Source organism: Arvicola amphibius, chromosome 2 (assembly GCF_903992535.2).
Source record: "Arvicola amphibius chromosome 2, mArvAmp1.2, whole genome shotgun sequence".
Taxonomy (NCBI): Eukaryota; Metazoa; Chordata; class Mammalia; order Rodentia; family Cricetidae; genus Arvicola; species Arvicola amphibius.
Window position 1 is genome coordinate 112,591,009 of NC_052048.2, and position 288,358 is coordinate 112,879,366.

General features: G+C 40.5%; 2 protein-coding genes across 6 annotated transcripts; both read left to right on the forward strand.

Moving 5' to 3' along the window:
- Positions 1-8,072: 8,072 nt before the first annotated feature.
- On the forward strand, positions 8,073-201,766 carry Fshr (follicle stimulating hormone receptor). 5 transcript variants are annotated; one of them, XM_038320213.1, is made up of 11 exons: positions 8,073-8,125; positions 23,727-23,936; positions 104,126-104,197; positions 154,298-154,372; positions 156,571-156,645; positions 179,621-179,692; positions 181,747-181,824; positions 185,105-185,173; positions 185,283-185,357; positions 194,868-195,053; positions 200,396-201,766. In XM_038320213.1, the coding sequence occupies exons 2-11, from the start codon at positions 23,785-23,787 to the stop codon at positions 201,624-201,626; spliced, it is 2,085 nt and encodes a 694-aa protein (XP_038176141.1). In that variant the 5' UTR covers positions 8,073-8,125; positions 23,727-23,784; the 3' UTR covers positions 201,627-201,766. The 5 variants fall into 5 exon arrangements, with proteins under 5 accessions (XP_038176141.1, XP_038176142.1, XP_038176145.1 ...); XM_038320214.1 differs by having other exon boundaries at positions 156,574-156,645; XM_038320217.1 differs by lacking the exon at positions 185,283-185,357.
- Positions 121,594-123,243, forward strand: LOC119807960 (THUMP domain-containing protein 3-like). Its single transcript, XM_038320219.1, is given in 2 exon segments — positions 121,594-122,634; positions 122,636-123,243. Coding segments are annotated over 2 exon segments (1,515 nt in total). The 5' UTR covers positions 121,594-121,635; the 3' UTR covers positions 123,152-123,243.
- Positions 201,767-288,358: the final 86,592 nt, after the last annotated feature.

A 288,358-nucleotide genomic window follows, 5' to 3' on the forward strand; every position in this document is an offset into this window, starting at 1 on the left:
AGAATGCCAGTGTCAAAAAGGTAAAAGTCACTGTTAACAATAGAAAAAACACTAAGACAACAAATCATTCTTTTAATGTTCTTTCCTTTTGTTCCCAATATTCTGGCTCTCTTATAAGCTCTGTGAACTTTCTGTAAATCATCTTTCTCAAGGTTTTCCCCCAGTCCATTATCAGATGGTACCTCTTCTTTGTCTTCTTCTTCTGTATTATTGATACCCATATTATTTACTTTCTATTCTGTTTCAGTGTAAATTGATGCAACAAGGTCCTTCTTGGTCCTCATGCCTATAATCACACTTCCCTCCTATCCAGCTTCTACAAAGTTGCCAGAAAAAATTTCCAGATTAAATCTTATCAATTGCTCTTTACTTCAAAGCATTCCAGGTTTTCCATGATCCACAATACACAGTTCCTTGGCCAGGTACAAAATAATTTTATGATCTGTCTCCTGCCTAAGGTCTCAAAACCTACTTCCTACAGCCCCCAACAAATTTCTTATGATCTCAACACACAGAATTATCTGAACCCTCAAAATATCCAACCATCTGTCTGCAGCCTCTGTCCACTCTTCTCGGCCTCCCCGGTGCCACAGGCCTTCACTGACAAGGAGATAGCTGGAAACTGGCCAAATGGGATGGCAGAGCCAAACGGTGGCATAGAACCATGCAGGAGTCATAAATATTTTATTCTTTCAGAGAAAAAAGCAGGGGCATTAATAGGGACCCAGAGCTATTGACTAACAGCAGCCCTGGTACTCAAAGGGCAATGGCTACAAACAGTGATCACCTACCTAGAAACCTTTCCTTACTTACTAGACAGAGTTGACCAAAGTGTTGTTGCATTCAACTGAGCTCAATTGTTTTTATTTGTTTGTTTGTTTGTTTTTGCATGGCATGGAGAGCCTAAACAGGAACTCTTATCTTAGCATCCTCTTTTCTTTTGCTTAGAGAGCCTTACTTGCTTTTGTTCAGAGCTGTGCCTCCTACCTACCTCAAATAGATGCTCTAGACAAGTCCATCAGCAACTCTTTGAATCTGATCTCATTTCTATCATTACTGGATCCATGACCCTGGCACCATTCATTTCAGATAAGATTGTGTTCCTTTCTGATTTTCCTTTGAGCCCACTACTTATCTCTATTATAACAGTCTTTTGTAGTATAATAGATTCATCACAATTTGCCATAAGTATCCTCTGAATTAAGGATTTATTGTGGGACTCACTGCTATGAAACTCTAATTGAAGCTGAGGAAGAACAAATCTTGAAAGCAGGGGTAGAAGGTCATAAAAATAGTCAGTAGCTAACTTCCCTGTAGATATAAATGTGAGTAGACCTGGTGGGTCATTGAAGGAAGTTCAAGATTCTGTCAGAGTGGAACCACAAAGGAAGAGCATATGGAGATGGACACAGGAGCTGTCAGTTTATGAAGAAGTTACCTTTGATGTCTGCAGTATTCATGGATTCTTCAGCAAGATAGTAAACCTGGGGCTATAGCAAATCAATACTGGATGATGAACAGAGGAAGAACAAGTTGGAGGACCTCAGAATCTCAGCATCTCTCTCTCCCTACATTCAATAGTGCCAATCTTCTGAGAGTAATGATCTCTGCTTTGTTCCAGCCAATCAAATCTCCATTTATTCTTTTGGAAAGCCAGTAGAGAAAGCTACCCTGGGAAATAACAGTTCCCAGCTTTAGCCATATTCAGCTAACATCTTTTCTGGCAAGTCCTATTCTAGACTATGAGAGTAGATGACAGGAAATGTGATTTGTGTGGTTTATTTGTGCCTATGATATGAGAAGCAATGTGTGAGCAGTGTGCAGAGTGTTTATGTGGTTGTTACAGATTTGTGTCTATAATCATTCTCAGAGCATAGGTAGATATGGTGTTGTACATTGTAGGACTCAAAATTTCTCATGTACCAAGATGGAATTTCAGTGACTTCAAAAATATGAAACATTTTACTGTGGAAGGCAAATTGAATTAATTTTCTATACCCATCTATTTATTTGTAATTTTTTTAAAAATGGAGATTGTTTCTTTAAAATAAATTTTACCTTTCAGCTTTATGCTATTAGCACTCACAATTTTTTTATCAATTATCTTTAGAACGGCCACTCAATTTTGATTGTTTTCTGTTTATTGCTTCTGAATTTTTCAGGGTCCTGACAGTAACACCTACATTGAAGAATCATATTATGTGAACAGGTTTATTCTGAGGATAACTGTCCTTGTCATAAGTTAAAATGACCCAAGAATGCCACAGTTCCTCCTTGTCTGTCTTACATCACAGAAAGAAATGCAAGTTTCTTCATCAAAAGAGAAGAGCAATTTCAGATATGAAGAGCTTTTACTGGATAGATTCCAGATGCATGGGGGACAGGAAATGATGCAAACATCCCATCTGGGGCTGAGCACTCCAAAGACTCTTATTGTTTGCAGTTAGATAACTCTGATAAAACTTGGGCAATACACTGATATGGATATAGTAAACTGTCATTAGGAATCATTTTATTTCTGTCTTCCCTTGGAGGAAGAATAGTAGTATATTTATCTCAGGGGAAATACCTATCTAACCTAAGGAAGAAGAGGTGGAAAGATTGTAAAAGTCAGAGATGATAGATATCTTCAATGAAACATTGTTTTCTAGACACAACAAGCCAAATGCTCATACAAGTTCACAGAGACTATACAGCATTATCCAGATCTGTACAGACAAAAATCCTAGCCTAGAGAAGGAAGAATGGAGCAAAATTTCATCGCTAGCCAATAATCTGTTGGTATTGCTGTTGAGTGAGGGCAAGTCAGTTTTCTTCAATGGAATGGCATTTGGTATATCAGTCACATCCCAAGGAAGAGCCACAAACAGGACTTTGTGATTTTTGTTGTTCTTTGTTTTATTTTATTGTAATTTATTTGTTGCTGTTTATTTTGAGAGGAATAAATTAATAAATTGTATGAATGGGTAAAGATATATAGAAAAATCTGGGAGTACCTGAGAGTAACAAATAAATATGACCAAAATATACTCCATTAAATTTTCAAAAAATAAAGAAAATCATTTTTAGAAGGGCTTTGAGATGGAATGGTAATACAGCTATAACCCACACACTCAAGGATGATGGAGAATGGAAATTTCAAGATCAGCCTGAATTACATAATGAGACTCTCTCAAAGTAAATCAACATAAAATTTTCTGAGTTGGTTTCAATTCACTATATCTTGAAATTAGAATTTATGAATTGTGATTCTAAAGAAAATCAATGGAATATTTAGGGATAATGGAGAATTTCTAGAGAAGCTACTTCATGTTTTTATTTGGTCAGAGATGTCTCATGCTCCCCACTTCAAAACACAGACATCCTCTTTCTGATACTTTGGTTCTTCCTCAAGGAGGAGCCAAATGTCAGGCCCCCTATTTGACCATGATGAGATCTCCATGTGGACAACACAGGAAGTGTGTATGACATTGCTTTACATTGGGGAAACATGTGTAGGGGCCCAGCCTCAATGAGGTTTATTACACTCCAGGGTAGAGGCATATGGAATAGAAAAATTAGATAGAAGTAACAGAGATATGAAAAGATACAGAGACATAGGATAGAACTGGGAGGGCTATCCAGTCAATACTGAATACACTCATTTATTTTCCATATGCTTATATAGCCCAATCCAAAAAGGTGGGAAGAAGGCAAAAGACTGCTTTAATGTGACACAGAGGACAAACAGAGTAATTAATTGCTTCAATACTTTAAATATCAAGCAACTATATGCTTTAGTTAAGTATTCCTTCATTTAGGAAAGACATGTAAAAAGACCACACCTTAGACCAAGCATTCTGTAGGCAGCCACTCCCTGGATCAAACCTCCTGTCATATCCTTGAAGAAGTAGGAATAGGCTTGAATTCCTTGACATTTAGTCAAGGTGGAATGGATCCACCTCTATGGGCCATCTTAACATCCAAAACCCCAAGTAACCACACCCTAGGTCAGGACGCCTTGCGGCCACTCTTAAGTCAGACTTCTTGCCAAGAACTTTGAAAGAGCAAGAGTAGACTTAAGCTCTCTGACCCTCAGTCAAGGTGGAGTGGACCCACTTCTGTAAGCCCTCACAGGACTCCTTATAGAAACTTCCTTAAATGTCATGTTTTTCTGGTTTAATTAACTATTCTGAGACAGCCTGAACAATAAAATTAACATATCCTTCTTTTTAGCTTATTATAATATCACAATTCTATGTCTATAACTCTCAGAATAATTAATTGTCCCCTGTGAGGACTTCTGGGTGACACCAAAGGCAAGCATGAAGAGGCAGAGTAAAGATAGTGAGTCTTTTTCATTCTGTTGCACATGATTCTTGCTAAAAATACATCTAGAAATTTTGATAGTAAAGTCAGTGTGAGTATATAGTAAGTAGAATATAAGATTTATATACTTTTATGGCATAAAACAAGAGACTGAAGAAATGGCAGCTTTTTTAGCTATCCCTCCACAAAACTATCCCTCATTAGAGGTGGTTGAATAGGCACCAAAGAACCTCATCAGAGTGAACGTTACTATTTGTTGCATTTACTGTTGAAAAAGAAATTCAGGACAAAGGATTTGTTCGCTCCCAGAGGGATTAACATGACTGGAAGTTACTATCTAAACTGTCAAGTTAACTAAGAAGCTGTCCTGTGTTTCTTTTAATAAAAGATGTAACACAAGGCACTGGGCAAGTCAACAGTATAATCAAAAACCAACAATCATTTGCCAGTACCCAAAACAAACAACAGGAAGATGAAGGATTGAAGTGAGGAAGGGGCAGGAAAGGAGGCCACAGTCATATTACAATATGTTCCTGGGTCGGTCCTTTTGAGAAAAGTCACCTGGAATCCCTTCTCTACACACCTCATCTCCTTGACTTCTTTATCACCCAGATCAGTAAGATGTGGTACTGGGTACATTCTTGCTAGACTGATTCTTAGGAGAAACCAGTGTTTCTTCTTTAGTACAGTTTGTAAATTTTAAGGACAGATTACAAGTCAGGGGGTCAAAATGGGGGAACCCACAGACAGCTGGCCTGAGCTCATGGGAACTCATGGACTCTGGACCAACAGTTAGGGAGCCTCCATGAGACTGACCTAGGCATTGTGCATGGGTGTGACAATGGTGTAGCTTGCTCTATTTACAAGGCTCTATTTATAAGGCTGGCTTTTGAAAGCCTGTTCCCCATGCTGGATTACCTGACCTACTCTTTTTTTTCTCATTTTTTTAATTAAAAATTTCCATCTCCTCCCCTCCTCCTCCCCCTTCCCTCCCCTCCCTTCCACCCATACCCCCACTCTGCCCCTCTCCAAGCCAAAGAGCCATCAGGGTTCCCTTCACGACAGATCTAACGGGAGACCACCAAGTCCAGTTGGAATGGGACTGATGAAACAGGGGACCAAACCAGACTCTCTGAATGTGGCTGACGGTCGAGGAGGACTGAGAAACCAAGGACAACGGCGATGAGCATGAAATCTACAGCATGGATGGGCTCACTGTGAGCCTTGTCAGTTTGGTTGCTCACCTTCCTGGCCTACTCTTGACACAAGGGGAAGAGCTTGATCACACCTCAACTTGATGAGCCAAGCTTTGTTCAAGCCCATTGGAAGCCTACCCCTTTCTTAATGGAGAGGGAGGAGTGGATAGGGGGAGTGTTAGTGGCAAATGATGGGGGTGAGAGGAAGAAGGGAAACTATGGTGGGTATATAAAAAAAAGTTACTTAAACAAAAAATGCACAAGCTAAAAAAAGAATTTGAAAGAATAAGTGTTTAAATTAGAATACTCTAAACTCACTGCTTAGCTGTACGTAAACTTCTCCCCCCACATCCCCTGCACCCCACCTCAGTTTGCCCATGTCACACTGCCACAGTAAATCAGTCATTTGGCTTACTTACAATGAGGTCAGTGAAGGCTGAGAGAAAAAGCATCTACACCCTGTTCTCTGGCATCCTGCAGGAGATAACCATTGCTAGAGCAGACAAGGTTCATTTCCTTTTGTCTGCTCCTTATCCTGAAGTTCTTTTCTAGAAAATGTTGGTCTACTTCTAGGTTGACATTGTCTTTTATCTCACAGGTAAAGTGACAGCCAAGTACTCAGGAAGGAGGTGCTGGGATTGTCCTGGCATAATTATTGCAGAGTGCCCCTTCACCTCCAGAACTGTGCTGCTTTATACAGTGAGTTAGTTGTTATTTTGAAAGCCTCACTCTAAAAGCTGGCATTGAAGTTGAGCTATTTCAACTAAGTCAGAGTCACAGAAAATAAAAGCACACAGCTGCAATGCAGGTAACTTGGCCATAGTGAGGTTGGAATGATTCATCAGATCTCTCTGCCAAAAAAAAAAAAAAAAAAAAAAAAAAAAAAAAAAAAAAAAAAAAAAAAAAAAAAAAACCTGAGGAATCCCATCCTCCCAGGTTCATGAGACCACAGAAAGAGGACAGGGACACAGCCCAGTGAAGTGACCCAGGAAGCCATATACAGCCAGCTGCTTCCTACTCTTCTTGTGGAATACCTTGCTTACCAGTGCAGTCCTGGCCCTGATCAGGGAGTATAAACATTAAAGCCACTATTTTTGTGTTTAAATTTAACCACTTGCTGTCTGTGGAGTCCTGTTCACATTCTTCTAACCTCCATTAGCCTCAGTCTTTCCAGCCACAAGATGAGAATTATAAGAACTGTCTGCTAGGGTTGAAAAAGGGACCACAACTAACATATGCAAGGACTTTAACCTGAGACCAAATACAAAGTTAGCAGCAAATAAATAGAAGCTATTTTTATAAACTGCATGTAAATCCTGGCCAGTTGCACAGATGTATACCTCCCTATTTCTATCTGACAGGCTCTTACTCTCATACAATACCTTAAAAGCAAAAGCTTCTATTCTTACTCAGTATTGTCTATAGTGCCCAGTGTTGCACAGTGGGAGGCAGGAGACACCTCTTTCAGTATGTTCCTGATAGCAAGTCCAGAGACTACTGACAGTCAAGGCCCTCTGTCCTTGTCATTGCCAGGGAATGCTGAAGTGTTCACAGGACAGGGGGTGGCTACAAGGCCAAGACAAAAGGCTCTGTGAGGAACCCCAATAAAGTATCTTTTCAAAGTAAGAAATTTTCAGTTCTTTGTATTTTATATGCAATAGTAATACACAATCAGCATCTTCTTGTTTTTATTGAAAATAAAATATTTTATACAAATATATCTGGATTAGAGTTTCCCCTCCCTACACTCAGTTCCTCCCCATTTCCCCTTCCTTCCATATCTACTCCCTTTCTTTCTCTCATTAGAAAATAACAGGCTTCTAAGAGATAACACCAAACACGACAAAACAAAATATAATAAGATAAAACAAAAATTATCATATTAAAGTTGAACCTGGCTACCCAACAGGAGGGAAAAAAGAGTCTCAAAAGCAGGCATTAGTGTCAAAGACCCACTAGTTCTAATAGTCAAGAGTCCCACAAAAACTACTAAAGATAATAGCTATAATATGTATGCAGAGGACCTGTGCTTGCTGCTTCAGTCTCTGTGGGCTTACATGTATCTTCCTTAGCTGATTCAGAGAGTCTTATTCTCCTGGTGTCTTCCATCCCCTCTGAATCTTAACATTTTCTCTGTCTCCTCTTCCACAGGATTTGCTGGAGGATTTGCTAGAAACCTCCAATTTAGAATCTCTCCCTGCATAATGTCTGTCTGTGGGTCTCTGCATCTGTTTCCTTCTTTTGCAGAAGGAAACCTCTGATAATGACTGAATAAGACACTGACTTATTATTAGAAATAATTTTATTGTTTTTTTTTTTTTTTTTAGAGCAGCTGTGTTTGTTTGTACCCTGTGTCTCTGGGCTATCTAGTCTCCGGTTCTTGGTTACATAAGCAGTGTTGCCTATCAATTTCTTCTCATGGAGTTGGCCTTAAGTCAAATCAGACACTGGCTGCCTCCTCCCACAAGTTCTGTGCCACCATTGGCCTAGCATATTTTGCAAACAGGGCAGATTGTAGGTCAAAGGTTTTTCACTGAGTTGGATTCCACATTTCTATTTCAATAGCCTGCAGAATATCTCCCTGTAACAAATAGACTAAAGTGTAGAGGTAAAGGATCCAGGTATGTATGAGATTGACTTCTCCATGTTCAATGGGTTGTGTGTATCCTGTCCTCAGCATTAGGGCCCCGCTGTCAATTTGCATAAATCAACCCCTTTGTTTTAGCACCAACCTGAGTTGTTGGGTGTAGTAGGTTGTTCTTTCATTCCTGGCTGCCCAGACCCAAATAATCACACAGAAACTATATTAATTACAGCAGTTTGACCTATTAGCTCAGGCTTCTTATTAACTAACTCTTTCATCTTAAATTAACCCATTTCTTTTAATCTGTGTATTGCCATGAGTCTGTGGCCTACTGGTAAGGTTCTGTGTGTCCTTCTTCTTCGGCACCCACATGGCATCCCTTTAACTCTGCATACTCTCTCTATATAATCTGTTTGGATTTCCTGCCTGACTTTACTCTGCTAAGACATTGGCCAAAATAGCTTCTTTATTAACCAATGACAATAAAAAATATTCACAGCATACAGAGGGGAATCCCACATCATTTGGAAATTTCCATGGCCAATAACTCAGTTAAGTACAACCCAGTCCTGCTACTGGAAGCCCTATCTGGTGGCAAAAGATGGCCTGTTGAGTCTCTATATCCCCCATGAGTAGAAATTGTCATTAGGATCACCTTCACAGATTGCAACATTACCACTGCACTAGGTTTCCACACCACTCCCCAAGTGCCACCTAGTTACAGCTGTCTCTCTCTCCTCATTTCTCTCTCCATCCCACCCTTACCAGATCTCTCCCACTCCTGTCCTCACCCACCCACAGTCCACCCATTAAATCTATTCTCCCCTCTTCCCCAGGTGATCAATATGTTGCCTTAGCCACTTACATTTACCCAACCTTTTTCCATCTATGGATTGCAGATTTTTTATATAGACCATCGTCCTTTAATCTCTAGGGTGAAGTCTACTTAACCATGGCAGATGATCTTTTTGATATGTTTTTGGATTCGGTGTACAAATATTTTACAGAATATATTTGCATGTGTGTTTGTAAGAGAAATTGGTCTGTAATTCTCTTTGTTGAGCCATTCTGTTGTTTGTGTATCAAGGTAAGTGTGGCCTCATAAAATAAATTGGATGATTCTGTTTCTATTTTGTAGAATAATTTGAGCGTTGGTATTGATAATTTGAGAATTGGTATTAATTCTTCTTTGAATGTCTAGTAGAATTTTGTTCCAAGACCATTTGGGCCTGGGCTTTTATTGTGGTATGGAAACCTTTAATGATAACTTTTATTTCACTAGGGGTTATAGGTCTATTTAAATTGTTCATTTCATAATGATTTAAATTTTGTAAGTGGTACTTATTGAGAAAATTATGCATTTCTTTAGACTTTCCAATTTAATGGACCATAGGTTTTTAAAGGATGTCCTTTGGTTTCCTCAGTGTCTGTTTTATTTTTGTTTCTAGTTTTATTAGTTCAGATATTCTCTCTCCATATTTTAGATAGGGGTTTTTCTATCTTGTTGATTTTCTCAAAGAACTAACTATTTGTTCCATTAATTTTTTGTATTTCTTCTTAGTTTCTATTTTATTAATTTCAACTGTCAATTTGATTATTCCTTGCCTTCTGCTTCACTTTGGTGCTTACTTCTTTTTGTTTTAAAGCTTTGGGTTTTGCATTTGTTGAAATGAGATCCCCATTTTTTTTAATATAAGTCCTTAGTGCTAAGAAATTTTCCCTTACAGGATTTTCATAGTGTCCTAGAAGTTTGGGTGTGCTTTGTATAAATTTTTATTCAATTCTAAAAAGTCTTTAATTTCTTTTTTATTTTCAACTTGACCCATTTTTCATTCTGTAGAGAGTTGTCAGAATAAACCTTCTTCTCAGCACCTCATGGAACTTTCTCCAAACTGACAACATACTTAGACACAAAGCAGGTCTCAACAGATACAAGACCACCACAGATTAAAGCTGTACATCAACAACAGCAGACTGACTTTGTGGCTTAAAATGGGGCTGTGACGGTCGGTGGTGGCGCATGCCTTTAATCCCAGTACTCAGGAGGCAGAGGCAGGCGGATCTCTGTGAGTTCGAGACCAGCCTGGTCTACAAGAGCTAGCTCCAGGACAGGCTCTAAAGCTGCAGAGAAACCCTGTCTTGAAAAACCAAAAAAGGGGGGCTGTGATCATGGCTCGTGCTAAACAGTACTCCACCCCACCATGACGGATTAGGCAGAGCCAAAAGGAAAAGCAACCTTTGTCTTAGTAAGGACACTTAGAATTTTAAGAAGCACTTCTGGTCAGAAAATAATTATAGATATGCAATAAAGACAAATCCAGATGAAAAAGACTTCTAAATGGATCACAGTGTGTTTAATAAATGTACACAGGCTTGAAATAGAGAAGAAAAAGAGTATAGAATGTAGTGTAGAGCTCGGCGGGCAGGCCTGCTTTTCGTCCCGCCCAGCTCCCTCTTGGTTAGCTTTACCTGAAATAATTACATGGAAACTGTATTCTTTTAAATACTGCCTGGCTCATTAGTTTCAGCCTCTTACTCACATCTTGACTAACCCATATCTAATAATCTGTGTAGCACCACAAAGTGGTGCCTTACCAGGTAGATTCTAGCGTACGTCCATCTTGGGCTGGAGCTTCATCGCGTCTGGCTTCCCTCTGAGGAGAGGCACGGTGGTCTGTCTAACTTAGGAGAGGTGTAGCATCTGACTGAGCCATCTACCTCACTTCCTTCTTCCTGTTCTGTCTACTCCGCCCACCTAAAGGCTGGCCAATCAAATGAGCCAGGCAGTTTCTTTATTAGCCAATGGGAGTCCTCCATCAATAGAATGTTAGAAAAGGAAGTAAATTGTTTATTAAAAAATAAAGCCTTTAAGGAGACAGAATATAGTCATAGATTAAAGGAGTAAAGATAATAAAATAAATATTAAAAAGTAATAGAGTAAAAACAAATAGGCCACATAAAGATGGAATATACACAGAGAGTCTGGATTATTATATTATATTATATTATATTATATTATATTATATTATTATATTATATTATTATTATATTATTATTGTGTTTTATTTGAATTTTTTGATGGTGAAGGAACTGAGAGAGACATTTCATTGTATGAGCTGCTAACATAAAGCAACATAAAGGTATCTTGACTTCCAAATTTGGGTCTAGGGATTTGTTGATTTGTAAAAGAGGTTCTGCTTTTGTTTCTACAGAAGATGAGAACCTGTGGAATTATTTCAAATTAATGGGGTTTGATGGACCAAAAATGGATGCCATGAACACCCCCAAAAATACTTCACCCAACAAAAAGCAGGAAGCAGTTTGAAGAGAACTACACCCAAATTCCCAAATATTGTTTATAAATGTTTGTTTACATTTTAAGGGGGATATGATAGAGAGATGAATACTTTGCATTGATATGAATCTTGGTTTATTGATACAAATTTTAGGTCAATTTTGTAATATGTTTGTTGCTTCTCTTGATTAAGGTATTGTGTTTGTGCAGATCCTTTAAAATGCAATGTATAAGCCAGGAGGTGATGGCGCACGCCTTTAATCCCAGCACTCGGGAGGCAGAGGCAGGCGGATCTCTGAGTTCGAGGCCAGCCTGGTCTACAAGAGCTAGTTCCAGGACAGGCTCTAGAAACTACAGGGAAACCCTGTCTCGAAAAACCAAAAAAAAAAAAAAATGCAATGTATAATTAAGAAATATGGGTCAATAGATAGTCATCTATAATAGTCAAGCTTGTAGTCATGTTAGTTAGGTTTTCTAGATATATAGAGATATATTTCAGTTAGGTAGGTATTCTTCAAATCTTTCAGAGACATTCAGAATATGGCATTTAAAATGTTTTAAGATCTTAGACCTTTCACGACAATGAGACACATCTGTTCCTGGCATCTGCTCCTGGCAGCAACAATCACTTTCTTCTGTGTCCTGCAGAATGTCTGTTGGACTCTTGCGTGAAGCAGGAACTCCAAAGGATAGTCTCACCTTTAGGCAAGTTCAGCAGTCATCTCACTGTCCGGTTTACACAGCATAGCATCAAGCATCCTAGGCAAGAGCAGTTTCTTGCCCAAATGGCTAACAAACTCCATAAGGAGCCTCTTTGATGCCCATCTTCCTATTGAAGGGGTGCCTGCTAGAGTTGGTTGCTGGGCTATAGGGATGAGTGAATGAATGGAGGTTAGAAGGGATGATCTGCAGGACCCACAGATGTGAGCAGTAGGAAGGGAGGATGCAGATGGTGATCTGGTGTAGCACTAAGGACAAGACCGAGAGATTGGATCCAAGGGAACAGATATAGCACATTATTATTCTTAGTCCTGAAGTGTAAAAAAAATAGAAAGTAAGCCAAGTATAATTGGCTTACAGGGTCCATCACAGTGGTGATGATTGATTTTAGTGTTTTCATAAAAGAAAATGCTTCCCCAAGAAATTAATACATTTTGAATATATGGGTAAGCTGGTATATTTAATTGAGGTGGCATATATATATTGAAAGCATTTTAAGTAATGGGCTGCTGGAGGTATAAGTGGGTATAAGAACTAGATATGCTAGAAAACTGAAAACTCATGCATCTATCATTTTGTTCCATTATATCACCACGAAGTAAAGACTGCCATGTTTTACATTCATGTTCTCAAAGAAAAGACCAGCATACTAGGTTTTTGTACATGTTGACTTTTAGGGCCAGGCCTTTGGCAGATAGTGGGTATACTTGTCATCTCCTAGACTGCGGCTCTTGAAGACATTGTATGTATTGATCAGTTCCTAGGGCTGGACTTCCGGTACATAGTGAGTGAACATGTATATTACTGCTGGCTCCACTAAAAGCATTGTTGTTTTAAGAGGCTGCTTGTTTGTTCCTGGCTGCTCAACCCCAAAATAATCACACAGAAACAATATTATTTGCAACACTGTTTGGCCAATAGCTTAAGCATATTTCTGGATAAATCACATCTTAAATTAACCCATCTCCATTAATCTGTGTATTGCCAGGAGGCTGTGGCTTATGGGGTAAAGTTCCGGTGTCTATCTCCAGCAGGACTACATGGCTTCTCCTTGGCTCCACCTTCTTTCTCTCAGCATTCAGTTTAGTTTTCCCCACTTAGCTCTGTTCTACCCTATCACAGGCACAAAACAGCTTCTTTATTAATCAATGTTATTCAGAGCATACAGAGGGGAATCACACATCACCTCCCCTCTTCTGTTTAAATAAAAAGTGAGGTTTTAACTTTAACATAGTAAAATTACTCCAATGTTGCAAATGAGACTTTGGGTGATTGCCCAGGTAGCCAGTTGTCTCTGTCATTTGTTGCACATTTTGGAAGTTGCTTGATTGCACTTTCTGCTTACTCCAGTAATATCATTTCCCTTCTCAGGTCTTTGATGGGATCAAAGACTAGATAGTCATAGTTACTTACTTCAGATGACTTGGCCAAGTTATTTATAATACAAGACTTAGACTCCTTAGGATAGGATAATTATTAAAACATTTATCACATGTTTTTTGCTTGATATTGTATATGTTGTTTGTAATTCTAATTTTTATACTTGATATTGGTTCTTATTGTATATAATTTTGTATTAGACTTAGAACACTCTTATTTAGACAAAAGGGGGAGGTGCTGTAGGAAATCCTTCAGCCAGTACCCTTTAAGTTACTCGCCCACTTGGGTGTGGACTCTTATACTATAAATGCCAATGTAAAACGTGTGCTCCCTCTCTCTTCCACCTGCCAGATTTCGTTGCTGTTCCCTGTCTGAGCAGAGGATTGTGATCTGTAAGCCTAGCCCTAAATAAATCACCCTTTATTATACTCAATTCTGAGCTAGTGTAGGATTTCTTTTTAGCTTCCGTGGAGAATTTTCATCTACCCTGAATTTTTAATGAACTTCCCATGGTTTCTACCCTTCCCACTGGTATATGGATGTCCTTCTCAGTTCTGCTTACTCTGAAGCCTTGACATGTCAAGGGTGAACTGTCCTAGAGGTGACTTGCTCTGTCTCAAATGCATTCACTTTGACTCTATTATTAAAAGAGACTAAGACTTTCCATGAGATATTCTGAAAATCATGAATTTCAAAATCCATTTTGTTTACTCACAAGAACACCAAATCCCCCAGTAAGTTGAAAAGAACACCTTCCTCTGCTTTTCACTAGCAATTGTAGTAACACATTTTGTTGATACGAAGTTTCCTGTACAATCTGTTTTTCAGAGTATCCAAGGACAAGCTAGAGAAGGCATATTTTCACTCTATATGCATAAGTTTGTCTTGGCCTCTGCCTGGTGGCCCATGCCTTTAAAATAAGGACAGCCTGTGGGAGGCAGAGGCAGGTAGATCTCTGTGAGTTCACAGCCACCCTGGTCTAAATAATGAGTTCCAGGACAGCCAAAGATATATAATGAGACCCTGTCTTGAAAGCCCTCCCAAAAAGTTTTGCCTTGAAATCTTCAGGACATCAGTAGAGAATAAGTCCAAGAGGAAGTACAGGTCAGTGGAGCCACATGCTGTCATTCCGAGGGTCCATGCATGTATGGAAGTCAAAAACTATGTGTCTGAAACTGTTCATATGTTTATCTCATAAAAAGTATGAAATTTCCATAAGACATTTGTTTTCAGCTAGGCATAGTAGCACATGAATGCAAAGCAATACTTGCATGGTAAGAAGCAGGATGGCCAAGAATTTAAGGTTATCCTTGGCCACATAATGTGTTTGAGACCAATTGGAGCTACATAAGATACTCTCACCAAAACAAAAGCAAAGCAAATGCTGGGTATAAAGCTTAGTTGGTAGAGTGCTTGCAGATCATGCATGAAACCCAAATTTAGATCCAGCACTGCAAAAAAATATAATAGTGCACACTTGTGAGCCAGCACTGCAGAGGTCAGGAAGATCAGAGTGGAAAGTAATCCTTGGCTGCATGAAAAGTTCAAGATCAGCATTACAACATAAGATATTTTCAAAAACAACAACAGCCAAACTTTATTCTCAAGGGAATGGCCAGATGCCCCTCTTTTTCATCATGACAACTCTGAGGAAAATGTCATACATCCTTATGAGGCTTTCTCACAGCATGGACACCTGCTATCATTGTCTTACTGTAAGTGTTCACACTTCTGTCTTAGAGAAAAAGAAATTGACTTCTAGATAACTACAAATATCATGAGATATCACGATAGTGACAAAACTATGAACAGAGCTTGGGTCTGAAAATACTAGCATATTGCTTTTCCTTTGCAATACAGACACAGGCTTGAGTTCAAAATTATAATCCTTACCACCTCCCCATACTGCTTACTCTATCAGTGCTGTTTCTCAGCCTCCATACCAGAATCAAATGTAATTGCTCTTTCTAGGTTCAGCACTTATTGCTTGCACCCATATGAGCCCCTACTGCGAGGCTAACAGGTACAGTTGTGTGGTATACACTGCTCAGCTCAACAGACGTCATTCATATCACAACTTACACAACAGTCCTGTCTCAGTGTGAAAGATATGCCATGAACCACCAATCATGTGTGGCTTGTTGTAGAGTTAGCATAATTACATAACATATAGGATAACACATCAATATACTATTACATATTAATAACATATTAGTATCACTATACTAATAATATATACATTAATATACTAATACATATTAATGCATTATTACATATATAACCTCCTTCTGTACATAATCCTTTATATTTTTATCATCCAAAACACAGATAGAATATCACTTTAAAAGACTAATGTCTAAAAAGCAAGTATATGTAACAACTAAATTAATACTCTTATTTTTATAGTTATATTATGAAGTAGAAAGAAATTTGTGTCCTTTTTAAGCAGAAACAGAAAATAAATTTTTAAACAGAAAATAAATGTCTTTGGTCAATTTATAATGTTGTCATTTTTAAAAACTGCCCAATGTTATTTTTCTTCTTGGGATAGCAATATAATTAGCTAATAGTATCAGTTAAGAAACTGACAATATCTGAAAAATCAATCTCCAACATTATCATGTGAGTAAGCTTCACTTGGGCTTTGAAAAACAATAGTAGGAAAAAGCAGTTACAATTACAGAGCATGGACAATGGTTTCCTAAAAATGTTTCAGTACTGGAGACAAATCACTAGTTAAAATGGTTTCAATTACTTATACCTCGATTTGTAGCCCCCTTTACTGTATGGTATTGGATCATTATCATCACAATGTACACCCTGCTCCCCTAACCTTGAATCTAGTATGGATTTGTTACTTTATTGTGACCTAACAGGCTACAGCAAGACTGATGATGTAACAATTTGGAGTCTTTTGGAATACCATCATGTGAATAAAACCAAACCAGCTTCATAGTCCACACAGAGTAATTTTCAGTCAAGCTAAAACCATTATGAACCAACCAGACCATCATAGAGCCACAGTCGACTGTAAACATGTAAGTGAACTTGGTTAAGCCTCAAAATACTCAGCCCAACTAAGACCAAATTGCATATCCCTACAACAGTGAATTATTTTAAGTGGTTATTTTAAGACATAATATTTGTGGGTGGCTATTACATACTAAATATGTCTCAATAAAAAATGAAAACAACATTATCATATGCTCTTCACATTTTGTCTTCTTTTGCTGGAAGAGTCCCTGGTAGAAATTCTCCCACCCCATTTTCAGTTCTACTTAGAGAATCATGTCCACTGTGCAGCTGCTCAAAGCCTTAGGTCGGCTTTCTCTCCAGCCAGAGACACAGAGGAGTTCACCAAAGGACCCCAGAGATGCTTTTTTCACATGACGATGCAGAAAGGAGAAAACGGCCTTGGAAATTAGTGATCAGATGCATTTGTAAGCATTGTAAATTCTGACCTATGACAGACCTCTCTTGATGAGGCATTAGATGCAGTTCTGTTTAGCCACCCAAGTGGCAGGACTAAATCTGCCTGAAGAAACTGCTTCTGCTTTAGTCCCAAAGGTCAGCAGGGCAGAGCAATGTCTACAGATTCACTACTGTTATTTAAGGCCAGTGACACTGTAGCACTGTTTAAAATCTAAGAGACATCTTAAAAGATGATTCCTAGGGTAATCATCACAATCACAGTTATGATAGTCTTACATCTACGTATTTCTTCCTCTTTAAGAAATTTCTATAGAAGCCTGGGCAACCTGGAGAACGTGCCGTCTATAAAGTGTCCTTTGTAAGAAGGCGGAACTAGCAAATGTGCTCCGGATAGGGCTCTTTTTGAGACAGAGTGACGGGCAGGAAAAGAGATGACAGAGTAAAAATGATGAAGGTTTACAGCAGGGAAAATGAGATTTGTTTTCTTCGGGGTTCAGAGTTCAAATCTCAGTAATGAAGAATTTAATTTAGGTTTATCACCGTTTCCCATCTGATTCCTCTTTACATTAGAAGGAGGTTTTTCTCTTCTGCTGGCAATAATAGTTCCAGACACTGCTGTCACAAACACGACTCCCCTTCTATGAATGTCATGCATAGGCTTTGTTTCCACTCTATGAGAAAAAATGCAAGTCTGTGCAGCTGCTTCAGGGAGTGAGCCACATCTATTTACACCCTTAAAAAACATTCCAGTCCTTCCAAAAACACTGATGGAGCACAGAACTAAAGCCAACAGTTGTGATAAAATGCAAATGACTAACTTCATCTTTTAAAAAGAAGGAAATTACCATACTGTTGCAGCCTGCCAGTAGAGCAGCTCTTTTCCCCAAACCTCATGGCTGGAGACTCTGCCGCCTGTGTGAACTCAGGAACCACCTACCTCCATGCCAACCCTGACTCTCTCAGCCTTTTTCTTCTGACTGGACTTCCTTCCTGTTATGTCACCTGCTGACTTGAAAAATCACTGTCTACCAGGAACACCACAGCCACCACACTTGCCTAAGATCCAGACTGAAAAATAGTGATCAAAAAATAGAACACCAACCCACAAGATGAAAACAGATAACTACACCTAGAAACATTTTAAACACCATTACTCTGGATGCCTAGATCTCAGTGTAAAAACACAAACATAGTCGGGACAACATTTCTCCTCTAGAAGCCAGAGATCCTATTGCAATAGGCTCTGAGGAAAGCAATTCAACTGAAGCCCAAGACAAAGACTTCAGGGTAGCCATGATGAATATGTTCAAGAACCTCACAGGGAACTGGACAAATGCCTTAATGAAAACTGTGAAAACACAAACAGCAAAATGAAATAATGAAAACAATACAACACAAGAAAGCAGAATTTAAAAAAGAAATAGAATCACTAAAGAAAACCCAAACTGAAATAAAACTAGAAGTGAAGAACTTAAGATGTCAAAACAAAAACCTTACAGGTAAGACTTACTAAAAGAATAAGAGCTGTAGAAGAGAGGATTTCAGATCTTAAAGGCAACCTAGAAGAAATAGATATCCCAGTCAAAGAAAATGGGAATATTTTTTAAATCCAGGCACAAGATATTTGGGAAATCCAGGAAACCATAAAAAGATCAAACCTAAGAATAATAGGTATAGAGGTTAAAGAAGGAACTCAGGTCAAATGTCAGAAAATATTTTTAACAAAATCATAGAAGAAAATTTCTTCAACCTAAAGAATAAGATGACTACCAAGGTACAACAAGCATACAGAAGACAAAATAGACAGGATCTGAAAAGGACGTTCCAATGACATACAACAATCAAAACATTAAAAATACAGAATGAAGAAAGGACACTTACAGCTGTAGGGGAAAAAGACCAAGACACTTACGAAGGCAGGCCTATAAGAATAACACCTTACTCCTCAGTGGCAGTTCTGAGAGCCAGGATGACCTGTAATAATGCTCTATAAGCTATGAAAGACCACAGATGCCAGCCCAGACTACTGTACTGAGCAAAAATATCAATCACAATTGATGGAGGAGGAGCAAGAGGAGGAGGAGGAAGAGGAGGAGGAGGAGGAGGAGAAGGAGGAGAAGGAGAAGGAGAAGGAGAAGGAGAAGGAGAAGAAGAAGAAGAAGAAGAAGAAGAAGAAGAAGAAGAAGAAGAAGAAGAAGAAGAAGAAGAAGAATAGAACATTCTACAATAAAATCAAATTCAAGCAATTTTTTAATCTACCAATCCAGCTATACAGAAGGTATTAGAAGGAAAACTTCAATGTAAAGAAGTTAACTCAAGTTAACTCAACGTAAAGAAATACACTCAAGTTGACACAAGAAATAAATTATTCAAGAACAGCCAATCAAAACGTAGGGGATCCCACACAACAGAAAAATAATAGGAATCAGTAACACTGCTCATTAACTCTCAATGTTAATTATCTCAATTCCCACCCACCTCCCCCCAAATCACAGACTGACAGATTAAAAAAGAAAGGATAGTGAGGGAAAAAAAGTAGTTAGGTTGTAAACACAGCATATCTAGTGCAGAGACGACAGAAGGATGTGAAGAGCATGGGAGATGCACGCAGCTGTCACCGTCACCGTTTCCATGAGGCATGGCAAGTGGCACCAGGGCACTTCAGGGTACCACCAGGTACCACAGACTGTAGTTCCTGGCTGATAAGGCCTCAGGTGTACAATGTCTTCTTGCTCACCAGGAGTTTCCTTCCTCCTTTATGGTTTTCTCTTAGCTGAAAACTATTTTAATCCTAGGCAGTCGGCCTTATGCTCAGGAATGCCTACACACAGAACCGCTGTGTAAACTCAGTGAAGGATGTGCAAGGAGAAAGTTATTAAAATAGCTGTCAATAAAAGAGAAAACTTGAGCCATCTTTCTGCTGCATCCAAGAAACACATCTCAACATGAAAGATAGATATCACCTTATTATGAAAAATAGATAGATTATAAGATATCCTTATAAATGGATACAAAAAGGTATTCCAAGCTAACGAACCCAAGCTATTCCACTAAAATCAGGAACAAGTAAAAGTTGTTCAATCTTGTAATATTACGTTGAGGGCATCACCCAAGACCCTGGCATTTATTCTTGGGGCACCAATGGAGTGACAATGGAGCAGAAAGCTCCATCTTAGGCCTCCTCCCCTGGGAGTTGCCTTGTGCTGGACTCCACCTCCAGGAAAGCCCATCAAATGCTGACCCCTCCCCAGGGTGGATCAGGACCACTCCCACAGGCTACTTAGGCTCATGCAACTGTGGTTTCAGGTTTTGCATGTGCTCTCCCTCTCTGTCTGTTTCTCGCCATGCTCCCGGTCACCTGGAGTGAAGCATTCATTAAACATGGGTATTTTTGATTCAATCTAATTTGGTTTCATTGGAGTTCTTTGCGCCAGTGGAGAGGATCTTCTTAAGATTTCAATTAGTAGATTTCAATATAGTAGTTAAGTCATAGCTAAGCCAATAAGTAGCTGGCAGGGATCAAAGGGGTACAAATCGTAAAGAAAGACATCAACGTATCTTTATTTGCAAACAGTATGATTTTACACATGAAAGACCCTAAGGATTTCACAAAGAAACTTCTATCACTGATAAACATTTTCAGGAAAATAAAAAATTTAACACATAAAAAATCAGTAGCCTTTCTATATACAAATGACAAAGATGTGGAGAAAGAAATCAAAGAAACAGTGCCTTTGATAATAGCCTAAAAAAATAATCTTGAGATAACTCTCACCAAGAAAATAAAAGACTTGTTTAATAAAAACTTTAAGACATTGAAGAAAGGAATTGAAAACACTCCAAAAGATGGAAAGAACCCCCATACTCATGGATCAATATGATACATATTGTGTAAAAAACCATCCTACAAAAACAATCTACAGGTTCAATGCAATTCCCATCAAAATTCCAGCATTGAAAAAATAATCTTCAAGCTCATATGGAAACACAAAAGGCATGATAGCTAATAATAATAATATTCTAAATATTATTAACCCTGAATAATAAAAAAAAATTTTGGAGGTATCACCAACCCAGATTTCAAGTTGTATTACAGAGCTATAGTAATAAAGTCATCATACTACTTGTAATTGACACTCACTGGCAAAGGGAAATCTGTGTCCTCTAATAGAGTGTCGCTGTGTGTGTCAATTCCACTCCAGGGCAGGTACTTGCCCAGGAGTAGTTGGCCAACACAAACAAACATGCTAGATTTTTTATTTTGCTATGATATATTTTGTCTTATTGGGTTTTTTGATGTTCATTTTTTATTTTGTTATCTGTTTTTTTTTCTAAAAAGAGAGATAAACATAAAACATGATTGACTATCAGTACCATAATAATATAAAACATACATAGGTTATTTAGGAATAAGTTTAAAATATTAAGACATGTGTGGGTAACAGTAACATTTTATAAAATAACATCAAAGAAATCCTTTAAGAACATGGGGAACGCACAATAATCCTAGGTAGGAAGATAATATGGTAAAACTGCTAATCAGCATAATTTCTAATAAAATTTTATAAGAATTCTCTTTCAAGGAGTCAAATAAATTAACTCTAAAATTCTTTCTTAATGATAAAATTAGGCATAATTCTCTTGTAAGAACTAAGCTAGAGTATTTCTTATGATTTATTAAAGTTTATTTTAAATTTTTAGTAATTAGGATATTGTAGAATGCTAATTTCAATAATATAGATGAACCACAACACACAGACCCACAAAAAAGTTTCTTGAATTAGAAGAAGACAGCTTTCATAAATTAGAAAAGGGTCTATTAAATATTCCTAGCACCATTGCTGATTTGTGTGATAAAATAATATGCTCTTAAGTAAATACAGAAACTGAATCTCTGACTCCAATTGTACACGATTGTTAAAAACAAATAAGTCAAAGGCTAAACGCTATAGAAGAAAAATTATAAAACATTTTAGAAAAAAAACCCAAAAAACCCTAGGAGACTATTTTTATGACTTGAGACATGACTAACTACCCAGCTGATTCTCTGGAATGTCAAGCCAGTGTAAAATGTCAGTTAGCACAAAACTACTCACCAAGTTCATATAAATTCCTAAACATCGAAAATTAAATGACAAATTTTTGGTGACAACATTAACTTTTATAAATAAAGTGAATGAGAAGCACAAAACTCAGATTAATGGCACTTCTGTGCATTCAGTTGTAAAAAACTGATAAGAAAGGCTCCATCAACTCAATATAGCAGAGTTGGCAATCTCTGTCTTCACCTCACTCCATTCATTGTCATGCAAAATAAGTTATTTATGTTATTATGTATATTATTTTTACATTGTCACTGCAATATGACATCTCAAAATCAAATCTCAATTTTAACACTATTTCAGTTTATTATACAAAGACTGATTTAGTCCTAACTGTGCACCACTGAAGATCTAAATAGAGGTTCCTGGCCAGTGGGAGCTGTGGCAGATACAGTTTCTTGTCACTGAAGTTTTATTCAGACATACTTTAAAATAAACACAAGTCTTGATTGACTGAACTGTATTCTGCACCTAAAAGATGATAATTGGATGAGTCACTGAGTAAATTTTCTAAACTGTTCTTAGCCAAAACTGTTAATAGTAGAAGGCCCATATTGATACTGCTACAACTTGCTATCTCAAAATTAGAGTCATTTAATTGGAAGCAAGATCATAGCCACCCTGCCTAAATTGCTTTCCTCTATTTTTCTCAGGAAACAGAGAGAGAAGGAAGAATATAATGTGTGTGTGTGTGTGTGTGTGTGTGTGTGTGTGTGTGTGGTGTGTGTGGTGTGTGTGGTGTGTGTATGTGTAAACATTTTCATGAGATAAAGTTTGCTGCATGCAAACACAGTTTTGAAGGTACTCTAGCAGACAGTAAGTTGTAGACATGATCTTTGAAATGTGTATTCTTATAGTCTCTATAGACTCTGGGTTGAAAGTAAAAAGCCACTTCACTTTTACCAAATATTCCTCAAGCCCCTTATTCCTGAACCTGAACATTCCACTGCAAATATTAAGAGTGTCGCCCATAAGGATCATCGAAAATTAAAAGTATAGTCTTGATAAATTTATTAGTGCCAGTTTCCCAAAAAGGAAGGATAGTTTTCAGAGTCTAGAAAGGAAAGACAAGAGAAGCCAGAGAGACTATGTATGACTAGTGGACACCGTGACATGTGAGACTCGTGTCTGAGGTCACAGGGCAAATTGTCTCTGCAGAGAACCCCATATCACACATGCTTCCCACCTTCAGAGACTTAGTGCTGGCTAATCCACCTCCCCAAAGTGTGCATAGTGCTTATTCATGTTTTTAATCAAGTAAGAAAGAGCATCGATGACTACAGCCCAGATGTGTGGTTTGTATCAGGTGAGTCACAGGAATACTATGATGCCAGACACTGAAGGTAGGTCCTGTCTGTCTCGTGTATGTCCCTTTTTAGAGATGTGTCATATGGCTGTCCTTTGGGGAGAGGGTCAATTACATTACTGAGAGGAAGACAGTGGTGGCTAGCAGGGACCGTTGAGCAGTATAATACTGTGAATTACTCTAAACGCGCACCAAGGTTCTATTAGCTGTCATTCTTGGGTCAAGGAATAAAAACTAGAGGTCTTAAAGGATAAGGGAGAAGCTTAAGTTGCCTCAGAAATCACTACTGACACAGATTAATTTTTCTTGCCTGCAAGTGACAAAAAAAATATTTAAGAAAAAAAGCATCCCTTGGTGGATCATGTGACTTCGCCTGTTCTGGCATATCTCTCTTGTCGGGCAGTGTGGAGGAGGTTTTCGCTGCCTGTGCGGGAAGAAAACAGGTGGATGGTTAAATAAGCATGGCCTTGCTCCTGGTCTCCTTGCTGGCACTCCTGGGCTCAGGAACTGGATGCCATCACTGGCTCTGTCATTGCTCTAACAGGGTCTTCCTCTGCCAAGACAGCAAGGTGACGGAAATTCCATCCGACCTCCCCCGGAACGCCATTGAACTGTGAGTAATCGCCGCGGGGACAGCTGTGTGGCTGCCATTTGTTCACCGAGTCCTATTATTATTTTCCTATTAGACTGATATCTTCCGGGCTGAAATATTTCCTACCCGACCAAAAGCCACAATAAAACAAACTCCCCCAGCCAGACAGCCAGACGCTTCTGTCCTATGCCTTTCCAAGGTGCTTTGGTGAGAGGTTATACTGGCATTTGTCAGGGAAGTCCAGTGTGGGAAGCTGAATCTGAAGGGAAACAGGGACAGTTCTCGGGACACATTTACTCCTAATCTCTGCACTCCCTAGAGAAGAAGGAAAAGTAAAATGGAAGAGAAAGTAGAAAATTTAGGAGACCTTCACCTGGATAGGAAGAATCTGTTGAAGCCAGCTGTACACACACCGCTCATTTCAAGGCAAAGGCACCCAGGACTGTGGCTTTGAGGACAGCAGCAGATAGTTCTGGAGTTCTGGGGTTCCAGGGTTGTTCTTAATAGAACAAAAGGGGGAGCTTGAGGAGTGTGGAAACAGCTTGAAGAAAAGAGGAAGAACAGCTGAAAGGGAGAAAGGAAAGCGGGATAATAAACTCAGCAGGGAAAATAATGTTATCTCTAGATTTTTGCTGAAATTTATTTAAATTTCATTTAAATATTAATTAAAACTAAATTTCATTAAAATTTATTTAAATATTAAATAAAAAGTACTTAAATGGGATGTAGACATTCTCCTAGAGTTGGGCAAGAACTGGGACATATCTCACCTTCTCTGTACCCTTTGCAATTTGGAATCCAGTGACGACACCCTAAAGAAATTTCCAAACTCTCACTGTGTATCAAAAAGGAGCCAGGGCATATAAACCAGAGAATCAAGCCCACCCATTCAGGGTGTTCTCTCTTGGAGCCGCAGACCTGGGCTGTGTGGTTGTCCAGGTACTGAGAACCAAAAGTGTAACTCAGATGGCAAACAGCCTCAGGTTTTCCACTCCAAGCTAGGACTGTGAATTTCAGATTATCTTCTTAGGATAATGTTTGGAATTTATCACTCTCCGGTGACCTCTTGAGTCTACAGCAACTGTGCAGAAGCAGTGGCTCAAAGAGAAAACATTGCCCAGCTCTGTGTTTTGGCTACACTACCAAGATGAGGCAGCTCTTCTTGATTACACTGAAGGATGTGCTGTGCACAGACAGTCTTCTGTATGAGGTCAGTCTAAAACAGGGAAGTCAATGCACCCTTAGCCCCACAAGTGACCTGTACCACAGGCTTTAGGTGTTTACCCCCTCCCTGAACCTCTGTTTCCTACTTCTAAAGTGATTTTAACACTTGCTTTGGTGACTGTGACATGTGACATGTGGTTCTTTCCTCTCCACACTAATTAGTCTTTTTCTGCGTCTCCTCTACTTCTCCCTGTGACCCCATGGGCCAAGCAATGGCATTCAAGTTTTGAAGCAAATATCCTCTATAGATTTAACTGTTGAGTAGTGTGCCACTACCCTAAAAACTCTCTCCCATGCCTGATGGTCTTCTGTCTGCAATTTCTTCCTAAGAAGAGGGATTTTTTTTTCCATCCTACATAGAAAAAGTTGGATAACAAGAAAAATACAAGGGAGGGAAAAAGGAGAAGGATAAAGGAAAGGAGACTGGGGGAATGTGTGTGTACAATGCACAAGGACCAGCAAGATGACTTTTTTTCTCTTATACTAATGCATCAATGACTAAAGTACATCCATGTTCAAGAACATTTCATAGCTGAGGAGAAAGCATGAGGTGTTTATCTTCCAGAAAAGTGGGAGAACATTAGACGGAATAGCAAAAATAAGCTTCATACTTGATTCTGGACAGCCCTAATTAGATATATACAATAGAGGAAATGCATAAAACAGAAAGGGACAAAAGAAATGCTTGCTGACTGTTGGCATTCCCTGGCCCTGTCCCAAAGGAATGAGCCTGGTCCTTTGAAAGCTCTGAGAATCTATTCTCTCTGGAGGCCATAAGTCAGAGTCTACTAAATAGGATAGCAATCTTCTTTACAATGTGTGCTGATTAAAAGAAGATAAAACACAAAAATTATTTGAATAGTGTGTGTGTGTGTGTGTGTGGTTGTGTGTGCATGCTTGCGTGTGTACAGAAGAGAAGATAAAACATCAAGAACTGACATACCGATTGAATAAACAATTGTTTTATTCTTCCTTATAGGGATAGATTTAGGGTAAACTGGAGTTTTGGCAAAAGAGGTGAAGTTGTGGGCTCTATTTGGTATTTTTCATTTGCCTTGTAGTGTTCTGAGTTAATTAATGGTGTCAGTGACGGTCATATCGGCTAAGGGTGGGTCGGCCAGCTGAGATTCACTGACTACAATGGCTTGAGCCATCAGCATGGAAAAGCTGCATGGCTCACCTAGGGAAAAGCACCCGTGTTCCTCCATGTGTTCTTATCCTGCCTCCCAACCTCGTTTGCATTAGTTTCACTTCATTTGGAGTATGCGCCACCACCACCAAAGACTGCTGCTATCACATGACATGCACATGCTTGTATAAACAGATGCGATCAGAAGTGCCACTGACAGACATGTCGATTGCATTTTCCAATGGGTTCCTGCTGCTTGCTTTATGCTTTGCACGTAGTGCTTCAGTGAAAACTCACAACGGAAATTCAAGGGAGGCCCTGTTGTTGTTTGGAGAAGCACAGAGAAATTGGACAGCTTCAGTAAAAACCCCAGTGCTGCTCCTCTGTTGACAGAGCTAAGAACCAAGTTTAAGTCTACTTTTGCATGCCCTCTGCATGTTGTGGGGAATGTGTGTCTTCTGACTCCTTCCTGTTCTTCTAGGGGAAAAATAAATACCAACATGCTGTTCTTAGAGTCTGGGCTAGAAGCCAGCTCTATGGGTCATTCAGCCTCTTTGGCAGCTATTTAACTCAAGTGTGGTGGCATAAAAGCAGACATAGACAGCAGGTAAATGAATGAAATTGTCCTCACAAAACTTTTTTGTGCACACACTGAAATTCAAATTATATGTCATTTTTACAGTACAAAATCTTTTGTGGCTTTTCCAAATCTGTAAAAAAATGGGGGTGGATGAAAAAGATTTCTAGTTCATGGTCTTTAGAAAAGCAATCACAACAGTGTTACTTTGGTTATATGATGACCGATTTGGCCCAATCTAGGTTGTTTGCCACCCACTCTTGCTTCAACTGAGAGTTTCTTCTGAGTTGAGAGAATAAATTGAATGTAAGTGGTCTAGGAACTTGAAGCATGTCACCACAGAGAAAGCATTAAACTAGGCAGGGAGGGTCAGGAGTCGGGCCACAGAGAATGGGAATTACAGGGTCGTCTTTTAACTGATTCTGGCAAGTCAACAATGATAGAATATTAGTATCTCCACTCTGAGAGACCTGAGTTTAGACCTGAGCAGTGCCAATAACTTCTTACTCTATCATCTTGTGCTGCTGGCTGTGTGATAGAAATTACAGTGTATGCCTGACTCACAGCCTTGCTCTGGGGACTAATGGCAGCATGTCTCTGGTGCTGTTCTTGTGGATATTGGTGATATTAGCAAGTGTAAAATATTAGACAAAACTCACATTCAAGCACAGGACTCTTCTGAAGATCAAACCAGTAGAAAAGGATGCGAATGATTTGGAAAACTGATAGATTATCATAGCTAGTCTGTAACCTCCCTTTTGCTTAGCAGTGGTCTCATTCCAGTGGGTCCAGCACTTAAACTTCATACACTGAGTAGGAAAAAAAATCAGCATTTCTACAGGCTGTTGGTATTTGCCAAGCACTTGGAAAGCAGGTTCATTCTGCTCATCCTGAAAACAACCATGATTTCTGACTTACCCCAGCATCTGCTTCAGTTGGACGCAGCCCTCAAATCCAGAAAAGTCTCAGATCATCCTTCATTCTTCCTAGAGTTGAAATTCCTGAGAAAAAAGTAAACACTTAGTCTAGGTTCAAAAACTTTCAATCTAGGAGACACTCTGAATAGAATCATTCCTTTTTCTTTGATACAGCCAGAGGACTGTGGTAGATAAAGGCAGTTCACTGACATCATACCTGGCCGAGGGAATGTCAGACTGGGCTCCTGTTGCAAACTGCCTGTCTTGAACTCTCTCCTCACAGTGTCCCATAACTGGTTGCAATCTCATTTGACTAGCACTTACTTCTAATTCTCTAATTATCCTTTTTAATTATTATTCTTTTTCTTGACCTTGGATTCCTTGGTATGGCTGCTTGGCTTAGCTTGTTCTCCACACCTACAGCCCTAGGTTAATTTTTTAATTAGGAGCAGGTTTTTCTGGCTTAGTCTTTGCTTCGCAAACCTTAGCTCTCAGGGATATTTCAGTGTTCCGTGAGAGGGATGTCTTTGCCAGGCCAATGAGTTTTGAAATCCAAATAAAAGAGTTCTTGATGTTTTCAAAAACAATTATGGAGCATTTTTCCCCTAGGAGCATGCTTGGGGATTAAGATCCTATAAAAGACAAATACTTTAGGAAAAAGTAGTCTATTCAGCTGCCAGGGCCAGAGAGAATTCCTTCTTAAGCATGAACCATAAGCAGGACTCCTGGCTCCTGGCTCAGTACTAAAAGAGATGAGCCCTTGAGTGGGTTTTGTGTTATGTCAAAGAAATGGCAGTTGGAAGATGCCTGTTCTTATAAAAGGTAGTTCTAATATGCACACTGTTACCATGTGGGAAACAGCCATTACCTCTTACAAGTTACTAGTTTCGAGCTAGTCTCATCATTTTATATTCTACTGCTCCTCGCAAGCAGCATCCTAGCATTGCCATCATCTTTACCTTTGATTGAAGGAATAGCTCTCCAAAGTCTGACTTTTTTGTTTCTTCATTTACCCCTCTCTAATAAAACCTTCTTTCTCCAAACCAGCCTTCTCAATTGTCATTTCCTCTGCAAAATGCCACCATCACCATGTTATGGGGCCCCATTTCAAAAATAATTCAATAGCTCAATAGCTTCCCTTGCTGACATATCTCCTCATCCTCTGGTGGAGGAGTGCATTCCACAGTGTTTCGTTCAAACGGCATCATTACCTCTCTGTCTTTATACTGCCTCTTCAATTTGCCCCCAGTTTCTTCTTGACCTCCTGCTATGTACACTGGTTAACATGGGCACACTTGAAGTTTGTGTCTTTCATGAAGTCAACAGTTGCTACTCACTCTTTATTTAATCTTCCTTCATCTGAACCCGGAGCACAGCTCATTTCACACTTAATCTTGCTTTGAGTTTAATTTTTTCATGTGTATCTCATTTCTTCAACTGCAGTGAAAATTTCCCTTGTGCTACTCATTGCGCCTGGTTCAATGCAATGTACATCCTGGGACTTCAATTATGTGTTGAACAAATGATTTAATAAATCAGGCAGAATTACATCTGCTTATTTGCTCTGCTCCTTGGTATTGAAGAAAAGATTTCTATAAAAGATGATTATAGCTCTTTCCTGCAGTGAACTACAATAGCATTTGTTGCTGTTCTTGTTTTCCTTGCCTTTTTATGTGTTTGTTGTACGAGAATGCCTGTATATCACTCTGGAATCTGTTAATTTATTCAGAAAAATCAAAACAAGTCACCTAAGTTAAAAGTTTAATATTCTGTACACTAGATATGCTGCTCACATTTTTTTACTTAAGTCAACAGCGTCTGTCTCTCTATACCTATGAATATTGAAAAGATAAAAAAAATTGCCTAAACAAAATCACTTTTAACAAGATAGAAATATTCAAAGAAAAATATATTTTATCAAATAGTACCAGATCTCAAACCTGGAATATTATTCTTTATATATTCTTTAAATGTAGCTCTGTCTGGTTATCAAACATCCAAGAACTCTCTGTGCAAACTGTCCTGGGTTCTCAGTGCAGACCCACCCACTGCCTTGCTTTGCTTAGATGCCTCTGTGAGAGAAACAAGCTGTCCTGTGTTCATGCTAATGCATGGACAAGCCTTCCTCATAAATAAACAGTACCCACTTTAGCAAAAATTGTCTATGCCAATGTTTGAAATTTAATTGGGCTGCAGGAGAGAGGTTTATATTCCCTACAGAGGAATCAGGGGGGAAATGACTAAAGGAATAGCTACAGAATATAGCACCTTGAAAGAGTAGAAATTACATTCCAAGGAAAAAAGTCTTTTAAAGCAGAAGATGAACTCTACCCTGAGAATTGGCTAAGAGCTATAATTTACAGAGTCATTATCAGCAATTGAAGAACAGGGGTTTGATAGCACAGAACTTCTCTTGCTACATGAGGATAAAATGCCGCTACTTTACCTAGGGGTGCCTGCTTCTGTTCCTCAACAAGTCTTCTGCTGAAGAAGCCTGCATCTTAACAAAGGACATATCATGCAAGAAGATAGGAAATTCATTTAACTTTTGATTATTTTTATCCAAGCCACTTAATTGATTTATCCAGTCCCTACAGTTGATTGGACTGTATTTTTCTTTTAGCTATTAGATTTAGACTCTCCAATTTAGATTTATTTAGACAAGATTCTAGCTTATATATCCCTGCAAGGTCAACTAGGAAAAAGAATAATTATTTTTAATTGACTAGGATCTGATTATAATGAGATTTCAATGTTTGTTCCTGATATGACCTCTCCCTGAAATATCTGAAAGAATGTTTTCTGTCTCGGACCCGGACATGCCATTACCTTGTTCTTTCATATGGAATATGCCACTGATCTGCAACTCTCCAAGGGACACAAACAGATACAGAAAGGATACACACACACACACACACACACACACACACACACGTGCGCACACATGCATACACACTATTTTAAATAAAGCAGCTAAGCCTTGCCATGGAACTTAAACTCAGTTATCTTTTGAGTATTAAGAGTGTTTGACTTCATTCTCTCTTAATTGTTCTCTGAAACCTCTTCTACCAAACAGTAACATAGTGCCCTCACACAGACTACTGTTCCAGCATTTTCAAGAAATGTACAACATCTCCATAAAGCCACACTTGATGAAAACCTCCACAAAATAGAGACCCCGTGCCTGGCAGTGATAACTCATGCCTTTAATCCCAACACTCAGGAGGCAGAAGCAGGTGGCTCTCTGTGAGTTCAAGGCCATCCTGGCCTACAGAGTTAGGTGGGGGACATCCAGGGCAACACAGAGAAACCCCATCTCCAAGAAACAAAACAAAACAAAAAACAAAAGAGAGAGGGGGGGGAAAGAGAGGGAGAGAGAGAGAGGGAGAGAGAAAAAGAGAAAGAGAGAGGGGGGAAAGGGGGAAGGAGGGAGAGACGGAGGGAGGGAGAGAGGAAGAGAGGGAGGGAGGGACGGAGGGAGGGAGGGACGGAGGGACGGAGGGAGGGAGGGACGGAGGGAGGGAGGGAGGGAGAACCTGTAACCTCCATTAAGCATCAATGAAATAAAAGGATCGACTGGTTAAGGAGACAATGCTAAGGAGATTGATGGAAGATTGGTAAAGAATGACTCTCAGTTTCCTCCAGTTCTGAAAAGCTTTCATTTTACAAATTCCATTCAGCCACCAAACTTGCCAAAACCGATAGGATTTTCTTAGTCCTCAGATTCTAAAAGCTGGGTAATAATTCTAGTTGTTGGACTCAGTAGGTGAGAATTCCCTTGGGCTTAACAGACAGTTTTGTTATGTGAGAAGCAGTGTGGAGAAGACCCACACAGACACCTAGACTGTTGTTACAGCCTGACAAGGATTTCAAACAAGAATTTGCTAGGAATCTCCGCTCTAGCAGTGACTTTGTGCCTAAACAAATAAAGACTGAACTTTGCTGAGCATGACACCCCTCTAATGCCCTCTTCAAGTAAGACTGCATAGAAGAGAGAGGCCCCGTCAGGGAAGGTCACAGTCTGGAATTCCAGACTTATCAGGAGTGGCTTACCCTATTCTATCACCTCTATGAAAGTCGGTAAGATCTGACTCCCCAAAACAGTACTGCAACCCTAGAAGACAGTGTGCCCTGTACTTGTGTTCTCCTTTACCTCATACATGTCTGCCAGGTACTCTCTGAGCCCTCTGAGCCCTCCTCTCTTGGGTCCCTGTACTTAGCTCTTATTTACCCTTTGTGATTCAGCTCTCAAATTCAGGGCAAAAAGCCAGACATATTTTAGCATCAAGTCAACACTCCTGTTTCCTCTCTGATCTTTTCTGACCTCAGCCCTCTTATGTCCATTTCTCTTCCCTAGCCCTCAGGTAAATCTTCCATTTCCCTCCCCATACGTAATTACTTTCTCTCATCTAAATATACTTACTCTTCTACTTCAGTATTACTCAGTTTTGAGAGCACAGGAAAGTGGTTCATTTTCACATGTTTTTAACAGCAAATATTTGTTGATCATATGTGTGGGAGACACTTCCCACTTGGGAAAACAATCAGAAGGGTTGTCCCTTCTCCTATGACGTTAAAAAAAAGCAAGTAACAACAATAACAGTTTCCTTCACTCTTACCCACAACAATCAAATCCCCCATCAGGAGAGTCATTGCAGAAACCACTATCTCGATGTTCATTGTATGTTGCTCTACGTGAGGTGAAATGACAGCCCATGGGAAGTAGAGGAAATGGGTGCAGGAAAACTCGGTGAGAACAGGGCTGTTGCCCGGCTCAGAAAGAAAGCCAAGGAGGTCTGTCTACATCTTTCTTGCTGACCACCCCAAGGCTGATTTCAGGAGCTGTTTACAGCCACTTCTCAAATGTCCATTGTTTAAAAAGCTGAAAAATGCTTTCTCTGTTTTATGTATAGTAAAAAGGAGAACACAGAAATAAATAAAATATAACAACAAATGAACACCAGCAAATTAATGATAGGATTTAACTGGAATGTGTTCAGATAGTAATTACATTTGACTTTAAGCTTTCAAATTATGAAAATTCTAGGGAGCCTCTGAGCTTGGATGAGAGAGACTGACAAAAAAATTGGAAGGAGCATGATGATGAGAGGAGTGAGCTGTTGCATTTCTTTTTCCAAATTCATAGTTTTCTCCAAATCTACTGGGTTCCTAAATGCTATTATGTGTCTGTTGGGTAAAAGTTGGCCTGCCAGTGGACTGCATGTGCTAGATCCACTCCACCACCACTGCCGCCACCGCCACCACCACGGTATATGGATCCATTCTCTTCAGAGCTGGTAATGGCACTGAAGTTGCCTAACAAAAAAAGCAGTTCCCCTTTAGAATATAAAGGGGCACTAGGAAAGGGTCAGTGGGTGCCATGAATGCATCAGGACCTTCTCTTTCTTCTCAGTTTTTAAACTCTTTTGTACAGCTGTATTAGACTAGAAAATAAAATTAAATACAAAACAGTCACTTTCCATCTTCAGAGCACAGCATGAACTGTATCCATAACCAAATCTAAACTATTGCCACTCCTATAGGTCTGCTATTGCTAGTTTTTGACCAGGTCAGGAAAAAGAACCATCGTGGGTAAACAGTTGAGGCATTTCTCTAAGTCTGCATACTGGGAAAGGGACCAAATCATGCACCAAGAATCATTGGTTTAAGCTAGAAAATGGAGACAGCCATAAAAAACAATGAGTATCATGATAGGCAAGGGGTCATCTGGAAACCTGCCTGTCGTGGCCACGCTGCTTATCACGCCCCTGAGCATGAGAAGCGGTGGAGCTCCTTCAAGAAGAACACACAGTCTTAGAAAGGCATCTCGTTCCCCCAAACAAATACTAGAGATGAGCGGAAGAAGAACAAACAGTTCTGATAACCAGATAGGAAGACTACAGAGCAGCTCCTGGGAGCAGCTTGATTCTGGAGAGAGAACAAGAGTGGCAAAAAGTGTAATCATCGCAGCAGAAGACCCAGCTGGGTCATTAGGGTCTAGACTCAGGAGGGTCAGGTTCTCTGGAGAAAAATCTTTCAGACACCTGCAGGGGGGTGAAACCCTTATTGTCAGCATTCTGAAGGACAAGTAAGGGCTTTGGGGTCGGGGGTGTAACTAAGCATCTGCATTCATAACTGGTACCTATTACCCATAAAGGCACAAACTCTATTTATGCTCTTTTAAAAATGTTTTTGGCAACTGAACTACTGACTTGTACCCATAATTCCAGCTACACCAGAGGCTGAGACAGAATTGCCACCCTGGGGAATGTAGAGAGATTTAGTCTCAATTTTTTTCTTAATCTCAACGTTGGAGCACACATTCTTAATTCTGGCCTTCTCTGCTGTGCATCTGTATTCTCTGTGGTGAGCTCATTCATAGCGTTACATTCAGAATTTTTGTGCCATGCTCAGCTGCTTTATGGAGCCCCAGGCATGGAAAATTCATCTATAGCCTGAACACCTTCACTTGGATCCCTCATTGGAGTCTCAAAATGAACAAGTAGAAAGCAGTGAACTAACCAAACTCCTTCTCCCAAGTCCCTCATATACTCTTGTGGGCACGCTTTTCTTTCCCACACACCAGTTCCCAAACAAGCAACATGGAGACTTAATACTACTTATTAATGCTCACTGAAAGCTCTGCTTATTACTAACTAGCTCTTACAACTTAAATTAACCCATTTCTATTAATCTATGTATTGCCATGTGTCTCATGTCTTTACCTATCCTCCAGAATGCCTTGCTCTTACTGCTTCTCCAGACAACTCTGGTGATTCTGCCCTCCTTTTTCTCAGCATTCTCTCTGCCCCCCAAATCCTGCCTAGCTGTTGGCCAATCAACTTTCTGTTAACAATGAGAGTGACATATTTTCACAATGTACAAAAGGATTATTCCGCGGCAGACTCTCCTCTCCAAGCTGTGTCACCAAGTCCTATCTCTAGTACCAACTCGTCACCTGGTGCTAGTGATTCAGTCCCTGAAGCATGGCTGTAAAGTTGTCACTTCCCCTTAGTGCACCACCATCAGAGCTCCAGCCATCATCACTTTCATCTGGACTAAGCTCCCGGAAAAAGCTCCCACCACTCCTCATTCTCTGGTTTCAGATGAGTCCAGGCTCCATCCCCAGCACTGACAGCAAGAGAGGTTTTTTCAACAGCACAGAAGAGAGATGCCTAGGATTTCTCTTAGAGTTAAATTTATTCAGCCCACGTTTCATAACATCTGAAGATGACTGACATTTTTCTAGCTGCCGGAAAGCCAACAGAAGGAAGAAAACAAAATTCTCTCTCTCGTAGAGATCACATGTTTTGACATGAGTACAAAGTCACCCCTGAACTGGCTCTGTATGCCTCTTCCATAGCACAATGCCCCTCATGCACTGCTTTCTGATCACCAACAATTCCAGACTCCATAGACCGACTTTGAATCCAGGCTTTTACGCCTTAGGTCTTTACCTTCCTTTCCTCTTTGCCAAGAATGCTTTTCCTGCTTCTCTTGGCAATTTCTTCCTTCCTACTCTACCCAAATGCTATTCCCCAAAACAGTGGTTCAAAACACTGTGACCCTTTAATACAGTTCCTCATGTTACACTGGCATGGACCTTAAAATTATTCCCATTGCTACTTCATAACTATAATTTTGCTACTGTTATGAAGCACGATGTAAATATCTGATATGCAGGAGAGTTGATGTGCAGAACTCCCCCCCACATACACTGTGAAATATTATTCGCCACAACTTCTGCCCTAAAGGGTCTTTTTCTGACCACTCCGCCACAGCTGTATCCTGCACAGATCTTGCCTGTGAGCCTCTATGACTTTTCATAAACTAACTGCAATTTGAATGCTTCTTTTTTCCCTTGTCTCCCACCATCCCTACCCCTAGAAAGTAGAACTGAAGTTGCATGATGGCAAGAATTGCTGCCGTGCTTGATAGTACCTGGCATAGAACAGAGGTTTAATATGCTCATGATTTGAATGAATAAGTCAAAGGCTCCTTCAAGCAAAGAATCCAACGGTTGAAATGTAACCAGTATCTGCTGTGCTCCAGTGACTGACTAACCTCTAACAGTGTCTTACTTCACATCACCATTCTCTCCAGATTGGAAGGGAGAAACACAGAATTAATCAGCTAGCCCCAAGACAACCTGCTTCTTTGTGTCACAACCCAAACTGGCATCATGGACACAGCAGGCTTTAAAACACCTTTGTACTAAGCATGAAAGAAGTACAAGTAGCCTCCCTATCTCCTGAACTCAAAAAGGGAAAGTCTGAAGTCTTTATTTGAGGACGTATATATGTTCAAGTCTAGAGGTATTTGTATCCAAAATACATACATTGGACTGTTCCCAGCATTCATCAATCACTTTTTTCTCATTTTTTATTAAAAATTTCCATCTCTTCCCCTTCTCCTCCCCCTTCCCTCCCCTCCCTTCCACCCATACCCCCCAATCCCTCCCTCTCCAAGCCAAAGAGCCATCAGGGTTCCCTTCACTATGTTAAGTCCAAGGTCCTCCCAACTCCCCCTAAGTCCAGGAAGGTGAGCAACCAAACTGACAAGGCTCACAGTGAACCCGTCCATGCTGTAGAGTTCAAGCTCATTGCCCTTTTCCTTGGTTTCTCAGTCCTCCTCCACCATCAGCCACATTCAGAGAGTCCAGTTTGGTTCACTGTTCCATCAGTCCCATTCCAACTGGACTTGGTGGTCTTCCGTTAGATCTGTCCCACCGTCTCAATGGGTGAACGCACCCTTCACGGTCCTGACTTCCTTGCTCATGATCTCCCTCCTTTTGCTCCTCATCAGGATCTTGGGAGCTTAGTCCGGTGCTCCTATGTGGGGCTCTGTCATTTTCTCCATCCAATGCCAGGTGAAGGTTCTATGGTGATATGTAAGATATTCATGAGTATGGCAATAGGATCTGGACATTTCTGGCACCCTCTCCTCAGCTGCCCAAGGAACTAGCTGGGGGCGTCTTCCTGGACACCTGGGAACCCCTCTAGAGTCAAGTCTCTGCCAACCCTAGAATGGCTCCCTTAATTAAGATATATAATTCCTTGTTCCCATATCCACCTTTCCTATATCCCAACCATCCTATTCCCCCAAGCTCTTCCCATCCTCCACTTCATACTTTTCTCTCCCCCTCCCCCCATCCCCCATCCCACTCCACCCCCAAGTTCCCATTTTTTTTTTTTTTTGGTTTTTCGAGACAGGGTTTCTCTGCAGCTTTAGAGCCTGTCCTGAAGCTAGCTCTTGTAGACCAGGCTGGTCTTGAACTCACAGAGATCCGCCTGCCTCTGCCTCCCAAGTGCTGGGATTAAAGGCATGTGCCACCACTGCCTGGCTCAAGTTCCCATTTTTTATCTGGCAATCTTGTCTACTTCCAATATCCAGGAGGATAACCATATGGTTTTCTTTGGATTCACCTTCTTATTTAGCTTCTCTAGGATATTTTACGAATTATAGGCTCGATGTCCTTTATTTATGGCTAGAAACCAATTATGAGTGAGTACATCCCATGTTCATCTTTTTGGGCCTGGGTTACCTCACTCAGGATAGTGTTTTCTATTTCCATCCATTTGCATGCAAAATTCAAGATGTCATTGTTTTTACCGCCGAGTAGTACTCTAATATGTATATATTCCACACTTTCTTCATCCATTCTTCCACTGAAAGGCATCTAGGTTGTTTCCAGGTTCTGGCTATTACAAATAATGTTGCTATAAACATAGTTGAACAAATGCGTTTGTAATATGATTGGGCATCTCTTGGGTAAATTCCCAACAGTGGGATTGCTGGGTCCTGGGGTAGGTTGATCCCAAATTTCCTGAGAAACCTCCACACTGCTTTCCAAAGCAGTTGCACAAGTTTGCATTCCCACCAGCAATGGATGAGTGTACCCCTTACTCCACAACCTCTCCAGCAAAGGCTATCATTGGTGTTTTTGATTTTAGCCATTCTGACTGGTGTAAGATGGTATCTCAACGTTGTTTTGATTTGTATTTCCCTGATTGCTAAGGAAAGTGTCTTTTGGCCATTTGAACTTCTTCTATTGAGAATTCTCTGTTCAGTTCACTGCCCCATTTTTTAATTGGGTTAATTAGCATTTTAAAGTCTAGTCTCTTGAGTTCCTTATATATTTTGGAGATCAGACCTTTGTCTGTTGCGGGGTTGGTGAAGATCTTTTCCCAGTCAGTAGGCTGCCTTTTTGTCTTAGTGACAGTGTCCTTTGCTTTACAGAAGCTGCTCAGCTTCAGGAGGTCCCATTTATTCAATGTTGCCCTTAATGTCTGTGCTGCTGGGCCTATACATAGGAAGCAGTCTCCTGTGCCCAAATGTTGTAGAGTACTTCCCACTTTCTCCTCTAGCAGGTTCAGTGTGTTCAGATTGATATTGAGGTCTTTAATTTGGACTTGAGTTTTGTGCATGGTGATAGATACGGATCTACTTTCATTCTTCTACAGGTTGACATCCAGTTATGCCAGCACCATTTGTTGAAGATGCTTTCTTTCTTCCGTTGTGTGCTTTTAGCTCCTTTATCGAAAATCAGGTGTTCATAGGTTTGTGGTTTAAGATCCGGGTCTTCTATTTGATTCCATTGGTCGACTTCTCTATTTTTATGCTAGTACCAAGCTGTTTTCAATACTGTAGCTCTGTAATAGAGTTTGAAGTCAGGGATGGTAATGCCTCCAGAAGTTCCTTTATTGCATAAGATTGTTTTGGTTATCCTGGGTTTCTTGTTCTTCCATATAAAGTTGATTATTATCCTCTCAAGATCTGTGAAGAATTTTGATGGGATCTTTAAGGGGATTGCATTAAATCTATAGATTGCCTTTGGTAGTATTGCCATTTTTACTATGTTGATCCTCCCAATCCAAGAGCAAGGGAGATCCTTCCATTTTCTGGTATCCTCTTCAATTTCTTTCTTCAAAGACTTAAAGTTCTTGTCAAATAGGTCTTTCACTTCCTTGGTTAGAGTTACCCCAAGATATTTTATGCTATTTGTGGCTATCGTGAAAGGTGACACATCTCTGATTTCTTTCTCTGCTTCCTTATCCTTTGTATATAGGAGGGCAACTGATTTTTTGGAGTTGATCTTGTATCCCGCCACACTACTAAAGGAGTTTATCAGCCATAGGAGTTCTTTGGTGGAGTTTTTCGGGTCACTTATGTACACTATCATATCATCTGCAAATAACGAAAGTTTAACTTCTTCCTTTCCAATTCGAATCTCCTTGATCCCCTTGTGTTGTCTTATTGCTATTGCTAGAACTTCAAGCACTATATTGAAGAGATAAGGAGAGAGTGGACAGCCTTGTTGTGTTCCTGAATTTAGTGGGATGGCCTTGAGTTTCTCTCCATTTAATTTGATGTTAGCTGTCGGCTTGCTGTAAATAGCCTTTATTATATTTAGGAATGACCCTTGTATCCCTAATCGCTCCAAGACCTTTATCATAAAGGGGTGTTGATTTTGTCAAATGTTTTTTCAGCATCTAATGAGATGATCATATGGTTTTTATCCTTCAGTTTATTTATATGATGGATTACATTGATAGATTTTCGTATGTTGAACCAGCCCTGCATCTCTGGGATGAAGCCTACTTGATCATAGTGGATAATTTTTCTAATGTGTTCTTGGATTCGGTTTGCCAGTATTTTATTGAGAATTTTTGCATCGATGTTCTTGAGTGAGATTGGCCTGCAATTCTCTTTCTTGGTTGAGTCTTTGTGCGGTTTAGGTATCAGGGTAATTGTAGCTTCATAAAAGGAATTTGGCAATGACTGTTCTGTTTCTATATTATGAAATACCTTAAGGAGTATAGGTATTAGGTCTTCTTGGAAGTTCTGGTAGAATTCTGTATTGAAACCATCTGGTCCTGGGCTTTTTTTGATAGGGAGGTTTCTGATAACAGTTTCTAATTCTTTGCGACTAACAGGACTATTTAGATTGTTCACCTGGTCCTGATTTAACTTTGGTACATGGTACTTATCTAAAAAAAAAGTGTCTATTTCTTTTACATTTTCCAATTTTGTAGCATACAGGCTTTTGCAGTAAGATCTAATGATTCTCTGAATTTCCTCTGTGTCTGTGGTTATGTCCCCCTTTTCATTTCTAATCTTATTAATTTGTGTGTTCTCTCTCTGCCATTTGATTAGTTTGGCTAGGGGTTTGTCAGTCTTGTTGATTTTCTCCAAGAACCAGCTTTTTGTTTCATTGATTCTTTGGATTGTTTGCTGTGTTTCTATTTTGTTGATTTCAGCCCTCAGTTTGATAATTTCCAGTCTTCTCCTCCTCCTAGGTGAGTCTGCTTCTTTTTTTCTAGAGCTTTCAGGTGTGCTGTTAAGTCTCCAATGTGAGCTTTTTCCGTTTTTTTTTAAGTGGGCACTTAGTGCTATGAATTTTCCTCTTAGCACTGCTTTCATAGTGTCTCATAGGTTTGAGTATGTTATGTCTTTATTTTCATTAAATTCAAGGAAGACTTTAATTTCCTTCTTTATTTCTTCCTTGACCCAGGTGTGGTTCAGTAGTTGACTGTTCAGTTTCCATGAGTTTGTAGGCTTTCTGGGGGTAGCATTGTTGTTGAATTCTAATTTTAATCCATGGTGATCCGATAAGATGCAGGTGGTTACTAATATGTTTTTGTAACTGTGGAAGTTTGCTTTGTTACTGAGTATATGGCCAATTTTCAAAAAGGTTCCATGAGCCGCAGAGAAGAAGGTATATTTTTTCCTGTTTGGGTGGAATGTTCTATAGATGTCTGTTAAGTCCATTTGGTTCATTACCTCTATTAAGTCTCTTAATTCTCTGTTAGGTTTCTGTTGGATTGACCTGTCCATTGGTGAGAGAGGAGTGTTGAAGTCTCCCACTATCAGTGTGTTTGGTTTGATTGCTGCCTTGAGTTCTAGTAATGTTTCTTTTACATATGTGGGTTCTTTTGTATTAGGGGCATAGATATTCAGGATTGAGGCTTCATTCTGATGGATTTTTCCTGTAATGAGTATAAAGTGTCCCTTTCCATCTCTTCTGATTGATTTTAGTTTGAAGTCAACTTTGTTAGAAATTAGTATGGCCACACTGGCTTGTTTCTTAGGTCCATTTGCTTGATAAACCTTTTCCCAACCCTTTACTCTGAGTAGATGTCTGTCTTTGTGGTTGAGGTGTATTTCTTGTAAACAGCAGAATGTTGGATCCTGTTTTTGTATCCAATCTCTTAGCCTGTGCCTTTTTATAGGTGAATTGAGTCCATTGATATTAAGTGATATTAATGACCAGTGGATGTTAACTCTGGTTGTCATTTTTTATTTGGTAGTAGAGATTGTGTGTTTCCTTTCTTTGAGATGTGCTGGTGAAGGGTAGCTAGATGTCTGAGTTATTTTGGGCAATGCTGGACTCCTTTGTGAATTTCCTTCTATTACTTTCTGTAAGGCTGGATTTGTGGCTACGTATTGTTTAAATTTGTTTTTATCTTAGAATATTTTGCTTCCTCCATTTATAGTGAATGAAAGCTTGGCTGGGTATAGTAATCTGGGCTTGCATCCATGGTCTCTTAGTTTCTGCAAAACATCTATCCAGGACCTTCTGACTTTCATGGTTTCCATAGAGAAGTCAGGTGTTAGTCTGATAGGTTTTCCTTTATAAGTTACTTGACCTTTTTCCTTTGCAGCTCTTAATATTCTTTCTTTATTCTGTATGTTTTGTGTTTTGATTATAATATGTCAAGGGGATGATTTTTTTTGATCCAGTCTATTTGGTGTTCTGTAAGCTTCTTGAATTTTAATAGGAATATCTTGCTTTAGGTTTGGGAAGTTTTCTTCTATAATTTTATTAAATATAATTTCTGGACCATTGAGCTGTAATTCTTCTCCTTCTTCTACACCTATTATTCTTAGGTTTGGTCTTTTTATTGTGTCCCAGATTTCCTGAATGTTTTGTGATGAGAATTTGTTGGATTTGCTGTTTTCTTTGATCAGTGCGTTTATTTTCTCTATGGTATCTGCAGAATCTAAGATTCTTTCTTCTATCTCTTGTATTCTGTTGGTTATGCTTGTTTCTGTAGTCTCTGTTCATTTACATAGATTTTCCATATCAAGCTGGCCCTCGGTTTGTGTTTTCTTCCTTGCCTCCATTTCAGTTTTCAAGTCTTGCACTGTTTCCATTATCTGTTTGATTGTTTTTTCTTGGTTTCCTAGGATATCATTTACGGATTTACTTAATTCTTCAAACTTTTTGTTATTCTTCTCGTCCATTTCCTTAAGGGAGTTTTTCACCTCCTGTTTAAGGGACTCTATTACTTTCATAAAGTCAATTTTTTCTACTTCTTCTTGAGTAGTGTGTTCAAGTCCTCCTGTTATAAGTTCGCTGGGTTCTGGTGCTTTCATGTTGTTTTTCAAATTGTTGGAGGAATTCTTGCATTGGCGCCTGCCTATTTCTTCCTCTGAATAATCCCCTTTGGGTCTTCTTTTAGAAGTTCAATTCACCCCAATGAGTTCAATTTACTCACCCCAATGAATGATGGATCTTCTGGTAGACAGTCAGGTTTCCTTGCTGGCCAAGCAGCTCGCTGACAAAGGGCCTACTTTGCTGCAGGCAGGCTATTGAAGCAGGGGACCTCCCACTGACCTGGGTGCACTCAATTCCCTGTCCTAGCACCCAAACAGGCTGGGCTGTGGGATTTTGTGGCCCCAAAGACGGGAGGATGAAGCGGGGGTAGGGGGGTTTCTGGGTGCAAGCTGAGAAGGGACAGGAAGAGAGAGGCAGTATCCGGGGAGAATAACCCCTGCAGGAAGAGCAGGAAGTGTGGTGGGGGGCTTGGGGAATGTCGGTGGTCCCTCTCCGGGCAGCTGCTGGGGTTCAGGCACTAACTCACCCCAATGAATGATGGATCTTCTGGCAGACAGTCAGGTCTCCTTGCAGGCCAAGCAGCTCGCTGACAAAGGGCCTACCTTGCTGCAGGCAGGCTAATGAAACAGGGGATCTCCCACCGGCCTGGGTCCATCAATCACTTTGAGTGTTAGCACTGCCACCCACTGCATCCCCACTATACCCAGCCCTGATAAGTACTCAATAACTACCCAGTAAAGATAGTAAAAGAAAAATGAAGAATTATTCAATGGGATCATGACTGAATAGAATAAGGAATGAAAGGCAAATGTTATAGACATTTCCTCCAGCAATAAAATGAAAAAATAATCAGTAGTAGTTCAATGTTAAAGAGCTGTTTGAGCAATATATATATTTGTAAATGATGCAATTGGCAACTTTCTTTTGGCTTTTAGGCCTTTCCTATGATTGCAGATCCCAGAAGAATGGAATTTTGGCAGGTAGAGTAGAAAATCATGCCTAATTTTCTGCATGCATACAGACTTCTGCTGGAAGCAAACACTGGGTAAAGGACAGGAGTTGGAGGAGCCTCAGGATCATGGGAGCTGCTCTTTAAAAGTTCCACATACAATTAAATGAAACAGAACTCTCTACCATTTAGGAGGAAATTATATTGATCTAGCATAACTTCATCACCTCCTTTCTAAGACTCATTTCTGGATTTGGGAATTGCACCTCAATTTGAGCTATAATTTTAAAGCCTTGGCCATAGTTGTTCCCATAGCTCACCAATCACTGCGTCATCACAATTTGAGAGGTGTCAAGTTCAGTTGCCCCCAAAATATCATCTCCACAATTTGTCATATCATCATTAATGAATTCTCAAACCTTAAAGATTTGTCAAATTTCTAAAACTCTGTGATTGAAATATAAAAGTATAAAGTCATCAAAAGTGTGTGTGTGTGTGTGTGCACATGCACATGTGCACGTGTGCGCACGCATGTGCTCCTATGTATGAATGCACCACAGTGGAGATCAGAGAACAATTTCAGGTGTCATTCTTCAGGTTCTGGACACCTTGGTATTTTGGTGGTAGTGGCGCTTTTGTTGTTATTTTTTGGTTTTTGTTTGTTGGTTGGTTTTAAAGAATCATTGATTTGTAGCTTGATAATTTGTCAAAGCTAGCTGGCCAGCAATTCTCAGGGATTTACCCATGTCTGTCTCCTGTGTACTGACATTCCAAACGCAGACCGTGATGCCTGGCTTCTTTATATGGGTTCTAGAGATTGATCTAGGGTCATGACACTTGCATAGCAAACATTTTACGAGCTAAGCTTTCTCCCTGGCTTAAAAATGCTAAAACCTCTAAACCTGTAAGACTCCACACACAAACATTTCTGTTTTTTGGGTTTTTTTTCTAAATAGTCTTTCTATTTAGTTCCAACTGGCTACCCTGGTATTTGCTACATAGCCCAGGCTGTGGCCTCTGACATGTAACAATTCATGTGCCTCAACCTTCCAGCTGCTGGGATTGCAGTCATGTATGATCACAACCTACTAAAGTCAATTCCGTATCATTTTTCACAGTGAGCTTTGCACAACCCTAGTTTCGGAAAACATTCTATAGGAAGTAAATCTGTTGAAGTTTTTCTAAATTCAGGTTGGTTTTGAAAATGCTGCATGCTGTGCCTCTAATTCTAGACATTCACACGCACATAATAAACCAGGAACTCTCAAAGGAAGTCCAACTCAAATAACTCTTAAGTGGTTCATAGAGAACACTTCAGGAAGCTGTGATAGTGATGTAGCTAACCCAGAATATGCTTGGCCAAGTGAGCTCCCATATGTCCTCAGAGGAACTGAGGGGTTGACACAGGTAGTATGTAGGTGGCAATGGAAACTGATGGCAGCCACTATGGAAAACATTATGGAGGTTTCTCAAAGAACTAAAAGTAGAACTACCACATGACCCAACTATACCATCTGTGTATACCAAAGAGCTCAGACGCCTACTACAGAGATCCATGTATTAAGTATATCAGTGTTTGTTGCCTCACTAGTCACAATAGCAAAGATAGGGCATCTGACCAGATGTCCACCCACATTTATGGTTACGGAAACACCAGCACAATGTAATTCCATTCATTCATAAAGGAAAACATCATCATGAGCTGGGAGATGGATGGAACTAGAAATCACACTGTTAAGCAAAATAAGACAGGCACAGAAAAATTGCAATTTTTAATCTTATGTACATATTGTAGACTTCAATTTGTAGATATAAATTTGTATATATATGTACATAAGTATGTATGTAGATAATAGATAGATGAATGGTTATACAGACAGATAGATAGGTAGATATGATGTGGTCACAACACTAGTGAGGAGACCATAAGAGAGAAATAAGAGATCTTAAGGAAGAAGGTAGGACAAGAACAGATAACGAACTTTATGTGGCATAAAAACATTACTGAGAAGCTGGAGAGAGACTACCCTGAGGAGACCATGAAACAGATCATGGGAGAAGGAAAGGAGAATCAATAAGATCAACCTAAGTCTGAAAATGCCATAATGAAGCCCACTGCTTTGTATTTTTATATATAAACATAAAGTTTAATTTCAAAAAGAAACAGGAAGAATGTCAAGCCAGATAAAGAAAGCCGAATTTTACCCATGCACTTTATATACCCATGTGTAACTACCACAATGAATTTTATTACTAGGTACAATTAATTCTTGTTAGCTAGGACAGTATCTGTCATAGAAGGTAGTCATGTAACACTGGTTGAATGTGTGTGTGTGTGTGTGTGTGTGTGTGTGTGTGTGTGCGCGCGCGCGCGCACACGCGCACAACTACACACATGTATTTAGGTCATAAAACTAGAAGGAGGACCATCAGAGTAAGAGGTTTTAAGGAGGGAAAATGAAAATGGAAAGGTGATTATACAATGCAAAGCAGGTGGTTGTACCAATCTCTCCTACCTTCGTTTTTGTTTTGTTTCAAACTGTTTTATTTATTGTGACAGGGTCTCTAACTCTACCATATACCTGCCTGGGGCTCTCAATATAGCATAGAGTGGTCTCAAACGTGCTACAGTTCTCCTGAATATCAGAATTACGGGATGCCCAGCATCTAAAATCTTTTTTAAAGTTCTATATGAAACAAGTCTTTTCCTTTGCAAACCTACTTTGTTTCACAAATCAGAGCATTTTTCAGTAAATGAACTTGACACTGTATGTGCAACTTCCCTCCCCTTGTTTTAAGATTGAAAAATAAACTCCCATTCAATGAGACAACTTAGCTGAGGTCAGGCAGGTCACTGCAAATTGATCCTCTATTCCCAAAGTTAAAACCTTTAAGTGTGATGGACCCAAATTCTGTGGAAGACCTGATGACCATACCTTCCTTCCTCCACAATACAATCTCTTGCTACAACTTGTACCCTTTATTTCCGCAAATCAAGAATACCTCACAGATACTATAACCATTAGCACTTCTTAGTATTTCATTGCCATCCTGCTTCATTTTTTAATAGAAAGCTTTGAGATGCACTTTAGACAGAGGGAAGTTCACCAAATTAACAGGTGTATCTCAATGATTATTAGTATACAGTTGTACAGGTGTGCACAACCATAGCCGTGGTAGAGAATAAGATTTTGGTTTCCTTTTGCAGTGCAGAGGATCCATCCCAGGACACAGAAATCCCAGACAAATGCTGTACAATTGACCTACTTCTCAGACCCTAAGGCACTTTTATCACCTCTAAGGGTGATCCAGGCCATTCTTTTCCTCACTCTCAGCACAAAGTTAACCAGCATATGTCTCTATATGTTTCTCTTTTCTGGACTCTCATGCAAGTAGAATCACATGGCCTCTTTTGATGTTTGCATCTTTCACTTAATGGTCATTTCAAGGTTCATTTAAGCTGTTGAACTTCACTAATTGTAGACAGACTGAATATTTCCAACAATCCTCTGGGGAATGAACTCCTCTACAAACAAATTCATTCAATCATGGCTCCTTCCAAGAATATCCGTGCAGAACCCAGAATGTCTCCTCTCAATTACCTTGCAACTGCCTTCCAACTGTCTCCTGCAAAGCCTATCAGCCTCCATCAGAATTTCAACAATGAACAAATCTTCCTGAGATGCTGAGTCCACCATTCAGGGAGATGAGCATTGTGGAAGGTAAGGTAATTGCTCGAGATTTCGTCTCTCTAACTCTGCTTGCATGGAACAGTACCTCATGGACTTATACAGACGTTCAAGATCTCACTAGTTCTCGGTCCTGTCCAAGGGAAGATTGAGTAAAAGTTGTCCCAAACAGCCTCAGCAACAGGAAGTTAGGAATATGATGAGAAATCCTAAAGTCCTGCAGCTTCAACTTAGAACTAAATAGAGCTATGCAGGAACAGTCTAAACTCTCTACCTCTCTGAGGTGAGAAGGGGAAGGAAGCAGTGTTCCTGGTTCATATTTCATGTGCTTGTGTGTGTACGTGTTTCATTGAATTATCATAATTTTTGAAGATACATTTTCTCACTTAATTCTTGCCTTTAGGGTCATTTCCAGGGACCCTAAATGGTTTGTTACTATTATAAAAAATTTTTTTAGATTTCATCATGGGGTAGACCAGCTAGTCTCCTTGCACTGTCATGCTTGCGGTCAATCCTACTACTCTTTCAAATCAATAAAGCAAAGAAAGTGTGTGTTTTGACAGAAAGCACAGCAGGAAGGAACCAAGATCAATCATCCTTGGCATTCCTGGTGTTCCTCTGAACAAAAGAGCAGTTGAGCAAGCAAGAAGGAACTAAAACACTATTACAATCAAGCTATTAATCCCATTTTTTACTTTAATCTTTCCATATACATTCCTAGTTTTCAATAATTCTAGAATATATCCTTTTTGTTTTACTCACTCTTTAGTTTTTAATTCTATCAGTACAGAAAAGCACTTATATTCACTTACATATATACATGCAAGCAGAGATATTTTCTATGTAAATATATCACACATAATGGCTATACCAATAGTGATATGGATTACTATTATTAAAATATGTACACAGATGACAGAAAATATATTTATCATATAAATCTTGTATGGATTTGTAAAATATGACTAGTTATGAACAAGAAAGCATTTTAGAGCATATTTTTTCTTTAGATATGCTGCTTTCAAATTTAATATTCAAAAGTTTGAATGAAAGCATCATTTTAATTTAAATGTTACCTTGCCATGGAGAAACTCCTCCTTTTTTTAATAGAAAATAAATTCTTTTCTCACATACTACATCCCAATTATAATTTCCCCTCCTTCTACCCCTCCTAGTTTCTCCCCCACTTTCCCTTCCCTCTGGATCTACTCCCTTTTTTCATCTCATAAAAAAAGGAAAAGACTTCTAAGAAATAACAACCAAACATGACAAAATAAAATATAATAATATGAAGCAAAACTTCCATATCATAGTTAGACATGGCAACTCAACAGGAAGAAAAGAGCCTGAAGAGCAGGCAATAGTCAGAGACTCATTCATTCTTTCAGTCAGCAGTCCCATAAAAATGCTAAGCTAATAGCTATACTATATATCCAGAGGACCTATGTAGATCCATGCAGGCTCTATACTTGCTGTTTCAGTCTCTGTGAGCTTGCATATGCTTTGCTTAGTTGGTTCAGAGGGCCATGTTCTCCTAATGTTCTCTAGCCCCCACTTCTTACAAATTTTCCACTTCTGCAGGATTCTCTGAGCTCTGGGGGTGGGGAATGATAGATACCTCCAATTTAGTCTATCCATCTTTCTATTATCTATCTATCTCTGCATAACATCTGGTGGAGGATCTCTGCATCTGTGCCCATCTGCTGCAGAAAGAAGCCTTTTTGATGATGACTGGATAAGGCGTTCATCTATGACTATGGCAGAATATCATTAGGAATCATTGTTTTTATTCACTTTTTATACCAGTCATGTTTGGTTCTGTCCTAGGTCACTGGGCTCTGCAATGTCTGTTTTTTAGTTACCCAAGCAGTGTCAGGTGTGGGTCCCTTCTCATGGAATGGACCTTAAGGCAAGTCAGACATCGACTCCTTCCTGAAATCTATGAATGTGACCCCAATGAAGGTTTCTAGTAATGGGGGACATGAAGTCTCAATTTGCCATCTCTTGTAGCCAGGCAAGACTTCCCGTAGAGGAACTAGGCTGCATTTAATTGAGTTGTTCACCAAAGTGGTCTCATAGAAATCCCCAAACAACCCAGACTGATGCTAAGACAGAGGGTTGCTTTCTGCAAACTGACAGCAGGTCCCATTGCTGAGAACAACATCCACACTACTCACTGAACATGAGAGGCAGAACTGGTGTCTACATGAAGCCTTTACCACTCTGTTCTGGTCTCTTTGGTGAGGAAATACTCTTCAAGCTATCAAAAGAGAAATGAGAACAGCATTCCAACTACAAGACCCTTAGCCTACAATCTGCCCTTCCTGCAGACTATACCAATGCAATAGTGGCACAGAACTTGTAGGACCCACATCCTACACACTAGTGTGGTCTATGGTAATTTTTCTGTCTCCAATAAAATAAGATCAGTAATTTGTCTTCTTGGCAGACCTAATAGTTTCTTAAATACTGTGTGAGTCGAACATACAGAAATGGGATTAAAAACAAAGAGATGCTTTCAAGGGCTGTTTCAGTCAGTTAGAACAAAGTAAAGGAACAGATTTGTTTTTTTCCTGAGAAGGACAGAGATAAAAGGCCTTTTCCTCCTGTGTGTTTACAATGCTGACCATTTGGCTGAAGAAATTCTATCAACAAAGAACATACAGATGTACCAAAAAGAAAGAAGTCAAAATTTATGTCAAAATCTAAGTTCAGCAAATCGTTGAGATTATAAAATATATATACACCATCCAAGAACCCAAACTAGAGGCAATAGATCTTTACTGAAAATTTTCACTGGGCACAGCCATTTTATGGATGGCCAATGACACAAGGACTGATGAACAGGCCACTTAAATGCAGCTAAAGAAAATAGAGACACATAAAAACATGAGCATATGACATGTCAAGGCTGTTCAAGTTATTGTGTGATCAAGATAGGATAAGCCAGAAAATAGTAGAGTCCTGCAGTTCTTTGGAAGAAGCACACACATAAACATAGCATAAGGCAAATCTGTAATGAAGTGAGATCAGTGTTGGATATAAAGGGATTTAAATATCTGGCAGTGAGGAGCTGTGTATCTGAAGATCTGGTGGAATATCAATAAAGAAACAGTTTTACTTCTGAAGGAAATATAACCTCTGAATTATCAGTTTCTTCCCAGTAATCTCTCTTGCCCAGACCTGTCCAGAGATGGGGAAAATTGAAGCATTTCTATTCTATATCTTTAAGGATTTTTCCAGCTGGAAAGAATATGGTTCTCTTTTAATACTTTTCAGAGGTTTATGTAGAAAGAATGAAGGTAATATTCAGAGTGATGTCATAGTGTGATAAATGTATTTTTAAAAAATAATAAACTTAACAATAATTTAAGCCCTGCCTCAGTTTTCAACTTGCTTGAGTCACCACATAACTTTCAATAAAATTTCAACTTTCATTCATGTTTCAGCTGCCTATAAAAACTGACTGATATTTTACTGTATCTAGAAAATTTTCAATTGTGAAGCCACAGGTTTCTGAAATACAGTATATTTTCAGATAAACCTTTGAGTTAATCAGCCTTCTACACATAGTAAATCAATCTCAATGAAATGTAGAAAATTTCCCCTAAAGTAACTTGAATGCACTATTTTGTTTGTCCACTCTCACCTCTTTTTTCTGCTTAAGCAAAGAACAGAATAATAAATTGAAGAATTAGCATGGAAAATGAATATCAAGGACTAGAGAGATTGCTCAGCAATTAAGACCTCATACCATTCTTGAAGAAGACTAGAGTTTAGCTTACAGTACCCATTCTGTGACCTTACAACTACCTGTAACTCCACTTTCAGGGAATCTAAAACCCCTGGATCCCAGAAGCACACATTCATGTGTACACACAAACATATATATAATGCATAATTAAAACGTATTAAACTCTTTTTAAAGTTCAAAATAAATATACTGACAAAAGAAATAAATATAAAGAAAATGCTGTAACTATTCTGCCTCCATTTATTGCATTTCTCCAGCTCTGCCTCCAAGGCAGGCAGTCCAGATCAGCTAAGATCTGCAGCCCATTTAATTTTATGTTTATGTCACCCTGTTAAGTTGTCTCCCTTCCAATAATCATTATAGTATAAGTGACACTCCAGGGGAAATCAATTACTTTTGACTAAATAGAAAAGACTGTACCTCCCTGGAATCTTAATTGGTGTTTTTGTTTATTTTGCTGTTCTTTGAACCTTGCAACAACCACACTCTTGTTTCCACCAAAGTTGAGTAGTTTGCCTGCTGCAACCTCCAGGGAAGGCTTGCCAGCATTCAGGAACTCCTCCCTCAAGGGGAGAGTAATTAGAACCACTTAGTACAAGTGAATTTTCCAGCAACTGGCCAAACATTCTTTTCTTCATGATTTAAAGAAAAAGCCCTTTAAACCCCCAAGGGGATAGTGTCTTTTTCTCTCCACTAAAAAAGATGTACAATGGCAGAATGTGTTAAGATTGGAAGAATCTCAGGAAGGAAGATTCCCCATGCCTCCTTTCTGTTTGTCTTAGGAATGCCAAGTGCTAGTCAAGTCTGAAATCATGGGAGATTATTCTGAATGAGGATAATTAACCACTCACAGTGAATTGATGAGTTATATTGAATTGGATGCTACTAAAGTGAATTTTAAGTGTGTATTTATGAACTGACAGGTGTCCATCGTGAGCATCTAAGAAGGTGTAGTAATCTGAATGAGAAATGCTCCCCACAAATTCATATATTTGAATACTTGATCCCCAGTTGGTGACACTGTTTGAGGGAGTTATGGGACCTGTCAGATGCTGGGCCATGCTGAAGAAAGTACATCACTGGGAGCTGGGTGGACTTAGGGAATTACATCTCTGCCCCACTTCCAGGCTGCATTCTCGTCTTCCTGTGTAAAGAGATGTGATCAGACAGCCTTTCCAACCTGTTGCAATGCCTTCTCCTGCCACTACTGACTTTTCCTTGGAACCATATGCCAAACTCTTCCTTTTGGGAGTAGTTTTTGGTCATGGAGTTTTATGGCAGAAACAAAGACATAGCTAAGACAGAAGGCTAGAGTGTTGTCTATGGCCAGAGTGTCAGACTTCTAGGACCTTGAGGAAAATGATTTCAAGTGATTTGGTCAAGGACAGACAGGAAAGCAGGGGACTAGCTGAGCCTATGGACCTGATGATACAAGCAAGTCATTGTTCTCATTCATAGTGAGAACACACTGTGTGTCAGGCTCAGCTCCAAGTACTCGAACCTGTAATCCTAAGTCATCACAGTGACCCATAGGACAGGACTCTCTGCTACCCTGTTTTCAGCAGAAGAAACTGAGGCATGAAACATTCAAGTAACTGATTCATGCACAAGGGGCAACCAGGATGCAAAGCCAGTAACAGACATGAAAATGTTTCCCTTAAACTTCCAAAGGCATGATGGGCAGTAGAGGGGGGAGTTTGGAGGTTGGCAACCTAAGAATTCATAGTTTATTACAAAAGAAAAAATCCTTTTGAAGGAAAAGGATAAACAAAAGAAATTATTTTCCCTCTTGAGAACTTGAATTTAGAAACTTTTCCAATCTCCTGGACTTAACTTTTTAAAATATCCAGATTTCTCATGTAAATTTACTGCAGTTTTGCCTGGTTGGAACTGTTAGCTCATTCTGTCTATGGTCTTCTAACTTGCACTGGGTTGCCATTTCTGGAGACAGCATAAATAAAATATTCTAGGAATAATATATAATTTCTTATTTGTATTTATCCATTATTTTCAAAACAACTTTATAATAATCCACTGTTCATTTTTGTTCAGGTTCAGAGGCATTATCAATGTTGGATACTATAACATATATTATCTAATATGCATTATATACTATATACTAATATTATACATACTATATAAGTAGTATAATATAATATATAATATATTATCTCTATATCATGTGGTATCCAACATTGATAGGTGTGCTGTCTGTGTGTATATACACACATATATATGTATACATATATATACATATATATGTGTGTATATATACGTATATATATATCATACATCAACAATACCCAGATATTCCATGGACCAGTGGCTTGTCTTGTACACATGGACAGGAGAGAATTATTAAATTATTATGAGTGATAATATTGGATTAGAATGTAGTGCAATATCACCCAGTTTTTCAGAAAGGTGGGAAATATCTGGAAACTCTTAAATGCCTACCCATCAATGAGGACTGACTGGGTGTCTCCACTGAGCCTTTACTGAGTCTTCCACATAGAGGGCACTCATCCATCTGACAGAATCAGAACCTAACTATTGACTCTGGTCATCAACTAGACTTAGTCTGAAGGCACAAGCTCCTTAGGGTTATGAGCACATTGAAATTATTCTTTGATAAGTTGCTTGGCATCCTTTATTGATGAGTAGGGTTTTCTGGCCAGGTGGTGGCAAAAGGAAGGCAAGAGACAGCTCAGAGTCATCAGATGTTAGTCATGGAATGTGAACAAAGAAGAGACTGTTTCAAGGACAGCTCCAGCTCTGTCCTCAGCAGTCCAATGAGGGGTGATGCTGCTTTCTAGGTTGAGAGAGGGATAAATTGGTAAGAAGAGAGGGAGGAGGAAAAGTACAAAGGTATAGCCTGGGACACAAATTTGAGATGCGTTTGAATATCACTGGACAGTCAGGAGTCAGTTGAAGGATCTAGGATAATGGATGTGTTCAAACCATTATCTTGGATAAGGGTAAAAATTAGGACTATGTAGGAGTTATTAATTAGTTTTTGTGATCTAGAGTTTCCAAATATTTCCCAACTCTTTGAAAAACTGGGTGATATCATATTACATTCTAATCCAATATCACTACTCATCATAATTCTTCCAAGATTAAGGAGTCTCCTTCCACTTGTATAAGTTACTCCAGAATCTTGACCTATATAAGCCATGTGCAATGTACATTTAAAACTAGATACCCACACTTTCAATGTTTACCCCAAAGTAACAGAAGACAGTGCAATGCTTCCCAGGACAGGTATCATTGGTTAAGAAGCTAGGAAGATAGCCAATAATACTTTATGCCTCCTGTCTTCTGTAAGTATTAGTTTCAGTTTTTCCTCTTTATATGAATGTACAATGAGATATCGTAGAAAGTATTATCTGTGCTATTTCCTAAGTTTCACTTTGCTTTTCCTTTTAACTTTATTTACTCTTTGAAAATTCTTTTAAACTATATATATATATATATATAGTTTATATATATATATTATATATATATAATGTATCTTGATAATATGCAAATCTTCTATCCCTACTTCTAACTTTTTTCTGGCTCCATTGTTTTATGTCCCTCCAAACTTCATGTCTTCCATATATATGAAGTTAAGGGAAGATGAAGTGTGTGTGTGTGTGTGTGTGTTATTTATGGTGCTATGGTAACATAATTGTAGTCACTGAGGGAAAACCATAGCGTTCCAAGAAAAATAATCTTACCAAGTATAAGGTTTTTTGTTGTTTGGTTTTTGTTTTGGTTTTTGAGACAGGGTTTCTCTGTAGCTTTGGGGCTTCTCCTGGAACTCACTTTGAAGACCAAGGTAGCCTCAAACTCACAAAGATCCACCCGCCTCTGCCTCTCCAGCCCCAGTATGAGTTTTTAATGAATACATCAAACATACATAAAACACTCATTCCATATTTTATTCCTTTTACTTCTTCATAATTAACTTCTCTTGTGGTTTCTTATCTGTGCCCTTTTATATGATCAGATATTTTAATTATGTTGCCACTAGCACTCTTTTTCACCCAAGGCTAGTTATTTCCTGCCTTTCATGGATGCTTCCACCACACTTGTCCAAACAAATCTTCAGTTTCCACCCTTTCTCCGACAGCTCCACAGAAGTGAGCCATCTTTTTTTCTGTTGAATCAAGAAGCAGAAATATTAGACAAAGACCTCCTCGTGACAAAGGTTACTTATCAGTTTTGTATGAAGGCTGCAGCAAGCTCCAGACACTGTGAGGTGTTCCCTAGAACATAGAAGCATAGTCAGCATCTTGGTACAATGAGTCCATGGATGGACCAGAAAGCCTAGGTAAGGTTCCAGCACCAAATGTATGCTATTGGATAAATGAGGAAAATCATGGACATCTTTGGGCCTGAATTGTTTCTCTGTAAAGTGATGAAACTGAATATAATGATCTCTTAAGTCTCTTCATATGCAAAACAGAAGAATTGGAGCACTGGGAATGAACTCTGAGGAACTCATTCAGTCATTTAATGTTAGAACCAACTGCCTAGCTAGTCCATCAGCCTTCTCAGTTTACCACTTCCAGAGACCTTTTAGAGCTTTGCCATTTGTGACTCTAGAAACCCTGAGTGGATAGTAAACAGCCCGCTTATCTCCCCAGCCTCTTTCCTTCTGACTCTTTGTAACTAAGTAGCACCGAGAATAAGCTAGCAGAACCATTGTATTCTTGTTGACAGTTTGCCCTTCAGCTCTTGCTCTGGGATGAGGAAGTCCACCTGGTTAATAGACCTCATTACCTTTCCACAGTTTCTAATCCTTAGGTCTGTTAGTAACTGATGCTTATCCACACCACTGCTGCAATGGTCAAGACTGGGGAATGAGGGCCACTTCCTGTGCAGGTGTACAACCACTCCTTGCTTCTCTTATCTAAATGCAATCTTGGAGACCAACAGATTTTCAAATTTAGGTCATTAATGACTTAAAAACTTTTTGATAAATTCTTATTTTCTAGAGAAATAAGTATACAAAGATTAGTTGGTACCAATTCACTCATTTATTCAAAAATATGTATTGATTGCTAATTATACACCCAATACTATTCTTTATTCTGAAGAAATAAAGAAAAACAAAACAAGAATGGTTGATGGTTTCTCTGTAGTCTATGTTCTTCATCAGATGACTTGAATGTGCTGTCTGTCTAATTTTCTAGGTGGTGTTATACCCACTGCAAGACATGAACAGAGAAAGGAAATAGGTAGCTCAGGAGTGGTAGATAACACTGACCTAAAAAAATGAATTCACTAATGCCTAAAGGTAGGTAAGGAATAAAGCATGTAAAAACAAGAGAGAACAGTATTCAAGGAGAAAAAGAAACGTGAGCTCTCGATGAGACAGGAGCATGTCTGTATGTACAAGGAATCTCTATGTACAAAGATTAGAACTGAGAAGTGAAGGGACACATTAAGGCCAGAGAGCAACAGGTTTCATACAGTTAAGAACTTATAGACTCTTATACAGTCGCAAGGTATTCTTTACAAATGCTGTCATTCCTGAGCTTTACAGTATTACCATAAGAGTTGCAGATAGGACCGATAAGGAGAAAAGAGAGAGGAGCTGTGTAAAGGGGAAATATGCTCAATGTAAAACACATACTTGTATGGAAGCTTTAAAAGTAGATAGAGGAGAGTTAGTTGTGGAGGCCCACACTGGTGATTCTACCACTTGAGAAATAGAAACAAAGAGATGGCTATTAGTTTAAGGCCAGCCTGGGTTACATACTAAGTTCTGGGCTATCTTGAGTTACAGAGTGAGGCCTTATCTCAAAAAGATAAGAATAAAAATTTAAAAAATACAGATGAAGGAGGCCAAGACAGAACCTGAAAGGCCTTTTGGGAAGATCTTAAAATAATCCATCAATTAAGAGAATAGATTTCAGGAAGTCAGTAGCAGATAAAACAGTAAGAAATAGTCTGTGTTCAGGCAAAGTTTAAAAGTAGTAACAACAACCTGATGATAAGTGTGGGATATCAGGGGAAAATATGAGTATAGAGTTATAAACCTGAGCACCTAAGAAAATAGAAATCTATTTCCCAGGATTAAGAAGAATCTAGGATAGTGGTTATCAATCTTCCTAATGTTGCAACCCTTGATACAGTTTCTCGTGTTGTGCTGACCTACACTATAATTATTTTCACTGCTACTTCATATATGTGATCTTGCTACTGTTATGAATTGTAATGTAAATGTCTGTGTTTTCTGATGGTCTTATGTGACCCCTGTGAATGGGTCATTCGATCCCTCCCAGAAAGAGTTCACAACCTACAGACTAAGAATCACTGATCTAGGAGAAATGGGGCTGTATGGGAAAAACTCATGGAAAGATTTCACGTTGCAGAAGACAGAGCATAAGGTCTATAAAAACATAACTCTATAAGACAAAGATTATTATGGCTTGGATATTTAACTTTCCTCCTTGTCATCTGATACCACCCACACTAAATTTGCTCATCACTTGCACATAGAACACTAACAATAAAAATTTACAAGTAAAAGTGTTCAAGAAAGTCTGAACAGTTGTATTATGCTCCACTAGAAGTTTTATCCCTGCCTCCTAACAGCTAAGCAATTTTCTCCAAGCTTCAAACTTACACCATGTGCCCTGGCCCACCTAGTGATAGTACAGAAACAACCTGAAACTTTCTGGGCCTGCTCCTTTCGGCACCAGCATTCCACGCTCTTCCTCCTTACTTGCCCCCTCCTTTGCATACCTCAGGTTCCTCCCTCCTCACCTGCTTTTCCAGGGAACAACTCTGGAGGGAGGACTCAGACACCTGATTCTTTTTTTTTTTTTTTTTTTTTTTTTTTTTTTTTGGTTTTTCGAGACAGGGTTTCTCTGCAGCTTTTTTTTTTTTTAGAGCCTGGCCTGGAACTAGCTCTTGTGGGGTTTTTTCGAGACAGGGTTTCCCTGTAGTTTCTAGAGCCTGTCCTGGAACTAGCTCTTGTAGACCAGGCTGGCCTCGAACTCAGAGATCCGCCTGCCTCTGCCTCCCGAGTGCTGGGATTAAAGGCGTGCGCCACCACTGCCCGGCCAGACACCTGATTCTTGCTAGTGACACATGATTCCTCCCCCGTCAATCATTACAGATACAATGAAGACTCAAGTAAGTCAGTTTCTTCCTGCCCTGAATAGTGTGTGTAGGCTGGGGAAGGGCACTGTGCACCAATGCCATGGCATACATATGGAGGTCAGAAGGCAATAGGATCTCTGTGCTTGCCTTCTGTGCACCAAAGCTGTTGGCCTCTATGCTTCCGAGTGTTCCTTTGTCTTCCCGTCCCATCACCTGATGCAAGCACTGAGATTCCAGAGCTCAAACTTCCATTGAGATCTTCGCGCAATCACAGGGATTCAGACTCAGGTTCTCATACCTGCACAGCCACCACTTTTACCCAGGGAGTCACCTCCCCAGCCCTACTCTGAATTGTTTTAAAATCTGAAATTGAAAGGTGGAGAAAGGAATAAATAAAAAGAGAAAGACCAATAAAGACCATTATTACCATTCTCAGACATGTACATCATTGTGAACCAGACAAATAGACCTCCATATATACACTATACTCTTCATTTTAGAGTAGAAGCTGAGATTTGGAACCAAGATTTTGCAAATTCAAGAACAGAATGCAAAAGGGGACCTTTGCCTTTCACAGGAATGGCTTCTTCATCAAAAGAACCTTTCCGTTATCAGAGGATTGTATGTGTGTTCTAACTGATGGCGCCATACCATGTGAGCCCTGCATCAGGAAGGGGGAGTTGTGATTCCAAAATGTTCATCTGAAGATCAATGTCCAAGACAGATTCAACAGGGAGAAACTGGTAGAAATGGAGACAGCAAAGAAGCCTCTCTAGCTAGGAAGTCATGAGACAAGCAAGACTTGAGCAGAGTAAAATTAGAAACAGAGAAGCTGGCAGAGTCCAAGACAAATGCCCAAGGAAGCACTTGTCTGGTTTCTGGATGGTGAGAGTTGACGGTAAGAGGAAAGTCAATGGAGACCCCAACTATTGCAACGACAGAAACTAATGAGCTGCTTCAAAAGCTTATTGTCACCCCCTGGTTCCATTCTTCAAAGTAGCTAAAGCCATCTCTCACCCAAGCTCCAAGACAATGACAGTTCTGTCAGCCAAATCAGTGGGGGACCAGTTCACTCCCCTGTAAGCCAGGAAAATGCCCAGGTGGGTCTGCCAATCTGCTTCTAGCTTGTTCTTTCTTTCTTGAAGGCACAAAGGGAAATGCTTAGAGCATGCTTTAGGCAAAGCATATTTTATCTCAATACTGAGAAGCAAGAAAAGTTCACCTCTCACACCACCCAACAGGCTCTGACTCTACTTATGAGCAATTTGCAGTGGCATGCATGTCGCCTGGCTGAGCAGACACTGGGAGGGAAAACACAACAGGGGACTTGACGGAAGTTCTTTGGAGGGCAATTTTCTTGAATAAATAACTGAGAAAACATCACCTTCAAGAGAAAGGTGTTTATTTTGGTCCCCAACTTAAAGGGATAACACAGACAGAAGTTGCTTTCTCATGGGAATTTTTCTTAAGAAAAAAAAACTTATTAAAAATGAAAGACATGTAGACTTTGTTGTGTTCCCAAGCCCTCTTCTAACAGACTCCAAGATAACGGAGTTGATGTTTCTATGCATGAGGCTCTTTGGAGCTTTTCTCACGTGCATGGTGGCCAAATCAGATGACTTAAGTCATCTCCAATTTTTAGTCAATCTCTGATACCCAAGCACCTTGGCCAGGAAGTGAAAGCCTCTGAAAAAGTCTAGATGATAAGGGCCAGCAAATAAATGATTAGCCGCTTCCCTGCACCATGCCTAACCCCAGAGATGCCCATGACTGCAAGTTTTTTAAGCTATGAAGACAGTCAGGTTTTCTGCTCCTAAGAGATCTTTCAGCTTAACAATAGATACCATTTCCAAACCAATTTGGCATTATCTCATTTGGTTTTAATAATGCCTAAAGTAGAGATTATTATTCTGTACTGACAAGAACACTGGAAGTCAGAAAAGTTCAATGATTTTGTCCTATGTATGTATATACTTCAAAAACAATAAAGCAGATTGAATCCAAGGGTTTCTTTAAGAAACTAAAACCAGACAGGCAATGGTGGCACATGCCTTTAGTTCCAGCACTTGGGAGGCAGAGGCAGGCATATTTTTGTGAGTTGAAGGCCAGCCTGCTATAAAAAGTGAGTTCCGGGACCACCAGAACAGACATAGAAACCCTGTCTCAAAATACCAAAAATAAAATAAATAAATATAAAAACAAAATCCTATCATAGAAGTCTGTCAGTGGTGAGTGATACATAGTAACTTCTCAGAAAACAGCAGCATCTGGTGCCCAAATACATGGGCTTTCCTTACCACCTAGAACCTGAGACAACTTCCATATTTTAAGGTAATACCTCTTTAAAAGCATGACTGTGGAATCCAGAATGGTTCATCTGGAAATCTGGAAGTCTCAAAGAGATTCCTAGCTCCTAGAAACTAATTAAACAAGAAGAGAAAACCCAAATCCATCACCATCAACTTTGTAGGCTACAGTGTAGCTCACTGGTATGTTTTAAAACTTGACTAACTTACACTAGAGTGATGATGGTTCAGAATTTAAAGAGTAGAAGAAAAGCGTCAAACCATTGAGGTGTGCTCTGCACCCACGTTCAGCAGCTATCGTGATAGCCCTTTGTAAAAAGCCCTGGATAGTGTGCATGCTAGATGGGCTGTGTGTCTAAGAGAGTGGTGCTCAATGTGGTTTTATAAATATCCAAAGTGTAACTTGTAGGTTGCCAAGATAGGATTTGATGCCAGCAGTTTGTCTCCTCTGAACAGCTTTTTAGCTTGTTAGGGTAGGGATCATTAGAGTGCAGTGGGTGTGACAGAACCCACAAAAGCCGGGCAGATTCCAAGATGCATACTCCCTGGGTGCCCATTCTATCCATTTGCACGATATGGTAGTGTTTTGCCATTTAACCCTGACAATGACATTATAATGTGGGCAACAGTACTAGCCCAGCCTGCAGATGTGAAGACTGAGGTGCAAGCTGTGCCAGCTGCAGGTGTGAGATCTAAGAATGGTGGTTCTTCTGGGCTTTTGATTCATTTTTACACCTGGGTCCACTTATTTTATGTTAGTTACATCTTAAGATGATAACAGATGCACAGAAAGTGAGTCCAAGAGTGATAATTTTACCTAAATATCACTTTCAAGCTATTATAAATGTTTAGAAAATGTTTGCACAAGAATCCTATACGATAATTCAGTGTTCAAAGATTTGGTCAAACTAAGCAAAAACAATCAGTAATTTGAAAGTTGAAAAAACAAAACTGGAGCAAAATTGTGCAGGTGTAAAATAAATTACATCAATGGGATTGAAAGAGAAATTAAAACGAAACTTGTAGTGTAAAGTTTCTAGAAAAGAGACGATGATTTAATCTGAATCACTAAAACAAACAACAAAACACCAGGTGCTTCTTTTTCTCAACACTGGGCCAAACTGTGCATTATTTGCTAATAGAACACTCCCAGCTATTCATGTACGCAACCTGAGTTTCCTAACATGCCACCAGCATAACACCAACAAATAATTCTATAATAATAAATCAAAGACCTAGGACTTCTTGTTCTCCTCTTTCTCTTCTCTGGTCCCAGCAATGGCAAACATTATCTTATCTTTAGATGGTCCCATGAAAGTTCTGGATTGGGTTCAGATGCCCAGATGTGTCCTTATATTGTTTCAATCCAGGAAGCTACTTCACATGATGCTCAGTCCTGCAGGCTGAAATGAGGACTGGAAGAAGCACCTTTTCTCCCATTTGGTCTCTCTGGGAGGCCCACACACAAAAGCTCTCCTACTTTGACTGTGTCAGAAACATGCTCATCCTCTCCCTACAGCCTCTAAGAACCACCCTGAAACTCCCTCATGGCTTGAAAATGGCATTCTCCTTGCCGCTGGGGAAGGAGACGTCTCCCTCAGCTTTCACTCGGTTGACAGAAGCCCACACCCTGGGATTGGATAGACGTCTTCCAAGCTCTTTGTTTTCCCTCTGGTGCTCCATACACAGATCTTAGTCCCAGAGGGATTCTAGCTCATCTGTCAAATTCACATTTTCAAAGAGAATTTCCAAAACAGTCTGCGCCTCACCTGGCCTTAGTTCAGGGAGAAGGGTTGCCACGTGATTAAATTATGGCACTGCTTCTGCACATTTCTCTGCAATGAGACTGAAGTGCTCCTTTGTGTTGGGTTTTCTGCCCCTTCGCTGTAGGTGGTGAGCATCACCATGGTGCAAAGCCAAGCGTGTGAAACAGACGGGAGAGTTAAATGTGTGACCAGGTGAAGTTCCTAGGGAAGAACTCCTTTCCGAGAATTATCACACAAGATAAACCGCAAAGGCAGAGACAGAGGCACAAATGGGAGGAAACTGAAAAACGTGAGGAAGTCAAAATCGTGCTCGATGCCATCACCACTCTAACGCCCCGTACACATTGAGTAGACCCTTGATGCCATTGTATCTCTTTCTTCCCCTTCGGTTTCTCTGCCCAGGGCTTTCAATAATACACCTCATTGATCTGAAATACAAGCCTTCTCTTTGGGACTCCTACGGGTCCTCAGCAGAAACACAAGAATCTGCTAGATTTTATGAGTCAGGCTGAGCTACAGAGAAGCACAAAGTGAAATAATTATCTACCTACCTATCTACTCACTTTCCTCTGCTACTGTCTTGCCAATAAGTTATTATGGTGTGGACCCTCCGTGGAGCCATGGAAGCGTGCAAAAATGAAAGGCGTAGAGGTATGAGATGATGGGTTCCATTCATTCCCTGATGACAGTAATGGCACACCAAGGACGGAAAGGGTCGTTCTGATTCATATAGGGAGAGCTGAGCTGAAACCTGGAAGAATGGACGCTTGACACTTGAACTTCAGAGCTAGATGTTCTGCAACTGACCCAGAGGTTAGTTTAAATATAAAGCAGAGGTAGACATTTGCTTTGAATGCTTTTTCCTTGTCCTTTTCATTGTCTTTCATTCTATATTTTGTCTACTTAAGAACAGGCAGCTTGTAAACTCTGCCATTGCTACAGTTAATTTCACCAGCATTTCTAGGGAGCTCACACAGGGCCAAGGCCATGTTTGCACTGGCAAGCAGAGGGGAGCGGAGGTTCTTTCTCCTCCCCAAAGTTCTACTTTCCTCGCATCAATGTTTCCATCTTAACACAAAGTTGCACAGAAATAGAACAAGAAGGGCAACTGCCCCCTCGTTTTCTTGTGGCCTTCTTATTGTGTCATCAAAATAGATAGTGTACAGAATTTGGACTAAACCCATGAGTCTAAGAAAGTTAGTGGTAAAATGTGGGCACATAAAAAGGTATTATTGTGACAGACAAGGTGGCTCAGCAGTAAAGACACTGTGGACAAGCCCGAAAACCCACCTGAGACCCCCAGAAGTTACACTGGAAAGAGATAACTGATACTGGCAAGATCTTCTGATCTCCATATGGACACTCTGTAGATGCATGCCCACACCCAAATGCACACCTCCCCTCTTTCCTTGGGAGCATTAGGTTTCCAGACTCATGCTACTGCCCCCGAGCTTTACACAGGTCCTAGCAGTTAAACTTGGGTTCACTCTGAGAGACACGGAACTGAAAGCCTCACTTGCATTCTCTTCAAACAATTAGTGCCTTCATGGGAAGACCCATTTTAGCCCCATTCACAGAGAGGAAAACTGAAGCTCAGATTTCACAGAGCTTCTAAGCAGCACCGAGGTCTTAATCTGTCTAATCTTAAAACCCACATTCTCCTCATGGCCATTAAGCCTGTGAACTCACTGCTTCTCTGTCTTACTCCTTTCCTCCCATCTTGCTTAAAATGTTCAGTATCCCTCCTTATCCTTTTCCACTAGGAACAAAGTTCGAATTTGCCCAGCTTGGCCCAGTTGTGATCCCAATCCATCTCAGTGGGTGTCTTCACAGTTTGGTCACATATCAGACCCCATTCTCATGAAGTCCTTACTCAACCCATCCTCAGCCTCCTCAAAATGATTTGCCTACAAATAAGGGTCAAGACTCACCTTCTTGGCAGAGCTGGTAAGAGATACCCTGTCTCTTTCCACAGGAGCCTTTGCTCCTTCCCTGCTTCACTAATTGCAGCATAGTGATCCTACAGCACAGCACAGCCAGTCTCCTCAACAGTATCCCAGCTTCAGACGGCATCAGCTACCACAGCTCTTCACTCATGGTGCTGTATGTAACAATAAATTGAAAACTTTGATCATCTCTTTAGATTGACATACTTGAGAATAGCAGTTTTGTTCTGGCCATTATTAAAGCCCGGATGCTCAACATCATGACAGGCATAAACCATAGTTTCCCTAAACTGGGAGCTACAGCTGCGACAAGGCCAGCGGGCAGTGAGGACCCAACCTCCTGCACATCCATGTGGTACAGCACAGCAACTTGCAGTAGGGCTGTGTCTCTAGCAGTATATGCCCCGGGGTTCAAACCCAAGCTCCATCACTATCAATTCCTGAAATTACGTGCCTTCCAAGGGACGTTTCTCCTGTGATTGGCTCAGCTCCTCTCCAGCAGCTCCATATTTGTTTGACTTGAGTCCCTTATTTTAATTATTCTAGCATATTATATAACCTGCAGAAATTAGAACCATGTTGGCCCGGCTCACTCTTTCCAGATCTGTTACAGTATCTGCGACATAGAAGATGCTAAGTAAATATGTTGAGTGATCTTCATCTTGGAGGATAATCAGCTTCGAGGGTGCTTGTGTTCTATGTGCATAAAGTGCTGGGATTAGATAAACAAGAAGTATACAGCTATAGCTATCTCTCTCTTTTCTTGAGGTCCCCTACTATTTTTAAAAATTGTTTTTATTGAGCTATATATTTTTTTCCACTTCCCTCCATCCCCCCCTTCCACCCTCTCCCATGATCCCCATTCTTCCAATTTAATCAGGAGATCTTGATCTTCTTCTACTTCCCATGTAGATTAGATTCATGTATGTCTCTCTTAGGACCCTTTTTGTTGCCTAGGTTCTCTGGGATTGTGTGTAGGCTGGATTTTCTTTGCTTTGTGACTAAAAACCACTTTTGAGTGAGTACATTTCATATTTGTCTTTCTGAGTCTAGGTTATCATACTCAATATGATGTTTTCTATATTCATCCATTTACCCACAAATTTCAGGATGTCATTATTTTTTTTTTCCGCTCTGTAGTACTCCATTGTGTAAATGTACCATGTTTTCCTTATCCATTCTTTGGTCGAGGGCCATTTAGGTTGTTTCCAGGTTCTGGCTATGATAAACAATGCTGCTATGAAAATAGTTGAGCACATGTCCTTGTGGTACAATTGAGCATCCTTTGGGGATATGCCCAAAAGTGGTATTTCTGGGTCTTGAGGTAGATTGTTTACTAATTTTCTAAGAAATCACCATACTGATATCCAAAGTGGCTATACCAATTTGCACTCCCACAAGCAATGAGGGAGTGTTCACTTTACCCCACATTCTCTCAAGTATAAGTTGTCATCAGTGTTTTTGATCTTGGCCATTCCTACAAGTATAAGATGAAATCTCAGAGTTGTTTTGATTTGCATTTCTCTGATGGCTAAGGATGTTGAGCAATTCCTTAAGTGTCCTTCAGCCATTTTAGATTCATCTGTTGAGAGTTCTCTGTTTAAGTCTGTACCCCATTTTTATTGGATTGTTTGTTATTTTGATGACCAATTTCTTGAGATCTTTGTATATTTTGGAGATCAGCCTTCTGTCCAATGTGGGGTTGGTGAAGATCTTTTCCATTCTGTAGGCTGCCGTTCTGTCTTGTTGACAGTGTTCTTTGCTTTACAGAAGCTTCTTAGTTTCAGGAGGTCCCATTTATTAACTGATTCTCTCTGGGTCTGTGCTACTTGACTTATATTTAGGAAGTGATCTTCTGTGCCAATGAGTTCAAGTGTACTTCCCACTTTCTTTTCTATGAGGTTCAGTGTGATTGGCTTTATGTTGAGGTTTTTGAACCATTTGGACTTGAATTTTGTGCTTGATGATAGAAATGGATTGATTTTCATTCTTCCACATGTTGATATCCAGTTATGCCAGCACCATTTGTTAAATATGCTTTCTTTTTCTATTTTATATTTTTTGGTTTTCTGTCAAAAATCATCTGTTTGTAGGTGTGTGGATTGATATCTGGGTCTTTAACTTGGTTCCACTGGTCCTCCTGGTCTGTTTTAATGTTAATACCAAGCAGTTTTCAGTACTGTACCTCTGTAGTAGAGTTTGAAGTCAGAGATTATAATGCTTACAGAAGTTCCTTAATTGTACAAGATTGTTTTGGCTATCCTGGGTTTGTTTATTGTTTTTGTTTTTGTTTTGTTTTGTTTTGTTTTGTTTGTTTGTTTTGCTTTTCCATTTGAAATTGAATATTGTTGTGTGAAGAATTTTGCTGGGATTTTGATGGGCATTGCATTGAATTTGTAGATTGCTTTTGGTAAGATCGCCATTTTTACTATGATAATTCTATGTATCCAAGAGCATAGGAAATCTTTCCATTTCCTGGTGTCTTCTTCAATTTTTTCTTCAAATATTTAAAGTTCTTGTCATACAAGTCTTCCACTTCTTTGGTAAAGTTACTCTAAACTATTTAAGTCTATTTGTGGCTATTGTGAAGGGTGATGTTTCTCAGATTTCTTCCTCTGCCCATTTATCATCTGTGTAAAGGATGGTTACTGATTTTTTGAGTTAATCTTGTATCCTGCTACATTACTGAAAGTGTTTATAAGTTTTAGCAGTTCCCTGGTATAATTATTTTGTGTCACTTATGTAAATTTTACTATCATCAGCAAATAGTGAGAGTTTGACTTCTTTTCTGATTTGTATCCACTTGATCTCCTTTTGTTGTCTTGTTGCTGTAGCTAGAATGTTAAGAACTATATTGAATAGATATGGAGAAAGTGCACAACTTTGTCTTGTTCCTGATTTCAGTGGGATTGCTGTGAGTTTCCCTTCATTTAGTTTGATGTTGGCTGTTTGCTTGCTGTATATTGTCTTTATTATGTTTAGGTATGTTCCTGTATCCCTGCTCTTTCGAAGACCTTTATTATGAAGTGATGCTGTATTTTGTCAAAGGCCTTTTCAGCATCTAATGAGATGATCATGTTTTTTTCTGTTTGTTTATATGATAGATTATATTGACAGATTTTTACCATCCCTGCATCTCTGTTATGAAGCCAACTTAAATCATGGTGGATGATTTTTCTGATGTGTTCTCGAATTGGGTTTGCCAGTATTTTATTGAGTATTTTTGTATTAATATTCAGTGAGATTGGCCTGTAATTCTCTTCCTTAGTAATGTCTTTGTGAGATTTTGGTATCAGGGTAATCATAGCCCCATAAAAAGAGTTTGGCAATGTTCTTTCTGTTTCTATTGTATGGAACAATTTGAAAAGTACTGGTATTAGTTTTCTTTTGAAATTCTTGTAGAATTCTGTGCTGAAACCACCTGGTCCTGGGCTTTTTTGGTTGGGAGCCTTTTGATGACTGTTTCTATTTCTTTAGCAGCTATAGGTCTATTTAATTTGCTTATCTGGTCTTGATTTAATTTTGGTAAGTGATATTTATCCAGAAAAAAGTCCATTCCCTTTAAGTTTTCCAATTTTGTGGAGTACAGGTTTTCAAAATATGACCTAATGATTCTGTGGATTTCCTCCATGTCTGTTGTTATTTCCCCCTTTTCATTTCTGATTTTATTAATTTGGGTGTTCTCTCTCTGCCTTTTGGTTAGTTTGGATGAAGGTTTGTCTATTTTGTTGATTTTCTTGAAGAATCAACTTTTTGTCTCATTGATTCTTTGTATTGTTCTCTTTGTTTCTATTTTGTTGATTTTATCTCTCACTTTGATTATTTCCTGCCATCTAGTCCTCCTGGATAAGTTTCCTTCTTTCTGTTCTAGAGTTTTCAAATGTTCTGTTAACTCACTAGTGTGGGATTTTCCAGCTTCTTTATGTAGGCAATTAGTACTATGAACTATTTCTCTTAACTCTGCTTTCATTGTGTCCCATAAATTTGGCTATGTTGTGTGATCATTTTCATTAAATTTTAGGTAATCTTTAATTTCTTGTATCTTCATATGCATATTTTTTCTTTGGGTTGGGAATTTTTTTGATGATATTGTTGAACAGATTTTCTGTGTTTTTGAGTTTTATTTTTCCTTCTCCTATCCCTATTATTCTTAGGTTTGGGCTTCTCATAGTGTTCCATATTTCCAGGATATTTTATTTGAAGCTTTTGTTAGATTTAATATTTTCTTTAACCAATGAGCTTATTTACTCTATTATATCTTCAGCGCATGTTATTCTCTCTTTCATATCTTGTATTCTGCTGTTTGTGCTTGCATCTTGGTTCCGGATCATTTTTTCATATTTTCCATTTCCAGAAATCCCTTAGCTCATGTTTTCTTTATTGTCTTATTTTGGCTTTTAAGTTGTGAATAATTTCTTTCATCTGTTTGATTGCTTTTTCTTATTTTTCTTTATGGTATTTGTTGATTTCTTCCAAATTTTTGTTGATCTTTTCCTCCATTTCTTAGAAGAAATCTTTCATTTCCTCTTTAAAGGCATCACACATTCTCCTAATGTTATATTTTAGGTCATTTTCTTCTTCTTCTTCTTCTTCTTCTTCTTCTTCTTCTTCTTCTTCTTCTTCTTCTTCTTCTTCTTCTTCTTCTTCTATATTGGGGTGTTCAAGTCTTGCCATGTAGAACCACTAGTTTTTGTTGGTGTTGTGTTGCTCTTTGTGGTGTTGAGTGTGCTTTTACCTTGTCTACCCATTTTTTTCTCTGATTGGTGTAGTTGGGGCTGTATCTCTGGTGATCAGTCTTTCAGGTGCCAATGAATCCAAGGCTTAGATGGTTGTTCCTCATGGTACAGTTAGGGCCATGGTTCCAGTCACTCTGAAGGTCACTCACTCTTGGGCCTTGCTCTGCAATCCCAGAGGTCATTCAGGCCTGGTCCCAGAGAGGTAGTTTGCTTGGGGCTGCTCCCAGTGAGGTTGCTGGCTTGTGCCTGCTCCAGCAGAGGTCATTGGCTCAGGTCTCCGGCAGAGGTCTCTGGCTAGGGCCTGTTCCCATGGATGTCCCTGGCTTGGGTCTCCTCCTACAGTGGTCTCTGACTTGGGCTCAGTCCTGCAGAGGTCTCTACTCAGGCCTGCTTCCTAGGCAGTCACTCCCTCATACCTGCTCCTGAAGAGATCATTTTCAAGGGCTTACTCCAGCAGAGGTCACTGGCTTGGGCCTGATCCATCAGAGGTCCCTGATTCAGACCCAGTTCCACAGAGGTCTCTGGCTCGGGCCTGCTTCCTCAGTGGTCACTCTCTTGTATGTGCTCCCATGGAAGTCCTTCCCTCAGGTCTGTTCTAGAGGTCACTGGCTCTGGCCTGTTCCCATGTATGTCCCTTGTTTCTCTAATATGTTCACTAACTGCAAATAGCCACACAGTGCCCAGGCCATTCTACATTTGCTTTCTCTAGCAAGCCAAGGTTTCTCTGTTATAGGAGCTGAGGAGGCTGCTTTCTACACATAGATTCTAGGAAGGGCTCTCACTGGAACATTCTCTGGATAATAATCAGCCCGAACTTTTAGTCAAATCAGCATAGTTCTCACCCAGTTTTACAGTACCAAGCAATACTTTGTGTGACTCCTGTCTTTCAAATGATCATTTTTTCTTCGTGTTGCATTCATTTTATCATAATTAATACATGTAACAATTGTACAGTCATTATTGTAACAACTATGAATATTTCTCTGTGTATTCTGGTAGGACAAAATGACATTTCTCTTTCCAAACTTCACGTTCTATTAAACACATACATATTCTTCAGAAGCTCCTCGGGCATCCCTTCATGTAGTCCGGTGAATGAAAACCTAGAGATTAGGATGGAATTTTTTTTACTCATTGCTGATCTCCAGAACACCAATAAAAGAAAGTTCAAACACATAGCCAAAGTGTCCACCTCACGTGTATGAGCATTGGCACCATGATGGCATGTGTAAGTGAATCTAACTATCACAGTATTTTGGAAGCTGAGTAATTGTTCTCTTTCCTCGGTGTCCTTTTCCATAAGTTGGGAGTAATACTATCTGCTCCGTGAGTTTCATTCAAACCTTGTGAGAATCCCACAGGGTGATCCATGTGGAGTCACTGTAAATACAGTACACCATTCGATTGTAAGAAACAATTACTGGCAGGAAAGGCACTGCAGAAGCAGCACTCAACGGAAATGTGTAAAGAAGATAGAGACTTCGCTGCCAGCTCAGCTGCCATGGTTCCTAGTGCCTCCTATGAAAGCTCATAATGGAGGCATGCTGAGGAACCCTGGAGGGCACTGCTACAGAGCAGTGTCAGGAGAGGCTTCCTCAGTATGATCTCAATCAATAAACCTGCCATCCAAGGCAATGCAGCCTTCCTCCTCTGCTATTCAGTTACAAAGGACACCAGAAAAACTGTACTTTTTCACCTTTGTTGAGACCTGAACAGAGAAATGAACCACTGTGTTCTTTCCCCGTAGAGGAAAGAAAAAAAATCTAATAATAATGCTTTTCTCTGCTGGCCTGATAAATGAAGGGACCAGCTGAACTGTGTGCAAATGATTATTCTTTTGTGAGGGGGAGAAAAAAAAAACTGTGATCCATCTGAATTCAAAGACCAAATGCATTTTAAAGGCAAAAACACCAGGTGAGAAGAATGGACAGTGGAATTCAACACAAAACTTTCCCTCCCAGGGCTCCCCATAAAAAGCCCAGGAGGCAGAGCGACTGCTGGGAGTGACTGGGAAGGAATAAAATAACAGTTAGTTATACAATGGCACTTTGTCTGCAGAGACACCTGCGGGGACCACGGGTTTTCTCCCAACATTCAGAACATGGGTTCTCACGCTTGTCCATTGTCCTAGTAGCTCATTGAGGACAAAATGGTGAAAACTGAACTGATCGGGACAAAGGCTTTCTGCCTCTATGCAACATGTCTACAAACGCATGCAGAGACATGTTACATTTGTTATTATTAATTTTAAAATAATAATAACACCGTAGGGTCAGTTGGGATGTACAAGTTTGATCCCGGCACTCAAGACAGAAGCAGGCAGACCTCTGCTAGTTTGAGGCCAAATTGATCTACATGGAGAGTTCTGGGGTAGTCAGGGACACATAATAAGAACTTGTCTCAAAAATCATCATCATCAACATCATCGTTATCAAATGTCACTATGTATCCATGAGGGAAGCACAGCAAGTGGCCTTCCTAATCAAAGTGGCTTAACACATAACATGCTTATGTTCCTTCATTAGTGAAGCCTCCATTTCTCTCAGGGTTTCTTCTACTCAATTCTATTGCTTGAATTCTGTGCAGCCTAGACAGGATGGCAGGGGTTCAGAAACACTGTCCTTTGCTGAGTAGTCACTGGCCAGCTACATTTCTGAACCATGGAAGTGTGGCAGCAAGCACACGTGCACTGTGACACACTCTGTGTGTTTTAGTAGCTGTGGTTAGGACTGTTAAACTGGAGTGCTGTGTGCTGTGACAAATGGACTAAGGCATCTGTGAACGCTTTCTGTGAATTCTTGCCCTGTACAAAGTCTTCTCCTAGTTGTTCTGAGAGAGAGTGGTAAGACCCTTGAGCCTCCAAAGCTGAAATCCTAGTGCACAGTACAACTATGCAATCAACCAACAACTGACAAGATGTTGGGCTGCTACCAATCCCACTGTGTTTGAATTGTGTGAGCTAATTGCCTTCTGTGCAGTATGGATGAGTGTTGTGTCTCTACTTAGAAACAAGACTTTTGCAATGCAGGTGCTCTGAAAAGGAAGTCTTATCAAGGGGCTTATTGTGCATAACAGTATATTAAATGATCAAGAGAATCAGCATTAGGGCCAAACTGCAATTCAAATCCTATGATTACCACTTCCTGGAGCCAATCTGTGAACTGAGGAAAAAAGTCGTCCTAACTTGTCTGGTAATTGAGATGATGATGTAAGCTTATAAAAAGGTAAAGTCCTTAAAACCATGCTTGGCATGAAGAATGATATTGATGTTAGCTGCCATGATGGGGAATTGATGCATTAATATAAAGAGCATAAAAAATGAGGATTTGTATGCAGAGACTACTTGTTTGTTCCCAGCTTCCCAGACCCAGATAATCACACAGAAACTATGTTAATTACAACACTGCTTGGTGTATTAGCACAGGCTTCTTATTAACTAACTCTTACATCTTAAATTAACCCATTTCTATTAATCTGCAAAAGGCTGTGGCTTACTGGTAAGGATCTGGCATCTATCTTCTTTGGCAGCTACATGTGTCACTCTGACTTTGCTTACTCTCTCTATATATATCTCTCTTCCAGCCTGGCTATATTCTGCCCTGCTATAGGCCAAAGCAGATTCTTTATTAAGTAATGGTAATAAAACATATTCATAGCATACAGAGGGGAATCCCACATCATCTCCCCTTTTCTGCCTAAATAAAAAGGAAGGTTTTAACTTTAACATAGTAAAATTACATATACAAAACAGGTATCAACCAAGAATTGCAGTTATAATATTTCTTTATGAATCTAAAGTTTTATATCTAATTTATCATTTATTATAACTAAGGAAAACTATAACTGTCTGTCTTCAACTCCAACAAAGACCCCAGAAAGATATAATATTTCCTAATAGGAAGTGCATTGTAAGCAGCTTCCAAAACTCTAGAATTGACAAAGATATCTCACTGCCTGGACAGTCACCAAAAGTTCTTTTGTAACATTGGGACATCCATCTTCAGCCTATAGACCCATAATACCTGGAAGACTTTTCCACAAAGCAGGAAATTTGAAAGACTGTTGAGTTACTTTCTCCATGTTCATACAGTCTCCATGTATGGCAGTGGGAATCCACCATGCTTTCACGTCTGTGCATGCCTAGCATACCTGATCCAGCAGTTTGACCAGGCAGGGGTGCTGAGCAACAGCAGTGCCCTCAGCTACTTTCCTTCTAACCCCAAGTGGGTATACAAGCACCTGGACCCGAAGTGTGCGGCTTACCACGCAAGTTAGCCCCAAACATATGGGCACCATTTGTAGATGAGATTTCTTGTTCATTTCCTGGCTGCTCAGACCTGAATAAGCCTACAGCCCTCTGTCTACCTTAGAATCAGACATAAAGGTACCAAAGCTCTAAGGTGGGGATGAGCGTTCAGAGTGAAACATATGAAAGAAGGAAAAGAATAGAAGAGAGGTGAGATTCACAACCCATATTTGTGTGTGTGGGTGTGTGTGTGTGTATTTGTGTGTGTGTATGTGTGTGTGTTTATTAACCAGGACTCTTCAGTAAAGTAGAATCAATAGGATGAAAAGACAGATAAATAAAAAATAGATGACAGGTGATAGATGGATAGATGATGAGATAGATGATAGATTCATGGAAGGACAGATAGATAGATAGATGATAGATAGATAGATAGATAGATAGATAGATAGATAGATAGATAGATAGAGGAGAGAGAGATGGATAGGTAGACATGGATGGATAGATGGATGAATGGACGGAAATATATTAGATAGATACATATGTATGTAATACAATATGTATTTGCCGAGAAAGATCAGTGTTTATTCTGAGAAATTGACTCACATGATCATAGAGACTGAGAAATCCCATGACCTACCATCTCTAAGCAAGAGACCCAGGAGAAAACTCACAGTGTAATAATTTCTGGACCAATGATCCAATGGAATTGATTAATAAAATTCCAGCCTACAGTTAACACCAATGTTGCAGTTCAAATAGGCCAGCAAGGGAGCAAAGATTTGACTTCATCTTGCTCTAACTCTTGGTTCTGTTCAATGGATTGGATGGTGTTCACCACAACAGAAAGAGAAATTCTACTCTACTGAATCAGATGCTAATCTTATTTCCAAACACTTTCATGGAGCACACTCTGAAATAATGTTTCCTTGTACAGTCAAATTGACTCATTAAATTAGCCATCACAGTATTGATGCACCCAGGTAAAAAAAAAAAATATGTTCTCAAAGCAGATCTCATTGCACTTCTGAAAGCTGTGGTGATGGAGAGGAAAGAGTTCCGGCATTAGAGTCAGAAATAACCTGCCGAAATTTATCTCTGCTGCTCAGAAACAGTGTAAACTTGTGGAAGTCACATGGTCCCCCTCAGCCTCATCCCTTCATCATAAAAATTTAGGCTAGTTGTTCTTCCTTGGTATGGTTATTTTTAAAATGATTAGAAAAATGAGCCTATAAAGACTCCTTCTAGATCTTGACACACAGCAGATTCCTAACAAAAGGTAGTCATTATTAATAATTTTGTGATTAGCCGTTGTCAATCTTTTCATCTTATAATCAGCTTCTTTTTTTAACCAGTAAAGATAGATGAATTATTCCCCAGTGTTTCCTAAACACCTATAATTTTCAAAACACCAGATGAGTGGAACACAGAGTCTGTCTCTTGGGGCTAATTATAATGCACCAAAACAGTCAGGTCAGCAAAGAATCGTAGCAATGAAATAAGCACTATCAGATGGGTATGTGCAGGACAGTAAGTGGGCTTGCTCTGGGAGGAGAAAGGCTCAGGAGAGCCTGGGGAGGCCAGAGGCCTCTGCCTAGAGGCAATACAAATGACAATGAATTAGCGCAGAAGAACAGAGAAGACTTCCATGAGGTCCAAGATGGAAGGTCATTTCAAGCTGAAGGAACAGCATGAGAGAAAAAGGCAGAGATATGAATACATAGTACATTCCAGAAGCAGCGGCTGCTTCAGAGGAAACCAGATGCTCAAAGGGGAAAACTCATAGACAAGTCATACAGGGTTTATAGCCACCATCTTGGAGAATGAACTCCATTGCACAGCTAATGTGCACTCAGTCTCTTTCAGGGAGATGTGAGATTTTGTCCTCTCAGAGTTTCTTTAGCCACTGTAGAATGTGAACAGGAGTACTGCTCTCTAACATCCCTGCACACGTAGATGAGGCTGGTAAAGGATGGCTTCTTGCAGCCCTGTTTAGGGAGAGAGGCTACCCGCAGGCCCCACGGAGGTGTGCGAAGTCCGGAAGAAAAGTCCCAGTTTTACACGAGCAGCTTCGTGGGAACTCAGCAGTTGTGAGGTGACCCAGAGGGTGGGAAGCTCTGTGTTAGACAGATGTGAGGTTCATTAGCCAAGGATGAAGTTTGGTGACTCAACAACACTAAGGCGTTTCTCTAGAGGGAGGAGAAACTAGTGAGCGAAGTCTGGGTAGGCGCTGCTGTTGTAACCACAGCGTCCACAATATTTCTGCGTGAGCCTGAGGTTTGGTAGAGCTTAGTAAGATGCTCCTACAATAAGATGTACCTACGAAGCAGGATGACATTAAACATGGGTTCTCCTTTCCTTCACTGATTTCAGCTGCTCCTCTAAATTCTGAATGGCAGGTCAGTCCTCAGCCTAACAGTAAAGCTGATTCACTTGAGCCTGGGAACTCTGTCTTCCCTCCTTCGTTGTACTCCCCTACATTCTAACTGCCACTGTTTGAAGCCAACGGCAGGATCCCGGCCCCTGTCGAATTGGCTTGCTCATCCTCTACATCTAGTTGCTCATCCCTGGATACAACTGTTATAGCACATCTCCTCTCTGCCCTTAAGATACCACCATATCACTTAACACGATAACCTGCCTCCTGTTAGAGGCTGTCCAGCTTGGGAGTTCAGGAAGGAGAGGTACACACTCAGACCTTTGTCTACAGCAGGATGCCAGCTACCCAGTAAAACCAGCATCTATCCCTGGTGTGTGAGTTAGTTTATTGGAGCCCATTCCCTATGGTGGGATGCCATGCTTAGCCTTAATGCAGTAGATCCTGCCCCAACTTAATGTGCCAAACTTCATTGCCTTCGCATACTGGTTGGGAGGAGTGGATGGGGGTGGGGGGGAGAACTGCAGATGGAAAGTAAAATGAAATTTAAAAAATAAGTACAAAAGATGCCAGTTCCCAAGAGTCTCCCCTTTGGTCTTCTCTCTAGCTGGTCAGAAAGCAGAGTGAACAGCAAATGCTCATTACAGAGCAAGAACCTGTAATTCAGAATTTTATACACACTTAATATCACTAACTTTCTGGCTAGATCTCACTGCTGACTTGGGGATGGGCAGGAAACCTTAGCTTGCCATGGGCTCCCTTGCTGAGTTGGCATTGCTCATCTTCAATGTATCCAGTCAACCGGGCATTGTGGAGTGAGGTCAACACATCCCGGTGACCTTCCTACAGCGAGTGCTTTGTCTGTCTGCCTAGTGGCCTTGAGTCAGCATCCCCCAGCCGTCTGGAATGGGAGTGCAGCTCGCAAGGACAGAGGTACATTGTTCTGGAAGACCCAATGTATCAGTGCTAAGACTGAGATGGGCTGCTTGAGGGATGGGCCAAGGCCAGCTGAGTCTGCCTTCTGAGAAAGCAGAGGTCTGCCTACTTTTCCTTATTTAACTATTTTCCTTTTATTTTTGTCTCAGCCTCCTGGCTCTTAAAGATATTCTATAATATTATATGAATTTTATTAATGTGTGTATATAATGTAGCACACACACAGAGACATACACATGCATATATATATATATATATATATATATATAGAGAGAGAGAGAGAGAGAGAGAGAGAGAGAGAGAGAGAGATCCACGTAGTTGTCAGTCTAGTATATAAAGTAACTTTTTTCTGGAACAGTGAAAGTTAGGTCTCAGTGGTGAATGTGGTGGTGGCCAGTGATGGAGAAAGCTGGGGAGGAGGTTGCCATCATGGCACCACTGAGACATGTACATACATGTGATGTAGGAAGAAACTGCCGACCATCAACCTGGGCCTTCATGCTGTCTTCAGGGATGACTCTTACAACTTGGGAAGCCAGTTACACTGCTGAAAAGCACCCCATCTATGTGCTTTACGTCGTGCTTCAGCGTCATTAGCCCCTGACATTTTCCACTTGCCCTCACTTGTCCAGAATTGATTGCTGTGACATCTTTCTCCAGAGGCTTTGCTCCTACCGATTTCCTATCTGGAATCATTTAATCTGACACCTGACTTGGGTTTTAATTCTTGCATATTAATTGGCACATTATTGTCAATCTCCACTTGCCGCCAAACGGTGCTTTGAATGCAGATCTTTTCCACTGCATGTGTGTACTGTACCTCACAGACAGAACACAGTGTGTTCTAGAAGGGGTGTCCCTTCAGGCTGGATAGTGTGAGGGCTGGAAGCCAGCCAGCATGGGGAAAGCTGCTCCATTCCTCTCTCTACCACGATCTGTGGCAGGACAGTCAAGGGGAGATCAAGAAGAACAAACCGAGGACACTTTGTCCTCATTGCTTCCTTGTCCTTCCCCAGCCCCTCCCACATTGCACACCTTTTGAAACAAAGCGTTGTCCCAACTGCTTTTTCCTTATTAAGTTTGAAATCAACCTACTTCTGTTGAGATTGCAGCTGGACTGGAATTCAAAGGAAACACTGAGCAGAAATACTTTCTCGTCTCTAAGCTTTGGCCATTTTCTGTGTAAAACCCTTGATAGGTACAAAAAAAAGGAGAGAAGCAGCCTTTCTCAGAACAACTTTCTGTGGTGAACTGTTCTGAACTCTAACCGAACTGGAGGACTGCTCCCTCCTTCACAAGCAGCCAAGGTTCAGATGGCCTTAGAGCAGCGACAGTTCCTTCCCAGTGCACAGCAATCCTGTCTGAACTGGAGAAACAATGACCTGCCAGATTCTAGGGTACCTGGTAATCTGATCAGCCTACTACACCAAAGGAAAGCAGCTTGCCACCCTCAGTGGAACCTTTTCTTGGAGGGGTCATTAGGCCCGTGGGGCATTTTTATAAAGATTAAATTTACTCTACTCTTCTCCAGCTAGAGGTTGCCTGGATAATGACCTTCCCTGTTTCCCTGTCCAGCATGATTACTGATGCTATCATCTTTCCCCGGCCTCTACAAACTGAAATTGCAAGGGTAACGGTGAGTTTTCTCAATGTCTTGTTAAGAAACTAGGAAAGTCACAGCCCACACATTCTCAATCGCCCCTGTCTTCAGGCTTTGAAGAATCTGGTAAAGACTCAGTCCCACTAAAAAGCAACAAGCAAGTTGCTGGCCTGACTTTTGGCTCTAGGCTCATCTCTAGACTGCCTTTCCTCTTGGGCACAGCGTTTTCTTAGCCTTGTCAGGAACCTCATGTGAAGCAACTAATCGTATTGAGGCTGGTATTTCCGTAAAATCAAGAGAATCAAGGGCAGTTGCTCAGGCATTTCAGCCAGGCCCTCTTTATTTAACAAGACATGGAAGAGGGTCACTGTTGAGGAGCCAGCAACAGAGCTGTGTAAAGATGCCATTGCCTAAAGCGACCTTTGTGCTGGGATCCACCTTTGGGCAGCCCCTGTCTCTGATCTGGGCTGAGCCTACCACTCCTTTCCACACCCGGCTCCACAAAGCAAACTTGAGAGTTCTAGGCATTAAGAGAAGCAGTGGCAGTGTGGGGCTCTCTTTGTTTCTTTGTTCTCATAGGAAATGATGCCTTTGTTTCTCCATCTAGTTTTGTGAGAATTTGCCAATGCTACTTGCATGTCAATCAGAGTTAACTTATAATCCTTTCATTTCCACACAAGAAAGAAAATGACAACATTTCTATATCCAGCCTTTCTCACATATCCTCAGAGGTTCCCATTTCCTCCCAAGGAAAATCCAGTTATTTATAGAAGGCATTTTCTCTCAGTAGGGCAATATTTTCTCCCAGAAGGCAAATTTGATCCAGGACTTTCAGGGATAGTGGGGGGGGGGGGGTTATTCATTGAGGTATGATAACATATAGTATGTAAATAAATATAAAGCATATCTATAATATTAAATTTTCATAGAGGCCACTGGGGGGAGATTAAAGAAAGACTTATTGCCTACAAAGACTCTTTAGGGAAGCAATAATCAAATTCATTCCATGCTAACACTTGTGGAGAGACAGTTCCCCCAATGTTTCTTAGAATCGTGTAGCCACCTGCTCACAGAACACTGGGCACTGTGCTAGTTTCTACTAGGGTGCGTACAACACAACATTATAAACTAGGTAGACTGAAAACAACAGAAAGTAATTCTCTCATGGTTTTGGAAGCTGAAAGTACACTTTGGAATTCTGCTAGAGAACATTGGTTCCACATCTCTTTCTCATCATCTGGTGACAGCCAACAAGCCTTATCTCTCATTGGTTCACTTTACCCTTTCTCCTTCCCTGGCAAGTCTCTGTATTCATGTGATGGTTCCCTTACTGTTTCTATTTTATTCTCTTAAAAACACCATTCATATTGGATCAGGACCACCCTCATCTCATGTGACCTAATCTTAAATTCTTACTTCAAAATCAGGTCAGTTTATTTCAACAGACCCCTTTAAAAGGGATGTATGCCAATCCCAGTAGATTCCTCACATAGAGCTTATAGATGCCAGTCACATGTATAAATGTTGCTAATCCTTCTCATACTCCCAGTAGTCAAAGGAATAGGCACGTGCTGGTTCTGGCTTCCATGTGAGGAGGCACAGTATGCCATATCTGTTATATTCATGTGAGTTTATGTACATGTATATCATCCCCCTCTCTTAAATACAGAAAACATTAGTCTTTCCTTTTAATACATTCTTCTTTCGGCCCATTCACTCTCAGGTTTTCTTGACTATTAAAGTGACAAAATCCAATATCTCTGACCTGGTATCTATCTATACCCTTCAGGCCCTGAAACCTCATCTTATTGGCTCCCAACTCTCCCAAATGATTCCTTGACATCCTTCTTCATTGTTTTTTTACAAGAGGTAAACTCTACTAATCCTTTAGGATGCAACTCAAACATCGCTTCACCTAGTAAACCCTCTTTTCCTCCTCCCTCCTTCCTTCCTTCTTTCCTTCCTTCTTTCCCTTCCTCCTTCCTCTCTTCCAAATCCAAATCTAGTGTCCAATCCTCATTATTTTCATAATACTTTACACTTATTTCTACCAATGCCTTTTTCATGTTTCTTCAAAATTATTTTATACATGTTTCCTCCACTAACCTATGAACTTTTAGGACAAAAATACACCTTTTTCTGTGTACAAATGCTCCTTGATGAGACTGTATTCTGACAAACCTATCCCTAGTTAATAATCTGTCCTACCAGATATTATATCTAAGCCTAACATATTTAAATATGCTTATAATACTTACACTAGCCTAAAGTTTGGGGGGATCATCTAACACAAATCTATTGAATATTTTACTAAGTATGGAATACTAGTACTTACCCTCAAGCAGTGGTTCCATGATGATGAGCAGGATTATAAGTAAGTATTACACTGCATATGTGATACTTTTCTTTTGGAAAAGATCAAAATTCAAAAATCAAAGTACTGTTTCTACTAAGCACTCTTGTATATTACCATAATACATTTTTAAATCATAAATATAACCAGTGTAACTGAAGGTCATTCTGAACTCATCATATTGAGTAAATAAAATATAAATTCACTTAAAATTTTGAATTTCAAAAACCCACTAAAATTTTTTGCACATGTGTTTGTATGTTGGTGTGTGTATGTGTTGGTGAATGTGCACATGAATGTGTAGACTCAGAGTTTACCATAACTGTATTTCCCTATCATTCATAGATTTTTGGTTTGTTTTGGTTTGACTTGGTTTTCTGTTTTGTTTGTATTGTTTGATTGATTTATGGAAGATTTCCCACTGAACATGGAGCTTACAAATTTTGACTAATTTCAGTTGCAAGCTTAACCTGGGCATCCCTGTGTCTGCCTCTCTAGTCTTGGGATCAAAGGCAGCTTCCATCTCTGCCCAGTCATACACGTATTCAGAGGTACCAAAGTCCCATCCCTATTCTCATTCTTTCTGCTATAAGTACTTTATCCACTGAGGCATTTCTTCAGCACCAAATTAATTTTTAAAATGTTTCATATTCATACATGCATATATCTTGGCCTTATACGAAAAAAATTGAGAAATTATATGGTGAGCTCAATAGAATAATGAAAATTACAGGGCAATGTTGTGTGAGGATGGAACAGGCTATGTGTGTCCCACCACCTGGCTAGCTTAACCCCCAAAATAACCACAACAAAATTGTATTAATAAAAACACTGCCTGGCCCATTAGCTCTAGCCTTTTATTGGCTAACTCTCACATCTTGATCTAACCCATTTCTAATAATCTGTGTAGCACCACGAGGTCGTGGCTTACTGGGAAAGATTCTAACCTACATCTGTCTCAGGATCAGAAGGACGTCCTACTCCAGAGAAAAGAATTAATAAGCATGAAGACACGTTGCCAGGAATTATCCAATCCTCACTCTATTTTGATAAAAACATCAATCATCAGGTTCAAGACAGCAAAACCCAAAAAAGAAAAAGTGAAAGAAACCTATACCTAGAGAAATAGAACTGGAGAAAATAAAATAGAATTTACCAAGAGAAGGAAAAAAACATTTCATATGGGAAAATGATACCAATGAATGACTTTCTTATAAGAATCAGTTCACTGGAAAGAAGTGGAAAATTTTATAATTCATTAATAATAATAATGATGATTCGTATACCAGTAAGTTCATTATCTAGTTGTAAGCAATTCAGTGCTTTAGAGTACTAACAAAGGTTTACAGTTTGTCCAGTTGCTAAGTCCTGATCATTTCTATCTAATCCCCCAAAGAAGCCCACTACCCATCATTCTCCACCCTACCCTACCCCAATTCCCTCTGTGTTCCTCCAACCACAGATTTGCTTTTGCTTTATTGTTAACATTTCATGTAAATATAGTCATTTGATGTGCAATCTATTGTGATTCTTTCATCTTGTAAATATTCTTGCAATATTTTATTGTATCATTTTGTCACTAATTTATTCTTATGGCCACACCTATAATCTTCCACCAAAAGAGTGTGTTTCATTTTGTCTGTCTACCTACCTAGCAATGGCTATTTGGGTTCATCTTTTTTCAATAATCAGGAATAATATTTTTGAGCCTGTGCTTGTGTATGTGTGTGTTTTCAGGTTTTTTGAAGTATGAGTTGATCAGAGAAAGATGTCTTCAAATCCTTTACCCATTTTAATCTTTTATCCACTTCAAGTTGATATTTACAAATGATCCAATATAGAGGTTGAATTTACTTCTCAGAGATGGGCTTGTCCAGTTGTCCAATCCAGTTGGTTGACTACTATGTTGACATGTCTCAACATCCTTGTCAAAAACAAGTCTATACCAGCCTCTGATCTCTCCATGTAATTTTACCGATTCATGTGTTTACCTTTGTGTCAGTTGCTCATGGTCTTTGTTGCTATGACTTCATTTGAGATTTGAAATCAGCAAGTATTGACCCTCCACATCTGTTCTTCGTTTACAAGTTTATGCTGGCCGTTGTTTCCCCTTGCATTTCTGAACAAGTTGCCAATTTCTGTAAATAACATACCTGGAATTTTGACAAGAATTCTATGGAAACTATAGATTACTTTGGGTATTATTGCTATTTTAATGATAACTAACTCTTACATTTCCAACACAGTGATGCCTTTCCATTAATTTGGGTCTTCACCATTTCTCTCATCAATGTGTAACAGTTTTACTGCTATAAATTTAATACCAATGTGACTAAATTTATTAAGTGTTTTATGCTTTTATATTCTGTGGTAAATGAAGTTGGTTTTCCCCTTTCCTTTTAATGTGCTTATCAGCATCATATAAAAATACCCTTGGTTTTTGTGTGATAATTTCATATTGTGCAACCTCATTAAACATATTTATTAGTTCTAAAATTTCATAACTACCAATTCCTTAAATTTTCTGTATGAAATATAAAGTTATCTACAAATATATGTCATTTTCAATGTGGGTTATTTTATTTTCGTCATACGACTATTATATATGGAGCCTCCAGCATAGTTTTAAACTAAAATGATCAAAGTGTCATGTTCCTGATCATAGGTAGAAAGCTTGCATCGTTCAGCCGTTGCAAATGTTTAGAGCTACATGCTTACATATATGACTTTTATCAAGAGTACTCATCAGATATCTTGAGAATTTTTGTTGTTGCTATTTTTGTTGAGGCAGGATCTTGCTACTAAGTAGCCCAGGTTGGCCTGGAACTATCAATTCTTCTTTCCCCACCTCCCAAATACTATACCTGTGGCATGCATCACCATGCCTGGCATTGCTGGTTTTCTTTATTATAAAGTAGGGTTTTTAAAAAATGTTTTCAACATCTATTGAGACAATAATATTCTGTCTTCTTTTAGTAGGCCATTGCACATTGATATTCATATGTCAAAACAATCTTGTATTTGTGGAATAAACTACATTAAACATGTTCTATTATATAATCTATTTTTATATGTTGATGAATTTGGTTTTCTTGTCCCAGTTAACTCAACGTGGTCTTGATCTCCCTATATAGTCAAGGAAAACTGTGATCCCTTGATCCTCCTGTCTCCACCTCCTGAATGACAGGATGACAGAGGTATATCACATGTTCCGTTCATGTGTTCCTAGTGATTAGACCAAGAGTTTCTTGTATGCTAAACACAATACTAAATGAGCTATATCCCAGCCTAGTTTCTAGTATTTTAGTTGTAATTTTTGCAACTACCGCCCTACAGGTATTCATGTGTGATTCTCTTTCCTTATGTAATATTCTCCTGATATTACAATCAGGGTAATCATCATCTCATAGAACCAGTTAAGAACTATTTACTTCTTTTCCACACACTGGCATGTTCATCCTACAGCCCATGGGCCACACGTACCTGAACATGGCTATGAATGCAGCTGAGCACGATTATAGACACCATCATGTCACAGGTCAAAAACCTAGACACCCTCATAAGAATCTTTCCTAAATATTCAGTGCAAATCTTCCGTGAATCTAGGTGTGGTACAAACACAGACAATCCTAACAACTGAGAAGAGAGAGCAGGACAGGATAATTGTGAGTTCTTAGCCAACCTCTGCTGCATGGTGGGACTATATTTCAGAAAAATGAAGCAATGCAAAATTATCATTGAAGTCATCTGGTTTAGGGATGTTCTTTGTGAGAAGTTTTCCAATTTTCTATTGCTAACTTAGGCTGTTTATAATAAACCTATTCAAACTTTGTTGGAGGAGTGTCTATGTGTTACTTTCATTATTAATAAAGAAACTGCCTTGGCCCTTTAAGAGACAGAAAATTCGGTAGGCAGAGTAGACAGAACAGAATTGTGGGAGAAAGGAAGCAGGGCTGGGGAGACGCTTCAGGCAGTTGCCATAAGCAGTCGCCATGCTTCTCCTCTCCGAGATGGACGCAGGTTAAGATCTCTCCTGGTAAGCCACCCCTCGTGGTACTACACAGATTACTAAATATGGATTAAAGGAAGATGTGAGAATTAGCCAATAAGAGGCTGAAACTATGAGCCAGGCAGTGTTTTAAAAGAATACAGTTTCCGTGTAATTATTTTGGGTAAAGCTAGCCGGGTGGCAGGACACAGCCCTGCCGTTCCTTCTACAGAACTTTTCTCATTTCTTCTGTTTGGATCTTTCTAAGAGTTTCTCTGTCTCTCCTAGATCACCTTTTTTGTTAGCATGTAGTATGCCTTTTATTCTAATTTTGCTATTTTAAGTCATCTGCCTTTTCTTAGTCATTCTGTCCAAAATTTGGTCCAATTATCAAGTCATATTGTTCTTTTCAAAGAATCACTTTTAAGTTTTAGTATATTTTTACTAATTCCCCTTTCATATATTTATGTTGCAATCCTTATTTCTATTTATTGTTTCTTTACTTTTATTCCTTTCTTAAGGTAAAACTCTAGATTGTTGAGTTCTTTTTTATTATCTTCCTTTTAATTATTCCTTTTAATATCTTACTTTTAATAATCAATATTTTGTCTCATTTAGGTCTAGCTAACTTCTTATGTAGCCAAGGATAACCTTGAACTTCTAAACCTCCTGCCTCCATCTCCCTATTTTCTGGGTTTTCAGGTATGCACCAACATGCCTGGCTTTATGTGATACTGGTATTAGACCCATAACTTCTTTCATACCAGGAAAACACTTTACCAATTTACCCTACAAGAAAAGAATGTATAGTTACAAAATCACTCAAAACATTGTTTTTATTATATCCCATATATTTTAGTGTGTTGTGGTTTGAGTTTCATATAAAGAACAATGTTTTTAAATTCTAAAAGATATCATTCAAGACTAGTGATGAAGAGCTGGCTGTGGTGGCATGTGCATAGAAGCATTGTAATTAGGGGTGAGAAGCAGGGGAAGAGCAAGGACGTAGGAAGCCTGGGACACACACATAGTGATTTGGAGGTCAGCAGAGACATTCTCAGAAAAAAATTTAAAAATGTTGCATAGTAATCCTGAAGAAAAATTGTCACCCAAAAGACACATACTACCAAAAACAAACTTAGAATATTGACAATAAAGTAAAAGCAACAGAAGTGGTAAATACTAAAGTACCTGGGAAAATATAATGGGTTCTTCTTTCCTCTTTCTGTATTCTTTAAATATGTATGAAGCTGTTGAAAGTAAAAATCAAAGCCATGCCTGATGGTATTTTCAATGTCTGTAAATTAAATGCACGTGGCAATTATAACATGAAGGGAGGAGGCAAAACAGACTAGGAGGTAGAAGACTTCTGCTTTCCTATTGAATTCATAAAATATTCATTCTAAGTAGATTCTGAAATTTTAAGTGTGAATATTTTAAAACAACCACTTAAAAATTTATGCAATGTGTATCCAAATACAAGCTGAAGAAAAAATTCAAATAGTACAAAAGGAAGAACAGAGTAATAAAAACTAGAGGAAACAGAAAACAGATTAGAAATAGTCCACCAAAATCTAAATATACTACTAATTACCTTATATGTAAGTTCATCATAAGCTATTCAAAGCTACAAAACTCAACTGCATGATTTCTAAAATGAATCTATTCTGTACTATTTATAAGTATGGTAAATAAAATAATTTGAGAAAGGTCATGGAACTACTAATCAAAGTAAGGATGAAGGTGCTATATGAATATCATATGAATCAGACATTAGAACAAGGAACATTGCCAGGAATAAAGAGAAACATTGTAAGGAAACAAGAAGATCAAAGATATGAAAAAAGTATTGAACAAATTTACAACTACATTTGGAATTTATAGCTTTTCTCTAAAAAAATGAAAAAGGCAAGTACAGAAGTAGACAGAAAATCAGTAAGAATATCAAAGAATGAACATTAACAGACAAGTGGCCCTAACTGGTATCTTAACCTCATTTTATGAAGGCAGCATTGCTCCACTATGCAAACCAGTGCCAGCGCAGCAAGAAGGAAAAGACAGGCATCTCTCCTGAACACACATGTAATTTTGTCATTGCTCACTAGCAAATCAAACCCCATAGTGTGCAACAAAACTATGCACAGTGACCAAAGCGAGTTTATTCTGGAGTATAAGAATATGTGACTATTAGGAAATAAAGCGATATAATCCACAGAAAGAAGCTAGAAGACTAAAGAAGAAATGCTAATATATTAATTGATATCGAAACCATATATTTCTATTCATGAATGAACATTCAACAAACTAGAAAGAGAAGGAAACATCTCGGTCTCGGTTATAGTTCATATATGTTTTGTTAACAGATTTGGTCCACCATAGCTGAGAAGCTATTGACTGCCAATGCTGACTGGATAAGAATAGTCATTTTTCTTCGGGATTTTATCCACTGGTAGATTTCCCATATTCCAGTAATTGGCTGCACATACATGACCATACAGGGAGCATTAATTATATACAATGATATTACATATCTAGATGATAGATAGATAGATAGATAGATAGATAGATAGATAGATATTATATATATGACATGAAATTGAGAAAGGAATATTCCAACTCCCATGGTGAGTTGGAAAGAAGAATTAGAAATAATTTTTTAATAGATTTTTTGTTCAATTTTGATAATTTAATGGGACAATACAGACAAAGAGGATTCATCCCATTTGTATTAGAAGAGAAAAAAACAGTAAGAAATAAATTGCCTCTATTCATATGTACTATGACTACTTATGAGAAGACCCTGGTAACATTTATTAAAACTGAGTTTCAATAAAGTTGCAAGATGAAAATAAACATGTGAAAGCACATTTTACTTCTAAGTTAGTGATGGGTGATTAGAAAACAAAAGTAAAATTTAACACAAATTAGAGATGCTAAAAAATTAATAATTAGGTGCAAACCTAAAACTAGACCCAAAAAGCTACAAAATGGTGAGAGAAATAAAAGAAAATTGAGAACAAGGTAAATTTTTAATCCAAATTTTGAAAGTTCACTATAGTTACAAAGCCAATTTTCTCCAAATTAATCTGCAGATTAACACAGTTCCAGCCAAAATCACAGCAGGATATTTTTGTGCAGAATAGCATATTAAATGCAAGGAAATTAAAATAGTCAAAATAATTCTGACAAAGGTGAACAAAAATAACTTATACTGAGTCATACTAAGACTTAACATAAAATATGTAATAATAAAAAATGCATACCAACAGATGCACACGTAGGTCAAATGGATTAGGAAAGCTCCATGGAACTAATGGAAAGGCACACTCGATGCCCAAGAAAGGATTTGGGGATGGGCAGTTGGTTTGGAAGTAAAGAGTAACTGCTGCTCTTCCAGAGGACAGGTTTGGCTCCTAGCACCCACATTAGGCAGCTCACAACTGACTATACCTCCAACTCCAGGAGATACAGTGTGTGCTTCTCTCCTCCTCTGTCACCTGCACATACATGCACATACAAGCAAGCATAAGAATCTTCTCTCCCCCCCAAACAAAATTTAGATGAGAAGTTTTGGATCAGAAATATGAAAAGACATTCAAAACTTAAATGAAAGAAAATAAGGAAAATTGTAAAAGTTACGGGAAGGGCTGGACATTTTTCTCAGTATGACACAAGAATGATCAATGAGTGTGTTTGGACATCAGTAATCACTAGAGAATGAATTAGAGCTGTGAGATAATATGGCTGCACAACTTTTAGAACAGCTAAAAATGCAAAGGAATTGATGCTTCTCTGTGTGTTATTTGTTGTGGAGGGAGGAGTTGTTGTCTGAGGCTGCTCATTCATTCCCGACCACTCACACCCAAAATAATTACACAGAAATTCTATTATTTTAAAAACTGCTTGGCCAATTGCTTAAGTATATTGCTAGCTAGCTAGCTCTTATATATTAAAGTAATCATTTCCATTATTTTATATTTTATCACAAGGCTCGTGGTTTACCAGTAAAGTTTCTAGGCGTCTGTCTCCTTCAGTGGTAGCTACATAGTGTCTCACTGACTCTGCCTACTTTCCTCCAGCATTCAGTTTAGTTTTCCCACCTAGCTCTGTTCTGCCCTATCACAGGCCAAAGGAGCTTCTCTAATCATTAACCAATAAAAGCAACACATATATAGAAGAACTTTCCACACCACTTCTCCGTTTCTGTTCAAATAAAAAGGAAAGTTTTAACTTTAACATAGTAAAATTACATATAACAAAACAGGTATCAAGCAAGAATTACAGTTACAATACTTATATCTACTTTGCCTTTTATCACAACTAAGAAAAACTATATATATATATATATATATATATATATATATATATATATATATTCTTCAACTCTATCAAAGACCCCAGAAGGAGGATTATAATATTACCTAAGTTAACAGGAAGTGCATTATAAGCAACTTCCAAAACTCTAGAATTGACGGAGACATCTCACTGCCTGGAGAGTCACCAGAGAGTTTTTTTGTAACATTGGGGCATCCAATCTTCATCCTACAAGCCCATAGTATCTGGCAGACTTTTCCAAGAAGCAGGAAATTTCAAAGACAGTTCTGCCTATATTGGCAGTCTGTCAGTCACTTTCTTCTATGTCCTGCAGAATGTCTGCTTCTTTCATGAAGCAGGAACCCTGAAGGATGGTCTCATTTTCTTTAGGCAACTTTAGCAGTCAATTTTACTGTGGGTCCTGCATATCCAGATCATATAGGCATAACATCAAGCAGTCCAGGCAAGAACAGTTTCTTGACCAAATGGCTAGCAAGCTCCATAAGGAGTTTTTTCAATGACTATAATCCTCTTGAAGTAGATTGGTGTGCCAGGAGCAGATGTGTCTCATTGTCATAAAAAGTCCTAAATATTTTAAAGGGCATAATCTGAAGTCTTTGAAAGTTTTTCAGAATAACTATCCATCTGAAATATATCTCTGTACATATGGAAAATCTAACTAACATGACTACAAGCTTGAATGTTAGAGATGACTATCTATTAACCTCTATTTCTTAATTATACATTACATTTTAAATGAGCTGCACAAACACAATACCTTAATCAAGAGCAGAAATACACATATAACAAAATTGACCTTAAATTTGTATCAGTAGACCAAGATCCATAACCAGAATCCTTGTGCTTTGTACCATTTAAAATTAGAAAACCCTCAAAGAGACTGTGAATCTCTGTCAGGAGTGACTCCCAGCTCTTACCATGCTGCAGTCAAATTAGTGCAAAGACCTCTTTTAATTAAACTGTTTATTCCTAAGTTCAATGGATGTTGTCAAATATAGTTTATGTCAAAATCCAGAAGCAGCTCTCCCTCTTGGAGTGAAGTGGTTACAATTCTGCCTTCCAGAAGTCAGGGCCACTTCTTTGGCAATTTTTAGGTGTGGTCTTCACTCTGCTGCATTGCAGCCTGGCCAAACTCTTGCTTAGTCACTCTGGTGATAGAAATTATTATATAGATTTCATTTTTTTTTTACTAAAAAGTGCTTGTGTTTCATTTAGCCATCTCTATTTATGTTACAAGTTGATTGCGGTAAAGAACAATCTTGCCAGCTGCAGTGGCTCACACCTCTAAACCCAGCACTCAGGCAGAGGCAGAGGCAGAGGCAGAGGCAGGAGGCAGGAGGCAGGAGGCAGGAGGCAGAGGCAGAGGCAGAGGCAGAGGCAGAGGCAGAGGCAGAGGCAGAGGCAGAGGCAGAGGAGGCAGAGGCAGAGGCAGAGGCAGAGGCAGAGGCAGAGGCAGAGTTCCATGGAATCCAAGGCTACCTAGTGAGACCTTGTCTCAATAGATTCTTGTTATTACTTTTTAAATGACAGACTTTGCTTTACATGTCTTCAGTGTATGAGCTATTTATTCAGAACCTGCTCTGCTCATGCTCAGAACCTAGAGAAACAATATGTGTTCGATAACTACTTCATGTTCCGATGCAAAACAGACTTACTTAGCGTGTACTCACTAATACTCTCCAGCCTGGTCAGAAGAAAAAAGTATTGTAAAAGATGCTTCACTTTTACCCCAACAAAGGAAGTTTAGGATGAAAACATAGATGTCATTTTAAGGATGATATGTGGCTCCCATCAGGAGATCACCACAAAGCTTAAACCATTGAATACTCGTTCTTCAAATCTTATAACATCTATTGTTTTAGAAGTGAGTGGGGAGACAGGACGGCATTCTGAGCACTGCACCTGGGCTTTCCTTTGAGTCGATCTTAAGCAGTTTTATGTGCATGCGCTTGTCTTTACCAAAGGTCATGTCTGACATTTGCACTACACAGTCACTAAAAGATAATTATTCAGCACATATGCCTTCTGATTAAATGTGAGACACATCTACACAGAAAACGGAAACTGATTATAAGTGAATTACAGAAGAACTAAATTTATCTTTGGTTCACAGAATGATGACCAGCTTCTCTTCCCATCTTATTGGTGACTGTCAATCAGCCAGAGCCACATATCCTGGGAGAAAGCTGATTCCTGGTTAATACCCTCCTATCTGAGCAGAAGCAACCCCAAATTGACCTGCATATGACAGCTGCCTTTTATTACTGCATCTTGAGCTAAATGCCGTCAATAAAAATAACAGTTAAATTGAGTTGACATCAACTGAGAAGACCACAGGAACTGCTCAGAGGCCAAGAGTGTTCACCATTGCATCGTGGGTGTCTATAGGGATAGCAAAGTATTAAAGTCGAATTCTGTTTTTTCTCTCTGGCAGATTGCATAAAGGAAAGCCCTAAATTCTATCCAGATCAAAACTCAGGAGCTATAGCAGCACAAACTCCAGTCTTACTTAATTTGATTAAGAAAAAAAATGACTCCCTAAAAATCATTTAGGGACAGTGAGACAGCTCAGCAGGTAAAGGCACTAACCACCAAGCCTGACAACCTGAGCTCAGCCTCGGCGTCCCATATCACGGAAGAAGAGAACAAATGTCTAAAATTTGTCCTCTGACCTCCACATACTTGCCTCTCCCACACAGACTGGATGAGGATGACTGTTTAAGGATTGTTCTGAGGAGAATTTTCTAGTGAAATCTTACCTTTAATAGTCTTGGGGCTTCCTTGGGAGTTTTGGAGTCTTTAGCCTTGGAAGACTACTGTCCCCTTTGATTCAATTTCCCTTCTTTTTTATTTTTTTATTATTTTTTTAATTAAAAATTTCTGCCTCCTCCCCGCCTCCCATTTCTCTCCCTCTCCCCCCATTCCCACCCCCTCCCTCTCCAGTCCGAAGAGCAGTAAGGGTCCCCCACCCTGTGGGAAGTCCACAATCCTCCCCCCCTCCATCTAGGTCTAGGAAGGTGAGCATCCACACAGGCTAGGCCCCTCCAAAGCCAGTACATGCAGTAGCATCAAAACCCAGTGCCATTGTCCTTGGCTTCTCAGCAGCCCTCATTGTCCTCCATGTTCTGGGAGTCTGGTTTTATCCCATGCTTTTTCAGTCCCAGTCCAGCTGGCCTTGGTGAGCTCCCATTAGATCAGCCCCACCATCTCAGTGGGTGGGTGCACTCTTCCCTTCTTTATAAATTCCTAAGCTTCATTTCATTTGTTAGGCACCCCAGTTTCCTACATTAAAAACCAATCAACCCTGAATCACATCCCCTATCTCTCTACTCTATAGACACACAGAGGCTTGTAGACCTGGCTTTGGGGATAGACTGCTACTTGAGAACCATATCCATTGTTAAATAACAGACCAAGTAAAACTTGGTGTCTCCACCTGTAAGTGGGCACAGATGCAGTTACCCACATCTTAAGGTGGTTCTAAGTTTTGCAACAGCTAATGTAAACATGAAGTTGAACATAGCACCTGACACAGAAATACCAAGTCGTTGTCTTTTGTCATTTCTACTGTTCTACACTGCTGTTATTGGCTGATGGATATACACACAACAAAATTAGACCTGGTGGAGAAGGGAATGTACCTTGCTTACTAGTTTCCCCTAGAAATTGTGAACCATGTGGTAGATGGTCAAAAAAATTTAAGTAATTAGTGGTAGCAATACCTTTCACCTCCCTCTTTCACACCCCTCCATCTCTGCATGTGCATGTATTCATTTAACTCTAAAGGAATGTTTCTGTTTTTATGCAATTATATTATGCATTACTGGGCCTATATTTGTTCAGTTTCTCCATAACCATTTCTGCTTTGTTTTAGACTCTTTTCTCCTCACTCTTATCTACAGTTAGAACATAAGTGCATTATGACATATAATTTAGGTTTTATTGATTTTTGTGGTTGTTCTTTTTTGGCACTGTGTCACAACATATACAGAAGTGTCTGATATTTGAAAAGAAAAGCATTAAAAGTTTGACCAGACATTTTATGTTATCCTTTCTGGCTTAGTGACTTTATTTCCACAGGGTGTGCTGCTCTGTTGTGCTGTCTGTGACTAGCAGTGGCACTGCACACCTAACATAGAGTGCTCCTCACTGTGACCCTGACCGCATTATCCATAAACCCAGATCAGTCCATCAAAGGAGGTCCCACAGCAAGATATATATGACTTATTCAGTTATGTAGCTATCTGTGTGTCAGTAACACAGATATTAGTATAATGACTGAAGGTTCTTGATGGTTCCAGGTGTTGAGATTGTTCCTTAAGCACAGTCTAACAGAAAAGATCAGAAATAAAAGAAGCTTGATGCAACCTACCCCACCCATCACGCTCCCAGTTTCTGCCAACCCCTTAACGACTGATCAGAGCTGTTTGCTGCTGATGTTTTATTTCACTCAGCTTAATTATGCACCAAGTACCCCAGCGAGCTTTAAACTAAGGATGATGATGGCCACGCCCCTTCCAGGCCAAAGCTCAGGCACAGGTGGCATGTAAAAATTTCCATTAGAGGATTATGTGACCAGAATTGGGAATCAGTTCGTTCTGAAGGATTCCGACTTATTCAGAATATATCCTTCTAGACACCAGAAATCGCAAACTCAGTGTCTTAACATGCACAGCAGAGTATTAGCAAATCCTAACCAAATAGCAGCTCCTGTTAGCATAAGGTGTCAGCTATCATTTGACCACTGGCACCAATGAATCTTCAGGCTAAAGCCTAGTGTCACTACATCCTCTGCCTTAAATCTACAGTTTTAGATGAACTCTCACAATTAGAAGTACTGGCAAACAATTCAAACTCATTTAAAATATTGTCTGGGCTGAATAAAAACATGTCTTGGCCAGGATTCCATTCATAGGCCATTATTGTACAGTTTTTACTTTAAACCAACTGCTCTGCCATATCATTAAAATACTTTTTATATTTCTAGCATATCTGTATTAAATTCCAAGAAGGTTTGACTCCTCCATAACTCAGAAATGTCCTCGATGTTATGCAGAGATAACCAATTAGTATAGTCAGACTAGTTTTAAGGGGTGTACAAAGTTCCATGGTTTAGAATGTGAGACAGTTGCCTGAAACACAGAATGACTATTTCAACATAGAGCAATTGCTGGTATCATGACCCTACATCTACCAGCATTCATCTATACCTGCAGTACCTATGGCACTGACTGAGCTGTTTGGGTTCCACCCAAGTGCCTGCTCTCTGGGACCATCCTAGATACCTGGAGCTACAGCATCTAAACCTATGCAATTTGGGAACAAATACAGCTCAAGACAATAAGTGGCAGAAGTTTGGTGAGAGGTTAATTTACACACAGGAGATATCGCATGCCACGTGAAATCTTTCAGTTAGGAAGACGGTTAAGGGAAAAAGAATGTGACCAGTGGGTTTGGATTCCCAGAGGCAACTGTGAGCAGACTGAATGTGGGGCTTTGGCATTCTTTGGTTTTCTTGCCTTTTGTTCTGTCTTTCTTTAGGTTAAAAAATGTGGTGGCAAGTAGTATTGAGGAACCGCTCCCCGAATATGATAGGTGAGACAGACTAGACAGATGCCAGAGAAGAGGATATGTGCATACCTCCTACCCAGGCTGCAACGTCCTGAGTGATGGCAGAGACGTTCTGACCTCAGGACAGAAAAAGAAGTATATTATTCTGTCACGTCCTAGAACAGATTCTTTCTGTGATAAGCAATTAAAACGGGAGTGTTTCTTTCACTTTTACAGGGGAACTGAGGTGGAAAGAACATGACTATGATCCCATCGTACAACCATATTGTAAAATTTACCAGGGCCAAAATTCCGATTTACAAATGGGATTTATATGTTGTATAAATAGAGGCAAAATGGGACTCAGAGTTCTAAGGGTTTTTTTTTTTTTTTTGCTTGTTTGTTTGTTTTTGTTTTTTGTCTGTTTAGTTGGTTGTTTTTTTTTGTTTTTTGTTTTTGTTGTTTTTTTTTAACATGTTAGCTTTTCTCTTCACTACTGTGCTTCTCCAGAGAATACTCATATATAAATGGCTCCTAAACCATACTCTCAAGCAAAAAGAGAGAAGGTAGCCTGTAATAAAATACACCGATGAGGGAAATTCTGTTCCCAGTCAATGTAAACAAAGGAAAGACCAGACGGAGAGAAAGGCTCCAACCTTGCTGGGAGGTTGCCTGGAAGAGGAGATCAATTCAGGCATGATATACAAAGATGGCACCATCCCTGTTACCAAAGAGAACAGATGTTGAAATAAGGCCACAGAAATGGAAGCAAAAGGACAGCAGATTCAGAGCAGCTGTGAGAAAGTGCTTGAATGGGTATCATGCCCTGCTCCACTACCATCCTGGCTAACACAAGAAGTAACCATGCTTTTATATCTTCCCATCCATTCTCCTGCTTTAGTTCAAAATACTGCTTCCTCCACAAATCGGGCTTTCTCAATGATGATCAGGATACAGTTTTAAGCAAGGCATGTTGACATATGCCCTTAATCCCAGCGCTTGGGAGGAAGATGCAGGTGGATCTCTGTGAGTTTCAGGTCAACCTGACCTATACAGTGAGTTCTAGGACAGCCAAGAGAGAGAGAGCCCATCTCTAAAAATAAATAAATAAAACTAAAAATCGAAAAGGAGAGACTTTTATCTTTTAAAAAGGGAGGGTGTTGGGATGGTTTTTAACAACCAAGAAATCAACACAGAGACAAACTTCCTCTTTTGCCTCTTATGGCAAATGCCATCACCATCCCACTAATGTAAAAAGTCTAGTGTCATCATTAGTGATAAAACTCTGCTGTTTGAATCAATTTAAGCACCGTTTGTCTACTACATGTTCCTACTACAGGCTTGGAAACCAAAAACTAGTAAAGAAAGCATGTTTCTTTTTCTGTATTTTTCTCTGCCTCCAGTTGCTATAGTTTCTGATCTCAAATGAGTTGGGTTGCAGAGGAAACATGATTGGAAGGAGAAGAATTCAATTATGTCACCTACAGCCTGGTAGTCCCTCAGGGTGTGGCAGGGATCCAAATGTCAACTGTAGGCTCAGCAGTTTCCTGACACTGAAGACCTCCCTCTGCCTGCCTCCAGCATCCCCTACTTGCAGCCTCACTTTTGGTACCAATTCAGTAGACAGAAAAAATCCACTTTCTTCAGAATAAGCTTTCTCAGATCTCCACTCTGTTAGGCCTAGGTCTACCTCATGGGAAAACTCATACTTTTGCCCAATTGTCTGTAGACTAGAAGTTTTCTCTCTCAAATAGCTGGCCACTTCACAGGTCACAGATGGCCATGTTCTAGTTCCTCTATTCCTCAAACAGCAGGAAGCACATGTCAACCCCTTACATAGCTCTTCAGCTGCCTCACACACTTGGCTTGAACAAGATTTCACAACACTGACACCTCTTCAGAGTCCCCCCCCCCAGGAGATGCTAACACCTTCATTCAACCTTGAAGGCAACTGGTGAATTCATGTTGGCTGGACCAATTTCCATGTATTTTATCATAGGTAGCATTGCATACTAAGGCATGGGACATTTGCTACTATCTTACTATTCCAGTCAGTCAGGGTTCATATAAAAATGTAATGGAGTTTTATTAAAAAAAAAAAAAAACATTTAAGGTGAAGGCTGAAGTGGGTAAGCATGCTTGCTAAACACATGTGAAGATCTGAGTTCAGACCCCTAGAACCCACATCGACCTGGGTATTGTAATGTCGTTGTAACCCCAGCACCCCAGTTACAGGAAGGTGAAAGAAAAAGATGGGAGAATCCTTAGAAGCTCCTGGGCCATCCAGCCTGGCGTATATAGCCATGGACAAGAAGAAATCTTGTATCGGTGAGGTAGAAAATGAAGACTGACATCTGAGGTTGCCCTCTGACCCCCACATTCATACCTAGCATACATGTCTACTTTTTTTGTTTGTTTGTTTGTTTTGGTTTTTCGAGACAGGGTTTCCCTGTAGTTTCTAGAGCCTGTCCTGGAACTAGCTCTTGTAGACCAGGCTGGCCTCGAACTCAGAGATCCGCCTGCCTCTGCCTTCCGAGTGCTGGGATTAAAGGCGTGCGCCACCACCGCCCGGCTACATGTCTACATTTGCACACATGTGTGCACACATATACGCTCTGTCATAAATCATCTGTCTGTCTATCGATCTACCCATCTGTGAGTCAAATTACATATGCAAGCCACCTATTCCTACACATCATGTGCTCTGCATGTTTCTAAGACTCATGGATAACAACAGAGGAAATACAGCCACTTAGATACCCAGATCACTTTCTCACCAGCTTGGTCATCTGCTGGATCATGGAAAATAGTTCATCCCAGTGGTTTGTGCTGCTTTTCTTTCTAATTGCATTGTTTACTTAGTTCTCTCCACATTGTGTCCCTAAAATCATGCTCAGAATGTTAATTAGGGTGGGCGTTTGACATAAAGAGTGTGAGGCATGAAAGCTTATGGCTTTACGGGGTCAGACTGATGATCAATTCCTTCCCTGTGCATCCTTTGCCAAGCTGTTCTCGCTTGAATTTTTAAACTTGTGTGAAATTCAAAGAATATCAAGCCTAGTGTCATTTACACTTGGGTCATCATAAAAAGGCAGATTTCTCAAAAAGAGTATTGGCCATTTTCCAGACTGCCAGAAAGCTTTTTATGGAATCTTTTAACACATTTTCCTTTCAGCCAGAAAAGGGAATTAAACTTGGCCAAGGGTGAATGCTCTGCCCAAGACATGAATTACTGTGATCAGAGACAGAGTTCAAGGAAGACCTAAAGCTTCCCAACATGGGGGGAAGAAGGAATAAAAACCCACCTGCCCACCCCACTTATCACATAAGAACACAGACTAATAAATAACAAAGAACACTTTTTTTTTCAGAAGGCATCTTGGTGAATTGTGCATACTTGTAGCAACCTTTTGTGTGCATTCTGCCCCTAACAGAATGAGTTAAAAGAGCCACCTTCCCAAAGGCAGGCTGATGGCACTTCTAACAGCCCTGTTCTAAAACAACCAAATAAATAAAAGATGCTTGGGAATCTCAGTCTTCCAAACTTGATCATGAAATATTTCACATACAAGGACTAAAGAATGATATAAAAATATCTATCAAACAGCCATCAGCTTTGCCAGGTCTTGACGTTTGGTCACCCTTTTCCGGGTCATCATTAAAATACAAGATACTTTGGATATAGTCCTGAGTGCTGCCTTACCTCTTGATGCAGAGATAAACTCTGTGCTGGTTCTGGGACTGGCTATCCTCATTTTAACGATTATGTCGGCATTTTTATAGGTCTTGATTGCAGGCTTTATTATTTAAAAGTGGTGAAGCCAACAGGTCTAAGGGCAGACCATTGAAAAGATGGCTCCTTAGACTTACAAATCCCAAGACGAAGGAAATACAGCCTAGACAGAGGTTTTCATCAAATATATTTTCTATGCCTAGTAGAGAAATTATGTTTTTTCTCTCTTTTAATATTGCAATTTTATTTGAAGAGTTGCCTAACATATGGCAACTTTGAAATTCTTGGGAAACCCAACTTGATTTTTTTTTTATTTAGACTGTATGGCACCATTATTGCTGTTATTTCAGACTGTATATTTATACTAATGAGATTTTTATCTTAAATTTTTTTTCTTTTTTTATTTTGTCCCTGTCTGGCTTTGCTATCAAGTTACACTAACTACACCAGACAGCCTGAAAGAAATTTTCTTTCTCACTATGGCAGTGTCTTGGGTAGTTTTTACAAAGTTGGGGTTTTCTTTTCTGATCTCAAGAGCCAGAGTACAGTTCTGAAATTATATTGTTTGACCTTGATATTTTATGAAAAGTTTTTAAACTATGACCCACCAAACTATGCAGTGTCTTGTATCTACCTGAGATAGTTGTGCTAATTCTGTCTCTATGAAAACTTCCTGTGCTGTTTGATTTTAACTAAGGAATATATATATATATATATATATATATATATATATATATATATTCTTCTGTTTTCTGAAGAGAAAGGAAAAACAGAGGATCTGGAGGAGAGGATAGGTAGGTGAGTTCCGGGAGGAGGAGAGGGAGGGGGAAGAGGGGAAATTACAGTTGGGATATATATTATATGAGAGTAGAATAATGAAAACAAAAAATTAAAAAAATAAAATATCTAAAAAACTTCTTGGAGTTTTCACATTTAAAGTTATATCTGTAGTGCCATCTCTCCAGCCATGTGTGTACATATATATATGTGTGAGTGTGTGTGTGTGTGTGTGTGTGTGTTTTGTGTCTTCTATGTGTATGTGGCATCTGAGTGTGTGTGTCCTGTACAGCATAACACATTTTATTTCTACCCTATTAATCTTTCTACAGAATCAGTTTCCATTTGGTCAGTTCTCTCTGTTCTCATCTCTACTCTATTGTTGCTCTTACTTTTGAATTGTTTTTTGTTTCTCTCTCAGGGCTAACTTAAATTTTGCAATGAGTGTTAGTTTCGTGTTCCTTAATCCTAAAATGAAAACTTATCAACAATAATGTTTTTATCTTTGCTCTTTACTTAGTAGAAATCTTCCCATGCCTTTGAAATTTGGTGAATATAATTAGAGTAACAAAACCATAATGAGTTATCAGAAATTGTTGATTAAAATAAACTTGGTATGTTAATAAATTTGACAGTGTTATTAATTCAATTGTTTTCAATAGACATTCAAGCAAATATAATTGCCTCTTATAATTGTCATTACTGATAGAATTACAAAAGTATTTTAATTTTATGTGTATGGGTGTTTGGTCTTCATATATGTCTGTATACCACATATGTGCATAGTTCCTGCAGAGGCCAGAAGAGGGCATCGGATCCCCTGGAACTGGAGTTATAGATGGTTGTGAACCATCATATGGATGCTAGAAATTAAACCCAATTCCTTGGAACAGCAACCAGCACCCTTAACTGCTGGTTCATTTCTTCAGCCCTGGAATTACGAGATCTTTAAACCACAGCCCTAGACCATAAATATTACAAAAATAATTCATCGCCCATTATAGCAATAAATAGAGCAAATCTTAACTTTACAGCTATAAAATGGAAAGTTTATATAATGATTAAACTTTATAAATACAGATGCTTTATGACTCACCATGAATAAATCCATTAATCAGTTGATAATATTGAAATTTAAATTTTCATTTGAGGAGGTAGGGAAGATCTGGAAGGAGTTGGGAGAGGGGGAACCATAATCAGATATATTTTATGAAAAGAATCTATCTTCAGTTAAAAACAATTGTATTCTCACACTTAACTTACCAAACATTACAGCCTCACCTGACCTGTCTTAAACATGCCCAGAACACTTACACTGCCCTGTGGTTGGACGACACCACTTAACACAAAGCCTATTTAATGACAAATTGATGAATATTTAATGCAATTTATTGAATATGTATATCCAGAAGAACAGTGACAACACATAATAGTTGGGCATCTGTACCTATGCACCAAATCAACCTTGGACCAGAAAGATTTTTTAATGATAATGTCACATTCCTCAAACCTACAGTATTTACATTGTATTTGATACCATAAGTAATTAGAGATAGTTTATAAATAGTATATAGAAAAGCATATATAAGCTAGATATGCATATATATTATATTAAGTACTTACTTGAGTATTCATGGCTTTTGCTATCCTCAAGGATGTGAGCTATTCTAAAAACAACCCCCAAATAATACCCAAGAACAAGCACCCACTGTAAAATGCCTGGCATTTCTTCTCCTACCCTCATGACTTCTATAGGGAGCTATGGCTCATTTTGGTGGCTCACAATGGTAGCCAGGAAAAGACCAAAATGTAAAATTAGAATTCCAGCTTCTCCTGAAAGCATATTGCCTTTACATCATCATAAAAAGTCAAATTTTATATGTCAAACTGCTCTTGCCCAAGGACTGTTTATCAAGCTTTAGTGTCTCCTGCGTGTTTCATCTTCCCCAAACTTCTCTGTTGCTAGTCTCTTGTTTCAGCAATTATATTGATATTCATTGACAGTCTTTCATTTCCCCAACTGTATATTACTAATAATTAGTTTTCTCTTTACTGCAATCAAATACCTGAAAAGGGAAGAAGAGCTTGCTCATTTTATAGTTTGAAGGAATAGTCCACTGTGTTTGTTTGAATGAGAATGGCCCCCATACTTGGTCCAGGAAGAAACACCATTTGAAAAGATTAGGAAGTGTGCCCTTGTTGGAGGAAGTGTATCATTGGGGGTGGACTCTCAGTTTTTCAAAAAGCCCATTCCAAACCCAGAGTCCCTCTCTTCCTGCTGCCCATAGATGCAGATATGGAACTACCAGCTACTTCTCCAAGAACATGTTCCCATACATACCACCAGACTCCCCACCACGATGATAATGGACTAAGCCTCTGACACTTTAAATAAGCTCCAATTAAATGTTTTCTTCTATAAGAGGAGGTTTGCTTATGATGTTTTCACATCAGTAAAACCCTGACTAAGACATCAGCTAAGGTATCAGTGGCTCATGAGGTGGCATGATCCTGAGGCAGCTTGTTGGCTTGTGTCCATGGCAAGGAATCCAGCAGATCAATTCTAGTGCTCAGCTTGCTTGCTACTTTTTACTCAGTCTGGGACCCTAGGCAATTAAAAGATTGCATCAACATTTAGATAAAAGTCTTCTCACCCCAATTAACAGTTTAGAACCTCGCTCACTGACACATGCAGAGGATCTTCTACATGATTCTAGATCCTGTCAAGCTGACAATCAATACCAATAATCATGCCAATGCCGTACTTCTTCTTGCCGTACTGCTTTTGGGTTTCACTTTAAATTCTAACCAGGAATAGAATGAGGAAACACTGCCTTATGGTTTTTCTCTTTCAACAGTTCAATCCATCTTCTGCTGGTTTCTTATGACAGAAGCTTAGCTCATTAATATTCTGTCTTTCTGTCCCTCCTATTCCTATAATAATTTAAAGCTGAAAGTTGTGCATGAGTAGCAGCTTAACTACTTATATTCTGTTTTCTTATATTACCCCAAATCTTCTTATGACTGTAATTTCTTCTTTGTGTGATTTAAAGGAGCGCTAATATTTTGTTTTGATTTTCCATATGGGTGTATGTGTGTTGAGGTAAAGGAGTAGATTATCTTCTACAGTTTTCTGAGTGACTGAGCAATTGCATTCTTGCCAAGAGAGTTCTTTATTTTCACCCTAATTTGCTCTGTGACTTAGTTCAGGGTCGATATTTTTAGTATTGCTTATTGACTTAATGGGTTTTCTGACCATTATGAATTCCCACCTAGTCAATGAAGGGTACTAATTTTTTGACTCTGCAGTGTGTGTATGCATATGAGTGTCAGTCTGTCTGTCTTCCTACTGAATTAAGTTTTCTTATTATCTAAAGGAATTATCTTGCTAAAAGTTTTTAGTGTTTAATTAAATTTATCCTCATGTCTTTATTTTACCCTCATATTTGAATGGCAATTTTTTAGTCACATAATTCTAAATTAACAATTGCTTTTCTCTAATAGTTTTGAAGATATTCTTACAAACTTTTCTAATTCTTTCCCTTTGAAGATATTTTGTCTTTTTCTCTCTTTTTGCTTTAAATTTTTTTTCTCTTATAGATCCACAGTTTTTATTCTCAGACATCTAGCAATGAAATTTGGTTTCTTTTTGTAGGACACCTTGGGTTTTCTGAATCTGAGGATCTATAGCTTTCCACAAATTATGGAGTATTTGCTGGGTGGTATTTCAGTGAAAATGGACTAGTCTTTATTTTCTGTTCATTTCTTTCTTGAATGCATATAAGATAAGGGGGAAAGAATAACTAGAAGAGGGGTGGTTGAAAGGGAGGGAGAGGAGAAGAGGGAGAGAGAGAAGAAGAGATTGGCAGAGACTTTGCATTTACCCTCTGTTACCTGGCAGACCAGTTTGGCATCCATATACAAATTCCTTGGTTACCAAAACTGGAAATCAAAATCATTCTCCCCTCCCTCTTCAGATTCTGATTTGGACTCAAAATTGCTTAGAATAACATCTGGGATTCAGTTTCTTACTTTGGGCTTTTGAGAATTTTTTGACACTTTTGTACAAGCGCAGCCATACATGTTAAAGTGATATTTGTTATGATTTATTTAAGACTTCTGGAGAAAATGAAAATTGTTCTTTTTTAAAAATGCTTTCAAGTGTAAAAGCACATAAAATATGTTCAAAAATGAGAGTATAAAATCCAGTGTGACCCTACTAGCTTCCATTACAAATGACTATTCAACTATATAGAAGTCCATTGATGTATAGATTTGGGTCTGTTGTGTAAGTTGCTTTTTGTGTTTTTTTCAAGTTTTTATAATGAAGTTTATAGACTTTTTAAAAATCTTAATTGTTTTAATAACCTTGAACAACAATACAGGCAAGATCCTTGAAACTTCTAGAAAAGAAGCCTGTTACTAGAGCTACAAAAGTTGGGTTGGTAGGAAACAGGGGAGTTGTTCTCTCCCAAGGCTCCTCATCACAGGGAAGGAGTGTGGATAGCCAAGCTCAAACAACAGGAGAGAAAAGGCCTGCATGGCCACACTGCAGCTCAGAACATCTGAAATTCCAGGCCGACTTTAACCATGCAAGGCAGCTTTTGCTTCAAGCATTTCATACACATTCCGTGCTTTGCTCTCCTGTCAGGCACTAGTGTTGTAAAAACCCATTCAGAGAGAGCTGTGATGTGCCAGGTCTAGGTGACAACTCAGAAAACAGTCTCTGCCCCGGTGGAACTCTCACGCCTCTCAAGAGGAAGAGACAATTGTGTGAACAGGCAGGCAAGAAAGAAGAATGTACAACATGCCAGAAGGATCATGAAGAAAATGTTAAGTAGGGAAGTGGGCCAGGGGACATGTCGGGGACGTTGTCATTTTACATAGAGAGGTCAGAAAAACCCAGCTGAGAAGGTGAATTTTGAGAGAATGGAAGATGAAGGGCAAGTCAGGAGGCTATCTGTGGGCCTGATGAGGGGATGAATCTGAAAATGTTACTTAGCGCATGCATTGCAAACTCTTACCACTAATTAAGCTGTTTAGCAAACTTTGAAGCAAACAAGGGTTAAAGGAGCTAGAGAATAGAGAACAGGAAGCTCCTGTGAGGTTCTGAATGCCACTGTAGGCAATTTGTATTTTCCCTGAGTGAGGAGATGAGCAGGACCCTATGGGAGTTGTTTTGTCACAAGGGTCAGACAGATATTTCAAACAAAAGAGATGTCAGAAAACCAGAGATGGCTGCAGCAAAGAGAGGATTTCATGAACAGGGAAAACAGTGGCATACTTGTATATGTATGGTGGAATTCAGCAGAGGGGGGAAATACAACCATGAGATGTACAAAAGAGGCAGGGAGATTTGCTGGGTGTTTTCCTGGAAGAGAGGGAAACGGTGGGGTATGGATGGGAGGGACCCTTCTTGGGCAGGATGCTGGACAGCTCGCCCTTGGTACCAGGAGGACTGACTGCCAGCAGGTGCCCTCACTGCAGTGAACATGTGAGAACACTCAGAACTTTTCTCCTGATTCCCCTTTCCCCCGATGAATGGGATGGCAGGTCAGCTTAGTATGACCGGAGGACAATGTATAGAAGGGTCTCATGACTGACAGGCAGGCCTTGGCTACAACCCTTGCTCATCTCTGCTACTCGGTGTTTCTTGAAATTTGATGGTAAGAGCTTTACCCACCTTAAATTCATCTCCACATACAAACAGAACCTGGACGAGCGCTTTTCTGTGAGGAAGGGAACAATGGGAAACAATCTGAAGCCTTATTCTCATGGCAGGCATCCCATGTGTGTTTGTGTTACCTGATGGAATTCATCAAGCACTCAATTGTTTATGATCGGGTAGATTATAATGCTTTATACCCACTCTCTTTTCAGGAGGTTTGTGCTCACCAAGCTGCGAGTCATCCCAAAAGGATCGTTTTCTGGATTTGAGGACCTAGAGAAAATGTAGGTATCTGATGTTGCTGTGTGAATGCCCCAGGTGGGCTATGGGTGGTGACCTTGTGCCATGTCTAGCATGATGTTCTATACATGTGTCCATCCTTATCAAGGGCTCCTTATCTGTAGATTCAACAAAGCATGGATTGAACATATTTGGGAGAAAATATTCTGATGTGTATATGTATGTGTATGTGCATAATTCTTATTGTTGTTATTCTATAACTGATACAATAATACAACTATTTATATAGGTTTGCATTGCATTACGTATTTCAAATAAGCTAAAATTGATTTATGTTGCAGTATGCATGACTATGTGGGAAGATTATGCATGTTATGTATAAGCCCTATAGTGCTGCATGTAAGTCCTGAGCACCTATAGATCTGGTGGTTAAGAACACATCCTAGAACCTCTATTCCTTGGGAAGGACTGCATTTAAAAGTCACTGATGTTCCAAAAATCTTTCGCATGCCTTCCCTTTTCCTTTCTTATCATGCTTCCTACCAATGGTGCTTAGAAACAATTGCTAATATTCCATCACTTTTGTGTGGTTTTGCAAAATGATTTACTTTCCAGGGCCCATAGATTAGATAACTCATAAAAGAAATCATTTTTTTCTGTTTACTGCCTTTCCTTTCAAAGACATCCTCCTACTAGCTCTGGTTAGCTTTGAATCAACAGCAAGGGCTAACATCTCTGTCCTTAGCGTTCTTTAGACTTCTGGTTCCTGAGTCATATGCACAATCAATAGTCACTGATTCGCAAATGTGTTTTAAGTATTGAGACCATTTGTAGGACTGGCCAAGAAGTCTCCCTTGCTGTAGCAAACACTGACTTTTAATGATGTAGTTTAATTTAGAGTTGACTCCAAATGGAATTTTCTCAAGACGGGGTATAACAGTAAACCCAGAGTGAATCCTCTCACACCACAAGTAATATGCCCTTCCTTTGAAGGCCTGTGGCTCCCCTGGAGGATTTTAGAAGGGAGACATGCTCTCCACAATGACACAGTCAGGATTCAGTACCTATATGTCAGTAGGTATAGTCAGAGATATACCGAGTTGTCAGAAAAGGAAATACTTTTATAGTAATAAGGTGAAAGCTACCCTCCAGCTCGTGTGTTTCTCCTGGAAGCTGTGGGATTTTCCCACTTAGTTGGTCCCCCCACTTTAAGACTATCCTTGCTGATGTCCGGGGGAGGGAGAACATGATCTCATCACAAATGGAACACAAAGTAGGGAGGAAAGCTCTATGCTTTCACAATTCAACCATCTGCTTGCAAGACAGTGGCCAGAGTCCTGGTTCATTGCTAGCTTCCGTATAAACTGACTATGTAATCTTGAGGTTGCCTTTAAGGCCTTTGCTTCCTCATCTGTATTTGAGAAAGAGACCTTCATTGTCATTTTAGATGAAAGCTCAGTTTAAAATGTTCTGTCTTCCAATGTTCTCAGCTGGTAAAGATATTCAACACAAGGACAGGCACTCATCTGAACAGAGCATACCATGGAAGTCATAGAGTTTGCGAGATTTGTTCCGTGGTAGACTAGCCAATGCCTTGCCAATCATGTGACATATACTAGATGACTAGAAGCACTCCTGGATCCCCCAAACATCCTACCACTCACGTAGTTACAAAAATAATGACTATCACAAATAACCCACCTCATAAAATTTTATCTGGCAAATATGGCTGGCCCCTCACAGGAGACTCAGCGTCAATGAGACTGTTGTATGGCCAAAGAGCTGGCCAAAGCGAGCTGACATAACAATAATACAAGAAACGAGGCAGCTGATTCGGTAACGCAGTGTCTCCATATACAGCGTATCCATTCCTGCCTCTTGTCTTTACAAATTAGCTGAGCCCATTGCAGTGAGATATAAAGTGCAACTACAGTTGGCTTTTAACTCTTCTCACCCTGAAGCATCACCCTCTATCCCACAGGTCTCAGGAAGCCACCTGCTCCCGTAGTCCCCAGGATCTCCGTCCCCACACTGTCTCACATCCTGTTTTGTCATGGCTAAGTTCTCATCTCCTTCCTACGACCATCCTTTTCACCTAAAGTAAAAGTCTTTATTTTTTTAACCTACTTCCTACATATAATAAATACTGGCTTCATCTTCCATATCTCCCTCTCCCTAAATCTCTTTAATTCATTCTGCATATGACCATGTCTCACTCCTATCCTTACTGAAAGGAGAAAAGGGAAACACCTTTTCCTAAATGTTCCTTTCCCGCCATGCATTTACCTCTCTTCTCACCATGAATGCCACTGAAAGAATACCTTCTCCTGCCCTCCTCCCTCTCTCCCTTCCTCCCTCCTTCCCTCCTTCCCTCCTTCCCTCCCTCCCTCCCTCCCTCTCTCCCTTCCACTCAGCTCTTCACCTGCACCCACTTGTGATTTGGCTACAGACTATTCAAAACTGCCTAATTATCAAAGGTCTCAAGCAACAACTAATATTGCCAGATCAAATGACTTTGGGAGAGGATGGGGGAAAGGGATGACTGCAACAAGCTTCATTTGGTACCTGGCACACGGCAAAGCCCTCAGTGAAAGTTAACTACAATCATTATTGCGATGAGGATGCTAATTAGAAACTCCTGCTATCCTTCAACTCTCAGTTCTCCTCAAGATGTCTTCCCTAACCACACAGAGACACTGTTCTTCTTCATGGCGGAACTAATTTTTTTTGCAACCTTATTTACCCAAGTATCAGAGTTTCTACTATGTGATGTACCCCCACAGCAGAGTGGATTGTTTTGTTTGTAGGTCTTTTCTCCCTTACACTAAGTACATATGGTTGAAGGAGACATTTCCAGCTCTGGAGACGAGCTCATAACTGAGGTGGCAGGCAGTTTAATCACCACGTCTCTTAGCTTCAGTGACTGCTAGAGGAGTGCTTCTGTAATCTGGGCATAGCATAAATCTTGAGGCTTTCATGGGATTGAGCAATGAAAAAGTCAGCTCTTTTTTAAGGAATAGAACTCCACAAAGAAGTGAAGCCAGACAATCGTCACCATCTATCCACTATAGGTGTTGATGAGGATAAAACTCGCATAATAAAAGGAAAGAATCAGAAAGAGCCCAAGTCCTAAGAACACTAGAACCTGAATAAAGTTGTTTCTAAAGCTATTCTTTCTCTCTGACCATAGAGTTAAATGAACCATTAAATCCCCTTCTTTTGCTTAAGCCTGTTGAGAGTTTATTTTCTTCTGCCTCTCAGAACAGAAAAGAGTCTAACAAATGTTCACAGCACAGGTTTTGCACATAACTTCTTATGTATTTTTTCTCTTGGACTGTACTTTAATGTTGACCATATAATTACCAGTGTATGCATAGACTCTCATGCTTGTCTATCTATAGATTCCTATTGTTGGGAGGTCGCTTGTTCATCCTGGCCACCCAGAACAGAAATAGCCACACAGATACTGTATTAATCAAATCACTGCTTGGCCCATTAGTTCTAGCTTCTTATTGGATATTCCAAAGTAAAATGTGTTTTGTGCTCATGGACTTAACTAGATTGCCCAGATTCTGAGACTGCACAACTTTATTTCCCTCACCCCCATGCTGTATGAGCATCTAACTACCAACCAGCTATATAAGTGTTAACGATATCTCCTCATTCATAATGTTGTCTAGCATCTTAACCTCCCATTCTGTATCCATAACACTGATGGACTTGCATCTCTTCCTCCTTACAATTACAAAAGATTCATGCTTTTTTCCATCAAAAAAGAAAGGAGAGTTGGGTATACATCCTAACCCTCGCAGATGAGTCTTCCTGGTTCACTAACCCAGTTCTGTTTTTGTGAAAAGTTAGCAGGACAGTCTTCTGGGTAAAACAGAAGCTTCCCCACTAAAGATGACAGAGCCACTGTTCATGTTCTAGCCTTCATCAGCATCCTTATCTCAAGCCTCCCAACTCTTCATTGCTTTGGGACTTGCTGGGAGTAAAGGGAAATCATTAAACGCTCTGCAATGTGAAGTGGTTTTGCAAAGTGCACTGTAAACTGTTTACATTGTCTTTAATTACTTTGGAGCCATATGTCAGCTTGGTATAAAGTGTGAAGACTGTGCTGAATAAAGTGGGGAGAGTAGGTGACAATGTGGTGATTTATGGTAACCAGAAAAATTATGTATGGAAATGAGTACAATTTAAAAACACATCTACGTGCTATTATAACACCGGAGGGGGGAAGAAAAGCCAGTTTATAACAAAATATGTTTGAAAATAGGAGCATGATGAATATGTAAATGAGACCAATCAACATCAGCTGAGATATGGTATATGCAGATGAGACGGCAGTGAGCCAAAAAGTGAAATAGCTCCCAAACCATAAATATGAACCATATAAAATTCATTTGAAATATTCATGATAACATAAGGACAAGAAATATAATCAAGTGATTTATTTGCATATAAAAACAAGCACACCGGCCTGACACTGCAGCCTCCACGGCCAGATCACGGAGGGAAAAGTTGGTTTAACAGAGGGAATTTAGAGTGAGGAGTGAGCACAGTTGCCCAGACGCTAGACAAAGCTGAGTCTCCTCCTGACTCTCAGTTCTTGGGGCTCACTCTGGACAGATGAAAAGAAAGGAAACAAGTCAGGAAACTACAGCAGTGACAGCAACTGAGTTCTGTTACTTTGCCCTCTTGACACTACCTTGCAAGGGTCCTTGAGGCCCTTCCTAACCCAGCCCTTTATGCTTCTTACAATTAATGAAGAAAGACCTTAGGTCCCATTTGCTGAAATGGTTAGAAAGAAAGAGGCAATTTCGAGTTCATAGGTATCTGTGGAAAATGGGATGCCGGTGTGGACTTGGTAGATTCCAGATGGGGAAAAGGGTTCAGTGCCTCTAAGATACTGGTAGCATTTTACCACCACCACCCATGGGCCTTTAGAAAACCATGTATCTGAATATTTGGAAATGTTTTTAATTCCATTTTCTATGATAGATGCAAACAGTAGCCCTTTTCATCCTTCCTTAATGATGTTGATGTACCTCTAGAATAGTTATAACCATATAATAAATTCTAATTAATAATTAAAAAGAGAAATATTGCATTGGCAAACACTATTATATATATTTCACTACATTTGTCTATTCTGTATGTGTATTTATGTAGGTGCACACAAGCCATGTACACATGTGTGTGGCCCAGTGGCTTGAACTCATGAGGTTGTCAGGATGAATGGCAAGTACCCTTACTCAACCAACCATATCATAAGCACTGCAACCATCGTTTTACAGAATTACTCTATAAAGTTAGAGAACTCAGGGGAATCAAAGGCTGTTGAAGCTTCATTTGTTGTCATGTGAAACTTACTAGTGGAGAGGGCATCTGTTCCTGAACATCTGGAACCTCAGAAACCGAGTCCCAAGTGATTTTGTGCTGAATGAGCTTCAGAGCAAAGGAAGCCTCTCCTTGGAGTGCTCCTCTTTCCAGCTCTACTGCACCAATTCGCTTCCACTAAGAGTAACTTAAGCTCTAAGAATTCGCAAGCTGAGAGTTGCCTAGTAAGTTGCAAATGAACATAGCAGTTGGGAAAAATAAGAGTGAGATCCATTAAGTTGTCATTACTAAGTCAGGTCAAGAAGAGTTAGTGTGCAGAAAATGGGTCCTATGTCATTTCTGTTCTTCGTAAATGTTCTGAAAATAAGTATCTTCTTTGTATTTATTGCTTCGAACGAGAATGCAGATGCTCTTTTCTTGCCACCTTTCCTGTTCTTGTGGTCTAGAATTTCCCATAAGTCTCCTTGCCTTCAACTGTTTCTAAGAGGGTCCTTAAAATTGACCTCTGTAGTATCTAACAGCTGCCAAGTTCAGGAAGGTAATAATTTATTAACTTTATATTCTTATCCAGGAGTTTTTGCTCATTTGCTTTGCTTTTATTTCTTTTATATATTGGCAAAAGAACAGACAAATCTGAAAAGGAAAACGAGGTTCCTAAATTTTGAAGATAATCCCAATCCTCCTTCATTACTACTCTCCACACCTCAGTCACTTATACTTCATCCAAGAGGCCTGAGTGGGAAGTCCTGGGACGGGAAGGATTTTAAGGGGGAAAGGTTGGGGAAGGGTAGGGGTAAGAGCTCCACAGTGGACTGTGAAGCTCTTGGTGGCCAAGGTGTGGGTTGTACATCTCTTCCTTGGGAAAGCACTATTTCCCTTAATCACATCTTCCACCTGAGATCTCCCATCTCCTTTGCCATGTCATTCTCCAACACATTCATGATCCCCTGGTTCCTTTTTGGCATCTTACATTCAGCAGCTAAGAGGGGGAGACTTGACAGATACTACTCAAGGCATTTTTAGCTTGCCAGAAAGCACAGTTATCTTCCATTTTGTAATCAACAGCTGAGACATCTCTAGCTTTTAAGATTTCTGCATCAGCACACTTTGCCCTTCTGACCTTTCTTGGTAAAGGTGGGCTGTGGGGAGAGGCCTCAAAACAGCACTCACAGATATACAAGATAAACTTTCCTCCTTTTCTTCCCTGTCAGTAACTCGGTTTTTGCATCTGCCCAGAGAAGATACAATTAAAGCAACATGATACTCAAGTTAATAATATCTTCATGACTCTGCTCTGGAGACTCTTGCTCGTTATGTTTTAATAGGATAGTATTAAAATAAAGAAGATGTAATCTAAAGGCAAGCTAAATCAATGCACAAACTATTTTATTTCCTCATTTGGCCCATGCCCATCCCAACTGCATCCATCTGGGACATTTATGACTTAATAAGATGCTCTAGGCAGCCAAAGACTCACATGGACTCTGAGCCTACTCACCTGTCCACTCTTCAGCAAACAAACTGACTGAGTCTAACACTTCATAATCTCCCTTGCAGAACTCAGATTCACCCTGGGCAGCCCACACAGAAACCAAATGAGCAGGGATGTGTTTTTATAGCTCAGTCCATTTCAGAATTTAAATAGCCATGGAAAGAAATGTACAAGGATGAGAGACAAATGCCAGAGGAGAGCGTATGTAGATACAGTGGAAATCAGCCACCCCAGGGGCACCGAAGCTCTAAAGAGTCTGTGCATAGCAACATTCGATGTCAAATGCTTTGCAAACATGTAATTTGTACATGAATGTGAGGGTTCTTTGCTAAAGTAAAAGTGCAGGCAAATGCAAGGTAAGAGGAATGAGAACACATATGCTCCGTTGTCTTAGTGGTGTCTCATTCCAACCATGCATGATTCTATGTTTTGCTCTTCCCAAATTTCTCCAAAGAACCTATTATGGGGCTGGGCTCAATGGAATTAGAATAACAGGCAGTTTGTCAATTTGTCAGCCTTAACATCTTGGTTCCTTTTTCAACCTTATAGAGCTATATGCACACACACAGACACACACACACACACGCGCACGCACGCACACATTTTAGTTTGGTTTTGTTATAAGAAGAAAGCCACTTTAGAGCTTACAATTTTTATCCCAAAAATGTCTCAAGCTAAATTGAAATATGATCAATATATTTAAAAAGTACATATATGAAGTGATACTACATGAATATAATTTAAAACTAATATTAGATACACCATGAATAATTATCACAATCAAACTCATTACATAAGTCAGATTCTCCATTGTTTTTCTTCTTAATTTTCTTCTCTCTGTAAATAAAATAATCTAAAGAACTCAATGACCCTGAAATCCTAAGAGGCTCCTCACAAACTACTCTAAGATAATTGGCCTTTAGAATAAGAATAAAAAGAAAAAAGGGGGAAAGACATAGCAACTAGGAAGGATTGAATTACTAGTTGCAGGATCTTCATCCATGTGGTACAACATTTCTAGATGGACCATCCACCCATACATGAACTTACATGTAGGGAAATGGTGCTTTTCCCATGATGATGTTGATAGTGCTTTTACGACTCATTCCATCAAGAAGGGACAGAGAAGACATCTGTTGTCAGTCTTCACATGGTTGTTTAAAAATGTAGCCTCATCCCTTCCCTTAAATCTGCTTCCTTCTTGTCTTTGTTTGACATATAACACTCAGTGAAATCAAGTGCGATGTAACCTTTTAATTTAGTAAAACAAGCATTTGATTTTGGAGGGTAAGGTAGTGTACTGAATGCAGTTCCAAGCCCTATAACAAATGCATGCCCAGCACAGAGAGTAAGCCTCTCACTAACTCCATGGAAGGAAGGTCAATTCAGAGATTACTGGTTGAGGCTTTTTGAAGGAAGGAGATTTATAGACTCCAGTCAAATGCCCAAGACAAGTACAGAAAGATGGATGACACCAGCTAATCCATCAAGTGATTCATCGGGGTTCACGGAGTGAACGATTGCAACTTCCGCCACTCCCTATTTGTCTGTGAGGATGAGGCTTAAAAGGAGCATCTTCAAGCTGCAGGCACCTGGTTCTGATTAATGCATCTACTGTGTGTTTGCTCTGTTCTACTTGTGAGCAATTCTAGGAGAAGCCATGCATACCAAGAGAAGAATAATTCATCTATAAAGCAATAATTCAATAAAATCCTCCTGGACCCCAAAATGAAGTCAGTACATCAGAGAGTTATTAGACAAGGATATTGTGCTGGCCACTGCTGCCTCCTATGCGCAATGTATAGTCTCTGATATCCAGGAGTCACCCTACAGCTGAACAACAATGACAAAATCCAATTCGTTGGCCAGTATTTTCAGAAGACTAGAGGAATCACTTTGCATACATCATCGTATTTAGCTATAGCAACCCTACTATCACTCCACTCACTTTTTTTTTTTTTTGGTTTTTCGAGACAGGGTTTCCCTGTGGTTTCTAGAGCCTGTCCTGGAACTAGCTCTTGTAGACCAGGCTGGCCTCAAACTCAGAGATCGGCCTGCCTCTGCCTCCTGAGTGCTGGGATTAAAGGCGTGCGCCACCACCGCCCGGCTTTCCAACTCACTTTTATAGTGAATTGAGTTAGAGAAGGTTGAACTGGAAGAGATTATATGCCTTTCCCAGCATCGTATGTTCAATAAATGGTGAGGCCAATATTAGGGCCCAGGTGTTCTTATTACAAAGTTCATGCAGTGATGGTAGCTCCCAGAGACATTAACAAGTGTAGAGCAGGCAACCCCTGGTATAGAAGGATATTATCTATGTTCTGTAATGGAGAGAAGTTGGATGTATATAAACACAAACTTACGCAGTTCTCCATTTGATTTGTAGTGAGAGCTGCGACACTGCTGGGTTGTCGTCCTGCTTTACTTACTCCTCTTGCTCTTGTCAACGCCTTAGCTTCCCACACCAACCCGTTAACAGAAGCTGACAAAAGTGACTATGTGATTTGCTCAGCATTGCGCATGCTCTTGGAAAAGATGGTTGTATGATCCAAACCATGACTAATCCAATGCTTCAGTAAATACATCCATTATTAAAAATTGGCCCAACTTGACAGGGATCAGGGAGGCAGATCCCCAGAGCTCACTGATTAATCATTCTAGTCAATCAGTGAGCACCAGGTTTATTGAGGGCCCCTATATTAGAAATAGATTAGAGAGCAACACTGACCTCTGACCTTCACACATGCACACACAGGTGAACACATATGCATACCCACATACTCCACACACACACCACACACACACACCACACACACACACACACACACACACACACACCACACACACACACACACACACACACACATACACACACACACACCAGTTTGAGCTGTCAATGTTTTTTAAAAGAAAATTTCTTAAGTCAACAAAATTCATTGAGTTTGTCATTTTTTCCTCTACTTCTCTTGACCTCTCAACCTTCTCCTAAAATTAACATTCTACTGTTATGTAGGCTCAACCAAAACATTTTGATCAAGACATACTACTTCATCTTGAAAAACAGTCAGTTAGTGTTAGAGTCAGGGTCTTATGTAACCCAAGCTAACCTCACTGTTGCAATGTAGGCAAAATTGACCTTGATCCACAGATCCTCCTACCTTTGTTTTCCAAGTACTGAATTCTAGATGTGTGCCACCATGCCCAGGAAAGAATTTGTCTAGTTAACTTCAGTGAGTACTTCATGAGCTCCTGCTTAGTGGCTCCTAACATGAGGCACATCAAATGTTAATGAGCATTCCAACTACTGGGCTCCAACTACTATAGCAAAGATGGTTAAAGAGGCCAGGATGGAGCCTAAGAGTCAATAGAAACCAGCGGAACCCAATGCTCCTGGTCCAGGAGTAGTAAACAACAGTGAATAACAAGGCTCACAAAATACTAGTCCCAGGCTAAGAAAAGTGTGGTATGCCATGAAAGGAACAGAGCACTCCATTCCAGGGTAGTTGATAAAACATACACGAAATAGTAAGAAACCAAGCATTAAATGTGTGTAGAAATATGCACCTCTTGTTATCAGTTCAATGATATATTATGGGGAGAAAGTGTGAATATTCTTTATGCCAATGTCAGAGAATATTTAATAGTTTAAGCAGTCCTGAGTTTCTAGGTTCACTAGTCACTTATAAAAGTGCCTTGCTATTTCTAAAAGGCACTCTGTTAGTGCTCCAGGACTAGCTGTGCATCAAAAACTTTGATGCGCATCCAGCTATTTCAGGAGCCTGCCACTGTATGAACATCTGAGCACACTGACCAAAGCGCTCCTTGTTGCTGGGTATCTGCAGCTTAGGCAAGAATGGAGACTGAATAAATCACTTGTGGCCTTGAAGTCTGGGGTGGGCAGAAGTCGGAGGGAAAGTGCAAGTTGGGGTAGCACACAAGGTTTCTTCAGGGAAACGCTGCTAGAATTGTGAGTGAGCTTAGTTTGGAAGGGGCACACCGGGAGGAAAGCACTCAGGTTGCTGGGAAGAAACAATGAGACCTTATTCATTCCTCCCTGTGAAGCCAAGGCCCAGTGACACTCCTGCAACAAAGCCCCAAGGGAACCCAGGGCGGAGTGAACATTGCCGGTCCGCGGGCGTTCTTAAGGAGGAATGTGCAGAGCTAATCACTGGCCTGAGATTCCATTTCATGCCCTTCCTCCACAAGCCATTCATCATGTTTATAGCAGCAACAGTTCATTACCATGTTCCTGTTTTGCACATTCTTGAACAAGGTTATGGCTCCAATCTTAAGTGTGGTATATAAAATGAATGAGGGGAGGTGGGAGGGTGAAAGGGTTCCTGGAGGGAACAGTAATAAACAGAATAGGTGTTCCTTGCCAATTGGAAATGTGAGTTCCCCCGCCTATTTACGACTTTATATAATCAGAAAGAACGGCACATCACTTATATTCTCAGATCCATTCCTATTAGTGGCTCCTAAGCTGTTTTTATGAATCTACCTACCTACTCATTTCTCAACCACTCTTCCATACTAAGAGCTAAAAGAAAAGGTAGGATTTGCTTCTAAGGAAGTTTATAACATACTTGTAGAAATTAGAACTTGGGTAAAACAACACCCCGGACTCTGAAAGTTGCTGTCCAGATACCAGGTGCTGAATCACTTGAGTTAGAGACGTGAGAGGACCTCTGTGGTGAACATAGGCTTTCTATAACCAAAGAGGAGTGGGGAACATATTCTTTGCAGCAGATACTGATGAAACAGATTCATAATAGCATCTTGAGTCTTCCTCAACACAAGCAATGTTTGATCACGTTATACACAATGAACTCCCACTGAGCTCTGAAAGTTCAAAGAGAACCTGAAGTAAAGAAGTTCCGCACACTGGGACCATGGCATCAGAAGTCACAGTTCCTGAGTTTTTGTGCTCCTGGATGCTGTGGACAAGAGACAGGAATATTGTCAATCAATGTCCTGATCGTGTAGGGACTTGTGTCGAATAGACAGACTTAAATTACATCTAAAAGCACTTAGTGTCACTGATTTTGAGAAGACAGTGTTTAAAAGTTGAATGCTCTCATAGAATAGATATCCTTCACATAGGACTTACAAGAACTAAAGGAAACATGAGTCTACATGTACCCACTTATCTCTTATTAAACCTATATTATCTCAGTGTAAATCACATGGCAAAATCAAGACAAGTAAAAAGGTCACTTTAATTTTCTTCTACCTCTGGCTCTGTAGACAATTTACTGTGTACGTGACGAATTCTCACACTGCTTCTCATCATAACTGTATGTTGAAAGAGTGAATCATGTCTGGTGGAGCTTAGCACAGTCACTCTTGATTCTAAGAAGTAGTTCTCTCTAGCAAGAGTAAGTTTCTTCAATGCCCCTTTACTAGGATAGGAATCAAGTCAGAAATGCAAAATTATACTCCAGCCCAGAAAACAATGACAGCAATTTCCCACTCTCCACTAGGAACAGCTAAGTGCATGCTCACGGTTCTCAAGTCTGCTTTCCTGAGATAGAACAATCTGGTTTTCTAAGTTTTCTGAGATCTACCATGTTCCTTCCTTTTTCATAAATTGCTGTCAGTATCAGACATGGGGAAAAAAGCAGTCTGGTCAGTGAGTTCATGGATGCTGTAACACCATGGCTGGCCTCTGCCTCTTGGTAGTCCTCTACTTAAACAAAGCACAAGGCAGGTTTTGACTGAATTGAATATGCCACAACTAGCGGCCTTCCTCATTAACTCTGTCTCCCTGGTTCTAACCTTATCCTGCCCCTGGAGTATAGAAATGACCAGCTTTACAGACACATTCAGCACTTTCAAGCTTTATATGTCACACTGAAAGCCATGGAAAAAGGAAATCTCTGCAACTCTGTTCACTAACAGAGTGTGCTTAAAAGCAGAACTGGATCCTTTGAATGACTTCAAAGATGCAGCAATGCAAACATGTGGAGGTTTCATGGTGATCAGGCAGAGGAAAGACTGTAAATGCAGTCAAGTTTTTAACTTATTATCAAAGACATTGGTAGATTTTCAAATTCCTCTTCTCTGACCTGAGACTTATTACATGGTCCAGATGAACCAGTTATGAGGTCATTATAGTTCTTTGCTCTTGTTCCATCTTGTCTATTCAACACTCCAGATGTCCCAGGCCCCCTTGACATCTAGTCCGGCTTTATTCTTACTCCTAAAAGGGTTAGGGGCAAGGATAACTGACCACATTTGAGCCCCTGGTTCAAAATTCTAGAACCAGATCACTGAGCCAAAACTGGACAGATATGATTTTAAAAGCACCAGCTGTAAACTGCACTAGCAGCTGTGATAGGGAGGAATGCACATTTGTCATATCTATTCCCTTAAAATATCCCCAAAGTTAATGGCTATGTGCTCCATAGTCAGAGAAGCACTTTGGGTTGCCCTCATTTCCTACTTCTTGTGATTATTTTTCAGTCCCAAGCTGAGGTGTAAAGTTCCTTCTAGGATGGAAGGAATTGGCCTTTGGTTCTCAGACAAGGGAATGACTTCAAAGAAACAACGCATCACTTAGTCTAATCCTCCTCAGACTGCATTTCCATTCTTTGTTTTAAGGTTTCTAGATTATTCCATTGTGAAGTCTGCCAATGACACTTCTCTTGTGCTTCCTTTGAATAATCTAGAAATATTAAAATAAAATCCCCTGGGGCCATCAATCAAACAACACTATCTGAAAGGAATATAGGGGCTCAGTTCTGCCCAACCTAATTATAATTTCAATTTTCTAGTATAATTCATGGTTTCCGCCTGGCAGGAGGAGCCCCTGACATGTCACCCTCAGAAGCTGGACGAAGCAAAAAATGTCATTTCTCTTCAGACACAGCAAAGGCGTGCTCACTGTAGTGTGTAAACATTTTATACTAAGTGAATTCCATTCAAATCCATCCTTGTCACAAATGAGAACCATCAAAACACTCAAATACATATTCACAGTGTGCTTCCCAAATGCACTGTAGGAGAAAAAAAAAAACAGTTAAAGCACAGGGAACAGATCCATTTCATTTAATTAGAGCTTCAGAGAAGCCCAAAGAAAAGGATCAGTGTCTCTTTAAGTGTTCTGTTTCTGCTCGAGTGTATCTATCAGATATCATCAGGTGGTTTGAAATGAAGTGATGCCAAGGGCAAAGACTAAAACCCTCTGGTTGGCTGCGGTACTGCCGCCGCAGACAGAGGAAAACACTGATTGGCCGAATTACTACCATCACAGAGAGAGGGAAACACTGATTGGCTGCTGTACTGCCTGGACAGAGAAAAAACTCTGATTGGATGAGGTACTGCCCTCCACAGACAGAGGAAAACACTGATTGGCTGAAGTATTGCCCTCCACACACAGGGGAAAACACTGATTGGTTGAGGTACTGCCCTCCACAGACAGAGGAAAACACTGATTGGCTGAAGTACTGCCCTCACGGACAGAGGGACAGGAACCAGGTTCTGCTGTTATGAATTTTGGACAGGCATACACATTCCCTTCACTGTATTATAGGGTGAGAGATTCACTGCCCTGCCTTCATCAGTGCTGGGGCCTGGTTTAGTGGCCTGTGAGGAAGGCCCACTTGGCTCTCACCTCAGAGTGCTCACCTTTTATTTTGATTCTCCTATCTTATTTCAAGCCTCGGCTACCATTTCTTCTCAATCCAACCGTCCAACTGCTTACTGGGACTCTTCTGGATATTCTGCCTGCTGCTCATGAGAGTCCTCAAAGCCCCACATACAATGCCATTCTCTTTGTCAGCTTATTTCTGCTCCTATGCCCTCGTCACTGCACTGTACCTCCATTCATAAAAACATAGCTATTTGTGCTCCATTCATAAAAACATAGCTATTTGTGTGCATTCCTGCCTTCCATATACATCTTTTGCTATAGAGATATTACTGATCAAAATAGATGCAGAGCCTTGCCCTCGTGGGGTCAAGGTAGTGGGAAAAAGAAACAAATGACAAGCCTTTGTTTAAAAAATATCCAAGGACCTCCGAGGTAGCAGGCCTGAGCCAGTAACCTCCACAGAAGGAGGTATGAGGCAGCGACCTCCACAAAAGCAGGTATAAAGGAGCAACAGTTGAAGGAGCAGGCCTGAGCAAGAGAAGTTTGTGAGACTGGACACAAGTCAGTGACCTCTGAGGGATCATGTCCACGGCAGGGACATCTGTGGGAACAGACTTGAGCCAGTGACCTTCACCCAACCTCAACCTGAGCAGGTCCAAGCCAGGACCGCCACAAGAACAGATTGGGCCAGTGACCTCTGCCAGAAGAGGCCTGAGGCAATGACCTTCACAGGAGCAAGACTGAGCCAGCGAACTCCACCAGAAGAGGCCTGACCCAGTAACTTCCGCCAGAGCGGGCCTAAACCAGTGACCTCTGCCAGAGCAGGCTCAAGGCGCAAACTCAGAAGGAGCAACCCCAAACAAGCAACCTCCATGGGAGCAGGCCCCTATGACACCCAGTATTGCAGAGCGACACCAGGGGGCGCTGAGCGACCTCCAGGAACACTAGTGACCTTTGGGGACACCAGTGATCTCCGGAGTTACTGGAACCGTGGCCATAACTGCATCACGAAGAGCAAGCATCTGAGCCTTGGATCCACTGGCACCTGGAAGATTGATCACCAGAGACATAGCCCCAACAACACCAATCAGAGGAAAAGATAGGTAGACAAGGTAAGAGCACACTCGACTCCACAAAGAGCAACTCGACACCAACAAAAACTAGTGGCCTACAACAGCAAGACTTGAACAACCAAATATAGATGAAACAAAAGGAAATGACCTAAAACATAACTTTACAAGAATGTCTGAGACCCTTAAACAGGAAATGAAAATGATCACTCAAAGAAATAGAGAAAAAAACAAACAAAATTGGAAGAAATCAACTTATCCCTTAAAGAAAACCAAGAAAAAGCAATCAAACAGATGAAATGAAAATCAAAATAGAGACAATAAAGAAAATATAAACTGAGGGAATTATAGAAACAGAAATTATAAGAAAATGATCAGGAACCACATGCAAGCATAAACAGCAGAATACAAGAGAAGGAGAAAAAGAATCTCAAGCACTGAAGATAAAATAGAGGAAATAGACATATTTGTCAAAAAACCATTAAATCTAACAAAAGCTTAACACAAAATATCCAGAAAATATGGAATACCATGAAAAGACCAAACCTAAGAATAATAGGAATAAAAGAAGGAGAATAAGTCCAACTCAAAAGCTCAGAAAATATATTCAAATTGTAAATAAAATCATAGAAGAAAACTTTCCCAACCTAAAGAAAGATATGCATATAAAGATACAAGAAGCTTATAGAACACCAAACTAGATCAAAAAGTTCCCTCACTGCATAATAGTCAAAACACTAAACATAAAGAATAAAGAAAGAATATTAAGAGCTGCAAATGAAAAAGGCCAAGTAACATATAAAGGCAGACCTATCAGAATTAGACTGAATTCTCAATGGAGACAATGAAAGTTAGAAGGTCCTGATCAAGCATTATGCAGACATTAAGAGACCACAGATGCCATCCCAGACTACTAAACCCAGCAAAACATTCAATCACAATAGACAGACAAAACAAGATATTCCATGACAGAACTAGATTTAACCAATACCTAGTCCCAAACTGGACCCTACACAAATTGCTAGAAGAAAAACTCCAACCCAAGGTAGTTGGCTACATCCACAAAAACACAGATAATAGATGATCTTACAGAAGCAAATCCCAAAGAAGGGGAAAACACATGCAATAACATCACCAACAATGAAAACTAAAATAACAGGTGGTAGCAGTCACTTGTCATTAATACCCCTTAATGTAAATGGACTCAACTCACCTATAGAAAGATACAGGGTAACAGATTATATATAAAACCAGAATTAATTCTTCTGCTGCATTCAAGAAGCACACCTCAACCTCAAAAATAGACATCACCTCAGAGTGAATGGTTAGGAAAAAAAATTCAAACTAAATGGACCTAAGAAACAAGCTGGTATAGCTATCCTAACATCTAACAAAAAAGACTTTAAACTAAAATCAATTGAAAGAGACAAGAAGGACATTTCATATTAGTCACAGGAAAAGTCCATCAAGAGGAACTCTCAATACTGAACATCTATGCCCCAAATACAAGGGTACCATCCTATGTAAAAGAAACACTTCTAAAGCTTAAGTCACACATTAAACCCCACACAGTAATAGTGGGAGACTTCAAAACCCCACTCTCACTACTTAACAGGTCTGACAGACAGAAAATTAAAAGAGAAATAACAGATGTTATGACTAAAATGGACTTTAGAGAACATTCCATCCAAACATGAAAAAATATACCTTCTTCTCAGCACCTCATGGAACGTTCTCAAACACATACTGGGTAACAAAGCAAACTTCAACAGATACATAAAAAATTGGAATAACCCCATGTATCTTATCAGATCACTATGACTTAAAATTAGAATTCAACAACACTAATTCCAGAAAGCTCACAAACACATGAAAATTAAACAATCCTCACCTGAATCATCAATGGGTCAAGGAAGAAATTAAAGACTTCCTAAAATGCCCGAGCATGCTCACAGAGGCGTTAGGCCTTTTAGAAACATTTCCACCATGTCTGACATTCAAGAAGCTACCAACCAACTCCTGGATATGAACCTTCATGAGGAGAGCGAGAAGCCTGTGCCTGCAATGGAAGGTGGCATCAGAAGTGAGTCTGAGCATCTCCAGGTCACTATTGGAGCCACTGTACCCACTGGCTTTGAGCCAACTGCTGCAGATGAAGTGAGAGAGAAATTGAAGTCACCATGCAGAATCAGCAAAGACCAGGGCAAAATATATTTTGACATTGCAGTGGAAAGTCTGGCTCAGGTTCATTGTCTGAGATCCGTTGATAACTTGTTTGTGGTTGTTCAGGAATTTAAAGATTACCAGTTCAAAAATACAAAGGAAGAAGTTCTAAAGGACTTTGAAGAATTGGCTGGAAAGCTCCCATGGTCTGACCCTTTAAAAGTCTGGCAAATTAACACCAGTTACAAGAAGAAGAAATTAAAGCGCAGAAAGGCAAGTCAGAGTGCAGGTCAAGAGAAGACCAATTGTGGACAAGGTGACAAAGCAGAAGAGACAGGTGGTAAGAAGCTTTCCAGAAGCACTTCTGAATCCCATATCTTGGACTATTATGAAAATCCAGCCATCAAAGAAGAAATATCAACCTTGGTGGGAGATGTCTTGGCCTCTTGCAAAGATGAGATTGGTGAATGCTTAAGAGAAGAAACTGAGCCTCAAGTACAAAAGTTTAGAGTCACCTGCAACAGAGCAGGAGAGAAACATTTCTTTACCTCAAATGAGGCTGCAAGGGATTTGGGGGGTTCTGTTCAAGAGTATTGTAAGTGGAAAACTGATATGACCAACTTCGATGTAGAGGTTCTCCTGAACATCCATGATAATGAAGTCATTGTTGGCATTGCATTGACAGAGGAGAGTCTCCATCGCAGAAATATTACACATTTTGGACCAACAACTCTTAGGTCAACTCTTGCCTATGGGATGCTCAGGTTCTTTGAACCTAAACCTACTGATGTAATAGTGGATCCAATGTGTGGAACAGGGGCAAATACCAATAGAGGGTGCTACTGAGTGGTCTCACTGTTAACATGTTGCTGGGGACAACAACCCACTGGCAGTGAACAGAGCAGCAAATAATATCTCATCTCTATTGACTAAGAGACAGATTAAAGACGGAAAAACATCCTGGGGTTTGCCCATTGATGCTGTGCAATGGGATATATGCAACCTCCCACTGAGAACTGCTTCTGTGGATATTATTGTAACAGATATGCCATTTGGAAAAAGGATGGGCTCCAAGAAGAGAAATTGGAATCTATATCCAGCTTGCCTTCGGGAAATGAGCCGTGTCTGTAGACCAGGGACAGGCAGAGCTGTACTGCTTACTCAGGACAAGAAATGTTTTACCAAGGCATTATCTGGAATGGGACATTTGTGGCGAAAGGTCCGTATGGTCTGGGTGAATATCGGGGGCCTTCATGCTGCAGTTTATCTTCTAAAACGCACACCTCAAGTCTTTATTCATCCTTCAGAACAAGATGGAGAAAGACACCCTCCTTGGTAAAAGGAAAAAATGAAGAGGACTGTAGTATTTAAAGTTCCTAATGCTGGACATGCAGCATAAAGGACTTCCTTTGAAAAAAAAATAACAGAAAAGTAACTCAGTATTGTAGTCTTTACTGCTCAACTATTCCAGACGCTTTTTTGTTAACAAAGTGAAGGTAATGGTAATTCCTGAGAGGCCTACATTGCTTGGTTTGAGAACACTTCAGGCCATGTTCTGTCAGCTGTGCAGCCTACTGTTCTGTAGCCTAAATTCTTTATGACACCCTCAGAAACTAAAGAATCCCTGCAGATCTATAGTTTACCATCTGCCTTAAAATGTAAATACAACCAAATCAGGGCACAGATGCTTTTATGCGACTTACTACTAATAGGACATTACTAAGTAGTAGAAGCGTCAGTAGAAGTATGGGACCAACAAGGCAAAATAAAAGGAATTTTTCTTTTAGTATATGTATTACTTTTCAAAGCCCAATAAACAATAATAAACCAAAAAAGACTTCCTAAAATTCGATAAAAATGACCACACAACATACTCAAATTTATGGGACACAATGAAAGCAGAGTTAAGAGGAAACTTCTTAACACTAAATAACTACATAAAAAAAAAACTAGAAAAACACACACTAGTGAGTTAACTAAACATTTGAAAACTCTAGAACAAAAAGAAGCAAACTCACCCAGGAGGACTAGACAGCAGAAAATAATCAAATAGCTGAAATCAACAAAACAGAAACAAAGAAAACAGTACAAAAAAATCAATGAGAAAAAGAGTTGGTTCTTTGAGAAAATTAGCAAAATAGGCAAACCGTTATCCAAATTAACCAAAAGGCAGAGAAAGAATATCCAAATTAACAAAATTAAAAATGAAAAGCAGGACATAACAACCAACATGGAGAAAATTCACAGAATCATCAGGTCATTTTTCAAAAACCTGTACTCCACAAAATTGGAAAATTTAAAAGAAATGGACACTTTTCTGAATAAATATTACTTACCAAAATTAAATCAAGACCAGATAAGCAAATTAAATAGACCTATAAGTGCTAAAGAAATAGAAACAATCATCAAATTCTCCCAAGCAAAAAAGCCCAAGACCAGATGATTTCATCACAGAATTCTACAAGAACTTCAAAGAACTAATACCAATATTCCACAAATTGTTCCACACAATAGAAACAGAAGGAACATTACCAAACTCTTTTTATGAGAATATGATTACCATGATACCCAAACTACACAAAGACACTACTAAGAAAGAGAATTACAGACCAATCTCCCTCATGATTATTGATACAAAATACTCAATAAAATACCAGCAAACCAAATTCAAGAACACATCAGAAAAATCATCCACCATGATCAAGTCAGCTTCGTCCCAGAGTGTCAATGTAATTCACCATATAAACAAACTGAAAAAAAAACACATGATCATCTCATTAGACGCTCAAAAAGTCTTTGACAAAATACAACATCCTTTCATGATAAAGGTCTTGGAGAGAGCAGGGATACAAGGAACATACCTAAACATAATAAAGGCAACATGTAACAAGCCAACAGCCAACATCAAATTAAATGAAGAGAAACTCAAAGCAATCCCACTGAAATCAGGAACAAGACAAGGTTGTCCACTCTCTCCATATCTATTCAATATAGTTCTTGAGGTTTTAGCTAGAGCAATAAGACAACAAAAAGAGATCAAGGGGATATGAATCAGAAAAGAAGCCAAACTCTCACTACTTGCTGATGATATGATAGTTTACATAAGCGACACCAAAACTTCTACCAAGGAACTTCTACAAGTCATAAACACTTTCAGTAATCTAGCAGAAAACAAGATTAACTCAAAAAGTCAGTAGCCCTCCTTTACACAGATGAAGAATGAGTTGAGAAAGAAATCAAAGAAACATTACCCTTCACAGTAGCCACAAATTAGCATAAAATGTTTCATAGGAATTCTAACCAAACCAATGAAAGACTTATATGACAAGAACTTTAAATCTTTGAAGAAATAAATTGTAGAAGACACCAGAAAATGAAAAGACTCTCATACTCTTGGGTAGGTGGAATTAACATAGTAAAAATGGCAATATTACCAAACATAATCTACAGATTCAATGCAGTGCCCATCAAAATCCCAGCAAAATTCTTCACAGACCTTAAAGTACAATACTCAACTTCATATAGAAAAGCAATATAAAAATAAAAACCCAGGATAACCAAAACAATCATGTAGAAAAAGGAACTTCTAGAAGCATCACAATCCCTCACTTTAAACTCTACTACAGAGTTACAGTACTGAAAACAGCCTGGTATTGGCATAAAAACAGATAGGAGGACCAATGGAACCAAGCTGAAGACCCAGATATCAATCCACACACCTACAAACAGATGATTTTCAACAAAAAGCAAAAAAAATATAAAATAGAAAAAGTCTGAAAACACAAGAATAAGAAGACCCTGGACCTTTTCAAACACTGATGAGAACACAAGAATGAGAAAGACCCTTTAAAGCCCCCTACAATGATGAAGAAATACTGACCATAGATGTTTATGCAATGCTACCTGCAACAAAATAGCCTGAAAGTGCCATTCTTGGTCTGTGAAGATGTTTAAACTTGATTTTGTATGTGTGGTTAGGACAGGTGCAATGTGTAAAAGAAACATAAATTTGTAAGCAATGAAAAGTGTCTATCATCCAGCACTTACACATTTTACACACATACAGTGTATACATACATGCATTCACACAATACACACATATATAACATACATACACACACGTATCTACATACAGTAAAACTTCTCTTTGCAATGCTTTAAGTGGAATTAGAATGTCTCTATTTCTCGAAATGGCTTAGAAAACCATCTACATAGTTCTTAGCTCTCACTGTGCACCATTTCAATGGGACCCCAAATTAACCATTAGGGTCATTAATTCTTACTAAAGCAGTAAGACACTTTATAATGTGTCAACTCTGATCTTCATTTGCAATTCTCCGTGCTTCTTTTTTTTTTTAGGACTTCAACTCTATCTTGCTCTTAAGTTCCTCCAAATTGTTATTAGACCTGTGCTTGAACATCTTAATAATTAAATCAGGATTCAATTCAGTTAACTTTAGGTCACTTCAATTCAGTTCAACTCAGTTTGGATTACTGTTATTTACCAAAGATTTTGATTCTTAAATTCAACTTTTCCTTCTGAGTTCAATTTCTTCATGCTAAAAAGATATCCTTTAGCTATGATTTCAGGTAAGGTCTTGATGTAGACAAAACAAGATAGAATTTAGCTGGAAACTCTATTTTTGAGCTAACTTTCATAGTTCCAGAAAACACTATGGTGGCTGTTGGAGGAGTAAAAGCATCAGTGGTCTTGCCCAGCTGTCAATCCTACAATCTGTCTTTAAGAGGAGACTAACCTGCCAAGTAAGATGGGCCTACATATACCACTACTCTCTGCTTGAATGAGAGACATATTTCACAAGAATGAATACATGTCTGCCACAGCAGACAGATCACAATCTTAGGAGAAAACCAAATAGCAGTGTTTAGATAAATTTATGTAGCATTGATCTGTCTTCTGAATATGTATACTTTTACCCATAGATAAACACTCCTCTGTCTTTATCAGAGAAATTTCTTTCCAGTGATCAGGAGTAAGTAAACACAGCGAGTTTTGACTATATAAGGTGCTGAGACTATGTTATGAATGAGTACTTAGCCCTAAACAACCCATTTATACCATACTTTTCTAAGACTCAGAAAACATAGTGGAAGAAGGAGTGGAAGAATATAAGAGCTAGAAATAAGGAGAAGGGTTGTGAAATAACATCTTCTGGGCAAGACACGGCCACTGCAATCACAAAGTCACACAAGCTTCAGGTGCTTAAAATGAGCCTGAACGAGCCCATATTGGCAGTCAGGCATGGAGGAAGAATTCAGAGGCTGGCTGGACTTCGTTGCTTAACTATTTGCCATCAGTAGATACAAAAAGAAAGGAAAGAACAAAGGGCCTTCAGTTGTGTACCAACTGATGACTCCCATCGTGTTCCAATAGATAGTCTCAGTACAATTGTCACAGAAATTGCCCTGATTAAACTAAATGGGTCACAAAACAAAACGTGAAGTCAAGGATTTGGGGGAAAACTGGCAGGAATGGTTGTGACGGGTGAGAGCTGACAGGGATGGGAGGTGGCAGGGACGGTGGTGAGGGGGGAGAGTTAACAGGGATGGGAGAGATAAGATAGTGTGAGAATAATCAGAACACATTATATACTTCTATTAAATTGTTAAATGATCAAAAGAATCAATAAAAACAGGTAAGGATCCTCGTGTTGTCTTGGTTCTCTGGGATTGTGATTTGTAGGCTGGCTTTCTTTGCTTTATGTTTAAAAACCACTTATGAGTGACTACAGAAAATAATTGTCCTTCTGGGTCTGGGTTACCTCACTCAATATGTTTTCTAGCTCCATCCATTTGCTTGCAAATTTCAAGATGTCATTATTTCTTTCTGCTATGTAGTACTCCATTGTGTAAATGTACCACCTTTTCCCTAAGAGAGACATACATGGATTTAATCTACATGGGAAGTAGAAAAAGACAAGATCTTCTGAGTAAATTGGGAGCATGGGAACCATGGGAAAGGGTAGAAGGGGAGGGGAGAGGAAGTGAGGGTAACAGAGAAAAATGTATATCCCAATAAAATCAAAAATTAAAAAAAACAAAAAATGGGTAAGGATAAGCACTTTTCAGTCTTCATGTGTCTGATAATGTCATCCTTGCCCCTGCCAATATAGTAATAATATACTAGGTAAGCTTTTAAATATTATTTGACCATAATTTCCATTCAGCAAATAGAACTATTGTTTTTTGGTATTTATTTCTACTTGTCTAAATTATTCAGCAGAAATCTAATGTTTGGCCCTCTATTCTTCCTGTATGATGGGTTTTCTATTGTTTTTCTTGTCTTTGAAAATGGTTTTCTTTTTTAATTTTCATTCTTGTGGTTTAGTGGCTTCCTTATACACAAACAGATTTTTCTTGATTATGAAAGGGATTTTTGTTGTTGTTGTTGTTGCTGCTGCTGCTGCTGCTGTTGCTGTTATTATATATACTCAATTCATTATTCTTGTCTGTCCTCCTGGATCTCCTATTGGACCTTTATTAGAATTTCCTATAATAATTTCTGTCTTTCTGTTCTATTCCCTGTGACAGAAACAACTTAAGAGAGAAAGGATTTAGATTGGTTCACACTCTAGGGATCCACCCCACTGTGACAGGAAGTCATGGTGACAGACTTGGTTCCCAGGAACCTGGAGGCAGGAGCTGGTGCCTAAATCTAACCTTGCATTTTAAATATGTTCTAAATATCTGACATGTTTTACCATTGATCCATGCCTAGAGAAATAGACAAGCTCTCATCTAAGATTTCAGCATCATTATGACATCCCAGCAATGCTCTTTCATTCTTTGGGATGCCACACCATCCTGTTCTGCTTCTCCTTTGAAGGCAGAAAGTTTCACAAAGAACCTGAAGAGACTGTAATTTAGACTTACCTTCTGTATTGCAGCTTGCCTAATGGTACTAAGCAGCTAGACAATCGTAAAACAATGGAACTTGGAGTAAGCTGTGGAAAGAAGATGCTTAGGACACTAAAGCCAAATTTCCAAATAGAAAACATAAAGAAACATGAATAATATACAGATACAACATATCTAGACAGAATATAGATGTTTATGTTATATAAAATATGTGAATTGAAAGCTTCCAAATAAGCAATATCTACATATAAAGTAGTAGCCAACACCTGAAACTAAAGCTAAATTTGGCCATCCATCTGACTATAGTATAGAAGAATATCTTTAAGTTATAGAATGAAAGAGAGCTGTAGAAAACTGTCTTTAAGAACAAGAATTGAGTGAATCTGACTATACACAAGACAATTCCTACCACCGCACCAACTCCACAACCCGTAAATGCATTATAGCCACATTATTCACACACATTATCTATGTAAGATGTGTAGCTAACTTTTCAAAGCACTTTCCCACCTTCTATTCACTCATCTTTCCAGCGCATGTTGCTAAGTTGGTTTTCTCATTATTTTAGAGAAGTAATGAAATAGGTATTATCTTCATATGAACCAAGAGCCACTTATAATCCATCTAATTTGGTATCCCATGAGCCGAAAGCTAGTGTATGGGAAAGACAGGGCTAAAATGTCATATCCACTACCTTTATCAGTTTACACATCAGCAGCACTCAAGTAGTGTTGATTTAGACATTGGACAGCGGAGTTTCTGGTCCCTATTCTTTGAAACTTGATCTTTAGGCCAGTGTTCTCAGAATCAAGCTTGTTCTAGTGCTCCCCTCCCATGAGCACCTGATTAGTGCATGTATGAGGACTTTTTATTTGAAGAAGTTCAGAATCAGGATTCAGTATGCAGCTCATTACCCTATCATCTTCTAAAAGCTGGTTTCAATATCAGACCACTCTGAATTGATGGCCATCTAAAAGAACCCTTAGTAAGAAACACACTTTATCCAATATGAGGAAAGTTTGGGGGTGGTCAAAGCTAGAGTTATGATGTTAAGTACAAAGTAGACTGTAAACAAACAAAAACTAAACACAAAGGATAGCTGGAGATGATGACCAAAGACAAGCAGTTTGATCCTTTCTTGACAATGGAAAAAAGGAGAAAACTAATTTCAGTCACTGTTTCCTCCATCAAAAAGTTTAACATGGTTCCCATGGGAAATAAGGAAGTGCTTGAATGTCAAGTAGTATAAATAACTGTGGTAAAAGGTGTTGGTTACATGTTCATAGCAAATAATCCAAATGCACTTACATAGATATAGATAGATATAGATACAGATATAGATATGTGTGTGTGCCCAGCATAGATATCTACCTTTTTCTTAGTTAGAATCTAGCATATGCATTATCTGTATTTCCTTATCCATGTTATGATCAGAGACATGCAGAGAGAAAGAGAGGGAGAGTAAGACAAATTCCCTTTCTAAATGACCTCTATATGATTGGACTTGCAAGTGATATTTAACAAGGGCAATAGGTACCAAGTCCTTTGACTTGTGATCTAAAGAACACATAGATAAATCTCTATCACTCTGAAAGCCCTCCTTCTACTGGCCTGCAGAATGCCTGAAGTTGTCCTCTAACTCATAATCCAAGGATGGCAGTTTCTTACTAAAACTCACATGCTGTGAATACCATTGGTTAATAAAGAAGCTGTTTGGGGTCTGTAATAGGGTAAAACAAAGCTAGGAGGGAAGACTAAACAAAATGTTGGGAGAAAGGAAGTGGAGTCAAGGAGAAGCCACGGGGCCACCACCAAAGACAGAGAGGCTGGAACCTTGCTGGTACACCAGGCCCCTTGTGGTAAAATATAAAATACTGGAAATGGGTTAATAATAGATGTAAGAGCTAGCTAGCAATACACTAAGTAATTGGCCAAGCAGTGATTTAAGTAATACAGTTTCTGTGTGATTATTTCAGGAGTCTGGGTGGCTGGGAAAACAAGCAAGTGGCACTTTACTACACGTAACATGTCAAGAAATAACAATATTCGCAAAGAAAAATAATGATATAGCTGCACCTACCGTGTGCAGTTCTACTTTCTTTTGTTCCAGGTGTCCATAGTTAAAGCAGGTTGAAATTATAAGCTGGAAAATACAGGCATAAATGGTTAATAAATTTTAAATTTTACATCACTCAAGTAATGTGATTAAATCTCATTCCTTCCCATTAAGTCCTTTCCAGGATCTGAATGCCCCTGTCCAATGTTTCTATGCTACATATATTGCCCAACTGTTAGTCATTTAGTAGACTCTTGCTAAAACAGCAACTGCTATGGTTATGTGTGTGTGTGTCTGTGTGTGTGTGTGTATGCATGAGTAAGGGACAGGGAGAGACAGATAGATGAAAGTCATATAACTTTTATTATAATACTTTCAATTATTTTACAAGTAAAATAGTTGTTAGTTTTATTTGATCTAACTTATGAGTTATACTTCATCATAAATTGTAGACAGAGGCTGCTTGTTCATTTCCAGCCACTGAGACCTGAATAATCACACAAAACTATATTAATTATAACACTGTTTAACCAATAGCTTAGGCATATTTCTAACTAGCTTTTACATCTTGATTTCACCCATTTCTATTATTCGGTATATTGTCACAAGGCTGTGGCTTACCGGGTAAAGTTCTGGTGTCTCCTTCCTCAGCTACATGGCATCTCTTTGACTCTGCCTAATCTCTCTCTATATATCTTCCAGCCTGGCTATATTCTGCCCTGCTATAAATCAAAGCATATTCTTTATTAACCATTGACAATAAAACATATTTACAACATACAGAAGGGAATCCCATATCAATAAATATGAATATATATAGAAAATCAAAGTATATATAGGATCAGTGCTATCTAGGCTCCAGACATCCTTTTAAGAGTCTAGAGGCAAACACATTACTGATAAGGGGAGAACATTGTAGTAACAGGACTCTTATAATAAACATTTTAGCCATTCTAAATTGTATGTTCAATGCTTTAGAGTTTGCTAGATGCTTTCATAGATGCCATTTTTATCATGAGGACATAAGTGAGATTTTTTTTATAATTTGAATTGCACATGGCATTTGTAAATGTCTACAAGTTGTAAAAAAAAAAAAAGAGTATAAAACCAGATGTCAGCTCTTGACTGCCTCATACCTTGCTTTGATTGTGATTGTGTGGCATGTACCACATATAAACGTTTCTGGATAGGAAAAGACACTATGTAATAGGGGAAAGAGATTTGAGAAATTGAGCCACAGGCTTCACATGCCAAACTTTGTTTAAGGATTTTGTTGGGGTAAGGCAGAGAATGCTCTGATATTCCAAAGCCTTCCTCATATGATGTTCACTGGCATATGATGCACAAGATGAAGTGATCACTTATATTGTTCTGTTATTAAATAAAATTCAGAAGTCAGATAGTGGGATAAAAACCTGGTAGATCCAAGGAGTGACAGTGTAACAATCAGCTTACCCTGACTCTTGATACTTTCAAATCAGAAAGGCCCATGAGTATTTCTATGACCCCCCATTCCTTCCTGTGTATCTCTCTATCCTAATATGAGTACCCCAAAAACTCCATGTCTAATTATAGCTAGCTTAGTGTTAAATCTACCATCTGATTCAAGGTTTAATTCTATTCACAGTCCAGGAGTGTCAAAGTATGATCAAAATATCACACAACCTTTCCCCCTTGTTCTCTAAATTAAAATGGAATGTTTTAACACTAACACAAAAAATTATATACAATAAAGACAATTATCAGGTATTGTCTAAATAAAAAAGGAAGGTTTTAAACTTAAAAAAGTAAAATATGTACAATATGAATAATTATCATGTAAGAATTACATTCACAGTATCCAGTCTATTTGCATTTCCCAAATTCAGAGAAATTGCTGTATTATTTATCCTATCTTGGTGAATCCAAAGCTTTGTAACTAATTCACTTTCTTAACTTGTATTACCAACCAAAAACTATTCAAAACATTTGCTTATATAAATAACTTAAACTTTTATGGCTCTCAACATTATATATTTTATACCTCTTTGTGAGTTTTTTTCTGAATTTGGTAACAAGGAAAGTTGTAGCTATAACTATCTGGTCTTCAAACACATCAAAGACCTGATAAGGATGTAATATTACCTGAGTAAACAGAAAGTGCAAAATAAACAACTTCCAAAACTATTGAAACAACAAAACATCTGGCTGCCTAGACAGTCACCCAAGTTTCCTCTGCAATTCTGGGGCAGCCAGCTTTGGTTTACAGGCCTAGAATATCTGAAAGACATTTTTGAGAAGCAGGAATTTTGAAGGACTCTTCTACCTTGCATTAGCAAAGTTCAGCATCTGCTTTCTTTTGTAGCCTGCTTGCCCAATTTGAACATACTGTCGGGAGTCAAGGCAAGCGCAGTTTCTTGCCCAGTGGCTAACTTTGCCACAGTGAAAGTAAACTCCCAATAGAGGTTCTTTGATGCCCATCATCCTTTTTTGAAGTAATTTGGTGCTGCTAGGAGCACCAGTGATGTGTCTCACTGTCATGAAAAGCCTAATGTTATTAAAATATCTTAATGCCATATTCTGTAGACCTCTGAAGTATTTGGAGACCATCTGTCTATCGAAAATGTATCTCTATTTGACTTTGAAAGCATCCCTAACATGGTTACAAATATGATTGTTAGGAGACTAACTACTAACCTATATTTCTTAATTATCATAAATAGTGTATAATAATAACTTACAAGGACTAGAAATTTAAATTACATTGTTAAATGAGCTGCATAGATACAATTCCTTAAACAAGAGTAGAAATATATATGCAGTATAACAAAAACATTACATTTGTATAGATATATAAAAATCCATATCAATTTAAAATAATAATAATTAAATAAAAAGCGGTTGCTTTTTTAGTTTTAAAGTAGATTCAATAATCTACCCTTTTAGCCTATCATTCCTATCTCCCCCTGTTTTCTTTTCAGAAAAAGACCCCTGAATCTAAACTTTGCTAAGTTTTTCCCCTGCCCATGACAGTAACAATTTGAAATCAACCTCCCTAAACAATGAGAAACATTCATAATCCACCAAACAACCAAAAAGCGCCCACTCCACCTCTTGGAAATATGGGCATCGTGTTCTTAAAATTACTTCTTGTTGTCTTGGGGTGATGGCAGTTTCTGGGGACCCTGAGAACACTGAAATAATGATAAAGTCCTGGGAGAGCTAGCTGTGATGGGAAAGTCCAGAGCTTATCTGAAGTCTCAGCTGGAGTAGTCATAAGGTTGGATCATCTTAACTAACTGCCTTGAAGCTGTCCTCAGCAGTTTGTAGTCCAAAGCTGTTATTTGGGTGCTGTTTATCAGCTTAGTGGCATTACCACAGTCCAGGTTGATTTGTCATTGTATGTCCCCATCATCTTCTTAGAGACCTCAAAGGTCACTGCCTCAAATGATCACAGATCACTGCTGTGATCATTTTAAGTGTTAAACTTAAACACTTTAAATCTCATATGCAGCAGATCTCCAAGAGGTTAAAGGACCACAATCTATTAAATACATCTGGTGTACACAAACTTAATTCCTAGTTGCCTACCTCAAACTCAAGCCTGAAATCACATAAGGAAGCTAGATGAAACATATTTGTAGAATTAGTCTTCTCTATGACCATTAGTATCATTACAGAATATATATTATACATTTTGAGATAACATTTATACCTAAGAAAAGTTTTATAGATCAAAATAAAACCAAAGCATTATAAAATTGATGAGAATATAATCGTCCATTAATTTTGAATTTCTTCTGTCTCATACCAGGTGGCACTTCTGACATGATTACAGAGATTTTTAATTTTGTTTTAACAAGCATGCTTGGTTTTAGAGGAGGAAGCTATGTTCTAACTCTAAAGCCAGTTTTAATTTTTAATTTAATCGGGACTACAAAAGATCATTTGCCTTAAATTTCTGTAGAGAACACTAGAAACAAATGTTTGGGAAGGTTTATGAAATGTTTTCCTGTTGGAAACTTGTTATACCATTAGGTCAGTTTACTCTTTTTTGTGACTTTTTCTCTAGATGATTTGTCCTTCCTTTTTAGATATCTCATTTGTCCAGTGGTCTTCAGATTTCTTACTTGGATGCTTTTATTCTCCTGGAAAAACAAAACAATCCCCTGCCCAATCCTAATTTAGCGAAGTTTTCCTTGTTGGCAGGTTACATCTGATGAAATGAAAAACATTTAATAGTCTTAGTTAGTTTAGATCAGATGACCACTCTGTTTGAAACTATTGCTTCCGCTACTCAGGAGGCCTCTCTTGTTCGAAAAAAAATCCTGTCCAATCTTGTTGGTATCCATAGCTTTTCTTCTCCTGTGAAAACAAAAGCAAAACCTCTTTCTGAATGTAACACATACCCTGGTTTCTATTCTGTGGTCAGTACATCCTTAAACTATATAGGCTTATTTAATTCAACAGTTATTTTTCTGTTATCCAATGTCTCTCAACAGCTGTTGTTCCTTTCTCGTTAGCATTTAAAATTTAAAGTTATTAAAGCATTGTGTAATCTGTGACTAGGGGGTCTTTATTTCCTCTTTATGTTTATTTTAAAATTGCTCCTTTAAACATCAATTAGATCTTTCTATAACTGCTTGTCCTGTAGGATTATGTTGGTATACCCATAAAATGCTTTATATTTTAATATTCAAAAACTGTTTCATTTTACTAAAGACACTGGAACACTGTCAGTCTTAATTTGTATAGTTGTTCCCACAATGGCTATAACTTCTAATAAATGTGTAATTACAGAATCAACCTTTTCATAACTCAATTGAAGCAGTTGCCAATTGAAATCCTAAATATGTATCTATGGTATGGTATATATACTGCAATTTTCCAAACTCTGTAGAATGATATATCCATTTGCCAAATTTCATTTCTTTCAATACCCTTGGGGTTACTTCCGGAAGGAAGTAGAGTTTGATTATACAAATATAAAGTAAGAAATTTCCTTATAATTTCATTGACTTGTTGCCAAGTGATAGAAAAATCTTTCTTTAAACCCTTGCTATTAATATGGTGTTTCTTATGAAATTCTGAGGCTTTGAACACATTTCCTACCAATAGCTGATCAATTCCATCATTACCTTGTGGTAGGGATCTGGTAAACCTGCATGGGATCTGATATGTGTTATATACAAAGGATTATTTTTATTTCTGTTTTATTTCTCATAATTAAATAAGTAACAAAGTTAATTCTGTATCATCATAAATAAGTTCAGGGGTTTTAATATGTAAAACAACTTTTTCTGCATATTGAAAATCAGTAACTATATTAAGAGGTTCTGTAAAATCTAATAATACCATGAGACTAGCATATAATTTTGACTTTTGAACAAAATCATCTATGCCTGTGTCTAGTAGACTTTTAATTACAATGCCATTTATTTATATTTTTAGCTATGATCTTTGATCATTTATAGAAGTTTGACAAAATACTTGTTCTATGGTCTCTCCTGATAATTTTGTTTTGTCTACTGAAGGTGTTCTGTTATCCAGAACAATGTGTTTTTTAACAACGGGCACTAAGTCTTTTAAGTGCTCTCTGGAGGAGCCTCCCCAATACCAACAGAAAATGATAAAACCAAATTTGACATTGGGACCTGTGAGAGGCCTTCTAAGGCATTTCCTGATGCAAAGTGTTACCTTGCCTGTCCATGTTGATCTGCACTTATTAGTCCAATATTGGCCTTTGCCAAACCATGTTCATATTCCAAAAGGCTGAGCCTTCTGTTTGGATTATCTCTAGAAAAAAAATGTTTCTAGAAATGCCTCATCTGTTGTAGATGACCATGTTACCACAATTAAAACATCTGATCTTTTGATTTTTTGTAAAATTTTAGAAATCATTTCTTCTATCCAGGTATCTTCATGAATGTGAGATTCGATATAAATTGTATTTTGGATTCATTCATTTATGGATGCTGATCCTACATTTAAAATTCTGATCATGCTTTTGCATTCTGAATTAGTATTTTAAAACCCAAATATTCAATTAATACTTGTCTAACTTCTGGATCTGATATCATTCTATTTTCAGTTGAAGCGAATCTTTCTAAAAAATCAGTGAAGTCTTCTTTTGGGCCCTGTATAATTTTAGTAAATGACTCAGTCCTCTTTTCTGATTCTTCAACCTTGTTCCAAGCATTCAGAGCTGCTATGTGGCATAGAGCCAAGGTGTGATCTTCAAATGTAATCTGTCTTTGCAAATCAGCATACTGGCCTTCACCAAAGAGCTGATCTTGGGAAATTTACTATCTCTAGTCTTACTTATTCTCTATCCACATTTTCCATTGTAACTGAGGACCAGCTTTCAATGCTGTTGTAGCTAAATCTTTCCTGTCTTGTGGAATAATTCTGTTATGAGTTGCCCATGATTTAACACTGCTTCACACAAAGGGTGAATTCATACCATGTGAAATAATTGCTTCCTTAATCTCTTCAAATCTCACATTTATACAGGATCCCAGTTAATTTCTGCATAACCTGGAGACTGCCTATCATCTGGTGGTCAATCCTGTATGGTAAGAGGATAATTAAGCTGGGTTTTCTAATACAGAGGAGTGGTTGGGTCACTCCTCTTCAGGTTCATACTGCAGTGATGTGGTAGGTTCTGCTCTAAATTCCTCTGTGTGTGTGAATATTTTTCTTAATTTCATTAGTAGGTCTTTCAAAGGATTACATCTTATCAGCCAGTTTGTAATATTTGGCATCAATATCAAATCCACTTTTAAATGATAAAATATGAATTACCAAACTTATAATTATAATTGACATTATGTCAATCCCAACTAAATTGATTATTCCTTCATTTATTTTTGTTATTTTCAAACCATCCATTGTGGAACCATACAGACTCCTAACTCTCTGCATCATAATATTATTCCCATTCTTAACATGAGGAAGACTTTTTTGTTTTTTTTCTAAAACCTAAATCTACCCCTTAAGAATCACCAGATCTGCCGGGCGGTGGTGGCACACGCCTTTAATCCCAGCACTCGGGAGGCAGAGGCAGACGGATCTCTGTGAGTTCGAGGCCAGCCTGGTCTACAAGAGCTAGTTCCAGGACAGGCTCCAAAGCCACAGAGAAACTCTGTCTCGAAAAACAAAACAAAACAAAACAACAAAAAAAGAATCACCAGATCTGCTAACTTTCCACTTTTCCCACAGCAAGCAACAGCAGAGCTTTTGGGACAGTTGTGTGGAGTAAGCCAGCCAGCTTGCAACAACAGTGCTCTCTATTCTTCAGGCTGGGAGGGCAGGCATGGCACACTGACCCAGAGCTGTACAAGCACAGTGCAGCAATCTATTGCTGTGCTGCATGCTCTGGCTAAGGGTAGCTGCGGATGTTCATGTGCTGCATGTGGAGGGAGAGTGAGCTAACCTGAAAGCAGACATGCAGAGACAGCTAGAACTTAGCCTGGGTTGGAAGCAGGCCACCTGAATGACAGAGTTGTGATGAGTGACTGACTCAGGCAGGTGCAGAACAGGCAATCGGCTTGCAGCTGCGGCATTTGGGTCCCCAGGTTACACAACCCGGAGTGCACAGTCCAGGGTACAGCTACTGCAGGAAGACAGCAATGGGAAAAGGCCCTGGTGGAGGAAAGCCAGTGGCCTGTTACAGCACAGAGAAATGGCAGCTTTAAAGGCCTTCACGTGATCTCACACTGCATTGGGACACCAGATGATGTGCCAGATGAAATGATGACTTATATTGTTCTACTATTATATAAAATTCAGGAGACAGATATTGGGGGTAAAAACCCTGATAGATGTAAAGAGCAACAAAGAATGATCAGCTGACCCTGCCTCTCCACACTCCAGATTGACAAGCCCATGAATCTTTCTAAGCCCCTCTATATACTTCACTGTGTCTTTCTAGCCTAATATGGGTCCCCCAAAAAACTCTATGGTTAATTCTGACCAACTGAATGTTGGACTCTGCTCTCTGATTCAAGGTTTAACTTTATTATTAAGTCTCAGGAGTGTCAGAGTGTGAACAAGATATCCCACAACAGACAAACTCTCTCTAGTGAGAACTGCTTCTTCCACTCATTCTTGAAGTTGAGAAAAGCCAGGAAAGAAGAGAGGAGAAAGGAAGAGAAGGGGGTATTCATAAGAAAGTCTGTTACTCTACGTTCCCTTACTGGATAAAAATAAACACTTCAGTCTCCAACTGTGATTTTTATTCTCAAAACCAGTGTTCCCAGACAATACGCTTTCTGTCTGCCTCCCTCAGGTTTGCACGATGACCAAGACCCTTTGACTCCAGGACAATGACCTCAATTTCTCTTTTTTTACAATAATAAGGAGCTGAAGCTTATTTACATCTAACTGACTACAACATCACAGCAGACCAAAGATGTGAATTAGGGTGTTGTAGGAAAAGTTCAAAGGTTCCCAGAACATTTGCACTACCTGCTCCCTTGTGTCTCATTTTCTCAGACTCTTATTAGGGTTCTTCTCCCTATGAAAAGACACACTTCCCCCAGTGCGCTCAAACTTCCCTTGGTTTTCAGACACTAACTGTAGTTGGTTGGTTATTAATGAGTCTCCCTTCTTCGGAACAGAGGAGCTGTAGAGGGAAAGAAACAAAGGGAGGCATTGAGCAGGTCCAGAGCAGGCTGCAAAGTCAACTAAGCTTCCCATGATTCTTAGAGCCCAGCTGAGGCTTGCATCCCCAGTCCGGGGAAAAATGAGGACAGACTACTCCTTTTCCCACATGGCTTTCTCCCTATTTTAGCTGAAAACAGCTCTCCTGCATCCACCTCTTTATTAATCACCCTTCTACTGCCATTTGTCTTCCCTTTCAAATCGGTGATTTTCCATCTTTAGTTTATAAAGTGTTTGAGGACCAGCCTCCTGCTGGCAGATTATAAACTATTGCTCCTGTAAGAGGTATCCTTAGGTTCCACAGACAAACAGCAGGCAAAGGAATCCCATGCAACTCTGCGTGAAATTTCCAGTAGGTTCCCATATGCTCACTGCACATCGGGAGCACTCTTCAAACACTGTGGGGCTTACCCCATCACCAACCTTGTCTGATCATATTGATTGTCAGCAATTGCAGTCTACTTGGAAAGCAAGTTGCTATGGCAATCCCCTCGTCTTATGTCTTACATTTAAGACACAATGATTCTAAGGCGGTGGGGGTAGGGAACTACTTGTAGTTGGTGACAAAGAAAACATAATTATATATGCAAATTATAAAACTAATGTATTTAAATGAATTCTGAAAGAAAAATCAGGATTTGATATAAAAATTAGCCCCACAATTTCTACCAAAAGCACATTGATTCTGAATATATTTATTTCCCCTCCCCCAAGCACCCATTTTTCTTTTTTAGGAAAGAAAATAAAGTAAGAATGAATGGCCAATTATCTCAGTTGCTTAGAGCAAGGTGCTAATGTCATGGATTAGTCCTGTTGGGGTTCCTTGTTGTATAGGGCAGCCGATCTCGGGGATGCCGCTCAGTTAGTAGTGTTTATGTAGCATGTTCAAAGCACAGGGTTCAATTGATAACACTGTATAATCAGGCATATGACATGTGTTTGCAATCCCAGCACTTCAGAGGTAGGGCAGGAGAAAAAGACGTAAAGGCCATTCTTAGTTACGTGGCAAGTAGACCTTATCTAGACACAACCTTATCAGTCAACCCTTACTCTAGACAAAAAAGCAGACTGGGCTATAGAAACTGCTCAACTCCAAAGAGTACTTCTTGTTCTTGCAGAGGACCAGAGTTCAGGTCCCAACACATGTTGGAGGGCTTACAGCTAACCACCCATGTTGGGGAGCTTACGCTACATGTTAATTACAGCTCCAGAGGGCCAGATACCCTTTTCTGACCTTTGTGGGCATGCACTGCACATATACATAAACTCAGATATACATACACATAACAATAATAAAATAAACAGAAGGAAGAAGACAAAATATCCCATGAATAAGTAGAATAAGCAAAACTGAAAGCCAGGAACACCGGGAGCCAGAAACAATGGGACACAGCACCGTGGCTGACAGAAAACAAGCATGGAGTTAGTTATCTAATTGTTCCTCCTTTCTGTGTCAATTTTCTGGGGAAATCAGCTGGCCTTCATGCTCTCTGCCAGTTCTTGGGTAAACTTAATTCTGGGTGACTAGAGAAATTTGTCCTGGAAGTTATTTGAAGAGATGCTTCAGAATGAGCCCAATTTCCCTTTGCTCCACTGCTCAAGAGTCTATTCCACATAATTCCAGGGTGAAAGGGCTTCAAGCCCTGCAGATGCCAAACATCCACTCAACCACACATATTTCACTGAATGCCTGGGGGCTTACTATACAGGTCCAACCCTACGAATACAACAAGACACCTTCGGAATTAGCTCTAGATTAGACTCAAAAATTATGACAATAATATCAGGGCCGAGACTGGAGAGATGACTCAGTGTTTAAGGAGCTTGTTGCTCTTGCAGAGGACTTGAGTTTTGTTCCCAGCACCCCAATCAAGCAGCTCACAACTGTCCATAACTCCACTTCAGTGAATCTAACATTTCTGGACTCTGCAGGCTTCTACACGCACAATGCACACACCTTCCCTCACCTGACCACACCACACACACACACAAACACACATACAAGCACACACACACACACACACACACACACACGCCTACATGGGTACCAAGCTGACCTCTGTGTTTCTGAAGGATCACAAAGAACAGCTTGAACTACAGTTGCATTACATGAGCATTCCAGAGGGGAAAAATAAGACCACTGATGTGACTCAATTCAGAAGGAGCCAAGTACGCTCCTCAACTGTGACTCATGGAGGAAGCACTTTCATGCCAAGTGTAAAAGTTAATAAGTATAAAAGGAAAGGGCATAAAATATGGAGTAATTATGAATTACAGAGTAAAAGCAGTGATTACAGAGGAGGAAAGTCCAGTTGGTGAAGGGGGGTGGTGTTTTAGGTGTTGGCATGGGAGTGCAAAAAGACAACATAAATGCGAAATTATTAAGGAATTTTTTGGGGGTGCAGTGAGGGGAGAGTGGTGAACAGGATGGCCTTTGGTATTATCACAATGCACACACCCACAGACCCACAGGTACAAAATCTGCACACTTGTTCTTCTGGTAAAAAAGACTCAGGATATGTGTCATCCCCTTATAGTGGCTTACTAGCGGTACCGATGGAAAACCCGCTAAGCTGACAATAAAATAGTCTTCAAGAGAATGATGGTTCATGCTGTTGGTTCTCACCTAGCCCAGGGCTTTGAAAGAATGGCCGCTGCTGAGACCTGGTGCTGTTCTTTCACAGGTCTGCCCCAGGAGAGCTCTCAAGAGAACAGCTGCAAGCTCTTGAGAAAGGCTGCTTCCTGGAGGCCTTCCTCGCTCCAGCCCATTAGAAATGGAAGCTGGCTGTCATGGAGAACTGCCCGTGACATGGTTGACTGCCTTTTAATAACAGAAATAATTAAAATCACAAAATTCTGGGGCTAGAAGAGACCCTAGAGATTATTTGAATCAACAGTGATGTTTTATAGATGAGTAGCAGAGGCTCAGAGAAGATAACTGAGCTGACTCCAGGAAGGTGGATAATTAGTGGCAAAGTCAGGAGTGGAGCCTAGGTCTCCTGACTCTGTGAAGTCATGAAAATGACAGTAAGCACCGTGACCTCTGCATACTGCCGTGTGTCTTGTTCTAGTACTGGCCATGCATTATTCATGTAATCTTCAATAGCCCGGCCCTGCCAATAAAAAGGATTAAAGACACATGCATTAAAGGATAGAGGACCTTTGCAACATTTTACAGATGAAAATGGACCTTCGACAGCTCCAGTGATTTGCCAAAGTGATGAAGAGCTACCTTTCACCTGTCTGTTCAAGAGACCTTGCCTCGTGCCTCCCTGCATCTTCGGATTTTAGACAGCTGGAGACTCCGGTCTCTTCACCCTAACACCCCACTCCCTCCTCAAGATGTTCAGTAGTGAATTTAATAGCCCTCGTTCTTGAAAAGTTGTTTTATTAGCAGATAGCTTTGTTGTTGTTCTGCTTTGCTTTACTTTTTTTGTCAAATAATTGAACAGGGAAGAGAAGACGCCAACAGCCTCTATATAATTCAATGAGCAGCAACTACTTCCTGTGTTCACTGTAAGTGGCCAGGCAACACAATCATAGGTAGTAAATACTGTCACTAAGGGAGAGTGGCTTCTGCCTAAATGAGGCCAGACACAAATTTAGTCAAGAGGATTTTGCCATTGGTTGTTTTCTTCTAATTGGCCAGACAGTCCTCCTGTATGGTTTTGAATTAACCACCAAATAAGAAGCTACTTCACCCCACTGGCTGCTGTGTTGTTTTTCTTTTGACTAGGCGGTAGATGCAAAACTCTTCCCCAGCCCTCACCGGAAGCACTGGTCAATTACACACAAGACTTCAGCCTGCTTGCTAGCCTCTTACCTTAGGAACGGTGCATGACCACAACAAGCATCAGCGTGTCTGACACTTCTTTCCTACCAAGTGGCCCAAGGTGGTTCCTCTGCATTCTATTTAGAATCCCAGGGCAACAGCAACTTCAGTTCTGGGTCCTGGCTCCTCCAGGCATCCAGGGGAAGGAGGCAGAATATGAAGTTACATCTCTTCTGTTCATATCACTAGGGTGGGGGAGGGGCTTTCTTCTCTCAAAGCAACAATCTGACTGCAAGATTGGCTAAGAAATAGAGTCTAGAACTTTGCATAGAGACACATTCCTGCAATCTGAGCTAGTCAGAAAGCTGAAACAGTGTGGGTATCCTAACAAGACCTTGTGTCTTGTTATATACATTGTTTAAAAAACTAGGAATACAACTTAGTGGTACAGTCTTCGATCTCTAATACTACTGGGAAGCAGGACAGCAGGGAGGGAAGGAAGAGAGGGCAAAAGGAAAGGAGAATATATTATGTAGCTGAGCATTAATAGGCAAGAAGGAGTGGATAGATTTTTAGATGACAGCTGGAAATATATTCACACCATATATTATCTCCATAATTCTCACAAAATCTCTAAAGGGCTGTATATTTGTCCCTTTTGAAATAAACAAGTGTCATGAGTGTTGTCCGACTTTTCCCTGGTCATATGCACACTAAGCCATGATAGGAGAGCAAACCTCTGGCCAGACCCATCTCTGGCCTCCCAGTGCATATTGTCATTCATCTATGACTATGACCTCAACAAGTACAAGCCAGCAGAGCCATTTAGTGAGACTGCCTCTGCTGAACATTTAGTGCTATGTTTACTACGCAGCAAATGTCCAGTAAAGGTTAATTATTATCAGCAGCACCATTGCTCCTGAAACCTGGGATACACAGCTCAAGTTTGTAAGTGTGGAACCTGAATACTACTTTCTGTGACCCGACGTGTGTCTGGCTGCTCCAATCTCCCGTTCCCATGCCCAGCATTGGCCTCTGATGGAGCTGAGAAGCCATGTTAACAACAAGCGATCAAATGAATGTCTCTTTCTTTTTGGTTCTGCACAGCTGTCTCCTTTACTACCCTCATTTTTCATCGCTAAGAACACAATAGATTCCTGTTTAAACCATTTCTAACAGGCACACCAGTAATAAAATAGTCACCCTTGCTACCTTCCCAATCTAATCCGGTCCTATCTGTAGAAAGTCTAGCTCCCACCTTAAACTCTTATGTTTACTCCACATATGGCTTCCAAAAACAGGCACCATCCATATTCCTGTTTGCCCATGGACAGCAACACAGGGCATCAGCTTCCGCTCTACCCTTTTCTCCACTCAATACTCTGGTGTTACTATTGCAGGAGCTAATTCAACCCAAAGATGCACAAAACCCTCCTAAAGCCAAATAGCAAGTCTGGACTGTCAACCAGTGGCCACATGGGAACTTACCCAAAGCACGCTGCCCAAGCCTCACTATTCTTTTTCTTTTAGGCACAAAAATCACATCCTGCTTGACTCACTTCAGTTAGCAAGAATAAAAAACTATAGAAGTCACAAAGCAAGGTTAGCAAATTTAGGGACCTTCCTGGATTCTGAAAGTATGGACCAGGTCTTCGATGGAGTAAGTCTTTGTTCCTGTTTTGGCAGGTGTTGGGGCCTACATGTTGAGTTCTAGGGTCAGAATGATGCCTCCAACATGGTGTCAGTTATGCTAAGGTCCAGGGACCTGTTATAGTGTCACATACCTAACCCTGAGTCTATTCCAACTTCTTAAATCAATCAAATGGGCACACTTGTTTTGCTTTAAAAAAAAATTACCCATGACTCCCATCAAATCACTCCCTAGTTAACACAGACTTTTATAGACACCTGAATGAAAGAAACAGCAAAGGACCATAAAGAGGATAATGGTGACAGGAAATGGGGGACATTTATAAGAAATAGTGAAAAAGGCAATGAAAAGACTCAATATCAGATTATTAAATGACAAAGAGGTCATAAGGAACCTTAGGATTAAAGGGTTGAGTTGATCCAATGAACCAGTAGTGATATTAGATTGGGCTGTTACCTCCGTGTTGTGATTGAGGGGAAAGGTCATGGATGAGGGAATCATCCTAAACTCACTAGACTAGTCAAGACAAACAGCAGGAGAGACGGCAAGCATGCCCTGGGCAGAATCAGGAGTGGGGCCAAAGTGGTCCAAGATAGAAGAGTATCCCAATATGTGATTCATCAGCGAAGACATTGTGCCTAAAGGAGTGTGAGAACGAATCAGGCCAAGAGGACTTTAACAGGAAAAGATTGAAAGAGTGGGGCAGAGAATTAATAACACAGGAGAATATGCCACCAAACTGCTGGGCCTTGGCACCCTTTCCTCTCTTCCCCCGCTTCGGTCCTACTGACTTTGCATTCTCTGTTTTGTATACATATGACTTTTATCCAATTGAATTGCAGATTCTTAGAAGACAAGGGTGCATCTTTTTACTATTTTATATGCTTTATACTTGCATAAAATGTGCTACAAAAGCACTTGTATGGGTTGCTGCTTGGAACTTTAATTTATGTGTAGAGGGAATATTTGCATGTGAACTTGTATATCGACTTATCAGAACTCAAGTGCCTTTCATCATAGAGGGAGGGAGGAAAGAAGGGAGGGGTGATATGTAACTATTTTATAGGTCTGTGGTTACCCCCCTCAAAAAAGTATCCACTTTTAGAGATTAAAATAGCAATAGTAGAATTTCCTGAAGTGGAAAGGTTTTAGGCACTGGCAATGTGGTCCCTTGTTCTGCTACCCTCTGAGGCTTTATAGAGGAGGGATCCATATTCCCTGTTGACTCCAAGTTAACAGAGCACTAAAGAGGGAATCAGGTATCCTCCCTGTGCCTCTTTGCTCTTCTGTAAAGATGGTACTACTTTCTGTGGCTGTTGTGAGCTTCAAACACAGTGGAGCAGGGAGGCTGGTACATAATGAACACGTATTAGATATTAACTGCTATTATTATGATTTTTCTATCCATTCTTTCCTCTGCTGGGAGAAGCATGAGAAATATGCCAATATGTGCATGACCATATTCAAGATAAAATCCAAGTGGGTACAATTAGGCTAAGCCACTGAGGGTGATTTTATCTCTGTGTCCCCTTGGGATGTCTTTAGAGCAACCTCAGCAAACACTGGCCATTGCCCAGAATAAGGAGAAAATTCTGGGAAGGAACATGTCCTAAACATGCTAGGAAGCAAAAGGACTTACCTGCTATCACCTGAGTGGTCAGCGGAGCCCTTCGATGGTGCTCGTTACTCCCTCTGGAGATGGCTTGCTCCACCTAGAATGACCCTCTTCCCTGTTGCAGAATATTTGCTTAGCTGCACAAAGCTGTATTACATTTGCTTATGCAACTGTGTAAATATGTGTTGCTTTACCTGCCTAAGGTACTTGATTGGTCTAATAAAAAAAGATAAAGGCCAACAATTAGGCAGGAGAGGGAAAGGCAGGGCTGGTAGGCAGAGATAATAAGTAGGAAGAAGAATCTATGTATGAGAGAGAATGAGGAAGAAAAAGAGGTGGATGTCCAGGACCAGTCAGATAGGGAGGAAGCAGGAAAGTAGGACATGCAGAATGAAAGAAAGGTAAAAAGCCCCGAGTCAAAATGTAGATAAAGAGAAAGAGATTAAATTTTTATAAGAGCTAATGGGACAAGCATAAGATAAGGCTGGACATTCATAAATAACATTAAGTCTCTGTGTCATTATTTGGAGTCTGGTGTTCAAAAAAAGCCTGCTACACTGCCTCGGGGAATAGCACACTTCTTTGGCTATAGCTTTAGGAGGGGTGGCCACCCATGCCAAGGCACGTTCCTTGTCTTACCTAGCATCCTCTGAGGGGCCCATGAGATAGATGAGCACTCACTGTGCAAGTCAGAATGGAGCTGGGGTTTGGAATAAGACCACAGCCTAGATGAAGAATGCAAATAACCTATAGGTAGGAGTAGGAACTGACCTGGATTCCTTTGTGCAAGGGTCCTTAGGACACTTGCCAGCAGTATGCCACCAGTATGGTGGTGACCCATGTCAGCAACTCATGAATTCTTCAGCCTACATGAATTCAGTCTTAAACACCGGGAGAGGGAGTTACATGGTCCAGCAGTATGGTGGTGTTTGAATTTGCTATCAGACAAGCATTTCCTTTCATTGCTCAGTCCCTTTTGGAAGCCGGAGGCAGCTACTGTCAACATCCTACAGAGGGAATCTCCTTAACATTCCAGTAGTCAAATGGAGAAGTTCAGATCCTCCTAACTGTAAAATCTCAGAATCAACCTTAAGAGATTTTAACAGGGTATGGATGTGAATTTTTGGCATTTCATAAACTTCTCTGGAAGGCATTTTCATCAGTGTTTTCACTGATGTTTCCTAAGTTTACCCCACATAGTGTGTGGTTCATCTCCAGACCTGGGGAGAGGAGAAAATATAGGGAATGACAGGATGTGTGTACCATATACACATCATTATGACTGATATGTAACCTGTATTCATACTAACATGTCACCATATATATATATATATATGTATGTATATATATATATACAACCTCTTTAAACTTTATATCATGATACTCATTTATAGTCATGTATTTTATAACAATTAATATTGTGTAACTCATATATACTTTTAATATGTGCATTATATGTGTGTATATAATATATGGATTTTATATCATATGTCTCTTCATTGTGAAGCATGTACTTTGTGTTGGGGGATTCTCAACTCCTCTGAAAATGTGCTTTATGGCTAAGTATATGTATATTACATACTTGGGTATTTACAGCATACTTATAAATGGGTTATGTTATATGTTAACATGTGTATCTATATATACCATTATATTTAGAGACAATGTACAGAAAAAACAGTTTATTTTTCCAGTAACCTAGGTGAGGCCTAACACATAAATCTAACTAGACTCTCAGAAAACTGCTATGACCCCAGGACCCAATTTATTTATCTCTAAATTCCTGTCACTGATGTCAGCACACAAAACAACACAAAACACAGAAGCTGCTTAGTCAAAATTTGCTGTGAATTTATTGAATTAGTACTCTACCCTTTAACAATCTCACTCTGAGCTTCTGCTGAACAAGAAGCTTCCCTCCCATGTTAATATGCAATTTGATTTGCTAAGATTGTTTGCTGTGTGTGTTCAAGAGCACAGCTTTACTGTTCCAAAGCAGAATGGAAGAGTCTTCCCTAACCACTCAGAGTAATTTAGCAAACAGTTGGCTGGGAGCAGGAAGGCTAAGACAGGTGTACTAAGGCCACGGCAATGGTACTGTTCTCTAAAGGTTCTCTGCAACAAGAAGGGAACTTCTTTATTTAAACCATGTAATTCATCTCCAGAATGTAGATCCAATGTAATATGTGTTGATTACCAAGAGAGGATATACGATTGCCTGGGTTATGGGAGGGACAGATAATTAAACTTATTCTTCAAATAAATTATAAGGTTATTAAAGAAATGGAATTTTATTCCAAATATTTTATTTTTGGCTTTTTGAGACAGGGTTTCTCTGTGTAACAGTCCTAGCTGTCCTGGAACTAGCTCTGTTGATCAGGCTGGCTTAGAACTCACAGAGATCCCCCTGCCTCTGTCTTCTGGGCACTAGGATTAAAAGCATGCAACCACCACCACCCTGGCTTATTCTGAATATTTTAGTGCCATTGGTTGCCTTAACATACACAATCAAAGGAAAGCAAACTGCATAAATTGGAGAAAGATCCTCAGTGGAATGGGAGGAGAGGGAATAAGATGAATTCTCACTAAAGTTTATTTCCTATATTTAAAGAAAAAAATGTAGAATACCCAACATGAGTAGTTATAAAATCATATTTGTCTCACAATTCTGATGAGTGGAAAGTCAAACCATCATGACACCACCATCTGGCTGACTCATAACATGGCAGAAGAGCAGAAATGAAACCCACCCTGTGCAGAAGGACATGCTTTCCAGTAAGGGTGGGGAGACACAAGGCTCTGTGTTTTAACAACTCACACTGGAGGAAGCTAATGCAACTTTACAAGACCTAACGCACTCAACTTAGACTATAGACAAGACTTGTCATTTGCTAGGTTTGGACTTGGGGCCAATCAACAAAGGGACAAAGGAAAACCTTGGGCAAATCCCATTTCTTGCAATTCAGCAGATGTCACGCCAAAGATTGGACACTTCCATTTTCGATCTTTTCATCTACCCACTAGTCATTCACTGAGCGTTAAATGCATCCAAATCACTGCTAGGCCCCGTCAATATAGAGTTGAATATATAACTGAAATATAGTTGAAACCAGCATTAAATCCTTCACACAGGCAATTATGACCCAATCAATCACTTCCCATTAAGTACCAGCTATTTACAGTTACATCTTCTCTTACCCTGAGCATAGAGGACATCTAATTTCCAACATATGAACCTTGGGACATTTAAACCTATTTAAGCCATAGCTCTGACTCTTTCAAATGTTAACACAGGAGCAGTCACCCAGACATTTTATAAAAACACAGGTTATCATTAGAAAGGCCTGAATAGGGCCTTGGGCTCTCCACTTCTAAAAGCCTATGTGTCAGTGTGGGTCTTTCTTCAAAGCAAGACAATATAACACCCTACCAGGCTTTTTTTTTTCTGACATTCACACACACGGTAGAGATTAAAAGCATGATAGAATAATCCAATTATATCAGCTCAATGGGGTGAAAATTGTTGATTAAGAAATCTGTAGGTCCCCCCAAAAGTTTATAGACATTTCAGCTTGTCTAGTCCCTAAATTCTCATGAGACTTTCTGCACTTGAAGCAACTATCACATCTCTGTTCTGCCACTGCTTTGCTGTTATCATTATTTCATTGTCTGTCTCCGAGTCTGGTGTCACTGAGTTTCTGGAAAGTATCTTATTCATCTGCCTCTATATTGACAAATCTAGAGGTGATTTGGTATGAATTTAGCACTCAGTAAATGACTATTGGGCAGATGAAACAATAAAAAAGGAAGAGCTCAGTCTTGCATGGCATCTACTGAACTGCAACAGAGATGAGATTTGCCCAAGGTTTGCCTTTGGCACCATGAACAAACCTACCAAATAACAAGAAATCTCATCTGTGGGCTAAGCATTTGTCCCAGAGTTTTGTTGTTGTTCTTGCTCTTGTTGTTTTTTCTAATCAACAAATACAAGAAGCCCTTGACTGTATTAGTTCTGCTGTACTAAAGCGTCAGGGTGCCTTTCTCCACACTTCTCGTTGCCAATGCTTTCCTAGACATTGTTTTTATACAATGAGGTCCTTGAATCGACAGAACAGTCATAACTGAGAAAGAAGGAAAGCCTGGTGACCACAGAAGATTATAAATAATTTGACTGGGGATTGAGGAAAGTTGACTTTTAAGTCCTGTCTGTACAGGAAATGAATATTTGTCTACAGAAAGGGAAATATGCCTGCATGGGGCATGGATGCAGGTGGGGAGCAGGGTACATGCTCTACAGATTTTAGAATGCAATTGTATTCTTCTGCTTAAAATAGTAGTGTTCATGTTCAGTACTTTTACAGGAAAGGGTAGGGTTCAATCAATGTTCCTTGTAGATAAACTAAATATATTTTTTATTTTTATTACTTTTAATCTTATGTATGCCTGTGTGTCTGTACTAGACAAAGAGCATGAGAATGCAGGTAAATGCAAAGGCTAGAAGAAGGTGGTGGATCCCCTAGAATTGGAGCTACAGGAGGGTGTGAGCTTCCAATCATAGGCACTGGAAAACAAACTCCAGTCCTCTGAAAATGCTGCAAGTGCTCTTAATAGTTTAGTCACTTTTCCAGCCCCTTACTAGAGGAATGCTAGGGAATAACTGAGCATTTTGGATGTAGCTAGAGATCCAGCATAACTGTTTTTAGCCTGTCATAGAGTGATGCTAATGTGCCTGTGGCCGTATGTATTCAGTCTTACCTGATCTTGGAAGCCAAGCTGGATTGAGTCTGGTTAGTACTTGAGGTGGCAGTGTTGTGACCATTCCCACCATTACAGCTTATATGAATTTGTGAAGTCCTGGAGCTGTTCATTTTGAGCTGAGTTACCACAGGTTTATAGAATAACAATACCTTGGGGCTGGAGAGATGGCTCAGTGGTTAGGAGCATTGCCTGCTCTTCCAAAGGTCCTGAGTTCAATTCCCAGCAACCACATGGTGGCTCACAACCATCTGTAATAAGGTCTGGTGCCCTCTTCTGGCCTGCAGGCATACACAGAGACACAGAATATTGTATACATAAGAAAGAAAGAAAGAAAGAAAGAAAGAAAGAAAGAAAGAAAGAAAGAAAGAAAGAAAGAAAGAAAGAAAAAAGAATAACAATACCAGTCTGTGACTAGAGACTAAAAGCCTGACTGATGCTATAATCAAATAAATTAGAGGAAAAGATATAATACGAAATAAAATGCTCAGCTCTATGGTTTAGATGTGGCTCAATTGTTGAAGGGTTCACTGCTGAAAAGTTGATTTCTGTGATGCTCATGGTAAGTGATGATATAACTGGAGGGAGATGGGCCCCAAGAGGAGGTGTGAGCTTCCTTTCCTCTGAAAATTAGACTTCTGCAGAGCTGTGATTGCAGATGTGACCCTGTTGCACTAATCTGGAAAGGCCTTAGCAAACTGTCTTCAACTAAGTCCCAGAACAGCAGACAGCATTTCTACCTCTGTCTATTTGAATTCATGCTACCTGTAAGATTTCCTGAGACAGTCAACTGAAGCATTAAGACTGCATAAGAGTCTTCCCGAGAATCCTAACGATAGCATGTTTCATATGTGAGTCCCAACATAAGCACCAAGTCACCTGTCTCCTCACAGGCTCTGATTTCTGCATAGTGGACTTCATTTTCCACAGCCTTCATACTTCTCCAGAAGGAGAAAAGTTAGGGTCTGAAACATAGAGTATATTATGCTGAACCATCATTATACCAAAGACAGACTTCACTTTAGTAATACCATGGAGGAGGGCAGGTTTTAACCCATGCTTATTTTTAAAGTAATTGATTAAAAGAATAAAACCATATCCACAACATCACACATAACCATCAATTCAACTAAAAAAAATTAATGATCTGAATGTGAGACCTGAAACTTTGAAACTGTTAGATGAAAACACAGGTAAAACACATCAAGATATGGAACTCCAAAAGCACCAAAGCCATCCCCAAAACCGACACCAAGGAAAGAATCACCATGAACTTAATTACTTGTCATAACAAAGAAAACAATGGTTAGGATGAAGAGAGACTGGAGACTAGGAGGAAACCTTGGCCACCTGTCCATCTGACATAAGATTAATATCTAGAACTGAAGAAGAACTAGAAAAGAAACCTTCAGTCAATGAATGGAATAATCAAACAGATAGCTCTCAAAGAAAAAATGCAAATGATTAATACATATTTTTAAATATTCAAATTTTTAAACCATCAGGGAAGTTCAAATTATTACATATTTAATATTCCATCTCACTCCAATCAAAATCACTATCCTCAAAAAACAATTAATTAATTGTGGCAAGGATGTGGAAAATAATGGAAACCTTATACATTACTATGATCATGTAAACTGGTGCCATCACTATGGAAATCAATATGTAGGTTCCTCAAAAGAATTAAAAATAGAAATACACTAAAAATAGAAATAAAGCATGATCCAGAGATTCTTCTCACACCTGGGGTATACCTGAAAGGTCCAACAAGCAACAGAGATATTCAATCATCCATATTTATTGATACAGTATTCCCCAGAGCCAAGGTCAGGAACCAGTCTAGAATCCAGCAATAGATAAAGAAAATGTTGTACAGATATACAATGGAATTTTGCCCAGTGTAAAATGACATGAAAATACAGAAATCACCAGAAAATGTATAGAACTGAAGTTCATTGTGCTAAGGGAAGTAAATCAGACTCAGAAAGACAAATATCACATGATTTCTCTCATATGTAGTACGTAGATTAAATTTGTGTTTGTGTGTGTGTATCTCTCTGGGTGTCTCTCTTTCTCTGCCTCTGTCTCTGTCTCCCTCTGTCTGTCTCTCTGTCTCTGTCTCTGTGTCTCTCTGTCTCTCTCTCTCTCTCTCTCTCTCTCTCTCTCTGTGTGTGTGTGTGTGTGTGTGTGTGTGTGTAGTTATAAGACATGAAAAAACAAATGAGTCCAGGAGAGGAGAGAAAATGTCTAAAGCAGGAGGGAGGAACAAGTGAGGGCGGCAGAATATTTGTGCTATGAAAGCACAAAGTAGTCTTGGGAGAGGAAGAAGACCTTCAGAAAAGGGGAGGGACAATGAAGGGTATGGGAATGAGGTAAGAATGATATATATGCATATATATCATATGTCTCTGATGATATATGTACATCAAACTGCCATTTTTAAAATGTCATTTATATTATTCTAATAAAAATGTAAAAATACTTTTAAGATAAGAAGGAGGGCAAGAATGACAAGGGAAAACCAGGGTAAAAGGGAAATAGAGATCAAGAATGAACATCTACATTCTCCCACACCACAGCCAGTTTAACAGAGAACCTGGCTCCATATTCCAGAGCAGGTTTAATGAATCGCAGTCCACTGGCCAGATTCATTCCCATTCTTAATAAAGTTTTATTGGCACACATTTCATTTCTTATGGGTTCTTTGGATCTTCAGTCTTTATAGTAGTTTCAACATAGATCAAATGATCCACAAAGTAATTACTATCTAGACCTGAGAAACTTTGCTGACCCCTGACCTGAGGAAGTTAGGTTTTTTTCAATCCTGTATATTTCCCTAAATACCTTTGAGTAAGTCTCCTTCAGGTTTTGGTTTCTCCAGTTGAAGAATGTTTAATCACCTAGTAAACCACTGCCTCAGATTTATTTTCCTACTGTTCTGTAAACATTAGCATCTAGTGTATTGGTTTAGACTTATTACTATAACTGATTTGAGAAAAGGAAAGCAGTTTTGGGTGTTATGAATTCTCCTTGGCACAAGGCTCTTGTTGAGTCCTTAGAAGGTCTATGGAGGAAAACTGAACTAATCTGAGTTATCTTCTTTTGCTACAGAGAGATCTCTCAAAATGATGTCTTGGAAGTAATAGAGGCAGATGTGTTCTCCAACCTACCCAAGTTGCATGAAATGTAAGCAATAGTACAGTGTGTGTGTGTGTGTGTGTGTGTGTGTGTGTGTGTGTGTGTGTGCATGCGTGTCCATGCAGAAGAGGGTCATGATATCATAAAAAGCCCTAAAGTTCTTTTTTACTTCTGGGAAACTTTGACTCTGTTCTGTCCTCAGATCCATAGATCATCATTACAAGATACCAGAGGCAGTTTAAAAGGGACTGTCATCTGTCTCTGGCTGGAGACACAGGCACCGTGCTCTACTTTAGCTTGATTCTGTTTATTGACTCTCTCAGTTGGTTTTCTTCTTGTTGTTTTATATCACAGGCTCTAGACCCCTGTCCTACAATGATGGGAAAATTCCTCCATCCCATTACCTTATTTGATGTTACAACCACAAAAGCCAAAATAAATCCCACTCAATGTGACTGAGGCTGGATAAGCATGAAGGCTCAACCAAGACACAGAACTATCTGAAACGTCAGTTTCTCATCTGCAAAACCAGAGTGAAATCCACACTCCCAGACTTGCTGTGATGAATAAAGGACATGATAAACATCAGTTCAATCTAGCGGATCAACCAGCAAAGCAGCTATATTGTAATGACCCTTGGTAGTTCTACTAGTATAGACAAACTTACTTTCTCTTGACATTCTAGTTGTATACATGTGCAATGTATAGATCTAATTATGTTCTACACCAGTGTCTAATTACTGGAAGATAATTCATAGACTGATAGGATGTCAAGGCCACAGAGACACTCTAGACTGTCAGTTCAAAGAACGTTCAAAGTATGTTCTATCTTTTACTATGAACGCAAGAAGTTATTTGATATTCAATAAGGAAGAGAGAAAAATACTTTATGATCAAAAAAGATTAGGAAATAAGAGGAAATAATCTCATTCACCAGTAGAAAAACTCTGAAGCTATGTAATGCTAAGATACATTTGGGATTTCCAAGAAAAATTTGTGCAGTCTATGTGTGTGCGTGCATGCATACGTGCATGCATGTATGTGTGTGTGCATGTGTGTGTGTTTTAATGAGTTTATTTAGAAATCACAACCTGCCCATTTTGACTGACTCCTTTTTTCTTCTGTCTACCCATTCTGCCTCCTTCCTAATTCCTCCTCATTTTCATTAATGTCTTGTTCCCTTATTCTCTCTCCACCTGCCCTAATCTTACCCTAGTTAGGAAAAGAGACCTTATAAAGCCTCAAAGTCCACAAAGACTGTCAGAGAAATGAATCAAAGCCACAGTGTGAAGCACCCCGTGTTGCCATCCAGTGGGCAGTGGGGCTAATGAAACAGGTCTTGCATCTCTTCCTTACATGGAGAGGCACTCAACCCCATACAACACTAACTGTCTTTAAAATGATTAATTGCCTTGCACTTGGCTCTGGTTAGCTACAGGTTACTGCAACATAAAAGCTAATGAAACAGGAAGGAAGTAATTAACAACAGTATCTCAGCAAATACACATTGATCCCGCAAGATGAGAAAAAAAGACAGGTTCTCTGCGGGAATCTAAATGTGAATAGTCTCACTTCCAGACTATTGATCAGGACACAACACAGGGGTAAAACCACTGAGCAGAAGTCACCACTCCCCATATGCTGTGAAGAGCCAATTCAGTCTACAGAATGAGGGTAGATGGGGGACTGGCCTCCTGCCAGGTGCTGGAACTTGGTGCTTTAAATCAGAGATGGAAGTGGCTTTTCTCCCAGATTTTGTTTTTCTTTGCCATTTTATTTCCATTTCTCTGGTCTTTTTGCTGCCTCACCTGTAACTCTCCCACCCCCTCTCATCTTTTCACCCTTTCTGGCTGGTCCGAAAGCCCTTCTCTTGGCTTCAGAGCTGTCACTAGTTCAGTTCCCCCATGTTAGTGTCACCTGCCCCTTCTTAGTTCACCTTGGTTCTGAGAGATTCTTACTAGTAAAATCCTCAGTTCTCTTCATGGTTAAAAAAAGGACTGGAGGATGGGTACTGAGAGATGGGTGTTAAATGGACGGGGCTGGTACTCAATTTACTCAGATTTATACGATAAAGGGTCCTGCATGCTTGTTCAATTTTTGCTGAAATGACATCTGGATAGATGGATAAATGGGTAGATGGATGGATGGATGACTTGATTATTTACTGGCAGGCTCTACAGAATATGAAAAATACCATGATACTCCTTGCTGTTCAAGTCACTTACACGTATCTCCTTCCTTTACAGTAGAATTGAAAAGGCCAACACTCTGCTGTACATCAATCCCGAGGCCTTCCAGAACCTACCCAGTCTACGATATCTGTAAGAGCTCATACATTATGGCCTTCCTTCTGTTATTAAATTATGCATTCATATTTTGCATATCATATGCAAAATCTCCAGTTGCTACTGTAGGAATAATCAATCACTTTTTCATCAAGAATGGGCAAGGGTTACAAAATCAAAGGTGGGGGACAGATGGTAGTGAGTTTGGCTTTATTGAATGAGAAAATTTCACTAATGTAATTGCATTTTGTTTTCATTTTCAAATAAGGAATATATTTCTTTCACATTTACAGGATTGTCGTACAGGCCTCTTACAGAACTAGGTCATAACTTAGGGTTAATGAGATGCAATCAAACTTTGTACTATCTTACATTTTGCAACCTTGACTTCTAAGATATTGTTTGTCTCACTTGTTGTATATTTAAATATTTTTTCTCAGAGAGATTGGAGTGTTTTATTTTGTACATCTTGGTCAAAACTGTCATGGTATTTTATCAGCAGAGAGATTCCTGATGTCTGAACTCCATCCTACAACCTGTCCCCATCAGCAGACACAGTTTCCTACACTCGAATGGCTTTTACATTAGCCAAGGGCTTGACAAATCCTTGAGTGTTATGATGAGATCTTACAAAACAGCAGACAAGAATCTAGACCATGGAGTCGATCTTCCTGAGTCCATTCACTAGCTGTTTATCAAAAGCAAGAAACTAACCTCACAGGTGGCTTCCTCATCAAGAAAATGTAAATAATAATGCATATAGGTTATTAATGTAACAATACTGAATAGAGGCTTAAAGCAACGACTGTCTATCATTTTTTACCTATCTCGCTTGTTCAATCAAATTAGTCTGCCGACCAGGACTTGGTTTGCCTGACCTCAGCTAAGCTTACTCATGCTAGTCAGCAAGTCCCCCTGGGGTGGGCCACTCTCGATGGTCCCGGTTGGAATGACTCAGCTATGCTCGCAGGAATGCTCATCTCCACCGTGCTAGTGTAGGTTTATCTTCACTGAGATCTCAGGGTTTCAAGAGAAACATCTGAAGAATCCACGTTTCTTTGGTGTGCACCCTGAATATCACACCATCTCTTCTGGTGCATTTTATTAGACACAGAAGTGAAAAGAACCAGCCTGAATTCAAGAGGCTGAGAAATAGGTGTCACTTCTTGATAGTAGAAACTGTAATTGTGATATAGGGGGTGTGGACACGGGAAAGTAAAATAGGCTTGAGGCCACCTTTGCAATCAATCCAGAGTATATAAAAAGTTTTTCATTGTGCCTATGTCATGGGGCAAAAATTCCAAGGACCACTCAACAAAACCAGCGTCCAAATTTGAGATTCCTCTAAGGCCAGCCTGTGACTGGCTGGAGAGAGACAGTTCTCATGGAGCGTCCCTCACTGATTTCTGTTGGGAGCTTTTAAAAGCAAAAACCATATCCTTGTTGACAGATGCAGAGAGAGGAAGGGGAGCAAGCAAGCAGTTCAGTGTAAGCATAAAGCAGCAGTTAACAAGGCCAACTTGACCTCAAGTCCCTGGGACAAGGTTGGGCAATTTTCTCAGGGCATGTAAGAGGGGTGGGTATCAGTTGTGAGTCAGACCTTACATAGCTGAAGCAGGGACAAGATGGAAGGACCGTGGCCCTGTCTCACCTATCATTCACTAAATACTATCTGCTAATAATATCATTCTCTGGCTCTAAATGTTGGTCCACACTAACTAGCGTTAGGAATTATGGTAAACGGTAGTGAGCCATTGGTGGACCTTAGCTCTCTGAGTGGGAACTAAGGAATAAGATTCAGCAAAGGAGAGTCCATCTGCTCATCCATGCCTTATCTATGACAGGAGCCCCAGGAAGGTTCTAGAAAAGAAAGAAGGTTGATTTCTTCTGAATTCATGCCACAGACAGGGCAGCTTCATGGGCACACAGCACATGCGGTTACATGGATGCTTTCATTCTTCCTTCTTCCTCCTTTCTCTAGAAGATATCTTAGCATAATGTGCGATCATAGATTCTGCCATAACAGAACAAAGGAATTCTAGAAGGTGGAAAGGAGTTTCTGGGATAGATCGATTGGCAAACTCCTCCAGTCTGCAGCTCTGCTGCAGGGGAAAAATTCATAAAGAAAACCTCATGCACACATTTCATAACTGCTTCACAGAATAAATAGCCTGTCCAAAAAGAGCACGGCATAGTGAGTGATTGGGGACTGAGAGGTCAGCTCCAAACTCTGAAACTCAGCGTCCGGAATTTGACTCTGGGATTGGGAATAGAGCTCAGTTGTAGAGTGCTTGCTTAATGTGTGTAAGGGCAAAGATTGGTCCTAAGTATCACAAAAAATAAACTAGAATTTGACTGGTATTGGTCCACACATCATGGCCAGCACCATTCATTCTTCATAAAGGGGACCCTGATGAACTAGGAGGATGTACATATGGAATTCACTGTACAGCAAGGGAAGGGGCCAGGGGACCTTCAGTAGAAAAGATAAAGTTCTTCCTTTGATTTCAGAGGAAGATAAAAATCTGTGCCACTTGTCATCAAATCCAGCCTCCTCTTAGTGCCCTTTCTCACTTTGAGGTAAGCAGTTCTCTTGAATCAGTATCATGGAAAAGCTAGCTTCATAGACACACAACATGGGAATTTGCTCAAATCCCTATGTGTCCTATATTGATCCTCCTTGGTTCCTGTGGCTGTGGACAGAAAGATAGCTGTAGCTGGTTCCAGTCACATTGTGTTTAGGGAGATCATTCCTCACAACATTTTAAACCTGCTTTCTGAGGAAAAAAATAGCTAGTAAGAGATTGGGAGATATTTCATTATTTTCAAAAAAATCCTCTTTTTACTACTCAAAAAAAAAAAGAACCATAGAAAAATGTTGTCTTGATCAGTTCACAGTGCTAAACAGTATACCTATATAGGCTTAAATCACAAGTTAATGTTTCTCAATTGTCTGGAGGTTAAATCTAATGTCAGGTACTTCCTGGTGAAGTTCTTCGAGAGGTTCCTCTTCATGGTATATAGACAGCAGTCTTCCCCTGTGCCTTCACATGACCTCATAGGAATCTATAGGAAAAGACGAGAAAATCCCATGTCTAGACCTGCTTTTATGACATCATACTGTGGTTTAGGGTTTCAAAATAAGTTAAGGGCAAAAACCCAGTGCATAGGAATGACATAATCAGCACAGAATTACTTCACATCTGGAGTCCTGTGGCTCCCCTGTAAGGAATTTGAGAATGGGAATTGTATGTCTTCAGCCTTTTGACTTCTGGCTAAACTAAACCTTCCCCAGATGTGCATACCACTTCAGCATGCAGCACAAGATACCCCCGGAAGTTTGAACAACTCTCCCCTGCAACAACACTTCAGCCAGCAATATACCTGTCTCTTCATGACTCAGACAGCTGCTCTTTGGAAAGATATTCCAGGCCACTAAGACAGAGCAAAAATGCACAGCGGGTCCTCTTGTCTGAAAGTTTCTATCAGAGAAGCTATGTACAGTTAAGCTCCCATTTTGCATTAGTCAGATCTGGTAACCACAGCAAACCACACAAGATAGGGTGGCTTCAACAAAGGAGATTCATTTCAAGCACGGAGGCTGGGAAGTCCAAAATCCAAGACACTGGAAGATTATGCCACTGTAGCAACTCTCTTCCTAACTTGAAGATGGCCTCTTTCCCCTCATCCTCACAGAGAGTGTGGCCACACACCTAAAAGAGCAAGAATGAACACGAGTAAGACTCTGATGTTGCTTCTTACAGAGACTAACCCAGTAAGATTAGGGTCCCACTCTTATCATCTCACCAAAGTGTAACCCTCTCCTAAGTATTTTCTCCAGATACAGTCACGGGAGGATTAGAAACTGATGTTATGAGCAGGAGAGGGACGTGTGTTAGATCTTTGTGCCCCCCCTTCCTTGCTTATTCCTCTCATCACAGCAGCCATCCATACAACTTTATGATTCTGGAGCCAGGGAGAAACAGAGATAAGAATTTTACATATTCTTTGGGATGGTGAGAAAGGAAAAGCACAAAATGAATGAAGAAATCCAGTAGTGATGAGCCGCTGTTCGTCTGTTTCTAACAGTGTTGTCGTCATTCTGGTTCTTGCTTTAGTAAGCCAGGATAAATATTTAGCAACAGAGCAACCAAAAGCAGAAAATTACCAGGGGGCGGAGATGAGGCGCCATTTGACTTGAGCATCCTAATTGCTGCACACACATACTTAGAAATGTTATGCTGAAGCTCTACGTGTTGATTCCATTTCCATGCTGTTCCCTTGATAGCATAGAATTCGGGACAACTAGAAATCAGCACTCTTCATCAGTGCCTTCACGCTTCCCAGAGGAGCCTGACGTGGTTAAGAAAGAAAGCTTAGAAATAATGAAATGCTCTCAAACTAGGAGAATATGCACCAACAGATCCATCCGAATGGACTGTTAAGGCAATATTTTATTTTCAGGCAATCTTTTTCTGCTTTGCCTTCCGGGAGCTGACCTTTTATGTTTGAAAGATTATCTATTGATCTGTAAATAAGGTTTATACAAGAGTCTCTTGCCTTTGCATCCTGTCAATGTAATTCCCAGGCAGCTGGGCGCTGCTGTTCACTACTCAATAAAGTATAATTCCATTTAGTAAGCAGGTCACACCGCTCCACAGCAGTGTGCCCCCCTCAAGCCACCACTGACAGCCATCTTCCTCTCAGACATTAACCATTAGACCTCCTCTAGAATACCCTGTTGCTGGGCCATTTGCTATCTACAGTGAGAACCATCCTAGGAGACACCTTCCAGAGACACCCCTCAGAAGTCAGGCTGTTTTACTCCAGCCTTGGCAATAGGTCTTTTCGAACATGAATATTCATTGTTCCTGTAAAATGGATCCCTTCTGGTCCCCAGTCAGGCTCTCATCTCCGAGGTGGCTGGAAAAGAGTCATACAAAGATCCAGTTTTAGAAACCATGGCTAACATATGCGTGGGCCTTCTCCATTTGTTCCATCCTTTGGGTGATAAATTGTCTAGTGAGGAAGAATTCATTCAGTAATTCATTAAAAATTAAGTGAGGACATACCACATACAAGCCTTTCTTGTGCAGATCAAATATGACAGGACAGATGAAGCTTCTGCCTTCATGGAGCTCACATTCTCATTATAGAGATAAATAATGTTAAATTATGTCAGGCGATGATGGTGCTATCAAAAGTATTTTGGAATATATATATATAGTGTGTTGTGTATGTATATATATCACATATATAGCAATATATCAAAAAAAGTAATATTTGGGGAATTCTGGCTGAAAAAGCATGGAGTAGACAGCTCTGTGCAAGACTGCAAGATATAGGAGATATCTATAGATCACTCTTATTTTAAAAAGAGACTACACTTATGAACAGGACAATATCTATAGAGTTTGCAGCACTAGTCATGCATAAAAGGACTCAGCCAGTGCCCTGAACCAGATAAGCCATGGAATGACACATTGAAGTGAGACAATCAAATGCTTTAGAAAGGTAGAAGAGAAAAGAGTGGAAGAAATGTCCTGTGTGAAAGAGATATCAAATAAATACATGCAATATGCAAAGATCACAGCTAGGGAGAAACTGAACCCAGTGGAAAAAAGACTTACTCGTTGAGGGAGTATGGCTAGATTTTGTTGTATGTGGCTAAGCAAAATGGGAGGGGAACTGAGGCAGGGAAGTTTAGCCCTAATAAAGTAGGAGACATAAGCAATTCAAGACTATTGAGCAGCAGGTTGGCAAGAAGGTAGTGATTGGATTGTAGAATATTCCATAGTGAACTATACTCAAAAAAAAAGTCTGCCAAGGAACAATAGCCATAAGACAGAGGGAGACTAACGGCGACAACAGGTGAAAGTCAATGAAAAGCACAGTAGCCTGTTATTTACCTTTGTGCCACACAGGGGAACACATAACTGAGATTATTTGGTGCACTCACTTCATTACCCTAGACTCCCACACAGCCATGTGATTTATGAGGCTCATCAAGAACCTAGGCATCTTACATGGACTGGGATTATTAAGATGAAATTATTAGCTGTCTTCTGGGATGTCAGCATTGCATCTCAGAATGTTGCCATGACTACCAAGATGCTTGGACACAATGAAGACTACAGAATTGCTTATTTTATCAGTAACCTGTCTTCTGAAGCTGACTCTGCTCTAGTGTTGTCAACTCTAGGATAACATGGCTGTTCGAGGTGAGATTTCCATCTGAGCATGACTGCTCCCTGAGGCAAGGAGCCCTTGTGTTTGCAAATTTGACAATATTTTTATGTTGCTAACCTTTCCTCCCTGTTCAGAAAGCATTCTTCTGCAGGGGCTCAAATCCTTTCCTTCAGAGAGGAAATCGATTGATCCAACAATTCTTAACAATGTGCTCAGGTCTTGTATTTTTCCCGAGTAGTTAGCATTTTTCTGTGTTTGTTTCTGCTGTATGTGTTTAGTGGTAATGTGTGAGTGCATATGTGTGTATATGTGTGTACATGGGTGTACATGGGTGTAAATTCACATGTGAGTGTGGAAACCAACGGTCACTGTCTAACATCTTCCTTGATGTTATCCAATTTGTTTTTTGAGACACAGTCTCTCAACCCAGAGTCACCAATTTGGCTAGACTGCCCAGTGATCTCCAACTATCTACCTTACTACACACACACACACACACACACACACACACACACACACACACACCTGCATATTCTGTGTAATTTGCTCGGAAAAATTCTTAAAGTCAGGTGAGTCTGCCTGTCACTAAGTCTGAAGTAAGACTGGCCTCTCTCTCCTCACTAAAAATCAGATACAAAAAAGAACAGGCCCAGAGGACTCAGTGAGCACAGGTCTCAAGTTAGCAGAGGAGAGCTTAGCCCTTGGTTTCTTCCTCATTGCTAATGCCTTCCCCACCCCACCCCAGGCAGTGATGCATTAACCCTTCCAAGTTTCTCCATCTGAAAAACAAAATTAGCAAAACAAACTTCAAAAAACTGGCCAGGGGAGAAAAGTCCTAGAACTCCTCTATGATCTCTTTCAGCTGTCAAGGGCTTGATTGCACACAGCAGTAAGCTTCACAGTCTGGGGCTCTCAATGTTATACCTGTCCTCAATCCAGAAGGGTAGAATCCGTCTGTAAGACAATGAAACCTACAACATGACAGACCCCTTCACTTCCAAATGAAGCTCCTTTTCCTGGGCGATAAATGCCACAGTCCTGGTGGTGCAGTGAGAGACTCCAGCCAGCTGAAGCCCAGCTCCTGTGCTAAAGGGCAACCATAGGATACATTCCTGCTATGTTGGTCCCTCACAAATGAACAAAACTGCCTCATCAAAACCCTGAGAGACACTGGCTATGGGGACAGGTTTTTAGTGGCAGATAGCACCAGCAACCGTTGGAGGTGGTCTGATATGGCCTGTCTCAGACTCAGACTGAACCAGAGACACCTTGGACAATAGAGTATAGAAAGGCAGTAGCAAAGCCCACTCCAGAGGACCTATAAATTATTGCGTCTCAATCTAGTTCAGGAGTGTCTTTGTAGATACCTTTAGGCTTGCAGTTATCCCTGGGAGAAGACACACAAAAGCACCACTATCTTCCTAAGAATTGGCCAGAGGATAGTGTGGGCAGCAAAAGTAGACAAGACATGGAACAAAGGCACAGAGTCCGACAAGTGAATTCCTTTCCTCACTCTTTCTCTCCCTTCCTCCTTGCCTGCCTTTCTCCTTTTTTTTCCTGTTTTACCAGGATGGGAACAATGTTTCCTTTAGCACCAAATCTCCAATGCATAAGAAGAAAAATCCCCAGTGCATTGTAGCAGAGAGGAAAGGGCAGGAGGAGGAAGGAAGGAGGAAATGGGGAAGGGTCACTTCTGTCTTCCAGCAGCCTCCTGTGAGGCCAACTTACTGGTTAGGCTCTCGCCTCTTTCTTAGCGCTTGTCAGGGGGAGATCTATGTTTTCTCCTGGCTTCCAAATACTCACTCCTGTCAGTCCACATTAACATTCAGAGCATGTTAGGCTCCTACAACAGGAGCATTCTAGCCAAGGGTCCCAAGCCCCTGGCTTTGCCTGGGAAGGTTGATCTCCTCAATGTGAGCACGACTGTATGAGGAATGCACCCTTTGGCTGTGTAGATAGCAGAATCCTTGGCTCATGAATAAAGAGCAATGAAGTGTTAGAAGACGCCTGCCCGTTGTACCACACCACTAACTAGAGCAAGCTAGATGATGTCCCAGACATCTCTTAGTCTGCCTGGAACCAAGATCAGCACACAGTAGGCCCTTAACGAGAGTATTGGCCTGGCATGAACGCTTTCCGTTCGCATGTGAGAGAAGAGCAGCTGTTGTTTCGAGAAACATCTCAGGGCTCTGCGGAGTGTGAACACCGAAGTGACAAACGCTCTAAGGAGGACAGTTTTCATCTTCAGCAGACACTGCATAAATGCTCCAGTGCAATTCAATCACAAACTCACCCACGGTGAGCAACCTGCAGATAATGCCTACTTCAGGAGGCGCTGAGCTCTTCCCTCACGTAGTTGGGATGCAGAGACGTGCATAGAGCAGATGGTTGGTGGGCCTGTGAGGGTGGATTCTTGGCAACCTCCTTATGAAGTTCACTCACCACCATCTCCCTGGCAAGGGTCTGACCACACAGATTTACTCACCAGGCCATGAGGAAAAAGCCTGACAGAAGTATCCAAGAGCCAGGTTCCAGCCCTGGCTTTACTTATGAAAACAGAACCACCCCCTCTCCGGGTCTCAAGAGGAGTGGGGAGAAGGAGCTGGGGTGGGGGGAGGGATCTCAGTGATTAAAGTGCTTGCAGCATAAGCCAAATGACCAGAGTGTGGGTCCCCAGAAGCTCCTGCACTAGTTCCCTTTCTCTGGCTGATAAAACACTCAGAGGAGAGTAACTTAGGGGAAAAGAGCTCACAGTTCCAGGTCCCAGCCCACAGTTGTAGGGAGGTCAAGCCTGAACTTCAACAGCTTCTCACATCACATGCAGTCAAGAGCAGAGGAAAAGGTAAGCATACACGCTCACTTGCTTACTTGTGTTCTGCTTGATTTATCCACCGTGGTGCAGTTCAGGACTGCCTAGGGAATGGTGCCCTCCATACGGGGCTGAATCTTCTACATCAATTAACTCAGTTTTAAAGCAATCACCCAGACATACAGTGTATGACAAAAACTAGCCATATCACCAAACTTCAGGTCTCATTAAGAGAACCCCTCCCAGAAGAACAAGGGAGAAAAGCAACTGAAGAAAAAAATCCCCACATCAACCCTAGGCCTCTGCATGTGCACATTTGCATGAGCATGCATATGCTTATGTGAGCATACATACACATACATGTATCTTCATACACAGTGTATCTACACCATGCCTGCACACATAGCAAACAAAGTCAACAGAAGAGAGACAGCTGGAGAGAAGTGTAGCTGTCTCGTCTCCTACAAAAGTCTACCATGAATGAAGGGAAGGCGAAAACAAAGAAGCAGCATTTTGACGTCAAAAGGCGTGGGTCACCAGTGTGGGGGACAGGAATCTGACTTTAAGAAGCACTTTCACTTTCACTCCTTTGCTTACCAAAGTCCTGTGGACTGTTTAGCGACAGATCTATGCCACAGATAGAAGCCTGAGGTTCTGAGACAGTGACTGAATTGAACAGGGTCAGAATTTGGCCGACAAAACTGTTTGGGAGCAGGAGGCCCAAGGAAATTCTTATTGAGCATGATCACATGGCAGATTCTGGAATGGGCATTTTGTTCACACATGTTCTCCTGCCCCTGATTGTCCCAAAGCAGTAGGTAAGATACCTTTTCCAATCCATATGATGGATAGGAAGAAGAACCGAAGCCGTCGATAGGTGATTCGCCGTCAGTCCATCCCAGAATCAGAGAAGTGCTCAAAACAGAGGAAGTTGGTGTAAGTCTGCCCAGTGTTCAGAGCACACTGACACCTCAATAATGTGTTTACCATTCAGGATTTGTGATCATCCACCCGAGCAAAGTTGAAGTGTACTGAAGAAATAGCGTCCTAAATAATTTATCTTGGAAATGAGATGTGGGAGAGGGTGTGCACACTGTTTAAAATATTAACTGTTTTGGCGGCTCCCAAATGTGATGTAAAAGTAACTGCTTGCCACAAATTGGTCGTTCGATTAAACTTACTCTCACCTCAGCATCCAAGAAGGTCTCCAAAGGTTGGCGCTTGGCAACAGCATCAGCTGTGACTCTAATGAGGGATACTGAGGTTTCACGAGTTTCTGTGTCAACAACATAGTGTACTGGGAAGAATGTAATCGAGAGGGTGCCAGCCAAAAGCCTGGCTTCAGGAGGTGTCACCTGTCTACTTTCTGTCAGACAGATCACCTGGAAGTCTTTCAGCCTGTTTTCTTATCTGTAAAATGTGGCTGCTAATAGTACCTTCTCCACAAGCTTTAAGGAAAGTGATACATTTGCCCTGGCATGGCACAGACTAAGATAACAGGTGCATTTTAATAATTGTGTCTTCCTGGTGCAGGTGCAGAACTTCAGCTGTGTCAAAGTCTTGCCCCTCCCAGCTATAAAAATGGGAATTATAAAGAAGCTTATGTTATATGTGCTCCAAAAATAATGTGTTCTCTGCTCTGTGAGGACTCTTGGGACTGTGACTCGTGTAACCAGCCTGAGTCCACTTTCCTCCCTAGGAGTAGCATCTTGATCTATGACAACCACAGGCGGCTTCTTGCACAGGCCCAAATCTACATAGTGTATAAAATTTGGCATGTGGCCTCCTACATCTCTTCTTTCGACCTAAATGGAACAGCAAGCGGCCCACCTTTGCCAGTGTGATAGCAACTCCATGATCTCGGGTTACAAGATCTGTCTTAGCCATGATGGTACTCTGTAGCACACTCTACATAAAAGAGCAAGTGACATCAACAGCAAGAGCTGCAGGCACCTGTTACCAGTTTCAGCTTTATCGTTTCATTATAAATAGGCCTAAAGTAGACATCCATGGAAGTCTTGGATCTTATTTATTAAAGGATGAAATAACACACTCATGAATACAGAATGAAGTATGCCAGTGCCTCTTTCTGCACCAGGGAAGGATGAGGAAAGCTCTGGACGAGGTCACCTAGCCATGGCGTCAGGAAGCCTTCCACATCCCAGAGAGAGAGGGGGACACATGACCCTCCTCCCTCGCTTCTTAAGGAGTCACATATTCCCAGAGAAGACCACACCCATCAGGCCAACCCACTCTATTCCACAAATTCCCACAACATAGGTCCACTTGTCAGGGATTGCTTCTCAGGTTAGGTCTTTTGGCTCGGTTCTCGGTGATTTACTTTCTTTTACTCAGATCTGATGTGGGACAGTGTTCTGTTTGTGTTGATTTCATTCGCTAATAAAGAAACTGCCTTGGCCAGCCCTTAGGTGGGTGGAGTAGACAGAGCAGGAAGAAGGAAGTGAGGTAGATGGCTCAGTCAGATGCCACGCCTCTCCTAAATTAGCCAGACTGCTGTGCCCCTGCTCAGGGAGACAGACGAGATGAAGCTCCAGCCCAAGATGGACGTATGCTAGAAACTTCCCGGTAAGGCAACACTTCGTGGTGCTACACAGATTATTAGATATGGGTTAAGCAAGATGTGAGAATTAGACAATAAGAAGCTAGTAATAATGGGCCAGGCAGTGTTTAAAAGAATACAGTTTCTGTGTAATTATTTCGGCAGCCGCATGGCAGGACGCAGCTTCACCACTCCTTCTACACAGATCGACACAGTCATAGATGGACTGCTGAGGTAGGGATGAGGTCCCTCCCAAGGCTGACAGTCTCCACAGCTGTGGATGAGTTTGCAGAGGCTCCTGACTTATCTGTCCTGATGACAGTCTAGAGGAGCCACTATACCACGTCCACTAACACTGGAAGAAAGTAACCCAAACTTTACCTGAGAATCTACCCTCTCACTAATGCAGTTCTACTTTTCTGTACTATCAAGTTCAGATCTCCATCACAGGCCAGGGACAGACGAACCAACTGAGTGCTTCGTGTAAGAGAGCTTCATCAGCTATGCCCTCAGTAATGGTGTTTTTAGCCACTAATATGTAGTCAAAGAAATTTGTATAGATGCTTTGCTTTCTGTTAAGGCCTACAAGGTTGAGTAGAACACACCAAACTCCAGAAAAGGAAGGTGTCTAAAGTCTAGAGAAAGAAAGCTAGCACGTGTTTTCCTGGTTATAGACATGTCTAGTGAAGGCTAAGGGCTTGGAGATGCCTCTAGAAAGAACAGCTCAGCCCTGCAACCCAGCACTACCCTTTGCTCACTGTTGTAGCTTTTCAGTTTTAGACGAAGGAGTCCTGTCCTCCAATGCTTCTAAAATGGAAACCATCTTAATGATGGTTTAGAGATCATATTTCAGTTCTCTCTTACCAAGAAACCTTTCCACATTTGGACATTTGCCAGGGGTAGGAAACCCAGAACTTATCTGTACAATCTTTTCTTCTCATGGACATCTCTCATAATAGGACTCACTTAATTTAGATTAAGAAAGTCCTGGTCCCACCTCCCGTTCAGCCATTCCTTATGTGGCCTTGAGAAACTTCATGCTCTCTCAGCCTGTCTCCTAAGGTGATACAGAGGAATAAATAAAATAATCAATGGTAAGTGCTTGGTGTGGTACCTGGTTCATAGGAAGTGTTCAATAAACATTGCCATTATTATTATGAGTCTATGCCTATTTTATATAACATCACAGCACAATATATTGCCATTTCCACTTGGCAACTCTTCAGAATCACAGGTTGCTTTTTCCAAGCAAATACCCTACATGTTAGAATGGGTGGTCCTAATTCTTCACCATAACTTCCCCAACACAAATGTGTTCTAAAATAAATTGATTTAATTATAAAGTAGATATGCATACAACTACAGTATCATGTGCTTTATAAATTTGCAAAACTAATGAGGGTTGAAATATAGATAAATAAACTAATAAATTTTTACACTTTTGGCTTCTTTATATAGTGTCCTACATGGTACAAAGGTTGTTTGTTTTTTGTTTGTTCATTTGTTTGTTTGTTTTTGACTCACTGCCCATAACTGTACTGTAGGGAAACCAGTGTCTTGGAATATCATTTTTATAATGCTTACTTTAACCCTGGTTGGCATATGATATCATATCATCATATCGTATCTATACTGGATCTTAATGGTTGCCAAAACCAAAACAAACCAATAAAATAAGCTGATCCAATAGAGGAGCTCTGTAACTGCAGCCCCCAGATTATCACACTTAGTATCCTATCTCATAACTCTGTTATGCAAGGGTGGTTTTTTTGTTTTGTTTTGTTTTGTTTTGTTTTTGCAAAATTCAGCTAGTAAATTTTCTTGCTTAATGTCAATCAGATGTTCTTTCAAACTACCTGGGAGATGTTGTATTTTCATGTTTTTAATGAGAAGATCCAAAATCACATGTAAAAAGTTTAAGCTGGTTAGAAAAGGTATATTTTCTTATTTTTAAAATATGCACCATGAGACTTTTCACATATAGTGACATACATCATTTTTGCAGTAAAATAGCCATTTTCATACATACATACATAAATGCATACATGTTTTTCCTATAACTCCCTGTGTAGCACAGGTTATTTTCAAATGCTAATGCATTATTCATTTTTAATATACTCCTTGCCCTTAAAAATTTTTTAATGTATCTTATTTGGAAATAAAAATATAAAATATCTTTATAGTATTATTATATAATATTTATAATATGGCCACTTGTCACCACAGAAAAAGTCACACTTAAGTCATTTGGCTCTTAAAATGAGAAAGTCATATAAATCATCTCTAATCTCTGTCAACTCTATATTATTCTTTGATATGTTGTATTAGTTACTTTCTGTTTGTATTACAAAACACTGACTTGGGGAGGAGTAGGTCTATTTGACTTACATTTCACCTCACAGTCCGTTCTTTAGGGAATTCAGAGCAGGACCTGAACAAAAACTAAGAATGAGGCATGGAGATGAGTTACTTAATGACTTGCTCTCTGTCTTTGTTCTCAACTTGCTTCAACAGCCTAGAACCACCTGCCCAAGAGTGGCACCATCCACAATGGACTGGACATGTCCACATCAATCATTAATCAAAAAAATGCCCATACATGCCCACAGGCTAACGTGATGAAACCAGTTTCTCAGCTGAGAATCCCTCTTCACAGGTGACTCTAGTGCCATAGTGCGTGTCAAGTTGAAAAAAACGAACCAGCACACATGTAGAAATTCTAAGTGATAGTATGATATTGGTCCAAAAAAAAAGCCAAAAAAAAACAAAAGCCAAGACTCACAGACTAAACAAAATCAGGCAGGTGGAAGGGTGATTGTTGCATTAGGTACATAATAAGGAAGCAGAAGATAGCAGAAAAGGAGTAAAGAAAGAATCTGAGAAACTGGTATGGCCAGCTACTTGGATGTCACGGAGGTCAAAGGAATTGCATGTTATCACCCCCAGAGAGTTAGGGAAAATAGAACCTAGGACTGAGAGAAATAAGTCAGTCTTAGAGTGGCAATAGAAGAGAAGGCTGGCACCTGGCCACAGAGGTAACACTGTTGAGAAAGTAATGAAGTTCACTTACAAGGCAAATTTATTCCCCTGGACAAATGAAGGAAGTAAGATAACCACTGTGGCTAAACCAGGACTTCTAGCCAGATTATAAGGTGATAGTCAGTTCCTTGAGCCGATACTACAAGTCCTGACCCAAAGCAGAAGCTTGCTATGTACCTGGAGCACTGGGTTAGAGAGATCTCTAGCCACATAGAGCTAAACTCTTGGAGTACTGACCTTGAACTAATTAAATTCCCCATGTATACTACAGAGCCTTGTTTCCATGGGGATTAAGGCATATTTGAATTGAACATGGGAGTTAGATAGTCCCAGTTTTGAAGGTATAAAATTGGGATGGCAGAAAGTGAGACTCTACAATATTTTATGCACAGCCATTTTATAGAGAAAGGTAGGATTCTACAAAGGTCAATCCATTAGTTGGAAATCTGTCTATGTATAGTCTCTATCCTTAAGTCCAGAGTCCTATTCATTGTACTAAAACATCTTATACATTTTTCCATCTGGCACGAAGATTCGGTGATACTCAACTGGGCCAAATTTTTATTAAGTGATTCAGAAAACAGGCATCAACATCTGTTGTCACACTGATTACTGAGATACAAATTCCTCAACTAATCAAGATTTTCAGTTAAAACTCAATATAACATCAGAAACCTTCATAAGTAATAACTTCTTTGTAATAGACTTGGTCCTTCTTTGCAGATTCCATACCTGCTGGTTCACTCACTGGCTAACATTTATTTACTGCCCCAATTCAATAGTTGTAAAACAGCTGACAGAATTTGTTCCATAAAAAAAAATTCCCTAAAGCACTTTATGGAATGTTCAAGCCATGACCTGAGCTCTGCCCTTTCCTCGTGTCCTGTGCTAAAAGAGAGCTGGTTCATATAGTCTCACAGTTGCTCATTCTATATTATGCTGTATTGAGAATAATATGAAGAAGTATATGATTGGTTGGCAGAAGTGAAGTCATGAATGTCTTGTCATTTTTAGAGTTACTTTGCCCAGTTTGGCAGGATAAGCATTTGCTTCCATTGTAGCTTCTCAGTTACCCCCATTAGTTTGGCTTGATTAGTACTATTGAAGGCTTGAGGAGATGAGATAGTGAAAATATGAACCTGCTCTGCCTCTCCTTTTAGTGTACAGAAGGGGCTTCCTATATTTCCCATCAAACCTACACTTCTCTTTGTACTGTCAACAGTTCTTGAGATAGAGACTTCCCTTTTCTACCTTCTTTTGTTTCTCATCCTCCCATACCCCCCCTCCCCTGACCCGTAGCCAAACTGTACACATTGCTACACTTAGCTGAGACCAAGGCTCCTTTACTCTCTAAACTTCTGGCTGGTTGTTCTTTCTAGATGTAGTTCTAATTGGTTATTCCAGCTCACTTTGGTTCCTCTAGTCTTTTGAGCATATAAGACATTAGTGATCAATAGCATACAGTTTAGTACTAGTCCATTCCTTGAATGTTTTACCTGTTTTTATCTTAATCTGGTTCACCTTCAAACTCCCTGAAGCCAAGACATTGTCTCTGGTTTAGTCTCTAGAGCATAATGCTGCTTTAGTGAGAAGATGATGCTTATACTGGTATAAGTAACAGATCCTGTTAACTTAAGGAAAAAAACAGGAACCCATGAGTGCTATTGGAGATTATTGAAAGTATCAATGATGCAAGGGGCTTTGGAGTCATTGGGTGGTCTGTTTGTGAACTACAAGTATATTATCCTGTGGCAGTAGAGGTGGGGATTATTCCCACCAAGTGCAAGAACCATACTAATCTTATCCTGAAATGAATGACAATTTTATTAATGCAGCCTAAAGATTAAGGGAAATCAATATAGGAAGGCAATAGTACCAGATTGAGATGTGGAACTGGCTATTGCAAGTTACTTTTCTTTGAAAGACCCATTTGCAGAACTTAAATTTGCTGGCATTTTACCCTTAGGCCTTTAACTGTTCCAGAAGATAAAACACAGTTGAGTGAATCAAAATAATTTGCAGCAAACAACCATTTGACCAAAACAAACCCATTGAGACACAGAGCTCCTAGCCGATCACCCACTTCCAGACTCTGCCAGACATAAATTTATTGATCAGAAGGGAAAAAATGAATTGAAAAGTAAGTGTTCATCAGAACTCCATTTCCTGCCTTATCTTGGGGTTATAGAGAATCTCAGCTACAGAGTTATAAGCGATAATCCATCCAGATAGATGGTCACTAGATCCTCTTAAGTCTCTTAAACCCAGGACTATTGGGGTAATTTTAGCCACTTTCACAGTGTATTTTCTTTTTTATAAAGATCAGAGATTTAAATGTGCTGTTGTGGGTGTCTGTATACTCCATACCGTGGGTAAGGGGCTCATTCTGTTGGCATTAGCTAAATGTTTTCTGTTATGTCATCCACATTGAAAAACATTTTTTCTCATTTCTTCAATTACACAAAACTCATAGCCATTTGCAGCTGCTAAGAGAATGTCAAATTTGTGTGTGTGCTATGGCTGTTGGTAGTACATAATTCCTCATTGATAGCACAGAGCACATCACCTTCTTAAAAGCTTGGTGAGACGCAAACCTTTAATCCCAGCACTCAGGAGGCTGAGGCAGGTGAACTCTGAGTTCAAGACCAGACTAGTCTACAGAGAGAGTTCCAGGACAGCCAGGGATACACAGCAAAACAAAAACCAAACCAACAAAGCTTGGCAAGCATCAAGTGCAGTCTGTGTTGCATCAGTGTGGTGGAAATGTTAAGTTTTCAGGGCAAACACAGATTCTGCCTTTATACCATCCACAATGGGGTTGATTAATAGATGCTTGGTAATTTTTAAAATTATTTGCACTTCACTTGTATGAGCATTTTACCTGCAGGCATGTGTATGTACCGCATACATGTCTTGTGCCTGTAGAGGCCAGAAGAAGGCATCAGCTTACCAGAATGAGGAGTTACAGACCATTGTGTGCAGCTGTGTGGTGCTGGGAATCAAACCCAGGTCCTCTTCTGAAGTAGCAAGTGGTCTTAACCACTGAGCCATCTTTATAGGCCCTGCTTTGGAATTTTGATGAACAGCTAAAAAAGAAAAGTTCTAGACAAGATGAAATTGTTCTGGAAGTAAATCAGGAGGCTTAATTTACTTTTTTTTCTTTGAAGGAATATATTTTACTTATTTTTTGATAGCTCCACACGTGTAAACAATGAATCCTGATCATATGCACCCCGAATCCCCTTTCACAGTGCCCTCAGACGTCCCCGTCATATTCTTCTCATCCTTCTGCCGCTTTTTCTGTTAAAATTAATAGGTCAGTAAGTCCAGTTAGCTATTGCCTGCTGGGATGCTGAGTGCTATTGTTCACAGTGCGCTTACAGACGCAGCAGCCATGTTGCATACGGAAGACAGCATTTCACAGCACTGCTACCCGTCCTTCAGCTTTTGCTCCTCCCTCTGCCACAGTTACCTGAGCCTTGGGGGGTAGTGAGGATGATACTGATATATCATCTAGGGCTGAGCACTTAATGGTCACTTATTTTCAGTTATTTGATCAGATCCAAATCTCTATATTAACTGCTGACCAACGCAGTCAGAAGTTCTCTGGTCAAGGTTAACAGTTACATTAATATGGGGGTATAAGCATAAATATTTAGAAGGCAACTTGACAGCATGTTCTTTAACAAAAAAAAAGTAGTAGGTCCCTTCTTAGGCTCTATGACCTCCTGAGACATGGAGTTTAGGCCAGGTTTACAGTACTATAACTGAATTTCTTCCTGTGAACCAAAATTGGCTACCCCTATGACCCTAGCGCCATTATTACACATCAGTACTGTCTATGCAGAGATACCATTGATGGATTTTCTCCACCAGTGGTCTGAACAGCATCTTCCAGATCTGTGAAAGCTAGCCAGCAGGAAAGAAGTTTTCAAGTCAAAGACTGGATTTCTCTATACCCTGCAACGAACGTGAAGTGCATGGTATCTTTAGCAACAGGGTCTTACTATCTACTTTTGGTGGACAACCAAAAGCAATGTAAATAGCCTATATTGTTTTAGGTTCTTTGAGTCTTCCGCAACCAATAACTTTTAAAAAAGTATCACACACCTGACACTGAAATTTTCATTTAATTACCTATAACTTTTGGGTATTGTCCATACATTTTGCAAGGTACCAATGTTAAGGGCCCCAATTTACTTCTATAGTCAGGTATCCTCCCTGAAGAATTCTGTTTGTAACTGATTAAATTGGCCTGGTGAAGAATGGATGAGAACCCTCCAGATGAAGCACATGCAGATAACGAAAGGCAGGGAGGAGCAAAGAGAAAGACATTGAGGTTGAAGGGCATTGGTAAGACAGCATGAAAGGAGCATCAGAATCGGTAGTACAGAATATGAATTTCACGTTGGGTCATATGGGAAAAAATAAAGCTTTCACATCAAGAGAGCAAAGCAATCCAGTTTATGTGTCTTAGAAGAATGTGATGCATGCTGCACAGAGACCTCTCTAGTTTGCCAGGAATGAAATTTTACTTCCCACATTCTCCTGAATGGTTCACTGTCACAGCTGAAAATTTCTCCTGGCATCAGATCTTTCTTCCATGACTCTTTTCCAAGAAGTAAAATGGTGTTTATCAATAATTCATGGGAAAACTGATAAAAATTGGCTGCTTAGTCCTCATCTTCCAATGGCTAGGCCATCTTAAATCCTTCTTGGATCCTTATCTTGATTCTATGTAATTCTGTCTTAACCTAGGGTCTCCAAAATGCCTGAGCAAGGGCATGCATGCAAGTGGTTTATGTCTGCATACAAACTCAGAGAAAGGATATGGATGGCTAAAAGGAAAGAAATGGAGAAAGGATAAAAACTAAATCAAGAATATATTATCATGGCCAGTCTTGGTACTATAGGTCTATGTTCCCAGATACTCAGAGGGCTAAGGTAGCTTCAAAGGTCTTTCTGGACTACAACCTAAGTTCAAAGTCAGCCTGGGCAACTTAGAGACAATGCTTCCAAATAGAAAGAGAAAAACCGTGCAGGGCATAACCAAGTGATAGGGCAACTGCGTAGGATTCATGAGGCCTTAAGTGGGTCAAGCCCGAGTACTGTAAAGGGGTAGGGGGACGCATTCTCAAACCCTGTATTCCAAACGTATATGCTGTAGTATACTACCAGACAGTTGGGGCTCAGTAATGCTACAGTCTTCTAAGATATAATCTAAAATATATTTAGAATCGTTCACAGATAAAACAGAAGAGTAGAGTGCCACACCAACCAGGAATTGTCCACTTCAGTGTTAACTCCCAAGCATTCTGGACTTGTCAATGCCTCAGAATGGCATAGCAGGATTTGAAAAATGCCAGCCTTAAAAGCAGCATAGAAGTCCAGGACCGAAAATGAAAGCCCATTCAGTACAGCTGAGGCAAGCATCTGCCACATTAAATCTAACAGCAGCCTATTGCCATGGCAACTACTAGAGTAAAAGTTGAGCCAAGAGGAGGTGAAATGAGAAGGCAGTGCTTGATAGAATGCCTACCTTGCTGACCACAATTCACACACTTTCTAGCCTAAAGAGATCAACTGGCTTGTGTCTAGTTCATGCCAGAGGTGACATGTAGACTCTCATGGCTACTGGCCTCCAGACCTTCCTGCTTCTGCTTAAGACTAATTACCCCAGACAACAGGGATACCTGAGAAGCAAATTAGCAAAATTAGAGTTTTGATATAGTCCTGGTGACAGAAACAAGAAATGTTGTGGAAACATCAAGCAATTAGCCTAGTATTTTATGAGCACATGCTGCATTGCAGACCTATGCATAGAAGAAGATTGTCAGAAAATATTAACTATGGTGGCCACTGTGATGTCTCATTAGGAGAATACTGGAAGAATGCTGTGGGATGAGATTTAAATATAGAGAGGGCTAGATCTGATATATAGGACTGTGTGGAATTGTGGGTCTCTTAGGTTTCTCCAGTGCTCCTGGCATCACTGAGAATAATCTCAGGGGTTCATGGAGAACAATGATGAAAATTATTTTGGTAGACACTTCCGATTTCAAATACCAGCAGAAATTAACACTGGGTCATAAGGTGACTTTTATTTTCTTCTGTAAATGCTTGCCATCTGACCCAGAAATCACACTCTAAGACATTTACCCTAGAAAAAGAAGAAACTATGTTGTCTCTCTCTATCTGTATCTAACTATCTATTGATCTATCTGTCTGTCTATCTATCTGTTTATCTATCTAGGTCTCTCTCTCCCGCTCCTCTCCCTTACCTGACAGACATCAGTCATATACTAGCATTTAAAGCACCTTTTTTATTTATGTGATACACTATATGACCATATGACCATTGATGCATTTAACCACATTTTGTCCACAAAACTGAAGCCTCAACTGGGAAACAGATAAGCAATGAAGTTCTATCTAGCACCAAAAATCAAGTGCCTACAGAAAAACACTACATGGGAGGGTTTCAAATACATCATGCTGAGTGAAAATCCAGCCAGACTCAAAAGTTATCCATTCTCTGATTCTATTTTTGACACTGTAATCTTTTAGAAAAGACAAAAATTATAGCTACAGAAAACTGATGACTGGCTATAGGGATCTGGAGGTTAGGAAGAGGTTAAATGTGACATGAAAATAGAGGGGAACCAGGGTAATGGCATCGCACTGTATCTAGGATGTGGTGGTGGCCACATTCCTCTATGTACTTAATTTTACTCATTGACCTCAATGCCAAAATGTTCATTTCTCCATGTGGAAATTGCATAGAGTCTCACCTCTGCAACCCTGGCTGGCTTCAAATCACAATTCTCCTGCATCAACTTCCTAAGCACTAGGATTCCAGGCCTGTGCCATCATAGTCAGATTTTATTTTTTAAAGGAAAATTAATGTCATCACAAATCCTCCAAAAGAGAACATGAATAATCTCTTTGGTTCAGTAAAAAACAGGATATCATCCTGATTTGATGGAAATATTCAAAAGAAAAGCTTATTAAGGTAAGTTCTCCATCCAGTGTTAGGAACCAAGTGGAAACACAGCCTCAGAGAATCACTGCAACAATCCATAGACAGTATTTACTGACTCTCTGAACATAGACACAGAGAACAAAACATCAAAATCTAGTCCAGAGCTTTGTCCCTTCACAACGATGTATATATGAATAGGGTTCTTCAGGAGGAAAACAACAAAGACTAGCTGATCTTTAGCCAAGAAACACACATTAAGAAAGTGGGAGCAGAGCTTTACTGGAAAGGTTTGGAGCATGTCACACTAGGGAAATTCTAAAAAGTGGCTTTCATGGGTCTCTAGACAGTTCAAGCCACCGTTGTATCAGCCACTTCCTCCCGAATGTCACCCAGCTTAGTGAAGGTGCAGCTGGGTACCACCACCTCACCCAGCACTCCCTATGACTCGCTTTCTTCTCTGGAGCTTCATCAGTACATGGAAAGAGATACCCATCCAAAACTCGCTAGATACTCACAAATATCTCAGACGAATGTAGGGCATTAGTAACACGCCGTTACCTTTGACCATCAGGAGATATGAATCCAGTTCCATCAGAGCAAAAGTTCTGATGCATGTTCTGTAGATCTCCTAAATCAGGTCCTTAAGATTAAGGAATCAGCACCTGTAGCAGTGGCCAACCCCATCACTCGTCCTGGTGATGACTAGCTTTCCCTGCCCTGCTTCAGGATCCCTGCCTCGGGTGCTGCAAACTTACAGGATCCATTACATTATTCATAGGTAGCTTTCATATCAGACTCTCAGATTTATATTCCCAAGAAACTGAATGCTGAGAAGGATCCAGGGTACATCTGCTGTTATGAGATGGAGGGATTTTTTTTTAAAACCATCTCCCCACTGTGAGAGCAGAAAACTTGTCTCCGATCAACTGCAACCACTTTCCAGGAGGGAGTCAAACTGACACATCTTGGGTTACTTGTACACCCTGAAGTCAAAGAATGTGGACTCTCACACTGTAACCCCACCATAACCTCTTTGAAAGAAGAAATGCTACTTCTTCATCAAGTATGCCAAGACTGAAAACTGGGGTAACGTGGGAAATTGTGTTATCTCATCGTAAGTCACCTCTCAATAGAGCTAACTTTTCAATGTTCAAGCATAAAACGGTATATGAATGGCAGTAGAATATCCCCACCTTGTAATAAACAATTGTAAATATCTTTGCTCCGAGGAATCAACAACCGATTAGATCCTGGTTAGATTCTTAAAACATAAAACAGATAGTAGAAGCACAATTTAGATGTCCTGGGGTACTCTAACAGGTTTTTCTGGCAGTATATAATTGGTATTTTGGATTTGGAAAGTCCAGGCTCTGGCACATGTTCGCCTTATGTCTTGTCACTCTCACTCTGTCTCTCTCTCTCCTCTCTCTAGGTTAATATCCAACACAGGCATTAAGCGCCTGCCAGTGCTTCATAAGATTCAGTCTCTTCAAAAGGTTCTATTGTAAGTTTTGATTGATAGGATGTCAATCAGCTCTCCATCTAACAAATGCCTGAGGTAATAGACTTCACAAAGAGAAAAAAAAAATGTACCTTCGTCCACACGTTACCCAGTTTTAGTAAATGGCTGGTTGGTACCTGACCTTGGGTTTATTATGACCTTCTGGATCTCTAACATCCATCGCATAGTACGTCCTCCAAATATGAGGCTCTGGGTGAGCAGAGGGAGGACAACGAACAGCAAGGTGGACTGACAATGCTCCATTTGTGTTGTCGGAGACTGCTTGTTCGCTCCCAGCTGTCCTCACCCGGAATAATCACACAGAAACTATTTAATTACAATACTGTATGGTATATAGCTTAAGCATATTTCTAACTAGCTCTAACATCTTAAATTAACCTGTTTCTACTATTCTGTAAATCACCAAGAGGCTGTGGCCTACCGGCAGGGCTCCATCCAACATCTGCCTCCTGTAGCAGATACATGGTTTCTCCCTTACTCCGCCTACTTTCACCCAGCATTCAGTTTAGATTTCCCCGCCTAGCTCTACTCTACCCTATCACAAGCCAAAAAAAAAGGCTTCTTTATTCATTAACCAATAAAAGCAACACATATACAGAAGGACGTCCCATACCACATTCGAATGAAGTTAGCAGGCTCTGCACCAAGTATTATCAACAAACAAGCTTAGAACCAAATCACAGTCTCTTTACTCCAAGGCTTAGTATTAGATCCCTGCAACTCCACATATTCCTCCATCATTTCTCCTTCCTTCTAGAATCCCTATTCTTCCTAAAGTATTAATAGCAACTGTTTTCCCTCTTCCCATGAATTCTATAGTTTAAAAGAGGAGGAGAAAAAAGCAATGTGTAGAGCTAAGACAGAGCTCAGTGGCAGAATATTTGACTAGTAGGCATGAGTATCTGGACTTGATCCCCAGCACAGAAAAAAAAAAAGGGAAGGAGGAAGGAAGGACAGTGGGAAGGAAGGAAAAAGAAAGATGGAAGGAAGGAAGGAAGGAAGGAAGGAAGGAAGGAAGGAAGGAAGGAAGGAAGAGAGAACTTTATTTCCAATAGTAAACTAGTAAGATTCTGAGCAGATCCCAAAGGAAAAGGTCAGGATGGGTACAAGGAGCTGGGGACAGAGGATAAAGAGAATCCTCTAGACCTCGTGTGCTGTTTCCAGCTTTTAGCACTTCTACTGTTGTATGTTTACCAGACCTAGGTCAGTCTGATGGAAAAATAAATAAAAAACAAAAACAACAACAAAAAAAATTCTCTATTCTTTAATGTGGGAAGGAAAAAAATCAGAAATAATTTTTTATGTGACTCAAGAAAAAATGATGGGAAAAATACATAAGAAAAAGAATAATTAACTCAGATATAAGTGATTGATTTATAAGCATGAGGGCCTGATCATGATCTTCCCCCCCTCACCCAAACCCCTGCTTTTTTAAAAGCCGAGCATTTACCGCCATGCTTATAGTCCCAGCACTAGGGAGGAAGAGGCAGAACACGAGATTTGCTGGCTGGTTGTCCTCTTCTACTAGTCTAGTTTGAGGCCAATGGCAGATGTGTCTCAAGAAAAAGGTGGGTGCTATCTAAGGAATGACCTGAGATTGACCTCTGGTCTATGCACACATACAAAGAAAGTACTAGAAGAATGAAAAAGGAAGAGCTGACACAAATAAAATGAGTAAAGAGATTGGTCTGTAAGTAACAGGTCAGTTTCTGTGTCCATCCTACTGGGCAGAGGCCAACTGTAGAAACAAAGCTAAAAAGGAACTATATTGAAGAGAACCTCAATACAGTAACATCTTCTAAGGAATTCTCCAAAGAGAAAAGATTCTATGGGTGTGCAATTTCATCTGTGAGAAGAACTAACACACCACAGATAAGCAGACTGTTTGTTGTCCAAACTTTGAGCTGTTATTCTCTGGACAGAAATTCCATCAAACTGTGATTGCAGCTGCAGATCCCTTGGTGCCAGCAAACGGAATGTGGAAAGGTTGCGCAGGTGGAGCCCACACAAACATCTAATTTGTCTCTTCTTCTTAGAGACATTCAAGATAACATAAACATCCACACCATTGCCAGGAATTCCTTCAGGGGACTGAGTTTTGAAAGCGTGATTCTGTAAGTAAGAGGGGAAACCCAATGGCCTGGGTCTTGATTCTTCACTTATCAGTCTCTGGTTTTCTCATAACAGCCTAGGCCTTTGTTTGTATAATGACACTGGCATTTCACCATTTAAATCATTCTATGGCTCCTGTGTTTTTCTCTCATTTTTATATCTCAGAATCACAACATGGAGTCATGTTAATAATTCATGATTCTGTATTGTGATTCAAGTATTTAAAATTGCTCTTTGAATGATGGTCCCCATGATGCAACATCTGCTCCAAAGGACAGACTAGCTAGTGTGTCACTAAAACTGATTATTGCCTGGCAAGGCTTCTGTTGCCTATAAAGAATGATAGGGAAGGAAGTGTACTCAGGAGATAGGACTCCTTCCTCATAATCACAGGAAGCAGCTCCCATTTGGGCCCATGCTGAGCTCACAATGACCATCATCTCTGCTCAGAATAATCACACTTGCTAATGAGTTTGAGTTAATCTCTCTGAATTCTGGGGAAGTTTTTAAATGCCCTCAGTGTCATCAATGAATGACCTTCTAATCCTCTGTGCTAGTGGCCAGCATGGCAGTCCACCTGCTCCTCAGGATAGCCAGAAAGCAAGGTGTTGTGAACTTTCCAAATGTCCACAGGATCCTTGCAACAGGACAGTGACATCTAGAGAATTACTGATTGTGATTATACCTGGAAGAAAAGAAATTCATCATCCTGTTTTACAAATTGTTATGAGCTCATTTTATAACATGATTTCTCATGGTTTTGTTTGGAGTAGACTCACTGTGTGCAGTTTCTCCTGAAGCAGCAACAGCCATACAGATCCTTCTCTTCACCACTTGGTTTAGAAGCACTGTGTGATTCCTCAGAGCTCAGCAACACACTTTTCAAAACAGGATGCTTTTCTCTTGAGAGTCAACATTTTTCAGACCTGTCTCTGGAAGATAAATTCACACTTGTGAGAATAGCATCTATTTTCTTACGTTGTCTGCTCGTTAATCCATAGATAATAGAGTCGGAAGACTCCTACTGCACACAGCTGTAAGTCTCCAGTTGTGCTTCATCCAGATACTTGTAATACAGAGATGCTTTCTCCTAAGAGAGCCATCCAGTGCACTCAAGGAAAATGTAAGAAAACGGTGCTGAGCACTGGAAAGCTCTACCTCATCACATCTTCAAAACTTTGGAACTCTTTTCTAAAGACAAATGTACATATTTATTTTTTCCTAAACATCCTAAGATTATCAGGCCCTTGGTAACTGACTCAAAAAAATGAGCAATAAAAACACATTTTGTAGGGCCTTTGAGCCCTTTCTCACCCACCTCTGTCACAAAGAGCAGAGGGGCTACTGGGTAAAGTACCTAATGAATGGCCAAATTCAGGAGATGAGAGATGAGGTTATAATTGGCCCCAATTCTCTGGAAAGGATTGTATATTCTATAATTGTTCAATAAAATGTGTGCCATCACTTTGTGAGACCCTATATAAAGCAAATGTCATCTTTAACCTTGCCTTTTGGTCCGTAAAATAGAGAAAGTTTGTTGACACTTGTGGTTGATATCAAAACCCCAGGGATAAGCAACCCACAGGTTGGAGGCTGCTGTCTCAGTGACTTTCACCACAGCAGACAGACTGATGTATCTGCATTCCAAATGTTTCTGGGAGAGACCGTTCATGGCAGTGACAGTAGAGAGTGGGGGTGGGGAACAAGATTGAATGCAAGTCACCCCCTTGTCACCAGATGCGACCTGTTGACTGCTAATGGTCAAAAAGATTTACTTTTCTTCTCTCTAGACTTCCTAGCTCACTGGATTTCAGGAAGAGGGGAGAAAAAGGCACACTGTTGTTTGCCTGTGGGTTTTTGGAAAACGTCTTCTGTAGAAGGAGCTGCAGGCAGGCATGCTTTCCATTCCGCCCAGCTCCCACATAGCTAGCTTAGCCCTGGAAATAACAACATAACAACACACAAACTGTATTCATTTAAACACTGCCTGGCCCATTAGTTTCAGCCTCATATTAGCTAATTCTCACATCTTGCTTTAACCCATATTTAGTAATGTGTATAACACCACAAGGTGGTGGCTTACCAGGAAAGATTCAGCATGTATGACCTGGCAGCTGGCTCCATGGCGTCTGTCTCAGAGAGGAGAGGCATGGTATCTGCCTGAGGCATCTGCCTCACTTCCTTCTTCCCAGCATTCTGTTCTGTCTACTCCACCCACCTATCTAAATCCTGCCCTATCAAAAAGCCAAGGCAGCTTCTTTATTAACCAATGAGAGTCCTCCATCAGTCTTCTAGCTGCTCACCACAGCCCAAGGAGTTTCTGGTGTACCCCTGTAGTTTCTCTCAGTCAGATTTCAGAATACTGCTGTCAGGAAACCCACCAAGTCCAGCAGGGGACGAAGCTGTAAGCAGACAAGGGCACATGGCCAGAGGCTCAACGCTGGGCTGTCCTGACCTTGGGGAGTTGTTTTTGTTTGAAAGTCCACTCAGGAGAAGAACAGGGCAGAGTTGATGGCCCATGGTGGCCTGAGACACCCCTGTCCAAACATACCTGCTTCTCAACATCCTCATACAGTGAGCACGACAATGCACACCAACCCCATCTCCCCCAAAGCTCGGCTACAGCCACACATGAACTCAACCTGCCACAGTCCGCTGTCGCTATAATTAATTTCTCTTCTTTTCTGCCTTAACCCAGAGCCACCTCCACAAACCTCCAATAACCAGGGCCCCACGGGTCACTGGAGATGTTCAGGTTGTCTGACAACTTAATTAGATCGTTTTTTGATGGCAGCCAGGCCTGCTGCTGTGGGTGAAGAGCACAAATCCTTAGAGAAAGCTGACATAAAATGTCTTTTCTCTGTCTTAGAAATATTTGCTCAATAATTACAATTTCCATCCTTCAAGGCAGGGAGATCTTTGGTTTTTCCTGTAGAATTTTCTCTATACTTGGGCAGAGTGTGCAAAGATCTTATAGGTACAGTATCCAGAGAGTGTGCTTTTACAAAACAACTAAATTCCATTTATTCGTTCTTTTCTGTGAAGCTCAGTTATTCCTGTGAATAGATAATATGCAGACATAATACAAACTTCAAAACTTACTAAAGGCTCCATAGCAATAAACCAGCCTCAGTCTCCCTTCCTCCCACCCCTGAGCATAAGGGTTGCATCTTATTTATGCCACTAACTGTGCTGTCTGACCTTGCCCCAGTGCTTCCAATTACAAACCCCTGCATTGGCTGCATCTGACATTATTATGTTTTTAATGGGCTTTTATTTCAGATGGCTGAATAAGAATGGGATTCAAGAAATACACAACTGTGCATTTAACGGGACCCAGCTAGATGAGCTGTAAGTAGCCCTGACTACTCTTCCAGGCCATTTAGAGGGAAATGGTTCTTACAACAGGGATATTGATGGGACTTTCTTTTCCTTATTCTTTCTCCAACTCCATCCCCAGGAATCTAAGCGATAACAATAATTTGGAAGAATTGCCTAATGATGTTTTCCAGGGAGCCTCTGGGCCAGTCATTTTGTGAGTAACTTTGTTCGTTTCCATGTAGAAGAGCTCAGCTTATACAAGTTAAAAGAAAATTTAAATTTAAAGAAGGGGAGGCCAACAAGATCAATTTTAATTCACAATACTTGCAAAGACTTGTGGGGATAATTTAGGGTTATCTATAGTATGACTTTAAATAAAGTGGAAACAGTAATAACGTGTAATGAGCATGTTCTGAGTGCCAGTGTTCTAATAGGTTAAAATGTGTTCTCGGTTCTTATAAAACCCCTCTGGGGTAAGAATTCTTATTGCCATTTTGAAGAAAGAAAAACTGGATGATCTGGGAGAATTAAGCAACTCACTCAACAGTAATGCAAGTTTTATAGAAGGGATTCAAAACAAACTGTCTGGCTCACAGCAGACACCAACCACTCTGCTCTGTGTCTCTCCCTTGACAGGGAAAGGTTGGTTCCCCTTCCTTTGCTCTGTACCCACAAAACATATATACATGTCTTCATTGCAGTGAGATGCTCGCATTGTTCTTGGATCCTCTTTCCAGATGCAGCAGGATACATCAGTGTCTCACTCACTCCCTGGATCAGGACTCTTTGCCAAAGAGTACTTCCCTACTCGTAACTTACTTTCGTTGAAAGTGCTCCTGCCCTTTTCTCTTCTTACCCTTGCCCCCTTTCCTTGTTGTTCTCCTAAGTCCTCCAAGTCTCTCAAAAGGCCTCAGCCAAGAGTGGATTCCCCCTCTGACTCCCATTACCTTTGTGGGTGGGGAGGGGAGAGATTCTGTATCACAATTTCCAAAGGTCTTCTTTGATGTACTTTCCTAGACTCTAAGCATGATCTACTGAATTAACTAAAGAATATTCCTCAGGAAGAAAGGCACTTAAAAGAAATGAAAAAGGTGCAGGAAGGCAGGTGAACAAATAGATAGGCTTATACCACACCTCAGACCATCCCCACCCCCATGTAAGTTCTGTGCAGACATTTGGTAGCACGCTCCTGTCCTCTTATTTGCCAGCCACCATAGACTCCCATGCATCGTCATTCACCTGCTTCACTGCCATCCACCAATCACTTTCACCTTCACAAATGGCTTGTGTTCTCTTTTGTGATAGAATCTTTGTATTTCCAGCATCATGCTCTGTAAGGCAGAATGGGAACTCCACAAATGTTTGTTATTGATGACAAGGGGCATGCTGTAATAATTCTGAAACAGGCTCTCCCCTTTGAAGAAAGGAAAGTATGTGATAAGATAGATTTATCATCCTGAGGAAGTTCAAACATTAATCCAAAGTGCCTGAGTTGAAACAGGCAATACTAGCCAACAGGACTTGTTAAGGCAGAGGTGTCAGAGCAGATGGCCCTGGTTAAAACTGAGTCCTTTTCACCCCCAAGCCTCAGCTTCCTCAGTTAAACAGCAGTGGTGTCTATCTCTTATTACTGTCTGAGACTTAAAGGCATAAGTTGATAGACATGTCCAAATACATGTGAATGCATGGATGTATGTCTTTCACTTGTGGTATTTAACAGAACACCAGCCTGGTGCTACAGAAAACCGAGAGTTCTTCATCCCAAAGGCATTATATTTTCATGGAAGGGAAATCAGGTCATAATCATATAGCTTAATATATCTGATTATGATATTCGTTTGAAGTACAATGTAGGACACAGTGGAGAGTGGTGGGAAGAGAGTCTAAATGCTCAAGAACACGGAGTGTTCAGAGCCCATGAGGCTTAATGTTTCCTGTTCTGAGAGCTCTTGGAAAACAAGTGGACACAGTACTTCTGGGGCTCTGTGGATGTGTAGAAGTTTGTCCATTTCACGTAGCTAATAGTCCTGAATGCTTTGGATACTCTTAGATGGGTTCTGCTATCTGTTCTTGGAAGAACATGTCAGTGGTTGGAAACGCTTTCAATATGCCACCTACTGGATCTGTAAAGCCATAACCAATTGCATGCTCCTGGAACTGTAGCATTGTGTATGGTCCACAGCGGCTCATTATACAGCTGAGACATCCAGGACCAGAGGAGGAAAGTGACCCACGGAAAGTCATCCCATAGATATAAATAACACAGCTTGAGGCGTAAACTAGCCTTCGCTTCTCACATTCCCATGTGTTTGCACCATAAATGCATGTACTAAGACATCTGAAAACTATTCATCAGAACCCCAACAACTGGTGTCGAACTGAAGTAGAAAGGAACGCCAGCCTGTGATACAGAAACATGCCACAATTGAGCATGTGCTGAAGTTGCATAGACAGGATCCAGGCCAGGCACTGACAATGTGTCTCCTCGGAATTTAACAGAGATCACAAAATACAAGCATCCCATCCATCCCTGCTGTGAAAGCAGGCAGAAGAAACAATTCTGCAAGGCCCTTACAAGCCTGTGTTTCTATCCACTTTGCTACGTAACACATATGCTCACAACAAAGGGAATGATATTGGTAGAAAAATCCAGTGGAATTAAGAAACACTTTGATTCATTCAGACTGGCTGGGAATCCTGGTGTGGTGACACACCCATCATCCCAGAACTCTGGAGGAAGACACAGGAGGATTTCTGTGAGTTGTAGTTGGCCTAGGTTGGTCACATAGTAAGTTTTAGGCCAGCCTGAGCTACAGAGTGAGGCTTTGTCTCAAAAAGCATCCACAAATGGTAGTAAACAAGAATAATATTCCATATACCCCATGCCTTTTTGTGTCAAGGCATAAGGATATGTGTGCAAGAACCTGGCTGAAATCGCAGCATGTGGCTGCAAATTTCCTTCTGTCCCTTCAAGGACAAGTTAGCACTTAACTTCCAGCCTCCCCTTCTGGGGCTTTCAGGTTATTCCAAATGTCGTTCAAACCGCTCTGCCTGATAACTGGGATTTGGGCAGATGACAGCCTGTCTTATTTCCTACTTCTGCAATGTTGTGCAGCAACTCAATTAAACCTTCCCACTGGGTGCCTTGTTTGGATGACCAGCTTGCTCCAGTGCTTTAAACAAGTGAGTAGATACAGGGTTGTGCTCAGACAGCCCACAGCACAGCAGCTGCTGCTCAAGCTACGACTGTAGCTGTGTCTTGGGTCAGATCCCTAACTCCCACCCCAAATAAGAGTGCTACAGGCTCCTGAATTCAGGAGATTCACTACAAAATGCTGAGTACATGGGGAATACTTGAAGGAAGCCCAGTCTGGCTGAGTTGACAACTGGATGGCAAAGCATCTCTAAAAACATCAGTGGATCCCACAGCGAGCCCTAGAATTAAGATGGGTCCTCAAAGCTGTATTGAAATACAGCAAGGAACCATGCCCCTACATAAGCGGTCATTGGGTATGGTTGACCCCGGGTGGAGCCGGATTATGTAAGTCAGCCTAGGGCAGGTCTCGGAATACAGCACAGCTATGAGCCATCTCAGCTGTGAGTGGGTTTATAAACCCATGTTAGAGTGGGGTTTATAAACATGATTAAGCATCACAATCATCTGGAAGTTTTTTAAACCACATATTGATAATTTGCACCCTAAGAATGTTTGCTTCATTGACTCTGGGCACAAATCAGTTAGTAGTGAGCCTGTCTACCAGACACAAAGCCCTAGGTTTGATTTCCAGCACTCCATGAGATCATGCATGCTGACACACAATTGCAATTGCTGAACTGGAGCTGAAATAGAGACAGGAAGTAAAGGCAAAAGGATCAGAAGTTCAGGTTCATCCTTGGCTGCATGAGACACAGGAGACCATGGCTTAAAGGTAGGGAAGGAAGTGATTCAACATCTGAGGACCAGAGCTTAAGAACTAGTATCTCTAACAATGTCCCCCAGTGGTGCTGATGTTGGTAGACCCAGAAGGACTCTAAACATCCCTGCTCTAGAGCCAGTGTTGAGAACTGAAAAGCCTTGCTCAGCCTCAACAGATTGTACTATGTGTGGCTTCCTCTCCTGTAGCCTTTCCCTTTATCTCTATCAGAAAAGTCCAAAAGCTTCTAAGGGAATTGAGAGAGCTCACCCAAACTGTTGGCTGCTTTATCCTGAAGGTGAAATTTCTAGCTACGTGAAGAACAGTGAGCCTCTGAACACAGGAGTCTAAGCTGTTTGATTGCAAAGAGGAACGGGTGTAAGAAGCCGGGGGCATGCCGACAAGCTCCATCATGTTTCAAAGGCACAGCATCCTCAATCCTCCTTATGAATCTTGACCTTGAACATCAGCAGCTATCTAAGTTTTCACCTGATAGCATTAACTCACTCGAGCTTTTTTTTTTCTAAGCAATCAAGCAATTGCTGTTTCCTTGGGAAACAGTTTCCTGTGGGGAAAATTTAATGTATTGCCTTTGCAGGTTGGAGCCAGTACAATCATATTCTGATGGTTTATCAAATTGATTTGGCTATAGCTCAGATTCATTTGATAGTTCAGATTCAAACACTGAGTTATTTGTATAAGAATGATTCTCTTCCATTACCAGTGTACCCACAGTCCTATAGATAGTAAATTGCCTTTTTATCCCGCCTGGGATCATGAAAGAGCGGTCTTCTAGCCATCTGTCAATGTAGAACACACCAGAAATGTGCTCTCACTTATGGAAATGATTGACCTGTAATAACGTCTTTGCTGGGAAAAATAGAAATTGTTCAAATGAAATTTGTGGCAGTGGCTCTAACGGACTTTATTAAAGGGGCATGGAGCACTATTTAACTCCTGCCTCTCCTATCCCCATGCCATTACCAACTGCCCTCTCCCTTGCCACTCTGTAACTCAGTGCCAAGAATCCTAACACTTCTGAAACAATTTAGGATTACTAAATCTCTGGGGACACAGCCACAAGCCTGTAGTGTCTCTCTTGGTACTTTGATGGGTATAAAATTTCAAAACCATCCATTGCCAAAATATAGCATGCGTTGAAATACTAACCAAGATGGTGCTTTAAAATGGGAAGCAATGGTTGTTCAACTGAACCATACTAAAAGACAAGGATTAGACAAAGCAGCCCACAGCTCCTGCCACCTTGTCTAGCCACCAGGAAAAAGGGCAGAACCGTGCATTCTCAGGTTCTCACTGAGGATTCAATAGACAATCTCCCACTATGTGTCTAGCCCTGAACTAGGTGTAAGGAACAGAGAGACTTAAACCAAAACAGTACCTGCCCTGAAGTGCTTGACAGAAGGGTAAGTGCACCTGCTAGTTAAATCTCATGCTGGGGATTTTCGGCAAAGGCTTGGATAGCAGAACAGATTAACATGGGAGTTAGTTCATGTGAGTGTGAAAGCTGAGCAGTCCACTGCAGGCCATCTTCAGCAGGGAGGACCAGAGAATGTGGCAGTATGGCATAGTCCAAGTTAGAGTCCTCAGACCTCAGAGGGCCCAAGGAGTTACTGCTACAAGTAAGGCTTTTGAATTTGGATTTTTGCTATATGGGGGTAGAAAAAGAAGGGTGTACTAGCTCCATAATAGAGAGGCAGTGTGAATTTATCTTCCTTTATTTGCTCAAGCCAAGACACCAGTCAACTGGATGATGCCCACAAACATTGATTAAGGAAAATATCCCCCTATATTTTACTGAATCGAGTGCAATTTTCTGGAATATCCCACAGATGCTCAGAAATAATGCTTTCCCAGATCACTGGGTATCCCTCAGTTCCAAAGTAAGAGCTAAAGTCAGCCAGTTTAGTCACAGTTGCATACTCTCATGAAGACCTGAAAACTGGTGTCTATTTTATTTCAATCCATAGGTGACTGCCATGTAGAAGTGAAGAGCATTTGTATAAAGAAATTATAAAATCAAACAACATATCTCTAAATTACCTGGGGAAATCATAGTGTGTGTGTGTGTGTTTGTGTGTGTGAGCATGTGCGCGCATGCGTGTGTGTTGTAGTAGTAGAACACAGCAAAAATGGGAATAGTTTGCGTCTCAAACAACATTGAACAAGATTTACTTCTTACTTACTTTGTCCCTGCTGATAGAAATGTATATAAACTTACTCAAAACATTATGATGTGTGTGATTTTTTTCAAAGCTGGGTTGTACAGTTTTTGCATGTGAATTTTGCAGGCAACAATGTCATATGGCAGCGTCTGAAGCTTAGACACATGCACTGCCACTGGATGTTCCGATCTCTTTGATGGCAGCCCAGGACTGTCCATAACCAATTCAGAAGCTAATGATGCTCTTAGAATCTGTGTCCAGGATTCAAGTAGCAGCACTTTCATGTTCTGTTGCCTCAAAGGCTCACAATTCAGCCTAGGCTCCACATAAGGACAAATAGATGGTTAATAGAAAGACAGTTAAAGAATTTGCAATCATCATTAATCTACCAACAACTATATAGATAACAGAACAATATGTTCCAAACTCAAGTGGGAAGACATAACTAAGCAAAAAAAAAAAAAAAAAAAAAAAAAAAAAAGGTTTTCAGTTTTCTATTGGTTGATTTCGAGAAATGTCCTTGACAAATAACTAGTACCCAAGTTTAAATTGTTCCTGATCAACTTTAAGGCTTCCCTCTCATTCCATGGGCAGATCTTTGAACTTAAAGTATAGGACCTGGATTGCTGCCTGTGAGCCTTCTACATCTGAAAGGAAAAGGAAGAGCCCAATGGAGAGGGGGATGAAAAGTTGTTCAGAGAATAGAGCACCCATGTCAGTAGCACAGCAGGTCGAAAGAAGACATTCCTAAAGAAAAGGGGAAAATAATAGAAAGGTCTCCTGGGGCACAGAAGCTGAAATGCTCTGAAACAATGAGCAGAAATGGTGAGCAGGCCAGCACAGCTGACTTACTTAGCAACAGAGTTAAGGTTCTTCAGTGGGCATTAGTATATGCACCAGACTTGCATCTGCAAGGACCCCGGATCTGAGAAATTATAACTCAAAGATGAAGACTAGAAAACATACCGGGAACGCCTGAACTTGTTCCTTATAAGTGATAATAATGAGGGAGGGAGAAGTGCTGACCAATAGAGTTGCATATGTGGGGCACCAAGAAGTCTTTCTAAGGTTGAGTAGGGGATTGAGAGATAGGAGTCAAGGATGCCATCAAAATCTGTCTAACAAATTGGAACATCCAACTTGCTGCAAGTAGAACAGGGTTGTTGTTGTTTTTGTTGTTGTTGTTTAAAAAATCAAGAGGTTAATTGTTAATTTCTAAAGCTGATTAAGTGGGCATGCAAGTAGAGATTGCAGTGAGGTGGATGATCTTAGAGAAGTAACTAGAATATGGCATTTTACTCCCAAGGCATGCCAGGCTCATGTACAGAGTGAGAGAAGACAGAAAAGAACACTATAGGTACTGAGTCCTTGGGTGTCCCAACATGTGATGGTCAGGAGGACCTGGAAAAAAGTGCAGCCTCAGGATTAAGAGGCAAATATTAGTAGATATGGAGGAAATCATGAGGAAGATAATTTTAAATTCATATGGGGCTGAAAATAACCAAGAATATAAAATCAAGAATTAACAAAACAAAAAGCATTTAAGTCCAGAATCACAAATGGAGACCATGGTGTCCTTCCCTCCATGATAATAGAATTGGGGGAGGTGGGGGGTCAGTAAGTATAAAGGATTAGAATTAGAATAAGCAAATTTGATTTAATTGGCAAGAGGGAAATTTTAACATAGTTAAGTACTACCTAAAGGCAATTACTAAAGGTTTTGAAGGCCGGGCGGTGGTGGCGCACGCCTTTAATCCCAGCACTCGGGAGGCAGAGGCAGGCGGATCTCTGTGAGTTCGAGACCAGCCTGGTCTACAAGAGCTAGTTCCAGGACAGGCTCCAAAGCCACAGAGAAACCCTGTCTCGAAAAACCAAAAAAAAAAAAAAAAAAAAAAAAAAAAAAAAAATAAAGGTTTTGAAGACGTCAGTCTACCTGACTGTCTAATAGAGAATCAGAGGCCTGGAGATTATCAGGGGTAGATAGCCACTTCTGAGCTCAGGACTCAAAGAGCAAGTGAGAAGTAGACATCCTGTAGTCAAGGAACTAGAGAAAGTTAAAGAACTAGATCTTAACCAGATCTTCCCAGGAGTGTCTGGAGGAGATGCAGATGCTGCCAGAGGCAAGAAGGGGTAAGAGGATGTGCTCTCTTGCCATCCCGCAGGCCTCCCACCCACAGTTAAGAAGATGATTATGAAAAATAGACCTGGCAGGGGTCATCCCTCCTGCAATGCAGAGAGGAGCACAGATAATGGCATGAACTATATATAATATAAACCAGGCAGGGGACAGGTGTACCATACACAATGATTGGTCCTTTGTCAGAAGAACCATGGGAACTTATTGAAGAATTTGAGGTCATAATTTGATTGGCATGCTAAAATTTCTGCTCAAGTTATGGTAAAAAGATTGTATTGGAAAAGGAAGTAGATGACCATGGAAGAAGTTTTGGGTCCATTTCATCTGTCTATGCAGAGACTCAAGTGACCCTCACTCAAGTAACAAAATCAAATTAAAGGCCAATTGAGATGATACACTGTGTCCAAGTGAAGAAGAGAGAATCAAAGATAACTCCCAGGTCTCTATCTTGAATAACAGGGGAAGAATATAGGAAAAACATACTGAAATATGGAATACCAACTCGTACCAGACCCGTGCTAACTTACTCAGCCAGAGACACTCAAAGTCGGCCTCTGTGTGAGCACGTGCATGTGTGAGCATGCATGTGTGTGATGCTTATGTCTAATAAAGGCCAGGCATTAAGTATTGCCTGCATATTCCTTCCGTGTAGGTAGGTATGATTTCTGTCCTCTCACTTTAGAACTGAGGAAATCAAAACATAGAAAACACAGTTTAACCAGGGTCACAGATCTAACAGGCACAGGTGCAGGCTAGATATGCGTATGTCTGCCATGAAAGTCAAGCTTATGTCCCCTATCTTCCTGAACCCTGGACTTCAGGCTGAGGCTACCACTACTGACTAGCATACTCCTCTTTACTGTATGACATGTTCCCTTCGCATCTTTTCTATGATTCAGGTCACAGATACCTTTAAAAAAAATCTTTTCTCATTTTATCTACCAATCTCAGTTCTCTCTCCCTCCCCTGCTCCCACTCTTGCCACCTTCCACCCACCTCACCTCCCATCTACTCCTCAGAGAGGGTAAGGCATCCCATGGGGAGTCAACAAAGTTTTCAGGCCACAGATTCTACCACAGTTCACTAGAGACTTTTTTTATAGCTGGCCTCACAGTGGAGAAAACTGGTCTCGGCCAGTCACAAATGATATACAGAAGTGAGATAGGTGATTATATTAACCAGCAAGGTTTATGCCCAGTCCAACCAGGATGTAGTTTTTATCAGGGCAGCCTGTTAGCTAAATTCTCCCATCAGGAGCAATAGGACCAGAACTCCTCCTATCCAAGCTAAACATCTTTTTAAGCTGAATATTGACCAGGCCCAGGTGTGCTGCTAAGCTGTAGTCTCCTTTCTCACCCATTTAAAAACAAACAAACAAACAAACAAACAAACAAAAATCATGTTACTAGAATGTCTGCTAGTTTGTCTATTATCTGGAAGCAGAAAACCTTTGAACCAAGGTGATTTGGGTATTTGTTTTCTCCTTACAGAGACATCTCAAGGACAAAGGTCCATTCCCTGCCCAGCCACGGCTTAGAAAATCTGAAGAAGCTGAGGGCCAGATCCACTTACCGTCTGAAGAAGCTTCCTAGTCTGGAAAAGTTTGTCACCCTTGTGGAGGCCAGCCTTACCTACCCCAGCCACTGCTGTGCCTTCGCACACTGGAGACGGCAAATGTGAGTCCTTCTATGTCCACCCTGAAGTCTGGCATGGACATCCCCGCAGTGCAGAACTGTACACACTGGTGTCATGAAAATCCACACACAGAGAAAGTTCCTGAAGGAAGGCCTGAGGAGTGTTCTGGGTCAAAGAGTCAGTTTGTAGAGGGTGAGAGTGGCTGGGTTCACAAGTTCTTTGAAAAGTAATCTCAGAGGAAAGAGTGAGTCACATGGTGGAGCACCCATCAAACATTAAATGAGAAAACATGAGAAACTTCCAGCATAGTCTCTGACTCAGACTGATACTTAACCCCCTGCCCTTTTCTTGGTATCAATATGAATTTTACTTTCCCATGTCAAACTCTATACATCATAAATGTCCCCATCCCATAAAATAACTAAATGCTTGTCCTAGTCACATCAAAGTCAACAAGGGAGGAGAGATGCAAAAATGCCTTCAATAGAGTGTGTATAGTGTGTGCACACTCCATAGAGTGCTTGTACACCTGTAACTTCCATACAGTGTGTGCACACCTGTAACTGCCATAGAGTGTGTGCATACCTGTAACTGCCATAGAGCGCGTGCACACCTGTAACTTCCATACAGTGCATGCACACCTGTAACTTCCATACAGTGAGTGTACACCTGTAACTTCCATACAGTGCGTGCACACCTGTAACTTCCATACAGTGCATGCACACCTGTGACTTCCATAGAGTGCATGCACACCTGTAACTTCCATAGAGTGCATGCACACCTGTAACTTCCATAGAGTGTGTGCACACCTGTAAATTCCATAGAATGTGTTCACACCTGTAACTTCTCCCAAGCACAGTAAGCCACTCAGATCCACCGAAGACTTCAGCAACTCAGAGAGAGGCCAAAGGTTAAGACATCTCTAAGCATTGCCCTTGACAGAAGCCCACACCTAAACAGGATAACCAAAGCAGAGCCAGGTCCGAGTGGCAACTCTTTCAAAGTTGCAGTGATCATAGACGGAATCTGGAAAGGGAAGAGATGGCAGTTTTGGAGAGAAAGTCCATAAGCTCCAGACATTAAAAGGGTCTACTGGAGGAAAGACATTACCAAACATAAGACATTACCAAACATCTCATTTTCCCCTAACCTCACCAATAAGAGCCACTTTGCGCAGTCTCACTCGGCTGGATGAGGCCTTTCCAGTGTCCTTAAATGGTAGCACAGCACTGAGGCAGCTCCCGAGCTGTGCTATTTTACCATTTAGTGCACTCTCATCAGATAGCCAGGCTTTAACAGATACTAAGCAGCAACAGCCAATTCACTAGCTCAAAACAAAAGAAAGGCAAGGAAAAGAGCATCAAGACAGTCCACGCCCTGCAGTGCTCCCGAAGTAATGGAAAGTACCTAGCCCTGCATGAAGGACCAGCAGAGAAGAAGCTGCTTCTTAGACTTAGTGTACATCACTGGGAAACTGCAGCAGAACACCTGCTCTATGCACTGCAGTGCGGTTTGTGAGTTGGGCAAGGGGCTGGAGCCTGAAACACACACAGAGACAGAGACAGGGGTTATCCTTGAAACAAAAATGCCCCTTGAATCGAGAATGCCCCATGCCCTTTTCTTGGTATCAATATGAATTTTTCTTTCCCATGTCAAACTCTATACATCATAAATGTCCCCATCCCATAAAATAACTAAATGCTTGTCCTAGTCACATCAAAGTCAACAAGGGAGGAGAGATGCAAAAATGCCTTCTATAGAGTGTGTATAGTGTGTGCACACTCCATAGAGTGCTTGCACACCTGTAACTTCCATACAGTGTGTGCACACCTGTAACTGCCATAGAGTGCGTGCACACCTGTAACTGCCATAGAGTGCGTGCACACCTGTAACTGCCACAGAGTGCGTGCACACCTGTAACTTCCATAGAGTGCGTGCACACCTGTTACTTCCATAGAGTGCGTGCACACCTGTAACTTCCATAGTGTTCCAGGGCAGCTTATATAAGGTCTCCTTGACTAAGTGACCAGTCCCCAACTCTCAGCTGTAAGCCCACCAAAAACCACTCCCCCACCATCAGAGAGGCTCTCACTCTCAGAGTGGCTGCAAGCACAGGAAAACAAGTTGTTTGCTCAGAGCAGCCGCAGGCATAGGAAGACAAGTTGTTTACAGGAATTCAAGGTCTGGGGGTCCACAGTCTCCAACAGGAAACTATCCAGTTTTAGGGATATCTCATAGATGGGCCCAACCGCTGGAGGATTTCTTCCCAACAGTTACAGTTCCCAAGGACCTTAGCGGAGGCAAATGGCTTGCCTTGTTCACATCCAGACAAAAATTCTTCTAGCCAATTTACTGCAAAAACCCTACCACAGAGAACCCTCAGGAGAAATCTCAAAGACTATTAAGATCTCTGTAAGAGTGTCTGCTGTATGCCCCATGGTCCTAGCCAGTGAGCCACAGGAAAGACTCTCTTACTTTGTTGCAAAGAGATCTCTGACTTTGCCACATTCTGGTTATATGGGCCTGGCTTTAGGACTCTCTAAACCAGAAACCTCAAGTTTGCCTCAGGTGTTCCATGCCATAAAGCTTTCTCTGGTCCCTCCAGGTCATTTGGTCTTTGTACCTCCTGGGTCCCTGTTATAATTTTCATTAGTGGCTTGTAGAGGTCCACAGGTCTCCCATCATGTACCGAAACACAGGTGTTTGATTTTTTGTTTTTTTTCACCTAACAGATTAATACATGTGTGTGTGTGCACGCGCGTGCGCACACACACACACACACACACACACAAAGATAATGGCTGGCAGAATTTTTCCTAAAATAGTGTCATTTCGTTACTTATGAGAACAGAGGTTTGCTAATAAAATTTGTCTTCTAAACTGTTTGATGAAACTGTACTTCTAGTCCTGGTTGGGAAATAAGTTTGGGCTAACTGTCCCCCTGAACTCTTATTGAAATGCTGAGTCAACCATATCCCTTAATTGTCATTGAGTCAGCTATTTCCTATACACAGCTAACTTTGTTTGGTTTCTCTTTTGTTTTTTAAGTTTTCTTGTATTTAAGCCGTTTCTTCACAACTGTATTTTAACCAATGCACCACGACATCCTTCCTGGTACCCAACATGACATCAGTGAGCACCATCAGCTGCTCTGCACACTGCTGGCAGAGCAGAGCGCTCCCTGCCACCCATGAGATCACATTTCTTCTTTACTGCTGGTATTGCAGAGGTGAATCATCATTATCAGCATGATTCCCTTCTGCGACAGGCAGAGAGACTAGGGCCCAGACCTACTGATAGCTGCATCAACATTGACCAAAGGAAGCTCCAAAGCTCAACTCTGCCTGCTTCCATAGCTCAGGCCCTGGGACACCCTCTGATACCACCTACTTAGCATCTGTCCATCATTGGCTGGACTCCTCAAGTTCCACTTTTAAACTGTCCCTATGCTAACTCCCCTTTCCTTATTCTGCTGAGGATTTATTTGCTGAGACACTGCAAGGCAATACTTATTTTCTTTAGCTCAGTCTACGGCTTTGGACACACATGCTCGCATCCTGTAGAAGCAAATGGGAGCTGCTCCTCCCCCAGCCACCAGCCTCTTCTTGTTATCTCGAGGGACATAAGTGCCTCTAGTCAGTGGGTGCCTTCTGTTTCAAGAAAAGGAGAGCTCACTATTAAGTAGGTCGGTGGTAGCATCAGCCATGAGGATATTTTTACTAAAGCCAGAAACTCCAGAACAGGAGACTTTCTCTACATGGTAAAGTCAGCTCCTATTCCCCTAAACCAGATGCAATTCTCAAGCACAAGAGAAGTTACCTTCTGCCCCTATGGCTGGATTGCGACTAACCCAGAGATGGGATTCAAACTAAGCACCACAGAATGGCCCCCTGTCCCTTCCACACCTGTCTTAGGGCTTGCCTCACTTTAGCTCACGGACTAAACTCGATAATTTCCTGGATTCCCGTTCCAGCCATTTTCAGTTTTGTGTGTTCACTGTCCTTATTAGTGTAGCTATGACAGAACTGAAAAATCTTTTCTGGTTTCTAAAATAAAAGATGATACTCCAGAAATAAAGTAAGAAAGAAAAACAGAATTTCTAAACTCAAGATAAAAGACTTCTGGCCATTTAGTTCATTTCCCATTGGTGAGAGAAAAGAGAGCAGGGTTCTCCACCATGTCCCTTCTCACTGGGCAGGGGAGGAAGGGAAAACTCAGTCTATGGTACTGGACACACTGCTCCTCCTGCCCTCCCCCCGGCCACCTGCCTCTTCGTATTGGGGCTTTTGAGGGGTTTGAGTGCTCTTTCTCTCTTTCCTGTTTTCTGAGAGTGTGTTAAATTTGAGAAAATGCTAATTTAACATTTCTGTGACCTTTCCCCTTGAGCAGGAAAGGAAGAGTAAAGATATATATTTGAAGGAAAAAAATACATTTGATTTCTTTTTTCCATCAAGAATTCTCCCTGTGTGAAAAAGTCACACTGGTTAAGTCTTTACATTACAGAAGTATCTCTTCTCCACGTGAGAGTCTGAGTAGATAATTATGCATACACTTGTAGGTTGAATATTTACCACCTGGGTTTCATTCAATTCTTTCTGAAAGTGCCTCTATCCTGCTGACAAGATCTATTATATATTTGGGCTTACAGGGGAAATAAAGACGGGAGAGTGCCCTGAGAGGACTCGGTGGCTCCTGGGATATGTAACAACCGGCCAACAAACTAGGCTCCTTTAAAGCCTGCATTTGCTCCACTGGCCACCCACAGGGGAACTATTTCATATAGTAGAACTCACCTTATTTTGCAGGGCAAATGAATGCCTGAAACCTATTGTCACCTCTGGGGAGTGAGATGATAAAGCCCAAGATCCTGGTAGCATTTCAGGAAAATTAGCTGGCCTCTCAACAGCCTGAGCACCCAAGAGCCAAAGAATGGGACTGCACACTCATACTCTGGTTTGTGCAGATAACACAAGCAAATAAACTCTCGTTCGTGTCAGAGAATAGAATCTCCCGGTGATTAGAGTAGAGAAATAGGAGTACGTCCACCCAGGCATGCTAGAAGATGCCTGAGTGGAGGCAGGCAGGAAAGGAGTGGAGATAATATCAAGTCTGTAAATTATTTGTACTTAACAGCCAGGGTTAGCCCCAGGCGCCTTCCTTCCCACATACAGGTTGTGGCCAGATGGTTTCCCCCATGGGCCATCCAGCCCAAGGATTATATATATACACATTCTTCTCTTCATTTACAGTAAGCAGCATTAACCCATGAGTCAGCCTCAAGGGCAGACAAGATGTTGGGAAGTAAAGCAATCTCAAGAAGGAACCCTATTATTTCTACTCTCTACCCAGGTTGTTGATTCTATTCCTTTTTGTGTTTTTCTAGCTCTGAACTTCATCCTATTTGCAACAAATCTATTTTAAGGCAAGATATTGATTATGTGACTCAAGCTAGGGAACAGGGCATCTCTCTGAGAGACGATGACCCCAGTTATGGAAAAGAATCCGACATGATGTATAGTGAATTTGACTATGACTTATGTAATGAAGTCGTTGACGTGACCTGCTCTCCAAAGCCAGATGCATTCAATCCATGTGAAGATATCATGGGGTACAACATCCTCAGAGTTTTGATATGGTTTATTAGCATCCTGGCCATCACTGGGAACATCACAGTCCTGGTGATCCTGACCACCAGCCAATACAAACTCACCGTGCCCAGGTTCTTGATGTGTAACCTCGCCTTCGCTGATCTCTGCATTGGAATCTACTTGCTATTCATAGCATCCGTTGATATTCATACCAAGAGCCAGTACCACAATTATGCCATTGACTGGCAAACAGGAGCAGGCTGTGATGCCGCTGGCTTTTTCACTGTCTTTGCTAGTGAGCTATCAGTCTATACACTGACAGCCATCACTCTGGAAAGGTGGCACACCATCACTCATGCCATGCAATTGGAACGCAAGGTGCAGCTCCGCCATGCTGCCAGCGTCATGGTGATGGGCTGGATCTTTGCCTTCGCAGCTGCTCTCCTCCCCATCTTTGGAATCAGTAGCTACATGAAAGTGAGCATTTGCCTACCCATGGATATTGACAGCCCTTTGTCGCAGCTGTATGTGATGGCCCTGCTTGTCCTCAATGTTCTGGCCTTTGTAGTCATCTGTGGCTGCTATACCCACATCTACCTCACAGTCAGGAACCCTAACATCGTGTCCTCATCAAGTGACACCAAGATTGCCAAACGCATGGCTACACTCATCTTCACTGACTTTCTCTGCATGGCTCCCATTTCTTTCTTTGCCATTTCTGCCTCACTCAAGGTGCCCCTCATCACCGTGTCCAAGGCCAAGATCCTCCTCGTTCTGTTCTACCCCATCAATTCATGTGCCAATCCTTTTCTTTATGCCATCTTCACCAAGAACTTCCGCAGGGATTTCTTCATCCTGATGAGCAAGTTTGGCTGTTATGAAATGCAAGCCCAGATTTATAGGACAGAAACCTCATCTACTGCCCACAACTTCCATGCAAGGAAGGGCCACTGCCCCTCAGCTCCCAGAGTCACCAATAACTCCAGTTACATGCTTGTTCCTCTAAGTCATTCGGCCCGGCAATAAAATGCAATGTGAAAATGAATCATCACCTTGAATGGCAATGACTTCCTTCTGAAGAGTAGGCCAGGGAATAGCTGGCAGTGTTTCTATACTTGCATCTAATTTCATCTTCCTGGCTCTGTGCATGGCAAATTGATCAGGAACTTAACTCACGTGACTCTTTTAAGAACTGCATTTATTGGTAAAGGCAATAAATTGTGTCTTGCTTCTGTTTGGATTGTCTCAATTGATTTTGTAAAAATCATGTTCAGGAGGCTAAGTGGGGACTTGTCCTGGAATTTTACAATGAGGAAAACAAGACTCTCAGCAACTTGTCTGAAATGGCTTGATGTATTAGAGACAGAGCCAGGATGAGGCAATCCGACTCTTCTGGAATTTCCAAGAGAAACGCCACAATGTCGTGCAAATATTTATTGAATGCCATGACAGCTTTGTAATGGGTCAGTGTGTCTGGGCTTGACTACATCATCCAGAAACCTTTCCTTGGGAGTTTTGAGTTAGGGTGGGCCACCCAGAGAATTCTTAGGAAGACATAACATCAAAAAAAGCAGCAGCTGTACTGTGGTCAACACTACACTGCTGAAACTGATTCCACCAAGGCTGCCAAGGCCTCATAGTGGGGATCACTCTGCTTTCCCCTGGATCCTCCCTTGAACTCTCTGAGTGAGTTCTCGGCCATCTGTGTGTTTTTAGTAGCATAATGAAGCACAAAACTTCTGTAGGATATTTTATCACGAAGGCCACAAGCAACAAGAACAGAAATGGGGTTCAGTTTGTTTCCCTGGGGCTATATCCTGTGTCTGTTGAGTGTATTCTCACAATCTTTCCTTTATGAGGACATATGCCCTGAGGACACTGAGCTTCAACATCAGGTGTGAGGACAGCATCCTTCCACACCCAGCTTAGACAGCCTCCCAAATGTGGGAGAGACAATTCCCCGTAACAAATATTTACCACCTACACATATTTGCATTCCTACATATGTATGATTGCTTCTGCTGCTCTGGCTGAACATTTTCTAATGGAAAATACACCTATTATATGGCATGCATATAGATTACAATGTTAAGGACGCAGCATCTTTGAAATTAGAGTGAAGATTTTATTCAGATTCTGTAATAAGCTGGGACCCAAGGTCTTCAGGCTCAGCTCCTTTCCCTGCAAATGCACCAGCTGTATCTCGACATGTATGTCCTCTAGTCTACAGTGAGGAGGAAGCAAACACTTACAAAAGTGCCTGGTGCTGCAGCAACTTCAACATCTATTAGTTTGCTTCTCGCCTCTCCGACCAGTTCCTAAGCGTAACCAGCTCCCTTGGCCCTCAGTCTAGAATTCCTTCTGTTACCAGCTAAGGTCTTGATGGGGTTTGTTTCCTCTACCCGTGAAAGAGTAAAAAGAACAGGAAAAATCTTGAGTACTACAGGTAGCCACAGAGGAAGTCTCAGACACAGCAGAGTCAGCCTGTGGAGAAAGGCTTTTAGTGGGGGTGGGGGAAAACATACACAGCAAACATGTGAGAGAAAGACCCTCTTTGGAAGAGAGGAGACACTCAGAAGCCTGGGGTTTGGTGTCTCCTTGGGCCAGGGGGTTTAAGGATCTTTGAGAGGTTTTCCTCCCCTAACTTAGGGTTGATTTGTTTGAACCTAAAGACAGAGTGGCTAACAGACCCACAACATTGGAATAAGCATGTCTTGATCCCACCTTGAACTTGTCTAGTGTCAGGAGAAAAATTCCACCAGGGCTTGTTGCCTTTGTTTCCCATTAGGAATATGATGAAGAAGCTGGAAGTTTACTATCTTTATTATCTATCCATAGCACCTTTTTCTGTTTCTCTCGTCTGTCTGTCTGCCTGCCTGCCTACCTGTCTGTCTGTCTGTCTGTCTGTCTGTCTGTCTGTCTGTCTGTCAGGTGATCTGTCTAACTCTTAGCTCTTACAGTCCATTGTCCTACAGCAGTTCTGAAAACTGGGCATTCTACCCACACCTGTCCACAGAAATAAACCTACTGGAGTAACTAGACCATACAGAACCACCACAAATCCCTCCAAGTACTGCACAGGTCCACGAAGGTCTGAGCACCATGAATAGCTGGACATGGCAGGGAGAGTGGCCTCTAAGGAATAAAACTGTGCTGTCCATATGAGGTCACTGCCTGGCTGCCTTCTTGTGCCCAGGAAGAAAGGACCTTGTTACTCCTCCCAGTCATCACTCCTCTCTCCTTCCCTACCCCTCTTCTCCTCTCTTCTCTTCTCCTCTCCTCTCTTCTTCCTTCCTTCCCTTCCTCTCCCCTCCCCTCCCCTCCCTTCCTCTCCTCTCCCGTCTATGGATTCTCCCATCAGCAATCTGGTCTTCTCCTCTTAGGCCAGTTGCACATGGTTCTTTAGGATTTCCCAATTTAGATTAATGGTGTAAAATGTTTCTGTCTCTCCCTCCTTCCTGGGCTCCACTTCTGCAGAAGCCAATTGTTGATTTTTTCTTCTTGATTCTTTCTCGAGTAGGTTTGTTTTTCCTACTCCCTAAACCTCTGAGCCAGGATGAGTGGGGTTTATACTTCTAATCCCTGAGTCCCCAGCCTCTCCCTGTTGAGTTTTTGGTCTCTTGTGTACCTGGTGGTACCTGGGCTGGAGATGACATTGCCCTGTCTTGGTTTTTATAAATGTCTTTTTCAAGTTTGAACCTCCAGGTCAAGAATCCCCCATGCCTCTTTGACTCGGCAAGCAAGGATCAGGCATTGGGGTGGGCAGGAGGACTGTAATGTGAAAAAACTTTCATCTCTTTTCCTACCAGTGTTGTAGATGACTTTCAATAACCAAACCCCCATTTGTACTTTGGATTGTTTTGTTTTGCTTTGTTTCCTGCTAAAATCATTCTCTTACACACAGATTTGCTGTAACATTTGGAAAAGGAATAAATGTCCCCTTAAAAAGAAAAAATATTTGCCAAACAGCAAGAGGGGGACAAACTGCCTACCACACTGTCAAGGATCCTCAGAGCTTTGAGAACTGTGAAAAGTGTTTATAAAAATTTGGAAGCCTTCATGAAAGAGAATTTCTTCTTCTCAGGGATCTTCTTGGGGAACCCGCCTTGGCTAAGGTAGTGCTGACTCAGTGGTTCCGCTGCCACCTTTGGGGTGCTGACCTTATACGTTGACCTTCTCAAGGGTGTAAGGAAGCCCTTATTCCTCCTTAGCAGTCACGTCTCCCTGGGAGCCTTGTAGCTCTGGCTACCCATGGTAGGGTCTACTAGAGAAAGCTGCCCCCGAGGTTCCTTGGAAGGGAAAGTTCAGTGAGGATGACCCAGCAGCTTGAGGGTTGGAACTGAGCCCCAGTGCTGTGGAGGCAAAGCCAGTTGTACTCCTGCTCTGCAGCTGCCCCTCAACCCCCGAATGCAAGAATGCGCTGGCCAACATTTTAAAGGTTGTTCCTAAATGCATTAACAAGAACATTCTATTGAAGCCAGGTAAAAATGCAAGTCACCTCTGTCCATGGCATCATTTCAATATATTGTAAGTGGAAAAATGAAAAATTGAACAGTACTTATTGCAAATATTTTAGAGCATGAAGAAAAAGACAAGGGGAGAGGCAGAAGGGAAGAGGCAGAGAGAGAGAAAACTAGAGTCTGCACCAGTAAGGTTCTGAGGACAAAGGACTAGCTAAGTCCTCTGGTTTTCTCCTCAACTCCATGTCTGAGACACAACTACACTAATATGTTCCGACTTTTGCTGTTATATTAAACACCACATGCACACACACACACACACACACACACACACAAATACACACACACACACACAATCATCGCTATCATCCACATAATATTTAAATATCAAATGCAATCCTGGAACTCTTCCAACAGTGTATATGTATCTAGATCAACCTGAACTAAAATGACTGGAAAGTGTAAAATGCACTCTGACTTAGAAGGACGCAAACAAATAAAGAGAGAGAGAGAGAGAGAGAGAGAGAGAGAGAGAGAGAGAGAGAGAGAGAGAGAGAGAGAAAAGGTAGTTTAATAATTCTTATATTGGTTACATTACATGTGCTTGGACATATTGAGAAAAATAAAGCACAATTAAAAATTAATTTCAGCTATTTTTACTGTAGCTTCTATGAAATTTAAATTTCTCATGTGGCTTGCTTTCAATTTCTGTGGGAGAACTGATCTCAAACCCCAAGAAAGCATAGCTTTCTCCTTCCACCCTCCCACCACTTCCCGACTCCTAACTTCCACAATTCCCACCACCCTCCTACCACTCCCCAACTCCTAACTTCCACAATTCCCACCACCCTCCCACCACTCCCCAACTCCTAACTTCCACAATTCCCACCACTCTCCCACCACTCCCCGACTCCTAACTTCCACAATTCCCACCATCCTCTGCCACTCCCCGACTCCTAACATTCACAGTTCCCACCACCCTCCCACCACTCCCTGACTAACTTCCACAATTCCCACCATCCTCTGCCACTCCCTGACTCCTAACTTCCACAGTTCCCACCACCCTCCCACCACTCCCCGACTCCTAACTTCCACAATTCCCACCACCCTCCGCCACTCCCCGACTCCTAACTTCCACAATTCCCACCACCCTCCGCCACTCCCCGACTCCTAACTTCCACAGTTCCCACCACCCTCCCACCACTCCCCGACTCCTAACTTCCACAATTCCCACCACCCTCCGCCACTCCCCGACTCCTAACTTCCACAGTTCCCACCACCCTCCGCCACTCCCCGACTCCTAACTTCCACAGTTCCCCCCAGCACATCAGTTTGCTATACAATTGGCTGTCCCAGCACCATTGGCAATCATTATTCTTCCTTGCTTGTGGCCAGAGGCAGTATATTTCTGAATTTAGAATCAAAAGTAGAAGCTAAATTATAAATATGATGGAGGAACAATCACCTCACAGCATAGCTGCTAAGGACATGCTGGTTTAAGACTTGCTCTGACAGGCAAGAAGATGTTCAGAGATAAATATACAACACAAGACGCTCAGAAGATGCTCTGCCCATAACTGTCACCGCAGCACTTCCTGCCACGAGATGGGACAGTTCTTAAACAAGCAAACATATTCTGGGGTTACTGAGCTCAGGACTTCTAAACCCTTAGACAAGTCTCAAGGTTAAAGAAACACTGCCTTCACTTCCTGCACTTTAACAGAACTGGGTAGAATCCAGCTCACCATTCCTCTGTGGCGAGGGGTTGTTCAGGCAGCCCTTCTGAAACTGTGCCTCGTAGGTGAGGTTCAGTCCCAGGAATGGGTCCTGAACACACACATGCAATTCAGAGAACTTTCAGGTCAAACAGGATGGACTCAGTAAGAATTGGAGAGGTGGGGGTCTCCCAAAATAATAAACTATAAGTTTCTTTCAGTTCATTTTTTAACATTTTCTTTTGATTCTTAAATGCCATGAAGAGGATTAGTTGCTTCCAGAGATTCCTTAACATACCCACATGCCCAGCATTGCTATTTAAAATAATAAAGAACTGGTACAGCCCAAGCGCTAATCTTTGAGGGTGGATACTCACTGCGAGCCTTCAGCTTGGCATCCTGGCACACAATGGGTGATGCCAGCTCTGCATGCTTCATTGCAGCCCTAAACTTACCCTGGGACTGTTCATATCTTCAAATGTTAACCACATAAACATCCTTCGGTCCCATCATTGCAGGCCTCTATTTCCTTTCTCCTTCCTCTTTTTTCTCCAGATACTCCCTTATTGAATACCAGGAAGCAGACAGACATGGTAGGACATCATGGAGGGATACAATCAGAGAGACTAGGTCACTCGGAAGTTTGTAGTTGGCTGGTAAAGAGCAAACTCATTCACTGGAGTTTGTCTTGCCATTCACAGCAGTTACAAGAATAGGAAACAGGTGGCATTGTTTCACCAAGAGCCCTGTGTATTGAAAGACGGAATCCTTCAGTTCCCTTTTCCAATGGGAAGAGAAAAATCTAGAAAAAGAAACATTTCCCCCCCCCCCCATATTTAGTTTTTACTTAGATCTGCAATCCAGCTAAAAAGGAATAAGTAAAATCTGGACACCAAATGCTGCAGGGAGGGCGCAATGATCATGGACTATCATGAGCAGATGGATGCACTGCCCTCCAGCTGCAGCTGGAAGGGTCTAACGGCCAAGGAGCATGCAAGGCAGAACTCTCGGCACTGTCCACAGTCGGCAGCAGTGAACTCTTTGCCAGATCTGCTTCTCCTGGACCCACGGTGCTCTGCTACCACCACAATGATCATGCCTTCTTCTGCCTTCCCAAAGCCCACGTTTGTCATCCAGCCACTCAGTCTCAACACTTCAGACTATAAACTGGGAACTGTTCATGTTTGGCCCATCACTTGCCATGGACAAGCTATAAGAACTGTATGCTCAGGATGAAGTTCTCAACCTCAAAATTCACCCGGTAGATGAACTTTCCACTAGTGTGTGTCATTATGCCATGTGAAGTCACCATCCTGGCACATGAATCCTGGAATAATTAGGTGAGTAGGGGAATCCTTATAACCAAATCCTTTCTCCTAATTGCCTGGAGCAGCAACATTTTCTTCTATCTCTGAAACACTGTCTGTAAACAATTCAAAGGAGATAAGACCAGGGGTTCATCATTGACAATGGTATCTAAAAACACAGCATAGTTGACCACGGCAGCCAGCAAGCATCTACAGAGCACAGCAAAATCTTCACAGCCACCAGAGGAAATCTTGCATGGCCCAGAAGACTTAGCTCTTGCCACGCATGATACTTGCTTTATTTAACTTGGCATCACACTGTATTCATTAGAACATTGGAAGAGCTGTTGCCATTGATGACTTCAATCTCTGGGTTCACAAAGTTTCATTTCTGTCATTGTTAATGAAGCTGAGAACTTGAGACTAGACAGGTCATAGGCCCTAGGGGAAAACCTACAACTATTATTCTGATAAGTGAACATAGCAATAAAATGACTCCTGATGATACCCATAGATCAGAGTACCTTTTGGTCCTCACCAGAGGAACTTTTTCTTGCAATAGATGGCCATTAACATAGAAACTCACAACTGGATGACGTGCAAAGAGTGAGGGATGTTGGACACTCATTCCTGTATGGGATATCTAGGTAGGAGAAGAAGTGGGAGGATTATAACAACCAGAGGTAATAGACAATTTTAAGGAAACAGAATTTTCTGGACAGAGCCATGCAGATACACATGTTAACTCACAGATACCATAATGGGCTCGAGCCAAACAAAAGCTCAGCATAGAAGAGATGAAGTGGGCATAAAATTTCCACCCCTAGTCAAGAGACTATTTATAAATAATAGCCCCTGGGAGAAGAAAAAAATCCATTTTCTTCAGTTAAGTGACACTGGGTCTATCAACCACACTCCAGCACAGACCTCATGGTCAGAAGATCATGTGTTGTATTGTGACTCCTTTGTTTTTTTTGTTTTTTGTTTTATTTTTTTATTTAAAAAGATATACGTGAAAATTAACTTGGTTGGGTATGGAGTGAGCAGGACCTAGGAGCTGTTGGAGGATGGGAAAGAATATGATTAAAAATATGAAGCTCTCAAAGAATAGACAATAAAAGTAAAAATTAAAAGGCACATACTTTTTCATAGGAAGGAGTGCTAGGGAGAAGAGACAAAGACACAGTGCTTTGTTTGGTTAAAATACAAGCTAGTCCATTCTAGAACCTTTGAGTACTTTAGTGCCACCATCCTGAGAATACAGTCATGACGTTCCCTCCTTGTACCAAGGTTGCTGCAGCAAGTCCACACGTCTTTCAGTATCTCTCTGTAAATCTCTTTTCAAGGGGGGAAAAATGTCCCAACATGAACTCTACAGCATGGACGGGCTCACTGTGAGCCTTGTCAGTTTGGTTGCTCACCTTCCTGGACATAGGGGGAGCTGGGAGGACCTTGGACTTAACATAGTGAAGGGAACCCTGATGGCTCTTTGTCTTGGAGAGGGGTGGAGAGGGGGTATGGTTGGAAGGGAGGGGAGGGAAGGGGGAGGAGGAGGGAAGGAGATGGAAATCTTTAATAAAAAAAAATGAGGAAAAAAAAAAAAAAAAAAAAAAAAAAAAAAAAAAAAAAAAAAAGACTAAGAGAACATGATTTCCTACCCAGTATCCAAGATTGGTACCCTGGCTGCAAAGGATATGACAAATTTAGCCTCTGTCATGGAAGGAAGGCTCTTCAGTCATGAAGGTGGAAAAGGGACATAGATTAGGGTAAAGGATGGAACCTCACCCTCTCAACTGGAACATCTGAAATCCCCTCTCGGGAGGTGAAGCCAATGAGGCTCAAGGTCAAGATACAGAACTTCCCCACCTGTCATGTCTTTATGTTCCACTGTCCCCTCCAGTTCCACCGTCCTGTGCTAGTCTGTCCCATCCCTCTAGGAACAAACTCTAGAATGTAATCACTTGAGGCAGACACTGCCCAAGAAACTTCCTGTGTGAGACAAGATAAAGAAAAAGTGAAAAGATGCAAAGGGAAAGTGAAGTAATAAATAAAAGAAGCTGTAAAGAAAGAAATAGACTAGGAAAGGAAGAGGAGAGGCCTGAGGAACAGAGAGAGAGAAGGGCAGGCAAACCAAAGAAAGGTGGTGTGGAAGTCGGCCCTTAGTTCTGTTCCTCTGTCACCCCACCCCCAGTCCTTCTTCATCTGGGACTTAAGCAAACCCTGTCAGCTTGCTCAGGGTAGCCAGAACTGAATGATCTCAACCCAGCTCCACAGAAAGGCACAAGGACCGTGAAGCTCCAGGTTTCCTTTTCATGACATAGAAGGAGTCTCCAGGTGGGGTGGGAAGGGTGGATAACTGGAAACTATTACTGAAGGTCTCCAAAGCCTCCTCACCTCTAATACTGCAGAGCCTGATCAGTCCTTTTCATGGTCCAAGACCTTCACCATATTCTCTATCCCCCCCCCCCGCAGCGGGGGGCACAGCCCAAGTGTTCTGTTCTCCAACCAATGGGGCTCAGAGTGTGCTGATCCCAAAGTCTGTCAGAGTATCTTCTATTCCCTCTTGCTACCTCTTATTTTATCTGCAATAGAGAATTCATCGAATCCTGAAACACTTCTCACAAACACACACACACAAAGAATATCATTACAAAGCATCTTATTTTTAGTGCTATTCTCTATATAATAAGATGCAAAGAACATTTTCGACTTGGCATTTGGGAAGCTTTCAGGCAGTCTTCCCCCCATGTATCATTAGCTAGGGTCATTTAAACCACCAGGTATTAATGTGTTACATAAAAATGTTGTTTGACCAAGAAAGGTTTGAAGTTGGTTCACAAGCAGCAGGAGCTTCTCATCTCCCAAGAATGTACCTACCAATCAGCTTTGCTCCTTTTATCAAAACTTAGAAGTTGAGGGAGGGCAAAAGCCAAGGGCAGGGAGGGCTTCTAGTAAGACTTTGGGTTCCCCCAAAAGTCCTTGCTTTATGCATTTTCCACATCAGAAGGCATTGTACTCTGGGGATTGGATGAGTCACTGCCTTCTGGCCTTGCAGCTCAGACTGGAGGAGGTACTTGAACAGTGTGGAGATTGTACAGCATCCACTGCACAGTCTGACTTCTCTTTCTGTTATGAGCAGTTTTGGAACACGAAGCCTATGGACACCAAGGAATTATTTTTGCAAAAACTTCATTCAAAAATGAGAAAACAAAGAGAAAAGGCTTGTCAAATTCAGCTATAATCCAGCTATAGGCCTTTTCTCATAATTCCCTCCTTAAACCCAGGAAATTTGCAGCACGAACACTCACAGGTGCACACAAGTGTACCCCCACTTGAAAAGAGTCAGTTTGGGAGTGGAGAGATGAGTGAGTCTCAGCTCACTTGACGCTCATGCAGAGGTCTTGGATTCAGTTCATAGCTCTGGAGCAGTAACTTACAACTGCCCGTTTCTACAGTTCCAGGGAATCTAGCACCTCCTTCTAGTTTCTTCAGGCTTGATACATGCACACTTGCATGCAAAACATTCATGAACATAAAATAAAAAATAATATTTTTTAAATAAGAACAAAAGGCAGCTTCCCTGAACTGATGGAACAGCCTCTAAACTAACTATCTGCAGTGATTAACTATCAAGGTTGATTTTAAAATATCTGTAAGAATTTCCAGTTCTACCCTTCCATTTGTAATTTAATCCTTACATTGATTTTCTGGTTTTGTTTACTGAAAAGCCAGGTGTCCTACCCTTGGAGACAACTACAAGGAGATAGAGTGTCTGTCTCTATCTCCTTACCTGAATGTGCCTGTAAGTCTCCTTGAGGCAACTGCAGACTCTCTACATCCAAAATAGATTTAGGCCATTCCTTCTGCACAGAAAACGAAGCAAATAGGATGAAATGTTTCTCAAGTTCCCAGAAAGTCATAACTCATTAAACAGTCTCCACGCCTGACTGAACTGAGCTTTACTGATTAGGCTATCACAGACTAAGAGCCAAATTACAGCGCTACATTAGCTACACAAATAGTCATTTATTGACCACCTCTGTGTGTGATGTAAAATCCTTGTGACTATTACGTGAATTCTTTTGTAATGTACAAACAGAACCCTAACTTTCACCAACACAAAAGCTAAGAACATCATCAAATAGCATCTGAAGCCTATAGCAAAGATTTCCATGCTTTATTGTATCCAGTTTTCTGGTATTTCCAGAGATACAAGCCCAGACTACACTACCCAACAGACCTTTCAGTCACAATATATGGTAAAAGATGTGCCATTATAAAATAAAATTCAAGCAATATCTATCTACAAAATAAGCCCTGTAGAAAGTATTAGAAGGACATTGCTATCTCTCAGCATCAATGGTCTCAATTTCCCAGTAAAAAACAAACTAACAGAATGAATACAAAAAACAGGATCCTTCCTGCTTCATCCAAGAAACACACCTCAACATCAAGCATAGACATAACCTCAGGGCAAAGGAATTGAAAAAGATATTCTAAGCAAAGGGACCTAAAAGCAAGTTGGTATTTTAATATCTGACAAAATAGACTTCATAAAAATCTAATCAGAACTGATAGAGAAGGGCACAAATTCATCAAAGAAAAATATCTAATAAGAGGTCATTACAATTCTTAATATCTATGCACCAAACACAAGGGTACTGAACTTTGTAAAACACTGCTACAGCTTAAATCACATATTGACCCTCACACTCTGCTAGTGGAAGTCTTTAATTCCCTACTCTCACCAACATACAGGCCATCCAAACAAAAATTAAACAGAGAAATTCTGCAGCTAACTGATGTTAGAAAAACAAATGGACCTAACAGATATTTACAGAATATTTCACCCAAACACAAAAGAATATACCTTCTTCTCAGCACTCCAACAAATTTTCTCCAAAATTGACCACATACATGAACACAAACCAAGTCTCAACAGATGCAAGAAAACTAAAATAACACCCCGCATCTTATCTGACCACCATGGACTAAAGCTAGATATCAGAAACAGAAAGCTTACAGCTCTTAGAAACTGAACAACCCTCTAATGAATGAGAAATGGGTCAAGACAGACATTAATTAAAGAGTTAAAGACTTTCTTTAATTTAATGAAAATGAAAGCACAATATACACAAACTTACAGGATTCAATGAAAGCATTTTTTAAGAGCCAAGTTCATAACACTAAGTGCCTACATAAAAAATGTATAAAGCCTCATACTAGTAACTCAAAAACACACCTGGAAGAACAAAAACAAAAAGGAGAAATCACACCAAAAGGAATAGATGGCAAGAATTATCAAACTGGGGACAGAAATCAATAAAAATAGAAACAAAATAAAACAATACAAAGAATCAATGTAATAAAAAGCTCATTCTTTGAGAAAATCAATAAGATAGACAAATCCATATTAAAGTTAACTAAAAGGCAAAGAGAGAATATCCAAAGTAACAAAATTAGAGACATAACAACAGATACCAAGGAAATCCAGAAAATCATAAGGATAGCCTTTAAAAACCTGTATCCCAACAAATTGAAAAATTTAAAAGAAAGGGGTAATTTTCCTGATTCCATTTACCAAAACTAAAGCAAGATCAAATTATCAATTTAGAAAGACTTTTAACCCTAGTGAAATAGAACCAATAATTAAAGCCCTACCAACCAAAAAAATCACAGGGCCAGGAAAAAATTATACCAGACTTGTAAAGTACAGTTAATGTCAATACTTCTTAAATTATTCCACAAAACAGAAACAGTAGAAATTGCCAAACTTTTCTTCTGAGGCCATAGTTACCATGATACCCAAACCACACAAAGACTAAAAAAAAAAAAAAATAATCAAAGACCAAATTTCATTATGAACATTTATACAAAACTTAGCAATAAAATACCGGAAAACTGAATCCAAGGACACATCCAAGAAATCATCCACTATAATTAAGTAGGCTCCATCCAAGATATGTATAAATGGGTCAACTACATAAATCCACAATTGAAATCCACCATGTGAACAAATTGAAAGAAGAAACCACATCGATGTGGGATTCCCTTCTGTATGTTGCGAATATATTTTATTACCATTGTTTAATAAAGAAGCTTTTTTGGCCTATGGTAGGGCAGAATGTAGCAAGGCAGAAAATACAAGCAGAAATAGAGGAGGAAAGAAGGCAGAATCAGGCAGATGTCATGTAGCAGCCGAAGGAGAAAGATGCTATAAACTTACTGGTAAGCCATAGCCTCATGGTGATACACAGATCAATAGAAATAGGTTAATTTAAAATTTAAGAGCTAGCTAGGAATATGCCTGAGCCACTGGCCAGTGTTGTAATTAATATATTTTTGTGTGATTATTTAGGTCTGGGTGGCCAGGAAATGAAAGCACAATCTCCTTTTACACCACATGATCATCCCATTGGGTGCAGAAAAGAACTTTTTTAAAAATTCTAACAGTTCTTCATGATAAAAGTCCTGTAGATATTAAAGACACAAGAGACAGACCTCAACATAACAAAGGCTGTTTACAGAAAGCATCTTCAACAAATGGTACTGGGAAAAACTGGGTGGTTTTGCAATAACAAATAACAAAAAATGACTCCTAATGACACTCTGATATTCTCATAGATCAGTGCCTTGCTCAGCCATCATCTGAGAAGCTTCCTCCTGAAGCAAATGGGAACAAACACAGAGACCCACATCTAGACATTACACAAGGTATGAAAGCCCTTGGAACACTCAACCCTAAATGGGATGTCTCCATCAAATACCTCCTCTCAAGGCTCAGGGAACCCTGGGAAGAGGAGGTAGAAAGAGTATAAGATCCAGAGGGGATGAAGGACACTAGGAGAACAATGCCATCTAAATCAACAGGGTCAATGCACATATGAACTCACAGAGACTGAGGCAGCCCGCACAGGGCCTGCACTGGCCTGCCCCAGAAGAGTCCTAGAGCAGAAAAGAGGTGGGCATGTGCCCCATATCTAATCCACAAGCTATCTCCAGTTGAAAACCACTTACAATGAAAATTTGTTTCCCCCAAAGGAGTCTCACTGGGGAAACAAACTACTCTTAAGGAAAGGTTGCAAGCCCAGAAGTAGATGGCCAAGAGGAACTGAATTCAACGGCATCATTGGAGGTCCTTTTTTTCGTAATGTCCTGTCCAGGCTTTTTATTTTTTTAATTTCATTTCTATATTTTTCAATTTTTTTTTACCTTCATGTATATATCATGGCCCTAAGTTTAGTGTTTCTATGGGATCCCTGAGTGTATAGAAGAGTGGGTCTCTGCATCCATACCTGCTTCACCTGCCTTTTCCTGAGCTCTTTTCCTTCTGTCTGTTTTTTTTTTTTCCTGTTCTGATGTATTGGGTTTTTTTCCTTATTTTTTGTATTTTATTATTATCCCTTAGAAGTCTGTTTTTTTTCTAAATGGGGTGGATCTTGATGGGGGAAGGTGAAGAGGGAGTGAGAAGAATAGACAGAAACCATAACCAGGATATATTATGTTAAGGAAAAAAACTAGTTTCAAAAAAAAAAAAGAAGGGCTGGAGAGATGGCTTAGTGGTTAAGGGCATTGCCTGCTCTTCCAAAGGTCCTGAGTTCAATTCCCAGCAACCACATGGTGGCTCACAACCATGTGTTGTGAGGTCTTGTCAGAAAGAATATTGTATACATAATAAATAAATAAATATTTAAAAAAAAAAAAAAAAAAAAAAAGAAGAAAAAAAGAAACTTGAAGCCCTTCATAGACTGCAGTTCAGAGACATCCACAGAACTCTCCTCACCATGAATTTCTTGTTTTGCTTCCAGTGTAGTTTGCAGGTATCACAAGCCAAGGACACTTCTTCAATAAATGACCCAAAATGGCTTCCTCTGTCTTCAGCTGTGGCAGCATTGGCTGTGGGTTAACCAACCCCGGAAGCTCACAGTACTCAATGAGGCTTATATTTTTGTGTACTTCAGTGAACAGCTTTAGATAAAAATTCAAGAACAAATTATTTGTATGAAAGAGTCTAATCAAGAGACATAAGGTCTAGCATTTGGAATTGTGAAAATATTTGGTGTTGGGACTAAATTTTATCACTGGTGGCCACCTCCAGAAATCAAATCTAACTCTGAAGAAGCCCACACAGTTCTGGATTCCACTCACTCACTCAATAAATATTTAGCAAGTATCTACAAAACAGTGTCCTCCCTACAGCTGGACGTGCAATAGTCAAGGAGACAGACACTTCTGCCCTCAAAGACTTGACACTCTAACCACCACAGCAAATACAGTACAAGCTGCATGGTTAAAATTCGTTCACACTAAATAGAGATGAGGGCTGGTGAGAAAAAAAATTGATGATGATGATGATGATGATGATGATGACGATAACTTAGGGAAGAGGTACTGAGATGAAAATTCAGAGTTAACTTTGAGTTAAACAGATTTTCTTGGCTCTTGGTAACTGTTTTGGGACTAAGTTCTAGAAAATTCAGTATCTCAAACCATTCTCAGTTTGGAGTTCTTATCTCACAGAGCACATGGGGTAAGCTGTAGAAAGAGGTTTATTGTAGATTCGTAGGTGGGAGCATGAGAGAAAGGGAGAAGGCAGAGCTCTTGTGCAACAGGAAACAACCAAGGATACTGATCACCAAGGATACCTGATCACCAAGGATACTGATCACCAAGGATACTGCCTGCAGGTCCACTGCTGCTCTGAGAAGTCTCAAACACCTCATGGCAGGACCTGGGGTGAAACATGGGAGGAAAGTGACCTTTTCAGTGCCAATGGCCTGACCATAGGTGTCCAGGTGTCACCTCTCTGCTTTAACCACATCTTTATGTGCGTCTCCCAGGCAGTGTAAGAGGTGGAGCTGGTACTCTCTTCTGGCACCCTGGCCTTTAGCAAGAGCATTACCAGAACTACCCCCACCTGGCCAGTTTCTGTGTCCTATTCTCAACAGGACCGTGAGAAGAGAAATGCCAGGGAGCTGTTGAAGACAGTGGCTTCTCTAAAGATATGTGTCTCTCAACAGATCTTAGAGAATAGGAGGTAAGACACATGCAAGCTGAATCAGATGAGTGAGCCTAGGGAGTCCTAGAAAAACATCATGACTGAGGAAAAGAGGTCAAGAAAAGTACAGAAGTGATACAAAACCTAGAAAGTTAGATCATTTCGGTTTCTTTATCTCTATAAAGGTGGTAAAATAGTAAACTTAACTTTAAAAAAAAATAACCCCGAATGGTGCTGCATTCATTATGAGCTGTCAATGGCTCATAATACAGAGCTAATACTCTCCTTTTACATTCCAGTAGGAGGATGTGGCCTTGCAATGGTTCATTAGATCCTTAAAACAGCCCACTGAAACAGGACAGAGGGCTCTCTTCTTATAGAAGTCACCCTCCACAACCAAGTGACCTAGCTAGATTAATGCAGCTGAGCTATGGGGGAACAGCTGAGCTATGGGGAAATAGCTGAGCTATGGGGGAGCAGCTGAGCTATGGGGGAACAGCTGAGCTCAAGTACCTTGGGTCCATTTTACGCCATCTCCTTAGTGACTGTCACAACTTATGGGTCTGTTTTAAGGAGTTACAAATACCAGCCTTAGCAAGAAGAAAGGGACACAGCCTAGACCAGACACCACCAACAGCAAGACCAGGCCACAGCCAATCAGCAGCTGTGTGCTCTCTTGGTCCCTGCTCCCTGATCATGCTGAGGCCTCTGAGGGTTAAATTTAATCAAGAGAACAAGGAAAATGCAGTAGAAAAGCACCACACAGCATAACACTCAGGTGGCAGTGTTCTTACTAATTCCCTAGAATATCATTTCTCCTGATCTTGAGTGTCCCCCTGACTGGCATGCAGCTGAGCTCAGCAAAAGTCAGGGAAGGAGAAAAATGAAGGCTATGAGACAGGCTCTGGCCCAGGAGAGCACTAACTCCGGGGCCAAGCTTGGCTCTGGGCCGATGCAGTCAAGAAAGGGTTTGCCAACACTGAGGTGTTTCCTCCAGAGGAGAATAACCTTTAATTCAAGTGTATCTTTTTTTCATCTTTAAAAGAGCCTGTTTATTGGAAGAAAGCAGACAATCACCCGACCTTTTTTTTTCTGTTGTAATCATTCATTTCACAAATGAGTGCTGAGAGCTAGTAAAGCAGACTAAGAGGGGAACCACTAGGCCTAAGAAGGTAGACCCAGTACTGTCGAGAGTCCCACCCTGGCCCTCTGAGGTATACTGGTCCCACTCAGCAAGGACTCTGAAAGCCCATGTGGCCAAGGAAACACGACTACCCAACAGTACACCAAACACAGTCTGTCACAAAATCAAGTCGTGGGCATCCTTGTCACCCCAGAGAACTTCATCCCTAGTGTTCATACAACAGAATGGCTGTAGTGTTGAGGGGGCTCAGAGGTACGGGGGGAAGATCAGGCCAGACCCTTGGATGGTGAATGCAGTTGGGTGGAAAGAGAATGCTGTGGGTTAGGACTTCCATCTTCAGAGTCGCTTGAGTCTGATGGATCTGACTGGTAGAACTTTTGAAGGACAGGATGTGAGCTCCCATTGCTGAGCACATCCATCAAGCCTGTGGCATCACCTTCTCCTGAAGCACACCCGTGTTGGTCCTTCTCTCCTTTCACACCATACTACCATGTTCATCTCATTGCACCATATTAATCGTAACCCATGTGCTATGTGTTTGGATATTATTTGTTCCCAGAAACCCAAGTGAGGGTTGGAGAGATGGCTCAGTGATTGATGGTAGACTCTGCATGTCCCAAAAATTCGGATGACGGAAGCTTGCTCTTGCATATGGTGCTATTGGGGGGCTATGAAAACTTAAAGAAATGAAACATAGTAAACAGGTCTTTCAAAGTTTGTAAGCATGCCTTTGAAGGGGTGTGGTCCCTACTTCCTTGTTGTCTTTTGCTCCCCAGCCAGAGGGTGAATGGTTTCTACAGTGCTGCCACTTCCACAGACCCAGAGCAACAGGGCCAACCATGCATGCTCTGCAACCTTCACGATTGTGACCCAAAACAAAATGTTCTCTTTATAACATTTTCGGTGTTCTGATAGAGTGAGAAGAGGCGACTAAGACTCGAGTGGCACCCGCTCAGCCACCGTCTCCTTCTCCGTTCCTGCGTCTCCTTCTCCGTTCCTGCGCCTCCCCCGTGTCTTCAGCATCTTCCAGCCAGACTTACTTCCAGCCTCCTACTGCTACTCATTCCCACATTTGACACACTTTGGTACACTGAGACCAAATCCTGCTCTTGAAGTTTCTAGAAACAGCCCTCTCCCTTCTGAAGTGTTTGCCTCCAGAAACACTCCCCAAATCTGTTCATTCTGCCACCTTTTCAGGCTTCTCTCCTCAGCCCGACATGTTTCCAGCTGTCAAACATCTGTGCACCATGTTCTCTGCCTAGAAGCCTCTCACTGCATTTTTGCACTAGGCACAACTTCTCTGTGCAAACACAGCTAAAGCTTCACCTCTCATTCAAGGTGCAACAGTTAGGCACCTACTAGAAAGGAGCCATGTTACAAAGCTTAGTCAATGCCCAGATGTGAGCTAACTGAAGATGGCACCGATGAACACACCAAACTGTGAGCTAACCAAGAATGAGCCACCAAACTGACTTAGAAAACCCCAGGATGCTTAAACACCATGAAAAAAAAACCTTATAGGTAATTGAGGAAAGCTGGGAACTTGAAAGGTGGTTCCTCAGGGAAATGTACACCAACTGATCATCCAGGGTCAAATAGTCAGCCCTGAAAACATATATACAAGTAACATTATACGGACTTAACAGGTTATATTTAGGGTATCTGTGTGCATGTGTGCATTCACACGCACAAGCAATATATGATCATTATATCTTATTCCTTCTATTGATTAATTGAAACAACACCTATCTTGGGACTGGAGAGATGTCTCACCAGTTAAGAGCATGTACTGCTCTTGTAGGGAACCCAAGCTCAGTTCCCAGCACCCACATCCAAGGGCTCAGAACTGCCTATAACTCCAATTCCAGAGGGATCTGATGCCTTTAGCTTCCAAGGCATTGGGAATCATATCTGCACATACCCATATGCAGATACACACATATATTCATAAATTTAAAATAATAAAAATAAACTCTGAAGAGCAGTTTATCTTAAGCACTGGAATGCATATCAGTTCAGAGCTGGCTTTCTGTCTGCTGCTACTCTATGACTTACACCTGGATTTCAGGACACTGTTCCAGTAGTTCTACAATGAAGGCATAAGTCACAAACAATCCCACACCAGTTTGGAATTATGACTAATAGAATGGTTATTTATTTGAAGGGGAAAAACTTACAGATCACCGGCCCTCTGCACAATCAGGAAGGGAGCCTAATCGCAGGAAGTGGAGCCGGAAGCCAGAGAGCGAGTGGAGGGAAGTGGCCGTGTTTTTTTAAAGAGAGAGACCACACCCCAATGGGCTGGTATCTCAGTGGCTATTGGCTGAAGGAGCGGAAGGAGCTCTCATAACACCTCCCCCTTTTGTTTAAGTAAGAGAGTTCTAAACCTACTACAAAATTATATACAATAAGTACAAATATCTTATTCCAACAAGTTTAAGTCTTGTATAATAAATAACTTGGCCAGGTCATGAGAAGAAAGTAACATTTATATAGTCTTCAACCCCATCAAAGATCTGAGAAGGGAAATAATGTTACCTGAGTAATTAGGAAGTGCATTCAAACAACTTCCAAAACATGCAACAAATCACAGAGACAACTAGCTACCTGGACAATCACCCAAAGTCACGTTTGCAGCGTTGAAGCAACCAACTTTGGCTAAGGCCTAACGTAAATGACATACCATTTTCAAAGGCAAGAATTTTGGTACTATCCAATTATATATATTCAAGAACTGAAATTTTTAATCAATTCTCCAAAATGGCATTGTGAATAATTGATCACTAAGGGTGTAACAGGCGTGCTGTTGTTGTGATTGATGCTCAAGAGAAATAACTTAAAGGAAAATGTTTCCGTTTTGCTCATAATCAGTGGCTGCACTGCACTGCTGTAGACACTGTCGAGGCAGAATGCAATCTGGCAGCAGCATGTGGTAGAGGATCCTCCTCACCTCAAGGCGGCCAGGAAGGAAAGAGGGACAGGGATTGACCAGGGTCAAAATATTGACAGTGAAAAGCACCTCTTCTACAACTTCTTCTCCCTAATGAGGCCCCACCTCCAAAAGTTTCCACCTACTCCCACCTACCCATATATCTACTAATGAGTTAATCTAGTAGGTGCCTAACTGTTGCACCTTGAATGAGAGGTGAAGCTTTAGCTGTGTTTGCACAGAGAAGAAGTTGTGCCTAGTGCAAAAATGCAGTGAGAGGCTTCTAGGCAGAGAGCATGGTGCACAGATGTTTGACAGCTGGAAACATGTCGGGCTGAGGAGAGAAGCCTGAAAAGGTGGCAGTCATTTTTACCTTTTGTCCAGGCAGATGCCAGACTTCTGCAAAGTCAAAAAAAATGCATCTCTCTGCCAAAAATGCAACTGTTTTTCTTCTGCTACTCAGTCTCCAGCATTATTATGAAGTGAGAATCAGTGTTTTCCACAGGACGCTCACTGCACAAGGGGAGAATTAACTCTTACAAGTTTTCCTCTGACCTCTGCTCTGGTCTCAAGTACACACACACACACACACACACACACACACACACACACACTGCCTTTGTTGTTTCTTTTGCTGCAATGAAACACCATGACCAAAAGACAAGTTGAGGAGGAAAGGATCTATTATGCTCACACTTCAGCTCCGCTGTCCATCACTGAAGGAAGTCAGGACAGGAGCTCAAAGAGGGCAGGATCCCAGACACAGGAACTGATTGCAGAGGCCTTGGAGGGGGGCTTGCTTCCCATGTCTTGCTCAGTTCACCTTTTTATAGAACCCAGGACCAGCAGCCTAGGGATAGAACCACCCATCATGGGCTGGGCCCTCCCACATTTAACACTAATTGAGAAAATGCCTTACAGCTGGATCTCAAGGAGGCATTTCCTCAGCTGGGGCTCCTTCCACTGATGACTCTAGCTTGTGTCAGGTTGAACACAAAACCACCTATTACACACACACACACACACACACACACACACACACAAATGTAATAAATATGTTGAAGAGAAAACATATTCGACTTAAAATTTTGGAGTTTCTATAACAAGACTAGGCGAGTCTACTTGTTGCATAGAAAGCCACTTATAACATGAGCCATGGGGCATAAAGGCAGAGCAGGCAATAGGTACACACAGGCTGCTTTGGGGCTTGCCTCCAGTGACCTAAGGTTCTTATGGACCCCATCCCCTAAAAGTGCTGCCCCTGTAGCACCTCCCTGCAAAGGAAACTCCTGACCCACGCCCTGGGGATGAGGCCTTCGGTGCAGACATAATGTGCAATTAGCCAATCAGCCCAATACCTTGTGGTGCAGAGAACACAATATAATATGCCCAAAGATCCAGCTTGAAGTTGAAAATTTCCTGAACTAACAACCTTGAAGAAGTCACTGGCTGCTTATGTAACTCAATTTTTGTAACTGTGAACCTGGACAACACCCTGCTGAGAAAGGATGTGTGAGCCAGCATGTGAGAAAGAATGCCTGAAACTGCCTCTTTGTCAATACTGGTCCAGCGGAAATGGCAAAGGTTTCTTGGGAAGGTGTCGATCCATCTGATTTAATCAGCTGACCTCCTTGTGCCCATGACTGCGTTTGCGCCCTTGGAAAAAATAGAACTTATAGGCTCTCTGGTGCAGGAAGGAAGGCAGGGGCCAAGAGCCAGGCTGGAAATACAGAATCAGCACTTGTTGCCGTGTGCACGGAGTTTTGTGAGCACTTGAGAAGTACCCTAAAGAAAGTGAAAGACCACTGAAGAGCAGGTTAGCTCAGGTCACCTGACTTGGACCATTCCAGTGGAAATAAGACATGCAAGTATAAAGCTAGCTTAGCAGCCCAGGGCCCCAGCTAGCTTGAGATGCACACACACACACTTTTCTTCCTACAGAGTACTTAGGAACCTGGGCTCCCCCTTAATCTCTCTGCACATACAACCCTCTCCAAACAAAAGTACCATTATGCCTGCGTGTAATTCCCTAGAAAACCTTAGAAACCCCTTTCCTGAAGAAGCCTAGAAGTAGGGGTAATCTGATACAGTCGAACTGGTTTGGCGCACATACTCAATATTCAATAAGGCAAACGGTGTCTCTATGAACCTTTAGGGGAAAGTCCTTACCATCTTAGAGTTATGTGTGACTGAGCATGCGTCAACTGTATCATGGACCCGGGCTTGAACAGTGGACAAAGGTCTACCTAGTCCAAGACCAAGAAGCAAAATTGAAAACCACCTGTGTTCTACCAACCAGCTCGCCCTTTTCTAGGGCTCACAGAAGGAAGACCCTGGCAGGCCCGGCACTCCTGAGCTTTGTGCTTCCTCTGGGCCCACTTCCATCTCGCAGTGTTTCTAGTCTGTACTTCATTTCACTTCTGACTAACATCTTTTGCTGCTCTGCATTTTGTGTGTACTTCTTCAGTTCTTTGAGCAAGAGGCCAAGAACCTGAAAACATCTGGTATAGAGACCACCAGCCGCAGCAGGGCATCTCCCAGAAGAAAGCCCGAGCTCAGCGCCAGCCCCTGTTACAGTCAGCCCTCAGAGATCCACAGGCAGCGCTATTGCCCGAGAGTGTGCATCTGTGACTCTGTCTATCAACAGTGTGGGTATGGAGCAGGCTTTCAGTAATCCGTAGGCAAAGTGGGGCTTTCTAGACTAGTGCTACGCAGAGAAACAGCATGTGAGTAAGTGTAGTTTCTCTTTAACCTGTAGACCAGGCTGGCCTCAAACCACCACGATAGCCAGGGCCACACAGAGGACCCCTGTCTTGGAAAACCAAAACTAAGTAAATGAATAAATTGCTGAACAAACAATACCAAGATGGTCGAACTGCATGGAATATTAAGACCTTGTGATATTTTTGATAAGATAAAAGAAATGATTTAAAATACAAAATAAAATAATTCTAGTTTAAAATCCAAGAGAAATCATTGACTAGGTATGGGAATGCATATACAGGTTTGAGCTCCTGAAAGGCAAAATTTTTAAATGAAACAAAACAAGACAATTTTGTTTTGTTTTGGGAGGTTTCGTTTGTTTATTTGTTTGCTTTTTGAGACGGGGGTGTCTTTGTGTAGACCTGGTTGTCCTGAAACTCACTTTGTAAAATAGGCTGGAGTCAACTCACAAAGATTCCCCTGCCTCTCCTCTGCTTCTTGATGCTGGAATTAAAGGTGTGTGCCACCATGCCCAGCAAGACAAAATGTTCTAATTAGTATCCCCAAAGCTCTAGTCATTAAAAAATTAAACATAATAAAAATTCAACACATATGCTCTTCAATATACACATCTACCAAAATAAAAGGCAAAATAAACCCTAGGAAAGGTTTTTCTCAAGGTGCACATCTGGTAGTGATATCATGTCCAGGAACATAAAGAATGCCTACAAATGCCAACACTGAAGAACATGTAGCAGGGACAGTGGAGGCGGCTTAGCAGTTAAAAGCACTCATTGCTCTTCCAGAAGACCTGAGTTCCATTCCCAGCACCCACATCAGGTAGCTCACAACTGCTTATGACTCCAGTTCCAAAGGGATGTAATGCCCTCTCCTGGCCTCATTGGGCGCCTGCCCACATGAATGCATTGTATGTATGTATGTGTAAATAACATCATTATCTTTCAAAATATGCACAATACAGGGAAGATAACACCATCTACCATTTAATCCAGAAACCCCACTTATAGTTTCACAAGGGGAGTTTTTAAATACATCACAAAACAGATATGAATATAGTATCCATATTTCTAAATATGACAAGTTGTAAATGACCCTCAGAAAGTGAGTGGACGAACTGCAGTATATTTAGACAATGAGATATTTATATGTTCTTTGTATTTGAGGGGGCTTTTCAGTCTCTAAAATAGTCTAATTGTGTTCCTTTACTAACAAGTAGAATTTAGAGTAGAGAGGGTAGGGAAATCACACAACAGTCATTGAAACTCTCAGGTATACAGAAGTAAATACAACAGACAGACAGCAAGACTTTCACAGTTAGAAAAACCCAAAATAAAACCTAGGTAAATAGAGAGAGCCCAATGCTGTCATGTTAACCTTTGCACATCTTAGATAACAGTTCTATTGTTGAACTATAGTCTTTGATTTCTTTTTTGATATATGGTTTCACTATGCTATATAGACTGACCTTGAATTTGTGATTCTCCTGTCTCTGCCTCCCAAATGCAAGAATTACAGGGCAACTAACTATAGGCACACCAGAATACCCAGCCAGGCTGTTCTAAAACACCAATAAATAGTAAGTTGCTTTTAATTATGTCTGAGGACTGAACTGTTTTATAGTTGGTGAACTAGTCTGGATGAGGTTGGATCTTCAGGGTGTAATGATAAATCTTCTGGAGGCTAATCTCACAGCTGAATTTTTTTTAAAAAAAAAAATAATCTTTGTGTACTCCAAACAACATGCACTTTGTGTTTATTCTTCACCCACTTTCACTCCTGGAATCATTAAATCCCAGCCTTGTAATTGCATCCCACAACCCTCACTTTCCTACTGTCTGCAGCACAACCTTCAGACACTCTCCAAGTGTTAGTCAGTCCTCCCCATATAGCAACCATGTGAGACCATGGATGCCTCCCCCAACTATCGTTTCAACCCCTACATTCAAGTAATTGTTTTGCTGTGGACTACTGGTAGTTCAGTGATTGAAATGGTTAATATTGTTGATGAGATAGGATCTAGAGTCACCTAGGAGACAAATCAAGGGGAACAGCTATGGGGCAGTTTCTAGTTTGAGTGAACTGAGGTGAGAAGACCCACTATAACTATGGGTAAAACCATCTTAGACTAGATAAAAATGAGAAAGCAAGCTGAATACCAACATCCCCCTCTCTTTGCCTCCCTTCCTGATGGCAGACACAATGCCACCAAATGCTTCTTGCCAGCTGCACCATGCCTTCCCTACCAAGAGAGACTGTATGCCCTACAACAGTAAGCCAGAATAAAAGCTTCTTGCCTTGTTTCATGTCAAGTGTTTTGTGATGGCAACAAGAAAAGGCAAGGCTTGTGTGGCTTACCCCAGGACTATCAAGAAAGCTCCGATCTTGTATATAACAATTTTCCTCACTATACAATTCTGGGTTTACAGCCTGCTTCCTCGACACTTTGAACATATTAATTCACTGCACTACCACACCCAGTGCTGCTTTGTAAAGGAAGGTTGTAATCCGATTTTCTTGTTCCTTTGCATTTTATCTTTGCATTTTATCTTTGAAAGCTTGTAAAAAAATCCTCTTTTTCTTTGATATCTTTTAATGTTACTGAAGAATGTCCCTGTGTGAGGTCACCTCCCCTGCTCAGCACTCTGTGTCCTTTCAGTACAGAATCCCTTTTCCTTCTGTGATCTTCTTAGGTAGATATTATAGCCACTTCAACCATCCATATTTGCTCACTGTACTCCTCACATGTCTATATCCTACTCCAGGACCTTCTAACAAGATTTCTTGTTCCAGAATCTCTAACTGTTACATGTTCTTTGGCTGTCATCATTCTGAAAGGCAGCCCATCCATGAAATTCTTTGTGTAAATTATTTATGGCTATTCCGCGGCTCTAGTTGGCTTCTCTTTGTGTCTGTTTCTCTTTGCTTTGTTTTTTAGTGGTCTCTTATCTCTTTAAAGATAAGTGCTAAGCTTAATTTTTTAATTATGTTCATTCTGTCTCCTCTGGTTTACCTTGTTTGTTTCAATGTATTTCTCCCAAACAATTCCTTTTCCTCGAGTATCTAACTAATTTTTTTTCTTATTAGCCAATCTTTTATTCCTCTAGGACTATCAACTGCTTTCAAAAGTAACATCTGCCTTGGAGAAGAGTTGGGCTTGTGCTTTTTCTTCTTCGGGTAAATTGAAGGAAAATAGTTTCAAGGTTGCAAATGTAAACTCCTATTCTCACGCCTCCCCTGTTCAGCACAGCTCTGGCCTCATGCTGATATCTTCTCAGGCTCTCAGAAAGTAGATAGACTCTGTGAAGACTAATGTTGAATGGAGCAGGAAGGCAGGATGACAGAATGCTCAGGGGCATTTAATTATCTTGACACTGGCCTCTCCTCTGGGCTGGACTCCTCCCTGGTGCCCTCACTGCATCTTGTTGCTTTCCTTCCCAAAAAACAGGCAACACTCAAATGCAACCCAGAGGAAAGAAGGGACATGCCAGAAAGCTGTCTCAGCTGACATGATGACTGCATGTTCCTGAATCAGAGCACCTCCGAATACATCAGATGGGGGAACACAAACCAAATAATCCTACACTAGCTCCAAATATGGTATATTAAGGTTTTTCTTTATTAAAAAGGAAAACGCACAGAACAGGAAAGGGGTCAAACATTCGGGAGTGAAGCACAGGAAGAAAGGGGTGAGTAGGTGGGATCATAGCTTTTTGGTACACCAAGGCTATGTCTCAACCTGGATCAGCCTTTCAAAGGCCATTGGCTGAAGGAAGTTCCACATCACTTCTGACTTTTGTCTAAATAAGAGAGTTTCAAACCCAATACAAAACTATATACAATAAGAACACATATAAAGTTTAAAAATTAGAATTAGAACCAGCATAAACAATATTAAGCAAGGAAATATGCTAAATGTTTCAATTATCATTCTATCCTAACGAGTCTAAGTCTTGTATTTAGAAATGGCTTGGCTATTAATTAATTGGCTATTAATTAATCTTCAACTCCATCAAAGGTCCAAAAAAAGAGATAATATTACTTGAGTAGGCAGGAAGCACAATCAAGCAGCTTCCATAATGTGCAGTAGATGACAGAGACAACTGGCTACCTGGGAAATCTCCCAAAGTCTCATTTGCAATGTTGAAGCCACCAACTTTGCTTAAGGCCTAAAGTAACTAACAGATCATTTTTCAGAGGCAGAAAAAAATTCAAAACCGTCTTACCCTGTCTTGGCAAGGTGTTGGGGGCTGCAGATCCCCGGCCCCTTGGTTTTCTTTGCCTGCCTCAGACCCTTTGCCTGCTGGAGTGAACTGAGCCAAACAACTTGTTTTCCTGTGCCTGCAGCTACTCTGAGAATGAGACCCTCATGAGCTTCTGATGGCAGGGGAGTGTATTCTGGTGGGTTTTACAGCTGGAAATCCCAAGAGCTGGGATTTGGCTAACAGTTAAGGATCCCTATATAAGCTTCCCTGGAGCACAATAAAGTTGGCATTCTTGTTTCAAGGATGACCCATGTCCCCGTGTCTCTGTCTGTGTGTGTATGCTTTTAAACCTCCAGCCTAGTTCCTGGCTCATGTATCATCCTGTACTGCAGGCCCTATAGCAAGGTTTGGCAGTCTTTTTTCTTGTATCCCACTTGACAAGTCCGGACACAATGAATTTTGTCAGTGGTCAAGGCATGGGCAGTTCCTTGCCCAAAGGCCAGCTTTGCCAAGAAGAAAACAATCTCCAAGTGGAGTGTCTTTGGTGCTCAATATTCTCTCAGGAATAGATAAGTGCTGCCATGAGCAATCGTATCTCATGTCAATAGAACCCTAAGTTATTTAAATGCCATGTTCTACAGATTCTTGAAGTGGTTGGAGATTTCCTATCTATGCATAATACAATCTTTATGTATCTAAAGAACCTGATTAGTCTAACTATATGTATAACAAATATAAATGACTATTGACCTATAATACTTAATACCTGTATAACTTAAAAAATAAGACTTCGTATTAGAATATTAAACAAGCTTTAAACAACTTGCAGTAAATGAGGACAGTGACAAAAAATGTAAGCAATGTATAAGAATCCTGATCAGAGGTAGAAATGTATAATGCAATATGATAAATATATCCTAAAATTGTATCAATATACAAAATGTCTTAAACAGAGATAGAAACATGCATGCACACAATCTGACAAAATAGGAGCATATTCAATATAACAAATATAATTTGAACTTTTTTCAATATACAAGAATCTATGCCAATGTAAATTATCCATAAATAATAGCTCACAAGTATTCACTTTATTATTCACTATTATTATTAGTGTGAGTAAGCTTACACTAATATGCCTATTATCCCATTCAATTTTTCCATTATTTTTTCAAAGAGGTCTCTGAGCATATATAATTTCTACCTCAACCCCCAACCCTATACCAATAATAATCAGTCCCTAAATAATGTCCTTAACCCTGAGGACGAACTTTGTTGGGAGAAGGGCCATCATTTTCTAAAATTACTTGCAGTTGTCATAGGGGCTATGTTCTTTCTATGGGATTCTGAAACAAAAATAATGGTTAAGTTTCAAGATTACTCTCTGGTATAATTGCAAATGGTCTCTGAGTTCCAAAGTTCTTATTTGGAGTGCTGTCCAGAACATTGTAAGAAGGTACATCATTTCAGGTAACCAAGTTGGAACCATCTTGACCTGCTGGTACCCAAAACTGATCTTATAGTAGCACTATCAGCATCATGACATCATATCAACCAGGTGGAGTCTTTGTTGTGGGGCCCCATCTTCCTCATGGAAACTTCAAAGATTATTGTAGGAAAGTCTACTGTTCATTGTGGAAAACTTAAGCATTATTTATACAGACATATATTCAATGAAAGATATAATATAGACAAAATAGGTATGGAGAAAAGTAAAGTTTTTCCTAAAGTGTTTCTTCTTTCTGTTCCATACCAGATGGCTCCTGAAACAGAAACTCTAAATTTTTTAACAACATGCTTGGATTTAGAGAAGGATAACCATTGTTAAACTCCAAAGCCAGCTATATATATGTATAAATACATATATGTGTTTATGCTATATAGAGATACATAGATATATTACCCTCAGGTGACCTGTCCTCATAAGTCATATTTCTTTTTGCTTGGTGATTATTTCTGGATAGTTATTTTTCCTCTTTAGACATCCAAATGGCCAGGGTCTTTTGACTTTTTGAAGATGTATATTTTCCTGCAAAGACAAGAACAGAACCCTGCCCTAACCCTTATGAGGTTTTCTTACCACCTATATGATTGTCACCTCTGTGAATGAGCTGTTGTTTCTTTTTCTCAATAGGTTTCTCCTTTTCAAAGCTCATCTGTATTAATTTTGATGATATCTATAGATTTTCTTCTCCTGTGGAAACAAGAGCAAACCCCTTCCTTAATGTAACACATCTCCTGGTTTTCATTCTGAGGTCAGCACATCCTTGAAATACACTGGCTGATTTACTTCAGAAATCTTTTCTATTATCCAATGTCTCTCTGCTGTCATTGTTCCTTTCTCATTAGCATTAAGAAAATTCAAAGTTAATAAAGCATTATGCAATCTATTTCTGGGGGTATTTTCCATCCCTTTCTGTTTGTTTAACATATCCTTTATAGTTTGATTTGACCTTTCTATAACTGCCTGACCTGTAGGATTGTTTGTTATACCTGTAATATGCTTTATATTATAATAAACAAAAAAGTTTCATTTTCTTAGATATATATGCTGGACCATTGTATGTCTTTATTTGTGCAGGAATACCCATGATGGTCATAACATCAAATAAATGCATGATTACTGAGTCAGCCTTTTCCAAGCTCAAGGCAATTGTCCATTGAAAATCTGAATATGTGTCTATGGTGTGGTGCACATATTTTAATTTTCCAAATTCCATAAAGTGGAACACATCCATCTGCCAGATCTCATTCCTTTGAGTACCCTTTAGGTTATTCCCTGCAGGCAATGGTGTTTGGTTATAGAAAGAGCATGTAGGGCATCTATTTATAATCTCCTTAGCTTGTTGCCATGTAATAGGTCAATTTTCCTTTTATTCAGAGAACTTTTCCACATAAGATATTTTTAATTTTTTACTTTATGGTTTATGTGGTAAAAAGATTCTTTCTAAGAGAATATCTTTACTCTGCATTAAAATTCCCATAGGGAAAATTCTGCAAGGCAACATGACTAGATTACAATTAAGATTTGGATCTATCCTATCAACATAGTTTCCTGTAATTTCTATTCAACCACCATTAACTCTTTCTTGGCTTCAGCTGTTAATTCTCTGGGATTATTTAAGTCTTTGTCCCCATTTAAGGTTTTGTTTAAATGAATTATTAGATCAAGTGTTATCCAGTCATGAACTGGAACTATCTTCTAGCAATTTTGAAAGTCATTAAGAGTCCACAATCAGTCTCTCCTAATTTGTGCTTTTTTGTGTTCTAATCCTCTGTAAACCTATTTTATAACCTACATAATTGACTGAATCTCCTCTCTATATTTTCTCAGGAGCAATTTGTAAACCCCATAGGCGAAACATTCTTTACTTCTTCAAACAATCTTTCTAAAGTATCTCCATTTGAATCAGATAGCAAAGTGTTGTCCATGAAATGGTAAATTACAGATGTAAGAAATTGCTTACATATTATTTCCAATGGCTGACTTATGATATATTGGTACAGGGTGGGGATACTGAACATTCCCTGTGGGATGACAGTACATTGATATCTCCTAGTAGGCTGAAAATTATTATAAATAGTCACTGTGAAGGCAAATTTTTATCCCTTTCTTGTAAAGGTATAATGAAGAAACAATCTTTTAAATCAATAACTATAAGAGGCCATCCTTTTGATAATAGAGAAAACAGAGAAATTCCAGATTGTAGAGGGCCCATAGGTTGAATAACCTTGCTGACAGCTCTTAGATCTGTCACCATTCTCCATTTTCCAGATTGCTTTTTAACAAAAAATACAGGAGAATTCCTGTAGTGAGGAGCTGCGGGCTGCATTCCTGCCACCCGGCTCCGGGCCACCTGGCTCCTGCACGGCTAACTTTATACCCGAAATAACAACACACAAACTGTATTCTTTTAAACACTGCCTGGCCCGTTATTTTCAGCCTCTTACTCACATCTTGACTAACCCATATTGAATAATCTGTGTAACACCATGAATGGTGTCTTACCCGGAAAGATTCAGCATGTCTGACCTGGTGGCTGGCTTCATCGCATCTCTCTCCCTGAGGAGAGGCACGGCAGTCTGACTAACTTAGGAGAGGCGTGGCATCTGACTGAGCCATCTACCTCACTTCCTTCTTCCTGTTCTGTCTACTCCACCCACCTAAGGGCTGGCCAAGGCAATTTATTTATTAGCCAATGAGAATCCTCCATCAAATTCCAAAGGCTGGTTGATTCTTCAATATGATGAGCATCTAGTTGCTCCTGTACCAGTTGATCTAAAGCCTGCAGTTTGTCTTCTGTTAAAGGTCATTGTTTAACCTATATTGGTTTCTCAGTTAATCATTTTAAAGGCAGGGCTGTTAGTACCTCTGAAGGTTTGCTAGTTGCTTTGACTGGCTGGTAACCTTTGTCTATAATACCTTAAAAATATCCTTCCCAGAAACATGAGTTTTGGGGATTGCAGGAATGTTAATCTGGGTATTCCACTGCTGCAATGGGTTATGACCCCATAAATTCACTACAGTATTTGCTTCAGCCTTCCTCTCTACTTCTCTGGCCCTATGCACTTAACACATCTCCTGGTTTGTTTCACTTGAGATAGGGTTCCAATTCCTAGGAAATGAACATCTGCCTCTTGAAGAGACCAAATCAAATGCCAAGATTCTGGAGCAATGATACTCACATCTGTACCCATGTCTAGTAATCCCTCTATTACAATGTTATTTATACACACTCTTAGCTTTGATCTTTGATCACTTATAGAAGTCTGCCAAAATATACGTTTTCTATTTCCTACTGGAGTTTTTGATTCATCCTTCATGTCCATTCCATTATCCAGAACAGTATGTGTTTTTAAAGTAGGCACTGGATTTTTTAAATTTTCCTTGTTAAACATGTTCTCCACAGTTACTGGGAATGATTAGACCACATTTGACATGGCCCTCAAGGAATTTCTCAATGGTATCGAGTTGCCTTGTCTGTCTTTTGTTGACCTACATTCATTTGTTCAATGTCAGCCTTTGCCACACCTCCTACATATTCCATATGATTGAGACCTTTTATTCTTGCCATTCTCAGAAAATAGATAATTTCTAAGAATTCCTTGTCTACAAACCCTTTTCAGATGTCCTGTTCTACCACAATTAATGCATTTGGCATTTTGATGTCTCCTTTTACCACTGGAAATCACTTCTCCTACCTAAGTCTCAGCACTATAGTCAAATTTATCAACATTTATTGTATGCAAGATCCATTCATCTATTGGTGTTGATCTGACCTTTAAAGGCCCAAGGATCTTTTTGTATTCTAAGTTGGCATTTTCAAAAGTCAGAGGTTCAATAAGTACACATCTAGCTTCTGGGTCTGTTACTTCTACTTGTACAGCCTTAGTTAATCTTTGTAAAAAGTCACTATATGGTTTGCCCACCTCGGGCACCAGATGTAGTAAAACACAACAGAACATATCAGATGGGGGGGGGGATGAATGTGAGTTAAATAACCCCACACTAGTTCCGAATAGGGCATATTAAGGTTTTTTTTTTATTAAAAGGGAAAATTCACAGAACAGGAACAGGGATCCAACATCTAGGTATGGAGCATGAGGAGAGAGGGGCAAGCAGGTGAGACCACAGCTTTTTGGTACCCCAAAGCCACATTTCAACATGGTCCAGTCTCTCAAAGACCATTGGCTTAGAAGGTTCCCTCTCAATCTCCTATCTGATGTTTCCCTCATCCAAACATGTCTGTGAGGATGCTAATGTTTTTGCTAGCTAATAAAAATTTTTGTCATTGGGTTCAGAAAAGAAAACCAATACCATGCAAAGGTTGAGCCACATGGAACTTTAGGAATACTAAGATTATACAACAAATACTTAGTCAAGAATTCTTAAATTAAATTACAAGAGAAAGGCGATGTGACTAGGTGGAGTTAGATCAAATAAAGGCTCTCAACTTAGGCTGCACAGCATTCCTGACCCTTTTCAAACAAAAGAGAGGTTTTCAGAATCAATTTAATTCAAGTGATGCTCACAAGAGACAGTAGAGAGAAAATTGTTGACACTTTTGACAATTACTTGGAAGCACTGACCCCTGGGAAAACTAAATATGTAATCACAGAGACACACTCTCCTGGACACAGTCCCCATTCTCATCTAGTTCATCTTTTCTCCTTTAAAAAAGTTATTTAGTTTTTTTATGTGCATGAGTATTTTGTTTGCATGAGCACCTTGTGTATGCAGTGCCTGTAGAGGCCAGAAATGGGAGTCAGATGCCCTGGAACTGGAGTCAGAGAAGAGATGGGCCACCATGTGGTGCTGGGAAGTAACCCTGAGTTCTCTGCAAGAACAAGAACTCTGAAGAACAGAGTTCTCTCTCCAGCCCTCTCTCTTTTTATCTCAGGTCACCACACACACACTCTCTACCCCTTCTTCCCATTCCTTCCCTCTCTCCTTTCACCTCCCCTTCTCTAAAACATCAGCTCCTCCCCTGCTCTCATTTTATTGTTTCTGTGCCAGTACAAAGATACAGACACAGTAGGGTAAGGCTCTTTGATAAGTTCTCCCAGAAAAGCTATACTTTAATTGCTTCAGTGAGTTCTGAGTGATCAATAATTACTCTAAGATAAAGCAAAACACTTTTTTTGGCTCACTTAGGGAAATTCTGGAGTGGAGAAGAAAGAACCAAGTCCTTTCTGTGCCAACAGCAGCTCAGCATCTCTATGGAATCAATTTACCCTTCTAGGAATACTATTTTCTCTAAGTAAAATAGCATCAGGGTCTAAGGCAAATCATTTCTGAGTAAATGGATGGAGTGTCCTACATGCAAGGCTCTTGGACTAATTATGAGATAAAAATCACTGCTCACACTAATTATATGGCTGTCATTGGACCTACACTAAGTCTCTCTGAGATGCAAGACCATCATCATGAGTTGTTCTGAGGACTTTAGGACAATTAAGACTGATAAATCAACAATATTAAGCCAATTCCTAGTGATAATTGGCATTTCCTACTTCTTACCTTTCTGTGGTTCTGGACCCGAGAATACACACATGTAGACATGCACACATCACATAGGACTTTTTCCCTCTCAATTTACCCATCTCCTTCTCTACTCTCTGCCTATAGAAAACTTCCATACATCTCCCAAGATGTCTTTTACAAAAACTCTATTCACCTGGCCTGGAAAGTGAGTTATTTAAGGTATGCAAGAACCAACTAAGACTACTTGGTGCCCTCAGACCAAAGAACCTTTCTCCATCACAGACAGAACAAAGAAGGATTGTGGGGAATACTGGCCCAGATCTTAACAAGTTGAGTGCTATCGTTCCCAGTTTTGTAGGTGAAGCTATTGACACCCTGTGAAGTTCTATGCCTTGCCAAATACACCAAAAGCAAGAGTGAGCAGGCGAACTAAAATGTGGGTTTTATGCTCCTGAAACCATGACTTGCAAACCACAGGCTTTTAACCCATGCCCATATAGTCTTGACACAACACATTCTGTATGAATAGGTCAGAAAGATACTAGAATCCCTTAAGTTTCATTACTTCAAATCTCATCAACCTTTTCACAACTACAGTAAAGCTTCCCAATTTCACTCTCCTGGGTTTCACTTACCTAGAGTTGACTATGCCATCCAGGATCAGTGGGCAGATCACCAAGCAAGCACAAGATCGCCATCTCGTGGTGAATGTAGTAACTGCAGGTTGCCCAGCACGTCCTAGATTCTTCCACACCCTTTCATCATCCCTAAATGCACTTATCTCAGACAGCTTATTTTCAGCAAATTTCCAAAAATAATTTTCAAAGCTAATCAAGATTTTCCTATTTTATAAGATATGAAGTAAGTTTAAATTATTTTTAAATGTAGGCATTGACAAAGCCAGTACAGTTCTCAGCCTCATGCTCCCTGATAGACCGTGCTGCAGATTATTGCAGCAAGTAAAATCTGTAGGTAAATTTTAGTCTGCTTTCATTAAAGTGGTTCTAGAGTCAACATTAGCAAGTTCCTGGAAAATGCATGTCAGACGAAAATAGCTGCTTGTAAAATATATGAATACTGGTTCTCAAACAAGTATTGACTGAACACCTACTACAGGGTACAGACTGTAATAGTACGATTATTTGCTACACACGCACATGCGCACACACACACACACACACACACACACACACGCACACACACACACAATGCGAGGAACATTATGGAAAGACTGTAGGAGCTCCAGGTCACAGAGACATTGTCTTGTGCACGAAGTAGGACCAGTACAGTCAGGAACTCACAATGGCTACAGTTGCCTGCACAAGCCTGAGCGAGGCAACATCCCAGAATGTGTGGGAAGAGACTCGCAGCTATGGGCAGTTGATGGCTGATAGGGAAGGTCATTTCTCTTCAGAGGTGTGGCCCCGGAAGGTCCTCCATGTTCCACTGGATGGCCCTACACCAGTGCACAGATGAGCCGTACTAACTGGATACTGTGGGTTACTACAAAATGGAAGAAGACAAGAAATTGGAAGGGGCCAATGTAGGGGGTCTAGGAAAAGCTGGAGACGGAAGAAGTGAATGTCATCAAACTAGATTGTATACACGTATGGAACTCTTATAAATAAAAACATTACAAAAATAGCATGAAGATTATGACTGATCATTAACATTAAGATACTTTTTAGTGATAATGGACATTTCCTATTTCTCTGCCCTTCTATGGTTCACACACCTGTGTGCACACATGTGAAGGTACATGTGCACACCACAATAGTGCATAAGGCTCTGCCCTCTCCACTCTTGAGTGTCCCTTCCTCTACTCTCTGTCTACAGGAAGACTCATGCAGTTCTCCCAGTGGGACATATGGCTTTTACAAAGAGCTCCCAATAGCACTTAAACAGTCCTCCAGCAACCCTACTTCTGCTCACTAAACATTCATCTGTGAGAAACTTCTCTCGGCTCCCATTTCACATTCTCAGCTGCCTAGAATATATTACCCTCTGCAGCTTCCCAGTCACTGCAGCTAAATCAGAGACGAACAACTTCACCTCCAAGCTCCATGTCCCCTCGTTCCTGCCCAAACCCACACTCAGCAGTGACTCTTCTCTCTGGTGTGCTTGCTCTAACCAGACCCAGGGGCAGCCCAGCTCTGCACTGACCCGGGCCTCATCATCCCACCCATCCCATCACTCCAGTGATCAAACGCACCCTCTCTTCCACTCTGACCGCAGTTTCCAGCGCATATTTGTTCTAGATGTGCTTGGTGGGAGCCTTTCGTTAGCCAGGTGGTGCGTGGGTCCTGAGAGAGCAACAGAAACCATCAAGGTGAAATTCCAGGTCTTTTGAGCGATTACAGGGAGAGGAAACAAAAATGGGTATTTGAAAAGAAAGAACACGTAAAGAAGAACTGAATATTCTCACCCTCTATCGCTGCCATCAGAGTCTCTGCTACCCAAGAAACGAGCGGTAGTGAAACTCAAAAGAGCCTGTGAGGAGTCTGACACGCGTCGATTGCAAACCAAGGAAAGGCAAATACCTAACTGTTTCCCACAATCTCAGGTCTTGCGCAACTTTTAAAGTCATTTTTATAAATTAACAACTCCTAAACTTTTGAGGGGAAAGTGAATTAATTAGGCAAAATAAAAATGGTACATGTGCCTCGCCATAGCTAAAGCTGTGAAACAAAGCCAGCATTTGTGACTAGGAGGCAAATGAGCAATGTGTCCCTGTTTTGATCATTTTGCTAAAAACCTAAAAATTTAAATTACACTTATTATACTTTGAAAAATTAGCTCATCAAATTGATACTTATAGAGCCTAAGAAGCAATCAGTAAATCTTGTGCTTATTCATAGTCCCAGTATTAACTGATAATTTATGAGGCTTTCTATAACTGATTGATTGATTGATTGATTGATCCATTTTTTCTTGCTGGTTGTTTGCACAATAGTCCTCTATGGGCCAGGCATGGGTGAACTTCGGAGTATAGAAAAATAATGTCATAATTATCCTCAAGAAATCTGCATTCTAGCATAACAAGAATTTGCAAAATCATAAAAGACGAGCAGTCTAAATAGAAATTCGGATGAGGTTCTGTAAAAACAGGGCAGGTGGGAGCCAGACAGATTTCACCACACAAAGGTGCTCAGCTTGGGTTTTGGGTTTTGTGTTTTGTGGGTGCTTCTGCTGGAGTTGGGGAAAAGTATGACAGAAAGATGCTCCCAGAGTGTGGCACTCCATGCTGAAACAAGTTCCAACACGTTTCCATGTAGGAGCCCCACTCCAGAAGACAAAGAGAGAGTGAATCTGCTCTAAATGAGCATAATTATCAACACAGTGGCACGCTCTCCCACACTGAACAGATGTCAGACAGTTTCCCAACCCAGCTTGTTGGACATGAACTCAAATGGCCAAAGATCATATGTACAATATGGGCAGACATATGTACGAATCAACTCCAAACAGAAAAGCACTCCATAGTTCCCCCAAGGCCTGAAATTAACATACTCAGAGTGTGCCTAGCTATCCACAGCAGCCATGAGTTTATTAAAAGGAAATTCTGCTTGCCTGTTGTGTTATCTGGTGTTTGACTCTTTGTGTGGTTACCACAGCAACATATGGAGGGATAAATTTGGCACAGAGCATGCGGTGATGCTAGAAAAGATTTGCTGTGTGGGGAACTTTATGATACTATTTCCTCCAAAAGAGTTAAAGATAACGCAGCAGAGCCACTGTGTGAGTCAGAGACGACACAGAAGAGGAGGTGAGATGGGGTGTGTCAGGAAAGGGCTTCATGGACTCTGCCCCGGCAAGTAATTATTAGTTCTAAATGGACCGTTTCCGAGGCAACAGTGGGTTTAAAATAATACTAATAACTCCACTGTGAACCTGACTCCCCTGAAGGAGAAATAAGTACTCAGGTTCCAATCTAATTGGCCATGAGTTACTTTAAAAATACTAATATATTTTTGTCCTTTGAGATTATAATGTAATTACATCATTTCCCCCTTTCCTTTCACACTGCCCCCGTATATTTTCACTTGTAAATTCATGGTTGCTTTTTCTTGTTTGTGTGTAGATGTATTCCTAAATATATAAATACAGCCTTATCAGTCACATAATGTTGCTCATATATCAACAAGAGGAAAATCATGCCTATTAATGGAAAACTAGTCAACTATTCAGGGCTAGTAAAGTTATTTATCTTGGAGCAGAACCTACAACTGCCATTTTACTAAACCAGCATAACCCCTAACTACATTCTAAATATTTTTGGTATATGTGTGCACACATGCTCTTGTGTGTGTGTGTGTGTGTGTGTGTGTGTGTGTGTTTGAGACGGGTTTTTTCTGTGTAACAACGTTGGCTATCCTAGATAATCCTTGATAAACCAAATTGGCCTCAAACTCATAGAGATTTGCCTGCCTCTACTTCCTGAGTGCTGGGAATTAAAGGCTTGTGCCATCACATCCACCCTAAATATTTGACTTTGTATACCAACACACAAGTGTAGTCTTTATCCGTCATCAAGGAAACATCTCTTTACAATAGATGGACACCATTAGAGAAAACCACAACCAATAGAAATGCAGTTGTGGATCCCAGTACCAGTGGATACAAAACACTCCCACCACTAAGGGTCAGAGACAATGACAAAAGAGGGGACATAGAGAGCAAGAGGATCAAGGAGTTTGCTGTGAGATAAATGTTCATTCTATAAAAGACATGAAATTTCAGCACAAGAGAGCTTGAGGCAGGAGGATTATTAGTTCCATGGCAGAATAGGCTAAAGAGAAGAAACCTACATTAATCAACCTGCTTTTTAGACTCCCTTGTATTCTAAGCAGCAAATCTTTAGAATTAAAGTCCATCCATAAACCGTGATCCTGAATTTCCCTTCTCTACATAGTGAGAACAGGTCATGGCTCATTCTAAAAACAGCAAGGACAGAAATCCTGATTTATAAATACAAAGAGTTTGAGGTACTCTTGATAAAAAGACAAAATTTAGATACATAAATGATAGATAGATAGATGATAGATAGATAGATAGATAGATGATAGATAGATAGATAGATAGATAGATAGATAGATAGATAGATAGATAGATAGATAGATATTGATAGACATGAGGTATTGGGAAGATACAGTGAACTAATTAACATTTACTGGGTTCACTCCATGTGTATCTAGTAAGCACAGTGGTGGGGTTAGGTACTTAGTAATCATTCATGAACTTTTTCTTTATGGTATTGACAGTGTGTGGGGAGGAAATATTAAATCAGCAGGAATACAAACAAGCCTACACATGGTGGGTATCACAGACAGGAGCATATGTTACACAACCTTGCTAAAGACAGATCACACTTGGGTCTGGTACAGAATGCTTTTCCATAGAAGTGTTGTCCGCCTATCAAAATGTCAAGAAAGCAGAATATGGAACAGAGAAAGAGCACATGAGAAGTCAGCACATGGCAAAGAAGAGAGTGAATAATTGGAGAGTGGAGAACCTAGCAGAGTGCAGGCTGCAGGGTCCTGTGGGTAGAAGAGAAGTTGGTCTTTTGTGCTAGTAAAACATAGAGGGCTTTTCAAGACTGTGAGGGAAGCATTATAAATCTGGTTGATAATTTATCTGTATAGGATAAGCGAACTGGGAATTACTCAGCACACTTGAGGGTTCAGTCATTGAGCCATTCTTTGATAACACAGGAAACCAGAAAAAGAGAAAGCAGCTTGACTTGAAGTTTAAACTCAGCCTCAGCCAAAAACCACAGCTGCAGTAGGAGAGCTACTTAGGATCCTGAAGTTAATTACCAGAGACTCCTAACCGATTTCAGCATGCAGTGTTTGTGTGTAAGTAAGTGCTGGGGGGGGGGGGGGGATGCAGGCTTCCATGCACAGCCTGACCTGAGCTTGCTAAAGAGAAAGACTCTGTGCAAAGGAATCACCGAGAGAAAAACCTAACTCATTCATTCCTCAGTTCCTGAGAGCAACTTCTGTAACCAAGCCTCTCCTGTGTTCACAGCATTTACTCTGAGAACTGTGATAATATCCATGACTGAGTTGCCGACATGCCTTGGCCAAGGATTAGTTAATAGCCAATGAAAATCAAAGTAAGCTAGTAGAGCCCACAGGAATGGAACTCTGATGAGGAATGTGGTATTTGAATAAGAATGGCTCCCATAGGCTTACATATTTACATTCTTAGTACCAAGGAGTGACACTACAGGAAAGGATTAGAAGAACTCATGTGGGGGTCCTCTATTCTTCAGCCTGTCTGCCACCAGGTCAAGAGGTAGAAAGGGAGACAAAGTTTTGTATGCAGCCCATGAGCACAAATGGAGACAGCCCTCTGGGAGACAGATTTTGGAGAATTAGCTCAATTTTATTCCATATATAAATCTATAAAGATTGTATAGGATGGGGAAACCTGGGGACAAACCTTAATTTGTATTAAATGGTACATTTCTATCCCAAGGCTTAGTATATGGCAGCAGGATCCTATAGCAGAGCTCTTAGCATAAGTCTTCTTAACAGGGATCTGTGCCAAGGGTCAAGCTAAAGATGAATCAGGCATCTAGTTTAGAGACAGACATCTGGTTTAGAGACAGCTTCCTCCAGGCAGGGAGGGAGTTCCATATTGCCGGGCTTAGAGAAAGCTGCTAGGCTTAAGGCAGACTGACACCTCTAACCAACCAGCAATTTCTTCCAACAAATTAGGAGGTATGACCTTGTTGGAGCAGGTATGGCCGTGATAGAGGAAGTGTGTCACTTGGGATGAGTCTGCCTGCATGGTGCCATTATGATAATGAACTAAGCCTCTGAAACTGAAATTACCTGGCTCAGGGTGGGAGAGCCTTCTGAGTCACAGTACTAATGAAATTACCTGTTGTGGGTGAGAAGGAAACACGGAACACACAACAAACTCGCTTAGTAGTTTATTAGAAGGGGCATGTACAGGCCTGGGGAAGTCAGGTGCGGGGGAGGGGGGGAGATGGCGCATCCAGCTTTTCAAAGTTGCCTAGTACATGCCCACAGGAGGTTGACATGATATGTCATATGCAGATAACAGGGCTCATGCATACATGCAAGGGCTTAGCTGAGTCATATGTGGATGATGTAATACATGCTGTACATGTGTCACACAGGGCCCTTTAACATCCCCAGGACCATTAGGCACTTCTACCTGAGGGCTTGTCCACACATGCATGGCCCTAGAACCCAGAAGTGTCAGTCTTATTGTAGTTGAAATCAAACAGAAACTATAAGCAAGTCCCCAGTTAAATGCTTTTCCTTATAAGAGCTGCCTTGGTCTTAGTGTCTCTTCACAGCAATAGAACACTGACTAAGACAGGGAGAAATGGCAGCCAGATACATAGTACAGGTTTTTGTTCCACATTATCTTCTTGCTAACTGTGAAGGCCCAAAACTGTGAGCCTGTTTCCACATTGACCAAAGGTCAAAGTTCAAACTTACCTCTATTCCTTCAAGGTTATTATGCTTCTACCTCAAATGAAGGTACCACCTAGCTGTAGATCAGAGAGTTCTGCTCTCTCGAGGTTATTGTCAACAGATGTGGTTAATAGCCAGACCTTGTATTTCAGGAATGGAGAAGTAGATATGTTTCTACCTCAAACAAAAGTCTATGGATCCAACTAAATTCCAGTTCCCTTAAGGAGATAACCTTGGATTCCATACAGGGAGTGGTTTGCCTACAGAATGTTTTGGTCTAGGGTGTGAGCATGACTTGTTTCATTCTAGTAACAGAATGTTTAACTATGGATGTAGCCGCTACCTTCAACTGGTCTGTTCATTTCCTTGTATCATATTAATGCAGTTTTTTTCTTACTCCTATCTTTTGTGGTCAGGGGTATTTTAAGCAATTGGAAACTAAATTCAGGAGAATTCCAGTACACACTGGAACCCCCTCCCCAATACTATTCTATATATTTCTCCTTTTTATTTATTTTCATTCACATCTTCATATTCTTTACTAATATTATCTAAATCTACCCTGACAAGAGGTACTTTTGTCAAGGTTGGTCCTTGTCACTAATGCTGAAGTCTGAATAAGGAGTCTGAGGTCCCACTCTGTTGTCACTGAGCTGTGTGACTGTGAGTTAGTCATCAGTCCTGGAGCCCTTTGTCTTGTCAAATGTAAACTCTGAGCACTGAGCCATGTGTTCAGGAAGGCCTCCTCTCATACTGGATATCTAGGGGTCATATCCAGGCCAGGCTCTGTGAGAACATCAGGAAATAGAGCCCCCTACAGCACACTGCACACAACCTTCTGCATTTTGAGTACTCCACACAAGCATGCATTGTGCTAACCCACCTGCTACATGCTGCACACAGCTGTCTGCATTTCTCAACACTCAAATCTGTGTTGTGCTATCCCACATTGCACCACCATGCTGCAAATACCAGCAGCTTGGAAAAGCAAGGAGTATTTAGAGCATAAATCTGGATCCCTGGCTCATAGAGGTTACTGATGATAGTCAAACTACATAAAATAAGCTCACTATTGAAAATACGAAAAGTTGTCAATTTGATATAAAATATGAGAATCTGAAAGTATCTGCTTGGTTTGGTGACTTGAATGATAGCTCCATTTGAAAATGCTTGTCATGCAAGCCTGAAGACTTATGGTTGATTCTCAGACAAACATAGAAAGCCAAGTAGAGTGGCATACATCCCTTTAATTCCAGTGCCAGGAAGTAAAAATATGCAAATTTCTGTGCTTGCTGGCAAAAAAAAACCATAGAGCATTCAATGAGCAGCCTTTTCTCAAAAAAACAAGGACAGCTCCTGAGTACTGTACTCAGCTTTGACCTCTAGCCTCCATGTGTATACACACACACACACATGCACGCATACATTCTATAAGCACATGCATCTACATACACACACACACACAGCCCCCATCACATAAATATATAAATATATAACACGCACAAACTATATAACTAAAGAATCAAAATTTGTTATTTGTTGTGGAAAATATCAAAAGCCAGACAACATGTAGCTTGTTACAGATGAAAAGATTTCCCTGTTTTATTAGATGATGTTTTGATGGAGGAGTGTCTATGTGTTACTTTCATTGGTTAATAAAGAAATTGCCTTGGCCCCTTTAATAGGACAGAAAATTAGGTAGGCAGAGTAGACAGAACAGAATTCTGGGAGAGAGAAGGCAGATGCTTCAGGCAGTCGCCATAGGCAGTCGTCATGCTTCTCCTCTCCAAGACAAATGCAGGTTAAGATCTCTCCTGGTAAGCCACCACCTCGTGATGCTATATAGATTACTAAATATTGGTTAAAGCAAGATGTGAGAATCAACCAATAAGAGGCTGAAACTAATGGGCCAGGCAGTGTTTAAAAGAATACAGTTTCCATGTAATTATTTCTGGTATAATGCTAGCCGGGTGGCAGGACACAGCCCCGCCGCTCCTTCTACAATGTTTGAAACAGTTAGACCCAATCTTCCTATGAATTTAAAGAATATAATAGAGGACATCAAAATAAGATTTGCTTTTGCTTTGTTTTGGTAATTATTGGAAGCAGGCAATAGGTGCATTCATTATATTACATATCATAAATGTAATTATTCTCTTTACTTGCATATCTGTTGAAGCTAACTGGAAGAGATACTGGAAGAAATTCCAGACAGCATGAATTGCATACGGAAAGGTTGAGAGCCTAAGAATGTGTAGTCTGTGATGATGACACCACATGTCCTTGTTCATCTGGGATTTCCTGATTTGTCCTGTGCTGTGGGACAATGGTCTGCACCCTGTCACTTGTATTTCAATAAAATGCTGATTGGCCAGTAGTCAGGCAGGAAGTATAAGCTGGGTGATGAGAACAAGAGAATTCTGGGAAGAGGAAAGCTCAGTCTGCAGTCATCACCCAGAAAGAGAGGAAGCAGATGAGAATGCCTAGCTGACGAAAGGTACCAAGCCACATGGCTAACACAGACAAGAATAATGACTTAATGTAAACTTTAAGAATTAGTTAATAAGAAGCCTGAGATAATAGGCCAATCAGTTTATAATTAATGTAGACCTCTGTGTGTTTCTTTGGAGCTGAACATTTGTGGGACTTGGCAGGACAGAAACTTCTGCCAACAGTCCTGTTATCACTGTGTACCTACCAACAGATAAAAAGTGTTCCCATTTTGGACAACTTATGTCACCTTTCTATTCTGTGATATAACTTGGAGGTAGGTAATCACAAAGAGCAAGACACTGGCCAGTTCCCACAATCATTTATTCTTGGTGGCAAAAGGCATTTATAATGAGTCTCCAGGCCTGACAGTAATTTAGGGTGTTCTCAGAAAGGTAGAGAGGCCAGAATGAAAACCGACAAACCCAATGAAGACCAGGCCCTGCCATATAGAGAAATGAACAGAAAGAATAAGACTGAAGGGAGGGGCAAATGTTTCTGAAATCCTGAACCAAGGTGTTCAGTTAAACCCTGATACTTGAAGAGTAGCTTGTAAAGGCCCCTGGGCAGAAGCAGAGCAACCTCACAGTGTAGGTGCACTGGTTCTAAATGCTGACCCTCTACCCAAGTTACTGGATGAACCTTACAGGGAAGTTTCATCTTTTACAATGAACAAAGAAACAGTTCCAGAGTGCCTTTCCCAATAAACACATTGCAGGTAAGGATAGGGAAACTGGAGTTCCTAAAACATCCTGTTGCTGTCACAAAAGAAGGGAACATAGCCTCTTCATTGATGGAGCTGCAATTTCCGAATGTACTTTGAAATCTAAGCCCTTTTGTGAGTTGGAGTTGAGGGAACAATAATAAAAGAAAGACAATTCGTTTCTCACCAGGAAATAAGTGTTAGTTTTTAGACATTTACACGTCTCAGAGTCTGGGTAAGAGTTTTTAGTAACCACTGGCAGCTTTGGAAGAAAAGTCATGTCACCAAGTTCAGGATGACCTGGAACTGGTCTTGTCCCCAGGGCTTGTGTTGGTAGAGCCATCCTGGGGTAGACTAGTTGTACTCAAGAGTGTCCTGGGTCATTGGTTTCTGATAACACTGTCCTCTGCAAAGGCAGAGAGGCAGTTTCTCACCTTTGTCTACATTCTTACTGAACTTCTGTGTTATCTGGGCTCCCATCCTGGGCTCCCTGTGTTACAGTACTATCATACTTTCAGTTTTCCCTCACTACTGCAGTACTCACATATGGAAAGGACTCATATGACCTGTACCCACAGCTGGTCTCACCCTCTCCTGCTATTCCACTAAATTCTACTGACTTTGACCTGTCCTATTTTCGTGACCATATCCTCTTCCGCTAGATGGTTGGGAGAAATGTGAGAAGTTGTGTGGTAACTGCCAAAATCTCTTATTGCTTTTGATGTGTTGTTATTTGCCAAAGGTGTGACTTATGACCCCAGTGTGCAGTCAAGTCAGGAGGCAAGGATGCTGATGTTCTGATGGACCAAGATGAGCAGTCAAGTCAGAAGGCATGGTTGCTGATGTCCTAATGACCCTAATGAAGTCAGAAGGCATGGAAGCTGGTATCCTAATGGACTCTGATGTACTTTAAGTTAGAAGGCATGAATGCTGGTGTCCTGGTAGACCCCAGAGTATAGTCAAGTGCACAAATTACACATTTTGCTACTATTACAGGGACTTGGCAAGAATAGAAACACTGTCTATCATAGGAAGAGATAGTCACATTTGGTTGCTTCTGTTAACAGCCACAATCTCTTATTACTTTTGATATTATTGGGGTATGAATGACAATACCTGGATGAAAAGGTGGCCTAGGGATCACATATTCTAGCCTCATTTAGAAATTTTTCTATTTAAACTAAAATTATATTTTTCTGTGGGACTGTGATATCTAGATGGAGACTGGGGAGGATATTTGTCCCAGTCATTTATTTTTGGTTAGTCTAAGAAAAAAACAAAATTTTCCTCTGTCTCCCTCCATAGCAGGTATTGTGTGCTTAGTGAAGTCATCATTTAGGAGAAAGTGGGCAGCAGCAAACATGTACAGCTTGCTTTTGCATTATAACACCAAGTAACATCGCCATAAAGAGTGAGAAAACAGGAAACGAGGCACTGGAAATTGAAAAGGAAACAAGTGTCTTGCATTCCAGATTTTGTGAGGTTTTTTTGTCTCCAACGTTTTAAGTAAATTCTTTGGCCTGTTTTCTTAGCTAAAAAAAATGAAATATGCCCATGCAAAAACAATAAAATGGTTCCTAATGACACACTGCTATTGTCACAGAGCAGAGCGTCTCCCAGTCAACAAGGAAGCTTCTTCTGGCAGTAGACGGAAATTAATACAGAGACCCACAACTAGACAAGGTGCAGAGAATGAGAGACTTTGGAGCACTCACCCCAAATTGAATGATTTTGCCACAGCCTTTCCCTCAAGGCTCAGAGAGCTATGCAAAAGAGGATGCAGAAAGATTATAAAACCCAGAGCTGATAGATGACTCCAAAGAAACTATCTCATAGACACAATTGGACTGATGTATGTGTAACACACAGAGACTATATCAGCATGCACAGGTTCAAGCTAGTTGGAAAATCATTTTTCTCCAATGGAGTGTCACTAGGTGTATCATGCCCTCCAAGGTGGGGCCCACACCCTAGAGTAGTTGGCCAACATAAAATGGGCTCCATGTTTCATTTTGTTTTTGTCTTACTGATTTCATTTTTCAGCTTTGATCTTCTTGGGTTTTGTTGTTGTTTTTCCTAGTTTTTTGTTTGATTGGTTGGCAGTATTTTAAAGAGAGAACATTGAGTGGGTAGGAAAGTGGGGAATATTTGGGAGGAGTTAAGGGGGGAAGAATATGATGAAATATTACACAGAAAAATTAAAAATTATATAAAAACTTAAGTTGCCTGTTTATTCTAAAGTATACGGTAGCCATGTCATCTTAAAAGTTGTCATGGCCAAGATCAAAGTTGCTGGTTTAAAACTACAAAAGCATGACTGCCCAGCAGACATCTCAGGGAAATCTGTTAGGCGACATTCCAGAAAGTTCAAGTACATTATAAATAACCTCACCTGTCCTGCGATGAGAGAGAGTTCTTGGATTTGAGGTTGCTGTGAAGATAAAAAAAAAGAAATAGTGTATGTAAAAGACTCTTTCAGGATATCAGGATACCTGTTATTTTTATTTTCATTTTTGTCGTGGTCACCAGCAGCACTGTGAGCTGCCCCGTCCTTCCTCTCATGAGAATCTGCTGTCAGCTGTATTCTGCCTCTTCTGTCCCCCTCCAGGCGACTGGTGGATATGGTCCCTCTCTCCCCTTGCTCTGGCACTCAGGTTCTCCACCTCAGTCACTAATGGGATTGAGAGCGCAGTCATGATCATCCACCTGCACTGGTGCTAATCCTTGGGAGTTGTGTGTGCTTATCAGGAAGATGCTCATACCCCTCTCATCCAGGGCCCACAATGCCTGCCCTGAGTCCATGAAAATCACACTGTTTCAGAAGGAAGTTTGTCAGGATCCTCATACACAGTCCACTATAAACAGACTTGTCTAGAAAGGACAGCATTGATAAAATATATGGATTAGAAGAGCAAAGCCTAGCTTTTTAGTAATCAAACATGTATACTTTCATTAAATTGAAACCTTCATAACAAACTATGATAATAATATATAAGACAGATGATAAAAGTTTAATAACATCTGGTTCACAGCATCAAAAGTGTAGACCATCTGAGAATGGCATGTAATGTGCCAGAATCTGCAACAGGAGCCTCTTTAAATGTCATCTCTTCCCATAAACAAGCGTTCTCCTTCCTCCAAAGCCAGTTCTGAATGGGTCTTGTGGTGGCCAGTGATGTCTGTTCTCTATGACAGATAGAGACAGACAAGAAACTCAGTGGGCAAGAAGTGGGGCCCATGAAAGTCCCTGACATGCACAGCTCACAATTTGTTTCCCTATTCACACCTTCCCACCCCCAGAATAGCTGTTTGCTCTTCCACCAAACCCAGCTCAGATACTTAGCACGTTATCGAAAGACTTCCCCAGGCCAGAGTTATCTGAGTCTGTGTCTGCAGCTCTACCTCCAAACCCCGCCCCTGATGTGAGAGAGTCTTCTGTTTGTGTTAATTTCATTCGTTAATAAAGAAACTGCCTGGCTCATTTAATGGGCCAGCCCTTAGGTGGGTGGAGTAGACAGAACAGGAAGAAGGAAGTGAGGTAGATGGCTCAGTTAGATGCCACGCCTCTCCTAAGTGAGACAATTGCCCTGCCTCTCCTCTCTGAGAGATGCGATGAAGCTCCAGCCCAAGATGGACGTACACTAGAATCTTCTCAGTAAGGCACCACTTCGTGGTGCTACACAGATTATTAGATATGGGTTAATCAAGATGTGAGAAAGAGGCTGGAACTAATGGGCCAGGCAGTGTTTAAATGAAGACAGTTTGTGTGTTGTTATTTTGGGTGTAAAGCTAGCCATGCGGGAGCAGGGCGGGATGAAAAGCAGGCCTGCCTGCAGCTCCTCACTACACGCGCCCACTGCCTCACCTCTCTTCTCACTGTGCTCACAGTCACCTTTGCCAGTCCTCATTAGTGCCTCACCACCGTAGTGCACCAGTGCTTTGATTTGCTCAGATCCATTCACGACCATCTCCTTAATATGACTGTCATTCATTGAAATGGAGGTCAGGGTATATTCATTTCAGGAAACCCCAGTGTTCCCAAATAGGAATGGATTCCTAAGTGTTCAATTAAGATCACTAACCTTTGACTCTCTTCTAGGTAAATGGAATTGGCTATAAATGATGTTCCTCCATTTTAAATGAGCAAAAGGAGAAAGAAAAGAAAGGAGAAATAATTTTTGATGAATAGTTCCTTAGAGCTATATGGTATGTTGTAGTTGTAATAACCTGAGATTGTGCTGCCTAGTTGTATGGATTTCTTTTTCATGCCAAGGAAGTCAAACAGTTTTACAAAATGTACATGATTTGTCAATTGATATGGGGTTTCCCTCTGTATGCTGTGATTACCATTTATGAATAAAGAACTGCTTTGCACCTATAGCAGAGCAGGGCAGGGTGGAGCAGAGTTACATGGGGAGGACTGGACTGAATACTGGGAAAAAGAAGGGCAGAGATAGAGAGGAGCCATGTAGCCCTGCCGGAGACAGACGCGGGAACTTTAGCTGGTAAGCCTCAGCCACGTGGCGATACTCAGATTAATCGAAATGGGTTAAATGAGTATGTAAGAGTTAGCCAATAAGAAGCTAGAGCTAATGGGCCAAGCAGTGATTGAAATAATAGGGTTTCTGTGTGATTATTTCGATTCTGGGTGGCCAGGAACAAACAAGAGACCTCTCTTCATAATACAGCCAATGATGGAGCATAATTAAAACTCAAGTTGTCTGAGTCCAAACCATACTCTTGCCAAGACCTTTATCACCAGCACCATTGTCCCCATGGCTGTGTCTGTTATAGTGGCATGAGCAGCTTACCTACAAAGAAATCTTGCAGAGTCAGCTCTGCCCACACATAGCAGAAGTCGTAATGTATTTCCTGATGTCTGTGCAGAATGCGCCATCAAACAGGCGCCACTTCTTCAGGCCCTTCCTTAAGTGTCTGTCCTCCATCACTGGCCATCTGATGATTAGGTCAATGATCAGGCTTGAGTCATTCATACTTGTGAAGAATAAAGAGGATGTATAAGAGGGTGAACAGGGGCCTTGCTTACTACCTCCTGTCTGTGTGCCTCTAGGCAAATATCTTCAGTTTCCCAAAATTTAGTTGCTTCATTATTAACTCAGGATTCTTTCAAAGCTCCTCAAAATTCTCTGGCACTAAATGTTAAGCAAATGATAAAAAATGAAGATCCTGAATTTTCACATTAAAGAGAAGTGTCAATCTTATCTTCTTGGAGACAAGCTATTTAGCCAAATAATTGAAGTTATTCTTAAAGAATGATTTTTAAGAGAACCATTTACAACCCTTGAACAAAAACAATTAAATATAAAGCGAATATGTGCTAAATATTTTATCAGCCCATTAATTAACATGAGAATCTGCAAGACATTATAATGTATTAAAAAAAAATTTAAAACACATACACACCCCCAGCTCTGATATGAATTTACAAACAGCTGTGGTCAATATATAGCAACACTTGGATTTCACAGGGCAAACTGTTTGCATTTCAACAGGCAAGAACCACATTCATGACACATAGAGGTCTTCGACTTACAGAAACTGAACAAAAATTAGAAAAGGAGCCATTGGTGCTTGCAAGAAGACTCGGAGTTAAGGAAGCTTGTCAAGCCTGGTGAATTGAGTTCCTTCCCTGAACCACAGAGTGGACGGATAGACTAGACGCCCATAAGTTTTCAGCTGACTTCCAAATGCATGTCACAACACATGCTCTATATACACAACATAACTTGAAATTGTGTAAAGTAGCCATGAGAGCAACGAAATAATCCAGGTAGACCTGCTAGGCAATACTTTGAATAATACTGTGTATTTCTCCTTCCTCCCTCACCACTGCAAAATCTTTTGTTATTTTTAAATACAATTTACATATTAGACCCTGAGCAAGGAGAGAAGTAAGAAAATTATAATAAAGTACTCCTATGCGATGCTCTCCATTTTTTACAACCAAATCTTCAGTACTAAGGAATTAGATACAGGATTCTTGCTAACTAACTAAAATTTAAATAAAAAGAAAAATTCAGTGTTTCGCAGAGAAGAGGAACATAAAACATCACAAGGGAACACACTGGGAATGCAGAGTCCCAGGCCACACTTCCGCTTTCCTAGGTTGGGACATTTTAATTACAATCCTCATGTGTTTTACATGAAAATAAATTTTAGAGAAGCCACGATTCTCAAATCGGTGTTTCAGTTCTACTAGGCTTCAGGCAGCTTGGTCATTTAAGCAAGTTAATCCACTTCTCCAGGCCTCGGTGCCCTCACTGTGAAGTAAAATGGATTGCTGGTCTTGATCCCCCTCCTGCTTGCGAAGTTCGTTTACAAAGGCTCCCTCTGTGACATCAAGCTCCAGAGCCTACACCACGCCATCAGCCTGGAACAGGAACGGATTTAGTTAAGCCTGATTTACAGTTTTCTCTTGTGTCCTCTGAGAAGAATAAATTGACACAGTGACCCTAATGACATTATCGCTGTCTCTAGAGCACCAACAATGTGCCAGGCTTCCCTGGGAGCCAAATGAGTATGAAATCTCGCCATCCGCTTTCAAGCCAGGGCTTCCACAGCTTGGCTGCCGGATTGAGTGTATTCCTGTTGGCATCCCAAAATAATCAATTCTGACAAGGAAGATTCAGATATGCTTCAAATTATAAAAACACACAAATTTCCTGACAACCTGAGAAAGTGAGAAAGCGAATTACCAGCTTGTTATTTTTAACTTATTTGGTTTCTGCAGTCAAGCTGGCCTGTTCCACAGGGAACCTCTGACCCCAGGGCTACAGATACCAGCCCAGCACTTCTCAGAGCCCTCCCCTCACCATAGCAACACAGAGCCCCCCTCTGCAATGAGCCTGGATTACAGTCAACTCTGGGGAGAACTCTAGGGGAGTCTTATGAGGAAACGTCCACATTCCGATGCAGATGGTGCTGCCTCTGTGTCAATGATCTTTTGGTTACCCTGTTTGTACCTGAAATCTACATAAAGAACAAAGAATTCTGAACTCGGGTCCCATGGCAGCATCCAAATGCTCAGGGATCCTGTAAGCATTGCACATTCACCAGAGAGAATTAGCAGCAGCCGCGGTCCTTTGTCCTTTGCTCGTACATATTGGGGTCCTCCTTGATGACTCAGGGTCTCTTCAGATTACTCAACCACTAGTTGAATCTGACGTCAGTGCTTAGGCTGTGAGTTTGGGTGCTAAGCCAGGCTGACAGTTGTAAACCCCACCTAAGGCCCAGAGGATGCACAGACGTCTCTATCCTGACAGAGCCATGAGCGGCTTCCGTATCATTCCACAGTGGCACCTAACCTGACCCTGACAGTGAAGGACGCTGGGAAATAAAGCACCGCTCTCCACATCACTCTATTTCTCGTCGCTACTCGGCTCTGCACGGTAGGGAACATTTGACGCTCTAAAAAGAAATGACTTTTATAGCAAGAAAATAAAGACTAAAAAAATTACCCAAGGCATTTGCAGCTTTTGAATTTCAGAATAAATTTTTCAGTCTACTAGCAAACTGGTTTGAGAGCCAAAGCCTTCACTGAGGAATACTGGCCTTCCTAAGAAATAAGAGCTAACAGGATTCTAAATGCCCAGCAAAGCTCAACTGGAAAGTTTTGAAAGAATCAGGGACTTGGAAATCAGAATGATGAGGAAAGCTGAAGAATTTGTTTGCATATTTACATGGTCTGGGCATTAGCAACAAGGGAGATTATGGATTTGACATAGAGTCACCTGGAAAGAGTTTCAGTGAGGGATTGCCTTTGGAAATAAGATGTTGGTGGGGATTACCTTCACTACATTAATTAGGGTGGGAAGCCCTGACCACTGTGGGCAGCACCACTCCCTAGGTAGGGGATGGGGAAAGTGAGCTGAGCACAGATGTACTAATTCACCCCTTTCTGTTCCTGTCTGTGATGCAATATGACTAGCTGTTTGGGGGAGGGTTAATTTTGATTTTTATTTATTTTATTTATTTGGGTTTTATTTATTTGGGTTTGTTGTTGTTGTTGTTGTTGTTGTTGCTGTTGTTTTTTGAGAAAAAAGTTTCTCTGTGTAGCCCTGGCTGTCCTGGAACTCACTTTGTATACTAGGCTGGCCTCAGACTCACAGAGATCCACCTGCCTCTGCCTCCTAAGATCTGGGATTAAAGGCGTGTGCCGAGGCACCCGAGTTGCCTCAAGTTCTTGTCTTGATTTCCTGAAACGATAGACTGCAAACTGAAATTCTGAGGTAAAATAAATCCTTCCTCCCATTAGTTGCATTTATCAGAGTGTTTTCTCACAGCAACGGGAAATGAAATGAAGACAGACCCCAATGGTAAGTCACACCTTGGGGTTTAATGGAGACCAGTGGTGGACGGCCTTGCCCCAATAGTGCAGAACTTGGCTAATTTCTTGCTAATACCCTCCCCACACTGTGAGACAAGGCATCAAATCTCGATAAGAGCCAGATAAGTGCCATGATGAAAAAATGGCCAAAAGCAGTCATAGACACAGAGACAAAGGCTCGACACTCTTTCAAGCAAACACACCCACACATTAGATATGTGGAGACCCAAAGCTGGGAGAAATATCTAAACTGGGTAAATTTAACTCAAAATAACTGAAAAACATGCTGCAACTGATGAGATTTAATGAGTTAACAAAATTGCTGGTTTTTCTGCCGTGGGACAGTCTTTAAAGTGGGATGACGGACGTGTAAAATGCCATCCCTATTCTGTCGCAGGCCTGCGTAAAGCAAATATCTGCTGTACTTTTCTGAGTTTAAGCAAGGGCATATTGGACGAGAAAGTAGCCAGCAGCTGAGCTGAACGTGCACGGAAAAAATAGTAGAAGGAATGCTGAGGCCCACGATCGGTGTGAAATTGCCTGCAGATAACAAATACAGCCAGTCAGGAAAGATGTTACGTATGCTTCAGCTAACACCACTATAGCAGTGGGGCACACGAAGCCCACTGGAGCCCACTTGGTGACACCTTGTGCCCCAGTTTTCACCCTGCTAGGCTGCAGTGTTGCTTAGTGCTGTCTTTCCTTGCTGCTCTCTTGGGCTGACTGTTTGGAGTGTGGAGTGTGTGTGTGTGTGTGTGTGTGTGTGTGTGTGTGTGTGCTTTATACACTGAATATTTGCAACTTTCTTTTTTATTTTTTATTTTGATGTTTAAGAGTTTGCCTTCAATATTAGAAAATACTTTAGAGCCAGGCAGTGGTGGCGCACGCCTTTAATCCCAGCACTCGGGAGGCAGAGGCAGGCGGATCTCTGAGTTCAAGGCCAGCCTGGTCTACAAGAGCTAGTTCCAGGACAGGCTCTAGAAACTACAGGGAAACCCTGTCTCGAAAAACCAAAAAAAAAAAAAAAAGAAAGAAAATACTTTAGAATTTTGAACAGCATTTGTAACTGCTAAAACTTTGAAGACTTTTGTTTGTTTGGTTGGTTTTATTTTTTTCGAGACAGGATTTTTCTGCAGCTTTGGAGCCTGTCCTGGAACTAGCTCTTATAGCCCAGGATGGCCTCAAACTCACAGAGATCTGCCTGCCTCTACCTTCCGAATGTTGTGATTAAAGGTGTGCGCTACTACTGTCTGGCGTAAAGACTTTTAAGGTTAGACTAAAAGTGTGTTTATGTTATGCAATGGCCATAAGCCTACGGAAGCCACTGCATAATGCAGTTTGAAAGTAAAATGCCCCCAGAGGTTGCTGTTTTGAACACTTGTTTCCAATTAGGTAGCGATATTTTAGAAGCTTGTGGAACTCTTAGGAAATAGGATATCACTGATAAAAATAGGTCACAAGAGACAGACGTTTGAAGTCACAGGCTGGCCCCTAGTTTTTACCATTTTCTGTATCCTTATCAGCACCGGGTTATGTGACCGGGTTATAGTGGTCACATGAACAACAGCTGCCAACATAAACTCTATCATGCCTTCCCCACTGTGGAAAACTCAAGTATCAACAGCCAGCAGCCAAACATCATTTCCTTCTTTAAGTACCTACTATTAGGCATTTGACTACAATGATTCAAAATTCACTAATACACACACCATGCTGGTCTGATCCACACCACACACCACAAGCCCACATGCATGAGCCTGTACTGAAACCTCCCCAAAGCCAAAGTAAGGTTTTCTCTTTACAGTCAATTAATGATCTGTGTTTGCTACTATAGCAGTCAACACAAGGTGTGGCATGACATGAGATAAGGGCTACATCAGACAAAGGTTTCTGTGTGAAAAGTTGCTAATTTTATCCTCAGAGAAGTAATGGGGAGGCTGTGAAGGGCTTTAAACAAAATAATTGTAGCGTCTTTTTTATGCTTGTCACTGTTTTGTGTTTACATCCATTCTCTGCTGCCGCCACCCCAGTCCTCACACACATTCATCTGCTCCATAGGCCCCCATAGTCCTCTGTCCAATAATCCAGGAGTCATTGAGCTGGTGCCTTTCCCCTTCACTACAGCGTGTTCTCTGCCTGTAGTGTGCACAGTACCTCAAGGAGATCACCTTAGAAGAGAAAATCAGAATAGTAGATACTAGTTTAATGAGGTTGTGGTCAAAGACAAAGAAGTACCTAGTCCTGCCTGTTAATTACCCCACCCCCTCCTAGCAAAGTCCTAGACAGGTGCGCACAGAGAGCAAGTGCTGGTCTCCATGCTTTATTGATGCCACAATGTAGACACATGGCTCTGTTGAAAGACTGAGTTCAATGAGGTCTCCTATTTACCTCCTCCCTCTCACTTCTAAAAGTTGTTGCAGTGATACTCACAGCTGTCTACTGGGAAAGAGAGAAATGGCTTAGCTCATAAAAGGAACATTAGAATCTAGGTCTGACCCTTTTTAGGCATAATTAACATCAGCCCCCTTAGTGGTCCAGCAAAGTCTCCGGCACTGCCTACTAACCTTAGCAGAAGGAGTTTGTGGCTGAAATTCCTGAGTTGAAAAGGAAAGTGAGAGGCAGAAATAGCCAAGACACCACCATTGCTGTATTTCGGGCTATAGCTTCATCCACTAGCCTAAAATCAATCAAATGGCTGTCAACCGCAGAGAGAGGCAGGGAGTCCTTTAAAAGACGGCCGTGAGACTCTCTTGTGTAAAGGAGTGGCCCAGGGAGCTAGGCACTGCTTAGATTTGTCCTTGAGATGTTGTCTGACATAGGGAAATCTGGAAGACAGCTGTAGGAGCAGGCTCCAGAGGGGCTGCCCTACACTTATAAATTCAAGAATTAAGAAGTCCGCAGAGGACACATTGTTCCCTGAGGAGGGGTATAATGGAGGACTTTAGAGATCGTCTCAAAATTTACATCCAAGAGACTGCTTTCATCTCTCTCTTCAGAGATCCTCTCTGTGATGATTTTTTATAAACAGTCAGTTCAAGGAGAAATTACAAATATTTCCATCACCATACTACAGCTAAGGAGGCATGCAGTTTAAATTCTATTATGGAACTTCTCCCTCCAACACTGGCTTACAGGCTGCTTTATAATATTTGACAATGAAAACTTACACACAGCTTTCCTAGGTAAATGACACATTATTGCTGTATCTTATTATTTTTAAAACGAAAATCTACTGACACTGCTGTGTAAATGACAGCTGAAGCATGGGAACAGATCAGCTGAGAAACAGGTGGGTGTGGCCTGAATGTGTGGGCTCCCTTCTTCCAAATCCACCACGCTGAGACATCCCTGGTCACTATCGGGTGCCACCGTTACCTTTGCCTCCATGCTGCAGCCTTTAAATGCTAATTTGAACGTGATGGCAAAGAACAGATATTTTCTCATTATATTTTGGAAATTTATTTGAACCTTCTTTTTGGAAAATTATCCAGAAGTAGCAAAAGGAGGAGAAATCTAAAAGATAAGATCTATTTCTGGTAAAATTAGATCATTAAAATCTCAGCTCTCCACTGTTACACTTGGAATGCTTGTGTTCCTTCAAAACTCATGTTGATGTTTTGGATTTTAGCCAATCTGACAGGTGTAAGATGGTATCTCAAAGTTGTTTTGATTTGCATTTCCCTGATAGCTAGGGAGGTTGAGCATGACCTTAAGTGTCTTTTGGCCATTCAAACTTCTTCTGTTGAGAATTCTCTGTTCAGTTCAGCGCCCCATTTTTTAATTGGGTTAATTGGCATTTTACCATCTAGTCTCTTGAGTTCCTTATATATTTTAGAGATCAGACCTTTGTCAGTTGCAGGGTTGGTGAAGATCTTTTCCCAGTCAGTAGGCTGCCTTTGTGTCTTAGTGACAATGTCCTTTGCTTTACAGAAGCTGCTCAACTTCAGGAGGTCCCATTTATTCAATGTTGCCCTTAAAGTCTGTGCAGCTGGGGTTATGCGTAGGAAACGGTTCCCTGTGCCCATTTGTTGTAGAGTACTTCCCACTTTCTCCTCTATCAAGCTCAATGTGTTCAAATTAATATTGAGGTCTTTAATCCATTTGGACTTGAGTTTTGTGCATGGTGATAGATATGGATCTACTTTCATTCTTCTACAGGTTGACATCCAGTTATGCCAGCACCATTTGTTGAAGATGCCCTCTTTCTTCCATTGTGTACTTTTGGCTCCTTTATCAAAAATCAGGTGTTCATAGGTTTGTGGTTTAAGATCCGGGTCTTCTATACGATTCCATTGGTCAACTTCTCTGTTTTTATGCCAATACCAAGCTGTTTTCAATACTGTAGCTTTGTAATAGAGTTTGAAGTCAGGGATGGTAATGCCTCCAGAAGAACCTTTATTGTATAAGATTTTTTTGGCTATCCTGGGTTTCTTGTTTTCCATATAAAGTTGATTATTGTCCTCTCAATCTCTGTGAAGAATTTTAATGGGACCTTGATTGGGATTGCATTGAATCTATAGATTGCTTTTGGTAGAATTGCCATTTTTACTATGTTGATCCTCCCAATCCACGAGCAGGGGAGATCCTTCCATTTTCTGGTATCCTCTTCAATTTCTTTCTTCAAAGACTTTTGCTGGAGAGGTTGTGGGGTAAGGGGTACACTCATCCATTGCTGGTGGGAATGCAAACTTGTGCAACCACTTTGGAAAGCAGTGTGGCGGTTTCTCAGGAAATTCGGGATCAACCTACCCCAGGACCCAGCAATTCCACTATTGGGAATCTACCCAAGAGATGCCCAATCATACAACAAAAGCATATGCTCATCTATGTTCATAACAGCATTATTTGTAATAGCCAGATCCTGGAAACAACCTAGATGCCCTTCAGTGGAAGAATGGATGAAGAAACTGTGGAATATATACATGCTAGAATACTACTCAGCAGTACAAAACAATGACATTTTGAATTTTGCAGGCAAATGGATGGAAATAGAAAACACTATTCTGAGTGAGGTAACCCAGACCCAAAAAGATGAATATGGGATGTACTCACTCATAATTGGTTTCTAGCCATAATTAAAGGACATCGAGCCTATAAATTAGGGATCCTTTAGAAGATAATAAGAAGGTGAACTCCCAAAAAAAGATATAGTAATCCTCCTGGATATTGGAAGTAGACACGATCGCCAGGCAAAATTGGGAACTTGAGGGTTGGGCAAGACTGGGCCAAGGGAAGATGGGGAGAGAAAAGTGTGAAGGGGAGAACGGGGGGAGCTCGGAGGAATGGGGTGCTTGGGATATAGGAAGGGTGGATATGGGAGCAGGAAGCATATATCTTAATTTAAGGAGCTACCTGAGGGTTGTCAAGAGACTTGACCCTAGAGGGGTTCCCAGGTTTCCAGGGAGACGCCCCCAGTTAGTTCCTTGGGCAGCTGAGGAGAGGGAGCCTGAAAAGGCCAGTTCCTATAGCCATACTGATGAATTTCTTGCATATCACCATAGAACCTCCACCTGACGATAGATGAAGAAAATGACAGAGCCCCACATTGGAGCACCGGACTGAGCTCCCAAGGTCCTGATGAGGAGCAGAAGGAGAGAGAACATGCGAAAGAAAGTCAGGACCGTGAGGGAACCTCCAGCTGGTGACAGATGGGGAAGGTGACTGAGCCCCACATTGGAGCACTGGACTGAGCTCCCAAGGTCCTGATGAGGAGCAGAAGGAGCGAGAACATGAGGGAGAAAGTCAGGAACTAGAGGGGTGCGTTCACTCATGGAGACAGTGGGACAGAACTAATGGGAGATCACCAACTCCAGTTGGAATGGGACTGATGGATCATGCGACCAAACCCGTCTCTCTGAATGTGGCCAACAGCGGGGGCTGACTGAGAAGCAAAGGACAATGGCTCTGGGCTCTGATTCTTCTGCATGGACGGGTTCTGTGGGAGCCTTCTCAGCTTGGTCGATCACCTTCCTGGACCTGGGGGGAGTTGGGAGGACCTTGGTCTTAGCATAGAGTGGGGAACCCTGATGGCTCCTTGGCCTTGAGAGGGAGGGAGGGGAGGTATGGGTGGAGGGGAGGGGAGGGAAGGGGGAGAAGGAGGGGAGGGTAGGGGGAGGAGGAGGGGAAGGAGGGGGGAGGAGGAGGGAAGGAGATGGAAATTTTTAAATATAAAAAAAATAAACCATGAGGAAAAAAAAAAAAAAAAAACTCATGTTGAAACTTACTCCCCGGTAGGCAGTTAGGCCAAGAGGGAAATTAGCAGCTTTACACGGGGCTCTACAAAAGAACAAGGCAGGCCCTCTTTCTCTTTTCTCACCTGTGGGCACAACACCCGAAAACCATTTTGAAAGCACAAATGGCACCCTCACCAGACCCCGGACTCCACCTCTAGAACTGTAGGACATAAATCTCCCCTAATTATAGATCATTCATTGTTAGGTATTCTCCTGTAGTGGTTCATGTGGATTAACACATTCACCCTGCCCCCTGCAAAAAACACAGCAGCTGCACACAAACATTATAACTGAGAAGAAAGCCCTTGAGAAGAAACCAAGAGAATAAAGAAGGCTAGGATGTGTTCGTCCTAGAACTTCCAGAAGTTCTGAGATAACAGACATGCTCCTTGAAAGAGAAGGGTATGTGTATGTGTGTGCATGCATACACACACACACACACAAATTATGATACAAATTGTAGTTTAGGATCTCCATTAGGATCTCCAAGATGGGGATGAACCCCTAAAAATCTGAGAATCATGTGCCATTTTCTCAGCCTGTGTCTGTAGTATCAGATGGAAAGAAATGCAAATACTTATTTGCATATAATAATATATAATATAATATATAATAATAAAATAAGTAACTAATAAAAGCAATGGATTTGATTGCCTCTACCAAGTAAAATCTGAATAAATTCACACATAAAACATAAACCAGAGAAAATTCATCTATTCTGAATAGCTTTGGCTACTCTTATACATGTAAGTAGGTAAAAGACATTTATCTTTAGCTGAATATGGCAACACACACACACAAACAAACACACAAACTTCTGAAGCTTGACACAGATACATAATGTCACTCTGTCTCAAAAAGAAAGAAAGAAAAGAAAAAAGAAAAACAAAAATAAATCCCTTTGTCTTAGCTGCATTCCTGGGAACCCACTGGCCAGGAATGGGAGTCTCCATCTGCTTTCCTCCCTCTTGGGAACCCCTTCAGCACCTTCCCTCCCCCTCCTTCTTAAATCCCCACACTCATCACCATTCCTAAGTGTCAGCCCCCAATACCTAGAAACACGTTCTACCCAGAAACCTCAGTGGCCACACCTAACAAGATCCCAGCAGAATTTCCTACCAAGCAACTTACAGCACTTGCCCTAACCCTAAGAGCCAGAGAGGACAACAAAAGCCAAGGAAACAAAACACCCACTCAATAAAAACAAGACCAGATATCAGCAAACAGGATTACAATCATCCCAAACTCAGATGCCTAGACACCAACACACACACACACACACACACACACACACACATACAGCACAATAATAGCTAGGAGAATATGTTTCCTTTAGAGCCTAGAAATCCGACTGTCACTATATATGTATTGCATCATAGCTGAAGCACAAGACAAGTCTTTATGAATATGTTAGAGGTACATAAAGAGGATATGAATAAATCTATTAATAAATTCTATGAAAACACAAACAAGCAGTAAAACAGTTCAAGGCATGAAAGTGAAAATAGAATCAATAAAGAAAGCCCAAACTGAAGGAAACCTGGAAAGGAAAATTTAAGAACTAAAACAGTAACCTCAGAAGCAAACCTCACCAACAAAATAGAAGAGATGGAAGAGAGAATCTCACACAGTGACGACAAGATAGAAGAAATGGATACCTTGGTCAAAGAAAATGTAAAACTGAAAAACAACCTGGCACAAAACATCAAGGAACTCTGGGACACTGAGAAGAGATGAAATCTACAAATAACAGAAATGCAGGAAGAAGAAACTTAGAACAAAGATGAAATCTACAAATAACAGAAATGCAGGAAGAATAAACTTAAATCAAAGGCACAGAAAATATTTTCAGCAAAATCCTAGAAAAAAATTCTCCTACCCTAGTAAAGGAGGGGTCTGTTAAGAGACAAGAAACATATAGAACACCAAATAGATTTGACCAGAAGAGAAATTCCCCCATCATACATAATAACCAAAAAACATACAGAACAAAGAAAAATATTGAAAGCCACAAAAGAAAGGGATCAATTAACATATAAGTGCAGAACTATTAAAAGAAAACCTGGCTTTTTACTGAAGACTGTAAAAGTCAGAAAGGCATGGGCAGTTGTTCTACAGACTCAAGAGCACAAAGGACAGCCCAGACTACTATATCCTGCAAAACTTTCACTCACAATCAATGAAAGAAGAAAGATGTTCCATGAAAAAGAAAAAATTCAAGCAGCATCTATCTCAAACTCAGCTCTACAAAAGGTGCTAGAAGGAAAACTTCAACCTAAAGAGGTTAATTATATCCAAGAAAACAAAGGAATAAATAATTCCAGATCACACCACAACAGTGAATAACAAGAAACAACAAACACTGCTAATTGACATCTCTCAACATCAATAATACAGACTAACAGAGTGGACTCTAAAAACATAATACATCCTTTTACTGCATCCAAGAAACAGACAATAATATCAAGAATAGACATCACGTACAGGGTAAAAAATGGGAAAAGATATTTGATAAAAGTAGAATTAAGAAACAATCTGATATAGCATTTTAATATCTGACAAAAAGAGACCATACCAAAACTAATCAGAATAGAAAAGGAAAGACACTACATATTTATCAAGGAAAAATCCATCAAAAGGATATTGCAATTCTTAATATCTAAGCAGGGAACACAAAGGAAACCAAGTTCATAAAAGAAACATTAGCTCAGCTAAAATCACATATTAACCCTAACACAGTAATAGTGGGTGACTTTAATCTCCCACTCTAAGCAAAAGACAAGTCATCTGAATAAAAGCTAAACAGAGATATGCTAGAGCTAACTGACATCATAAACCAAATGAACCTAACAGATATTTACAGAACATTTCACCCAAACACAAGAGAATATAATTTCTTCTTAGCACCTGATCAAACCTTCTCCAAAATTGACCTCATAATTGAAACAAAGCAAATCTCAATAGATACAAGAAAATTGAAATAACACCATCGATCTTATCTGACCACCATGGATTAAAGCTGGATATCAACCACAACAGAAACTCACGGAAACTGAACAACTCTCTACTGATTGAAAAATGGGGCAAGACAGAAATTAAGGACTTTCTAGAATAAAATGAAAATTAATGCACAACATCCCCAAACTTATGGGACACAATGAAGGCATTTCTAAGAGCCAAGTTCAAAGCACAAAGTGCCTACATAAAATAATAGGAGAAATCTCATATTAGCAATTTAACAGCACAACTGAAATCTCTAGAACAAAAAGAAGAAACCACATGCAAAAGGAGAAGATGGCAAGAAATAGTCAAATTCAGATATGAAAATAATAAAATAGAAAAAATACAAATAATAAATTAATAAACAGTTAATTTTTTCAAAAAATTAACAGGATTAGCAAACTCATGTCGAAATTAACTAAAAGAGAGTGAGAGACTATCCAAATTATTAAAATTAAAGAAAAAAAGGTGACATAACAACAGATACTGGAGGCAATCCAGAGAATCATTAAGAACACACTTTAAAAACCTGTACTCCACCAAATTGGAAAATCTAAAAGAAATGGATAATTTTATTGACATATACCACTTTCCAAACTTCAGTCAAGATCAGATAGCAACTTAAACAAACTTAGAACCTCTAGTGAAATAAAAGCAGTAATCACAAGCTTAACAACCCCCCCCCCCAAAAAAATCCCAGGGCCAGATGGTTTTAGAGCAGAATTATACCAAATTTCAAAGAAAAAAAATAATATCTGTTGCGGGGTTGGTGAAGATCTTTTCCCAGTCAGTAGGCTGCCTTTTTGTCTTAGTGACAGTGCCCTTTGCTTTACAGAAGCTGCTCAGCTTCAGGAGGTCCTATTTATTCAATGTTGCCCTTAATGTCTGTGCTGCTGGGGCTATACGTAGGAAGCGGTCTCCTGTGCCCAAATGTTGTAGAGTACTTCCCACTTTCTCCTCTAACAGGTTCAGTGTAAGGTCTGATCTCCAAAATATATAAGGAACTCAAGACACTAGACTTTAAAATGCTAATGAACCCAATTAAAAAATGGGGCACTGAACTGAACAGAGAATTCTCAACAGAAGAAGTTCAAATGACCAAAAGACACTTAAGGGCATGCTCAACCTCCTTAGCAATCAGGGAAATGCAAATCAAAACGTTGAGATACCATCTTACACCTGTCAGAATGGCTAAAATCAAAAACACCAATGATAGCCTTTGCTGGAGAGGATGTGGAGTAAGGGGTACACTCATCCATTGCTGGTGGGAATGCAAACTTGTGCAACCGCTTTGGAAAGCAGTGTGGAGGTTTCTCAGGAAATTTGGGATCAGCCTACCCCAGGACCCAGCAATCCCACTCTTGGGAATTTACCCAAGAGATGCCCAATCATATTACAAAGCATTTGTTCAACTATGTTTATAGCAGCATTATTTGTAATAGCCAGAACCTGGAAACAACCTAGATGCCCTTCAGTGGAAGAATGGATGAAGAAAGTGTGGAATATATACATATTAGAGTACTACTCGGCGGTAAAAAACAATGACATCTTGAATTTTGCATGCAAATGGATGGAAATAGAAAACACCATCCTGAGTGAGGTAACCCAGGCCCAAAAAGATGAACATGGGATGTACTCACTCATAATTGGTTTCTAGCCATAAATAAAGAACATTGAGCCTATAATTCGTAAAAAATCCTAGAGAAGCTATATAAGAAGGTGAACCCAAAGAAAAACATGTAGTTATCCTCCTGGATACTGGAAGTAGACAAGATTGCCGGACAAAAAATGGGAACATGGGGGTGGGATGGGATGGGGGAGGGAGGATGGGGAGAGAAAAGTGTGAAGTGGAAAAAGTAATAAATTTAAAAAAATAAAATAAAAAAATATCAATAGTACAAATTTTTCTACAAAGGAGAAATAGAAGGAAATTTCCAAATTCCTTTTTTTATTAGGCCACAGTAACAGATCAATTTCCTTTATAAAAACAGATGCAAAAATTCCTAATAAAATACTTGCAAACCAAATCCAAGCACACATCATGAGCGAGTAGGCTTAATCCCAGAGATGCAGTGATGGTTTGACCTATGTAAATTGATAAATGCACCATAATATAAAAACAAACTGATTGACAAAAACCACATGATTATCTCATTATATGAAGAAAGGCCTTTGATAAAAACCCATCACCCTTTCACAATTAAAATCCTGGAAAGAATACGGATGCAAAAGATATGCCTCAACATAATAAAGCAATTCCTAGAGAGTCCATAGCTAACATCAACTTAAATGAAGAGAAAACCAAAGCAATTCTACTAAAATCACGAACAAGACATTGTTATTTATTCTCTCCATATCTATTCAATATAATACTTCAAGTCTTAGCTAAAGCAATAAGACAACTGAAAAGGATCAAGAGTATGCAAATAAGAAGTGAAGTCAAAGCATCTTTATTTGCAGATGATAGGATAGAATACATAAGTGACCTGAAAACTCCACCAGAAAACTCCTACAGCTGATAAACATTTTCAGCAAAGTAGCAGGATTAAAAAATTAACACATAAAAGTCAGTAGCATTCTTATATACAAGCGGACTGAGAAAGAAATCAAGAAAACATGTTTTTCAATAGCTTCAAATAATATAAAGCAAGTGGAAGACTTGTAAAATAAAAACTTTAAAACACTGAAGAAAGAAATTGAAGAAGACATCAGAATATGAAAAGCTCTTTCATGCTCATATATCAGTAGGATTAATACAGTAAAAATGGGTGTGCTACCAAAAGCAATCTACAGATCCAAAGCAATCTTCATCAAAATTACAGCACAATTCTTCCCAGATTTTGAAAGGGTACTTTTTTCTCTGGGTTTTATTAATCATGCTACACAATTTCATATGAAAACATAAAAAAACAAAGGATTGCTAAAACAATCCTGAATGATAAAAGAACTTCCAAAGATATCATCGGCCCTGATCTCAAATTGTAATACAGACTTATAGTAATAAAAACAGCATAATACTGGCACAAAATTGGACACATTGATCAATGTAATTAAATTGAAGACCTAGACATAAATGCACACATGGATGGACACCTGATTTTTCTTAAAGAAGTGAGAAATACACACCAGAGAAAAGACAGCATCTACAACAAGGGTGCTGGCATCTATTATGTAGAAGAATCCAAACAGATCCATACTTATCACCTTGAACAAAACTCAACACCATGTGGATAAAAGACTTCAGCATAAAATCAGATACATGAGTCTGATAAAAGGAAAAGAGGGGAATAGCCTTGAACTCATTGGCACAAGAAAAGACTTTCTGAACATTAGCACAGGCACTAAGATCAACAATTAATAAATGGGACCTCATGCAACTGAAAAGCTTCTGCCCAGCAAAGAACACAAACATTTGGGCAAAGCAGCAGCCTACAGCATAGGAAAATGTTTTTATCAACTACATATCCAATAGAGGACTAATATCGATAATATATAAAGAACTCAAAAAACTGGACATCAAAAACCAAATAACCCAATTTAAAAATATGATACATATCTAAACAGAATTTTCAAAAGCAGAATTTCACATTGCTGAGAAGCACTTAAGGAAAAGTTCAACATCATCAGAGAAACACAAATAAAATCACCTTACACTCATCAGAATGGCCACGATAATAAAATAATTGTCAACTCATAGGGGTGAGGATGCAACGTTTGCTCGTAGAAATGCAAACTTGTACAGCCACTATAGAAATTGGCCTAGTGGTTCTTTGGAAGCTGGAATCTACCTCAAGACCTAGTTATACCACTTGAGCATATAAACAAAAAGGATGCTTCATACTACCACAGAGACATTTGCCCAGCTATATTCATTATTGCTCCATTCATATAATATCGAGAAATTGGAAACAAACTAGATGTAGTTAAACAGATAAATGGATAAAGAAAATGTGGTACATTCACACAATGGAATCTTACTCAACCATAAAAAAAATAAAATCACAGGTAAATGGATGGAACTAGAAAAAGATAACCATTCTGAGTCAGGTAATTCAGACTCAGAAAGACTAGTATAGTATGTATTTGCTTATATATGGATGTTAGCTGTTAAGTAATTGGTAAGCAATTATAATCTGCATAAACACAGAAGTTGGGTAGAGAGTAAGGAATAGGTAGAGGAATGAATTTCTTAGGAAGGGGAAATAGAATAGACATTTATGAATGAGTGGGGTGGGGACTGAAATGGGAGGATCAAACAGGGAGGGGATGAGAAGAGGGGGTGAGGGAGAGGATATGGGAGAGACAGCTAAAACTAAGGACCATTTTAATACTAATTTATTAATATTAATAATTAAATTAGTATTAATTTAATACTAATGTATTAAATTTAGAAATTTAATACTAATGTATTAAATTTAGAAATTTAATACATTAGAAGCTTCCTAAAATATATATTTATGTGAAAGGGAACTAAATAAAATCCAATAATAGGGAGGCAGCGCCCCAACTATATATATATATATATATATATATATGTGTGTGTGTGTGTGTGTGTGTGTGTGTGTGTGTGTGTGTGTGTGTCTGGGTGCCATAAATTGGCACATACAATCAAGTTGTTGACTAAAGATGTACCAGTGTAACTCCAAAATAACTCAAGTTATTGCCAAGGCTATTGATTGTTCTATACAAACTGATGGTAAGACACTCTTGCCAAGCATAACAGCTACATAACTCATTGAACATGAAAACTGAGACTCTGTCAATTAGCAGGCATAGACCCAGCAGAAATTACAATGCTTTTCACTGCTGATGAGATAAAAAAAAAAAGTATGGGAAGACAATGAACCATGGCAAAGAGCTTGTGCTAATTTTTGGAAGAAATTAATATCAATTATCCCAAAAGTAATAGGCTTAACTTTATAAAGAGAACTTCTTGGATTCTTCCTCGAATCATCCTTGATGCTCCAATAACCGGAGCCCGTACATTTTATACTGATGCTAATAAATCAGGGAAGCCAGGTTACAAATCAGAAGAATTGAGTAAGGTGGAACAAAGTCCCTATGATTCTGTCCAGAAGACAAAATTATATGCCATTCTGATGGTGCTAAGAGACTTTAAAGAACCTCTTAATGTAGTTACTGACTTGCAATATGCAGAAAGAGTTATCTTGCATATTGAAACTGCTGAATTTATACCAAATGATACAGAACTGACTTCATTGTTTATCCAGGTACAAGACATGATCAGGAACAAGCTGTGCCCTATCTACATAACACACATCCGATCCCATACGGGTCTGCCAGGTCCTCTAGCACAAGGTAATGCAGCTAGAACTTTTACCCCTTCAGACTGGAAGATACTCTGCACACTACCAAAATAAAAAAAGGCGAACACCAACCTAGATTTTTTTTTAAAAACCCTCAATCTACAATGGTGATCTTTCTGCAAGATATACTGATGCAATAGTGGTGCAAAGCTTGTGGGAGCAACTGAGCAAGGTCTTATTTAATTTAAGGCCCAATGCATGAGATGAAACATTGACAGTAGTTGGGTGACCAAGAACTGAGACAAGATAAGCCAGGGACCTAGGGGAAAACCAAATTCTACTGTTCTGCTAAAGGAACATAGTAATAACATGACTCCTAATGTCATTTTGTTGTATTTATAGGTGAGTGCCTTGCTCAGTCATCATATAAGAAAGAAACTTCCTCCTTCTGCAACTGGGAACATATACAGAGTTGCCAAACTGGACAATGTTTAAAGAGGAACACTCAGCCCTAAATTGAATAAATAGAGATCATAGGCTGGCAAGATAACTCAGCAAGTGAGTAAAGGAGCTTGCAGTCAAGCCTGGTGGCCCCCATTCAATCCCTGAGCCCACACAGTAGAATAAGAGAACAAATTCCCACAGGTTGTCTCTGACCATATGCATTCTGTGGCACTTGCACAGGAAATACACACACAAACATACACACAAGCACATGTATGCCAAAGAAATAAATACATGTTAAAAGGCAAAATACAAATCAATATGGAAGTAAAAATTATATCAATATAAAGAATTACTCTGAGTTAATAATTAGACAACTCAGTATTAAATAGGTAAAGAATTTAGTCACCTAACAAAAATTATGTTAAAATGACTGATAAATGTGAAAAGATTCTCCATTTCATGAGCTCTTTGGAAAGTATGCATATCAAAACCACAAAGAGGTGTCTCTTTTTTCTAACCAAAATAGCTAAAGTTTAAAAAATGATAATATCAACTTCAGAGAAAATAAGAGAGAATACCATATTCAAATTCAACTCCTGATGATGGAATCAAGTACAGGTTGCAAAGCTGATAGCATTTTCCATCAGTGAATTTCTAAACATACAGCAAAGGAGGCACATATGCATGAAGGCGTACACTCCAAAGAGAATGCATGTGACTGCTCCAAAGAGGATCTCTTGCAGCCACTAAAATGTCCATCCGCAGAGCTTGGATCAATCTCACTGTGTCATGACAGAATCCCATGATCCATCGACGTCAGAGAACTGCTGCCTCATGCAACTAGTAGAAATTTCCCAAGTTTGTCTGTCACTCTCAAGGGCCAAACTCAAAGATGTATACATTCTGGTTCCATTTGCATGAAGTACAGAAAGGGAAAATGTTGGTAAAGGCCAATAGTTCATTTCCGGACCACCCTGACTCAAAACAATCCCATAGAAACTAGATTATTTGCAATACTATTTCGTCAATTGCTTAAGCGTATTTCTGGCTAACTCTTATATCTTAAATCAACCCATTTCTATTCATCTGTGTATCGTCAGGTGGCTGTGGCTTATCAGCGAGGTTCCAGGTTATCTGTCTCCTGCGGGCAGTTACATACCTTCTCACTGACTCTGTCTTCTCTCTCTCTCTCTCTCTATATATATATATATATATATATATATGTGTGTGTGTGTGTGTGTGTACACATATATATACATATATGTATATATACATATATATGTATATACATACATACATATATATATATATATATATATATATATATATCTTCCAGCATGGCTATATTCTGTTGTTAAGCCATTGGCTAAAAGCAGCTTCTTTATTAACCAATAAAAACAACCAATATACAGAAGGACTTCCCACAACATTTCCCCTTTTCTGTTTAAATAAAAGAAAGGTTTTAACTTTAACATAGTAAAATTACATATAACAAAATAGGTATCAAGCAAGAATTACAGCTACAATATTTATATCTACTTTATCTTTTATCATAACTAGGGAAACTATAATTATAACTATTCTTCAACTAGATCAAAGACTCCAGAAAGATATAACATTACCTAAGTAAACAGACAGTGCATTGTAAACAACTTCCAAAACTCTAGAATTGACAGAGAGACATCTCACTGCTTGGACAGACACCCAAAGTTCTTCTGTAATGTTGGGGTTACCCATTTTCAGCCTACTGTCCCATAGTATCCAGCAGACTTTTCCATGAAGCAGGAAATTTCAAAGACATTTGAAATATATTGACAGTTTGTCAGTCACTTTCTTCTGTGTTCTGCAAACTCTTTCATGAGTCAGGAACCCCAAAGGATTGTCTCACCTTCGTTGCAAAGCTTCAGCAGTCATTTTCTGTGGGTCCTGCAAGTCCAGTCAAGCATTTCAGGTAAGATCAGTTTCTTGCCTAAATGTCTAACAAATGCTATGAGGAGCCTCTTTGAAGCCCATCTTCCTCTTGAAGCAATTGGTGCTGCCAAGAGCAGTTGTGTCTCATTGCCAGGAAAAGTTCTAAGTTTTTAAAGCATTTTAAATGCCATATTCTGTAGTCTTTGAAAGATCTAAAGATTATCTGAAATATATCTTTGTACATCTAGAAAAACTAACTAACATGACTACAAGCTTAACTGTTATAAATGACTATATATTAACCTATATTTCTTAATTAAATATTACAATTTTAAATGAGCTGCACAAACATAGTATCTTAATCAAGAGCAGAAATATATAAATATACATATAATTTATATATAAAACAAAATTGACCTCAAATTTGTATCAATTGACCAAAATCCATACCAATGCAAAGTATTCACCTCTATAGCTCATCCCCCTTTAAATGTAAACAAACATTTATAAACAATAATTTAGGAAATTTGGGTGTTGCTGTCTAAACTACTTCCTGCTAGTTGAGGGTGCTGTTAATCAGGTCTGTCTTGGGGTAACCTATGTGGTAGTTCTGTCTCAGCAAGCAGTCCTGCACCTGTCATGGATATTGGACCATCTGGGCCATTGTTTCAGGGTGTCTTCTTTGATCAAACCACATTAATCTGGAAGGAATCCGCAGGTTCTCATCCTCTGTGGAAACAAAAGTAGAACCTCTTTCCCAAAGCAACATATCCTTAGACCCAAATTTTTAAGTCAAGATATTGTTTAAAGTATATATTTTGGTTTAGCTTAGCAGTCCATAAAATAAAATGTCTCTCTGTACTTAGCTTATTCATGGTCAAAAAATTTCAAAGAAATCACAATAATATACATAATCTAGACTCCAGGTGTATATTCCATCTTTACATGTCTTATTTTACTTTTCTCCCTTAATCTATGACTGTATGTATTGTGTCTCAATTGATTTTAAACTATTTATTCCCTTTTATAACTGTCTATACTCTTTTTCTTCTCTCTCCCAAGCCTGTATACATTTTTTAAACACAATGTGACCCATTCAGAGGTTTATTTCTGTCTGAATCTGTCTTTATTGCATATCATAATTATTTGCTGACCAGGAGTGCCTTTTTAAAAAAAATGCTAAGTGGGTGTGGCTAGGACTAAGGCTGCTTTGCTTTTTGGCTCCAACATAGCAGAGGCATGATCACCACCTCTGTGAACTCTGCACACTGCCCTAGTTCCAAGTATACAGCAGGTCTATGTCGCGCCATTAAGCAGTTTATAACATGATTCTCACAAACTCCTCAGTCTTCTGAAAGAGCCAGAGCTGTTTGTGCAACTAGCACAAACCAGAAAAGCCTTCTTAAGGGAGCTGCATGGGTTTTGCTTCCAATGCTGAGTCATGAAGACATCTCTTAAACTCACCTCCAGAAACAGAGTCTATCTGAAAAAAAAATGCTGGCTACCAAGAAGCCATGCTTAACTCTGTTCTTTTGTGTCTAGAATTCCTTTCCAAGCTCACTCAGATTTTATGTGGATTTAGCTGGCAAACGTTGGCATGCCATCTATTGAAGGAGGTCGTTTATTTGTTTCCTAGCTTCCCTGACTTAAAATAATCATACAGAAGCTATATTATTTGCAATATTGTTTGACAAATAGCTTAAGTGTATTTCTAGCTAGCTCTTACATCTTAAATTAACCCATTTCTATTATTTTATATTTTGCCATGAGGCTCATGACCTATTGGCAAGGTTCCAACTAGCAACTCAGGTCTTTCTCCTCTGGTGGCTACAGGGCGTCTCAATGACTCCTCCTACTCTCTGGATCTGTATCTCTTCCAGTCTGGCTATATTCTGCTAATCCACTGGCCAAAAGTGGCTTATTTATTAACCAACAAAAACAACACATGTACAGAAGGATTTCTCACACCAGCACAAGATCAAGTTCTGATATCAGAAGTTATGTGGGATTTGCCTTTAGCAACTTGGAGGGGAGCAACCAGACTTTAGAAGGTGTTGAGTTGCTGATTCCAGAGGTTTGTTTTCTTATAGCCTAATTGACCTACAAAGCTTTTGGTTTGCACATTTTTTAGCTTTTTAAGCTATATTTCAACTTTAAAACCCTTTTAAAAGGAAAAATGTCAGCAAAAATATGTTTTAATTGTATTCCCTTTGTGTTAAGCCACAGGAATTGTAGGATTCTTACAACATCTAAAGCTGCCCTGACAGATGTAGAAATTCAGAGGTCATCATTATTCATATTACAGGTAAGATATCTGCTGTTGAGAAAATTAGGAAACTCACTCAGGGTCACAGAACTGTTAAGTGACAAGCTCATATGCACTGATCTCCAAATGCAACTTCTTCTTCTCCTCCTCCTCCTCCTTCACCTTTTCTTTCTCCTCTTTCTCCTCTACGTCTCACTCCCTGAACTTCTATCCACACCACTTAACATTCTCATTCCTTTTGGCTTCCATCGAATAAACCATAATAATAGGAAGGGAAATACACCTACTTGGCAATTTTATGTGATAGCACCTGCCCTGAGATTATCCCCAAATTACCCAAATGACTTTCTACAAAACTTGCTCGTGGTTTGACACATAACACCTTTACAGAGAAATAATGCCTTTCCACAGCTGAAAAACTCAACTAGCTAATTCCAGTACTTGCTTGACTATCCAAATATCATGTGGACATTTTGCAATATTTTTAAATCCGTAAATGTTGAAACAGAGTAGATAATGGTGTTTGAATGGAAGGGTGCCCCTAAAAGTGATATAAATGGAAAACTTCTTAAAAACAAATGTGCTTAGACAGAAATCAAATATATGAACAAAGAAAATCACTCTTAGTCACTCAAAAAATGCAAACCACACAATTTTAAAGAACCACTAATAGTGCTTGCTAGCACAGAATTTATGATGCTTCACTCCTGGTTTTAGCTTGAGTGAAACACCAGGTACTGGAGGCTGGGAAAATGTAAGGAAAGAATCCAGTCTCACCTATCATCATTTCTGGTTAGGACTGGCCTGAGGGAAGGGACAGCACCAATGACAATTTAATCTGTCTACTCACAGACTTCCAGTGTCCATCTCCAATGTCAGAGACTGTCTGCTCTCTCTAATAAAGACATCATGCATAGTGGAAACTCCTGATCACTCCCTTTTACATACTTCTTAGACTACAGATTTGCAAAAGAAGTTGCTCTCGGCCTTCCTAAACAAAATCATAAGGTGCTCACACATGTCTTCACACAAGAACCTACTGGTCTCTCATGATAGATAGTCTTCGTCACACCAAACTGTAATTGCCTCTTTAATTGTTTATTTCACCTAACAAAATGTGATTCTACAAAGAGAGAAACACGACATGCTGAAGATGATCCATAAAGGCCTAGAGAGTGTTGAGGGCATAGATGCCACCTTGGGCAACCCTGGGCTCCGGCAGCATTTAGTGAGAAGCTGACTGAACAGTCTCCTAAACTTCCAAAAGCCACAGTTTCTAAAAGAAATGAAAATGTTCCCCCTTGGGACCAGCATTTCCCCAAGGCCAAATATATTCCAAAAGAACAAATTAAGCGTTTCAGAAAACTGTTTACCAGATTGCAGCCACCCAGGGAGCCACTCAGTTCTGCCTTCCTGGAGATCCATGGGGAACATTCTACCCTTGGCTGTGTTTTCAGTAAAATGCTAGCAGACAGGCCTTTGGCTGAGGCTGACAGGGGGAATAACTCGGACCCGAAATCCCTCTCCTGCCTCTGCTGTCTAGGTGCTGGGCACTGCATCCAGCTCTGAGAACTCATTTAACCCTGGCGAAGACTCTGAAATAGCTGCTGCTAATGTCCCTGTTTTAGCAAAGAAGACAGTGAGACACAGAAAGAAGGAGAAACCCACCGAGTTCATTCAACAAGTATGTGGTGGAGCTGAAATTCAAAGCTAGAGTCTTGGTTTTTACGTGTGCCGAGGACCATATCGGACCTCACCAGCTTAGGTCTGGTGAGCCTAAATCAGGTAAAATTCTACCAAGCCTCTTCTTTAGTCCCCAAGTGTTTTTAATCAACTGTTTACCTGGCATTCTTGTATGAAAGTCAAGGCTAAAAGACGACCCTTGTCATCCCTCAGCTCTAAATGGAGTCTTCCTGCTGCAAAGAATGTTGTCTTTACCAAGGCACAGAGACACTGCTCAGGAAAAGATGTCCTGGGACAGACAAAAAGAAAGTTAATTGGTAACTAAGAGAACACCTGTCACTCAGCAGAGGAAAGGGCTGCGCATACCCCTAACAAAAGATTTGCTACCAAGTCAACAAGTTATCACAGCTCTAAAAGCAAGGAAACCCTGACAGTCTCACCGATGAAGGATAATAGCAAAAATGAAACATCTCATTTTCTGTCACGTGTAAGCAGAGTCACGCAGCAGTCATTGAGAGGCAGTAGAACGCGGAGTTAAGCTCTGGGCTCCAGAGCCCGAGTCTTCATTTTATAAGTGCTTCATAATTAATGATGCTGAGATGACAATCTGTATTCTACTAGGCTGATTCTTTTTGCAGAAATCAATAGTCTGACAGAGGAAATCCTTTTGGGAAGAGACTATTTAATCATCTTCATTATAATCATCATTATCATTGTGATAAATGGCATTTATTGAATTCTTAGGATGTGCAAGGCTTTGAATATGAATGACCACATCTCATCCCTCCCTAGCTTTGAAAGATAAGTTTACTAAATATTACGAGGCACCCAGCATTGACTCCTCACAATAGCCCCGTCCAGTACTTTACCTCAAATGAGTTTATTTCTGGCAATCTGGTGGAGGACTCACATAATAGAATAGCCATACCTCTGTAGTACACATTAGTGGCGAACAAAGTTTTCACATAAATGCAGAGGTGGTTTGTAAAGGTATATCAAGAATCTTCAGATCCTTCTTCAGCAGTGTGACAACAAATAACTAATTTCTGTCGTCCGCAGCTTCCCCAGCATACAAATGGAATAAGATCGCCTCACTAGATTTGGTAAATGATCCCTTTTATATCTGAGAGCACCTGACAAAGAGAGGAGCTTCCAGAGAGGCAGGCTCCCTTCTGCCCCAAGTATCCAGCTAAAATGCCGTCTGACTTGCCCACGTCTGTGACTAGCACCTTCCTAGTATTCTCCCTTAACTAATTAAACAGAACAAAAAGTCCACCTTTCAGCTTTCTCATGGTACCCCACAGTCTGAGATCCAAGCTTGCTTCTCTGTGGTGATGCTCTAGACTGCTGACCCTGTCTATAATCCTCTTGCTCCATTCAGGAAGGAGTGTCAGCCTAAGCCTAAGCAGAACTTCCACCAATCCATCCCAGTTCCGTCCTTCTCCCCTATTCCCTAAGCTCTGCCACTTCAGCAACCTCAATTCTCACAAAACGGTTACTCAAAATAGATTTCTCCAGAAGCTGCCTGGCTGTGGTCTCCTGCAGAGCAAGAATCATGGGTTTATGGCAGCTGCTGACCATCCATTCTCAGAAGTCTTTGGATCTGCCCTCCAGATTTGTGGATGTTCGCTGAAGTGTCCCCACCCCACCGCCCAAAAAATCAAAGGATACCTGAAAGCAGTTGTATATTTATATTGTAATTTGTATATCAACTTCTGCTTTCCCTTAAGCCTGTATTATCTTGTCCCTAAGCCTTAGCTAGGAGGTTCGACCATCTGGTATCATTCTCTTTTCCTATGTTCCCAAATGCCTGGTATTGGCACAGGAAGCCAAATCCAAGCACCACCCCAAAAGCTGTCTCTTTTAATGGCAGGCAAGTCCTCACTGAAATCCAAAGCCAAGGAAGGTCTTCTCAATCTGCTTCCTCTTCCTCATGGCCTGTCTGAACAAAGCCCAAGCTTGTGACCCATTTAAAACTCCCATCACCACATGCCTTCCTTGACATCTGAGCACACCTTGGCCTTTCCTTCCAGCAGCTAGCTCCAACATAGCTGAATGACTGCACCCTCAGGAAACAGAACTCCTACCCCCAAATACATACTCACAATCTTGAGATCTGAAGACAAAGAAAAGTTGCTGGTAGCTGGAAAGCTCTTGTCTCCAAGTAACCTAATGTCTCCAGGCTGAGATTACTGATTTCGTGGCATGACTAATACAAAGTCAAAATGGAACTCTGGACTTCCAGAGTGCTCTAAAGAGCTACTAAATCCAAAGTGAATGAGACTTCCTAAATTGAGCTTGCTTTATGAGGCCATTCATGTGCCCTTCTGGCTTTCTCTACTGAAACAGCAAGCAACAACTATAAATATTAACAAAATGGGGAGGAGGCTAGAAGAATAGGAAACAAAACACACTCATGACCCTGTCTGGTTCCCAAAGAGGAGCACCCTACATGAGATTTCTTTGTCACAAACATGTAATTCTAAGAAGGGATGAACAATCTACTCCAGTGGTATGGGGTAGTGTTTCATTATGCTGAATCTCAGGAATGAGTGTGATTATAACTCTGTGACTACTATAGAATTTTGATCCTGAAGATGGATTCCAGGTCGCCATGAAGTGTTTTGCTCATGTATATATTACTCAGATGCTTTGGGGGCACAACTAACATAAAGTCATTGCTGAAATTTTTGTTTTGTTGGTTTCTTTTGAGGTATAAGCACAGGATACTTTTTCATCAATTTTTAAGAATCCAAACATTTCAATGTTATCATTTCACCTGATTCATTTGGCAAGAGGGTTAAATGCAAAAGGCAATAGAAAAGTTGGAAAACAAAAGGAAAATGGGAGACCGAGAACGACTGAGCTCTGAAGCAGCAGCTGTGTGTGTGCAGAGTGCCAAGTATATCCTAGCTTTCTGTGGGTTATCACACTGATTTAATGAGAGTTGTAGCTATACGGATAGCATAACTCATACCTTACATGGATTATCTCATTTAATCACATTACTATCACTACCATGTTACAGATGTGTCGGCGGAGACTGCTCATTTGTTTCCTGGCAGCACAGACCTGAAATAACCACACAGAAACTGTTTTATTATAACACTGTTTGGCCTATTAGCTCATGCTTCTTATTGGCTAGCTCTTATATCTTAAATTAACTCATTTCTATTCATCTGTGTATTGCCACATAGTTGTGGCCTACTGGTAAGGCTCTGTCCAGCATATAGCATTTGTCTCCTATGCTGCTACATGGCTTCTCACTTACTCAGCCTTCTTTCTCCCAGCATTCAGTTTAGTTTTCCCACCTAACTCTACTCTGCCCTATCACAGGCCAGAGCAGCTTCTTTATTCATTAACCAATAAAAGCAACACATATACAGAAGGATTTCCCACATCACAGATGGGAAAACTAAGTCCCAGGAAAACATTTACAAGATTTATAAATGCAAAATGAAGACTCCAAGCAGGTCTCCCACTGCAGGGACAACACTTCTTAAGCCCTACATGGTGACTCCCACTTCAAGGAAGCAGCCCACAGTTCCTGTGCTGGGAGAGGGCTTAGGAGTGTCACTCAAGCTCTGTCCAACTTGGGGTCTTTCTGCTCAGCAGGGCTCTGCAGCATATGTACAGCGTGGAGAGGGCTTCTGGGAAGTGAGAACATCTTGTAAAGCATCCTGTACTCTTTCCTGAGCCCTGCCAGAGGCCTGCATAAACCAGGGCAGTGCAGTCAGTCTTTACAGTTGATTTCAGCAGAATACAGTTACCACTCAGCAAGGAGCTCAGGGAAAACTGGCTTAGGGCCAGGGAATGAGGAAGGGAAGCATAAACTTGAAGAATCTATACTGTGGGCCAAAGCATTAACATCACAGAAAGTTCTTCCTATTTCTCCTGGGTGAGCAGTGTGTCCTTGCCAACTGCCTGTGGGTTGGCATCCAAAGGCTCCAATCTACCCCTGTGAGACAACTGACAGCCCACAGGAGTCACAAGCTCCCTCAAAGATTCCACGCTCACAGGCAACAACAGGTATTCATTTCTCTGTCCTCTTATCTCCCCATCAGCCCTGCTTCTTGTCCTATTTAGCAAGGACATCCTCCAAGCTCCACTCCTTTGCGGATGGTATGTTGGGCTTCACTGCAACATGTCAACTGTTATCAAATCTTCTGTGTGTCTACTAGGAGCATGGCTGCTGAGATCAGGTGGCTCAAATATGAGAACAGAACATTTTCTGCTTAGGTTCAGTGGCAGACACAATAGATACAGTATCAAAGGACATAAAGGACAGGCCTCCCAAGTAGATACACACAACAAAAGAATTTACAAAGAGAATAAAGAGAGCACGTTTCTTGATGTGTGGACCCCAGCCAGGTAAATATGCAAAACTGGGCCAAAGAAGGATTTTAATAGACGCTGACTTGGGAGAGACAGGCCAGAGGCTTCCACCTCATCTCTGTTCAGGATTGGGAGGAGCTGCTTCTAAAAATTCTCCCAAAAATAGGCTCCAAGGCAAGCACCCAGCATGCTCCACTGTGTGTCTGCTGCAGCAGGGGGAACAGTGAGAACGGGTGCATAGCTCATGCCTGAGAAAGGTGGTACTCCTTATACACTGAGGTTCTCACCATCCAGGATGTAATGAATTTTAGAAATGGATCGACTACCCAATCGTAACTGAGGAAAGCTGCTGTGGAGATGAGCCCACACACCTGAGGAATTCGGGAGCTTGCTCTTGAGCCCCATGTGAGAGATGGCAGACAGAGACAATGTGGGCCTTGAGAGGGGTACCTGCGAGAGGCTGCAGAAGTCCCAGCACCCCGAGGTAAAGGAAGAAAGCCTAAACAAGTGCGCGGGAAAGTGAGGCAGGGAGAAGGACCCAGCAGGGAGATCCCTAAGAGCCCTAAGAGATGACTCCCTGGAAAGGGCCTTTCTTTAAACACTCATGCATTCTCCCAGCCAATAGAAACAACTGATCCACTTTCCTCTTCTCCCACCAGTCCCCAAAGGATCAGCACAGCAGCAAAGTGAGTGGGTGCCTGCCAAGGGCCCCATTCACCCGAAGACTTCCAGAGTGGGGAAGGTCCAATCTTGGGCAGCTACTGAAGAATTTTGATATCTCTCTTAGACTGACCATTCTAATTCCTGAACTGAGTCTGTGCAGATGAAGAAGTCCACTAGACTATTTCCTGTGGAGAGCACGAAGGTCCACTAGCTCTTTTGTCTGGGGACCATATTCACAGGAAGTCAATTTAAGTGTGAAGAAACTGCTGGTCTTTTCCTACACAAGCCTGTTTCTTCCACACAGTAGTTATAGTGCAAACAACCGCATCCTCAACCAAGTCCTGGAGAATGTAGGACAGTAGGATCCAATGGGTCCCTTTTCTATGCTCAACAAAATCTGTCCTCATGAAGGGACCACAGACCCACTCCACTGTCTTGAGAGCAAAGTTCCTGGAGCCAGTGTGACTAGTGGAGAGGCCAGAGGGCACGAAGAACTTGGGTGTACTATGACATCTTTAAGTACTTTGCCCAGCTCCATGGAATTTGACTTGAGGGCCCTGACCAAGACATTTTCTCTTCATCTCCCTCACTGGCCTGTGCCATGTCAAAATCCCATTGTTCCTTTGTCTTGGCCACACTAAATTTAAGTATTCTGAGACACACAAGGCAGTTTACTCTCCTCTTCCAAACCTCATTGCAAGTTACTATATTTTTCCAAACTGAGATGCCCTCTTTTGATGCTCCAATAACTCTTATTAGCTTGTTTTTGCTTTTTTTGAGAAAAGTTTTCTCTGTGTAACAGCCCTGGCCATTCTGAAGCTCTTGGTGGATCAGCTGGCCTCCAGCTCACAGAGATCCACCTACCTCTACCTCCTGAGTGCTGGGATTAAACGTGTGAACCACCACTTCCAGCAAGTTTTAAATAGCCTTTAAATATTTAATGTTACAACATTGTGACCAAATGAAATCAAAGAAATTATAATAGTGAATACACTTTAGGAACAGCATATAGATTTTCCATAAGTAAGGACCCTGGCGCCTCTGAGGGCTCCCATGTCATTACTGTGTCATCTTGGTTCAGTACCATCTTACGAACAGCTAAGATCACAGTTTAGGACATGAAAAGTCACATTGTCTCCCGTCACTTGTACAGGGAAAGAGAAAGGCGAATAAGCTTGCTGAGCATTGTGCTGCAGGACCGTATTTTTTTTCTGAAAGAATAGAGGATGTATTTTGATTCAGGACTGCAAAATCCTGCCTCATAAAATAGCATAGCCTGTCCCTTATATGTAACAACTCATTGTTCATCTACAAAGATGTTTTAGACCACCAGCTGGGGATCAGAACAGGCAGGAGGTAACTTTGAAACCAGAGTATTGCACACCTCTTAACAAGCTCCATGACCCTGGGCACATGCCTTACTGTCTCTGGGGCTATATTTTTCATCTTTAAAAAATGGGACAAAAATAGATACCCTGAATGTCTGAAATGAAGTTTGAGTCACTTTTAAAACAAAATGTGAAGAACAGTGCCTGGCATACACTGGGTGCTGGGTAGCATCTCAGCAATGTGGATAGCAGACTCTTCTATAGTGGGAGATTGCTTGTTAGTTCCAGCTGCCCAGATCCAAAATAATTACACAGAAACTATATTAATTACAATACTGTTTGGCTAATAGCTTAGGTTTCTTATTAACTAACTCTTACATCTTAAATTGGCCCATTTCTATTATTTTGTGCTTTACCATTAGGCTGTGGTTTACTGGTAAAGTTCCAGGGCATCTGTCTTCTACGGCAGCTACGTGGTGTCTCCAGGCTCCACTTTCTTTTCTCCTCTATCTCTGTTTGGAATTTCTGCCTTACTCTCTTCTGCGCTGCCATAGGCCTAAAGCAGCTTCTTTATTAACCAATGATAACAAAACATATTCACAGCATACAGAGGGGAATCCCACACCACTCTTATGTTTCAATATAAACAAAATTTAAGGGCTCAGAGAGCCCACAGGATGAGCCACAAGGAGGCTTTCCGCAAGGGAACTTGATGATGCTGTCTGCGCCCCTCAAATAAATAAGGAAACTAACCTGTGAGGCTGGTGTCCCTGAGCAGCTACCATTCACCTTTGTCATCTGTGCACCCTGGGAAATAACCACTCAGTGACACTGGTGGAGCCCCACCCCCCTCCTCACTGTGAGGAACCCAACGGTGTTGCATAGCTGAAGAACATGGCTCCCAGAGAGGGGAAATGGGAAAACCTCCAAAGTCCAGCTTCAGTGCTCCAGACTTGCCCCAGCATCTGCCTCCTCTTGCTGTCACTGAGTGTATACCTGCCATGCACACACTACACATATGTAGAATGGATCTTAACCCTAACCCTATGGATGGAAGGCACACAAAGCCAGGCTAGAACTGATAGGGTGGGTTATCAGCTGTCTGTTTGCTGGCTTGTACTAAGAAGTTCTCTATTTCTAGCACCTCCCCTATCAACAGGCCAAGAAGCATTTCACTTCCCCAACTCCCTCCTCCATCCCACGCTGTCACCTCCACCCCAGCATGACTTCCCGGCTGAGCTCAGAAGAGCCCCTGCCCTGTCCAACTCCCTTCCTGGACCAAGAAGATATCATCTTATATAATGCAAGGCAGGTATTTTGTGTTATATGATAAAGCATTTCAGCAAAGTCATGTCTCTACGTGTTTACAGTTGGGGACAATAAAGGGAAGTTACTAAGCTTATCTTTAGAAATAAGCTTAGGAAACAGTAGGTGAGGATTTTAAGAGAATTTGTTTGCCAGCTCTTTGTTACAACAAACTACTCCTTAATGCCTGATTGTAGGCAAAAATATAGGGTGCCCATGGCTCTCAAGTCCAGAGTGATCAGATGAAAACCCCAGGAAGGCCTTTTTCTTCTTCAACCAACATATTTAAGCTATGTGGCATAAAATCATACATCTGAAAAGCTAACAACTCCAGGCTTCTTGGCTGGAAGCCAGCTCTTATAACATTTGGAGGAATCAACCTGCTGGCCCCTGGAGCACAAATGTACAACCAACTGAAATATATGTCTCCTTGATGCCTTAGAGACCCAGTTTCAAGAAACACCACTCAATCTAGGATTACACATCAACACTTACTTAGCACCCTGGGTAGCCATGTAGATAGACAACGGGAGATACTGTTTTTCATCCCAAGTAGGCAGAGGCTTTCAAGCAGTAGACTCACCATCACCTTCAGTGCTTTCTCACATTCTGAGAGCCCAAAGAAGAATATGCCAAGACAAGCCGCTGATTCTGAACACCAGCAGCATGCTATATTCACCAACGCTTTAAAAAAATCCCAGAGCAAAGACCACACAACAGAGCAGTTCGGTCAGAGTCTGGGGTGAGATCCAGGTGTGAGTTCTGAAACTTCCACATGAGTCTAGTGATCATCCTAGATAAGAACCACTGCCCTGCTGGGTTCGGGAAGCCACAAGATGAAGAAACCTGGTCTCTAAACAGAGCAAGGAGAGAGCATATCCACCAACTACATGTCATGGTGAATGCAAAATAAAGAAACTTCAAGTGTTTTAAGCAACTGATAGTCTGAGAGCTTGGTTTTTAGAACTGCCTCCACTGCTGGGTAGGAATCTAGAAGTGATGCAGCGCTTCCCTCATCAGCTAAGGTGCTCTTTGCCAGTATAGGTGATGCCTTGATGACTAGAAACTGAAGATGCCTTTGTGTCCAGAGTTCCATGTGACTAAAACCGCGAAAGTCACTGGAAAACAACCAACCTGCTGGAATAGCAAACAAGCAACTGTGTGTCACGTTCCCCCAACATAAACACCCCGCCCAACAACTTCTCATTGGGTGTCTTGGTTTCTCCTGTCTTGGTTTGAGCTACTGTAATGAAATGTCATTAACTGAGGGTTTATAAAGCTTTCCGTTACGTCCTAAGAGGTTGGTTAAGATCAAGGTGACAGGAAAACTGTTGTCTGGGGAAGGCTCATGTTTTGTTTGTGAACAGCAATCTTCCTAGTGTGCCCTCATGAGGCACAGAAAGCAAGCAAGCTCCTGTAGACGCCTCTCCTAAGGGCACTAACCCATTCCTACCACCCTCTTCGAGGCCCCTCCTTTAGACAATTTGCTTTGGGGATTATGTCCCAGCTTATGAATCTGAAGTGACATAAGCGTTCCAGCTTCAGCATTCTTGCAAGGGTGACAAAGGAAGCCTTCCTCTTCATTAATGTGAAAATAACATTTACTGAAGAAATTGTGGCTCAGACAAGAAAATCGCTCTCCCCAAATCTGAGGCCCATGGTCTACAGAACCAAAGACAACACTGGATTTTCCAAGGTGGTATTCTTTCAAGCATATCCTGACATCCTAACCCACTAATGTGACCCAAGACAAAAGGCAGAGATTAGTTTGCTGTATGAGAGAACCTAGCTATGACAGAAGAGCAATCACAATGAAAAACACTAACTGGGTTTTGGGCATGGCGCAATATCATCATGGTAGAATCAGATTCTGGAAACAAGTGAATCAAATATGGGCCTTCTAGACTCTAAACAAGGCAAGACCATAAACTCATGCAAGAGCCACAGACGAGTCAGCAAGATGTAAGTTCCATTGCTGCAGCATCCTCCTCCCCTCGAGGGCAGAGGTTTCCACTAAACTCTCAAGCCTTTCTCCTGACTTGAGCCCCAGCCTTCAAAATGGGAACAGTTTTAGAGATTTCTCAGCCCCTTCTTCTGCCCATTTGTTGAAGAAACCCAAGAAAGTAAAAGAAGGCATGTTTTAATAAACAAATCTGCTAATTACAATTCTACAAAGTTGTCAAGGGCTCCGTGTGCCTAGTACCATATCAGACTCCAATATAGCACTAACTGAAGAATAGGTGGCAGAAAAAAAGGATCCTATGTTTGCATTAAAACCAGGAGTCATAACAATGTCTTGCCCACGTAGGCTTCAATAGTAATTGGGCTCCATACAAGCTCATTGTGAACATACTCACAATGCTTGTGACACATTCTGGCTCCCATCAGGGCTCACAAAATGAATTAGCAATGACCTCAAAGGCTTTACATGAATCATATCTAATCCCCAAGGCCTTCAATTAAATGGTTCAGAGATGCCTTAAAGGCAGATGTCACAGAATCACATTTTACAACGTTGATGGGCCTGTTCCCATTGCAGTCTATGATAACAGTGCCCTGGAGCTGTGCTCCACACACCCTACATGACCAAATACTGCCTTGCCCTGTCCTCTTCTTTGTAAGAATTCATCCTTCATCCAGATGAATGCAAGTTACTCTTGAATAGACAGGAATCTGCTGACTACAAGAACATCAGAGATCAGCACTAAATCAAAGTAGGAACCAGCATAAAGGGTCTCTCATTCTGTTCATTCTGATGCCTGGTAACCCATGAGGTGCATCATACTGAAACTGAGCTGCTGGCTCACTAATCTATTTCCCTCACCAGACTGGAAGAAGCTCAAGACCAGAGATGCTATCTTACCCTGGTACATGACACAGAAGCTAACACACCGAAGGCACTCAGTGACTCACTCCTTTATGGATTTATAAAGCCCTTTCTCCATAGCAAATACAGTTCTAGACCCTGTGGATATAACCACACATAAAACAGCCAACAAACCCATCCCCTCCTTGCAGAGCTTGTGTATTAGAAACTGGGAAGGGAACACATGAGCGAAAGCACTGAAGGCTATAGAAGTAGTGGTGTGAGGCACAGGGTCACAGCTGTCACTGATGGAGTGCTAACCACATGCCAAGATCTATACCCCAACAACCTAGGAGGCAATGTGTTATGCGGGTTAAGAACACGGCTGCAGAATTGAACTGTTCAAGTCATATCCAACTCTACCCCTTGCTGACTATGACCTTGGACAACTTACTCTCTTTGTCTTAGTTTCCTCATCTGACAAAGGGTTATTGTGTAGTTGGAACCAGTAGAAGGACCAGATGACAGGGTTTTTACAGAGACTATGAACCCCATTCTTCATACTCACTTAGTGCCCACAGGTATATAGCTACTCTCACCTCCCACTTAACATGCACACCAGCCTATGAGAGATAGGTGTCTCCTTCTTGGAGAAAGAAAAGAAGCTAAGCTTACACAGATAGAAACAGACAAAGCCAGACTGACCCAAACTTACTCAATTCTAACATCTATGCTTTTAACTACTATGACTTGTGAAAGGACCAGCATCACAGAGAGTCTAAAGAGGCCAATCCTCCTCCTAGCACTTCCCCAATAGTCAAGCACAACATCTGATAGCCCTTCAAGATATAGCATCTAACTCCATTCTCCTTCGATACAGAACCTCGTTGATGAATCGGCACACAGCCAAGAACAAAGTGGTCACCAGGGGGCGGACTACTCATATTATTCTATGTTTTGTTTTATTCTCTGGTTCAGACTGGTCCAGAACTTATCATTTGGGAAGATCAGCCATCAGCAGAGGGCTGGCAGTTCTAGGGAAACAGATGGTTATAGAAGGAAAATTCCCATAAGGGTTCTGGGGGTTGGGGCCAATACATGTTTGTACAGCCCAAAGCAGAAGGGAAAGGAGGGATACACAGGATGGGTGTGGTGAAACTAGGTCACAGATATGTACAGACCTGGGGTATTGTGGCTTTCTCCTCCTGTGGGGTTCCTGAAATGAACTCATAAAAAGGCAAAGTGAATTTAACCATACACACAAACCAGTCTACATTCCCCTTTCTGGTAGTAAAAGAGAAACTAACATATAGAAGTAGATGGGGGGTGGCCCAACCTCATACCCCATCATAGAGAGGACATGGCTAACCCTGAGTCCGGAAGAAGGCTGACTTGGGGATAAGCAATGATTCCACCCCAGAAAAGCGGGATTAAAAGACACTCAACAAGGAGGAGAGTTAAGAGAAAGCAAGACGGGGATTGGGAAACCCTCCACCACCTCAGACCTGAATAAGAAACCCACTGAAGGTCTCCCCTACTCCTGTGAAAGTTATCACCATGCAGTTTTATAAGGTCCTTTCCAAGGTCTGTTCTGAGAACTACCCATAAATTAGCTCATCTCACCACTAACGGGACTCTCTCTGTTCTCAGCTTACCCAACCATATCAAAATTACCAATCATTGTATTTCCCACAGACCAGGAGAAGAACATGTTCTGGGCTGAGAAAAGAGGGTAGAACTGCTGGGGGAAAGAAGAAAGGTGTGCCCAAAGTCCGCAGCTCAGGTCTATGAACCTGAAGTTTATAAAAAGAAGATGTTAAAGACTCGGAAGTCTCCACGATCCCACTTTGACCTTATCACCCCAGGAGATGCAAAACTAAGGGGGAAGGTTCAAATAGCAGCTTCAAGATTTAAAGTTGTATACCAATCTTGCTCCGAGTAAAATGCCCCTTTAACGTTAATTAATAATACTATTTATAAGCAATGTTAAAAAGCCTCTGTGCTATGGTCACCCTGGAACAGCCAACTCAATAAGGGTTGACAATGTTATGAATGTACAGCTGTGGGGGAGTGGGCAGCAGGTGGTCGGATGACGGATGAAGAGGCAGATGGATGTGGATGGATAAATGGGAGGGTAGGAGGGTGGATGGTAAATCTCTACACCACATAGCAAAATACACTCTTTGTTTTCAGGGAAAAAAAAAACTGTGTTTTTAAATAGAGGTCATTAGGAACTGGTATTTAGCATCAGAAATACTTTTGATGTAACTATTAACCCAAACCTACCAACTCCATATAAGGATTCATTTCTCACCAAATCGCATTTCCCAGCCATTCTTTCTCTCTGCACTATCTTACTCAAATACCTACTTTTCCCTCACAACAAAAAACACCTACTAGAAGATAACTTCAGCATTTCCTCCCAGTGCCGACCCCTGCCCTGACCTCTTGTCTGCTTTGTAGCTGTCAATCCTGTGTGTTCATCTGGATGCCATGTATGACTTTAATCTCAACATGGCTAACATGAGTGCTAACACTTGCCCCCCTGCCTCAATCTTTGTCTCCCATCTAAAGACCTAGTATCTCTAATCTCCAAAGTTTAATGAAAACATAAAATCTGTTTTTGTTATTTTTCTCCCTTCTGTAGGCAATCAGTCACCGTATCACTTTATCTGTCGTTTCAGAAGCCTTCTGAGACGTTTCCACTCATGATTTCCGCTCTTTGCAATCAGACCCCCGCACATCTTCCTTCGTTCACACTACTTCACATGTGCAGACCTCTGCATGCTCAAACCTGAGCACTGCACCAGGGATTCCAAGATGAATAAAATACAATTGCTGGCCTGAAGGATCTCAAGATTTCTGTAAATACTTCATACATTGACTCTGTTTGTTCCTGTCCCAAATCTCTGACAGTTCCTCATGGTCTGTGGCCCACAGTCATTGCCAAAAACCTGTTTGTGTCGCTAGCTTCAGAGGCTGGATTTTGGTGCCAGTTCAATTCAGTGCTCACAGAATAATTATTGTGAGTTAAAACCAGGCATACTGGAGCCCAG

Excerpts from the sequence above, each read along its gene's own strand:
- Fshr (XM_038320213.1), top strand. The coding sequence starts at position 23,785 with ATGGCCTTGCTCCTGGTCTCCTTGCTGGCACTCCTGGGCTCAGGAACT. Across the intron at positions 156,646-179,620 it reads CTACCCAGTCTACGATATCT|GTTAATATCCAACACAGGCA; the intron begins GTAAGAGCTCAT and ends TCCTCTCTCTAG. Across the intron at positions 181,825-185,104 it reads AGTTTTGAAAGCGTGATTCT|ATGGCTGAATAAGAATGGGA; the intron begins GTAAGTAAGAGG and ends CTTTTATTTCAG.